This window comes from Pinus tabuliformis, chromosome 1_1, assembly GCF_031772625.1.
Source record: "Pinus tabuliformis cultivar Carrire ecotype Pingquan chromosome 1_1, CPIR1, whole genome shotgun sequence".
NCBI lineage: Eukaryota > Viridiplantae > Streptophyta > Pinopsida > Pinales > Pinaceae > Pinus > Pinus tabuliformis.
This window is the reverse complement of record NC_142297.1, coordinates 829,954,734-830,243,091: the sequence shown is the minus strand read 5'-3', so window position 1 is coordinate 830,243,091 and position 288,358 is coordinate 829,954,734. Positions and strand designations below refer to the sequence as shown.

Sequence of the window (288,358 nt, the reverse complement as noted above, 5' to 3'; positions counted from 1 at the left end):
TTTGACTTTCTGGAGGCCCAAAACTTCACCAAATCTCAAGTCCATCCATGAGAATATGTAAATTTGCATGAAAAATCTGGAAATTCTGATTTTTGGTCAAAAGGAGTTGCCATGATGAAGGGTCGCGCGGGGGGTGAGACCCGTTAATGGGAAAAACCTGCAAATTGCCAAAAAATTCCAAAATTTACCCAAAATGCTCAAAATTTCTTGGGATTTGTGCTGTGGCTAGGCTATTTAGTGCCATGCTCAGTAAAAGAGGCTTTGGCCAAAATTTAGAGTGGATCAGGCCTTTTCCGTCGTTTTAGTGCCTTGGCCAACCTCCTTGGATCTGGCAATTGCAATTTTGACATTTCTCCAAAACCATGACACCTGTGAAAAAAGTGAAAGAGGTTTTTCTTCTTTAGCATGTTGTGGAAAAAAACCTCTCTCAGTTTTCCAAAATTCATCTTTTATTGCTCTGGAACATCATTTGAGTGCGACTTGTCCCGATGTGTGAAACAAGGAATTTTGTCAAAATGGAACGAAATGAAGGGGATAGGGGGCTTCTAAATTCTTGGGGAAATTTTTGGGAGTGGGGAGGGATGTTACGAAGCAGGGGAAAGTGGAATCTCAGAGATTGAGCGAGGGGAAGGGGTCCAAAAGGGCAAAACACAGGCCAAACCTAGAAAATTGCCAGGTTGTAGCTAGAAACTAGGGTTTGTGCGAAAATGAGGAATTTGGGGGATCTCAGGGATGGGAAGCATTTGGTGAGGTACTTTAAGGATAGGGGAAGGTGTATGAACATCAGGATATGATTTTTGCCGATGATTTGGCCGCCCAAGAGAAATTGCCTTCAAAACCCTAGGAGAGGGAAATGACCTTGCCTAGGCGCAACTGAAGCATGAATAAGTTGTAGAATGACCCTATGGAACTTGACATGATGATGAAAACCCTCTGAATGATGATAGACTCAGCTAAATGGTGACATGAATTGGAATTTTGACAACTTTAAGCCCAAAAGCACAATGGAGACTTTTACTTGCAAATGAAGACCTTTAAAAATACAATCATGATCTTCTTGAACTGTAGCAAGCAATAATTTTTCATGATGGAGGGCCTACCTTGCAAAATTTGGCAATTTGTGGCTCCTTGGTGAATTTTCAGGCGGTTTTACAAAGAGGGCGCTGACGGGTCGCGCGCCTCACCCAACGGGTCGCACGCCTCTGACGAGTCGCGCCCGTTATAATTTTGCACTGGCGGAGGGTGCCTGACGGGTCGCGCGCCTCTGACAGGTCGCGCGCCTGGTCTGACGGGTCGCGCGCCTGTCAAGCTCACAAATTTCACTCAAACTGTCTTGCAAACAGTTTCTCTATCACTTGGATGCATAATGAGGCTTGATAGAGGGAGATTAGGGCTTTTATAGCTTGGCTTTGAATAAATTTCATGTCACAACCCACTTTCTAATGTTTTTCCATGAAACTTTTTAAACTTTGAACGTTGTTGTCTTTTTGGTTTCCTTTTGTCCTGAAATTGATTGATTTGATGTTTTTCCTTGATAATTTTTTGCAGGGATAGCTTCTGAGGGGTCTTGGAAAGGGAGCCAAGGTTACATGCTGTCCTTTGAAGCCTTTTGAAATTTTACCATTTTTTACATGACCTTGGCTTTAAAAACAGGGTTTTTAAATCCAAGGTGAAATTTAACTGTACAAGATAGAAATTTTCGAAGAAATACTTTGAAAATCATCCCTCTGGCTTGCTGGGCAATTATTGACCTTCAGAGACATGACCTTGAAGACAATCTTGACCAAAACCCTAGACCTAGAATTTGACTTCAAGACAAGACAAGTAAGCTTGAAAGAATCTAAGGACTGAAACAACCTTGATCCAGCAATGCCAAGAGGGGGACAAAGGCACCAGCTCCTCCATCAGGGTTATGGCATGCCTAATGGAATGCAAAAATGACACTGATGAGACACCTACTTATTCAAATGCAAAGAGTTTTGATCGCTGATGGAGGGCTACTAGACCGACTCTAACAAAACCCTTGAGCTCAACAACTGCCTCTCTCACAACTACCTTTGTCCATCAAGGTGTTACTCACTAGGCTCCAACTTGGACACTATCTTGTTGTCCTCTAGCAGACCATAAGTGCATAATCAAGTAAAAACTTGGTCCACTCTCACGCTACCCTCCAATTGTCCACGAGTCACCAAGTCCACGTTGTAGCATCTACACCTAGTTAGGGCATACAACACCTAAGAAACCCTTTCACATGGCTGCTAACAGACTTCCAAACTGTCCTGTCCTAGGACATCATCAACTAGCATCAGTTCAACCTTAACACACCAAGACAATGCATACCTAGCTCGTTCCTCCACTTGCGCATTCCTATACTCATGTTCCTGCACTTGTGCATTCCTACACTCGTGCATTCCTACACTCGCGTTCCTTCACTCATGCATTCCTACACTTACACTTTCTTGCACTTATATTCCTGCACTTGCATTCCTTCACTCGCATTCGTATACTTGTGTTCTTGCATTCACATTCCTGCACTCGCGCATTCCTACACTTCACGCATTTTTGCACTTGTGTCACTACACTCATGTGTTCCTGCACTTGTGCATTCATGCACTTGTGTGTTCTTGCACTTGTGTTCCTGTACTCGCGCTACCCACACCTGAGTTGGATTTCTTGATGTGTAGACTATGAAAGATGCTTCTTGGATGTGTTAAATGAATCTCCTCCACCTTATATTTATGAAAAATACAAGGGCTCCGCGAATTAGTGAAGAGACACATCTATTGGCCAAATTTTACTTCAAGCCTACATGACTTTAAAACCAATAATTACTTGTCAACTTCAAAAATTCATTTCTCCACTCCTACAACTCAGAATTCGATGATTCTCGAAGTGTTGGATTCTCCTTTCCGCCCTCTATCATCTCATGCCATCACATGTAGAAATGTGCTTCTGGAATTGCCCTAAATACGATTTGGTGTAAAATCCCATACTTGGGTTCTAAGCCCACAAGCCTACTTGTGGCGCTTTGACCTCCAGCCTTCGAACACTAGGGCTTGGAGTACCTCCCAAGCTACACAAAATCAACAATCTCTTCATGCCATTCACCTACATAAGAAATCATTCCTCCACACGAATGATCCTTGAAAACCCTGTCAGACAGTGACATAGATACATACATACGTACATATACAATCATTAGCATAAAACAATCATCATCCTATGAGACAACAACATACATACATACATACATGTATACATATAAATGTTAGCATTAATAAGTATGATCCATGACTATCTTGTCAAACATGACATACATACACACCTACATGTATAAACATCAGCATAATCATGATCATAACATAATTAGTAGATATCAAGGTCAAGGTTAAGATAACTTCCTTTATTCATACACAACATTGATAAAAATTGTTCCCAACATAGCCAATGCAACTGACACCTCAGATCCATTTACTTTACTTTCTCATGTCTGTACTGCCACCATTTGTTTACCACAATGGACCCAACCAGTCCAGCCAACTGTCACAATCTTACCTTCCGCTGCGCTTACTCATGCACTGAGCTTCATCCTCATCTTACATTACCTTTCACATACCACACAACTCTCCCAAGCTCCATCAACTTTCCTCTTTCCCAAAAAATTCCCAAGACTCAAAACATAAAAGGCAAGACAAGAAACAACTAAGAAGAAAATCATAAAACCAATAACAACACAACAACCCAAGTGACATGTCCATGCACAAGATGCAAACAAAACCGCAATCAAGCACAACAAAGCACTAAAAGACAAAAATCACAAGACTAGAAACAAAAACCATAACTCAATCCCCATGGTTCCCAAGGAAATCTCAACCCGAGCCTTCTTCAAGATTTCTTGGAAATTTCTTTGCCATGTGATCCCCTGCGTCATACTTCCATCAACACATAACTATCAGTGCATAAATAAATATAACCATACACCAAATACCTTATCTTGTTGTGCCAAACACATTTCCTTGTAGCTAAACACGTCCACGCCATCTCTCAAGGGACTCCAATTCCATTGACAAATCCACCTACAACTAGACATAGGCTAATATACCTGTCAAGTACATGTTCATGACTATAGCACATATCCACATAATGTCAGAAAAAATCAAGGTTAAGAAGACCCCTTGTATGCAAAACACTCATTCGTTCGGAATTAGGGTTTCTAAACATAGCCAAAGGAATTCTTACCCAATTCCTTTCTTTTTCCTTTAGCCTACTGCAACTGAGTCTTACTATGTACTGTCATGTGACCCAACTGTTAGTTATATAAACACATCAATCATTACCTCGTCGCGCTAATACCAAGCATGTTTCCTGCAACTTCTCACACATGTCAACCACATGTTCCAAATATCAAGGCAATCATACCTATCAATTTGAGATAAACTTTTATAGACAATCATGTCATACTCCATAGTCAACTCATAGTCATTAGACATAATGCTACAACTATCACCTACTACACTGAAGTACACATCAACTATCTCAACATGTATGTGTTAGTAAAACCATCTTAAAGCAAGATCATTGGAATGCATACTCATATTATGAAATTCATCAAACATTCAACCAACTTACAAACATACCATGTTAAATAAATCAACTAGGCACCAAATACTCAACCACCAAATAGACGTCATAACCAAACAACCAAGCACCAAATATGTGACATAAGAAAACTCGTACCTTAGTGTATATGCGGGGAGGCTATCTTGTCTGCACAATCAATCTAGTTAGCAAGATATAACCTTACAACATGTCAACTCAAACATAAATAAGATCATGATATCCATAACACTAACTAACTAACATGTTCATATCATAAACTCATAAGCATTTATTGTTCATGGATAGAAATCACATATGTGTGATCATTTCAGATTAGTACGACACCATACCTGAATATCGCAACCATAATATGTCAACTCATACCTAAATATCACAACCATAACCATCTGCATAGGCCAAGCCAAGTTAACACAATACATATAACATCAAGATCTTCAATGCAATGAAAATAACCATCACGCATATGGCCAATCAAAATTACAACAACAAGATCTCAATGAGATACCATAATCATCAAGTTAATAGCATATAACAAGAATAAGCTATATATCATGCTCATAAACAACATATAACCTAATCATCAAGTTGTCTAATGTAAAACAACAATACCAATGCTTACAACTACAAGTTACTATCATTCTTGACTATCTGACACATGTGCATATAACCACACTAATCAACTAACATCTATCATGAATGTAATCATAAGATCAAAAGACATGTACATAAACCTAATGTATATAACCCTAATGCATATAACAATCCTTAACTTACATACCTGCATGCCCACATACAATACCTGAATGACGATCTGCTCTTACCCCAAAGTCTAATGTTGTAACCTCATTATAATGATCTACATCTTGTGCTCTATCTCAGTTAACACATTAGCATCATAACAACCAATATCACCATGATGGCCTAAATTTCATATAATGACTTCACAGGGCATGTTTTCCCTACTATTCATGCATAACTATAACCAAGACCATACATGCATAACAACTGCATATAGATATATAACACATGAGTACAAAACCATATACACATCATTCTAGCTCGAATCCAGTCATCAATGCATGACCATATCAACTACACAACCATGACCTCATGCATGACAACAACAACCACTTCACGTGAACTTGATAACAGGTGAACACTGATGTGCCTAACACTACATGATCAACCATACACACATGAAGACATACTCCATGACAACACCTTCAACCTTCACATGGCGACATCACCAAAACCATGATCGACACCATGCAAATGCAATAAGCACATGGAATACAAGAATAAGGAACACATATGCAACCAACATGAATGCATGATCAACACACAACCGAAGGAGAGCACAACCACATTCTGATACCACTCTGTGACACTGTCCTCCCATATTGACCCAAGTAACCATGCCAACTGGGGTAAACATGAGACGAGAGGCTACTATGATCAAATTCGACCTCCTAGGTGACCTTAAGGGAATGTAATCGATGGAACATCACACATAGTCATCCAACATCATCAACAGAACCCTTAGGAGATAAGTCAGCCACTCAGACAGCCTGTCCCTGGGTCCCACTATTGTTCTGGACCTACTAGGCCATAGTCACTCTCATGCCATGGGCAAGGGAGTGACCATAGACCTAAAGTCGCTCTCATTGGCCTACATGCTAGCGACTGTGGACCAAACCTGTCAGTTTTGTGCTAGCAACCCCAGAATTTAAGCCACTTTTTTAGACCCAGAGCCCAAGCCACTACCCAAAATGGAATGAAAGCTTGAAATCAATAAAAGTACAGGGAAACAATGATACAAAAGCAATAAGTTGATCAAGACCTTAACTAGACCCCTACTAGCCATGACAGGAATTTCATCAAACATATTGTCAACATGTAGCACACAAGTGTAAACAATAGAATTAAGTGTAGGGACCTCATACTTATCTGAGAATCGTTATGAACCATTGTTCCCTCATGCCATTTGTTGCATTATCATATGTTAGGTCATAGACACATTATCCATTCATGTACAAGTAAAAACATGTTGAGAACCATACATAGATGTTGTCACAAAATGTACATATAACCAGCATAATAGGAACAAAAATACCATAAACATATTAGCCATCAAAATCCCTATATACACCAGTACATTTACACATGAAAATCAAGGGAATAGATTTCTCATTAACCAATGCAATGAACCAACCGAAGATGGGACTACCATGTTCCACTTGACCATAGAATGGATGAGCCAAGTCTCTCTACATCCATTCACCCCAGTGCCATATTCCAAGCATGAATGTGGGACTCAAACCAAAGGAACTCAACCAGGGCATACCAAGTCTAAACCACCTCACCCTCATCAATAGAAACTAGGCTTTACCATAATCCATTCTAGATCACTAGGCTAACACAAGGAACACATCATAACAGGGTTTGCCATGATCTCAACCGATCACTAGGCCAAACAAGCATGGATGCCACCGGATTTCTCCACCTACACCATGAGGAATTTTCATGTCTCATATTCTCTCAGGCTTTACCGCAATCCAAACATGGATCACTAGGCCCTAAACTGAGACCCATTCTCCGGGATTTACCACATATCCCAAACCCAGTACTACTAGGCCCAACGGAGAGCAAACCACCTCTAGGATTTATCTTTTATCCTTCCATTCACCAGCAAGGATTCCTAGGCCATCCGAGGCAGCACAAAATCTAGATTTACCGCAACCCATAGTCTAATTCTGGGGTTACTAGGCCATGTGTTCTATCATTTTGGAGATCCACCTCACTGAACTTTGAATCTATCCAATAATCCAGCTCAACCAAACCATGAGAACCCCATCACACCATGGCTATCTGGAAATGACAAGGCTAGCGTGAAAACATTGTTACCCCTAGCAAAACCCATGCCATGATAGAAAAGAACCACATGTAATACCATGCATGCCAAATCTAGCAAGGAAAATACACATGCAAGTCGATAACTATAATGAAGCCCATTGTAGCTGCTTGATCCTACCTTTCCCTGCTTGATCTTGCCTTCCTCTTGCCTTCTTTGCCTCTCTTAATCCCATGCATAACCAAAGCAAGAACTTAAGCCAAGAGCTTACACAAACTAAGAGCTTAGCACTGAAAAGAAGAAGTTTTCCAATTGATCCTTAGAAGCCCTTTTATGAATGAGGCCTCTATTTTCTTCATTTTCCATTATTTTCCTTCAATTTCTTCCTCCCATGCAACCTGTGACCTTTCACCTTCCTTTTCTATTAATTTCCTTTATTTTCATAAATGAATGTGCCAAAATACCGTTTTGCCTCTTTTATACCTTAGCCATTGCCTTTGCCAATTTCCTTAGCCATAAACAACCAAATGAACACCCACTAGGATGTCCTGTCCAACATTCAGCTTGGGATATGTGTCCCATCATCCATGGTATTTATATATTTTTACATGGAATTTTTACCAGGGTTGTTACAAACTTCTTGCTAGGGTTTTTTCATAAACCCTAGACTTAATCATCAAGACTTGAGCAACTCAATCAAGTTAGAAATCTTCATTATATCTAGGGTATAAATATTTCTTCCAAAGATATGACATACTCTACTATAATATATTTCAAACCCTAGAAGCAATTCAAACAAGTATAGTTCTACAATGCATACAACAACTTTAGAATTCATATGTTATACTTCTACTAGGATTTATTGCAAAGATAATCGCAACACATTCTAAGGTTTCAACAATATGACCCACCCTTTTGTAAGCCCTTATATTTTATCATCACATTTGAAACAATATCATCACATCATATCCTAGCATATCAAACTTCTACTAGGGCTTCGTTGCAAACCCTAGACTTTGCACACTATTAGCATCAACAATTTGGTTAGCACATATATATAGGATTTCATAATCACGCACAAGCATATCAATATCCATTAGGTAAGCCCAAGGTACCAATATCAATACATTACAAAGTCAAACATATAACAATCTCGGTTGGGCTAGGGTTTCGATCAGATAGACAAACACACACCTAGGGTTTCATTCCTAGTATCTTACTCTTGATACATAAGGGTTTTCCTCATAAGCCCTAATTTACAAAAACCTCAAGGTCTGGGAACACATTACCATCCAATCCTAAAGGACTAGGTTTTCCATAATAATATTAAATCTCCAAACATGGCATTACCATCAAAACCCCAAATGTCAAAAGAATAGTATTTTCTATATTTCATCATTAACTCTAAGTAGACTAGGGTTTTTCACATTAGCATACCCTTAGGTTAGGGCTTTACAGATAACCTTTTATGGTTCCACAAACATGATGATTTTAGTGAGGGAAGATTTAATCTAATGATTAATCTCCCAAATATGAATCCTTAAGATTCAAAAGTCCTAAACATAACACTTGTTAGTAATGTAAAGAAGATTTATTTAGAATGAATGAATGTACCTTTATCTTGAAGAGAACAAATCTTATGGTCTAATACATACCTTCGAGTTTCTTTCTAGACAAACCTTATAGGACATCAATTCCAATAGAACTTCTATCATTCCTTGTCTTTTGAGGTCTTCTCCATAGCCCTTGAGCATATCAGCAAGCTTTTCCTAAACAAGGAAAATATAGCAAGAAATTTTATTGGCATCTAGTATAAACAAATCTAGAAAAGGAAAACCAAATATAAAATATAATACAAGGAGTAAGATACTTATATTTGGAAAAAATGGTGAGGACTCCCTCTTAATCCAATCTCAAGGGATGCCTATAGCTTTAACAAAACAATTCAAAAATGTTTTTCTAAATCATGTTAAACCTATAAGTACTAAAAGTCAAAATACAAAGCAATTCAAAAATTTAGAGTAAACAGACTTAGTAGTATAATTCCTTTATTTTTTATTCTTTGGTTTTGTTCTTCTTTTGAGATCCTTCTTCAGAAACATTTGCTTGATCCCTATTTATGTTTCTATTTATTAGATCCTCAAGACAATCACTTCTATAGTGACCCATCTTGTAACAATTGTAGCATTCAATTTTGGATAGGTCTACATTCCTTCTAGGCCCTTTAGACTTCTTGAAGGTCCCTTTGTTCTTGTTATGAGAGAAATAAGCATTTGAAACTTTCTCTTATTCATTTTCTTTGTTGCTTACTAATGAAATTATAACTTCTTCTTGACTGCATGCATTTGATAATTGTTCGAATGGAGTAGTTTCCTTCTAACTATTGAGACCTGATGAAAAGGAACTCCAAGATGTTGGTAATCCTAGAAGTGCAATGATTACAAGCTCCTTCTCAAGTACTATTTCATCGATTTCTTGGAGATCATCTCTGATTCTAGGTATTCTTACAAAGAGGGATGTCACAGTGTCTTCCTTTGTCATCTTTATAGTTCTCAGTTCATTCTTAAGACTTTCTATTTGACCAATATTCTTGATTGTGAATCATTTGGATAATGCCTCATACATCTCTTGAGCAAAATCTATATTGGATATAAATGGGATGAGGTTATCCTTTATTCCATCCACCATTAGTGTCATGGCCAATATCTTTGTTTCTCTAAACTTTTCCTTTTCTGTATCACTTGAATCATTTGTAGGCTTATTTACTTTTCCTTTTACTAGATCCAAGACTTTATTCTTCTCGAGGATGAGATCTATCCTCTTTTTCCATGCCCTGTAATTGGATGCTCCTTCTAATTTGTTTTCTCCCTTCATTGAGTTAGACATTGCTCTTGAATATGGCAGGCTTGACTTCTTATATGATCCTTTTCCTTGATGACCCTTTATTCAAACTTCTTAAAACTCCTTATTTTACTTTTAATAGATCTTCAAGATGCCTTTTTCCTTCTTTTTCACCTTAGCTCTGATACCACGTTAGAAAATTAGAAAGGAAGAAAGATTTTCTTTATGTTGATAATTACTTGTGATATTCTTATATTCTTATTAACTTTCTCATGTTCTTCTTTTAACTTAGTTCATCAAGCAATTACCAAAACCATAACACGCAGATCAAAGACACCAAATGTAGGTGGACAACTAGGGAAAAACCCATATCTAGGGGAAAAACCAGTCAACAACTCTTCCTTTATTAGTTTCATGAGATGATCCAAGACTCATTGACCTAGACACAAACTTCCTCCAAGCAACAAGTCAGCCCTTTCCCTTCTTCCACGGATGATAGTCTTCGAGCAACAACTTTGACCTAGTACTTCGATCTTGCAGCAGCAGACTTTAACCCAATAGAGACTTCAACCTAGTAGCAGTAGCAGAAACTTCAGCCGCTCTAGTAGAAATTTGAACCAATAGTAGAACTTCGAGTTGCAGTGGAAATTCGACCCAGCAGCACTTTGACCTTCTAGTAAATATCCCAGTAAATCCACACGAGTTAGAGAGAGACGACCCATAAAACTTTGATTTTCCTTCTCCAACAAATATTCTCCTTCTTCTGCAATTTCACACTTTTTCTGCTTCCTCTTGGATATTGAACTTGTGTGAGTGTGTGCTCCAAATGAATTGAACTTCTTGTATATACCCTTTTCTGGAGTTCGAATTACCCTCATGTAGGCCGACTTGATCAAGTAAGGGTTGACTTGGTGTGGAGGTGACAAATGACTTATTTTACTCAATATCAGTTCTTTTTGCATGATTCAAAAGCCCGAGAAGGGTCTCTTTAAATGGGGAATGAATCTAATGACTCAATACAAAACCTAGAACTCCTCAAGGGGGACTTTGACCTAAGACATGATGACCCAAGCGTGAAACCCATGCTTTAATAACTCATAACAATAATAGTAAAAAATTAATATTCTTTATTTTGACAAATACATTTCATTATGAATCAAATACAATTATGAACGCTGAGCCTAGTTACATTCTTCAACAACGACCATAATGATAGGTGGTAGAGCTCATGTTAGTTTTTTCCCGTGTGCTAAATTTGTATGTCCCGACCATATTTTGCATTTTATGGTACATTTATTGTTGAGAGTGGCCAAATTATGCTTTTTACTTTCTTTTTAGCTGCATAAACCTATGGGGCAATGTTTCAAGACCAACCCAAAGTGTGGAAAATGGGAGGGGGAGGCTAAATCCTTGTCGCCCCAATGGACAAATGTGGTCTTGGATGGGAAATATGTGAAAAAGCGTTATTTATATGAGCAGAGGGGAGAGATGTATGTGGTGTCAGGAAGCAGGACCACACATCCAAAACTAGGATTTCACATGTAATGCCACACCTAAAGCTAGTATCCAATAAAGGAGATCCCATGGGAAAAGGATACAAGGTTAACCATCAAGTTGGAAAAAGGGACAAGAGTTCAAACCAAGCCAATTATTTCTGTTAAATATCCCCACTAATCCATGTCCAAATTTGTTCATAATAAGTAAGCAAAAATATCCAATTACATAAATGAAATTCATACCTTCGAGGTTCGAAATCCCATCTTCAAACATACAACCATAATAGATGGGAGAGGGAGCATAATGGTTGGCTCAGGTGGCAGATATGATGGCACATCGAGATATCCGGTGGCCGCAAGGGGTTGTTGGTTTCCAGCTGAGGATGTTGAAGGTATATGAAGGAAACAAGTTCATTGAAGGGCCTTGAATGACTAGATTGATGAATTGGTTGAAGCAAAGTATAGGAAGCAATATGACAGTCATCGACAGTGATTGATGTTCTCTTTGTTGTAGTACAATGTTTTTAGGTTGCAGTAACAATGATTGTGAAAGTGGTAATGATAATTTTTGTAGGTTGTTAAGGCAATGGTTTGGATAATGGAAATCTTTATGATAGGTTTTAATTGCAGTTTGTAACAATCCCTTTTATGTAGATTAAGTGATATATGATGATAGTGTTGGAAATAATACTGAGAGGGGGGTTGAATTAGTATTTACAAATCAATAAATTTTTCATTTCCATAATCAGATTTATATATGCTACTTCAGTGAAGGGAACTCGCGTGTGCACGCAACTGTTCTTAAGGCAACCAGCGTATATCCAGTGAACTTATGATTCAGTTAATTCATCATATGTTGATCTTTAATCAGTGCATCAGTACTTTATTAAACATTAAATAGTAACCATGTGCAGTAATAATAGAATAAACCATCACACATAAGCAACACACATGAACACCAAGATTTAAGGTGGAAACCCAATGTGAGAGAAAAACCACCTGCTATTGTTGTCTTTGTCTTCCTTTTAATATAAAGAATAATCTGTTTACAATCTTGTATTGGTGCAAACTCATACCAGTACGCAGGCACCCACCTGTAGAAGGCTACAACCTTCTCTCATTCTCCAGCTTCTATTGGAAGGGAGCTATAACCCCCTAGCTCTTGTACTAGCCAATATGTTTACCAGTACGTAGGTGCCGGCCTACAGAAGGCTACAAACGTCACTCGTTCTCCAGCTGCTACTAGATGGGAGCTCCAACCCCCTAATCAAATCACCATACACTACTGGCAGGAAGCTTCGACTTCCTCACTAAAGGCTCCAACCCTCAGCATCCTCTAGGGACCACATTTCATAAATTTTCATACTAGATACTCCTGGTACACAACACTACAATATGAAGGCCATGTTTCATCAAATTTTCATACTGGACCCATCAGTAACATTGAAGCTCAAAAAATCAATCACCACTGCAATACATCCATCAAATACATATGCATCAACCAATCACTGAATCTCAATCATCAATATTTGAAAACCAATCATCAATCTCTGAATCAACCATAACTAAATTAATCAATCACTGAAACCTCTGACATACTGAATCAAACAATCACTCAACCTATGGCATATTGAATCAAACAATCATTGAACCTTTGACACAACTAAATCAATCATTCATTCAAACTTAACCAAATTCAACCAATGAACTGGAACAAACAGATCAGTGTAACTAGTACACAAATCTGAACCCAGAACACTACATCAATAGCCAGAACCAATTGTAACCTCAAAAGTCATTTGTCAGAATGTATACGCTTCTTCAATGAAGCCAACCTTCGTGTATACACTACTTCATTTATCCCAACCTGCGTATACCTCTAAAGATACAGAATCATAAAACCTCTGAACCATAAACTGTACCAATCAGTGACATTCTGAAGATCTACTATCATGTTACAAAGTTCTAAACAGATAGCAACAAGGATCACCCTTCTTTCTCAATTAATCAATCAATTAGACTCAATTTCCTTAAACATTCAGTTCTACTTTCAGATATAAGAAGACATCATTGACAAACAATAGTAAAACAATAGCATTGATCTGATAGATCAGTCATCCCTGAACATCAAGCTTTTCTTTTGCTTACGCTACTTGGAAGAGTCGAATCAGCGTGTATATGCATCTTCACCAGAATGAACCAGCGTATATATCTGCAAATACTTACTTATAACTTTGCTATAATTCCAAACTTCAAACGTACCCAAGTCATCACATATAAAGGATAAAACATGTGTTAGCAATCAAATCTAGCCTATCCATTATCAGATCACATAATGATAAGTCATTATGATCTTGATCTATCATTAGATCTCATCCATCATCAAACACTCAGGTGCATACTTAGTTCAAATCAAGTAAAGCATCAGAAACCCATAACATGCATATTTGCTTTTGATCTAACACTTCATAAGATATTCATTACTTGTGCTCTTATCCCTTTGATCTTCTCCTCCTTATATAGTTTTAGCCTTTCTCAATACGTCGAACCAAAGCAACACTTAGAGCCTATGGTATTCTTAGACGGGATCAAATAACCGTTACTCCACTCAATATTGTGGGCTAATACCATGGTATTGACCCTTGGTATTCTTTCACCTTAATTTCCTTAATTTTTCATCCCATACGCGCTTTTTCTTCTATGAAAGTGTGTGCATACGTATACGCTCTTTTTGTACAGTGAACCCACATGTACACGCTCTTTTTGTACAGTGAACCTGCGTATACAACTTAACATACCTGAAAATGTCCTTTTTCTTCAACTCCTTGATTTTGATCTATAGTCCTTTGTTCCTTTATCCTATTATTTTGTACCATTACTTTGTTCCCTTTGAATAGACTTGTTATAATATGATTTTCCATTATACATTACTTTTGAACTGATTCCTTTGAACTGCCCTGCATTTTGTCACATCTATAAACACAACTTCCATGCATTTTGTTGCATATGATATCTCTCCTGTAGATTCATCTAGTTACCATATACAAGTGAGTTGTTTTGCTACAAGTGGGTTGCCATCAAGTACAACACATGCATCATAATGCCAATAGATAGTGGATCTTGTTTGGAAATGATATGAAATAGAGGTCCAGAAGGAAATATAAGAAGGAGATTGGAGCCTTAATCAAGAAGCTAAGTTTTGGAAAGTTTGTCATTAGCCAAATGTTCTCAAGCCATAGAATGGAAGACAAATCAGAAATGAAAAGTTGAACTTTAATTAATGTCTAAGCTTGATTACAAAGATCAGTTTGTGATGCATTCTAAAGGACATTTGAAAAGCTAATTAAGTTTGATTTCATGGCACCTTTAAGAGTAGAACTCAAGAGCCAAGAAGGCTTTCTAAGATGACAGAAATAATGAAAATAATTTGAGATATGAGTTGTTTTGAATTATTAATGATAACTTGCTACCTGAAATCGTATAATTCAAGTTTTGGGAATAATATAATTTTATGACTTGAGTTTCGAGATCATGCTTTAGACGATGACATTTTTTCCAAGCATGTCATGTGATATGGTAAATTTGATTATTGAAATTTGGATCAAAGGGAAGTTGTTAATTTTATTCAAATTACTCCTGAGGAGAAAGACTCCTCTAACTATTTTTTTAAAGTAAGAATTTGAGCTAACTATTACTTGTTTCTTCTAATAGGGGTCATGAGCATTGGAGGAACGAATAATTTTGTAACAAGAAGGAACCTAAATAGGAAAATTATGGCCTGCACCTTGTTACCCACCAAAAGTGGGTGACCCCATGGGAGAAATTTTATCCTAGCATCTCTTCTAGATGGCATCCAACAACCCTTGAGAGCCACCTTGTAGCCGATATGATATGCCATACATATCTCTAAAACTTACATTAATCATATGTCTCCTTGCTCGTCTATCAAGATCACATGTTACAAGGTGGGCTTCTGGTCAAAAGGTACTTTATTCATTTTGAATTTCGGTGCTTATGTTTGTTTGTATTTGGGAATTTTGGTATGTGGGGTGATTTGGAAGAAAGAAGGGTCCTGGTTGTAGTCTTGTTCCCTCACCTTAAATGGGGTGTTAATTTTCTATCCTAGTCCAATAGGACCGCCTCTAATGAATTATTGCTTTAGGAAGGGGAAATGCTTGGGAATCCATGATTGATATAGTGTGTCCATTTATCCCTTTTCCATACTAATAACTACCCTTTGTACATTACGATCCCTTATTCCACCTCCCTTCTTCGAGTCCCTCTCCTTTTCCACATATTTGGTTTGGGCTTGGAAATGTTGCCCTGAGAGGTTGATGTAACTAAAAGAAAAAAAGAGAGCATATCATGGCCACAAGAAAGAAACATAATAAAGAAAATTATAAATTGCAATAAATGGTTAGGACATTAACATTAACACGTGAGCAAAAGCTAAGCATGATCTCTACCTCTTATCATTATAGACATCACCCTATTTTTGGGGCCAATGTTTCCCTCTCACATCAATGAAAAGGAATCGTTGCATGTCCCAACCCCTAGTGGGAAATGAACTTCCCCACCATTAAGGGGGTAACCATTGCTACACATATTCCAAAGCATGCTCTCATTTCCTAGAGCTTTTAGCAGTAATAGAAAGAAAAATTAAAAAAAAAAAAGGAAAAAGGTAATAAGAGGGGTGGAAAAACAAAGGTTGAGGTAACTCATGCATCCATGATTTCTCCCTTCTCACATTTGTACATCCAATACATCTAATATGTGGAATTCCTCGTCATTTCTACCCCTTTGACAATGGCATTTGGCCTTGATACCCCTCCTTCCCTTACGTTCCATCATTGTTCACATGACACCTATTTATTGAAGGGAGGATTGGGGACATGTCACTTCCCTTTGAAGGTTGGAAACACCTAATAGGTTCGCCTATTAGCCACTCCTACCAAGGGAGGTAACACCATTACGTGATTAAGGCCCCAATTTTGGAAGAGGAACTTTGTATGAAGTGTCACATTTCCCATTACTTGCAAGTTCGATTCACTTATATGTAAAAATTATCAATTGTACCTAATGTTGTAAGTTGCAACATTGGATATTGTGTGTGATTGTCATGTGGTTTAATTATGGGTCAGACAACTTAACTGGGGCCCAAGTCCACGAGAGGATCATATTGACACCCACAAGTGAGACATTGAGAACCACGGGTTTCCAGACATTCATAAAGCATCACTTGCATTCATTGGCACCTTTAACACCCACAAATTTTTCACTTTTCCCTACATTATTCATGGGATGATGCACTTTGACCAATTTGCCCCCAGATGGTTTAGCATATGTACATGGTATGGCAGTTGATCTTAGGCCCATATGGGGTTTTTCTCCTTCATTGAGACATCGGAGGGCTAGCACCATCTTTAGTGCCCTCAATGTTGGAGCAGAGACAAAGATTCAACCACATGGAGACCTGTGAGACCTAGTTTGTTCTGAAAAAACATTTGGGGGTCCACAGGATGATCTACATTGAGGAAAAGGGGCCAAAAACTCCATCATGATTTTGTAGTCCCTCTACACTTCATTCATCACAAGGCCTGAAATCATGATCTTTAGAGGCCTACAAATGCATGACGTCAACACTTCAACCTTCTTGGAGATATATTTTTATTTGCACATGGGTAACTAGGTCGGCCTGTGACCTAGAGGATTTTCTTTCCCATTATTTTATGATTTTAGGGGCTTGTAGGATAAATTAGGTCTTATTAGACACATAAATTAGAGAGATCTTATTTTATCTCTCTCATCAGCAAACTTGTGAAATTTGAACCTCTTAGAGAATCCACACTTGCCTCTTTTGGGTGATTTTGGAGATACTTGGATTCATTTTTATGCATGGAAGTTGATTTTGACATTCTTTGAGTTGTTTGTTGGCATAATTGAAGGATATATTGCATGTTATCTTATAAGTGGAACTATTTGTTGAATATTTTTTTCTTGAATGTCTAATGCATGGAACTATTGATTCTAGGTTAAAATTTTGTGCCCTAATTTGTTGAAAATCATTTTATCAAAGAATATCTAGATGAATGTTGTATGCATTACTCATTGTAACATGTCATGAATGTTCCTAGTTGAGTACTTCTTGTTATTCTCTATCAAAATCCATTATTCCATTAAGTGGGTAATTGTTGAAATTTTAATAGCTAGGGCATCAGATTTTGACCTCCTGTTGTAGTTGCTACAACAACCCCAAATTTTCGATGTTTGAAATCTTGTTGGAATATTCTGATATACTATTGATGAACTAAACTTCTCCCTCACAAGGAAATAGTGGTTGGGATTTCCCCTTGTGGGTTTTACCCTGAATGTGAGCCTAATTTATGGTGTCTCTTATCTCTTGTTTATTGTTTATTTTGATATCTATTGCTCTATTGCACAAGGTAAATGGTTGATTTTTTTCACATCTAACTTCTTAATGATTGGACTGATATAAGAAGGCTAATTGAATCATTGAACGTATTTATCAAATTCCAAAAACTATACTAGTTTTTGTTGCACCAAAAAATAAACATAGACTTCCAATATACACGGATACCTCATGCTACATTGATAATACAATGGATTTAACTTGGGGTGATATATACACAACATTTTTCCAAAAGGATATACCAATAGATGAGGAAGTTTTTCAGGTGTACATTATTGTGAAGAAGTCTTGGTTACACAAAGTTGTCACACACCCTTTATTCTTCCCTTTTGTAGAAATTGTATAATGGATTCTTCAACATAATAATGAGGACCAATTTACAATTAAAAGTTGAAGGAGAATTGGTGGAATCATTCACAACGACTGGCGAAGAAAATTATTACAATTTGCCTAGATCTTAGAATACCTTCATACCAGGTGGTTAGCTAACTTTGATGCATTGGAAAATGATATTTTGAAGTATTGGTGGCAAGAACCAAGTAGGTTCAAGCACAAATCAAATGGTATTTATAAGACCAAATCGCTCAGAAAGGTCTATCAAATGCTAGAAGCTATGTTATGTAGGTTGTATGGTAAATCTAATACAAAATCCTTTCAGGAAACCTGGGTTCCCTTGATTCATGATTGTCCCACCAAAGGACCCATCTTCAATTAGGAAAATCTGTTGGCATCCTCCATAAAATCTAATGTCCAAACAACAAAGAATTCGCCAGAAAGGGAGTAGTCCAATTTATATATGTTATCTTACCTATAGGATGATGTGTGTGCAAAATGTGGGTTTGAAATGGAGTTCTGATCAAGAACTACCTATGCACATTTACTTCAAGAGTTTATGGAATATGAGATATAGAGGAATGCATGATAAGATTGTAAATATATTATCTCTCCCTTATATCATGTACTCTTTGGCACAGAGCCTCCATGCATGTCTAACAGAGCCAGAGATTCTCTACATGATATTATAGATTTGTTTCATCTTGGTTATTTTGCTATCATCAGAGTGTATGGTTCCTACAAACCTCCATAGACTCTGCCCACATTCATTACAGACAAAGCAGTATTGCAATAGGTGGCTTACCAACTCACCATAGGATTTTCCAAGACTCTATTGAAAGCCAAGAAAGCCCCATGGGCTATATTCGCATTAGATATTGGGGCCTACTCCATTAAGAGTTTCAAGGAGGCAGAAGCAGAGGATGAAGAATTTCAATAGTTCAAATTTTGTGACCAAAGTTTCCATAGATATGATCCAAGAGGCATTTCCATGGGATATTACAAAGCGATCAGATATAACTAGATATATACTTCAACCATCGAAGACGAGAGGAAAAGGTAAAGAATTATTACAATACTTCCAAGGATTTAGAGTCATCTCTTCAAGTTAGTAAAGGAGAATAGTCAAATCATGACACCCAAGAGAGCACGAGCTTGGAAGAGAGAAGAGCTATTCTTAAAAGAAAACAATGGCAATAAACCAACAAAGGAAAATAAAAGAAACAAAAGTTTGATGAAAAAACCAAAAGGAAGCAACAAGAAGAACCTATAAGAAAGAAATAAGAGGAAGAGGAAAGGAAAAAGTGAGAGGCTATAAAGAAGAAAAATGTAGAAATAGCCAAGAAGAGGAAAGAAGAAGAAGCTTAGAAAAGGAGAGAGGAAGAAGAACAAAATAAGAAAGAGGAAGAGGAACAAAATAAATGAGAAGAAGAATAAAAGAAAAGAAAGGACTTTTCGAAGAAGCAAAAATGAAAGAAGAATCATTAGTTAAGCAACTTGAACAGAATTGATGGACAAGGAGCTTGGAGACAAGGTGGCGGAAGAAAACATGTTACAAAGTGCAGAAACAAAGATAGAATTTCCTACCTTGAATGTCCCACTACCCACTCCTCTCACAAGTGGAAATTTTCCATCTCAATAATTAGGAATTATAGTGAAGAAGGGAGAAGCAGTGTTTGATCTCTCCATACTCACTTCTGATCAAGTTAAGTGTAAGATCATATAAGAGAAGTTCATATGTTGGGCTAAGAATCCAAGAAAAACCGTATCGTTTACCACAAAAAAGGGAGATAATGATGGGCACTACAATGAATCTCGGAGTAATAGATTTTTCCAGAACTTCTTTTATAGCTACCATAGAAAAGAACATACACCGATTGTCCAAGGAGGTCAAGGATTTAAAAGCAAAGTTGGAAATTTCAGAGTAGAAGAATATCCATCTACAAACTAAGAACCAAACTTTGTTGATCGTACACTTTTGAGGTGAATATTTGTAGACATCAATTCTTGAAAAATCTACGGTGCTAGAGGAAGTAATGGGTCGATTCTATGATGAAATGATGACCTTACATCAAGTAATGGCTCCATTTCCCAATATGCTAAGTGAGTTGAAAGGAAGAGGAATGTTCATTAAACTAGCATCCTCAGCGGTTGATCTCATATATGAATGGAGCATGAAATACCTTACTGCGCCTGAATAATTTCCCAAGAAAAATTTGATAACTACTGAAAAGGATAGAGTAGATGTCAGGATCAAAATACAATCACATGAGAAGTTGAGCAGGGACATGGACAAGACAATGACCGCTCATCAAGCATTGCATAACGGGCTTGAATATCTTGCTAGGGTACATAAAATACCTTCCATTGGTACATCAGGAGAAGTAAGATTGCAGGAATAAATCAAGCAAGAGATTGAAAAAATATTGGATCCAATAAAGTAATTGGTTGTAAGAGGTGATCTAGAAACTACAAAGGAGGTGATCACATAGTGTATTATAGAACCTATGAAGTTTCACATGAAGCTCACTATGTTATTGAACCGAGGGTAAGTTAAAAAACAACCTTGATACATAATGCATTAGAATGCTTCATGAGATATGAAGATGAACTATAGAATAAGGTCCAAACAATTGCTTGTAAGTAAAAATTTTGGCAAGCATATTTGGTTAGAGATATACATGCGGAAGCTTCCAAACTTTCCATCACCAATTTGGCTAAATGATAAGATTTTTTTCTTTAATTTGTATTTTATTAAAATAAAAATATAATTTAGATTAGAGAGTCATTAGGAAGGTCAAAGGTCATGAGGAAGGTAAAGAGTCATGAGGGTAGGTGAAACATCATGGTTGTTGACAATTCACCTTATTTTGTATAAGTATACCCTCATGGCTAGATATAAGAGACTCTTAGTTTTGGACTTCATTTGAGCATATTGTTTTAAGAGGTTATAGATCATTTTGAGAATTCAAGTGGTAGCTTTGCATCTCCACTAATGGATTTCATGGGCACTTCATGTGATGGTGTTAAGATCATTTCATCTTAATTTTGAGAAGCTCTTTGAGCCCAAGAAAGCAATTTCATGCATGTTTTGTTGAGCATTGTGAGACTTCTCTCTTGGTGGTTCAATGGTATATGTTTATGTTTTCATGTGTTTGGTTGACAAACTATTTTTTTTATTTAAGCACATATTATACTAGCGACTGTATTTTCTTCATGCTTTCATGTTTGTTGTCGATTAGGAACTAATTTTTGATCGATAAATGAATTTTTCTTTTGGACATGTATTGTAATTGATGTTACTTTATGATTCATTTCATGTTGTGTGGTTGTTGTTATCTCTATAAAATCTTATATGTAAAGTTTCCATAAATTTACATTAACTTGTATTTATTAGAAGTTTTATTTGTTTTCTAATGCTTACTTTTCATTCTGTCCAAAATGAATCACAAAACAACATGGTGGCTATCAAGCCCACATACTAGATGGGACTCCTATCTCAAATGGTGTAAAATCTAGTTAGGATTTTTCAATGGGGAGATCCCTTAACTGTTGGTATTAACATTTGGCCCGTAAAAACCTCCTTAGAAGTAATTTTCCTTATCTTATTAATCCTATACTCCATAGCCCCATAGGAAAAGTCAATGGTCCTATCACTTGGTGATCATCTTAAAATTTCCTCCATAAATTTCTTTCCTTAAATTCAGTCCTTTTAAGTCTAGAGCATGGAGCTAAATTTTAGGGGGAATCTTTTTGGTGATTTGAGAACATAAAAATAAAGAGATAGTTCTAGGTTACCTAACCTATCAATTTGGTGGGAATACACTCAAATTTCATCCATAAAATCTCTTTCCCTAGGTGTTTCTCCATGAGGGAAGCCCTAGTTTCTTCTCCCTCAACTTGAAGATTTTATTGAGGGTTTGATGAGCCTTGTTTGTCAATAATTTTCATTGATGAAATATATATTGTTGAGCTCTCCTATTAAATTTCACCGTGAAGCCTTACTCTCCTAGTGAAAGTCACCATTTCCAAACAGACTTACTCTCCATGAAGCCTTTTTGTCCTACCTCCAATTATTCACTAAGTGATGACCAATCACATTAAAAAAAAAATCACTACCTTAGAGCCAACCTCTAAATATGATACCTATACCATCTTTTAGAGCATAATTTTTCCTTTCCAATGAGCACTTACTTGTCCTGAAACTGTAAATAGTTTGGGAGATATAGATTTTTAAGTTAAGGTTATTATTCTAGACAATAAGCCAACCTATATTAGCCTCTCATGTCGGCCTACCTATAATACATGTATCTTCGCTTGTTCAACTATAAAAACACTATAAATATGGGATGTTCGACCTCATTTTGATCCATAACTTTGGCACACAATCACAGAACAATCGAAGAAGGTTCACATCTTGTGAACACCGATTAAGAAGGGTTAAAGATCTTAGAAAAAGGTTATACCTCTAGACCTCAGGCTTCAAGAACAGAATTTTTCCATTTGTACCTTCACTTGACTATGCCTCTCTGTGATTCAACTTTTAATTGTGCCTCTCTATGATACAACTCAGGAGTGCTTGATGTTCTTGGACTATGGCAGGATATTCTCGGACTAAGTGCAATCATAGCTTATGATTGTGGTAGGGTGTTAGCTTTCAGAGGCATTCAATAGTGGCTTGATTGAAGAAAAATACCTCTCGGATAGAAGTACCTTTAAAACGTTGAACACATTGTAGTGAACTCTCAATGATAGCTTTAGTACTCTTGACACAGTGCAGTGGACTCAGACATTGCTCCATGGTCTCATCACCTATTAGACAATAGTACCTTTAAACATTGAACTTAATTTTGGAATTGATTCTTTACACATATTTATGTGACAGTGATTCAATCATCGTGAAAAAAATGACAGAAATCATTATGACTTTTGAGCAATGAACAAGTATATTTGATGGACAGTGAACAGTGAAGTAAATCAAGGACGATTACAAAGTAAAGCCAAAGTGTTTTAAGTTTTTTTTTGAAGTGGTGAATACAATGAAGAATATTCCAAGAACATTCAAGTAAGTCCTTTACACATTCTCTATTAAACAACAGGATTGGTGTCCTTGGAGTTGGTGCTCCTAAACACAAGGTTAGAGCCTCACCAATTACCAAGTAGGTGCTTGGAAATAGGTTGGTGCCTAAATTTTTGAAGGGTGCCTAAATTGTACTCTTTCATTTGATAAAAGGATTTTTATCCTCCTTGTTTCTATAATAAGGTTATTCAATTATCTGATTTTAAATTGTGTAGAATCTAACTGGACATAATAACAATTGAAAAGAAATATTGATTCACCCCCCTCTCACTATTTCCAACAATTGGTATCGGAGCCAAGTTCTTCATAATCATCCTAACATCTGGAATAAGGATTCGTAGTCACAATGAAAAATCAAGAAGTATCAGGAAGGCTTCCTTTGTTCAATGGCACAAATTTTGGTTTTTGGAAAAAAAGAATGTCCTACTACTTAATGTCCCTTGTACCTGAAGTTTGGCATTCTATTTTGAATGTGTACACTTCTCCTTCCACTCTTCCAACTAATCAAGACAAAAGGAAATCTTACATTGCAAATTCCAAAGCTTTAAATTCCATCACTAGTGGAATCACTGACTCTGAATTTACAAAAGTCATGAATTGTGACTCGGCCAAAGAAGTATGGGACAAGTTGATTTCCTTATATGATGGGGATTCTAAAGTTAAAAAGGAAAAGCTTCAAACTCATAGAAGACAATCCAAAAGTCTTAAAATGGATGATTGTTGGTATCATCCCAAGACCCCTTTTTCCTTCCCAAAAACATATCATTTATCCATTCATTTTCATCATATATCCCTCAAAATCCTTGAAAATTGATTATTAATAGTTCTATAGTTATTAAATTGCATAGAAATTGATTTAGGGGTTTTATGTTGAAGAATTAGAAGTTTTTGATGAAATGATTACAGGAAGTACCCACATCCTGTAATGAGCTTATCGTTTGACATGTGGCGCAGCAGATGAGCTAGAACGAAAGGCATGGACGAAAAGCAGAATGTCCAAGCATGGAAAAACACCTATCTCCCAGCCGAATCGAACCTCCTATGTACACGGTCAACTCAAGTCAAAGCAGGGCACTCTGGCAGACAAAAGCAGCAACAGCAGCTCGTTCCATTTTCATTTTAGTTTTTGTTCTTTTTGGAAACATTTAGCATGGAAACATTTTGAAAAGGCTTATGTAATAAAAGCGGCAACAGCCGAATGTACATTCATTGTAGCAATGACATGGTTGTGCATACGCATATGTAAATACAGTCAGGTTAATGTTTGAATAGTTTTTATCGTTGAATCGTTTTCAGAACAGAGTTTTAAGTTTAATACAAAGACCTATTCACAGCCACGACGTGTATACCTCTTGCATTGATTTGGTAGCTGATCGATTATAGCCAGTGTACCCTTAGGACGCAGACAGGCCCTGCGTTCAATCGGTATACTGTCCGTTTGTTTCATTTACGTTTCGGTTATCATATGTTTGCACAGTGTTTATATTGGATTTCGATTTCCATAGCATATGGTTTGCATAACAGTTACATAGCTTTCGATTCCCATAGCTTTTGATTTCCATTGCATGTATATGGTGTGCGCTTATGAATGGTTTGCGTTTATGGTTATGTTGAACAGTCATCCCTAAGATCTGGAAGTGAGTCTTGTAAGGGATTCGATCCCTGTGTGGCTTGTAGAAACACCACCATAAACTCTGTTTCTATTTCATAATTCATTTATGATTTCTATATAGTTTGATATAGTGTAAATATCATTGAATGCTGTGTGTTTATTGAACAAGGGTTTTCTGGGCAATATCTCTGTAAGGAGATTAAAATCATTGTTACAGTCATACACAGTACTTAGATTTAGTGTTTAATTTGATAGATGCATCTCATGACAGGCATTGTAATCAAGTATATCAGTAGGGTAATCTGAGTGTTTGAATGATAGGCTACATATTCCAGTCTTCCGTAAAGAAGCCTTGTAACCTACATCACAATCACTTGGCCAGAGATCCTTTATGTCTATATATTTTAGACCACGCCTCTAAGCTTACGCACCTCGGTCGATATTAAATATAGAGTCTAGACTAGTACCCTAGCTGGAACCACTACATTTTGGCGCCGTTTCCGGGGAGGCGTACTTAAAGGATTCAAACAAAAAAGAAAAAAATTTCAATACACAAAAACAAACAAAAACACAGTTAGAAATCATGTTCATTTATGCCTAGACTTAGAGACAATCAAGGGAGATTTGTAAGAACCCTCCACCATCTCAAAACTAACCCATCATCATCAGGAGCAGACTCTCTAGGGAATACAACACCAGCTGAGGAGGATATCCAAACATTGGAAGAAAGATTTTATTCAGGACAGCAAATTACTCTTGCTGAGAGGGAAACTCTATTTGCACATAAATCACAGCAGAAGCCCTTTCCTAGATCTTCTACACAAGGGAAAAGTAGTACAATTACCAAGCAATCTTCCTTTCTCTCTTTTCCACCAAGTGACACTAAGAGACCAATTAGAATGGCTGAGGAGGGATCTGGATCAGTTCCCCATCAAGAGGAGGAGGAATCAACTTTTAAGTTCCCCATACAAGAACCACAGGAGGATGAGGAGATCAAAATGAAAAATATACCCCCATCCGTGCTACCCAATTTCTATGGTATGGCTTCAGAGGATCCGGACTCATTCTTATTCGAGTTTGACATTGTATGTCGAACTTATGGCTATACAGATGATGCTCATAGATTGAGATTGTTTCCGGCCACATTAAAGGCAGCAGCCTTGAAATGGTTTATGGGGCTAGGTGAGCATGCCATAGTTGATTGGGATGGCATGAGGAGAATATTTCTAAGGAAATATCAGCCTTATTGCAGATCCAAAGACTCTAAAGATGACATCTTTAGAATGAGTCAGCAGGAGGATGAAACCTTAGAAGAATATCTAGAACGGTTTGTCTATAACTTGCAAAAATCTAAACACCGAACAATGCCTCCTGATCTAGTCCGCACAATATTCTTGAAAGGTATCCGGGAAGAATACATGGATGATCTCAACTTAATGGGCAAAGGTGACATCTCTGCCTTACCCTTTGAAGAAATAGCTGAACTGTGTGAAAAATATTCAAGAAGAAAAGCCAAAATGGGAAAGAGAACCTTGTCAACCAGGGTCACAAAAACTGCCTCTGCTAGTGTCACCCAGGCTGAAATTGGTAATCTTTTAGAAGAGTTCAAAACAGATTTGTTGAGCACTCTAGGGAACCAAATTGATACCTTAAAGGCCAAAAAGAAACAGGAGGAAGAAGATAATATCATGGCTATTTTCTGCCCCAAGTGCCGCAAGAAACATGCATTAAAAGACTGCCCTCTAGAGAATATCCAAGTATGTGCTTTCTGTACTGAGCATCATGATATGTTTAACTGTCCTAAAGTTAAAATTTTGAAGAACTGTAACATGGCAGCCAGCACAGAGATGGAAAACGTGTATTACATGGGCGCAAAGCGACCATGGCAGCCAAGGCAAGCACCCCAAGGTATGTTTCCTAATCAAAATATGCAATTTCCTATGAATGATCAGATGTATGCACAAAACTCATGGAATATACCTATGCCATGGCAGCATGGAAACCAATCACAAAATCAATGGAGACCGTCTCAACAGTATTCCCAATCCTACCATCCATATCCGCAATCATACCCACCTTACTCACAGCCATATCAGCAGTACCAACAGCCATATCCATCACATTCTCAAACATATCAGCAGCACCCTCAGCAAGTTGTTTATCAGCCCCAACCTTCTCAACAAACACTGCCTGCTCCTCCACAAATAAATGTACCACAACTGCAATTTCCAACTAACCCACAACCTCCCAGACCCACACAAATACCTGCTCAAACTGTCCCAAATCCGAACAATAGAGCAGAGAGGCCAGCCTATAATGTAGAGGAAGGAACCTCATACTCCACACTGCCTTTGCAAAACATTAATCTGAGGTCTGGTAGGGTGCTCCAAAAGGATTCTCCAATAACAGATCAGCAAGAAGAAAACTTAGAAAAAGAAAATGAAATGACAGCTCAAACAAAACCAAGCAGTGATACCAAAGATAAACAGATGCAATCACTGCACCCACCTTTTCCAGACCGATTGGTCCAAGTAAAACCACCACTGCCTCCACCACAATTTGATGTCTTGGATGAACTTAAAAATGTCTACATAGAAATCCCTCTGCTGCAAGCTATAAAGGACATTCCTATCTACACCAAAGCCATCAAAGACATGTGTCTCAAGAAGCCTGCTAGGAAAAGGATTGATCCTCAGACCATTCATGTTTTAGGAAATTTAGCAGGCCTTATGACCAATACCATCTCCATGGAGAAGTATGTTGATCCTGGCATTCCAAAAGTGACCACCATCATTAACAACATATGGATTCCAAACACTTTGATAGATCTTGGAGCCGCAATCAATGTCATGACCCTTGAAACTATGAGAACACTCCAGCTCATGAATTTGCAACATACCACGATTGTTCTTGAACTAGCTGATAGGTCCAAAGTCATTCATGAAGGGATTTTGGAAGATATCATTGTCTCACTGGACTCTTGGGAGTATCCAGTGGATTTCCTAGTCCTTCAACCCAAATCCAATCTAGGAGGACACCCTATCATTCTAGGTAGACCATGGTTAGCGACTGCTGATGCATTTATTGGATGCCGATCAGGTAACATGATTATCTCTAGAGGGACCGAAAGAAAACAACTCACCCTCTATCCATCGGCACAATCACCTGCAGTAACACATAACTTGTGGCTTGATGATAAATTTAATGATAAAGAGGAAGTACAATCTATTTTTAGCATTGACCAGATCTATGATTTCCACGAAGACAATAATGATTTGGTAGAATTATTTCTTTCTCAACCTGATATGTCTGAAAATCTGAGAAATGAACAATATAATGCTGCAGATGTACTTTTGGCTCAAAGCTTTCAAGAAACATGCACCATCCACTCCTTGCAATCTACATTTCATGACATCTTTCCAGTTCAATCCATCACCAATACACAGAGTCAAGTCATAGAGATCAGTCCAGGGAAAACTTTGAACATAGGCAACCACCTAGACCCATCTCAACAAGACAAATTGATTAGACTCTTGAAGAAGTACCAAAAAGCCTTTGCTTGGGATTACACTGACATGCATGGGATTCACCCCGACACATGCACTCACCACATCTACACAGATAGCACCATTAAACCGGTGAGGAAACCACAAAGAAGAATGAACCCCATGCTCCAAGACATTGTCAGAGAGGAGTTGCAAAAACTTTTGAGAGTCAACTTTATATATCCTATTTCTGACAGTCAGTGGGTATCCCCATTGGTTATCGTGCCCAAGAAAAATGGCAAGTGGCGCATCTGTGTTGATTACAGACAGCTGAATAAAGCAACGCTCAAAGACTACTTCCCACTGCCATTTATTGACCAAGTGTTAGACACCCTAGCTGGCAAATCATCATTTTCCTTTCTTGACGGTTTCAGTGGCTACAACCAGATCCGGATTGCCTCTGAAGACCAGGACAAAACCACATTCACCTGTCCTTGCGGCACCTATGCCTACAATGTTTTGCCATTTGGACTTTGTAACACTCCAGCTACATTTCAGCGAGCTGTGTTAGCTATTTTCGCTGATTTGATTCATGATTGTGTTGAAGTGTATATGGATGATTTTTCAGTATATGGCAATTCTTTTGAACATGCATTAGAAAATCTTGAGAGAGTGTTGAAAAGGTGTATTGAAGCTAACTTGTCCCTCAGCAATGAAAAGTGCTTCATGATGTTAAATGAAGGGATAGTGTTGGGCCATTATATCTCTTTTCAAGGCATCCAGGTTGACCCAGCCAAGATCCAGATTATTGTCGATTTGCCTATTCCACAGAATCAGAGAGAGGTAAGAAGTTTTCTTGGGTATGCTAGCTATTACCGCAGATTCATTGAACATTTTAGCAAGATAGCCTTACCTTTGTTTAAACTTCTAACCAAAGATGTACTTTTCAATTGGACTGAGAACTGCCAACATGCATTCGAACAACTCAAAAAGAAACTATCTACCGCACCAGTCTTGAGAGGGCCTAATTGGAGTTTACCATTTCATATTTTTACCGATGCATCTGACACTGCAATAGGTGCATCCTTAGGCCAAAAAGAAGAATCTTGTACTTATGCAATTTATTTCATTAGTAAAAATCTAACACCTGCCGAGCTAAACTATACAGTTACAGAAAAGGAAACACTTGCCATCATTTATGCTGTGAATAAATTCCGACATTACATAACTGGTTATGAAGTCTTTGTACATACTAATCATTCTGCCATTAGACATCTCATGAATAAACCAATAACTAGTGGCAGAGTTACCAGATGGTTACTATTGTTACAGGAATTTAACATCACAGTTTTAGATAGACCAGGCAAAGAGAACAAGGTGGCAGATTTTCTCTCTAGACTGCAAAATCCAGGTGAGGTTGTTCCAGTTGAAGATTCTTTTCCGGATGAGCACTTATTTGCAATTTCCATAGTAACTCCTTGGTATGCTGATTTAGCTAATTACTTGTCTACAGGAAGGACACCTCCACATTTCACTGCAAAGGAAAGGAAAAGACTGATCAAACAAAGTGCTAGATATTCATGGCTTAATGGCGATCTCTTTTACACTGGTTTTGATATGATCATTAGGAGATGTGTAAGAAATGATGAGGTAATTGACATTTTAAAATCTTTCCATGATGAACAGTGTGGTGGGCATTTTGCAGCGAAGTGGACAGCCTTCAAAGTTCTTACTCTTGGATACTACTGGCCATCCATTTTCAAGGATGCCAAGAAGTATGTAAAGAGTTGTGACAGCTGCCAAAGAATGGGCAGACCAACAGCTACCGATCAGATGCCCCTACAGCCCCAAGTTCACTTAGAACCATTTGATAAGTGGGCTCTGGACTTTATAGGACCTATCAACCCAGCCTCCAATGATAAGAAGTACATCTTAGTATGTACTGATTACGTCACAAAGTGGGCAGAAGCAAAAGCACTGGTGAGAGCAACCGAACACACAGTAGTCAATTTCCTTTTTGAGGAGATCTTTGTGAGGTATGGAGTACCAAGGGCAATTGTAACTGATCAAGGTACTCAATTCACCTCAAAGCTCATGAAGGACATCACAGACAAGTACCAAATAAAGCATAGGAAAAGTACCCTCTACCATCCACAGGCCAATGGGCAGGTGGAATCAACAAACAAGACTTTGGAGGGGATCATTACCAAAACTGTTGCAATGAACCGGAAAAACTGGGAAGAAAAGCTCAAAGAGGCACTCTGGGCTTACCGGATTACTTGGAAAGATACCACTGGATTTACACCATACCAATTGGTGTACGGTAAGGATGTCATGCTTCCTATTGAATTCCAAATTCACACTTTTAAACTGGCTGCAGATTTACAAATTGATTTGGACCAAGCACAAAAAGAGAGAATCTAGCAGTTGAACCAGCTGGATGAGATGAGACAGCAAGCAGAACAAACCACCATCCTCATGCAAAAACACAGGAAGCAATGGCATGATTCACACATTAAGAAGAAGCACTTCAAGGAAGGTGACTAGGCTTTGCTTTTCGATTCAAAATTCAAGGATCATAAAGCCAAGTTCACCACCCACTGGATGGGCCCCTATGAAATTATTCAGGCTTATGACAATGGTTCAGTTAAGCTCCAAACTATTGATGGAGAGGGTCATTCCTTCACAGTCAATGGTCATCGCCTGAAGCTGTACAACAAGCCCATCAGCAAGCAAGATTTTCTCCATACACTATCTCAGCAAGAAGAGGTTGAGATAATGCAGCCCTCAGTTGCAGTCTCACTGCCTTAGTTTCATTTCCTTTCAATTTCAAAGTCAAAAAGAAAAATAAAAAATAAAAAATAAAAAATAAATAAATAAATAACAAACATAAAAACTAAAAAAAAAACCAATAATAATAATGGGTTAGCTGTGAAAACCAGTATCTGGCACAATCTAACCCCGAATTCCTACCTGAAAACCAATTCGTTGGCGAGTATGAATTCTCTTTCTTTTGTTCATTGTTTCATTTCTCAGCTGAATCATGACTTGAGGACAAGTCAAACTTTAAGTCGGGGAGAGAGACTTCACCATTTTGTTCTGTTACTTTTATCTCTCCCTTGTAAATTCTTCAGATTTCTTATTCTATATCTTCACTGTAAATTTCCAACAGCAGCTTGTTACCAGCATTCCAGACTTCAATAAGTAAGCTGTTTTGTCATTTATGCTTTCAGAGGGACCTGTTTATAAATATTTTGCAGGGGGACCTGTTCTGTTCAGACATCTATGCTACCAACACCAGCAGTCATGGGACCTGTTTAAAACATTCAGTTGGGACATGTTAAAGAAATTGACACCAAGGGCTACTTCAACAGAATTCCATCAAGCTTCTACAAGGATTTGGGCACCAACACTCCAGCAAATGGCAAGCTCAGTGAACCTGTAACAATACAAGGAGTTGCATGAACATTTTCAAATTTTCAAAGGGACCTATTACATCTTCAGTTTTCTCAAAGGGACCTGTTACATATTCAGTTTCCTCAAGGGACCTGTTACATTTAGTTTTCTCAAGGGACCTATACATTCAAATCTTCTTAAAGGGACCTGTTACATCTTCAAAAAATTTCTCAAAGGACCTGTGCATTCAATCTTCCTCAGAAGACCTGTTACAACAAGCAAAAGAACAGTCAAAAAGGATTAGCAACTCAGCATGTCAATATGATAATGATCAACAAAAGAGTAATGTATTTCTGTTCTTAAACATTTAATTTCCTAGATTGGTTTTTAATGTAACTTTGATGACTGTGAGTTGTTATAATTGATTTCAAGGACACCTACATCCATCTCCTATCACCCTTATCCCACCGATTTTCATCATTCCCATACATCAACCTATTCATATCCCTAAAAACCCATTATCAACGCATCCACCTTGTCATATACCCTACAGTCATACCAACATTCTCTATACGACCGAATACCAACTGAAAAGGACACGTGGTGAGCTGTGTTTTAAATACAAAGGAAGAGACAGATGTAAAAGCGGCCTATATATATATACTACTCCACACAGCCAAATCATAATAAGCGGCCTATATATATTTCACTCCACACACAGCCAAATCATAACTTCGCCACCCAACGTACCCAATGATCCAAAGGGACCCCGAAATCATACCCAGCATTATAGCCCAGCACTATAGATACGCTCTCAGCGTTCTTGTGGTAACATGCATGCAAGCGTACAACACTCTGTTTTTTAAATGAATGGTTATGTTGTGAAGTGAGTACAGGGTTATCTCACCATCATTTCCACCTTCGATTCCCATAACTTCCAAAGTGAGAATCAGAAGCAAGGAGCGCCGAAGAGAGTATTATCATTTGGGTAGATTTACAAAGTGAAAATCAGAAGCAAGGAGCGCCGAGGAGAGTATCACCGTTTGGGTCGGTTTACACAGTAAAGATTGAAACCAGTAAGCGCCGAAAGGGGAAAGCATCACCATTCTATTTTTTGACTCCCATCACAGTCATATCGACCGGCCGAGCACCATATTGAAGACTGAAGGAAGCGATATATACCAGGTAACCAATTCGACATTTCTGTGTTAAATTTTAAGAGTATAGACAGAGAAGGGTTAGAGGCACGACCCTCTGCCATCACCATGACTAATAGGGTCGAACCCAGTGTATTCGACAGCTCACAATACCATGAGGATTGCATTGAGATTCTCAGAGAAATACAGTGGTTACCATTTCTAGAAAAATTCCATGGAAGTAATGAGGAAGTCACCAAGCAATTTGCCTTCACCTTTAATGGAGAAAAGGCCCTAATAGGTAACTTCTCCTTCAGAATCTCAGAGGATACTATAGCTCAGGCAATTGGGATTAGTCCTGAAGGAGAGAAGTACTTTAAAACCAAGCAATTTAAGGAGAAATCATGGACACAGTTCATGTCCAGATCTAGAGTTTCCTCAGTAAACTGGAAGAAGGGTGTTCCAAGAAGCTGGTTAGTTCATCCTTGGGATGAAATGGTTTACATTCTTCAAAAGTTCATAACCTGTTAAGGTAGGTACAGTATTGTTTATCTATACCACATCAAACTACTCCTCCATTTGAAGAAACAATGTGTAATCAGTGTGCCATACTTTCTGCTACAAAGTTTAACCAAGATGGCCAAGACTATCCAGAAGCAAAAGGGGAATGAAGACAAAAGCTTGTACCATTTTGGCCTAATTAAAATCCTCATTGAGCATGAGTTGCAGAAGCGAGGGAAACCATGGAAAGAATTCCTAGCTGTCAATCAAATCAAAGATGAGGAAGAAAAAGAAGAAGTGCAAGAGGATTCAGGGTTTATGAAGGACATTGATGAAGAAATTCCAGTGTCTAAATCCAGCAAAGCACCTCTACCTGTGGGCAGCATAAGGACCAGGAACATGCAAAAAGAAGATGCTAAGAGGGCCGAGAAAGACAAAATTTTTACCACTTACTCACGAAGAACAAGGAGGACACCAAAAGCCCAGTTGCAAGAAGAACAGTTTGAATCTCATGCACCTGCACAAATGGATGTTGAGAGTGGTGACCATTCACTACCAGCACCAGAAGTTGACATGGAGGTAGAAAGCAATAACAAATAGGAAAAATGTTCACCACCTCCCACCAAAAGACAGAAGAAATTAGAAAAACAAATTGAAGAATTGAAGGAAGAGCTCATGGAAGCTAACATGTTGGAAAACGTTATTAAAAGAGAAAATGAACTGCTCAGGGCGCAAAGCAAAGAAACACAGAAGACAAATGAAAAGTTAAAGGAAAGAATCAGTGAATTGGAGACTGAGCAAACAGAGATTTCTAACTAGGCCACTAAGTGGTACAATCAAAAGAAGGCTCTTAAAGAAAAGTATAAAAAGTTAAAGCAGGAGCTCAAGGGACAGAAAGATAACTAGGTGAAGAAGAATGTAGACACCTTGCTCAAGGCAGCAGAGATCCATGCAGGGACAGAGTTCAAGGGAAGCACCTCAGGGATAGCATGAGGACATGCTAAGTCCTTAAGTCGGGGAGAGATGTTGGTATCATCCCAAGACCCCTTTTTCCTTCCCAAAAACATATCATTTATCCATTCATTTTCATCATATATCCCTCAAAATCCTTGAAAATTGATTATTAATAGTTCTATAGTTATTAAATTGCATAGAAATTGATTTAGGGGTTTTATGTTGAAGAATTAGAAGTTTTTGATGAAATGATTACAGGAAGTACCCACATCCTGTAATGAGCTTATCGTTTGACATGTGGCGCAGCAGATGAGCTAGAACGAAAGGCATGGGCGAAAAGCAGAATGTCCAAGCATGGACAAACACCTATCTCCCAGCCGAATCGAACCTCCTATGTACACGGTCAACTCAAGTCAAAGCAGGGCACTCTGGCAGACAAAAGCAGCAACAGCAGCTCGTTCCATTTTCATTTTAGTTTTTGTTCTTTTTGGAAACATTTAGCATGGAAACATTTTGAAAAGGCTTATGTAATAAAAGCGGCAACAGCCGAATGTACATTCATTGTAGCAATGACATGGTTGTGCATACGCATATGTAAATACAGTCAGGTTAATGTTTGAATAGTTTTTATCGTTGAATCGTTTTCAGAACAGAGTTTTAAGTTTAATACAAAGACCTATTCACAGCCACGATGTGTATACCTCTTGCATTGATTTGGTAGCTGATCGATTATAGCCAGTGTACCCTTAGGACACGGACGGGCCCTGCGTTCAATCGGTATACTGTCCATTTGTTTCATTTACGTTTCGGTTATCATATGTTTGCACAGTGTTTATATTGGATTTCGATTTCCATAGCATATGGTTTGCATAACAGTTACATAGCTTTCGATTCCCATAGCTTTTGATTTCCATTGCATGTATATGGTGTGCGCTTATGAATGGTTTGCGTTTATGGTTATGTTGAACAGTCATCACTGAGATCTGGAAGTGAGTCTTGTAAGGGATTCGATCCCTGTGTGGCTTGTAGAAACACCACCATAAACTCTGTTTCTATTTCATAATTCATTTATGATTTCTATATAGTTTGATATAGTTTAAATATCATTGAATGTTGTGTGTTTATTGAACAAGGGTTTTCTGGGCAATATCTCTGTAAGGAGATTAAAATCATTGTTACAGTCATACACAGTACTTAGATTTAGTGTTTAATTTGATAGATGCATCTCATGACAGGCATTGTAATCAAGTATATCAGTAGGGTAATCTGAGTGTTTGAATGATAGGCTACATATTCCAGTCTTCCGTAAAGAAGCCTTGTAACCTACATCACAATCACTTGGCCAGAGATCCTTTATGTCTATATATTTTAGACCACGCCTCTAAGCTTACGCGCCTCGGTCGATATTAAATATAGAGTCTAGACTAGTACCCTAGCTGGAACCACTACAATGACGAAGAAGATATTGCATCATACCTTCTCCGAGTGACTGAAGTTGTCAACTCCCTTAAAGGGTTAGGAGAAAAAGTTGAAGAAAGTACAGTTGTTCAAAAAATTCTGAGATCTCTTCCTGACAGATTTGACTCCAAAGTAAGTGCTATAGAAGAAATGAAGGATCTAGACACCCTCAATATGGATGAACTTCATGGAATTCTCACTTCCTATGAAATGAGGAAAGGAATCTCAAATTCCAAAGAAGCAGCATTCAAATCCTCAAAATCAACAAGAGGAAGAAAAGGATGGAATACCAGTAGAGATGACTTCGATGCTGAAACCGAATTAGCACAGTTTGTATGAAGACTCAAGAAAAGATCCAAGCTAAAAGGTAATTACCCTCTTATTTGTTTCAATTGTGGAAGAATTGGTCATTATGCTGCAAAATGTCGTCGTAAACATGATAGTGATGATGAGGACGATTCTAAAAGGATGGTATACAAAAAGAAAGGGTTTAATAAGAAGAATTTATTCTCTAAGCAAGATGAGTTTAATGTATATGAATTGTTAATGAGTGTCATTGAAGAAAACGAGAAAGTACGAAATAAAATCATTTCTCTCAAGGTAGAAAAGGAGGAAGCAAAAAGAAGGGAAGAGCTCTTGAAAAATAAGCTAAAAGAAAAGGAAGAAATTTGTGAAAATTGTGAAGCTGAAATAGTATCTCTAAGGAAGGAATTGGAGCAAGTCAAAAAGAGTTGGGAAAGCTCTCAAACACTTGACAATATCCTTAATGCTCAAAAACCTCAATATGACAAATCCATGATTGGTTTTAAAGGAGAATCATCAAGTACTAAGGATAACGCAAGAAGCTATGCTGGCATACTTTCCAGCGATCCAAAAGAAGAAAATTCATCTCATCAAAGGCCCAGCTCAAATCCAAAGAATGAAGAAAGAGTAACTCCAAGGAACAATGTTGATTCAAATAATGGCTATTACAACAGGTACCAAACTATTTTTTTTGGGTATTGTTATTATTGTAACAAAAATGGTCATCAAGCTAAATATTGCATGGCTCGTAAGAATAAAACACCAAGATTGAAGGATTAAACAAATAAACCACGTGGTATCAAAGAGCAAGGACAAATCAAGACTTATAAATCCTTTGATCCTTTGACCAATTTTGATCCAATTTGCTCATTATGTAATGATTATGGACATAACGAACAAAATTGTCCACTCAAAAGAAGGGAAGCTAGAAAGGAGAATCTTAATATGGATAAATGTGGCCTAGCTCTATGTGCTCATAGTGATGAAAACCATTGGTTTGTGGATAGTGGATGCTCAAGACATATGACAGGTGACAAAAATAAGTTTTTCTCATCTAACAACAAGGATGGAAATGTATCCTTTGGAAGTGTATTTGCTAAAATCACTGGAAAAGGGACCGTTGCCCTTGTTAATGGAAAAGGAAAGGCTCAAAATGCTTTGCTGGTAGAAGGACTCAAACACAACCTCTTGAGTGTTAGCCAAATTTGTCACGAATGACATAATGTTGTCTTTAGCACCAAAGATTGTGAAATAATAAACTCAACCTCATGAAAACTTGTGGCTAAAGGAGTAAGAACACAAGATAACGTTTACATCTTGAGAAAAATCCACAAAGATAAATGTTACTTGAGTCAAACAAATGAAAGTTGGTTATCGAAAAAGCGATTGGGGCATATAAGTTTTGATAACATGATCAATATTAGAAAAATTAACGCGGTAAGGGACATTCCAAAGATGTTCAAACCAGATCAAGTTGTTTGTGGCCCATGTCAACATGGTAAGCAAACTAGAACCAGCCACAAGACTAAGGAGTTCTCGACATCAAAACCTTTGGAGATCATTCATGCAAATTTATGTGGACCAACAAGAACTCCAGCGCTCCAAGGTGAAAGGTACTTTGCTTTATTTGTTGATGACTATACTAGAATGATGCGAGTATACTTCATTAAATATGAATCTGAATAATTTGAATGTTTTAAGAATCTTAAATCTCAAAATGAAAAAGATTCTAAGATTAAATGTCTTAGAACAAATAGAGGGGGAGAATTCACACCAAAATAATTTGATGAATTTTGTAAAGTACATGGAATCAAAAGAGAACTCTCTATTACTAGAACACCCAAGAAAAATGGGGTAGTTGAAAGAAGAAATCGAACTATTCAAGAAATGGCAAGGACAATGTTACTAGCAGCTGACTTGCAGCCAAAATTTTGGAGAGAAGCAGTCGGGACATCAGTTTATACCTTGAATTGAAGCCAACTAAGACCAAACAATGAGAAGAATCTTTATGAATTATGGAAAGGAAGACATGCTTCAGTAAAATACTTTATTATTTTTGGAAGCAAATGCTTTATAAAGATCAATGATGGCTCACCAAGAAAATTTGATTCTTGGGTTGACGAAGGAATATTCCTTGGATATTCTGCTAGGAGCAAAGCTTACAAGTGCTACAATAATTGACTACGGAAAATAGTGGAAAGCATTGATGTGAAGATCAATGAAGCCCTTCTAGAAAAGGAAATTGAAGATCGTGAAGTTGACCCCCTCATTGAAGAAAATGAAGAAGAACCTGAAAAAAGAGGGAAAATATCAAGAAAAACAAAAGGGAAAAGAACCATCTCAAACTCCTTCAAAAGTGAAATTCCTCCAAAAACATCACCCAGAAGAGTAGATTATTGGCAATGTAGATGAGGGAATACAAACCCAAAGAAGGATGACAAGTACACCAAGGAAAAATGATGTTGCTCTCCTATCTATGATAGAACCAGAAACTTTTACTCAAGCAAGTAAGGATCCTAATTGGGTGGAAACCATGGAAGAAGAAATGTCTCAAATCAAGAATGATGAGACATGGGAGTTGGTACCTCGTCCAAAGGATAAAAATATAATTGGAACCAAGTGGGTGTTCAAAAAAAAAATGAATGAAGATGGGCAAATCATCAGAAATAAGGCAAGGCTTGTTTGTAAAGGTTATTCACAAATTGAAGGAATCGACTTTGAAGAAACCTTTACACTGGTAGCACATATGGAAGCTATAAGGATGTTCTTGGCATTTTCTTGCTCAAAAGGATTCAAAATCTATCAAATGGATGTAAAATCAGCATTTCTGAATGGGGAAATCAAGGAAGAAGTCTACATGGAGCAACCAGAAGGGTTTGATCTAGCAGAAGGATAAGACTTTGTATGTAAGTTGAAAAATGAATTATATGGGTTGAAACAAGCTTGTAGAGCTTGGTACGTAAGATTCGATCACTATCTACGAAAACAAGGCTTCAAAAAGGGGGTGACAGGAAGTAATCTCTACATGAAGATGGATGAGGATAAATCATTAGTCACTCTTCTCTATGTTGATGATCTGAGTTTTTTTAGCAATGATGATGAGATGAGCCATCAGTTTGCTCAAAATATTTCAAAAGAGTTTGAAATGTTGATGATTGGTGAGTTATCTTACTTCCTTGGACTACAAGTATCTCAAACCACAGCAAGCATGTTCATATCCCAAGAAAAATATCTTTAATATTTGCTTAAAACATATGGGATGGAAGGTTGTGCACCTATGAGCACACCAATGACCATAGATTGAAAACTGAGAAAAGATGATGAATCCCCCTCGGTAGATGCAACTCTTTATAGGTCAATAATTGGAGCTCCCTTATACTTAATTGCTATAAGACTTGACATTATGCAAGTAGTAGGAATGGCGGGAAGATTTCAATCAGCTCCTAAACAATCCCATTTGTTGGCTGTGAAAAGAATTCTCAGATACTTGAAAGGAACTCCTGACTTTGGTCTTTGGTATCCCAAAAGCACAACTCTTACAGTGACAACTTACACTGATGTTGATTGGGCTGGAAGTGTGGATGATCGAAAAAGTACCAACATAAATGCATTCTTCATGGGAGTTTGTATAGTATCTTGGCTCAGCAAAAAGCAATCATCTATATCTCTTTCCACTGCTGAAGCCGAATATATAGTTGTTGCAAATTGTTGTACATAGATACTATGGATGAAGGAAGCTTTGAAGGATGTCAACATAGAAACTAAACAACCAATCACCATCTATTGTGACAACACTAGTGCCATCAGTCTCTCAAAAAATCTAGTCATGCACTCAAAGACCAAACATATTCCAATCAAATATCACTTTCTCCGTGAACAGGTCAATGAAAAACATCAAGTTGGAGTACATCAATACAAAAGAACAAATTGCAGATATCTTCACAAAGCCTCTTCCACGAGAAGCATTTGAACACCTTTGCCAAAAGATGGGAGTTATTTCTCTTGCATCACATTAAGTAGACATTTTTACTAATGAGAAGCATGACAATGGAAGCAGTTTGATAGGGGGAGTACTTGGGCACCATGTTTGCCATTGATGTCAAAGGGGGAGAGAATGGAAGAATATTTCCATCAATGAAAAAGGGGGAGATTGTTGGTCAATAATTGTCATTTATTAAATATTTATTGTTGAGATCTCCTAGTAAATGACACCATGAAGCCTTACTCTCCTAGTGAAAGTCACCATTTCCAAATGATCTTACTCTCCATGAAGCTTTTTTGTCCTAACTTTAATTCTTCACTAATTGATGACCAGTAACATTAAAAAAAAAAAAATCACTACCTTAGAGGCAGCCTCTCAATATGATACCTATACCATCTTTTAGAGCATAAGTTTTCCTTGCCATTGAGCTCTTACTTGGCCCAAAACTCCAAATATTTTGGGAGATATACATTTTTAAGTTAAGATTATTATTCTAGAAAGTGAGGCAACCTATACTGGCCTCTCATGTTGGCCTACCTATGAGACATGTCTCTTAGCTTGTTCAACTATAAAACACTATAAATATGGGATGTTCAACCTCATTTTGATCCAGAAATTTGGCACACAATCACAGAACAATCGAAGAAGGTTCACATCTCGTGAAGATTGATTAAGAAGGATTAAAGATCTCAGAAAAAGGTTATACTTATGGACCTCGGGCTTCAAGAACATAATTGTACCTTTTGTACCTTCGCTTGATTGTGCCTTTCTATGATTCAACTCATATACATTAATTGTGCCTCTCTATGATTCAGCTCATATAAATTAATTGTGCCTCTCCGTGATACAACTTAGGAGTGCTTGATGTTCTCGAACTATGGCAGGATATTCTCAGACTAAGTGCAGTCATAGTTTATCATTGTGGCAGGGTGTTAGCTTTCAGAGGCATTAAATTGTGGCTTGATTGAAGAAAAATACCTCTAGATAGAAGTACCTTTGAAATGTTGAACACATTGTAGCGGACTCTCAGTGATAGCTTCAATACTCTTAACACAGTGCAGTGGAATCAGACAGTGCTCCATGGTCTCATCACCTATCGTACATCAGTACCTTTAAACAGTGCACTTAATTTTGGAATTGATTCTTTACACATATTTATGTAATATTGATTCAATCACAGTGAAAACTATAACAGAAATCATTGTGACCTTTTAGCAATGAACAAGTTGTTATAGACATATTTGGGCACTGCAACCCCAAACTCATATTTCCATAAACTAAGGACTCCTTAAGTCCCTAAAAGTGTTGCTTCATACCCTAAAGGATCATGGTCAGTTGATTACATCATTTCCCAGAAGTTCCACATGAAAAACTACTCAGAACTGGCCAAAACTGGACCATACAGACTGCTCTATGGGCAAGGTGCGATGCATACTAACTGCCTAACTGGCCAGGTGCGATGCATACTGAAATGGCCTTCTGTCGGGTGCAATGAACGAGAATAGACAAATGGTAGAGACATTTTGCAAGGTGGATGATCATGAAATCTTCCAAAAACTTCTCCTGTGACACTTTCCTCTCTGAATTCGCCCAGGGATGAGTAAGAGATGATTGAAATCTCCAAGTGGAACCAAGAACTATCAATGGAATGAAACTAATCAAAAACCTAGAGCTAACTCACACCCTTGCAAAACATCTATAAATGGATCCCTCATCTGAGAGATCTAGAGGCTGGAATTTTGTATTTTGTAAGGAAGTGTTGTTGTTGTTGGTGAGAAGAGACATTGCATTGTTGGGTGATTTTCTTCTTCATGAGGTGAAGAGGGCTTCTACAACTGGGAGGATGATGCTGGATCAGACAGCTGGGTTGTAATCCTCTCTTACATTACTATTAATAAATTTCTTTGAGTTTTCCTCCATATAATCGTGTATTTATGAATGCAATTGTATGGTCAATGTGTTTCTGATTCTACATTGTTTATGATGTTTTAGATAAATATGCTTTGATATTTTGTTGTTACCTTGACTCTACAGGTACTCTTTGAAGCGAGAAAAGTAGGAGAGGAGTGGCAAATTCTATTAAGAAAAGGAGAAATCAAGTTAGGACCAAAGCGGAAGATCCAGGTTGGTCCTCTTTCCTTCTCTTCCATCTATCACACTTAAAGGAACTCTTGAAAAGCTTTCATTGTTTGTTTATAAGATAGCTACCCATCTTAGTGGGACTAGCAGTTCAAATCGACACTAGTTTTCACTGAAACAAAATGGCAACTCCACTGGGGAATGAATGGTTTGTTTTGTTTGTTTATTGTTAGCTTTATAAACTACAGATGGAGCTTGAAGTTAGCCAGCTAGCCTTCGAAACGCCTTTGCTATGCAATTGAAAAGTAGATGAATGCTGCTTCAGTCAATCTCCAGGTTGGTTTATGAACTGAACATCTGACTTACAAAGCATTCTAAGTGCCCTTGTGGTATCTCAGAACCTCATCAGATCCTACCCTTATGCTTTGTGTTTACTGTCCATCATTACTCAGCCTAAATCACTGAACTTAGCTGCAAGTTCTGAGCAAAAACCAAGCTCAGTTTCGCTCCCTGGTCCATCACACTGTCTGTAATTGTGCAATCTGGATGCATCGCACCTCCCGTGTGTTGCAAGTGAGATGCATCACTGTTTCCTTGTGTTGCAGGTGCGATGATTGAGTGAACTTTTTTTTCTTCTCTGAAATTTGGTTTTTTCCCTTGTTTTTCATGATCAATACCTTCTTGCCGAAACCATCTTCCTTCACATTATTTCAGCCTCCATCAGTTAGGAATTGTAAATTTTTTTGTGTATTTTTCAATCATTTACTTTCTTCCTTTGTCGAAAGTAGCCTAATCGAACTGTCGTTTTTAATGCAAGTGCCATAATTGTCATTCTAAATCAAAAGAAGAGTGTCGTAAAGTCTTCCTCTTCTAGATAGTTGATTGTACTTTTGTCATTGTACTTGCTTTGAAATTATTAGTATTTGAAGTGTCAAAAACAGTCTTCAATTCGAAATTGCAAAGTGTCGTCTTAGTCTTCCTTTCATTTTGAAAAGAAAATTGTTAGTACTGTGGATTTGAAAGAAAATAGTTCAGATCTGTACTTAGCTTTCTTTTTGAAATTCACACATTATGGAAGCATAAAACAAATACATGCATGTGCATCTGCATTTTGATTGCATGTGAAATTTGATTTAGGAAAGTGCATTTAGTGTGTGCTCTATTCTCTTTGCTGAAAGAAAATCATAATCTTCTTTCCTTTGTAGCTAGGATTTTCATTGCTAAAAGAACATAAATGATTGTTTATCATTTTAGATTGCATATTTAGGAATTTCACATCTACATCACGCGGTGAACCTTGAAAGACAAACTTCTAAGCAAGATCAACTCTAAAATAAACCTTAATGAACATAAAAATGCTTTGGAACCTAACGCAACACATCTAGAAGTCTAGGCTAGAGATGTGTTACGGCGTCGTAAAACCTGGTAACTATCATTTTCATCAAAGGTTGGGTGATTCCTCCTCTTTGATACGAAAAGTGCCAATACGGACTTGTGCTCCCCGTACCGTCGAGTATATATTGGGAGACCACAATAAGTTGATATCCTTTATCCTTAGGAAGTCGTGTCTGCCGCCCTATCGATCGTAATGCACTGAACACAGCATTTGGGAATATTGACTGCCATACATAAGTCCTTGGCAATTTCTCTATCATTTATCACCAAGGTGTATTTTGCAGTTTTACGATTGGTTTGGTAAACCCTCTGTCTAGACTTCTAGAGCAGTCACTTACGTTCCTTTTCAACTCCTTAAAAGAAAAGTTCCATCTGAGTACTTGTCAGTTCAAGCTCATTAAAAATCAAAGGCGACTGGAGTCACCTTTAGCTTTTTCTCGACTCTTAAAATTTGAAAAAGAAAGTTGCGTCAAAGTGTCTTTAAAATTCATTTAAATCGGAATAACATTTTTCCCCTTTAATTTTTGAGTTTATCAAGTAATCCACAATCGTGGAAGAAAGTCAGTCAAAACCCCGTCGTTCGCGGAGACTAGTGAGTCAACTGTCTTTGACCCCGAAAACGAAACCAACCCGGGCAAAACGGTCTCGTTTAACTAAGTCCAGTTCACCTAATTTATTTGAAACATGTGTTTCAACATCGTCAGAGACTACAGTTACTCCAATTATTTCTGGTACATCTGCCTTTACAGAAGAAGTTCCACAGTTACAAGAGGACATTAGAATTGATCCTAGTGTAACGGTAGACACCGCTATTCCTAAAGCAACTCCATCTAGGACTGATACAGAAACTAAAGTTCACTTGCCTGAACATCTGGAAGTTGAGTTCCAGAATTCAGAAGGTGTCACCCCTCCAGTATCTATCACTGCAGAAGCTACACTTTCTTCAGCTCCAGAAATATTTTACGGACCTGAAGGTCTACCTCTTCCACCTGGATTGATTGCTATAGAATAGATAGTAGAGGATCTTCCACTCAGTACTCCAGTGCATTTTGGAACTAGGATCCACTTACATCTTTCTAGTACATAAGTTAGTTCTTTTTCATCGCAAGTTCCTGTCGAATCGCTAGGAAATCTTTTGGATAGACTAAATATGTCTGAGCAACCATCAATATCTAGGACTGTGTCAACTAACACAGCTACGGCAGAGCTTCCTGCTACCATTCCTACAATGATTGTTGGTATACCATCTGTCCCAGCTAGTTATCAACAAGCCAGAGTCCAATCAGGGACTGTTTTGATAACATGGTCTGTTCCTATTTCTTCATCTGGAATCTCATCTGGTATTTCTTATGTTGAAACTCAACAAGTTGATCCAATGTGTCTTCAAAATCCGATCTACCCTTTAAGCACTGGATTTCCACCATATGGGGGGCAGTATGAATTTTCATTGTTCCCTCCTGGAGAACAACCATATGGGAATTTACAACAAAATTCAGGTCAAACTGGAATTACATCCAACGATTAGGTACCAATACTGCCTCAACAACCAAGGGTTGTATATTCAATGCAACCAGTCCAACCTATGTCAAATATTCCCACTACACCTGCTATTTTGACTGTATCGCAAGTACAAGCACTACCTATTGTATGTCAACCTCAAGTCTCTCAGGTTGCAATTCAACAGCCTCTCATCTCTATGATTCAATCACAACCTCAAGTTAGTGCTTCCTTACCCAAAACAACTCAGGCTCAAACAGGTAGTATCACTCCGCATCCTGGTCAATCATCCAGTATTGGACAACAGCAAATGGTCCAACAACCATGGCTGGTTCAATATCAACAACCGCAATTCCAGCAATCATACCAAGGACCCGAGCAACAAGTCTTTGTAAGTAATGGGCAACCACATTTCCAAAACGGTTATCAACAACCATACTATAATGGTTATGCCCATCAAACTTATCAAAGTTACCAGCATCAGATACATTATGCTGGTATGTAAAGACCTACTGCTCAGGCGATTCCATCTTATCCTGGGTATGCTTCGCCTAACCTGAATCAACAGTTGCCTTTTGTAGCAACTCTAGAATTATCAGATCTAAACCAGCTGACCAATGACCCAATTGCTTACGCCCCTTGGTGGCCAGTGATTCCTCATAAACTTCCCTATGATATTCCTAAATTCAATGGAAATCCAGGTGAAGATCCATCGAATCATGTAATGACATTCCATTTGTGGTGCTCATCCAACACCCTAAATGATGATTCGATTAGGCTTCACCTTTTTCAATGAACGCTAAATGGTCCGGCAGCAAAATGGTATATAGAATTGCCTAGAGCTTCGTTTGATAACTTCAACACCCTTGCCACTACCTTTTTAACCCATTTTTAGTTACCCATAAGGTACAAAATAGGGACAAAACGCCTTACCAACTTTAAACAGACGACATCCACTCACATATATAATCATATTCATGAGTGGTGATGTCATCGAAGAATGGTGAAGATGTATGTTCCCGATCAGATTTTAGCTACATCTAAAAAAGTCCGTGCAGTTTCTAGTCATAAAGTAGATGAAGAACCTCTTTCCTTGGAAACTAATACCGTGTCAATAGACAAGGGAAAAAATTCTAAGCAACCAAGGGGCAAGAAGAAAGGGAAAAATAATAAGAAGAAACAAGAAAATTCACCTCCTGAAAAATCTTCTGAAAACCTTGTTGGGCAAAAGAAACCTCGTTATCCATGTTACATATGCGATGATGAGCATTTCACGAAAGATTGTCCACATAAAGCTGAGGTCATGAAATTTTTAAAAACTTCAAATACCCCAGCGTTGTTGAATAATCCATTTCCAAGCCCAGAAACAAACATAGTTGCTATCAATCATGCTTCCCCATCCCAAGTGCTTATGCTATCCATCTCGTAACAGTAAAATGATGCTTTGATATCAACAAGGAATAAATATTATAGCAATCCATAGTCGTCGAACAGCAAGGCTACTAATCAACCCAATAATTCGACAACAAATTCGCCAGAAGTTTTTCCACCAATCATTCCTGAAGTAACAATAAAACCACATAAGGGAGTAGTATACAAATCGACGTTTAATCCTCATGCTCGAGTAGCACAGAATTATAATGTAGTGGAGGATCTGGCCCAATCGCCATCTGCTATGTCGACTTTTGAAGTACTGTAGAATTTCCCCTCCCAAAAGCAGGCTTTGTTATCACCGATAGGTGGGATTGATCCAACGGATCCCAATCTAGTGGCCTTTAATCATAAAGGATAAAAACCTCAGTTACCAGCACAACTCACTTTTCTCATACAGGTAAAAGCCCTCAACAAAATTGTTCATCAAACAATCATTGATGAGGGGCCATCTACCTGTATTATGTCGATGAATTGCTAGAAAACTTTAGGCTCGCCACCCTTGTCACGATCATCAATGACATTAAAAGCATTCGATGGAAGAACATACACGCCGTATGGGATATTAAGTAACTTGCAAGTCGAACTGGGGGGCAAGACAGTAGAAATTGAAGTCAAGGTCATTGATGGAAACCTTGATTACAATATCTTGCTAGGAAGGCCCTGGATTTATGCTATGGCCACAGTTGTGTCAACATATTTTAGAAAGATTGCATTTCCCTTCCAAGGTGGAATTACAATCGTTGACCAACTAAACTTTTTCCCAATAGTTCACAAGATACTGGAAGCAATCCATTGATCCATGGAAGTTCTAAATTGATTCAACATGTCGGAGTAGGTATCCTAAAAGACTCATCCTTAATGGGTACTTTTTCCCTCTCACCTCCAAGTAATCTGGCAGAAGTGGCCACAGTGGAAACCTATCATATGATATCTTCTACATCATCAAAGATTAAGAAGGACTCTGACCATTTTGATAGTGTCGATCACAGCGAGGTTTTCATAGTTGAAAATCTGACTGACATGACTCAATTAAGTGATGTTGTACATTATGTACTGGGGGCATTGGAACCAGATCTTTCCTTCATGACCCCTTATGAGTTGTGATCAAAGGTCGCCAGAGGATAGTTCGTTGACTGGTGTCAACCTCGTTAAAAAATGAAACCAAGGATCTGAGTAGGATTCGTTGTCTTGTTTCAAGCTCATTAAAAAATGAAACAAGGCCAAGCTAAGTTCCAAGTCAAGTCTTTCACTTGATCTCATAAAGGAACCTTCATTCCATCCACCTAATTACCGCAAGTAGTCTGGTGAATGTAACGAAGCTTAGGGGGCATGCACCCTTGTCTATTTTGCGGAAAAACCCAGCTGTAGAGATAAGTTTCCCTATAAGTTATGTGATTGGTCCGAGTGACCTTTCACCTTTGTCTATTTGGCGGACAAAGTACAGGAAGTGTTTTGTCTAAGTATTGACAGAAAATCATCCTGTTTAACCACAGTAAGTTTCCATATGGTTACTAAAGACTTTTTATGCTGGGGGCATGCAAACCTTTTTTATACAAGCAAAAACGACCAATTTCATTTTTAGCTTTTTAGCATTTTTAGCTTTTTAGCTTTATAGTTTGGTCATTCCTAGCTTACATAAAAAGGAAAAAGAGCAATGTTCCCGCAAGGTTCAAGCTTATTAAAAAATAAACCTGCACTGAACACATGTTGGCACAAGGTTCAAACTCATTAAAAAGTAAACCCGCCTTTGGTAAATAACCTTGGTGATCGTTTTGCTATCTCCCCTTTTGAACTTTGGTTGTGTTCCTTCCGTCACCTCCGTTTCATTTGGTCGACCATATGCTTCCACTTGATTGTTTACCCTTTTGAGGAACATTTGCGGCGAGTGATTCTGATTGCCACCCTCTTCACACTGCCATGTTTTGAGAAGTTCCAAACTTACCTGGAACCAGCTGCTACCCAGAAATACCACTCGTTCCTCAAAAACGAGTCTCTTTGAAACTCTTTTTAGACTCGTTAAATATAAAAAGATTGTTGAGCTATTGGCCTTCCTAGCTCGTTAAAGTAAGGGGAATGCCATCCCTCTAATATATTTTAATCTTTTTGGACTTGAGGGATTATTAAACAAAAAGATCAAGCACTTGTCTTTGTCGGCTCATTAAAACTATCGAAAATTCATCCCTTTCATATTATTTTACACTTTTTTCAGACTTAAGGGCTTATGCCACGAAAAGGGACTGTTGGAGTCTCCTTTTCGTCCATTTTCAAACTCTCTAAACATGAAAAGGATTGATTTATCTTTGTCGTTAAACTCGTTAAAACAATAGCGACAAACTTGTCCACCCAGACAAGAACGAGCCTCACTAACCGTAGGCTCGCTAAACACAAAGTGACAGGTTTGCCCGAAGGGAAAATTATAGACCAAGCATATGTTATCCTTCTCAAGCTTGTCAAAAATAAAGAGGTACTAGTCAGCAATGATTGGGGAAAAATGAGAAGAAAACTTGAAGAACTTTATTGGTAGCAAGTCGCTCTTGAACATGACACTTTCACTCCATCACCGTGATTGAGTTGGGTTGGGTTTTTCCGTTCACCGTCACCATTAGTCGGCCATGCCATCCATGGGGTTAACACTACCAGTCCATATCAGTGTTGCCAATATGTTCAATAGAAGTCATTCAGAGAGTTCACCATCCATCAAACGCCTCATCCACTGCATTACATCCACGCTTCATTTTTCATGACCGCCATTCCTGAACCTCATATCACCAAATCTTTTTCACCTCCAAAAAAATCATTTGCTCTGTTTCGTGTCATAGATGTGGGATACGTCAAGGCCCTCCTACGACAGGTCACTTCTTGTCGACATCAGCTCATTATCCAAAAAGTTGACTTAGAAACAACCCTTTCAGTACTTTGAAGCTTGCATGCCTCAATGGCAAGTTTCTCACTTCCAGCGACAGTTTTACATCAATGACCTTCGGCCGAAAGACTTTGCGTGGTGTTCGACATCGGCTCACATATTCACACCACGTGAATTGTACTGTAGTACCTTGAGGGTCATCATCATTATCGATGATTCCTCTCGTATCTGTTAACAGCTCACATTATTGGCTGGTAATCAGACGATGTCTTTCCATGTTCGACTTCAGAACATATTTTCACATGGATCGACTTGTACATCGGGCGAAGATTGGACGAGTTTTGAAGACCCCAGATCTAGTTTCATCCATCCGGGCTACGATATATTTAGGAAAATAAAGACATCAATTGTACACAGAAGCTACACAGATAGTCATCTAAACCATAGAAGATGACTCTTCATGCGAAGAATCACCAGTCTGCAATAGCAGAAGATTGTCTGTCCTATGTACATGAAAATGAATTTATAAAGCTAAGCATGGGAATGCTCGCCTTAGCTAGATCATGAAAATAATATGATGATGATGTATTTGTATCTTATACAGGTCACCTTCCAGTTCGAATACCTCGAATCCTCATGAATAAAGCATTTCACCCGACATCAGAAGATTTATGACCTCATGCTTTAGGGGGCATCTGTTATAGACATATTTGGGCACTGCAACCCCAAACTCATATTTCCATAAACTAAGGACTCCTTAAGTCCCTAAAAGTGTTGCTTCATACCCTAAAGGATCATGGTCAGCTGATTACATCATTTCCCAGAAGTTCCACCTGAAAAACTACTCAAACTGGCCAAAACTAGACCATATAGACTGCTACATGGGCAAGGTGTGATGCATACTGACTGCCTAACTGGCTAGGTGCGATGCATACTGAAATGGCCTTCTGTGGGGTGCGATGAATGAGAATAGACAAATGGCAGAGATAGTTTGCAAGGTGGATGATCATGGAATCTTCCAGAAACTTCTCCTGTGACACTTGCCTCTCTGAATTCGCCCAGGGATGAGTAAGAGATCATTGAAATCTCCAAATGGAACCAAGAACTATCAGTGAAATGACACTAATCAAAAACCCAGAGCTGACTCACACCCTTGCAAAACATCTATAAATGGATCCCTCATCTGAGAGATCTAGAGGCTGGAATTTTGTATTTTGTAAGGAAGTGTTGTTGGTTTGTTGGTGAGAAGAGACATTGCATTGTTGGGTGATTTTCTTTTTCATGAGGTGAAGAGGTCTTATACGACTGGGAGGATGATGTTGGATCAGATAGCTGGGTTGTAATCCTCTCTTGCATTACTATTAATAAATTTCTTTGAGTTTTCCTCCATATAATCATGTATTTATGAATCTTGTTTATGAATGCAATTGTATGGTCAATGTGTTTCTGATTCTGCATTTTTTATGATGTTTTAGATAGATATGCTTTGATAGTTTGCTGTTACCTTGACTATACAGGTACTCTTTGAAGCGGGACAAGTAGGAGAGAAGTGGCAAATTCTATCAATAAAAGGAGAAATCAAGCTAGGATCAAAGCAGAAGATCTAGGTTGGTCCTCTTTTCTTCTCTTCCATCTATCACACTTAAAGGAACTCTTGAAAAGCTTTCATTGTTTATTTCTAAGATAGCTACCTGTCTTAGTGGGACTAGCAGTTCAAATCGACACTAGTTTTCCCTGAAACACAAGTATATTTGATGGACAATGAACAATGAAGTAAATCAAGGACGATTACAAAGTAATGCCAAAGTGTTTTTTTTTTTTTTAAATGGTGAAGACAGTGAAGAATATGCCAAGAACTTTCAAGTAATAAATTTGCACATTCTCTATTAAACAACATTATTGGTGTCCTTGGAGTTGGTGCTCCTAAACACAAGGTTGGAGCCTTGGATAAGATAGGGTCGAAACCCTAGAGGTCGGAGCCTCACCAAAGATCAAGTAGGTGCTTGGAAATAGGTTGGTGCCTAAATTTTTGAAGGGTTGGAACCTTCACATCTTATTGTAATCTTTCATTTGATAAAAGGATTTTTATCCTCCTTGTTTCTATAATAAGATTATTCAAATCTTTGATTTTAAATTGTGTAGAATCTAACTAGACATTATAACAAATGAAAAGAAATATTGATTCACCCCCCTCTAAGTATTTCCAACAAGCCTTGTGTTAGAGTCGGTCTGGTCAGTCCTCTGTCAGAGATCAAAACTCTTTATGCATTTCATTTTTAGGTGTCCCGCTCCATTCACTCAGCTGCATTCCGCTAGGGGTATGCCATAATCTAATGGATAAGGTAATGCTAGTCATTTCCCCTCATGTCTGGCTCCTGCTGGCTTATGTCTTTGTGTCAAATAATCAAAAAAGTCCATAACAGTCAAAGTCTGGTCCTTCAACGGACAAAAGTCATTTTTGGTCATTAGGTCTGGGAATTGATCAGTTTGGTCTCGAAATATGCCCAGTAAAGCCATGCAAGCTAGAGTGATGCTCTTGCAAAGTAATGATCCACAGCTCTCCATCATCTTATTAACAAAAATCGAAGGTTCTTCAAAACTCTGTTTTGAAGAAAAGTCCAACAGTGCTATTGGTGACAAAATTTTCAAAAAAGGGTCGATAATTGATTTCTTCAGGTGCAATCATGGTTTCTGTGGCCAAAGTGCTCTGTCATGCAATCCCTGCGAAAAGTGTCGAAAATTTCATCATTTGAGCCCAAAATTCAGAGAAAAGGTGAAAATCAGGGTTATATTAAAGTCAGTGAAAGGTGTTGAACAAGACATTAGAAAAGTGGGTTTTTTTAAAAAAGTTAATTTAAAAATATGACCTCCAAGCCTATATACACAAATATCATCATAAAACAAACTCATTGTGCAAGCAAGGCGTTGGAGGAAGGTTGCAAGGTCGTGAGTTGAAGGTTGGAGCGATTTGGAGCAGCTTGGGGCGATTTCTGGGCGCGCGGCGCACACAGACAGGAGCGCGGCGCACTCACCGGGCGCGGCGCACACAGAGCCTGCCCACCGTTTAAAATCACCACTGGCGCGGCGCACAGGGGAAAAGCACCCAGAACTTACCAATTTCACTCAAAAAAATTTCTGGAGCTCATCCAATTGCAAGATTGTCAAAGCAACTACCAGCTTCATTTAAATCAAAGGGCAGCCCAAATTCAACTTATAAAATAGCAATCATGGCATCTGAAGTTTCATCAAGATATGAGGAGGAGACCCACATTGATACAGCTTCAGGAGAACAGGCCCCCAGGAGACATCACCGGAGTGGCAAACATGTTAGAGATGAGCCAAACACCCTCACCGAGTTGCAGGCATGCCCTCTTGCTATGTCATGTTTCTAGCACTTAGCATGTTTTGAATTTTGACAGAGGATGGAAAATGTCAGAGTTCATCATGAGTTAGCCCGTCTTTTTGCACTTCACCTACATGGAGGACAGTCTATCTTGGCTGGGGTCACTTTCACATTGACACCCGAAACCATATTAGTGGCAACAGGCATACCAAACATTGGAGAATAGTGGCATAAGAAGAAGAAGGTGGAAATGCATCATTATGAGCCTTACATTAAGGCCAGTTGTTTGAGCCAACTCACGAGAGTTTTTCCATTCAGATTTTTGAGAGATGAGTATGCTCCGCTCATGAAATTGATCATGAAATACTTCAGTTGTGAGGGGAGGTTTTCTCGCCTTTATGCCTATCACATCAGGTTGCTCATGCACTTTACCAGGGTGCAGATGATGAACCTCCCATTTTTCATTTGCGGGAACATAGAGAGGATGAAAAATTTCATGCAGCACAAGACTTCTCGACAGCAGCTCAACAGTGTTTATCACTTTGCTCTTATCCGGATTTTGGTGGACCATTAGTTGGGATTGCAGGGTATTGCTTGGGAGGACTTCATCTCCCGTGACTTCTTCAGCACTCCACGGGTAGTATCAGAGGTAGAGCATGAGATAGGTGGCCCATCTCATCAGTATGAGCGACATGAGATTGTTACTATGCCAATATACATCACCTATCAGAGAGGCAGTAGACCCTTATTTGCAGCGCCAAAGCGAGTGTTATCTCCACCCGAGGTGGAAGGGGCCTCGCTTCCGACATAGGCATCACATAAGCAGGGCAGGGGTAAGGAGCCAGTGCAGGAGGAAGGGCCATCAGGTGAACGAGAGACCGAATTCGTTCTCCTCCATGATGATGAGACAGATGCAGAACCAACAAATGCAGAGCTTACAGAGATCATCCAAGAGCAGCAATCAGTGATTGAGTCCTTATCCCTTGACTTGGAGAGGGCCAAGTGGAACATGAAGTACCTGGAGCAGAGAAACAAGCAGCTTGATGATCAGTAGGCAATTATGGAGCCATAAAACATTCGTGAGCATCGCCAAGCTGCTCAAAGGAGAAGAGTTGAGCTCACATATTTGGAGCAAGAAATCAATGAGGATCGGGAGGCCAACCTTGAGAGGGTCAACATGCATTTGGAGAGGCTGCTAGACAAGGCCGACCAGGACCTTTCTCTACTGAGACACATGGCTTTCCGTTACAGGGTGCGAAACATGAGTGCACAGGCCCGAATAAGGAGTTTGAAAGCGAAATTGAGGAAAGCAACAAGAAATGAAAAAGAGGAAAAAAGCAAGATCAGCTTCGAATCTTGGCTAAGGCTTCCTTGGCCCATCATAACACCCCACAGGGAACCTCCAGCCCAAATTTCAATAAATTTGGGGAATTTTTGGTCACTTCACAAATTTTTGGGCAAAAAACAGGGTTTTTCTCCTTGTGGCGCGGCGCTAAAATTATAGAGCTCCAAATGAGGAATGGTTTTCATTTTTGGATTCATCATGGAAAATCACGACTACTGGTGTTCGAACAAGAAATTTTGGCAAGGTATGAGTCTCCAAAAGGTCAAAAAACACCCAAAAATGGCCTCTCTGCCACTTTTTTGACACACAGGAAGCAGTATTGGGAGAATGAAGATTTGGAGGCGCAAATGAGCACCAAATTCAAAAATTCCAGAAGGGTTAGAAAGTAGACAGGACAGGATTTCCAACAAGCCCACTTGGGTACATTTTGGACGCCTACAAGTGACCCAAAACAGGCCCCAAAGTAGCGCGGCGCACAGAGAAAATGGCGCGGTGCACAGAGGAAAAATTGCCCAATTTGCTTCCGTTTCGCGAAATTTCAGTTCGCGACTTCTCCAAGTGGGCCCGCTCATCTACACTTCGGTTTTTTGGCACCAAAGGCGGCATTTAAAGTGTTTTTTCTCCAGATTGGCTTCTATCCAAGTGGCGAAGGAAGGCAAACGGTCACCCAAGCCAAATGTCATGTTTGTAGCGCTGCACCTGTAGCTGATGGTTGGCTCTCCATCTCCATTTTGCAATGATTCAAGTAACTCCCCAACCCTTGGGCGTTCTATCTCTTCCTTACACATTCTATATATTGTATGCAAGTTATTTGCAAAGGGTTGGTTGGCTTGTAACTTCTAGGAGACTGTGGGAAAGAAACTCTGTTTCTTCACTGTATATTTTTGACAGAGAATTAATGAAAGGCAGCAGCTCTGTTTCATGAGATTCTTGTGGTTTTGAGTGTAGCAAATGTGTCTCTTATGTTTTCATATGTATTTTTTTATGTTTCATAATTCAATTCATGTTCATTTCCAGTGAAATTTTCTGAGTCAAATTAGGTAGAATTCAATTTTATTGCTCTGCCTGTGGGAAAATTTCATGTTCAGTGTTTTTCTTCTGTTGAAAAGGATTCATGTCACTATGCCCTTTTCACTTTCTTTGGAAATCTATTCATGCCGTGGTACCTCAAACTAAATCGTTACATTTTCCGCCTACCTTGCCTCACGGAATAATCTGTGCCTTTGTATTAAATTTCTTTGTTCTTTGCTGAGCGTTGGTCCCATACCATCCCAGAAGCTCGGTCATTCATAAAATTTGTTTCTTGTACCCATTTTCACTTACTAGCCTAAGATAAATATCTCATTGTAAGTCATCTCAGACCGTTTTTTTCTTACCTATTCACTGAGCATGACTCGGAGAGAGCCCTCTCCTGTTCTAGTAGGGCTAGCTACCAGATTGAGCGTGGTTTGTGGTTACCCTAATTTTTGCCTTCCTTCAGCCTAAGGCAGATTTAGGTGCTAACACCTTGGATTAGTTGAATAGAATTATAAGAAACCCTTTCCCTTGGACCTTGACCTTGTGAATGCCTATTGCCATCAAAAACCTCAAAACCCTAGGTCTTGAACTTTCTTTTCTAGGGCTTTTCTTTGAGAGCGATTTTCTTCTTTGAAGCCTTGTACCTTTATTATTCCTCTATTTGAATTAGATTTAGTAGGGTCACTTTGTACCTTATCATAGCATATTTATTGTAAGTGATTCCTCCTTTATTGGGACTCCTCCCATTAGTGAAAATCCGTAAAATGTAGGGGGTTTTGGCTGAGGTGACATTGGCCCTATACCCCATTGTTTTCATGTCGTCTAATTTATACCTTATATGGTTTCCCTCTTCAAGGCCTATTAGATTTTGTGGCAACACACCTCAAAATTTCCCCAACAATTTGTATGAGCCTTAGAAGGACAACATGAAAGGTTTGTGCACTACTAGCAACCTCACATAGCCTATTCAAGTGAAGGTAGCAAAGAATATTGGCATCAAGAAGATGACATTGCACGTTCAAATTGTAGTTCTACATCATACTTTTAATAAGATTAGAAACATTCATATCTTTATATCAATCCACTTTGATGAAATGACAGATTGTAAACATAATAAAAATGTTAGTGATCATTGTTGAGCTAATTAATTGTTCCTAAAGGACCAACTAGCTACTACACATTAGATTGTCAACCTGAGGTCTCGTCTTTCTATTTCAAGGTTATCTGCACAGTTTATGCAAGAGAAATGTTGGTATGACTAATCACTATTATCTTAACAGAAAGCGAAACTTCAATGGTAAAGGAACCAACCCAAAACACAATTGAGAACTTTGCTTCTAACTAAACCAAACCATTCAAAGCATCAAATCCTAAATACTTTATGTAGGAAAAAACAAAGAAATACTATCAAACACTGAGTTGTTACCTAAGGAATAGCAACTATAAAACAAGAGAATAACACTATAGAAAGGTATTTAAGCAACGCAAATAATGATCATATGATGATCTACAATAAACAACAATCCCAACTGAATTAGCTAAAGTAAATCCACTCAGCAAAAACCAAATGTAATTTCTATTTAAAACAGAGCATGATATTCGACACTTACTTAACCAACTTGAAATTGTAAATTGAAAGTGACTAAGTAAATAAATAACTGAAGCGAAAGAACAGAACACATATTTAATGATACAAATGAAGACAATGTTTCTTCCAGGATCTAGCCCAAATCACTGGAATCGAACTGTCTTGTAAAAGAAATCATCACAGCAAATTAACTTTGGATTATAAAATATTTCATTGAATTATAGAGGATTTATTATAATCAATGTCTTCTCAGGTTCACGACTTATGTCAAAAATACTACAATTGTACAACCTTTCTCTAGGCTTAATCCTAGTATTTATACTGCTATCACTCCTTCGGATCTCCAAGGCTAAGGAAGAGTCCAGCTGAGGTAACCACAGACCAACCTTTTGACTTGGTATCTAGCCCTACCAAGACAAAGAGGGCTCTCTCCACAAAATCATAGCCAAGAGGGTTGGATGAATTAGGGTTTTAGGCTAGTTATGAGTGTAGAGGTTGTTTTGATTTGATATGATTGGGTTTTTGTTGGATGAGGATATTAGGTCAAAAAACTAGGTCAGGGAAAATTAGATATGATTGCAGACATTCAAAGGGGCAAGGTAGGTAGGTAGGCTAGCACATTAGGGTTTCTTGGGATGAGATGATTCAGACAGGTGAGGAGATAGGAAGAGCATGAAAGATGTATTCTTCCTAAACTGAAAAAAGATGAATAAACTATGAAAACTTCCCCAAAACAGAGCATGTGAGATGATTTATGTTTATCAACTTGAAAGAGGTCATACAATAGACATGAAATGGAATATGGAGCAACAGTACATTCATTCAAATGAAACTTAAGAGAAAAAGTTCCAGACAACCATACCACGGGTATCCCAAGGAAATAGTTGCAACTCATCATTAAAACTGGCCAAATTATAATACAATAGTGTTTCTGATCAATACTACAACATCCAACTGAGTCCAACCTTTGAAAATACTAAAAAATACAAGATATAGGCCTCAAAACAAACTCCTCCCAACCTCAGGGGTTGAATCCATGGTAGGAGGAGTAGTTCCACCAAAATCTGAACTGAAACCTAGAGTGTAGGGAGGTCAAACTAACTCATCCCTCACTTTTTGGAAATTGATTCATTACATGACCAAAAGAGTTTTCACCTAATGTATTTACCCTAGGTAACTTTAAAAGACATAATTACATTTTTTTTACCAATTACATAAGTAAAAATTCATAAAATTCCTTTTGTAACTGAGAAAGTGTGAAAAAGTAGCAAAATATTAGTTTCTGGTCCTATGCGTAGCGCCTTTGGTATGTGCGCAACTCCATCTTCCATCCGAGTTTTTAATGGGTTCCAGATGTCCAAATTGATATCATGATAGCTCATTGGAAATCCTGTCTTGTCTAGTTTCCATAAATGTACTTGGTTCCAAAAAATGATAAGATTTGACCCTCCAAAAAGTTAATCGCCCAAGATTGCTCTTGTGCGCAGCACCAAGGTGCCCTATGTGCAACGCCTTTTTGAAGACCATTTTTGGATGCCTTCCTAAACTCAAAATTGAGCTCATGATAGCTCATTGGAAATATATTCCAGTCGAGTTTTCATTTGATGTATCAATAAAGTCATTTGGACACTCCAGCTAGGATAAAAAATGATTTTCCCAAGGTCTCTCCAGAAGTGCCGAAAGCCTCTTATAGCACCTGTATGTTTTACATTTCTCAAAAAACATAGCACATGTAAAAAATGAAGGAGTTTTTTGTTCCTTGGCCTATGATGGACAAAACAATCTCTCACTTTTGTAAAATTCATCTCGGTTTGGTTGGAAACATACTTTGAAGCAAAACTAGCCCTATGTGTGGCAAATGATTTTGTCCCTTGGAATGACTTTTTTTTAAAAATGATGGAGACATGATGTTTATAAGTTGAAGTGGCCCCATACTTTCTGATATTAACTTCCTTATGCCTCCTCTACTCAGATGTCTCTGATCCCATAGCAAACCCTATCTCAATGGGACAGGAAATTAGGGTTTAGTGTAGGCAAAACAGGGGATGTGGGAAATTTATAGGAATGAAGGGAAATAAAATGGATAGGGTGCTTATAAATTCTTAGGAAAATTTTGGGAGGTAGGGAGGGATGTTAGGAAGTAAGGGAAACTGGAATTTCAAGGATTGAGTGAGGGGAAGGGGTCCAAAAGGGAAAAACACAGGCCTAGTCTAGAAAAGTGTCAAAAGCGTAGCAATAGGCTAGGGTTTGTAGAAAAATGATAATTTTGAGGGATAGGAGTGATGGGAAGTGTTTAGGAAGGTATATTAAGGATAGGGAAAGGCATAAGAGCATCAGGATACAAGTTTTGTTGATGATTTAACCATGGAGGTCATGAAACCAAGAAAAATGCCCTTAAAACCCTAGGAGAGGGAAATGAGAGGAATGGGCATGGGAAAAGGTCAAGGGAGGTAGATGGAGTGTAGGTGAGTGAGGTTGTTTTACTAGGGCTACCATCAGTGAGTAAATTTTTGAATGAGGACCTAGGTGGAATGACAAAAATTTCTGAGCGAGACCCTAATATGAATATGAAAAGAGGAGTGTTGATCACTGATGGCAGTATGCAAATACTGATGCTAACATATACTATGACTCTAGAAGATAAGAACAATAGATCTATTTTTGATAAATAGCAAACCTGAGAATCAATATGCTCATTTTAAGTTACAAGCAATCTTAATATTTCTGGACGACCAAGTTGGAAGCATGTCCTTAACTGATTTGCTCCAAAAAAGGATCAACAAAATCAAGTTATCTGATCTTTTATGATCAATCCAAGGAACATCATCAAGTATCATATCATCAATAGATTCTTGTTCAATATAAGGATCAAACCGTGATTTAATAACGCTTTTGTGGCCAGGTCAGTTCATAGAGGCAATAGAATAATAGAAATACATTAAATGTTTCTACAATCCATATTACATAGATTATCATGTCCTAAATGCAAGAAAGACTTAGGAAAATAATATAAGAAATAAGAAATAAGGTAAGTAAATTATAACAATTATTAGGCCCAACAATCATATTGAATCATTCATTGGTGCAAAGGAAGATGAACATTTTGTTGATATGGACAGAGACAAAAATTTCATTAGAGAGATTTTGACAAGAGAATATTTTTATGACAATTTGGGTTCATCCCCAAAGATGCTAGGTTGTCACTGGAGGCCAAATATTTTGTAGGTCAATCAAAAGCTTCATTCTAGAGGAGGTATCAAGATAAAGGCATGTCCATAAGAATACTTGGAAGCTACATCTTGTAATGAAGTCTTGAATAAGAAAATACTAGGGGTTGTAAGATAAAACCCTAGAGAAAGACCTAGAATTTATGTGATGCATGACTTAATGAACAAACCATAGCCCTTAAAAATCATGTGAGGAAGGAAAGAAACATTAACAATTGATGTTGAGGATGAGGAGTTTGGAGGTGGAATTCATTGATTTCTGCTAGGAGACAAGGATAAAGAGGTAATTGACAATTTCCTTTAATCCTCGACAACTCCTTTCTAGATCAAGAGATAAGTACTTCATATATTTTTCCTTTATTGTTGTAACTTTTCCTTGGTCAACCTCTTGTCTTTGTCTTTTTTGCTTGGTTACAATTGTTTCTTCCATGGCCTCCTAAATGGGGTTTGTAGGTACATCATAAAGGTTTCCAAGGTAACGATTCTAGCAGTGTCAAGAAGAACGAAGCAAAGTTTGTTACAATAGGGTTCTCCCTATAAGAGGGGCCAGCTACGGCAAAAGGACTTGCTTTTGTTATAGAGAGAGTAGTAATGGAAAGAGAATTTTCTTCCATGACAAAGGGAGTTTGGCATCAAATATTGAAATGAAGGATTTTGGCAAATGCATTATTTCTTGGGATTAGAAATTTGGTGAATCCTACAATGTATAAGCAGCTGATTAGATTCATGATATACTTGGTTAACATTGGGATAGATATTCGCTTTGCAATAAACAACTTGAATCAGTTTATGGTTGAGCCAAGGCATATACAGTGGATGACAACAAAGCATATGGCACCTATGTTGTATAGTTGGATTTCATTTGAGATATGTCTCATGAGGTGAAGTTAGTCTTTCCAATAATATCACAAGTCATGAAGCAATAAGGCTTTAGAAGCCAGAAGGACATGGTTGATCACTTCATCTGAGACATAATGCAAAGAGGAGTGGTAGAGCTCCAGTAAATATCCATAGATGAGTATATTCTGGACAAATATGAGCTTAATATGATTTTGAATGGCTCCCTCATTGAAAGAGAATGATTAGATCTTTGAAAGATTGGGATGACCATCTCTTGAAGCCATAAAGGACATTGGTTGAGCCATAAAGGAATTTGACAAAGAGGACACAAATACATTCAATTTTGAAGCTAGAAGGACTTAGCTGCCAAAAGGAATTGGCTAGGTCATAAAGGAATTTGACCAAAAGGTGAATGGACCAACACAATTATAGGATACATTCACCTTCGAAGCTAGAAGAACTTGGATAGGTTGACTAGAGGTGAATGTCCCAGGGAAATTATAGGATTAGACAGATATTCTCCTTAGAATACAAAAGGACTTTGTTATGTTCATTGAAGGAGATAAATGTGATTCACTTTTAAATCCAGAAGGACTTGGCTAGGTCATAAAGGACTTTGATCAAAATGGTGAATGGTCCAAAGGAAAATTCTCTCCCAAGAAGCTAGAAAATTTTGGATTCCTAGGCTAGGTCATGACCAAAGAAGATTGATACATCTTCCTAAGGAGCCATAAATGAATTTTTCCAACCTTGTATATATGAGGAGTTATGTTTCCCACTCCAAGATGTATTTATTTTATAAAAATGCATCAACATGGTAAGATCATGAACGTTTCTTAAGGAAGGAGAAATTTCAATAAGGAAAATTTGTTGCAAAGAATACCTCCCTCACTAAGAGGGAGAGTTCATTTTTGTGTAGCATATGGAGGTATTCTCACATGCCAAGAGGCTTCCTAATTAAACTAAAGAAAATTATACAAAATAAAAATTTTAATTATTAATTTTGGGCTTCATTTAGGCCCCAAGTGTCAATTTAGCCCCACAAGTGAAGGGGTGTGACTTTTGATCAAAATTCAACCCATATAACTAATATAATATAATATGACCTCCTCCACTTTGACCAATTTGAACATCATCTTTGTGAAAAATAAGTAAGCCAATAAAAATTCATATCTTCCGAAGTGGTCGAGTTTGGTAGTACCGTAGAAGAGAGGATGCCATCCAAGAAGAGGTCGAGTTATCTATTTGTTGGATGAAGAAGAGGGGGTTGTAGAGGGCAAAAGGGGTCACAAAGGGATGCGAAATGCCACAGGTAGAGGAGGAGACTGAGAGGCCTTAGAACTTTGGGAAGCATGGACGAGATGCCTTAAGACTGTGGAGAGGCCAATGAAGTAGGGTTTTTTTTTTTTTTTGGTTTCCCTATAGTAAGGTGGTTTGTTGAGAATGTAAAGGAGCTTGTTTAGAGAAGGAAGACCAACATCGGTGACTTGAGGTTGGATAGTATAGTTTAATGAAGGGAAAAGTCCAATGTGAAGAAGCTAAGTATACAAGGCACTGAAAGGAGCTATTCATTGTGAATTAAGGAGGCAAAGGTTTGACTGGTGTCTTTGACCTAATTTTGGCACACATTAGTAGAATATTTTGGAATTGTAATTATTGTTGAAGAACAATATCTCTTAAGAAGAAAAGTTTGCTAGGTTTTTCCCAGAATAAATTTGTTTTCTCTTTGTTGCTTGGCTATCTCTTTATGATTCTACTGTTATCATTGTATTATTGTTGAGATTTTATATGTATAATTGCTTAATGATACATGTGACATAACTTAAATTGATCAAACAATCATTAGAAAGTAATTATCATATTATAAGATAAGTTTCTCTTATAGAAAATAAACAGAGAGCCCTAAGTGTTGGACCAGAGACAAGCATTCTGACCACATGGAGACCCATCAAACCACTTTTGTGTTGCAAAACCAAAATTAGGGTCCACAAAGGGAATTTGACAGAGACCTAGGGGCCAACCCATAGGAGATGATTTTAGAGGGCCTCCACACATCATATAGCACCTTTAGCCCTCAACATAATCCCTAGCAAGGGTCACACATGCATGAAATCAACATATCTACTATTTCAGCTCACATGTGTGGTTTAGATTTAATTTATTGCCTTAGCTAGTAGGTCAGCTTGTGACCTAGATTGTTACTTGCACATTATTTTATCATTATGGGGGCTAGTAGGCCTAAATTAGGATTTTAAATCCTCCTTTAAATAGAGGAATTGTTCATCCTCATAACTCATCACACCACACTTGGGATTTTTGCCTTTTTTGTGCATTGTGGAGAATTTGGATCTATTGATGAAATTTGATATTTGGAGCTAAATCCTTCTACTTTGGAGCTATTATTTGGGTGAATGGATGGATCTTTTACATGTTATCTTATAAGTGTACCTGATTTTTGAATATATTTCTTTGCTTTTCTAATGTATGGAATGTTGTTGATTCTAGGATTTGCAATTGTGCCTTAATTTGTTGAATATTTATTGAATTCTATTCTAGATGATCTATTGCATGCATTATTCATACATAACATGTGAATGAATTTCCTTGTGGTGATATTTCATTAGTTCTCTAAGGACAAATCCATTTTTCCATTGCCTAGGTAATTTCTTGAAGTATTGATGCTAGGGCATCAAAATTTCGGCCTCCTTAGTGACTATTTGGAAAATCTAACATGTCATAGACTCCATACTCCTAAGTAATAAGGTACTAGTCCATTTGCTTGGTGACAAAACTCTCTTTTAAATCCATAGTTTATCCTTCTCTAAATTCAACTCCTTCAAGGCCAAGTGAGCTAACTAGGGTTTGGTGTGAATCCCTAGGCAAGGTGAGTTTGTGGGACTGGAGAGCCTAAACATCAATGGGATAGCATTTTCCACGAATTCTATCCTTTTGGTGGGCCTCCACTTCAATATTGTCCATAAATTTTCCTGCCCTAGTTGTTTTCCCTAAGGGGGTACCCTAGTGTAGTTTTGCATCAACTAAGGGGCTAATTTGAAGGTTTCGTGAGCCTTGGACTTGCTAATATACATTTTTGGAAGCCTTTTTTCCTAGCTTTGACCTTTGGTCACACCAACGCTCAACTCAACAAATGAACCCTAGGTTTTTTGCCTCATCAAATAGGCCTCTATCAAGAAAGTGAATTGCCTCCAATTGGTGCCTTGAACATAAATTGTTCCTTTTTTGTGAAAGTTTTATTATGTCACTTTATACCCTAATATTAGAATATCCATTAGGTGACCTTATCACATGTTGGGACTCCTCCCATCAATAAAAATTCATAAAGAGCATGGGGTTTTGGTTATGGTGATAGTGGACCACTACCCCATTGTTATCTCTTGGTATAGTGTTAGCCTAGTGTTAACCTTGTAGGGTGCCCCTATCCAAGGACTGCTATATTTTGTGGCAACAGGCCATTATATGAACTCCACCTCGATATCCTCTCATGTTGAGTCAATACCAAGAACAACATGAAGCCCTTTTGGAATGACAATTTTATGATCCTTGTTATCCACAAACCCTTACAAAATGAAAAATCATTTATTGACATAATGTGTCATGAGATATCTTTAGAAATCCTTCATTATAACCCCTCAAATATTTGTATAATATATCTAATTTGTTTTTAACGAGTTGAATAATAAGAATCTTAAAACCAAATTTTTCCATAAGTTTAACAAAATGGTTGATCTGAATGGAAAATGGCATCAACCCATGGTATTGTAAGTGGCATCCACCCATGGTATTTATCCACCCATGGTATTGTAAGTGACATCCACCCATGGTATTCATTTACCCATGGTATTGTGACATCCACCCATGGTATTCATTCACCCATGGAATTGACCCATGGTATTATGACATCCACCCATGGTATTTATTCACCCATGGAATTGACCCGTGGTATTGTAACTGAAAAATACTATCAGTAACAAGTCACATTTTGTAAAACGACAGATTGTTCACCACAATGTAGTCCTTACAGTTATTATTTTTTCTAATAAAAAAAATCTTTGTGGTTTTGTGGATTGGGCATTCTACTCTTTTTCTTCTGGAAATTTCAAATTTTCAGATCTTGAGGGCCTCCCCCCAAGATCTGGATCAGCGGTATCAAAGCAGGTTATGATTCCATGGGAATGAGGGTTTCATGCATATTTCAATTTCAAATTTTTGTAGCAATATTCAACAAAATTCAAGCACGCGCTGCGACCTCCACAGAGCACTTTCCTGGGCCAAGCACGAAGAATTTTTCTTTTTTTCATTTTTTTGCACGAATTTTTTTTGGGCAGCAAGTTTTCAAATCAGATATGAAACATTTGGTGCAATATTTACAAAAACAAATAACATATCTGGATTCCTTGCGAAAAAATACCAAAATTCAAAAAAAAATCGCGGTCGAATCAGAGTCTGGATGAGGGAGATATCGCTGATTTAAAATCAGCTATGTTGTAGATTTTTTTTTTCTGACGACAACTAGTGGACGACGACTCTCCTATCATTTTTTGAAGTTTTGTGCAGAATTTCAAAAAAAATATTGTAGATCTGAGCTCCTCTTGAAAATCATCCAATTTCAAAAAACAAATGGGTCGAATTGGAGTTCGGATGTGGGATATATCGCTGATTTAAAATCAACTATTTTTTCAAAACTTTTGTGACAGTGAAAAAATTGCAACATGAATATGAGATTCTAGAGTGTCCACATAAGGATTACCAATACATGGGAAGATTCAAAATGGTCCTTCTACTTCCAAAAACAGGTATAATAAATATTCTGAGTTATATTGACCAGTTATGTCCATTTTAATTCTATAGCAGCATTCAGAGCAGGTTCCCGTTGGAGACGTACCCTCCCACCCCACTTTAATAGGCACTTGCTTCACATTCATCAGTTTCAGCACAACAGCATTCGGCTTGGGTTATTTGGAGACGTGCCCTCCCACCCCAAGCTATGTAGGCACCTGCTACTTCATCAACAATCAACATCACAGTTATGAGTCAACCGCACAAAATCCTTGTCATCGAAGTCCATTTGCTAGGCCGCACACTGTTACTATCACAGATGGTCACAAGCATTACAAGGTATCTCTATCCTCAAATCTTCATTTGTTGTGTTTATGGGTCATCCGCAAACCCACACTTCATCGAAGTCCATTTGCTAGGCCGCACATTTTCAGTATCACAGTTGGTCACAAGCATTACATGGTATCTCTATCCTCGGATCTTTGTTCATCATGGTTATGGGTCATCCACAAACCCACACGTCATTGAAGTCCATTTGCTAGGCCACACACTGTCAATATCACAGTTGTTCACAAGAATTACAGGGTATCTCTATCCTTGGATATTCGTTCATCATGGTTATGGGTTAACCACATAAAACCCCTCTCTTCAGTTGGTCTTCATATTCAACAAAGACTTCGCGGGAGGGAACTTCACGTAATGGGGACCATTGCTCCTTAAGGAGGGAGGAATTATCGGAATGGAAAATGGCATCAATCCATGGTATTCATCCACCCATGGTATTGTAAGTGGCATCCACCCATGGTATTGTAAGTGACATCCACCCATGGTATTCATTCTCCCATGGTATTGTGACATCCACCCATGGTATTCATTCACCCAAGGAATTGACCCATGGTATTGTGACATCCACCCAAGGTATTCATTCACCCATGGAATTGACCCGTGGTATTGTAACTGAAAAATACTATAACTAACAAGTCGCATTTTGTGAAAGGACAAATTGTCCACCACAATGTAGTCCTTACAATTATTCTTTGTTCTAATAAAAAAATTCTTTGTGGTTTTGTGTACTGGACATTCTACTCTTTTTCTTCTGGCAATTTCAAATTTTCAGATCTTGAGGGCCTCCCCCCAAGATCTGAATCAATGATTGGTGTACTAGACTTGAAAAACAGTTTAGATGGCAAGCAAGACACTATCAATTTGAATCCCCTCAACATACCTTTCACAAAGAAACAAAATGAGTGATAATAGTATATAATAATTGATTTTATATACAAGTTTAAAATAGAAAAGTGAAAAGAAGTATGTGAAAGAAGCCCCAATTCTTATTTGTGAATTATATATGTAAGTAAAAAACAGAAAAGTGAAAATAAGTGTGTGTGAAAGAAATGCCAAGTTTTATCTCAAGTGGTTTGACTTGCCACATTGAAGGCTTAATGGAAAAGGCGGCCATAGTGCCAAATCCACTTAGTTTCCTTAGGGGAGAGGCGCACATGCTGTCCACCAACAACATTTACTGCATACACCATTCATAAAATGTGAAGAAGCATTGGAGTATTTCCTTAATGATTTTTTCAAAAGTTTGTGTGAAAGCATATTTTATAAAAGTAATAATTACCTTTATACCTCTTAGTTTAGGAAATATTTTTTTAATTCCTTAAGGTGAGACTTTTCTCAAGGAAGAAGGGCATATTTTTCTAATGGGACCTTTGTACTTTATGTGACTACTTGAACTATTTGTTATTCAGAAGGTGATTATTTTCTTAACTTTCATCAAGGTGTCTATTGACTCGACATATAAGTTTAAGAGCTAACATTACAATATATCAAAATTATATATGTAGGGTGTAAATTTCACTTTATGTGACCACTTGAACTATTTGTTATTTAAGTTTATAAGTTAACATTACAATATATGAAAATCGCAAGGTGTACTTTCTAGACATAATTTGTGGAAAATTATTAATGGAGATGAAAAGGAACATGAATATGATAATTTATAAAAATTGTAAAAGATCAACAAAAGCTACACTCATATACGTCCAAATGTTGGATGACTTATAGTTCTAGATTCATAAACATGAATCTTCTACAAGTGGATGGAAAAATTTTGACAATATATTCCTTAGACCAATTAGGGTCAAGGTATTCATCTCAAAAACTAACTAATTGATTCATTCCATGATATTAATGCCTATTTGTAAAATGCTAATAGAAAATTTTTTCTAGTACAGTCTTTTATTGTAGAATGTAGTGATATCAAACCTTGAAGAATGCTCATTGTCTCATGATTCAACACTTCAATAAGAAGGACAAGTCCATTAAAAAATTGTGAAACCTTCATCAAAAACCTAAACAAAAAGTAAGTGTGTTCAAAAATATTAAAGAGGAGAAGTGATACTTTTCAACTTGCAAAAATGATTTTCAATGCTTGTTTGATGCAACTTCTCATTTCTTAGATGATGAGGTTGTCTTCTTCATACTTTGAGAAGCATACTTAAATTATTGCTACCAAGTTACTTCAGCAAATGGACTACATTGGTGCTTGACTTGGTAAGCATGAGTGAGATAGCTTTACATATTGAGATTGAGGTGAGACTAGTGAGAGTAGGCCTTAAATATGTTTATATTTTGTTTCCATATGTTACTTTTACTACCTCTAATTCATAGAAACTAGAACCTATACTATCTAGTTCTAATTTGGATCTATAAAATCCATATCATAAACCTTCTTATTAGAGAGAACCAAGTACTTCATCATCCATGTCTAGGTGATATCAACATCCTAATCATAGTGATTGAAGACTTGACACTCAGGCCTAACCATAGTGATTGAAGTGTGACTTCACACTTGGGCCTAGGCATCAACATTATTTTTGCCACAGTTCTTACAAATACATAGTTAAGAACCATAGATGGAAAAAATTTGGATCAATGCCTGTTGATATGGATGGGTTTATTGTAACATCCCCACCTAAGCACTCTCATCCATTGAACAAAAATGCTACTTACAATGTCATTAATAAATTTTTCAACCACTAAGAAATCTACTCACCAAATAGTGGAGGACTCTTACAAAGGCCCAAAATGATCTATGAAGGCAAGCATGAGTAAAATAATTAAATTCAAATAGAACATTAAGATTAACCAATTTCAGAGAAATAAAATGTTTGGTTCATCATTAATTATGATTCACACACACAACATGCATGTTACTAACATTTTCATAACAACAAAAGGCATGCACGAGTAAAATAATAAAATTCAAACAGAAAATTATTTAAGATTAATCAATTTCAGAGAAGGCAAATGCTTGGTTCATCACTAATTATGATTCACACACACAACATGCACGTTACTAACATTCTCATAACAACAAATAGAAATTCATTGGAAATTTATAAACAAATTTTGAGAACCTATTGTTTAACTAATGATACTCCAAGAAACTCGTTATTGATCAACAATTTTCCACTCAATAATGGGCATATTTTGGAGATGTCACCCTCAAGCTAGGCTATGAGGCCACTAGGGTGAAGTAATCAAGTTATAGATGCACAAATCACTCAACCGAACCCAGCCCAAACTAATTTTGCTGAACCTTAACAAATCTAATCACTAATCTAATCACTACAAAGAACTTAAGGTGACTTATCTAACAATCAACAAAACATGGAATTCTCATACATCTCCCTACATAACAAAAGGAATATCGGAATATCTTTTATTTCTCTAGTTAATGGTCGCTTGAGAATATTCTTCATTTTCCATTTCTCTTCAATGAAGGATAAGAGAATCCAAATAATTGATTGTCCTTTAGGGATGTGAGAGTAAAACTTGGCCTCCCAAGCAATGAATGAGTAACAATATCAAGGAAGGAATGTAGTCTTTGATAGTGAAACCTATATATGCTTTTATAACTATCTATCTCTCACCCTAGTTATTCAAATTCCCTCTTCATAGCTTTGGTTACTTGACATTTTCATATTGGCTCATGAGTAAAATAGGGAAAACTTTATCGCCATGACATGGACAATGCTTACACAATATTGGTGACAATTATAAGAACAACAAATGTCCCAATGGTAATAACGATATGAATTACCATAAGAATGAATGACTCTTATGCTTATGAATTACCATGAGGATGAGGATGGATGACTCTTATGCTTCTCTATGATGATTGTACCCAACACATGCTTCCATAACTACATGAGGTAGACTTCATATCAATATTCAAGTGAATTTATATTGGCCTTCTAAAGGGTGCTAGATGTGATTTTCTTATGTCACATGATGGAAAATATTTGGGTTCCCATGGGCCCCACTTAGCAATACATAATTGCATTCCATGGGCCTCATTTGGCAATAAACTAGTATAGATCCATCTTAACCACAAATCTAACAGGCTTCGAGAGGGATCAAATCTCTTGAGGTACAAACTATTTTTAGAATGCAAAACTTGAAAAATGGAATATATATATATATATATATATATATATATATATATATATATATCCAGTACAAATTATTTTTAGAATGCAAAACTTGAAAAATGGATATATATATATATATATATATATATATATATAATTGTTAAAAATATATTTTTAAAAGTATAAATGAATTCAATGCATTGAAAATTTCCTTGAGCACTTGGATTCCATAAAGTACTTAGTTTTAAACTTGCATTTCTAATAAATCTTTGCTAGATTTCAAACAAATTTGACCAAATAATATACTTGAAAAATTGGCTAAAATGTAGAATAGTAGGATTCTTCAAAATGTTTTAACCATAAGAATTTATTTATTTTTCAATTGATTTATAGAGTATAGACATAAAGTTTTTGGAATATATAATATATACATAGTTCACATTGAAATATTTTATTTAACCTAAGCAGTGAAATAATTTATGTATGATCTACATTATATACATTAAGATGATTTTTTTTATTAATATATTTTTAAATACACACAAATATTATATAACCCTACATCTTGAAACATTTTATTTATAACCTACATTAATTTTTTTTTAATTAATATTTTAAATGTCACATTAATTTTATATTAAGAAGTTGAATGACTTACACATCTTTTTGTTATTATTCTTATTAGGAAATAGTTGATTTTCTTCTTTTTTTCAATTATTTATCTTTGAAGATTGAAGTGTGTGTGTGAAATTGATATTTTTTTTGTAAACTTGGTGGGACTACATCTTCATCATGTCCAATATATCACCTCGATCAGGGCAGGGAGTTAAATTGGCGACTTCACATAAAGGAGTGTCTTAACAGAGCACCTGGTGACTTCAAATAAAGGATTGCCTTAACAAAGCACCGGTGACTTCACATAAAGGAGTGCCTTAACAAAGCACCTGATCACCGTCTATCCAAGACCTCATGGGCATATACGAAATTGATATTAAAATAAATTAGTTGAAATTAATATTCAAAGCATTTATTCAAGTTTGTATCGTATTGAAATATTTTTAAAAAGTACAAAATTATAAATTTTTAACATCAAAAGTGAAAATATGACTTTTTTTTACTTTTAATTCTTTTATCTCTCTAAATTTGATATAAAATTATGTTACTTCATATGAATATAAAAATATTTATTTATGACTAAGTCAAAATAGAATATGTTTATATCTTTTTTATATTGGGTTTTAATACTACACAACAAGATGTAACGAACACAATGAAAATAAATTTAAAAAATATTTTATTTTTATTTTAAAAAACACGTGTCAACTCCACATTAAACACAAAGTAAACTACAAATAACCTTCTTACATCATTTATGAATGGGTCGCAAGTCTTCTCATCCTAACCATATATTTATAATTTATATATAATTTGGGTCAATACATTTCGAGAATCAAAACCAAGTTAACCAAGTTATTACATTTGATGATTGGTCGTGGTAACATTTGAAAACTTGTTGAAGGGTTTACTTCACATGCATTGAGTCTTGTCATCATAACCATATATTTACAATTTATATATAATCTGGAGCAATACATTTCGAGAATCAAAAACCAAGTTATGGAATTTGATAATTGATCATGGAAACCTTTGCAAACTTGTTTGAAGAGACCTTATAAAGGGCTTTTGTGGATTTTACAACTAAATAATCCTCATCTCTTTTTGGTATAATTGATTAACCATAGTAGCAAGCTATTTTGGGCATTTTTTGTTTGCATTCTTTTACATGTGTGGTAAAATATGTTTTTAAGTTAAGAAAATAATTTTAAGTATGTGATATTTTGAATATGTTTAGGAATTTCATTTTTTTTAAGTATGTGATCAGGTTTTTTTGGGATATTTGTTATATTATTAATACAGCTACATTAATATTTAATTTTTAATGTGGTTGATATAGTCAAAAGTTTCATAAATACAACAACAAAAAATTATTGCAACATTAAGAATGCCTTACCAATGGACATATTTACTTGATTAACCATGTATAAAAAGGTTATGAGTTAACTTTAACTTGAGAAAAAAAAAATTGCACATCTTATTATAAAATGGAGCATTTTGCTAAATAAAATTTGTTTATATATAAATGAATGTTATAAATAATAATGAGGAACTTATCATGGAGGAACTTATTAGAATTGGAATAATCTCAAATCTCTAGGAAATTGGTGGGTAGGGGAGCCACTTACCATGAATCTAATTTTTAAATTTATTAAAAGTAATGGACCATTTTACTAAATCAAGTTTTGTTAATGAGAGCTTTTGGATACTTGTGTGACATAATTGACATAAATAAAATTTTCTTATATATAAATGAATGTTATAAATAATAATGAGGAACTTATCATGAAAGAGCTTATTAGAATTGGAATAATCTCAAATCCCTAAAAAATTGGTGGGCAAGAGTCTCTTGACATGAATTTAATTTTTTAAATTTATTAAAAGTCAATGCAACTTAACAAATATTATAGCACACTACAACCCTGGATAAGCATTAAGGCTAAACATACATTGATCATATTCCGTTGAGAATCAAACTAAGCCTTCCATTAAAAAAATAAAATAAAATTAACAAATCATTATTCACTTTAATTTAAAATAAAAAAATACTAAACAAATAATATTATTCAACAATATTTATCCTAACAACATCAGAGTGAAATCATTTTATAGCTTCAACATGCTTTTCCATTATCTATCATTTCTTTAAGATTGTTCTTTCATAAGAATGTGGGAATCAGATCCCCACTCTAACAAATCATTCAAATATTGAAGTCATGTTTGCTTTGCCAATTTTAAATATTACCCGTGAAGATTGTTTGGAGTCTAGATGTGACGTGTGACTCTTCATCAATTCCATTGGTGTTAGTCAACATCGATTATCATAGTATTAATAGCTGAAATGAAATACTATGACATTTACTCATAATGTTGTTTCACTAAGGAATATATTTATGAATTTTTACAGAACATTTTACCAAGATCGGAATTTTCAAAGTTCACATTCTAATTAGGAGGAAGGAAAATGTTATTAGGTTGGGATAATACTCTCTTTTGATCCTAAGTTAAGTTTAAAGTTGAGTGTTTTTGTATAATATTTATTTAATAGATATTTTTTTAATGTCTAGAGGAATCGATAATTAGGTCAGTTTCGTACCCATGTGAGTTTGATTCCAATTGTTATCACTATAATTTCTAGGTAAACCATTGCCCCAGCACATAGTCACAGATAAGTAACTGAGGATTTGAACATGAGACCTTGTACTCACATTTATTTCACATTTTCACGAGCTTACCAACTTAATAGGCATTATTATTACTCAAAAATAAATATTATTAATTTAAATATATATTATTATTAATTAATAACTAAAAGGTCATAACTCTTATCCCTTCATATCATATAATAAGGTATCATATAATGCAAGAATTTATGTTGTTTACTAAACTTCGCACATTTGATATTAAATATATTTGTTACTATATTCATGTGTGTTATATGAAGTCGCATAAGGATAACAATCCTAAAGGGGAGATCTATTCTTTGCATATTAGATTAAACTAAATGGCTTTGCTTCTTGTTACCATATTCATATCTATTGTGTAGAGTCACATGAATATAATAATTCTAACTTACATACCTAATTCTAATACATTACTCTTATTTGGGAGATCCAAATCCATTTAGATGGAATTCATTAGATATAAAAAGTACTCATCTTTCGCAATTCAAAATCCATGAGATTTGGCCTTAGAAATACAAAGATGTTGTTACTACAAGGTTAGTTGAGAAACACAAAGCTATTGTGATTCAAAAAGGTGTTTGGAAAAAAACATATGCAAAAATATATTTCATTAACCCCAAAAGGTAATAATATCAAAGAATCATATACCACTATGTGAATGATTATAATACCATTCTATAATCTAATAATTCTCACTCATTACTCATGTGGCCTTGTTACTCACCATATCTAATATAAGAACTCTTACTCATTACTCATGTGGGCTCTATTACCTACCAAAATGGGTAGCCCTATAAGAAGATTTTTTTCTCCTACATTTGATAGCTAGCCAATCATTTAGATGATTAGCAGCACCTACCAACCACCATTAGATAACGATATATGCTATATGGCTAATAGCACCTACCAACCAACATTAGACAACGATATGCCATGTGCCTCCACCACTTGCATCAACCCTGTGCCTCTTACCATTTGGCATTGGCACTTGGATAAAGGTGGGTTACTATTCAAAAGGTACTCTGATCATTTTGCAATCGGGGGGTTATACTTGTTTGATTTGGGAATTTAGTATGAATAATGGGGTGATCTGGGAGATTAACAAACCTTGACCATATTCTTATTCTCTCACCTTACCAGGGGGTTAATCTTTGACCCTAGTCTAGTGGGACCTCCTTTAAGGCCCTTTATGTTATAGGAGGGGCACTACCTAAAAAGTTGTGATTGAGATAGTGTGTTCCATCTTCCCTATATCATACTTTAACACCTTTCATGACACATGACAAGCCTCATGTCTCACTTCCATTCTTTAGGTAAAAATTTGTCATTGGTTCTTAGGGATTTGGCACTCATATGTTCACATGCCTTGAGTAGGGCTTGGAAACTTTTCCCTAGGAGGTTGATGTAGCTAAAAGAAAAGGAAAAATCATATCATGGCTAAAATGAAATAAAAGAAAGAAAAATAAAAATGCAAAAAATGGTCGAGACATAAAGACTAGCGCTTAGGCAAAATCCTAGCATGAGCTTTACCTATATCATATGGTCATCACTCGATTCCTAAGCACATGATGCTCCATTACATCAAAAGGAAGGAACCCTTGCATGTTCCAACCCCGATGAGCGATGAATTGATTCATCTTAAAGGGATAATTAAACCGCTACTTCATACAAAGCAAGCTCTAACCCTTGAGCTATGAGCGGTAATACAAGGAATAATCTAGAAAAAGTAAAAGGTGCATGAGGGGTGGAAAAACAGTGAAATTTTAAAGGTTGTTGCAATTAATTGTTTATTATTCACCTATCAATTGATCATTTGTTTTTCGCAATTAATTGCAGAAAATACTGAATAAAACACTATTGCAACTTCATGGAAAATAAATGAACCACAAGAAATAATAAAATTATTGCGCACACACACAAATGATGAACACCAAAATTTTTGGACAAACGTCCCTGGAAAAACCCCAATGTGGGGAAACTGGTGCTACAAATGAGAGTTTTATATTCTTCGGCAAATTGAGAATTACAACAACTGCTTTCCTCTCACTAGCAAAGCTCCAACAAATATTTTTCTCCACTTCTACTAGAAAAATCAAACTGGAAATGCAAGTTTCCTTCTGCAAAAATAATTCAATCTCCCTCTGGCTATTCACACCTCCTCCTATTGCTCCCACTAGTGATTGGAAAATGCAAACAACCTACTCTAGGAATTCTCTCAACCTCTAGAAATTCGTTTTGGCAAGTACACTGCCTCTTGCAACAGTCTAAAGCCGCTCACACCTCCTCTAGTAGCTAACTCTTATTGAGAAATCTAGTGGCGGCTAGATTAGATGATTTCTCTTACTTTGATAACTATTTGTGATGTATTTTTACTTAACTTGATTAGCTTCTTCTTTTACTTGAGTATTATTAGTATTATCTTCATTAAACAGTTACCAAGCCATAAAGAACAATAAGACAAGAGGACACAATATATAAGCGATCATCCCGAGCCAAAACCTCTCCAACTGAGAGCAAAACCCACAAGAATTATTCTCTTCTTATAGAACTTCAATTGATGAATTCCAAGACCTATGACCCTTGAACAAGACCCTCCAAGACCAAGTCAAATTTTCCCTGCTTTCCAACAACCTTGACCTCAACAACTTTTTCCAATTTCGATCCCCAATAGATTCTTTTACAAGTTTTACCTCCCAACAGATTCTTCTGCAACTTCGACCTGCCCAATAGATTCTTCTGCAACTTTTACCTTCCCGAAAGATTCTTCTGCGACTTCGACCTGCCCAACAAATTCTTTTGCAAGAACCCTAACCTTTGCACGTGTGGAAAATAATGTTAGATTCTTCCTCCTTTCCTCTTTGCTTGAGTTGATTTTATTTCCTAGAGAATGTCTTGCAAAGTGACCTTGATGATGCCTTAACTTGACTTCTACAACTCGGCCTTTTCTGATACAATGAGTGGCCTAATCCTTTCGCACATGTGGAGAGAAGTAACGCAAAAACAATCCAAAAATTATGTCATTTTCTTCTCCCTTCATCCTTCTTTTCTTCGCACCTTTCTCTCGCTTGTTATCAAACTTTTGTGAGTGAAGTGAGTGCACCAAGTGAGGTTGAAGTCTCCCTTGTGAAAATTCCACAACCGAAATCTTATTGTAGCAATTGGAAATTATTCTCCTAATTGTTAATTTACTTTAAAATTTTATTTACTCTTTCTACAGCAAATACTGAATAACTCACACTGCAATCTACACAAGTAAAACTATAGAATAATAAACGATGGAAGAAATGTTAGCACACACACATATAATAACACAGCTATTTTTGGACAAATGTCCTCGGAAAAACTCAACTTGGGAAAACTGGTGCAGTAAATGAGGGTTTTAATATTAAGCAACAGTGAAATAATCTGAGTACAACTGGATGCGGTAACTGGAAATCCTACAGAGAAATACTAGCAAGAAAAATCTAGTGAGGAAAACTCCTCACTCCACAGGCAAATCCGGGCTCTGACCTTAGCTCAAATTGAGTTGTCCAAATTGGCTCTACGCAGCTACTACATCACTTTAGCGCAGTGACTTCTGCACTCAGCGTGAACCAACTTCTACTCAAGTCAGCTAGTATGTTGTTGTCTGGGAAAATGTCTCTCCTAGTCTTTGAAACCTCTCCCCTGCTTCTTGCACTTAAACTCTGCTTTTCCCCAGCAAATTCGAAATTGCCTCTAGAGGCTACTACGTTTCTCTGCGTCAACCTCACTGTGGCTCACTTTCCTCTCAGCAAATGCACTCACCAAAACTAAAATCCTTCCTCTGGCTTCACTATCCATGATCTCACTAGCTCTCTCTCCAGCAACTGACTGCTGCTACTCTGGAAATCAATCTGCTCATGAAATCAAACCTCTCTAGTGTATTCTCCAAGTGCTCATCGACTTCTTATAATCCTATGTTGGGACTCCAACAGCCAAGATTAAATCTTAATCGATTGCTAGGATTAACTTGAAGTCAAACCGTGCGAGTTTCTAGAACGTTCACACCTTGACTTAATTAATTCTGATTAATTAACCATATTCCCTAAGTTTAGACTTAGGAAATATTTAAAAACTGGCTAATAATCTAATTAAGTCATTTCTAAGCGAATTTCCAAAAACGATTTCTGGGTTTTGGATATCCCCTGTATTCTAGTCTCTCCACAAAATTTTGTGGCTAGAAACATCTGATGCTACAAAAACTAACACTCCCTCTTAGCCAGGTATATGTTCTAATGCTCTATTGTTCAACCTATAGCAACACCCTGTATCTATATCATCTCTTGTCACGTTGTTGATGTATGACCATGCTTCCCACCAACCACTACATAACTTTAATATTTGTTGCATCTGTGCTACTACTAACCCTGTTGAACTGCCACTAACACTGCATCTGCATTGCAACTCCCTCTCATACGTTGATGTTGCAACTGCAACAACTGCAACTCAGAAGCATTCTAAATACTGAATCAATTGTGATCAATATTATGCACTTGTCTCCCAAGTCCTAAGTGCTACTAGCTATTGCACTGTCTACTGAAGACTCTGTGTTGTCACTGACTCTGCATTGTGCCAACTGCACTGTTGCCAACTCTACACTGCGCTCCCTAGAATCTAACTGCTACTAGTCTCTACACATGTCACTCTAGCATCTGATTGCATCAACTTTCATTGATCCATCCTGCTACTGAATGTTGTGGGCCCTCATAGCAAGGTATTCATCCATGAGGTGGACTCCTCAAGGATCCTTCCCATCTATATCAGTTTGGGGCTACAACACCAAATCTCCCCACCTCACTACTGGAGATATATTAGCAAACATGGCGAAGTCTTCCTCTAGCCTAGAGGACAACCTATCAATCTCAACATGAGACTCTGCTTGGTCTTGCTTCTCCTCTTTGTCATTCTTCTGAGAGGACACTGGTATTGTAGTGGCCAAACTCGTCATACCTGAAGCACTTGACCTTTGACAGGTCCTTGTTCGTTTTCCTATGCTCCCACTATCCCTAACTAGGACCCTTTGATGCAAGGGCCACATTATCCTCCTCCTTCACCTGATTCGATCTGATGTTGCCACGGATGGAGCTTTTTAATAGAGCTCGTCTCAACTCCTCCTGCTGCAAATCGGCCCACATCCTATCCCACCTTGGCAAGGTGTCTCTTCCCAATAGACTTTGGACAAATACCTCCCACTCCTCGGAGAAACTGTTTAGTGCCAATCACACTAGCTTTATGGGTTGAGGTGTTGCCCCAACAACTGATAATTGGTCCTGAACCTTCTGAATCCTGGTGAGAAAAGAGTTTATGCCTTCCCCCTTCTACATTTGGATGAGCCTCATCTTCTCCTCTAAGTACATCTTTCGTTGCTCGGAAGTTGCCTGGTACAACGTGGAAAGTGTATCTCACATCTCTATGGTTGTTCCCTTGGCCACTATGTCATACCACAAGATCTTGGACACCATCTAGGATCAATCTCTTTGCCCGTGCCATATCCTTTATGTACTCCTTTAGTTGATCTACATCCTGGGGTATTGCTACATTGCATCAATATATGGCTTCAGGCCATATTCATCCAAAAGAAAGGAGATCCTAGCCTTCCAGATGACATAGTTGGAGGCTCCATCCAACCTTCCTGATCACAAAGTCCAACAGTGGTCATCTCAACAAATGTCGAAAATATCCTCTTCCCTTATGCTCAGCTGATGCTAGGCTATTCGCACTCCCTTCTGGAGTGAGAAACTTTTCTCACAACAACTATTGATCTGCAAGGGAAATCAAACTTCTTGAGACTAGAAGTTCCCTGAGAAAAATTATCCCTTAGTGTGTGCTCTTCTTCCACCCAATGCTAGCTCTACTCTAGCAAACTGCTGCAAAACTACTGCGTACAACTAGGTATCTTCTCTGTGAAAATACTGGGTTTCTCCCTCTGTTTCTGGAATCCCTCGATCTGGAGAGATCGAATTTTTTTGTCCCTCACTCATAAAAATCGAATCTCCTCAAGAAGTTCATCTTCTTGGCAAATTGACTATGTTGCCTCTCGGTTTTCGATCTGCTGCCCACACTAAACATCGAAACTCCTTTTGTCTTCGCTACTAAGCTCTTCGACTGATCAACTACGCTCTGATACCATGTGAAAATTCCACAACTGGAATCCTATTGCAGTAACAAGAAATTATTCTCCTAACTGTTAATTTACTTTAACAATTTATTTATGGTTTTCTACATCAAATACTGAATAACTCACACTGCAATCTACACAAATAAAACTGCGGAAGAATAAACGCTGGAAGAAATGCTAGCACAAACACATAAAATAACACAGTTATTTTTGGACAAATGTCCCCGAAAAAACCCAACTTGGGAAAACCAATGCAACAACTGAGGGTTTTAATATTAAGTAGCAATGAAATAATCTGAGTACAATTGGATGTCGTAACCGGCAATCTTACAGAGAAATACTGGCAAGAAAAATCTAGTGAGGAAAACTCCTCACTCCATAGGCAAATCCACGCTCTGACTTGAGCTCAAATTGAGTCATCCAAACTAGCTCTGCATAGCTACTGCATCACTTCTGAACTCAACTCAAACCAGCGTCTCCTCAATCTATTTGGTCTACTACTATCTGGGAAAATGTCTCTCCTAGCCTCCAGAACCTCTACCCGGTTTCTGGCACTGAAACTTTGCAGATTCAAAATTGCCTCTAAAGGCTACTGCGCTGCTCTGCATTAGCCTCACTGTGGCTCACTTGCCTCTTTGTAAATGCACTCACCTAAACTGGAATCCTTCCTCTAGCTTCATTGTCCCTACCCCTCTCTCACTGCTTTGATCTCACTAGCTCTCTCTCCAGCAACTAGATGCTGCTACTCTAGAAATCGATCTGCTCATGAAATCAAACCTCTCTAGTATATTCTCCAAGTGCCCATCGACTTCTTCTTATAATCCTCTGTTGGGACTCCAACGACCAAGATTAAATCTTAATTGATGGCTAGGATTAAGTTGAAGTCGATCCGTGTGAGTTTCTAGGACATTCACACCTTGACTTAATTAACTCTAATTAATTAACCATGTTCCCTAAGTTTAGACTTAGGAAATATTTAAAAACTGGCTATTAATCTAATTAAGTCATTTCTAGGTAGAATTTCTAGAAATGATTTATGGGTTTTGGAGATCTCCTGTATTCTAGCCTCTCCACAAAATTTTGTGGCTAGAACATATCCAATGCTACAAAAACTAACATCCCTCATATATAGGTCTTTCATTAGGTCAAATTGCTCCTTTTAGGCCAACTTGTCCATGTGTGTAGGCCAACTCGATCTTTGCATTATGACGAGATCTTGGAGGTCCTTTCGACTCAAATCATTTTTCCTTTACAATATGTAACATGCCCAAATGGGTATTTAATACATGACAATGACTCAATTGACTTGTAGACTAAATGACAAGCCCTAGAAGCACTCAATGGGTGCTTGACCTAAAAATAAATTTCCCTTTAGCATGAAACCCATGGCTCAAGAATAACAATAATAAATTTATTTTTCTCTTTACATTAAATAAATAAAATCATGATTACATATGTCATTATGAATACTAGACCTAGTTACATATTTATACAACTCCAACAATGGAAATTGAACTATAGCTTTTGATACTCGCATTCGGTAAAGTGGTAATGTGTACTAGCTGAATCGACCTCCTCCTTCCAGAAATATTCGATGTCATTCCTTCTCTAGGAATGCCAGAATCTTTGTGAAGAATTTCTTCAGAAATTATCTTCCCTATCTCCCTACTGAAACCCCGATGTTGGTGTCCTCCACTCTATTAGTATGCCCTTTCTATTACTACAAATTTGTGTCTCGATGTGGTCTCCAAATTCCAATCGATTTCCTCTTATAATCTCTCACTGACAAATCAACGACCATGATCTAATCTCAATCGATGGTTAAGATCATATTAACCTCTTCTAATGACTTTTCTTGAAGTCATTAGAGGAGAATTGATTTACCTCAATTAATGTTGATTAATTAATCCATTCCCCTAAGTTAGACTTGGGAAAGTTAATAAACTAGTTGATTAGTTCTAATCAAGGCATTTTCCTTAGTAACTTTTTTTGGGTATTGGAGAAAATGTGTTCCTTAGCCTCATAGACACCATTGAGATTAGAACACCAACCTGAGCTACATAAACTAACACTCCCTCTTAGTGAGGAAGGTTTTCTACATAAAACCCAACTTGTCTCTCAAGAAGATGAATCTCGCCTTCCCCAAGGCCTTTGTCAGTATATTTGCTACCTACTCATCTATGGGTATATACTGTAGTTGAACAATCTTGTGTTGCACACAATCCTTGATTAAGTGGTAACTTATGTCTATATGCTTGGACCTATTGTGAAACAATGGATTCTCTACCAACCTAATGCAACTATGATTTTTGTAGTGTATCACCATCGTCTCAACCCTTTGACCAAACAAGGATACTTGCAACTTCCGAAGCCATATAGCCTCGCATGTAGCCATGCTCATTGTTATGTACTCTGCCTCTGCAAAACTTAGTGCCACAAACTTCTGCTTCTTGTTGTCTAAAGAAACAACTCCTGATCCTATGTTGAAGCAACACCCTGAAGTACTTTCTGATCCACTGTGTTACTTGCCCAATCTGCATCAGTATATCAAACTAACTTGACACCATCACCTCGAGCATACTTGATCTTATATTCGATAGGGCCAGGAAAATATATTAGCACATGTTTAGCTGTCATCCAATGCACTCTCTTCAGTTCCACCACGAACTAATTGAGAGAGTTTAATGTATAAGATATCTCTGGTCTAGTTTTGAACAAATACATGAGAGAGCCTATCAACTACCTATAAAAGGTGGGGTCCACATCCTTCTCCCTGGATGCATCTATCTTCCTCCAATTAGTGATCATGGGTCTAGACATGGCTCTGCAATCCTCCATCCTGAATATTCTTAGCATCTCGATGCAATATTTCCCTTGCCCAAGGAAAATATCACCATATGTTTGTCATACCTCCATGCTTAGAAAATATTGCATGAGCCCCAAATCCTTCATCTCGAACTCAGCTACAAGGTCCTTCTTGCACTCCTCTATGAGCCCCAGTGAACCTATAAGAAACAATTCATCCGCATATAAGACAAGAATGAGAACCTCACCCCCAACCACCAAGTAATAGAGGTTTGCATCCACCTCACTCTTCATGAAGCCCATGCCCTACAAGTATTTGTCGATGCGCTCATACAATGCCTTGGGAACCTGCTTGAGGTCGTATAAATCTCTCTTCAACCTACACACGTGGGTCTATTTGTTGTGTTCCACAAATCTCTTTGGTTGTTCAATGTACACCTCCTCCAATTCACCATCCAAGAACGCCATCTTGACATCCATCTAATGGATCTACCATCCCATTTGTGCTGCTAATGAGATCATGGATCATATAGAAGTGTAATGGGCCACAAGAGAAAATATATCCTCATAATCTATTCCCTCTTTCTTAGAGAACCCCTTGGCCACAAACCTGGCCTTGTATTTCTCGATGCCTCCATCTACATCATGCTTGATCTTATATACCCAACGTGATCCAACCATCGCCCACACGTCATTTTTCATAATTGAGGAGTACTCAACCATTACATCCCGCCACACCTACTGTTGTGTGGCCTCCTAAGAACTGGGAGGCTCGATATCAACTAGTTAATTGACTAGTGCCGTGTAGCAAGTGTACCTCTCTAATTCTCTCCTCTCTCTCTTTCCCATCCTAAGAGTCCACACAAACTCTTGAGCATCCTTGAGTGTCTGTTGAACCTCGCATTTCCTCCTACCAACAATGGAGTTAGGAATATCCACCTTTATATCCTCATAATGCATATCTCCAATCTGTTGCATTTGTTGCTCCATGCTCTGCGAAGTCTCAGGAACGCTTGCACCTGAGTTAGTGCTCATACTCGTGACTGTACCCATGCTATGATGCTCCTGATCTTACTACTCAACTCTAGGATCTTTTGTTGGCTTCTCACTCTGATCATCTGTTGCTGGCAAATCTCTGGACCTCATGTATGTCTTGTCCTCCACGGACTTGACATCTCTCCTAAAAATGATTTGCCTAGTCCCCGGAAAAATATCCAATAAACCTTGGAGGTTTTGTTGTAACCAACAAAATAACCTCGCTCTGCAGTCTAATCTAACTTCAAACCTGTAGCTTCTGGAATGTGACAATATGCTAGGCTGCTAAATATCCTGAAATGACTGACATCTAGCTTCTTCCCTGTAAATGCCTCCTCTAGTGTCATATTTCCAAGTGCCCTATGTGGGATCTTATTTTGTATATAGATTGTTGTACTGCATGCTTCTACCCATAGATAGCATGGGAGATCTTGGTCATACAACGCTTCCTCCGAAATAGATTAATTCTTCCTCTCAGCAACCCCATTCTGTTGCAGGTTGTGAGGAATCGTCCACTCTCTCACGATTCCTGCCTTGGTATAGAAGTCCTGGAACTCCTTACTAATGTACTCACCTTCGTTGTCTGATTGAAGACTCTGAATCTTCCTACCTGTCACATTCTACACTAGAGTCTTAAACTCCTAAAAGCAACTGAAGACCTCATCCTTGGTCTTCAAGAAGTAGATCTAGGTCTTCCTAGTGAAATCATCAACAAAAGTCACAAAGTACTCGTATCCCCTAAGAGATTCCCTAGAAATCGGCCCACATATATCTGAATACACTAAGTCAAGTATCCCCTGTGATCTGTTGTCACTCCTTGGAAAAGTTTCTTTAGCAAACTTTCCCAATACACATCCTCTGCAAACATCATCACGCTCTATGCTCACATCTAGAACACCTATCACCATCTCATGAAGCAATCTAAGTGATCCATGATGTATATGGCCCATCCTCCTACATCATAGACGCCCCTGATCCCTTAGATTGTTGTTGCTAACTAGTGCCTTAGGAGTGTCCATTTGCAACCTATACAATTGATCACTTCTAACTCCAATTACTATAGGTGACCTCCAATCTTTGTGCTTCAATAGCACCCATGCCCCTCTAAAGAGAACATCATACCCTTTATCTTGAAGGATAGATACGAAGATCAAGTTCATCCCAAAGCCTGGCACATGCAACACATCATGAATCGGGATCGACTTGCCATTCTCCCTCTAAAATAAAACAGTCCCTCTTGCAATTATGTTGCATTTGGACTTGTTCCCCATCTAGATCTGAAATCTGATGTCCTCCTCCATATAACTAGATAAGTACTCTCTAACTCCTGTCATGTGGAATGACACTCCACTGTCTATATACTAGACACCCTATGAAGTTGAGCTAGATAAGCAAGCGATCAATGCAAATTCTTGATCCATCCTGCTGGAGAGCTCATCTACACTAGCTAAAGTCGTTGTTTGCTTCTTGCCCTTCTTTTTCCTCTGTGGACAATCGCTGACATAGTGGTCAAACTCGTGACAACCATAGCACTTGACCTTCGAAAGGTCCTTTTTCTCTACTTTTGGGCCTAATCCTTTATTGTATCCATTTTTTGACTTCCATTTCCCTGCTTAGGCTACATTTTCTTGTTCCTTCTGAACCTTCAAAGCTTTGTCATTGTTACTACTACTACCATTGACCAAGCTAAGTCTAAGCTCCTCCTGACTGAAATCACTCCATAGGAAATCCCAACTCGACAATTGGTCTCGTCCATTAATAACTTGGACAAAGACATCCCATTTCGTAGAGAACCCATTCAGGGCCACTCACACTAGTTCAACATCACTTGGCTTATCTGCTACTAAAACCAATTCATCTCTAGCAAGTCACGCACTAGCGAGGTAGGATACTACATCTTCATCCTTCTACATCTTAATTGTCCTTAGCTTATCTCTAAGAATCATTTTCCTATTTTTCTTAGGATTCCGGTATAGATTTACAATTGTGTCCCACATCTCCTTCACAATGTCCTTCTTTGTGATATGAGGGACTATATGGTCCCTGACTCCATCAAGGATAATTCTCTTGGATTTGGCATTCTTCTCTCTGTAGGTTTCTAACTGTTGTGGATATGTCAATACGACTATAACATTAGTCGCAAATTCTTCCATTCCATACTCGTCCAATAGAAAATGCATTTCGGCTTTCCAAAATCCAAATTTAGAGGTTCCATCCAATTTGTCTTGATCTCTTAAATCCGTTGAAACCATCTCTGAAAAACTGGGAATTTAGCGAAACCAACAATAAATATGGATAATATAAACTAGGTTATAAACTCACAAACTTTCTCTTCCTGCACCTACATTGATCCTCCTTCTGCCCTCATATATGCTCTGATACCATGTGAATTTTTAAAATCCATTGCAGTTAACTAGTTATTATTCACCTATCAATTTTTTTTATCATTTGTCTTCTGCAATTAATTGTGGCAAATACTAAATAAAACACTACTGCAACTTCACAGAAAATGAACCACAAGAACTAAGAAAATTATTGCACGCATACAAATGATGAACACCAATATTTTGGACAAATGTCTTTGGAAAAACCCTAGTGTGGGGAAAACTAGTTCTACAGATGAGGATTTTATTATCAATAATCTTCAGCAAAAAGAGAATTACAAAAATTGTTTGCCTCTCACTGGAAAAGCTCCAACAAATATTTTTCTCCACTCTTACTAGAAAAATTGAATTGGAAATACAAGTTTCCTTCTACAAAAATAATTCGGCCTCCCTTTGCCTATTCACAGCTCCTCTTGTTGTTCGCACTAGTGACTGGAAAATACACACGACCTACTCTGGGAATTCTCTCAACCTATGGAAATTTGTTCTGACAAATACACTGCCTCCTGCAACACTCGGAAGCCACTCGCACCTCTTGTGGTAGCCAACTCTGGCACTGGAAATCGAACTGTAACATATGCAAATCATACTGGGTGAACTAGAAATGCATACTAGCTGAGTCAACCTCCCTCTTGCTAAATAGTTCATCCTCCTCTCGGAATGTTGAACCTCTATGCAAATTTTCTTTGAATATCTTCCCAATCTCTCTGTTGAAACTCCATTGTTGGAGTCCTCCGCGCTATTGCTACGCCTTGCTATCATTGAAAATATGTGTTTTGATGTGTTCCTCAAATACCCATCAATTTCTTCTTATAATCTCTCGTTAATGAATCAATGGCCATGATCTAATCTCAATCGATGGCTAAGATCATCATAACCCCTTCTCATGAATTTTTTAGAAGTCACTGGAGGAAAATCGATTAACTTCAATTAATTTTGATTAATTAAGCCATTTCCCTAAGTTAGGAAAAATAATAAATTGGCTAATTAATTTTAATTAAGGCATTTTCCTTATAAAAGTTTTTTGGGCATTGGAGAAAATGTGTTCCTTAGCCTCATCAACACCATCTAAGACTAGAACACCTATCTGAGCTACATAAACTAACTAAAACCAAGGCCGAGTTGGTAACTCATGCATCCACAAATGCTCCCTCCTCACATATATATACTCAAGATGTGGACACCCCATGAGTTGGTCCCTTCGACCATGGCACTTGACCAGTCTTCTCTCCTCCATTACCATATTATTATTCACTAACACCTATCAATTGAAGGATGGATCATGGAATTGTTACTTCTCCCTTAGGGGCTGAAAGCACCTAATAGTGTTGAACTTTAGCCACCCCTACCTAGGAAGGAAACACTTTTGTGAGATCTTGGTCATGATTATGGAAGGGATTTTTATTTGAAGTATTAATATGCCATAGCGTTCAAGTTTGGTTCACTTAGATGTATTATTGATCTTAGTCTCTGATGGATGGTTGATTTCACTAGAATTCATGTTGTTTTTTGACAGGTAGTTCAGCAGCCGAGGCCTTAAGTAGCCACTCCACAAGTACCCAAGACCTTCAGAGAAGTACATTGGCCTAAGTAGGTGCAACGTTGCGATATCATAGCCTCCTAACAACACTAGCAGATGACACATTTTTCACGGCACCTCTAGGACCCAAGCTGTTGGAGACCCATAGAGACCATTTTATGGCACCCCCGATGGACCTTGGGACCCCACAAGAGATATTGAGATGGATTTGCGGATCAACCCTCAAATTTGGATGATCCAAGCATCTACACATTCTTTGACACCTCATCACCCTTAGACATGGCATTTGAAGCATTAATTATTGATGATGTCAGCAATTAAGAGGATACGGCTCACGCGTTTGGGCAAATTAGGCTTATTTTGTTATAAGCTAATGGGTTGGCTTGTAACCCAAGTACATTTCGCAATCAAATTTGTTTTTAGGCATTTTGTAGGCTAAAATTAGGAGACCTATTCCTCATATAAATATAGGATAGGTTCATTTCATGTCTCACCGTCACTTATGACTATTTTTTGCCTTCTTAGAGAATTTTGGCCTAGCTTGCATCTTGTGGAGATGTGAATCTATGGTGGATTTGCTATTGGAGCTATTTCTTTGGCTTTAGAGATGTAATTTTGTAACGATAAAGGCTTTGTTCATGCATTTTATCTTCTAAGTGTACCTTGAATTTGATAAATCTTTGCTTTTTGTGTCTCATTTATGGAATGGTTAATTATCTAGGGTTTCTATTGTGCTAGTTGTTGTTGGAAATCATTTTATGAATTCCAAATGATAGTATTACATGCATTACTAACTTATAGAATGTGAAAGAAAATCCCATGGGTGAAGCTTTCAACTAGGTCTCCCCATTGACTTTTCTCCCTCACAAAAGTGATAGCTAGGGTTTTGAAATTTAGGGTTTCATTATTCCCTCACTCCTTGCCAAGATCTAGCAAATCTTACCCTCCCATAGAATCCATCGCCCAAGAACTAGGCACTGGCCTTGGTCACTTTGTTAGTTATCTTCAAAACTTACACTATAATATCTTCTTCTTTAAAATTTGATTTCGGTCCCTTAAGGATAAGCCTCTATCCAGGACTAGCACAAGAATCTCAACTAGGGTTGAAGTCTTTGGCCTTAAGGAGGATTCAACACTTGTCTAAGAGGTGTTTTCCTCAAAATAAACTCCTTTTAGTGGCTAATTCATCCATATTAGGGCTAAAGTCTTATGCCCTAGCCAAATTTTTCCCTAGAAAAGCCCTAGTTTGCCCTAGGCTTCAACTTGGGGCTTATTGAAGCCTTCTTGTTCCACAGGTTGAAAATATACACTATTTGGAAGCCTTTTCTTGACCTTGTTATTCTAGGTTAATCCTTTTGCCTTGCTATTTCTCAAGCCCTAGGTCAAATTGTGCCCTAATTAGGCATATTGGATGATGTGGATTGCCCTATTATGATTGTCAAACCTCGTTCTTAAGTAGATTTGTCCTCCATAAACCTATTTTGTCTCCTTATTCCTTGTATTTGATAAATCCTTTAGGTTACTTACTAGAGGGAAGCCTTCCTAGTAGGGAAAATCCACAAAAGAGCAAGTGGTAGTGGTTGTGGTGACAGTGGGCCACATATCATATTGTTGTCCCTTACTCTAATTCTTTCTTTGTGAGCTCCTCTCGCAAGACCTGCTAGATTTTGAGTCAACATGCCCTATTTTACCCCAAACTACTATTTATACAAGTGATCCTCATAGTATATAAAGGTGAAACCTTGTGATCATCTTCATTCTAAGGAAACTATGCAAGTAAGACAAAAAGAAAACATTCATCCAACGCCCTCATTTCCAAATAAGTATGTTACCACGTCTATGAAAAAAGCCACAAACTCCGAGCCATGTGTACCACACATCTCTCAATAACCCCAAAAGGTAATAGTATCAAAGAATCATATACCACCATGTGAATGATTATAATACCATCTTGTAATTTTTAACTCTCACTCATCACTCATGTGGCCTCAATTTTAGCCCAACCTCCTATTTATACAAATGATTCCTCATAGTATATAAAGGTCGAACCTTGTGTTGATCATTCCTAGCAAAGTATGTAAGAAAGACAGTAAAAGCATATAGCCAGCACCCTCGTTTCCAAATAAGAATTTCTCAGAACCTATGAAACAGAGCACACCCTTCAAGCCATGTGTGTCGCGTGTCCATTGTGTTGTACACTTGGACATTCCATGTTCCCATGTTTGACACTCATGGGACCTCTGTCCTATGCAAAACACATGTCCAACACTCGGAAAACATGTATTCAACACTTGGTGCATCAAAATATGTATAATTTGTATTTTAAATCCAAAAACTGTGTGCAGGTTTGTCCTGACATGTCAATAAATGCATCTCAATGTGCGTTGATATAGTTCCATTTTCTCAGTATTGAAATTTTTTACATCTTATGTCCATATCTTAATTTTAAATTTTCATATGTGCCTGTTTTCCAGAATCATATTAGAGCAAAACCATGTATATTTGTGGAAACAAAACACATACCATTACATGAAAAGATACCGTCAATGTCTAATGGATACAACCGATGGCAAGATTATAGGCATACATGGAATAAAAAATAAGATACTGTCAATTTCTAATAGATACAACCGAATGGCAAGATTATAGGCATACATGGAATCAAAAGTAAGGTGCCCAAATGAAGAAAAAATATTAAAGGTTTGACCCCGATAAAGATTTCTTACAGATTTGTAGATTATCAACAACAACAATATTTTAATTCTAATTCACAAATATCTTACATATAGGTGTAATCTTATGCTTTGAGTTTGGCGCATCTCTAGTAGGGAGAGAATTGGTGTGATCCTTCTCACCAACATCAGGGATCACTTATAGAAGTACATAATAGGTTAGTGTAAAAATTGGCTCACACGTCGTGAGTTAAAATTAGTATATGTGTGATTATTTTAGGAAACACTCATATTTCTTAGAATTTCTATCACTAATCAGTATTATTAAGTGGGGAGTTACTTTCCATTCATTGTTTATTGTATTGTTTTAAGTGCCATTTGTTCATCAAGTTGAGGTTGAGCTTTTCATATTAGATGCCTTGGTTATTGAAAACGTGAAGAGAAGATTTTTCAAGTATATTGACTAGAGTTGCTTCATAGATCAATCAATAGCTCTAAGAATGATTGTGCCTGCCTTAGTTTGAATAGTATAGATGTGGGATGGTTAAATAGTGTTTTGATAAAAGACAGTTTTCTCACATAAAGTTCGTACAACAAAACCCTTTTTTGTGTTTTGCAGTAAAGCATGCAAATCATGTAAATGATTAATAAATTTGAACGTCATGGTAACATCATGATGAGTCGACGAAATATCTGCACTGATGATGCTCAAAGAATTCTTAGTTCATAACGCTAATGTTGATTTTGCTGTAAAAGTCACATGTAAATTAAAAATCAATGTAAAATTGACCCCCCAAAAAAAGTAAATTCAGATAGTAATTTAAGAGATTTAGAAACTGCTTGAAGGTTCTTGGGAGAATGAATAGGGAGTATTCAAATTTGTAAAACAGGAAAATAATACAAATTAAGGAACAAACATAATAAAGGCTAGATTTGGTCTTATGTTAAAACCATCTATAAACCCTTAAACTTGCTCATTTTTCTAGGTATTGAATGAGGTTGTCTCCACTGAATAAATTGTTTCTAACTATTTTAGATCAGTTTTAGTCTATGTAACCGTAGTCGTCCTATAGGGGCTGTGTCGCGAACCCATCAAATACGACACGATTCGTATGGATTTGTGTCCGGATATCGTGACACGTAGTGTTCGATCAAGACACGATTGAATCCGGATCGTATCCTGATCGAACACTACGTGTCACGATTTTCAAACATGAACTTGGCAAAACAGCGACCCGCGCGGCTTTTTAAGAGGGTTTTCCTCATTTTTTTTGCACATTCACTCATTTACTTTGTTGTGGGTTTGTTGTGGGTGTTTGGGAGCAAGGAGCAAAGGGTGTGGGAGCATTTTCAAGGAGATTCAAGCAACAGGTAAGTGCATTTTCTCTCTAATATTTTTTCATTTTTATTACAGCAGTTTGCAAATGCATTTCTTTTACAAATTTGTGCATTTTTTGTTTTTTCTTACAGTTTTCATGGCTCAATCAAAGGCAAAGGAAGGGGAAGAATGTCCCCATTGGAGATGCCCCTCCTCTCCCAATTTCATCAGAGTCTGCTGCAAGTAATGTTGAGGGAAGACTTCCTCCTCAATGTAACATTGACAAATATCCCTTGTGGAAATATGTCACAAGAGAGCAAGGGCCAAGTAGCAAGGTGAAGGGAGGAGGCAATGTGAGTTGGAAATGTAGTTATTGCCACAATACTTTCACGAGAAAATATTTCCATGTGAAAGGTCATTTGTTGGCTTTACCAAGTTGTGGGATTGGAGCTTGTACGAAAGTGTCTTTATCAAAGAGGAAAGAAATGGAAAGAGAGTCCAATGTTGGTATGGCAAATGTGGTTGCAAAATCAGAAAAAGCCAAGAATGATGACCTCCTTCCATTCTTGAGGAAATACAACAACAAATTCCCATTTGAGAGTTCTAGTGGGGGACAAGCAACAAAAAGAAAAGCAATTTCGCTTGGTCCAATGGACAAGATTTTCAGAAAGAGAAATGGGAAGAGCTTGAACTCACCGTTGCCTTTTTTTTTTTTTTCTATCAAAACTTCATATCCTTCAATGTTGCAGGCTCACCTCTATTTATTGAGATGTGCCAAGCTCTAACTCAAGGGGCTCCATCAGGGTATGTGCCTCCTGTGTCAGAGAAGCTTAGAACCACATTGTTGACGAAGGCAAAAAAAGAGGTGGAAAAATTGCTTGAGCCGATTAAAGCATCATGGCCAACATCTGGGGTTAGCATTGTTTCTGATGGATGGATAGATCCAACATGACACCCACTCATCAACTTCATGGTTTCTTCCTTGAATGGCCCAGTTTTCTTGAAAGCAGTGGATGCACTTGGACAATACAACGGACGCACAATAAATGAGTGAGTTGTTTATTAAAGTTATTGAAGATGTAGGTGTTGATTCTTGTGTGCAAATCTTTACAGATAATGCACCTGTTTGCAAGGTTGTTGGCATGATTGTGGAAGCTAAATATCCACAAGTGTTTTGGACACCTTGCATTGTCCATTCATTGAACTTAGCATTGAAATCTATTGCTTATGATGTGCTTTGGATTGGTAACATTATTGAGGATGCACAGCGTATCCGTAACTTCGTACAAAACCATACAAATGCCCTCACTATCTACAAGGAGTACAACAATCTATCATTGTTGAAGATTGTGGATACACAGTTTGCCTCTTCATTCATCGCTTGAAGAGGTTGAGGGAGGTCAAGACCGCTCTTGGGGCCATGGTTATTTCAGATTTTTGGTCTTTTTGGAGAAAGAAAGATCAAGTAGCCTCCAAAAGAGTGAAGGACGCAGTGTTAGATGATGCTTGGTGGGAAAGGGTAGATCTAGTTATTCAGATCATGGACCCTATCATTTCCTTGCTTCGATTTGCAGATACAGACCAACCCATCCTAGGAGAGGTTTATGAGGGATGGGATTCCATGATTGAGTATGTGAGGAGCATTATTTTACAGAGTGAGTGCCCTGAGTATGAGACATCATTAGAGGTCTTCTTCACCACTATACAAGATATTATTGTCAGCAGATGGGACAAGAATGGCACACCTTTACATTGTTTGGCTCACTCATTGAACCCAAATACTATAGCCATGAGTGGTTGAATGGTGCACCTTCCCGCAGATTCCCTCCTCACATGGATGGTGAAATCTCACAGGGGAGGAAAGATGCATTCAGACAGGTTTTTCAGGATCGAGCATCCCTTGATGAGGTGGAGGATGTCTTTGCAGACTTTTCCACTAGCACTGGTTGATTTGCAGGATATGATCTGATTAGAGACAAGGGAACTAAGAAGCCCTATTCTTGGTAGGAAAATCATGGGGCAACAAGCCCTCCTCTACAGCAATTAGCCATGAGGCTCCTCTCTTAGGTGACTTCATCCTCTTGTTGTGAGAGGAATTGGAGCACATATGGGAATTTGTATAGTGTCAAGAAGAGCAGGCTTGAGCAGTCCAGGGCAGAGACAACAGTGTATGTGCATACTAACCATCATCTTATTTACAGGCAGAGGGAAGAGTGGCTGAAGGGAAAGACAAAGATGTGGAATGTCTTTCATGATGATATGGGTCTGGACAACAGTTGGCATTGGCCAACTTGGATCTAAATGATCCAGTGCTAGAGCCTGTCAGATTTGATGATGGTGATACTATAGAGGAGTCATCCTCCACACCAGTAGATGCAGAGATAATTTTAGATACAGAAGAGGAGGATGCAGCAGAGTAGAGCAATGGTACTGGTGACCATGATGATCAGGACAGTGATGTTGATTTTGATGATGACTATGAGGATTGATGACTCATGAGTCATGAGCTACCTACTGCCTTGAGGCTTGTATACTTGTAGTTGTTTTGTATTTGCTATTTGATATTTCTATTTGCCATTGGCATTGCACTATCTATTGTTGATTTAGGGTAGCATCGAATGTGCTCTAGCCATGAAAATTGGTGGAGAGGCTAAAGCACATGAGATCTCCAAGACCTAGAAATAGTTTGGGCAAATTCTAACTGGTTCGGGAGATATTAAAATAGTTAATATTTTTAATGGAGTTCCTAAGTTTAAACTTAGGAAAAATAAAATATTAATGGGTATTAATATAAAACTGGGTTAGAAGGTTCCAAAAGTCATGGATCAAGCCAAATCTAATCTTAGCCGTTGATTAGAGATATAATCTCGATCATTGAAGGACCAACAGTAAAAGTACAAGAGGAGGCTTGAGGGTCAGTTAGAGAACACACCAGAGTGATCAGTCATTCGATTTACTAGAGCGGGGTTGCTAAGTAGAGTCGAATCAATGATCAACAACGAGGGGCAGTGAGTACTGGACAGAAAGGCAGAGATAGTGCTGAGAGACCAGTGCAGAAGCAAAGAGACAAACGCAGAAGCCAAAGCAGGCCACACAGAGCCCAGCAGAGACAACGCAGAGGCCAAAGGGCCTGTGTCATCCACGCAGAGGGCAACAAGAGTGACACAAAGGGTCCCATAGGCTGTGCAGTGCCTCAAAGGGCTGATGCAAAGGGCTCTGAGGCTGACACAGCGGCCAGGAGGGCTGACACGATGCTTTAGTGTTGCTGGAGAGGGTTTCGTGGGGTAGACTTTATGAATATCTACTTCCAAATAGAGAGGTATTACTGTCGGTTATTTTTCTTTGTAGGGTGAGCCAGTTTGGCACCCAGTTATGCTCAAGGATAGACCGTATAATAAATAAACCCTCAAAATTGTTGCACCAATTTTCCCAAGTTGGGTTTTTCCGAGGACGAGTTGTCCAAAAATAACGGTGTCACTTGTGTGTTTGCTATTCTTTTAGTTGTTGATCTGTAGATGTTTGAGACTGTATTGTGTTTATTTCGATGTTTATATGTTTAAATAACTTGTTCATAATTAACAAGTAGGAGAAATAAACCAAAAGAATACAGATAAAATTTCTAATGGATAGACTTAGAAATTTCAACATGGTATCAGAGCGTGGTTGCAGATCACAGGAGAGCTAAAGGCATCAGCTGAAGCAGAGCATTTGCAGCAGAGACAGTTGTCCCGAGTGACAGAAGTTGTTCCTTGCAGAAAGCGATAGAAGAAGGGTTGACGCAGAGGGACTGCGTCATCAGTCTGGGCCAAAGAGAGGCCAGTGCAGAGGCTAAGGAGGGCAGAAAAGGGCTCACGCGGAGCCACGCAGACACCAGGAGGGTTGACGCAGATGTCTAGGGGAGCATTTCAGCCAGTGTTGGGATTACGCAGAGCCTAGAGGCTCAGCCCTTCGATTGTTGGGGTTTAGGAAGTTGTCGACAATATACAAGGAGTGAAGCTGGTGGGATGTTATGGGCAGAACAGTACCTAACAGGGCAAAACCAAGGTAGAGGGAGTCGCTATTGAGGCGGATTTCTAGCCAAGGAATCCGGATCAGTGTTGCAGGTGCACAGGAGATCAAAGACGTGCAACTTGATGGTTGGCAGGCAGATTTCCAGAAGGAAAATCGAGACTCAGAGGGAGTCTAGCAGAGAACTTCCAGACGGGAAGTAACGACTCAAAGGGAATTGAAGAGAGAACTTCCAGAGGGAAGTAGAGACTCGGAGGAGTCAACAGGAAGAGCAGAGAGATGGCCATGAATGGACTGAGGGATCAAGACAGTCTAGACAGGGCGTCCAACTTTGTGGTCTGGAAGGTCAAGATCCTGTCCATTCTAGATAAACATCGCATCAAGTCCTTTGCCTTGAGAACAATGGCTATCCCAGTTGACTTGGTTGATAATAAGAAGTACGAGGAGGCAATGGCCAAGGTGAAATGCATCATCCGTGATGGGGTCAAGGATCATGTCGTCTAGCATATTGCCGAGAAGGAGACAACAAAGGAAATGTGGGATACCTTGAAGATGTTGTACCAACATACTTCCGTGCAGAGGAAGATGTTACTTGAGAATCAGTTGCAGTCATACCAGATGCAGAAGGGGGAGAAGATAGATCACTTCCTCGGGAGATTGAAGGAGATCCGGGACCAACTGACTTCCATAGGGGCCACGTCGGATCAGGAGTTGATGGTGAGGACCGCACTAAATGCAGTCTCTGAGGAGTGGGAGACATTTGTCCAGAGCATACTGGGCAGGGTGAATCTTCCAGATTGGGAAGAATTGTGGGCAGCTCTTCGCCAAGAAGAGATCAGACAGCTGAGCAAGACGGGAAGTAGCAGCAAAGGAGTCCAGATCAAGAAGGAAGAGGAAGAGGATGCAGCTCTGGCATCTGCGGGGAAGCAGGAGAAGAGGAAGAAAAAGGACCTCTCCAAGGTCAAGTGCTTCAACTGTGGGGAACTGGGTCATTATGCGAACCAGTGTCCGAGGAAGAAGAACAAGGGAGAGGCGTCTAACTCCAAGGCAGCGCTAGTGAAGGCAGAAAAGGAGGTATAGAAGGATGACGATTGTGCCATGAGTACTCATGTACCTCTAGAGAAGAGGTGGGGAGACATCGAGCTGTAGTCAGGAAGACTATAGGCGATGAGGGGCAGGATCCTTGAGGTACCCAACCTCTTGGATTATACCTTGCTACGGGAGCCCCGAAGAGAGAGTAGCAGGATTGGCGGATGTCGATAGAGACGAATGCGAATGAAGCGGAAGAGTGCTACAATGCAGGGGTCCCTGGGCAGCGAGGCTGGCAAGCTGCAGCAATGCAAGAGGCACGGAGAGTGTTGCAACAATGCAGGATGGCACAGAGAGGTTTGCAGCAGTGCGAGATGCAGGGAGTTGTTGCAGCAACGTAGAGGCAATAGAGGGAGCACTTGATAGTGGCAGAGAGAGCTTCAGCATGGGGAGTGTTTCTAGCCTGACAAGAATGTCAGTAGTTGGGTGGATCAGTTAGTTACTTCTCAGTTGTTGATCAGTGGTTGTCATTGATGTCAACCCAAGCAGCACCAGGGGCTACCCCGATCTTGCATGGGCATTTTGACTTGACAACTTACTCTATTCTGAATCAAAGATCTTCTCGATGGATTCTACTCGTCGAGATGTTTCCGTTGATATATGGTACACCTCCCAGTTCTTCACGGTTTGAGAGTTATTTGCGTTTGAAGTTAGTAACTCCAGTTAGTGGGCTAAAACCTTGTGGGGTTTTGGCATGGCACTCATAATTGGTTGTGGTCATTGAATAGTCAATAATTAATAAATTCTTTTTGCTCCTAAAATCCCTCCAACGTTCACTTGTTGAGGACCCTCTCAACTCAAGACATTCATATAAATAATGACCCTCATATCCTCCTCTAAGATGGGATTTTGTGGCTTCAAATAGGTCATCATGGCATTTTCACTATAACTTTTTTTCTGCGAAGCTTCAGAAGCTGAAATTAAAACCCATTTGAGTCGAAATCTTGATGAACCTCATGACCAAATTTCAGATCTTGGTTCGCTATATTTTCGGACATATGATTTGAGGAAGTTAGGGTTGTTGCAGGCTCCCGAATTCCATGTCAAACAAGTGACGTTGGGAAAATCGTCATAACTTTCTCTTTGAACATTGGTTTCAAATTTCGTAAATAGTCGCAGAAAGAGGATAGACTGTAGTTTATTAAGTAGCATTTTCAAGGCCAAAGGTCACAACAGTGACACATGGCACTTCATACAAGTTTGCTCTACTGAACCAGGCTATAATCAGGTCATTGTGGGAGATTGGGCATAACTCTTTCTTGAAGAATCCAATCTTGATCGGAATTGTGGGGTTGCAAAGAGGGCTCAAAGGGCTACCACAGGACGAAATTTCAGACCCTGTAGATCCGAAATTACATAGATACAACAGATTCAATATCAAGCTCCTAGAAGGCAAGAAAAAGCATGCATTCAAGGATCACTGCAGTAAGGACCACACATCAACAGTCAAGGGTAAGTCTCCTACAGCAAGGTATGTATGATTAGTGTTTACATTTGAATTTAAAGTATCATCTCTGACATATGTTTTTGCAAGATAATGTAAGTATATACAGGGTCTCGCTTATATCTATATGTCTCTATATGTCACAGTTAGTTTTGATACCACATTTCGGATGTCCTATTCTTGATACTACACATTTGACGCTACACCAAGTCTGCTAAATCTATATGATGTTGTAAGTTCGTGTTACTTGTCTTGTCATAGTTGATAAAATGGTCTCTATTGTTGTATTTAGAACTTGGTTCATCACAAGTCTAGGTTTTGTCATCAATTTCTATTGTATATATCTTTAGGTCAGTTTTGGATATAGTCTTGCATAGAGTCCAGGCCTATATCAAGAGTGGGAGTCTTTGTCTACTGCTGCAAAAAGTCAACAACAAAAGTGACAAGAACACTTCAGGTAGAAGAAGATTCAAGGACAGCATCAACCGAGCATTCAAGAGCTGAAGTATCAAATCAAAGGAAGCATTGCAGCAGGACATCCTTTAAAGACATGACAGCCATCCGTATATTGTGAAGAAGTGTCAAGGCCAAGATGCATCATTATAAAGTTGTAAAAGTGGCATCACTGGAGTCATTATTGTAAAAGAATCAATCTGCCTAGAGTCCAAAAGGCATTGTTGGAAGGTATAGGAGTCTTTGTTGGGATGATGTTATGGTTGGGTTGCAAGTCATAGTGTGATTGGGTGTTTGGTCAAAATCATTGTAAATCATATTGTATCGTGGATTGTTGTCCCTGGTATGGGAATCCATACTCTTGTCCCATTTCAGTCATTATAGGGTGGCAGGGAGGTGCTAGGCTGGTGCATGAAGTCGCCTACAGGTTGGAGCCTGTGAACACTTCAGGGTGGTAGGTTGGTCTAGGATGTTGGGGCATCCATTCAGTTGACTACTGAAGAAACCAGGGCGTTGGGGTGTCCTTCCAGTGGGAGCTGGAGAAGAATGATTTTCTAGAATTCTAGAAAGTTGTTGCTTTCATTTCAGTTGGGGCTAAAGATTAAAGAATTTATTAGAAAAGTGTTCGGTGGTTTTTGACCCAGAGGGGGTTTTCCACCTAAAATTCTTGTGTCTACTGTGTTCTTTTATTTACTGTTATTACTACATAAAATTTAATAATAATTGAAGATTAAATAATGCTCTGAAAGGATTTAAACGTGCTAATTGCTAAGGAATATTGATTCACCCCCCCTCAGTATTTCCAACATCAGTAACTGAGTTGCAGTGCAGTAGCAATTGGCAGTAGCAAGATGCAACATGATGAGAGGGGGTTGCAGTGTAGATGCAATGTTGGGAGAAAGGACTAGCAGTAGCACGGATGCAGAGGGAGCTAACGTACGGATGTAGCAGTGGCAGTCGCAGAGCCATGGGCAGCAGTACAAGATGCAGCAGTGCAAAGGATGTTGGGTGGGGAGGCCTAGCATCAGCACAGGTACCAGTGTCGTATAATCAGAATGATGCTCAATGAGGAGTATTACTAGAGCACAGTCCTCGCTAAGAGGGAGTGTTGATTTGGGGTAGCATCGGATGTGTTGTAGCCATGAAAATTGGTGGAGAGGCTAAAGCACATGAGATATCCAAGACCCAAAAATGGTTTGGGTAGATTTTAACCGGTTTGGGATATATTAAAATAATTAATATTTTTAATGGAGTTCCTAAGTCTAAACTTAGAAAAAATAAAATATTAATGGGTATTAATATAAAACTGGTTAAAAGGTTCCAAAAGTTATGGATCAAGCCAAATCTAATCTTAGTTGTTGATTAGAGATATAATCTCGGTCGTTAAAGGACCAACAGGAAAAGTATAAGAGGAGGCTTGAGGGTTAGTTGGAGAACATACCAGAGGGATCAGTCATTCGATTTACTAGAGCGGGGTCGCTAAGTAAAGTTGAATCAGTGATCAGCAGCGAGGGGCAATGAGTACTGGACAGAGAGGCCGAGATAGTGCCGAGAGACCAACGCAGAGGCAGAGAGGCAGACGCAGAAGCCAGAGCAGTCCATGCAGAGCCCAGCAGAGACAACGTAGAGGCCAGAGGGCCTACGTCATCCATGCAGAGGACAGCAGGAGTGACGCAAAGGGTCCCAGAGGCTGCGCAGTGCCTCAAAGGGTTGACGCAGAGGGTTCTGAGGCTGACGCAGTGCTTCAGTGTTGTTGGAGAGGGTTTCGTGGAGCAGATTTTATGAATATCTGCTTCCGAATAGAGAGGTATTACTGTCGGTTATTTTTCTCTGTCGGGTGAGCCAGTTTAGCACCCAGTTGTACTCAAAGATAGACTGCATAATAAATAAACCCTCAGAATTGCTGCACTGGTTTTCCCAAGTTGGGTTTTTCCAGGGATGAGTTGTCCAAAAATAACGGTGTCACTTGTGTGTTTGCTATTCTTTCAGCTATTGCTCTATAGATGATTGAGACTGTATTGTGTTTACTTCGATGTTTATATTTTTAAATAACTTGTTCGTTATTAACAAGTTGGAGAAATAAACCAGAAGAATATAGATAAAATTTCTAACAGATAGACTTAGAAATTTCAACACCTATGTAACACATTTTGATTATGATGACTTAATGAGAAAACTACAGTTGTCAATATCTTTATCTTACTATCTTGTCTTTCTCCTATTGGATCATTGATGAATTGAATATGTATTATGAATCATGATTTATCATTTATGTCACAATTGTATTTGTATGTACTATGTACTATGCATAATGTTACTTTGTAAATAGTAAAACTTACATGTAGATGAAGATCTATGTTTGAAATCAATGAATTTGTATCATGAATGAGAACTTGTGTAAGAAATATCTAATTTTTAATATATATATATATAACATATCCGAACGTGTCCTCTTCCGGGGAGTCAACATGCCCGTATCCGACACTCGAATCCCCGTATCCGTCGAATCCCGAATCCACATGTCAGGTGACTTAGGTTTTAGTCATCTTCATAAATGCATCTAAAGAACGAACTTTTGAACAGATTGGCATCTCAGGTTAATTTAAAGTGAAATAGAGTTTGTAAAAATGAGAAAATAAATTTCTTACTTTGACAAAGAACTAAAATTTGAAGGGTTCAAACTTAACTTTAACTATTCTTGGGGCATTAAACAGTCTGAGAGTACAGCTAAGTTCTACAGTTTAGAATTAATTAGAAGAGACCATCAAGAAGATTAAGAGTCGTTAAAAAATTAATAATAACCGTCTGCTTTAGTCAAATTTATTTCATGTCATGCTTAACAGATCTCTTTTACACAAGGATGTAGAAATCCACAACTAACAGAATCATTAAACACCTAAATGATTGTTCACATGTCATCAGCTGCAGTTTTCCAGTCTTCAAATGCTTACTTTCCTTCCGAGCTTAACTGTCTCCCAAAGAGAAAGAGGCCTACCGCAGTAACAGCAGACAACAGTGTACACGAGTAACAAAGGGCCAATAGTGTTCCCCTCAAGGACTGCATTCAAGCATGTCAGGCTGTTTGGCAGCACACTCTTACACATAAAAAAATGACTGACAAAAACATCTGAAACTTAGAAGAGGATTACCTTTGCAAGTAGCAAAGCATTTTCATTGGCATACTGCAATGAGTCCTCTGGTGTACTCTGGACCCCTGAAGCAAGATTCCATGAAAGGATTCTAGAACAAAACACTTGCACAACATGAGAATCCAAGGATGCTGAACATTCTTTATTTTGAAAGACAAATGTAACTTCTGCAAAGTAATACATTTGTATGCAAGTGACGAAAAAACTTCTTTAATTGGAACTCAACAAGTTTACAAAAGATTTTTCGGCGAAGATCACATGAAACATCATTTGTCGACGCGTTTCGAACCAACTTGTCCTGACGATGAACCACACTGGTTGGTTCGAAACGCGTCGACAAATGATGTTTCATGTGATCTTCGCCGAAAAATCTTTTGTAAACTTGATATGGATCACAGAAGCCTAAACTCTACTATGGAACTCAGCAAGTCAAGAATGAGAAAGAGTCAGCATTATCAAGCCAAATAGGTGTGAAGTTTACCCAAAAACCAATCCAACAATGGAACCAATGTATGCCCGTTTGGAAGTTAACTCCACTTGCAAACTTCCAAACTACAATCACCAATCATCAAATATTCTTGTCATGTTATAAGTTTCAATTTTATTTGTAATCCATAAAATAGGATAAAACCTATGACATCCAGACAGATTAAAGGATTACAAAGCACACCACCTTCAGTGTCCGTGCTTGATCGATAGGGTTTTGCTCATCTGCTGTCCTTGCAGACCCTGCAGACAAAGCTTCCCCAGCTGCAACCATTGAATTTGCAATCTGCAGTTTCACAAAACTCATGAAGGCACTCCATTAAAATTCACAATTTGACCCACCTGGTAATTCACATGCGAAATATACATACTACTTCAATGAAGGAAGCTGTAATTAATTGCATAGTGAATAGTTTGCTATTGGAAATATAAAACTCCCATTCTTTTAAACATTATATAGATAACAATTGCTACGAACATATACTGATTCCCATTCTTTTAAACATTATCTAGATAACAATTGCTACACACATATACTGGCTCCCATTCTGTTAAACATTATCTAGATAATAATTTCTACACACATAGAGACTGAAATATGAAATGAGAGATCAAACTCTACAACATTACAATGTTAACATGTTATATTTCCTTAAATAGTGAAGAAAGATGCAAACTAGTTTACTCCAGCTTAAGGACACACTACAATATGGATACTAGAAAGTAATGAATTCAAATCTGCCTAGACTAGTCTTGTAAAATGTTAAAACAACTTTATGCAAAAGAAGTTACATGATTGATGTCACATACTTGCACCTTGATGTCATGTACCTGACGTTAATGATATTGAGAATTATAACTTGGACAGGAACTTCCGCACAAGTTCAATGTGAATGTATGAGAAGTAATTTGAAATATTTTCAAAAAGTAATTCTATTTTGTAATTCACATTCGTAGAAAAGTGGAAGTCTTATATTTAGTACTGGAGTCCAAAAAGTGCATCCCATGCATGACTCAAATTAGGAGTAATCTCAAAAATAGATTCTCAACTTATAGTATAAAGACAGGTCAAGCCTCAATGTAAAGGCTTTCATCATAGTTGAGCAGTTGAACGGGTTGAGTAACTGAGAGAGAATGCGGGTGCAGGCAGCCAGGAAAGATGTATTTCCAGGAAGCACACAGGTACATATAGTCATATGGTACAATCCTGTATGGTCGTACTGAACAGCCCTGTATAACCATATGGAAATCTGTGCAATCATATGAATAGGACGTTGTGGATCTATATAGTTATACGGGTAGACTGTACAAGCATTTGTGCAGTCCATACTGTCGGCCATACTTCTCAGGCAGTCATTCCACTTGAGTTTAGGGTGATTTTGGTAATCGTAAAGTGTTGTTTTTGGGTAGCATGTGGAGGCTTCTTTGTAAGTTTTTAAAAAAAATGAAAATGACTTTGAAAGAACAAATATGTGTGTATGTGTGAAACAGTGTTCTATGATTCTGCTATACTTAATTTCTAGGTATTGTGTGATTCATGATATGGTGTAAATTTAATTTCAGCAAGAATTAAATTCAGCAATTTCTAGGCTTGGAATTTCACATGGTATCAGATCTATTTCCCTGATTGAGATCTCAAGGATTTGGAACAATAAATTAATTGTTGAAAAGGACTAGCACTTAGAGGATTTCAAATTAATTTTCAGATTTGGAAGTTTGTGCAGTAGATCTCAACGATGGCATCTGCTAGCCTCAGGCTTGAGGACAAAGTGGATGATGCCTCGACTATCTTAGAATGGAAGGTGAAGATTACGCTCTTACTAAAGGAAATTATCTCTGCGATATTGTCAGAGACATTGTGACTCTGCCTACAAATCCACAAGGCTTGGTAGCTCACAACAAAATGGAAGCGAAGGCCAAGCGAATGATCTTGGATGCCATAACAGATCATTTGATCCCTCATGTATCCGAGAAAAAGATAGGGAAGGAGATTTTTGATGCCTTGGTTAGTCTCTACTAGAGTCAAAACATGAACAAGAAGATGACACTGCAAAACAAACTCAGATCCATGATGATGACTAGATCAGCCACAGTCACTGATGACCTTACGAAGATCAAACAGATTCGTGATCAACTTGCAACAACTGGGGAGAAGGCTAAGATGCAAAGCTACTGGACATGCCACTAAATGATTTCCCAACTTTATAAAAACCATTTTTAAAAAGTATTTGTGCTCAGAAAAAACCTTCCTAACTTTGAGAGGCTTTGGGATCATTATATCCAAGAGGAGATTCAAATGGGCTTAAAAGACAGCAAAAAGGGTGGTAATGAGTCTAGCTCTATTTGGTCGGTAAAATGTGATATTCCCACTTAGCAAGGTTGCTAAGTGAAATATCAATTTTGACCAATTTTGTCAATTTTTGGGTGGCAACATAGGAAAAGTGGGTTGTGGGGTCCCACTTGTGATTTTGAGGTGAAAGGAGGCTCCAACATAAGGAAAAAGGGGAAATCGATTTGCTAGTGGATGGTGGGGGCCACCCCAAAGAGAAATACATTCTCATGGAGGGAAGAGAGATGGGGAAATCGAGGGATGGGGCCCACATGGGGAAATTGGAGGCTCAATGACTAAAATAGGAGGAGCATTCTTCATTTTAGCTATCTTTGATCATTTGACATTCACACTTGACTAGCACGCTTGAGCTGAGAGCCAAGTCTGCATGTGCTGTTGAGCACATGAGATTTTCAAGCGAGAATCTCACCCTACCTTCAGTGGACTTCGAGTGCCAACCCAAGGAGGTGACCTGCATCATTTCTGATTTGATCTGGGAGCTTGCCAAGTGAATTCGTGGAGCTGGTTCAGCAGGTGGGACATGGGAAAGGGAAATACGTTGCATTTGGAGGACCTGGTTGTGGAGCTGGGGATTTGTTGGGCTTTTAGGGACAACCTAGGGCCATCATTTGCTGAAGATTTGGAGTGTTTCCGGGGCTCCATTTTGTGTGAGTCTGCTGTGCCAAACAGCCATCACCAAGGACTATGTGGGCCTACGTAGTGGTACCTTCGTACCACACGTGGGAGCAGGGGAGAAGGAGGAATTGAGGGTTGAGACTTGTGGGGTAATTCCAAAGGGGAATTTGCTGAGTATTGCAGCCATTTTGGGGGCCATAAAAAGTGATATTTTCAGGTGGGTCGATATACCCGGCAGCTGGAGGGGTGAATGGAAATTGGACCGAATTTCGAAGGTCGGCATTTCACCAAACCATTGCTAGATTTTGGTGGGTTATTGGTGGAGAGACCGGGGTTAATTTCCCGGAATTTTCTGAGCACCAGAGGAGGACCTAGCAACCATTTCTTCCAGCCATGAGTGTAGTTTTTTGGGGCCAACGCAAATCTTTTGTGGGGACAATTCCGAGCGGTTGAGAAATTGATTTCATCACCTGGGTCTTGTTAGCTTGCCTTGGGCAAGCCCAGGTGCATGCATTCTAATCTCATATTGTACCCCTTATTTACATTAATAAAACAGCTTAGTTCTGCGCAGATTTTGGAGTTTTTTCTGGGTGTTTAATATTGTGTGTAAATTTATGTGTGTTTTGCTATGCATGCTTTGTTTATCATTGTTAATTTTCCTTAGGGATATTACAGTGGTATCAGAGCTCATAGTCTTGGCTCAGCCTGTGGGAGCAGTGATTAGTCTATGACACCAGAGGATAAGCAGAACGTCACTTATAGGAGGCAAAGGTATAGAAGCAGAGAAAGGCAGCTACAAATTACTCCTGATCCAGTAACTGTTGAGCCAGAAGTTGAGAGGCTAGATATGGGGGATAATGAGGGAAATAAGATGAGTAAAGAAGAGGAGTTTGTTCATCATCTTTTGAAGGCCATCAACAATTTGTCTAGGGACATTGATGAACTAAGACAGCAAAACTGCAGCAACAACAAGGGCAAGGGGATTCAAGAAGAAATTCATCTAGGTGAAGGCTCAGGTACTTCGCACCACCATGCAACAAATCCACCCAATGTACCTCTTGTTTCTAGCACACCACCCAGGTCAACCATCCCAACATTCCTAACATCAGGTGCTGGAGGGTCACAGGGGCAGGAGGAGATGCCCATGGAGGTCTATTTTGTGGAGTATCATTCCTATGGGCCTAATTTCAGAGAGGCCATCACCTTCAGGGACTTCTGTCAACTTAAGGGCAATAATAAGAGCAGGGAACAGAGTGGAGGAGGCTACACACATGGCACTGATTTATAGCACACGATGGGAGGTTATTCCTCCCAACTTTTGATGGATCGCCTAAGAGCTCAGCCAGGGCATGGATTGAGAAGTTGGATGTCTATTTCCAGCTCAACCAGAAGACAAAGGGGGAGGCAATCAAAATTGCCACACTATGTAGAGGGGGGAAGCTCATGATTGGTGGTTCCATGGGTTGACCACGATCGGACATGCAGGAGTTGAGGCCTATGAGGATTTCACTCAGAGGGTACTGGAGCGTTTTGAGAGGAGAGACCCAAAGGAGCATTTTGGAGAGCTAACACGGCTCAAGCAGACTGGGAGTGCTTGTGAAAATTTGGAAAACCCAAATCCCCTACTACATCAACTGATTATATTTCTCCTACTGAATCAAGTTATTTATAATATTATAGGGTAAACATCGAAATAAATACAACTGCAACCTTCACAACATAAATAATATGCAGAAACAAGAGTTGAGCAAGAAAGAAATAGCACACACAAGTGACACCGTTGATTTTGGACAAATGTCTCCGAAAACCCCAATGTGGGAAATCCAGTGCAACAGCTGAGGGTTTGTAATATAATGCAGTAGTTTCTGAATACAATTCTTTGGATGCCCAAACTGATAATCCTATACAGAGATCTAACTAGACAAAAAGATAGTGAGATAATCTCACCCTATCACTAGAAAATCCGGCACTGATCTACACTAGAGATGAGCCTCTGTGTTGTCTCTACATAGCACTGCGTCACACCCACGCAGTTACTGCATTAAAACTGTTGGGACTGCGTTGCACCTCCTCTCAGTCTTCTACTAGTTGGAAACTTCGGCCCTCTAGCCTCCCGGTCTTACACCCCAGCTTCGGCATTAGATCCCGACTGTTCCTCAGCAGAAATACGAATTCCCTCTTAAGCTCTGCGCTGCCACAACATGGCTCTGTGTGGCACTGCGCTGCCTCTTTGGACTACTCTCTTCCCTCTCTGCCTTGCACTCTTCGAATCAGGAAAACTTCCTCCGGAAAGCTATCCCTGCCCCTCACTGCAAGACTCTCCTCGATGATCTCTTCAGCTGCTTTGTGCTGCTCTCTAGAGAAATCGATCTCTTGATCCCACTCGATGTGTCTTCCAAATGCCCATCGAAGTCCTTCTTATAATATTCTCATTGAGTAATCAACGACCTAGATTAAATTCTAATCAATGGCTCAGATCATATTGACTCGATCTCCGTCTTTTTCTAGAAGATTCACACCCAGTTTTATTAATACCCTTTAATTATTTTAATTTCCTAAGTTTGGACTCAGGCATCCATTAAAAATAATTAATTATTTTAATAAAACTGTCTCTGTGTGGAATTTCCCAAAACGATTTCGGGGTATTCTGGAATACATGTGTCCTAGGCTCCCTGCAAATTTTGAGGCTTAGAGCACATTTGATGCTACCAGAAATCAACACTCCCTCTTAGCGAGGAATGTGCTCTAATAATGCAACCTGTTGAAGCATCACCCTGAGTTTGTAGCATATCCCTCTGCGTTGTTGATGTCTGACATGATTGCCCACCAACTATTGCACAAATGTTGCATCTGTGTTGCTCTTGACTCTGCATGCTGCTGCCAACTGCATCTACACTGCAACTCTGTTGTTGTTCCAATAGAAAAACATCCAAAAATTGAACAGGTGTTCAGCGTGATGCATTCGTTATTGGAGTTCTGGCTACTGCTAGTTTTTGCGCTAACCCTCTGAAGTCTCTGCGTTGTTGTTGACTCTGCACTGTGCCAACTGCACTGCTACCAACTCTGCTCTGCGTTGCTCAATCTTTGGCGCTCCTAGTCATTGCAACTGTCACTTTGGCACTCCTCTACACCAACTGATACTGGTCCATCCTGCTACTTCTGATATGGGCTCCTGTAGCAAGGTATTGATCCAAGAGGTGGACTCCTCAAGGATCTGGCCCATCTGCAGTTCTTTCAAACTATAATACTAGATCACCCCACCTCTCTCCTAGAGGTATCTGGGCAATCATTGCAAACTCCTCCTCCTTGATCTTTGTGGTTGTAGCCTGTGGATCATGTTTCTCATCCTTGTCCTTCTTCTTGAGAGGACATTGCGTAGCGTAGCGACCAAATTCACCACACTGGAAACATTTGATCTTAGAGACATCCTTCTGCCTTCACTGCTCCTGCTGCCCCTTTGATGCAAGGGTTGCATTATCCTCCTCCTCCTTGGGCTTCGTCCCACTGCTACTGCTGCTATCAAGTTTGTGCTTTACTAAGTCTCGCCTCATCTCTTCCTGTTGAAGAGCGGCCCACATCCCTTCCCAATCTAGAAATCTCTCTCTGCCCAGGATACTCTGGAAAAATACTTACCATTCTTTTGAGACTAAATTTAGGGCCAACCTCACCATTTCTATAGGCTGAAGCGTTGATCCTACAGTTGCCAACTGTTAATTTTAGGTATGTTCTATGCTAGAGCAATTTATTTCAATTTCTTTTCCACATTAGCAATCACATCAACATAAAGTAAATTGTAGATAGAACATAAATATATATCGCAGAAGACAAGCCAAGACAAGAGGACACAAGATGTGGCGCTAGCCAGGGACAAACCCCACAATGTAGGGAAACCCTTGATCAATTCTTCTTTTATGTTCTTCAAAGTTTAGCAGAGAAAGTGAGAGAGATAGTACATTTACAATAGAAGTCAATCACTTTGAATTTTGATATCGGCATGAGATCAATTGAAGACATATTGCTTCAACTAATTCTCTAAGGTGACTTGTTCACCTATCATAGTGCTGCATCTCGTCTATTTGCTGCACATTATCGTGTGACACCTTGCTGTACTGTCACATGTGTTGAACCTTGATGACTGAGCTGCTCTCATCTTCATGCTGCTCATCATGCTGCATCTTCCATGGTCTTATTCGTCATCAAGCTGCCCATGCTCATGATCTCATTCATCATTATATTGCCCATGCTCATATCATCATGCATCATTATGCTACCTATGCTCATATCATCATGTTGCTTATTATGCTGCCCATGATCTCATACATCATGCTGCCCATACTCATATCATCATGCATCATTAAGCTGCCCATGCTCATATCATCATGCTGCTTATTATGTTGCCCATGATCTCATACATCATGCTGCCTTCCTTCAGAGACAGATGCTCCGGCTGTTTCGGTAGTTCCAGCTTTTCTGGCAGTTCTGACAATTTCAGCATTTCCGGTTTTTCTGAATTTTCCGGCTTTTCTGACTTTTCCGGTACTTCCGGCTCTTCCAGCATTTCCAGCTTTTCCGGTAGTTCCGGATTTTCAGGCTTTTCTGACTTTTCCAATAGTTCCGGATTTTCCGGCTTTCGGATTTTCCAGCTTTTCCAGCTTTTCCGACAGTTCCAGCTTTTTCGGCTTTTCTGGCTTTTCCTTGGGATCTCTCCTCCTACTAAAACCCAAAGACAAGTAGAGAGAGGAAGAGATCCAAGTGTGTGTAAAAATGACTTGCAGTCCTCTTCTATTTATACTAAAACATAGAGGTTGAATAGACATGACTATTGAGATTCTGAGCCTACATAAGTTGTTGGCGACTTAACAATTTGTCCATAACATAAATAAATTCATAACTTCATAAATACTTTTCGGAATTGGATGATCTTTAGATCAATCCTACACCTCTCAATAAGAGGAATCCAATAAAAATATCAACTGCCATAAATAATATGACCCACATGGAGTTTGGCCCTAGTTTCCAATTTTAACACCAACTGATCTCGAACTTCCTGAAGCTTCAATAGGAACAGATCAATGCGTTCCCCCTTCTGGATCCTTGTGGATCTCATTTTCTCCTCAAAGTACATCTTCCGCTACTTAGAAGATCCTTGATACAACTTAGCCAAGGCATCCCACATCTCTTTGTCGTCCCTTTGCTAGCAATGTGACATATAATGTGATCCCTCACTCCGTCGAGGATCAACCACTTGGCCTTCGCCATCTCAACCTTGTACTTCTTGAGTGAATCTGCATCGGCAGGTTCAGCTACCACACTATCGATGTAGGCTTTGAGATTATGCTCATCTAGAAGGCAGGAGATCCTAGCCTTCCAGATCACATAGTTGGATGCTCCATCCAACCGATCTTGATCTCTCAGCCCATTAGTTTCCATCTCTGCCAACAAAAGTCGAATTGTTCCCTCTCTCCTTTGTGCAACTCCTAGGCTAGCCTATGCACTCCTTACTGGAGTTAGTAGATCTACTCCTCGCTACTGCTACTCAACAATTGAGAAATCAAATTCCCTGGCTAGGAATTCTCTGAGGAAGAAATTCCCTCAAAAAGTGTCTTCTTCCTTCTTCTATCACTTTTCTGACCCAGCAAAATGCTGCAAAAACTGCGTCCCACCTGAATATTGCTCTGCGTTGAATTTGCTGCTGCGCTGCTCCCTCTGCCACTGACAAATCGTGAACTTGAAACCTTACCTCTTTGTTCACTCAGAGAGAGATTTTCCTTGATAATCTTGCCCTCCTAGCCTGGACTGTGCAATCCCTCTAGGGATTCAATCTACTGCCCACGTAGCACTTCGATCTCCCTCCTTCTCTTCAAAGCAAGGCTCTTCCGGTCTGCTCTCTTGCTTCACCTGCGCTCTGATTGTTGGAAATACTGAGAGGGGGCTGAATCAATATTTCTTTTCAATTGTTACTTTTACCAGTTAGATCACTTATACTTAGAACACAAAATGAACAATGGAAATAAATACTTTTATTAATATAATATTTACAATGAATCAAGTGTAATGTATATAGGGCTCCAACCCTTGATGAAGACACCGATCTTCAATCTCTCAGGCTCCAACCTGTTGCCAAGCACCAACTTGGTCTTTTGTGAGGCTCCAACCTCTACGGCACCAACCCTATCTTCTCAAGGCACCAACCTTGTTTTTTCGAGGCTCCAACCCACTACAATACTTCGTCAAGATAATGTTTGGTAGTAACTTACGGCTCCCAAAGTCTTCTTCACCGAGCCCTGTCAATCTTCAGCTTCACTATAGTCTCCACGCCACATAATCAATGACAACCTTGTCTCATAGAAGGTGTCACCATTGCTCTTCATTATACCCAAGAAAAATCTCTAGGTCACCTCATGATGGCTAATGCATCATGGTCTTCATCATTATCTTCAAGGTGTTTGCAAAAGGCAATCCAAGTTTTGCACCTGCTTTAAGCCCCTTCAAGGGCTTCTTCAAGAACTTTTCAAGGGATTCTTCACAGTGTTTTGCCCAACAGGAGATTTCTCCACAAGCTCTTCAATGGGTGCTTCAAGATGTCTTCAAGGTCTCTTCACTATGTTGCACTAAGCCTGCTACACTGCACCATTCTTCATCACCCAATCTACATTATCAACTCTGCACCATACTGCACCACTGTCCAACACACCATTCTGCACTAAGACTTCAACAATGACAATCCTTGCACCACACTACACCACTCTCCAACACGCCATGCTACACCAAGACTTCAACGATGACAATCCTTGCACCACTCTATACCATTGTCCAACGCACCATGTTGCACCAAGACTTCAGCAATGATAATCCTTGCACCACACGACACCATTGTCCAACGGACCATGCTGCACCAAGATTTTAGTACTGCACCACGACTTCTGCACCACAACTTCACCAATGTCCTTATTGTACCAAAACTTCAACAAAAATGTTCTAGCACCCTGCTACACCAATTTTGATCCACCTTTCAAGGATCCTGGTATAATCCAGCTATGGAGACTGAGCCACTGTACTTCAATGCATGCACCAAAACTTCAGCAATAATATTCTGGCACCATGCTGCACCAATTTTGATCCACCTTTCAAGAATCCTGGTATAATTATCACACTGCGCCAATAGATGCTTCTAGTTTTTCTTCACAGGATGTTACTGTTGTCCAAAGAGATACTACAGTCAATGAATAGTCTAAGCATTGCAATCACCAATGAATAGCACGTTGTATACAGGGGTATGCACCAATGTTTGCAGTCATCAAGGAATAACACACTATATTAGTGAGCACCAGACAGTTCACAAAAGAAAGCTCCACACACCATACTGTCCACTCTGTCCACATTGTCATACTGTATTAATAAATGATGTACTGTAGCCAGGGGTATTACCTCGCTAGAAAGAACACTTCACAGCTTGAAGGTGCAGACCCACAGTCTGAAAATTTATATAAGAAAACAGTGTAAATATGTCACTAAAACATAGCCACTGTAAATTGTATCTGAGGCTTGTATAGGAAGATGCACACACACAGTCCGAGCCTGCTAAACAATGTTATGTCTGTTAGCGCTCGAATCTGGCCTCAGGCTGAAGAAGGCAAAATCCAAGGCAACATCAAACCACTTAGCCTCGTAGCTAGCCCTACGAGGACAGGAGAGGGCTCTCTCCGGGTCTATCTCGGCAAAGATCTTCAAAGGGCAGAGATAACCAATAAAGAACACTGATTTCAGGCTAGTAAACTGATAGAGAAGGTTTGATTTCAGATTTTAGGGTTTTGGTGGAAAACAGGGGGAAAGCAATTTTGGGTGCGGGGATGGGACACAGCTTTTGCAGAGGTCTTTTTGGGGCAAGGTAGGAGACTGTCTTGATGCCTTTGAAAGAGTTGGGTGGATAGAAATGACTGGTGAGGAGCTAAGGAGAGCAAGAAATCACCATGAGTTCTCCTTAAACAGATGAAAACATTGATATTAAGCAAACTTAAAGGCAGAGCATAGCAATCATGAATTCTACCTTATCACTTCATTTGCCTAATTTGTAGAAGGAAAAGTGAGAAAATGATACACATAATAAAACTTACAAGTACATAAGAGAAGCACACCATCAACACAAGTAACCACAGGAATCCCAAAGAGGGCTGCAAAACCCTGGTCTTTCCTTTACCAAAATTGCAGAGATACAAAGTGTAATACAATAGAAGCTTATCCCTCAAGAGTCCAACCATGAAAATGACTAAGAAAATACATAACATAGGCAAGCTAACACCTTTCCTTGCCTCTAGGGGTCGAGCTCATCCTTCTAGGAGCTGTTTCAACCAATTCTAAACTGAGCACTAAAATCTAGGCAGTCAAAACAACTTGCCTCTATAAGCTAGGAAACCAATTCATTCATTAAATTTTTGACTTTTTATGAATGAATCTTCTAGAAGAGATAAATAAGTGCCATGACATCATAAAATTACATCAATTACATCAAGGAGGATGAAAAATCACTCCAAAAAGTCAAAACTAGTCAAATCTGCGTTTTGTTGAGCTGTAGGTGAAAATCTGGCAAATTTCCCTAATGCGTAGCGCCCCAATTCTCTACGCGTAGCGCGCCTTTGAGCCAACTTTTGAGGCACTTCCCGGCATCCAAATGAGGCAAAAGTAGGCTTGTTGGAAAGGTCTAGATGTCTACTTTCCAACCCAAGTGGAATTTCTCAATTTGGTGTCCATTTGCCCCTCCAAAATTGCAATCTCCCAAGACTGCTTCCTGTGTGTCCAAAAAGTGGCAGAAAGTCATTTTTTGCATGTTTTTTGACCTTCTGAGGGCTCAAAACCTGATGAAATGTCTTGGCAATTGCTGAGCAAGTGTAATTTGTCATGACAACTCCAAAAATGCTGAGTTTTTGAGAAATGGACTTGCCCATCTTCAGGGTAGCGCGTGGCGCGCTACGCGTTGAGGGCAAAAACCTGTTTTTTGACCAAAAAAATTCAAAAAAGACCAAAATTGCTCCAAATTCTCTGAAATTTGAGCTGAAGGTGTGTCATTTAGTGCCGTGCTCCTTCAAGGAAGCCTCAGCCAAAATATGAAGGGGATCGGGCCTTTTTCTCCGTTTTAGTGCCTTGGCCAACCGTCCTTTGAGTACCTTCATTCTTGCTTTACACACATGCATTCGAGCCCAATAGTGATTCTTCATGTGTCGGAGCATGTCCTTTTCCCTGTTTGCCTTGGCCAGCAACTTCTCCAAATGAGTATTGACCCGGATGAGCATAGCCTCTCTCGCTCAATGGGTGTCAAATCACCGGGTCTCTTGCGAGCCAAGTTGCGGTCTTCATGGATCCTCCGCAACTCATCAAGAGTGTGCTCATTCTCTAGTTGCTTGTTGCGCTGCTCTAAGTAGGTGATTGTCCAATTTGCCATTTCCAACTTCTGCTACAACAAGCGATTTTCAGCCTTTTGTTGCTGAATGATCTCCTTTAGCTCCGAGCTAAGAGAACTGATGTCAAGGTCAATAATGTCAATGTTTGGATCACCTGACAGTCCCTCCTCAATCATGGGCTGCTTGCCTCTCTCCGGTACCTGTGCTGCTGTCGAAAGCGAGGCCCCTTCCACATGAGGTGGAGATAACACTCGTTGTGCTGATGAAGAAGGCGAGACCCCTTTCACCTGGTGTGAAGATAATACTCGTCGTGCAGATGCAAATAAGGCCCTGTGGCCTCTCTGATATGTAACAAATGGAGGGGAGCTGACATGCTCGGGCTCTGGAATGTCAAACTGATGTGAAGGCCCTCCCTCATCACGGACAACCTCAGGAGGTGGCTGTGGCACTGTGAACAAGTCACGAGAAATGAAATACTCCCATGGAATACCCTGTTGTGCCAACTGATGCATGACCACAATCTTGATCAGTGCATAATGATAGATGCTCTTGTGTTGTTGTGCTGGGCTCTTTCTTTGCACCAAGGGCACCATCCTCTCTATATTTCGGCACATGAAGAATGGAATGTTCATCATTCGTACCCGTGTGAAATGCATTAACAAACGGATATGGTACGAATATAAACGCGAAAATCTGCCCTCGCAAGTGAAATAGCGAATGATGATCCTCATCAAAGGTGCATACTCATCTCTTAAGAATCTGAAGGGAAAAACAGCAGTTAGGTGCCTCATATATACAGGTTTGATATATGGCTCATAATGAAATCTGTCCAACTGCTGGCGCTTGTTCCACTCTTCTCCAATATTGGGTATCCCTGTTGCTTGAGCAACAATCTCGAGTGACAATGTGAAGTCCACTCCTGCAAGATTCACAATCCCATTGTGCAAATGTAGGACAAACAAGCGGACCAATTCCCTGTGGTGTTGAATTTGGGAGATTCTCTCGCAATATTCATAACATGATTGGTATCGGAAACATGTCACTACAAGTGGACAAGCTTGTAGATAAGCCAAAGAGGCGGGCTCCTCCCTGACATGCTGACCACCTTTACCACCCCTGTGATGCCTCCTTGGCACCTCTACCTCTGGTGTTGATTCACGGTCATCACTTTGCTCATAATCTGTTTCGGTTTCTCACATGGTTTTGGAGGCAAGTGACTGAAAAATAATGCTGACTGTGCACCCAATGAACTGTTGTTTTGACTTGTTTAAATGTTGTTACCAAGGGGACAAACACACATGGGAAATGTTAGGGAAAAGGGAACATTGAGGGGATTAGGGAAAACAAATGTGAAAGGAAATTTTAGGAAAGGAACATGGAACATATACAATCATAATTTGTGGGATTTTAATGGGAAGTAGGGTTTAGGAAATTTACATAGGGTTTTAGGAATTAGTAGGGTTTAGGGATTTTAATGATTTTTAATAGGGAAATTATATGATTGCATGGAAAAATGTCAAGGAAAATGGTGATGAAAATATGGGGAAAGAGGAATGGAAAATGGGTAACCTTGGGCAGCAAATTTCAATGAAACCCTAGCACATTTACATTTTTAAATTTTGACACAGCAAGGTAGGGTTTTTACTCCATATTAGCATGGCATTTTTTGCATGTTCATTGCTCATTCATCTTAGCCAAACCAAAATCACCATGGATTAGAGGCCTACCTGAAAAGATTTTGAGAGAGAAGTAGTTTTGGTGGCTTGCTGGCGATTTCCTGAGCAAGAAACCCTACGCGTAGCGCGCCCAGCCTGATGCGTAGCGCGCCTCCAACGCGTAGCGCCTGAGTTAATTTGCACTGGAAAATACGCGCTGATGCGTAGCGCGCCCCCAACGCGTAGCGCGCCTCCTCTGATGCGTAGCGCGCCGCTGTAATTGCCCAATTCGCTCAATGAACTTTGAAATCGACTTGACAAGTATTCTCTTGAAGTGTTGAGAGGCAAATGAGTTACCAATGAGGAGGGAGGGGTTTTTATAGGCTCACTTTTGAATTTAATTTGCCCAAAACCCACTTTTAAATGTTTTTGAAATGACACTTTTTGAATTAATTGCTGCTGACTTCTGGTTTCCTTTTTTCAAAATAAATTGGTTGAAATGATGATTTCTCTTGAAAATTTTTGCAGGGATAGCTTCTGAGATGTCTTGGCAAAAGAGACCAAGGCTGCATGCCAACTTTCGGAGAATTTGAACTTTTTACAAATTCTTACAAAAATGAGATAATGACCTTTGTCTTCAAAAACAGGGTTTTTGAAAACAAGGTAAAAATTAGCTGTACAATGATAAGAGTTATTAAAATGATGCTTTATGACGGACATCCCTCTGGCCTGCTGGTCCTTTATGACATCTCAAGACAAAGCTTGACTCAACCCTAGACCTAAGACCTTGACATTTAAAACAGGGAAATGACCTTGTGAAGATTTTATTTACTCAAGAAAACATGATCCAGCAGTGCCAAACAAGAGGGGAATAAAAGACATAAGCTTCTCCACCAGGGTTATGGCATGCCTAACGGGATGCAACATGATCACACTGATGAGACACCTAATTATGAAATGCAAAGAGTTTTGATCTCTGGTGGAGGGCTACTAGACCGACTCTAACATTGGCTCCAATGGGGATGGTAGCTCCTTGGAGATGCCAAGAACCTTAGACCTCTGGGAGAGCAAACCAGTGTTTTCCAACCATTGGGCAATGGAGTCATTATTTACATATCAACACAACTGAAGACTCAACTTATTAACTGGAAACTGACTGAATTGATTGAAAGACTAATTCGGCAAACTTCAAACTAAACTATAATGAAACTGAAACAAAATGCTGCCTTTTGGCTGCTTATTTATTTACAAAATCTACCCTACTTTGCTGTAAAAACACTAGATCAGGTAATACTGAAATGCCAGATCAACCATTCAAGTAAACCTGAGAATGATGCCGCTTGAGAAGGCTTCCGCGAGGACACAGATGTTATTGCTGGCAGCCCTTCATGCACGTAATGAGCCTGGCTATGTATAAGACAGCTTGATCTATCAGTCAAACTGAAAAACGTGTCCATGTATGCTGCTATTGGATCGCGGAAGCCGGACTCTGTTGGTTGCCCCAACTCTGCAATACATATTTCCAGCTGCACATTGTCAATGTAAACATCTGTTGGCAAGTCTGTTATTTCTTGTTTCGAAGGAGGAAGGATTTCCAAGAACTTTTTAGGGTCTTGGAAATCATAGGACTGGATCTGCTCATCTAAACATTGAATCTCCTTTTCGATTCTTTCAACTAACTCGCAAAATCTAGTTTTGAACCAAGGGAACTTTGAAGATTTCAACCATTGAAGCAAGGCACTGAAAACATCTTCATCAAATTCAGTATCTGCTAACTCATTCCTTATTTCTTCTACAGCTTCACACAGGGCAGGGTTTGCCACATACCCCACCATTGCGTAAATGGATCAGTGAGCACTGGACTGTCTGGATCGAATTGGAGTTGCCAGGTGAATGGTTCAGCCTGCATATGTGTCTGACTGCTGTCCACCATCAGCATCAGATCTGCAATTTGATTTCATGTACTGGGACAAGACAATCAACAAGTCGAATGTTCTCCCCAGTATGGTCGCCAATATGTTAGCGCTCGAATCTGGCCTCAGGCTGAAGAAGGCAAAATCCAAGGCAACATCAAACCACTTAGCCTCGTAGCTAGCCCTACGAGGACAGGAGAGGGCTCTCTCCGGGTCTATCTCGGCAAAGATCTTCAAAGGGCAGAGATAACCAATAAAGAACACTGATTTTAGGCTAGTAAACTGATAGAGAAGGTTTGATTTCAGATTTTTAGGGTTTTGGTGGAAAACAGGGGGAAAGCAATTTTGGGTGCGGGGATGGGACACAGCTTTTGCAGAGGTCTTTTTGGGGCAAGGTAGGAGACTGTCTTGATGCCTTTGAAAGAGTTGGGTGGATAGAAATGACTGGTGAGGAGCTAAGGAGAGCAAGAAATCACCATGAGTTCTCCTTAAACAGATGAAAACATTGATATTAAGCAAACTTAAAGGCAGAGCATAGCAATCATGAATTCTACCTTATCACTTCATTTGCCTAATTTGTAGAAGGAAAAGTGAGAAAATGATACACATAATAAAACTTACAAGTACATAAGAGAAGCACACCATCAACACAAGTAACCACAGGAATCCCAAAGAGGGCTGCAGAACCCTGGTCTTTCCTTTACCAAAATTGCAGATATACAAAGTGTAATACAATAGAAGCTTATCCCTCAAGAGTCCAACCATGAAAATGACTAAGAAAATACATAATATAGGCAAGCTAACACCTTTCCTTGCCTCTAGGGGTCGAGCTCATCCTTCTAGGAGCTGTTTCAACCAATTCTAAACTGAGCACTAAAATCTAGGCAGTCAAAACAACTTGCCTCTATAAGCTAGGAAACCAATTCATTCATTAAATTTTTGACTTTTTATGAATGAATCTTCTAGAAGAGATAAATAAGTGCCATGACATCATAAAATTACATCAATTACATCAAGGAGGATGAAAAATCACTCCAAAAAGTCAAAACTAGTCAAATCTGCGTTTTGCTGAGCTGTAGGTGAAAATCTGGCAAATTTCCCTGATGCGTAGCGCCCCAATTCTCTACGCGTAGCGCGCCTTTGAGCCAACTTTTGAGGCACTTCCTGGCATCCAAATGAGGCAAAAGTAGGCTTGTTGGAAAGGTCTGGATGTCTACTTTCCAACCCAAGTGGAATTTCTCAATTTGGTGTCCATTTGCCCCTCCAAAATTGCAATCTCCCAAGACTGCTTCCTGTGTGTCCAAAAAGTGGCAGAAAGTCATTTTTTGCATGTTTTTTGACCTTCTGAGGGCTCAAAACTTGATGAAATGTCTTGGCAATTGCTGAGCAAGTGTAATTTGTCATGACAACTCCAAAAATGCTGAGTTCTTGAGAAATGGACTTGCCCATCTTCAGGGTAGCGCGCGGCGCGCTACGCGTTGAGGGCAAAAACCTGTTTTTTGACCAAAAAAATTCAAAAAAGACCAAAATTGCACCAAATTCTCTGAAATTTGAGCTGAAGGTGTGTCATTTAGTGCCATGCTCCTTCAAGGAAGCCTCAGCCAAAATATGAAGGGGATCGGGCCTTTTTCTCCGTTTTAGTGCCTTGGCCAACCGTCCTTTGAGTACCTTCATTCTTGCTTTACACACATGCATTCGAGCCCAATAGTGATTCTTCATGTGTCGGAGCATGTCCTTTTCCCTGTTTGCCTTGGCCAGCAACTTCTCCAAATGAGTATTGACCCGGATGAGCATAGCCTCTCGCTCAATGGGTGTCAAATCACCGGGTCTCTTGCGAGCCAAGTTGCGGTCTTCATGGATCCTCCGCAACTCATCAAGAGTGTGCTCATCCTCTAGTTGCTTGTTGCGCTGCTCTAAGTAGGTGATTGTCCAATTTGCCATTTCCAACTTCTGCTGCAACAAGCGATTTTCAGCCTTTTGTCGCTGAATGATCTCCTTTAGCTCCGAGCTAACAGAACTGATGTCAAGGTCAATAATGTCAATGTCTGGATCACCTGACAGTCCCTCCTCAATCATGGGCTGCTTGCCTCTCTCCGGTACCTGTGCTGCTGTCGAAAGCGAGGCCCCTTCCACATGAGGTGGAGATAACACTCGCTGTGCTGATGAAGAAGGCGAGACCCCTTTCACCTGGTGTGAAGATAATACTCGCCGTGCAGATGCAAATAAGGCCCTGTGGCCTCTCTGATATGTAACAAATGGAGGGGAGCTGACATGCTCGAGCTCTGGAATGTCAAACTGATGTGAAGGCCCTCCCTCATCACGGACAACCTCAGGAGGTGGCTGTGGCACTGTGAACAAGTCACGAGAAATGAAATCCTCCCATGGAATACCCTGTTGTGCCAACTGATGCATGACCACAATCTTGATCAGTGCATAATGATAGATGCTCTTGTGTTGCTGTGCTGGGCTCTTTCTTTGCACCAAGGGCACCATCCTCTCTATATTTCGGCACATGAAGAATGGAATGTTCATCATTCGTACCCGTGTGAAATGCATCAACAAACGGATATGGTACGAATATAAACGTGAAAATCTGCCCTCGCAAGTGAAATAGCGAATGATGATCCTCATCAAAGGTGCATACTCATCTCTTAAGAATCTGAAGGGAAAAACAGCAGTTAGGTGCCTCATATATACAGGTTTGATATATGGCTCATAATGAAATCTGTCCAACTGCTGGCGCTTGTTCCACTCTTCTCCAATATTGGGTATCCCTGTTGCTTGAGCAACAATCTCGGGTGACAATGTGAAGTCCACTCCTGCAAGATTCACAAGCCCATTGTGCAAATGTAGGACAAACAAGCGGACCAATTCCCTGTGGTGTTGAATTTGGGAGATTCTCTCGCAATATTCATAACATGATTGGTATCGGAAACATGTCACTACAAGTGGACAAGCTTGTAGATAAGCCAAAGAGGTGGGCTCCTCCCTGACATGCTGACCACCTTTACCACCCCTGTGATGCCTCCTTGGCACCTCTACCTCTGGTGTTGATTCACGGTCATCACTTTGCTCATAATCTGTTTCGGTTTCTGACATGGTTTTGGAGGCAAGTGACTGAAAAATAATGCTGACTGTGCACCCAATGAACTGCTGTTTTGACTTGTTTAAATGCTGTTACCAAGGGGACAAACACACATGGGAAATGTTAGGGAAAAGGGAACATTGAGGGGATTAGGGAAAACAAATGTGAAAGGAAATTTTAGGAAAGGAACATGGAACATATACAATCATAATTTGTGGGATTTTAATGGGAAGTAGGGTTTAGGAAATTTACATAGGGTTTTAGGAATTAGTAGGGTTTAGGGATTTTAATGATTTTTAATAGGGAAATTATATGATTGCATGGAAAAATGTCAAGGAAAATGGTGATGAAAATATGGGGAAAGAGGAATGGAAAATGGGTAACCTTGGGCAGCAAATTTCAATGAAACCCTAGCACATTTACATTTTTAAATTTTGACACAGCAAGGTAGGGTTTTTACTCCATATTAGCATGGCATTTTTTGCATGTTCATTGCTCATTCATCTTAGCCAAACCAAAATCACCATGGATTAGAGGCCTACCTGAAAAGATTTTGAGAGAGAAGTAGTTTTGGTGGCTTGCTGGCGATTTCCTGAGCAAGAAACCCTACGCGTAGCGCGCCCAGCCTGATGCGTAGCGCGCCTCCAACGCATAGCGCCTGAGTTAATTTGCACTGGAAAATGCGCGCTGATGCGTAGCGCGCCCCCAACGCGTAGCGCGCCTCCTCTGATGCGTAGTGCGCCGCTGTAATTGCCCAATTCGCCCAATGAACTTTGAAATCGACTTGACAAGTATTCTCTTGAAGTGTTGAGAGGCAAATGAGTTACCAATGAGGAGGGAGGGGCTTTTATAGGCTCACTTTTGAATTTAATTTGCCCAAAACCCACTTTTAAATGTTTTTGAAATGACACTTTTTGAATTAATTGCTGCTGACTTCTGGTTTCCTTTTTTCAAAATAAATTGGTTGAAATGATGATTTCTCTTGAAAATTTTTGCAGGGATATCTTCTGAGATGTCTTGGCAAAGGAGACCAAGGCTGCATGCCAACTTTCGGAGAATTTGAACTTTTTACAAATTCTTACAAAAATGAGATAATGACCTTTGTCTTCAAAAACAGGGTTTTTGAAAACAAGTTAAAAATTAGCTGTACAATGATAAGAGTTATTAAAATGATGCTTTATGACGGACATCCCTCTGGCCTGCTGGTCCTTTATGACATCTCAAGACAAAGCTTGACTCAAACCTAGACCTAAGTCCTTGACATTTAAAACAGGGAAATGACCTTGTGAAGATTTTATTTACTCAAGAAAACATGATCCAACAGTGCCAAACAAGAGGGGAATAAAAGACATAAGCTTCTCCACCAGGGTTATGGCATGCCTAACGGGATGCAACATGATCACACTGATGAGACACCTAATTATGAAATGCAAAGAGTTTTGATCTCTGGTGGAGGGCTACTAGACCGACTCTAACAATGTCCACAGTGTAGTAAATATATTAGTATATTACTGCTACAGCAACCAATATACGAAGCCAAGTCCTAAAAAATTATCTACTGTCATATTCGTTCACTATACCCTTATCTCGTTGTTCTTCTGTGTTCTTAACTCTCTTTTTTTGGGGTGCTAGAAAAGGAGGTCCGAGCTCGTATATATACCCTTCTTCAAGAACTTGAACGGTCATGTCTAATAGAGGCAGGCCGACATGAATTGACATGTTCAGGTCGGCTTACTGACCAGAAATTATATCCTTAATTTGAAAAATCAATAACTTTCAAACTGCTTGGAGATTTGGGCCGAGTAATAGCTCGTTGGAAACCTAGAAATATGCTTTATAAGATGGTGTAGGAATCGCATTGAGAGGCTGCCTCTAATTTGTGATTGTCCTTAAATTTTTGTGCATAAAATATTTGGAACAATATGAAGAATGTTTTGGGACAGTGTGGCTTCTCCATTGTTTTGCACCAATAATGTCATCATGATAATATCCAGCATCATGATGAAGATATAGCATCACGTATTCAATGATAGTGCAGGAATATGTCATAGTGCAGCCTTCATTAATTTGTCAAAGACACCAAAGTAGTCTTCCAATTATGTCAAAGTGTGGTCATTCTTTAAAGAGTATGACATTATCATGTGTATGATTTCATCAATTATAGTCCTCCACTTCAAAGGCTTGTATATTGGCACCTAAGGTCTATATCACCAATCAAGGCACATGATTGACACTCAACAACATTATAGTTAGTTCAAGGACTTGTTCGGGCAAGACTTCTTCATTAGTTGCTTGACATCTTCATGGTTTGACATCTTCTTCAAACAAGAGTTATGACATCATCATTTGGAACCATGCATCTCAAGAACATTTGCCATCCCGGCTAGTGCCATATTGACATCAATGACTACCTATATTAACAATCTCCCCCTTCGTCATTGATGGCAATATTCTTGCCCTTTCAACATTCTCTCCCCCTTTGACATCAATCGCAAACAGGGTGCCCAAGTACTCCCCCTATCAAGCTGCTTCTTTTCTTTACGAATAGTAGTTCTTCATAAGTATGTTACTCCCCCTGTCATGGTGCTCTTCTTTCTGGCAATGTGGTCCATGATATGTGTACATTTCTTCATGTGGTGAACCAGCTTCTCCCGCCTACACAACCTCCTCTGGCTCGAGAAAGGTTACCTACCTAGTTGATCAAGTGGAAGACATCTTAACAACAATCCATCGGATCGATAAGAGATCATGTTCTTCAATGGAGCTACTCTCGAGAGATGATCTATCAACGGATGATTGTTCAAGTGTGACTCATCAAGGTTCTCATATGATCCGTCCATGACTAGCTTCTGCAAGAATGCTTAATCATCATACGCTCCCCCTAACTGTATGCATGGTCTCATTTTTTACAGTCTCCCCATCAAATGCTTAGGTTATCAAAGATCAAGTCAACAACATGTGTTGTTGGCTGGAGAGTTCAAGAGATTTTCGAATTGTATTTGCTTCCTTCTCCATACTTATGTAACTTTATTCTCTGGCATGGTTCTAGCTTGTGTAGGAGCCCAAGTCAAGTTACAATCACGTGCCATATGTCCAATGTTATGACACTTGAAGCACTCTATGTTGTTCATGAATAAGAATTCATGACTTCTTCTTGCAAAATTGCTTCTCAGAGATTGACGGGGACCATTATATTTATCTTTGTGATATGCCCTACAATCTTTTGCCATGTGCCCAAAGTTCGTACAAGAATAACAATAACCAAGAAATATACTTTGGTACCCGGGAGAAAAAGGTTTCCTTGATGTACTTCTGAAGTCTTTTTGCCTTGGGATCCTTTGATGATAACCATTGCTTCTTGCATCCTTGACACCATCTACATTTCTTCTTGGAATAGGATTTCTTCCATTATTGTTTTGACTCTTCTCCTTGCCTTTCCTAGAACTGGGAGAATCAATATTTATTCCAAGGTTCTCCACATCATTATTGTTTGAAGCATTAGGGTTTGCAACATTCTTGCTTGAGGGTTCACCTACATAGCCAAGACCTGATTTATCAATAGGAGACCTTTGATGACTTAGGATGTCATCTAGGGTTTGAGAACTTTTCAAATTCTTATTCAACAAGTCAACTTCCTTTTTAAGAAAGACAATTTCTCCTTTCAACTTTTCACAATCTTCATCTTTCATAACTAGTTGCTTCTTCATTTCTTCCATCATCTTGGTTTCTTCACATGATTGAGCCTTAAGAGAAGTGATTTCTGATTTTAACTTGGTGATGTCATCATCCTTTTCTTCTAGTTGGCATATCATGGTGTTCCTCTTCTTTTCTGCTTCATCAACTTGTCCTTCTATGAATGTCAAAGCTTCCGTTGCCTTCTCAGCTCCTTGTGCTTGTTTCCTTGCTTCTTCTAGTTGAGATCTAAGGGAGGAGACCTCTTCCTTGTATTGACCAATCTCTACTTCAAGTTTGTTCAAGCTCTTTTGCATTTGTTCAAGCTAGCTTGACAAGGTATCTTCCCGTTTCTTTGCCTTATCCAATTGATTTGTCATGGATATGACTTCTTCATGATGTTTTCTCTTGTTTTGATGAAATTCTTCCTTAATTTTGGCGAGCTCCTCATCTCTTTCTTGTACTTGAAGCTTGACAAGGTCAACTTCCTTCCTTATCTTGTCCTGGTCACCAACTCGCACTTTCTTCTTAAGTTCCTCATTTTCCTTTTTCAAATTGTTAATCTCTTCCATGGCAGCCATAAGTTTAGTGAGGAAATCTTCTTCAAAATCTTCTTCATTTTTTTCATATTCTAGGTCTTCTTTAGCCTTGATGCTATCACTCTTATGTTTAGCTTCCTTGATGGGCTCTAGATTTCCTTCTTGTTTTCCATCATTTTCTTGACTAGAGATCATTGTCAACGCTCCTTTTGAGTAAAGTCCCATATGCCTTTTGTTGACGAACATTTTTCAAAATTCACCTTCATAGAATCAGGTAGCCCATTCAAGTTTGCTTTCATTGCTCTTGTATTATGTTCCTTGGATTCTCCATCCATCATGCTATCAGTGATCACTGATTTCCAGACTTCAATGCCTTGAGTCTTTAAGAAATTCCTCATTCTTGCCTCCCATATATCAAAGTTTCCATTGAACAATGGAGCCTTCACAAATTGATTGACTTCAATTTCGGTGGTTGAGGGAGACACATCTTTAGGAGGATTGGAGACTTTCTTCCTTGACTTTGCCATTTGTGTTCTAAAGATCAACCTTCAAGTTGCTAGGCTTTGAGTGAAGGCACTGGCTCCGATACCAATTGTTGGAAATACTAAGAGGGCAGTGAATCAGTATTTCTTTTCAATTGTTACTTTTACTAGTTAGATCACTTATATTTAGAACACAAAATGAACAATGGGAATAAATGCTTTTATTAATATAGTCTTTACAATGAATCAAGTGTAATGTATATAGGGCTCCAACCCTTGATGAAGACATCGATCTTCAATCTCCCAGGCTCCAACCTGTTGTCAAGCACCAACTTGGTCTTTTGTGAGGCTTCGACCTCTAGGGCACCAACCCTATCTTCTCAAGGCACTGACCTTGCGTTTAGAGGCTCCAATTCCTAGGGCACCAACACTTCTCTGGTACAGGCTCCAACCTGGCTTCTTGAAGACACCGATCATCTAGGGCTCCAACCCTGCACCAACCTTTACTTTTCGAGGCTCCAACCCACTACAATACTTCATCAAGATATGTTTGGTAGTAACATACAGCTCCTAAAGTCTTCTTCACCGAGCCCTTTCAATCTTTAGCTTCACTGTAGTCTCCACACTACATAATCAATGACAACCTTGTCTCATAGAAGGTGTCACCATTGCTCTTCATTATACCCAAGCAAAATCTCCAGGTCACCTCATGATGGCTAATGCATCATGGTCTTCAACATTATCTTCAAGGTGTTTGCAAAAGGCAGTCCAAGTTCTGCACTTGCTTTAAGCCCCTTCAAGGGCTTCTTCAAGAACTTTTCAAAGGAGTCTTCACAGTGTTTTTCCCAACAGGAGATTTCTCCACGAGCTCTTCAATGGGTGCTTCAAGATGTCTTCAAGGTCTCTTCACTATGCCGCACTAAGCCTGCTACACTGCACCATTCTTCATCACCCAATTTGCACCATCAACTCTGCACCACTATCCAACGCACCATTCTACACCAAGACTTCAGCAATGACAATCCTTGCACCACACTACACCACTGTCCAATGCACCATGCTGCACCAAGAATTCAGCAATGATAATCCTTGCACCACACTACACCACTGTCCAACGGACCATGCTGCACCAAGATTTTAGTACTGCACCACAGCTTCACCAATGTCCTTACTGTACCAAAACTTCAGCAAAAATATTCTAGCACCATGCTGGACCAATTTTGATCCACCTTTCAAGAATCCTGGTATAATCCAGCTATGGAGACCGATCCACTGTACTTACATCAGTCCATGTACCAAAACTTCAGCAATAATATTCTGGCACCACGTTGCACCAATTTTGATCCACCTTTCAAGAATCCTGGTATAATTATCACACTGCTCCAATAGATGCTTCTAGTTTTTCTTCACATGATGTTACTGCTGTCCAAAGAGATACTGCAGTCAATGAATAGTCCAAGCACTGCAATCACCAATGAATAGCACGCTGTATACAGGGGTATGCACCAATGTTTGCAATCATCAACGAATAGCACACTATATTAGTGAGCACCGGACAGTTCACAAAAGAGATACTGCAGTCAATGAATAGTCCAAGCACTGCAATCACCAATGAATAGCACGCTGTATACAGGGGTATGCACCAATGTTTGCAATCATCAAGGAATAGCACACTATATTAGTGAGCACCGGACAGTTCACAAAAGAAAGCTCCACACACCATACTGTCCACTCTGTCCACACTGTCACACTGTATTAATAAACGCTGTACTGTAGCCAGGAGTATTACCTCACTGGAAAGAACACTTCACAGCTTGAAGGTGCAGACCCACAGTCCGAAAATTTATATAAGAACACAGTCCAAATATGTCACTAAAACATAGCCACTGTAAATTGTATCTGAGGCTTGTATAGGAGGATGCACACACACAGTCCGAGCCTGCTAAACAATGTTCTGTCCACCGTGTAGTAAATATATTAGTATATTACTGCTACAGCAACCAATATACAAAACCAAGTCCTAAAAAATTATCCGCTGTCATATTCCTTCACTGTACCCTTATCTCGTTGTTCTTCTGTGTTCTGAACTCTTTTTTTTGGGTGCTAGAAAAGGAGGTCCGAGCTCCTATATATACCCTTCTTCAAGAACTTGAACGGTCATGTCTAATAGAGGCAGGCCGACATGAATTGACATGTTCAGGTCGGCTTACTGACCAGAAATTATATCCTTAATTTGAAAAATCAATAACTTTCAAACCGCTTGGAGATTTGGGCTGAGTAATAGCTCATTGGAAAGCTAAAAATATGCTTTATAAGATGGTGTAGGAATCACATTGAGAGGCTGCCTCTAAGGTAGTGAAAATTATTTTTCTTTGTGACTGTCCTTAAATTTCTGTGCATAAAATATTTGGAACAGTATGAGGAATGTTTTGGGACAGCGTGGCTTCTCCATTGTTTTGCACCAATAATGTCATCATGATAGTATCCAGCATCATGATGAAGGTATAGCATCATGTATTCAATGATAGTGCAGTAATATGTCATAGTGCAGCCTTCATTAATTTGTCAAAGACACCAAAGTAGTCTTCCAATTATGTCAAAGTGTGGTCATTCTTTAAAGAGTATGACATTATCATGTGTATGATTTCATCAATTATAGTCCTCCACTTCAAAGGCTTGTATATTGGCACCTAAGGTCTAGATCACCAATCAAGGCACATGATTGGCACTCAGCAACATTATAGTTAGTTCAAGGACTTGTTCGGGCAAGACTTCTTCATTAGTTGCTTGACATCTTCGTGGCTTGACATCTTCTTCAAACAAGAGTTATGACATCATCATTTGGAACCATGCATCTCAAGAATATTTGCCATCTCGGCTAGTGCCATATTGACATCAATGACAACCTAGATTAACATTGATACCATGTGAAAATTTGGAAAACCCAAATCCCCTATTGCGGCAACTGATTATATTTCTCCTACTTAATCAAGTTATTTACAGTATTATATGGTAAACATTGAAATAAATAAAATGACAGCCTTCACAACATAAATAATATATGGAAACAAGAACTAAGCAAGAAAGAAATGGCACACACAAGTGACACCATTGTTTTTGGACAAATGTCCCCGGAAAAATCCAATGTGGGAAAACCGGTGCAATAACTGAGGGTTTGTATTATTATGCAATAGTTCCTTAATACAATTCTTCGGATGCCCAAACTGGGAATCCTATACAGAGATCTAACTGGACAAAAAGATAGTGAGATGATTTCACCTTGTCACTGGAAAATCTGTCCCTAATCTGTACTAGAGATGAGCCTCTGCGTCGTAATCACACCCACGCAGTTACTGCGTCACTGCTGCTGGGACTGCGCTGCACCTCCTCTCGATCTTATACTAGCTGGAAACTTCGGCCCTCTAGCCTCTCAGTCTCACACCCCGGCTCCAGCACTAAATCTCAATTATTCCTTAGCAAAAATATGGATTCCCTCTAATGCTCTGCGCTACCACAAAGTAGCTCTGAGTGGCACCGCATTGCCTCTCCGAACTACTCTCTGCCCTCTCTACCTTGCACTCTCCGAATCAAGAAAACTTCCTCCGAAAAACAATCCCTGCCCCTCACTGCAAGAATCTCCTCGATGATCTCTCCGGCTGCTATGCGCTGCTCTCTAGAGAAATCGATCTCTTGATCCCAATCGATGTGTCTTCCAAATGCCCATCAAAGTCCTTATAATATTCTCGTTGAGTAATCAATGACCCAGATTAATTTCTAATCAATGGCTCAAATAATATTGACTCAATCTCCGTCTTTTTCTAGAAGATTCACACCCAGTTTTATTAATAACCTTTAATTATTTTAATTTCCTAAGTTTAGACTTAGGCATCCATTAAAAATAATTAATTATTTTAATAAAAATGTCTCCAAGTGGAATTTCCCAAAACAATTTCTGGGTATTCTGGAATACATGTGTCCTAGCCTCCCTGAAAATTTTGAAGCTTAGAAACATCCAATGCTCCCATAAATCAACATTGTTGAGGCCTATATCTCGAAGTTTCTGAGATTGTCAGTGATTACCAGATTTATCGAAGGTCGGGAGGGTCTTCATGTTTTTGGAGGGGCTAGCAGAGCCATTGAGGGGCTTGGTGAGGTCCAACAGATCCACCACTTTACAGGACCCAATTGGTAGAGCCTGAGACTTGTTGGATGCTCTGCCCAGAGCCAGAGTGCAGATGCCCACTAGGCCTATATTCCAGCAGAGGGGAAGAGACACCAAACCCCCACCACAGCGAGACATTCAGGGGCGTGGGAAGTTGGATGATGATGCTAGGTGAAACCTTCGACGAAGGAAGTTGTGCTTCACCTGCCAGGAGTTGTGGGCACTAGAACATCGGTGTACCAAGGGCAAGGCCCACTTCATAGAGGTATTTTCTGACAGCGAGCTAGAGGATGATGTGGAGCAGGAGGTAGATGTTGGAGATGATGGTCCACCTATGGCCGGAGGAGGAGGTAGAGGTCCACCACCCCCACCAGGGGGAGTTCCTTTCTTGCCAACAGCGGGGGTCATCGCTTCACTTCAGGGAGTGCCAAAGTACCTCACTTTGAGGATCAGGGGCACGGTGCAGGGGCAACGTGTTTCAGTACTAGTAAACAGTGGGGCTACCCACAATTTTGTAGATGCCCAGATGGTGGAGAGGAGGGGAATATGCACAAAGTCCTTTGAGGGGTTCTCGGTTTTGATAACGAGAGACCGTACCATGCAGTGCACTAGATATGTTCCTCGGATGACAGTAGTGATGGGGAGCTACTCTATGACAGACCACTTCTTTGTGGTTGATGTTCTCGACACCAATGTGGTGCTTGGTGTGCAATGGTTGTACTCACTTAGGCGTGTTCCTACTGACTAGTAGAAGCTGGAGATGGAGTTCACAGGGCCTGATGGGAAGATGGTCTTATTGAGAGGCATGCACTCATACCCTCCACAAACAGTGTCAATACACAGGATGGAGGCCGATTTGAGACATGGTGATATAGAGTGGGCAGTGGAGCTGAGGATATCTGATGTAGGGGGTAAGCCCCAACCACCACACCCAGATGTACAGGCTATTTTAGACAGGTACCCAACAGTGTTTGGGGACATTCCACCCGGACGACCACCTGACAAGGGGTTTAAGCTCACTATCAAACTCGAACCAGGAGTGCAGCCAGTGATTATGACTCCATACCAACATCCCAAGGTCTATCAGGATGAGAACGAGAGGGCCATTCATGAGTTGTTGGCACTGGGACACATCAGGCCCAGCCCTAGCCCCTTTGCTTCATCAGTTGTCCTAGTGAAGAAGGACGACACGTTGAGGATGTGTATCGACTACAGAGCCCTCAAAAAGAAGACATTGAAGAACCGATACCCCATTCCCCACATAGATGAGCTTAGATGAGCCAAGTACTTCTCTAAGATAGATCTGCATTCGGGGTACCATCAGATTCGGGTGAGGGATCAGGATATCCCCAAGACAGTGTTCCGATGTCACTATGGCCACTTTGAGTTTTTGGTTATTCTCTTTGGGCTAACCAATTCCCTAGCCACCGTTTAGTCTTGCATGAACCACATGTTCCGCAAGTAGTTATGCAAATTTGTGCTAGTGTTCTTTGATGACATATTGATCTACAACAGGACGTGGGAGGAGCACCTGCAACATCTCGAGGAGGTGCTTCGCATTTTGGAGGGGCAGCAATTCTATGCAAAGTTGTCCAAGTGTGAGTTTGGGCTTACCAAGACGCTCTATTTGGGGCATATCATTGGAGAGGATGGAGTGCGGGTGCATGAGGAGAAGATTAGGGCCATCTAGGATTGGCCAGTTCCCCGAAATGTGACCGAGTTGAGGGGGTTTGTAGGCATTTGCACCTACTACAAGAAGTTCGTAAAGGCCTTCTCACAACTAGTCGCACCCCTCACAGACATGACCAAGAAAGGGGCATTCGCATGGACTGATAGGGCACAGGCAGCATTTGAGCACCTCAAGGACGTTATGAGCAGTTGCCCAATTTTGGCTCTGCCCGATTTCACTCAGCCATTCACCTTGGAGTGTACTGCATCAGGTGAAGGCATTGGCGCAATTTTGTCACAGGGGGGCCACCCTATAGCTTTTGAGAGTCGGAAGCTCCTTACTCATGAGAGGCTGTATGCGATTTTTGATAAGAAGATGTTGGCCATCATGCATGCTTTGGCCAAATTCTGACAATATTTGTTTGGTAACAGATTTAGAGTGAAGATTGATCATAACAATCTTCGTTGTTGATTTTGGTAGCATCAGATGTGTTCTAGCCACGAAACTTTGCAGAGAGGCTAGGATACATGTATTCTCCAAAACCCAGAAATCGTTTCTAGAAAATTCCACCTAGAGATGGTTTAATTAAAATCATCAACTTCTTTAAATGGTTCCCTAAGTCTAAACTTAGGAAATCTGATTAATTAAAGGGTATTAATTAAATCAAGTGTGAATCTTCTAGAAGAAGACGAGGATCAATTCCCAATTAATCTTAGCCCTTGATTATGATTTAATCTTGGTCGTTGGAGCTCTAACGAGAGATTATAAGGAGTTCGATGTGGTTGGAGAAATACACTTGAGCAGTTCAATTTTGCTAGAGAATCGATTTCTTAAGTAGCAGTTGTGAGTTGCCGAAAGTGATTCAGTAAAGTCGAAGCAGTGAGAGAGGGGCAGGGATAGTAGCCCGGAGGAAGTTTTCCAGATCCAGGGAGTGCATAGCAGAGAGACAACGTACCCTCCAAAGAAGCTGATGCAGTGCAAAGAGAAAACACAAAGCTTCAGAGGGAGATTCGTACTTGCTGAGGAGAAGTCGAGATTCAGAGGCAAGAACTGGAGTGGGAGCCCGAAGAGCCAGAAGATCGCTTTTCCAAAGCAGCCGCTGATCAACAGTGAAAAAGAGACGCTGGTCCCAGCAGGGTGACGCAAAGGAAGCAAGGGGCGGATCATCTTGAGCTAAGGTCAGTGTCGGATCACCGATGGAAGTAAGATTTTTCTCACTAGACGTTTGTCAGTTATTTTCTATGCATGGATTGCTAGTTTTGAAGCATCCATAGTTTCGTACTCAGATTACTACTACATAATAAATAAAACTTGCAGTTGCTACACCAGTTTTCCGGTTCCCACACTGGGTTTTTTCAGGGACATTGTCCAAAAACAACTGTGTAGATGTGTATGATTATTTCTCTCCTGCGTTGTATTTAGTTTCCGCAGTTTTATTTTATGTAGGCTGCAATGTATTTAAGTCGATATTTTTCATAGCACACAAGAAATAAATTGTTTAATCGAATTAACAATTAGAAGAATTAACATCAGTTGTTGCAGTAGGAATCGGGCAACCGATTTTTCACATGGTATCGGAGCATAAATCCCGAGCAGAAGAGCTTAGTCGCAGAAAGGAAGAGGGAGTTCGAAATTACTGCAGAGGCAGCAATTCGAAACCCCAAAGGCAGCACAGTCCTTGGGCTAGGAGGTCGAAATTTTGAGGAGAAATCGATTTCTCTAAGTGAGTCGACAGAGAAATTCGATCTCCATATCGAAGCTTTCCAAAGGCAAAAGGGAGCAGCATATTTTCCTTGCAGAGCAGATCTTCAGCTAGGACGCAGATATTTTGCAGCAGTTGCTGGCAGAATAGCGTCAGTGGGAGAGAAGAGCACATACTGAGGGAATTTCTTCCTCAAAGGACTTCCAGCCAAGAAGTCTGAATTTTTCTAGCAGAGCAGCAGTTGTTGTGTGCGAGATTTCTCACTCCAGAAGGGAGTGTGAATAGCTGGGCAGCGGTTGTGCAGAGGAGAAGAGGGAGCAGTTCGACTTTTTCAGAGGATATGGCATTAGCTGGATTGAGAGATCAAGATCAGTTGGATGGAGCCTCCAACTATGTGATCTGGAAGGCCAGGATCTTCTGCCTTCTAGATGAGCATGATCTCAAGATGTATGTCAATAGTGTGGTAGTTGAACCTGCCAATGCAGATCCACTCAAGAAGTACAAGACTGCGACGACGAAGACTAAGAGGATCATTCTCGACGGGGTTCGAGATCATGTAGTATCCCATATGGCCGGCAAGGACACCGCCCAATAGATGTGGGAAGCCTTAGCTATGTTGTACGAAGGATCTTCCAAGCAGCAGAAGATGTACCTTGAGGAGAATTTGAGATGCACGAGGATACGAAAAGGGGAACGTATCAACCCCTTCCTTACTAGGCTTCAGGATGTCTGGGATTAGTTGGCTTTAGTAGGATCAGGGCCCCAACCCTTAGAATTTGTACGATTGGCACTAAATAGCGTTTTTGAAGATTGGCAAGGTTTTGTCCAGAGTATCCTGGGCAGAGAAAAACTGCCAAATTGGGAATGTGTATGGGTTGATCTGCAGTAGGAGGAGATGAGGCGTGATCTGGTGAAGGCCTCCATCAGTGGCAGTAGCAGCAGTGGGACGAAGTAGGTGAAGGAAGAGGAGGACGTGGTCCTTGCATCAAAGGGGCAACAGGAGCAATGCAAAATAAAGAAGGACGTTTCGAAGATCAAGTGCTTCAGGTATGGTGAGATGGGTCACTATAACGCTCAGTGTCCTCTCAGACAGAAGGACAAGGAGGAGAAGCAGGATCAGCAAGTTGCATCCGTAGAAATCAATAAGTTGTCCTCTAGATTGGAGGAAGAGTTTGCCATGATTGTCGAGATACCTCCAGGGGTTAGGTGGGTCGATATGGAGTTGTAGCCCCAAAGAGCTACAGGATGGGCAGGATCCTTGAGAAGTCCACCTCTTGGATCAAAACCTTGTTACGAGAGCCCATAATCAACAGTAGCAAGATGGACCAGTGTCAGTTGGTGCAGTTAGGTGCCAAAGTGACAGATGCGGTGGCTAGTAGCGGTCGAATACTGAGCAACGCAGAGCAGAGTTGGCAGTAGTGCCGAATGGCACAGAGCAGAGTTAGCAACAGTGCAAAGGCTTCAGTGTCAGCGCAGAGGCTAGCAACAGTTAGATCTCGGACGACAGATGCATCATACTGAACACAGTTAGTTCAGTATTTTGGATGCTTTTCGTTGCAGCAGCAACAGCCACTGGAGAGGGTTGCAGTGCAGATGCAATGTTGGCAGCAATTTAGCAGGGCCAGCAGCAGCACAAATGCAGCTCATATCAAAGTTGCGTAGTATTTGGTGGGCAATAGAGCCAAACATCAGCAGCGCAACAGGAGATGGTGCAGAGTCAGAGTGATGCTTCAATGGGTTGCGGCACTAGAACACATTCCTCGCTAAGAGGGAGTGTTGATTTTTGTACATCGAATGCGTTCTAGGCACAAAACTTTGAGAGGCTAGAATAATTGTATTCTCCGAAACCCAAAAATCGTTTATGGAAATTCCACCTAGAGATGGTTTAATTAAAATAATTAACTTTTTTAAATGGTTCCCTAAGTCTAAAGTTAGGAAGTCTAGTTAATTAAAGGGTATTAATTTAATCAGGTGTGAATCTTCTAGAAGAAGACAAGGATCAACTGCCAGTTAATCTTAGCCCTTGATTATGATTTAATCTTGGCCATTGGAGCTCCAACGAGAGATTATAAGGAGTTCGATGTGGTTGGAGAAATACAATTGAGCAATTTGATTTTGCTAGAGAATCAATTTCCTAAGTAGCAGCTGTGAGTTGTCGGAAGTGATTCAATAAAGTCAAAGCAGTGAGAGAGGGGCATGGATAGTAGCCTGGAGGAAGTTTTCCAGATCTGGGGAGTGCATAGCAGATAGACAGCGTACTCCACAGATAGGCTGACGCGGTGCAAAGAGGCAGAGCAAAGCTTCAGAGGGAGATTCATACTTGCTGAGGATAAGTCGAGTTTCAGAGGCAAGAGTCGGAGTGGGAGCCCGGAGAGCCAGAAGATCGATTTTCCAGAGCAGTTGTTGATCAGCAACAAAAGAGAGCCATTGGTCCCGGCAGTCTGAAGCAGATATCCATAGGCTGACGCAGAGGCAGCAAGGGGTAGCTCATCTTGAACTAAAGTCAATGTCAGAACACCAGTGGAAGTGAGATTTTTCTCACTAGATGTTTGTCAGTTATTTTCTGTAATATCCCGTTTCAGAGATATTCTCCAAAACCCCAGTAACTCCAACCAAATACGTACAAATGATATAATAACCGGGAAGCTCAAAATGATAAAAATAACAGTGGTGCAATATATAATAATATAAACGTGAAATATAAGAAAATACTCAAGAAATGCAGAGAGAAATGTTAAGCCATTTTATTATACTGAGCAATAGAATGAGTATAGGAGGTGATCAGAAAGATGGCACCTCGACTTGCACAAGGCAAGTAAAGAAATACACTCAAAATAGCAAAGGAATGGCCTCTCTCTGATCTGCGTCCCAGCTGCTGGAGAACTGCCGTGCTGCTGCTGCTGCTAAAAATCAAATGAGGATTTGGGGTTGTTCCCCTCCTCAGAAAACACTTGAACTTTGGAATCGGACTCTACTCAAGAAACCCAAAAAAACCCAGAAAGCTTTTCTGAAATGGCCGACCCTCGAAAATCACCCCCTTGGGGTTTTACACAGTCCCTCAATGCTCTACGCTGCCACTGAATGAAACTCTCCAGTGATCTACCTGAAACCTCTGCCAAAACCCTCCAATATGCAAGGGCTGATCCTTTGCTCAATCTCCCAGCACAAATCCTACTGCAAACCCTCAATCCAGACTCCTGCCAGAAAGAACTGCGCCATCCCTCTCAGTGTTGCACAGTCCTCCAAGATGCTCAATCCTCTTGCCAAAAATGCTGATGAAACTACTGCAAAAATGCTGATGGAAATACCTTTCCCGAGAAAGCACTCGAAGTCCCCCGGGGCTAAGGGTGAGATCTCCAAACGAAGACACTCAATGCACTAAACAGTGTTGCAGACTAGCTAAACAGTCAGCGTGATCTAAGTTGAAGTGACTAGCTCAAATGCACATAATTGAATGCCAAAATGAGGAAGCTCTTCTTTCCTTTGTAGCTTTGCATCTCTCAATCCCAAGGCCCACCTTCTCCAGCGTAATTCCTTTCTTGCCACGTGTTTCTTCCCTTCTACGCAGTCCCTCCAAGTGTCTGCGTGAGCTCCATCTCTGTGTCCCCCCTTTTGGCCCCCTTGGCTCCCCTTTAAGTCACAACGTTGTGCTACTAGGAAGTGACTTTTATTCTAAAGGTGAGTCATGTCCCCTTTTCCTCACCTTTTTATTCATAAATAACTATAGAAGGCAAAAATAAGCAAAATCGAATATTCCAATTAGCCATGGCTAATTAGGAATATTACAGTCTCCCCTGGCAAAATGTTGCTTGTCCTCAAGCAACTGAAGTGATGGATGCTGCAATATTTTGTCACTCTCCCAAGTGGCATCCTCATCCAGCAAATTCTTCCACCCCACCAAGAATTCCCAAACCATCCTGCTCCGCAGCTGCCTCTCCCTGGTATCAATAATAGCCTCTGGCTGCAACACCAAATGCCCCTCATCATCCATGGGTGGTAGCTCATCTGTCACTGTCATCTGCTGCCCCAATGCCTTCTTCAGGCATGATACATGAAAAACGTTGTGAATCTTTCTGCCTTGGGGCAGCTCCAACTCATATGCAACCTATCCAATCCTGCGTATCATCTTGTATGGCCCATAAAAGCGAGGCTTGAGCTTCTCGGCTCTCTTCTGCTTCAGTGACGACTGTCAGTATGGCTGTAATCGTAGGTAGACCATGTCCCCTACCTCAAACTGTCTCTCCACCCGACCCCTGTCAGCATACAGCTTCTGCTGGTTCTGCGTTGTAGCCATGTTATCCTTGAGAGCTCGGAGGATATCCTGACTCTCTTGGATCCAAATCTTGGCTCTCGGAGCCTTGCTATCACCAAACATCATGTCAACAAAAGATAAAGGATGATACCCATACAAAGCATAGAATGGTGACATACCAATGGACATGTGATGTGTAGTGTTGTAGCAGTACTCCCCTAGATGCAGCCACTTCAGCCATGCCCTCTGCTGCCCACTGACATAGTTACGCAAGTAGCCCTCCAGCCACTTGTTAACTATCTCTGTCTGTCCGTCTGTCTGTGGGTGATAACTAGTACTCGGTGTCAACTCCGTCCCCACTAACCGAAAAAGCTCCTGCCAAAACCTGCCCATGAAACGGCTGTCCCTGTCATTGACGATGGTCTTAGGAAGACCATGTAGCCTGAAAACCTCTCTGAAGAACAGCTCGGCCACCTATGTTGCTGTGTAGTGTGCGGATATGGCAAAGAAATGTGTGTACTTTGTCAGTCGGTCAATGACGACAAAGATACAATCCTTGCCCTGTACCATGGGCAACCCTGTGATGAAGTCCATCGAAATACTCTCCCATTTCCCCTCCGGAATGGGAAGAGGCTGCAATAAACCCGCGGGATGGCTCATCTCCCCCTTGTTCCTCTGACAAACATCGCACTCCCAGATATGTTGGAGTACGTCCTCCTTGAGGCCCTTCCAGGAGAACCTCTCTCTAATGGCCCTGTAGGTTTTGGTAAACCCCTGATGGCCAGCCAATGGTGAATCATGTGATGCCTGGAGTATCTTCTTCTTGAGCTGAGATCCCTCAGTCAAGAAGATTCGATCCCTGTAGTAGATGATCTCATCGACCACCCTGTACCTGTCATCCGCCACCTGCCCATCCAAAACCTCACATGCAAACCTGTCCTTGGAGTACTCAATTAAGAGTCGAGCCCTCCAGTCTATGTCCAAGCTCATAAGAGACAACGTGGCTGGTCTACGTGAAAGAGCATCTGCTACCACGTTGTTCTTACCCTTGACATACTCAATGTCAAAGTCATATGCTTGGATCTTGCTGATCCACTTCTGTTGCCTCTCCTGTAGCTGCTTCTGCTCCAAAAAGAATCTGAGGCTGTTGTGATCAGTCCTCACCCTGAACCTGTTACCTACTAAATACTGTCGGAACTTGGCCAATGCATGCATGATGGCCAGCATCTCCTTGTCGTATATAGAATACAACCTCTTGTGCGGAAGGAGCTTCCAGCTCTCATAGGCTATAGGGTGACCTCCCTGCATCAATACTGCGCCGATCCCCTCTCCTGACGCGTCACACTCCAAAACAAATGGCTGCATGAAATCTGGCAATGCAAGCACTGGGCAGCTGCTCATAACCTCCTTGAGCCTGTCAAAGGCTCGTTGCGCTGTATCCATCCAACTGAAAGCCCCCTTCCTTGTCAAATCTGTCAGGGGTACAGCAAGTTGTGAGAAACGCTTGACGAACTTCTAGTAGTAAGTACAAATGACAATGAATCCCCGGAGTTCTGTCACATTCCTCGGCTCCGGCCACTCTCTAATGGCCCTGATCTTCTCCTCGTGGACTCTCACTCCGTCCACCCCTATGATGTGCCCCAAATACAACATCTTCGTCAACCCAAACTCACACTTGGAGAGTTTGGCATAGAACTGCTGCTCCTGCAAGATATGCAACACTGTCTCAATGTGTTGGAGATGCTCCTCCCAAGTCCTGCTGTAAATGAGAATGTCATCAAAGAATACCAACACAAACTTCCTCAAGTGACTGCGGAAGATGTGATTCATGCAGGACTAAAATGTGGCGGGGGTGTTGGTTAGCCCAAAGGGCATCACCAAGAACTCAAAGTGCCCATAGTGACACCTGAAGGCGGTCTTGGGAATGTCCTACTCCCTCATGCGAATCTGATGGTACCCAGATCTCAAATCAATCTTTGAGAAGAACCGTGCTCCTCTCAACTCATCGATCCTGGGTATGGGGTACCTGTTCTTTAGTGTCTTCTTGTTCAGGGCCCTGTAGTCAATGCACATCCTTAATGTGTCGTCCTTCTTCTTCACCAACACCAAGGAAGAAGCAAAAGGACTCGTGCTCGGCCAAATGTGCCCAAGAGCCAGCAACTCTTGAATGGCCCGCTCAATCTCATCTCGATAAGCCTTTGGATGCCTATAGGGGGTAGTAATCACCGCCTGTATACCCTGCTCCAGCTCAATGGTGTGCTCAAATCCCCGGTCCGGTGGCTGTCCCGGCGAAATCTCCCCAAACACTATGGCATACCGGTCAAGGATGGACTGTATCTCTGGATGCACCGTCTGCCCTGTAGTCCCTGCATCTTATGCACGCAGCTCCACTGCCCACTCTACATCTCCCTTCCGGAAGACTGCCTCCATCCGATGAGCCGAAACAGTCTGAGGCGGATACGTGTGCTATCCCCGAATCTTCTCATGCTTCCCTGTCTTCTCATCATCCCACTCCATCTCTAGGGTCTTCCAATCCGTCGTGACCTTCCCTAGAGTGATGAGCCACTGAACACCCAATACCATGTTGGTGTCTGGAAAATCGACCACGAAAAAGTGGTCGGTCAATGTGTAGGTGCCCATCGTCACTGATAGCTCTGGGACATAATGAGCACACATCATGGTCTGATCTCCTGGGACCAAAACTAAAAACCCATCAAAGCCCTCTGTCTGTACACCTCTCTGCTCAACCATCTGTGCATCGATGAAGTTGTGGGTTGCCCCACTGTCAACCAAAACTGATACTCGTTGGCCACGTACTGTCCCTCGTACGCGTAGCGTTAGATACTTAGGAACTCCTCACAATGATGCAAGGGCACCTCCAGTAGGTGCAAAAGATGCACCACCTGCTGCTGGCGGTGGAGGTGGCAAAGGTCCCTGCACAGCATGACTATCTCCTGCCTCCACATCATCCTCATCATCCTCTTCCCCACTGCTCTCAGAGAAGACCTCAATAAAATGTGCTTTGCCAGCAACACATCTATGTCCTGGTGCCCACGGCTCCTGACAGGTGAAGCACAACCGCTTCTTCTTCAACTCCCTCCTGGCATCATTGTCAATTTGTACTCGTCCTAGATTCCCCTTTGGAGGTGGAATCCTCACATCCTTCCCCTTAGACTAGAAAGTCTGTCTCTGGGGGTAAGGTGTCCGGGTCCTGGGTAAGACATCCTGTAAGTCCTAGGTCCTACTAACAGCGTCCTGGAGTGTGGCTAGTCTAGTGGATCGGACTAAACCCCGAAGTGGCTCTGCTAACCCCTCAACATACATATAGATCCTCCGCACCGTGGATAGATCTAACACCATCACTGAGACCCTCAAGAAATTTGCAATGTAGGTCTCTAGGCTTCCTGTCTATTTGAGCCTCGTCAGCTCAAGAAAATGCTGCTCTGGGTCCCTCCGATCAAATCGCTCCAATCTCCTAGTGAACTCGGCATATGTCGTCACTGTGGAGTGTCCAAGTGTAACCATCCCATGAAACCATCAATCTTGAGCTTCACCATCCAAATGCAATGTTGCCACCTTGATGGCCTCTGTCTCCAACATCTGGTTAAGCTGGAAATAGATGTCCAGCGTCTCCACCCAAGACTTTGTCGAACTGTTTGATGAACCATCAAACGTAGGCAAGTGGAATCTACTAGCTGCACGGTGGGTGTCACCATCATGATAATGTCGGTATCCTCTGTGACGGTTGCGGGGTCTACTATCCTATTGGAGCTGAAGAAAGTCTTTGAATGAGAGAGCCTCCTTGAACTCTTGCCCATAGGCCTGGTACTCTGCAAAATAATCGCCCATATGACCGGCCTCTGCCTCCTGCTGGGCTACGACCCCCATGTATGCTCCTAAGAAAGTGGGCATGGTAGAGCGTGTAGGGGCATGTGAGGCCACCTGCTATGCAATATCACGCTGCTCTGGCAAATGGTGGGATGCGCCCGATCCTTCACCAACCTAAAAAACCCGTGGGCTCTCACGTTGTCTAGCCTCTACTGCCGTGAATCTCTGCCCCATCACCTCAATCTGCCTCGACAGATCCTGTACTGATTTGAGGAGCATATCCGCAAATCTCTTCCCGTCCTCATCTGCCATCGGATCCCCCTACTCTGCGTCCACCCTAGGCTCCTCTGTTCTGTGTCCACCACAGGCTCCTCCTGTTCTGTGTCCAACACCGAAACACAATCTCCCTCTCCGTAGTTATTCTCCAACCTACGCCCAGTGTCTCTGTATCTCCTACCTCTGTAACAGATGTAGGGTTTTATCCCCGGTGTCATAGATTGCTAGCTCCACAGGTTGAGCCAGATCTATGCTCTGATACCACTGTAATATCCCGTTCAGAGATATTCTCCAAAACCCCAATAACTCCAACCAAATACGTACAAATGATATAATAACCGAGAAGCTCAAAATGATAAAAATAACAGTGGTGCAATATATAATAATATAAACGTGAAATATAAGCAGATACTCAAGAAATGCAGAGAGAAATGCTAAGCCATTTTATTATACTGAGCAATAGAATGAGTATAGGAGGTGATTAGAAAGATGGCACCTCGACTTGCACAAGGCAAGTAAAGAAATACACTCAAAATAGCAAAGGAATGACCTCTCTCTGATCTGCGTCCCAACTGCTGGAGAACTGTCGTGTTGTTGCTGCTGCTAGAAATCAAATGAAGATTTGGGGCTGTTCCCCTCCTCAGAAAAGGCTGAAACTCTGGAATCAAACTCTACTCAAGAAACCCAAAAAGCTTTTCTGAAATGGCCGACCCTCGAAAATCACCCCTTGGGGTTCTGCGCAATCCCTCAATGCTCTACGCTGCCACTGAATGAAACTCTCCAGTAATCTGCCTGAAACCTCTGCCAAAACCCTCCAATATGCAAGGGTTGATCCCTTGCTCAATCTCCCAGCACAAATCCTACTGCAAACCCTCAATCGAGACTCCTGTCAGAAAGAACTGCGCCATCCCTCTCAGTGTTGCACAGTCCTCCAAGATGCTCAATCCTCCTGCCAAAAATTCTGATGAAACTACTGCAAAAATGCTGATGGAAATACCTTGCCCGAGCAAGCACTCGAAGTCCCCCGGGGCTAAGGGTGAGATCTCCGAACGGAGACACTCAATGCACTAAACAGTGCTGCAGACTAGCTAAATAGCCAGCGTGCTCTAAGTCGAAGTGACTAGCTCAAATGCACATAATCGAATGCCAAAATGAGGAAGCTCTTCTTTCCTTTATAGCCTTTGCCTCTCTCAATCCCAAGGCCCACCTTCTCCAGCGTAATTCCTTTCTTGCCACGTGTTTCTTCCCTTCTGCGCAGTCCCTCCAAGTGTCTGCGTGGGCTCCATCTCTACATCCCCCCTTTGGCCCCCTTGGCTCCCCTTTAAGTCACAACGTTGTGCTACTAGGAAGTGACTTTTATTCTAAAGGTGAGTCATGTCCCCTTTTCCTCACCTTTTTATTCATAAATAACTATAGAAGGCAAAAATAAGCAAAATTAAATATTCCAATTAGCCATGGCTAATTAGGAATATTACATTTTCTCTACATGGATTGCTAGTTTTGAAGCATCCATAGTTTTGTACTTAGATTACTACTACATAATAAATAAAACCTGCAGTTGCTGCACCAATTTTCCCACAATGGGTTTTCTCGGGGACATTGTCAAAAAACAACTGTGTAGATGTGTATGATGTTTATTTCTCTCCTGTGTCGTATTTAGTTTCCACAATTTTATTTTGTGTAGGCTGCAGTGTATTTAATTCGATATTTACTGTAGCATAGAGCAAGTAAATTGTTTAATCGAATTAACAATTAAAAGAATTAACATCAGTTGCTGTAGTAGGAATCGGGTAACCGATTTTTCACATTCACCACTTCTTAGGGCAAAAGGGCCTCAATGACAGACAATAGAAGTGGATCAACAGGATTCATGCCTACGATTTTGACATTCAGTATGTTAAGGGAAAGCATAATGTGGTGGCAAATGCCCTATCTAGGAGGCTCGCGATACTTTCCCTCATGAGCATCTGCCATGATTGGAAAGCACAGTTGTTGGTGGAGTACTGTAAGGACCGACATGCATGTGAGATCTTGGAAGGTACTGGGGATAAGCATTACTGTGTGATGGCAAATGCTATTTACTACAAGGGGCGCATTTACTTGGTTCCTAGTTCATCATTGAGGAAGAGGATCCTCCACATAACACATGATTCACTATTGTCAGGACCCCAGGGGTTGTTGAAGACCTACAGGACAGTCAGAGAGCGCTTCACATGGAAGGGCCTCAAGGGGGATGTGTTGAGGCATGTACAGGAGTGCGAGGCTTGCCAGAGGAACAAGGGGGAGTTGACTCATCCAGCAGGGTTATTGCAGCCACTCCCTATTCCGGAGGGGAAGTGGGAGAGCATCTCGATGGACTTCATCACAAGTCTTCCCATGGCACAAGGTCGTGATTGCATCTATGTGGTGGTGGACAAACTGACGAAGTATGCCCATTTCTTTGTTATTCCTGCCGAGTACTCTACTTCTCAGGTTGCAAAGTTGTTCTTTAGGGAGGTTTCTCAGTTGCATGGTCTTCCTAAGACCATAGTGAGTCACAGGGACAGTCGCTTCATGGGAGCTTTCTGGCAAGAAATCTTTAGGTTGGTGGGCACAGAGCTTACACCCAGCACCAACTACCACCCCCAAACCAACGGGCAGACCAAGATTGTTAACAAATGGCTGGAGGGTTATTTGCGAAACTATGTGACAGGACAACAACGAGCATGGGCCAGATGGCTACACTTGGGGGAGTATTGCTATAGTACTACCTATCACATGTCCATTGTTATGTCATCTTTCCACGCTTTGTGTTGAAAATGACAACAAGAAAATCTTGATTTAATTTTCCCTTGAATTAAATTAAGAGAAAATTGTAATTCCACATCACAAGACAACGAAAACGAGTTAACTAAGTTAATTTCACTTAGTTGGCTCAATTAATTCAAGTTGAGGGTCTAACTTGAGTCATGTAGAGTGGTTCCTAAATTTTAGGAGCCTAGGTTAAGTTTAATTTGAGTTGTAATAGATTAATTTAGTTAAACTGAGTTAATGTCAATTAAACTAGTTCTAACTGTTGGAGGAACTAGTAGGGGGTCTAGCAGTGAGGTGCTGCTTCATGTTTTCAACCAGTTAACTAATAAATCAACCATAATTAACTCATGCATGCATGAAATTCGAGTTACCCAATTGAGATTGGAGTGCATGGGCAGTGTACTATCAGTGGTATAATTTTCCAAGTTGTACAGGTGGTGCATGAAGTTAGAGAGGGGCTTCTAGAGATTGCGCAATTTAGGATGTGGATTTAACTAATTAATAGGGGGTTAATTCCTTGAGAAACAACGCAAGTAAATAGGAGCTTGGCAGGCAGCAAAATTGGCCAAGTATTGGCCAAAGTCAGCTTGTGAGGCAGTGAGATAGATTATACTTGTGCAGAGATTGTTCAAGTTGAACAAGCATTGTAAATATTCTCTATTTTTCTGATCTAATGCAATATACAGATAGGAAGCGGTTTTGAGTAGCAAGCTTCCCCTTAGATAAATCTCTAAGCATATGTGATCGAATCTTGTCTCATGTTTTGTGATTTCTCGATCGATTAATTGTTTCCATTGATGAGTAGAGTAGATTCAAGTATTTTGTTTTGGCATATTACATAAGCAGTTTGAATCTACAAGGAATTTCCACATGATATCAGGGCAGGGATCACAATAGAAGAGAAAAAATTGAGTTTGTCTTTGCAGGTAAATCAAACTTGCAGTGTCATTCTTTAGAGCTAGCAGGATGTCGTTCTTATATTGCTTGGAAGGACAGCATGGAGGCAGTGTTGAAAGATAACAAGCCGAAGGAATTCATAGACAATGATATTCCTAAGCCTCCAACAACTAATGCTCAAGATCTGGCAGAATGGAAGAAATGTGTGGCAAAGACGAGGAGGATCATACTAGAAGGAGTTTGAGATCATATTGTCTCAAATCTCCATGGGAAGGATACCCCATATGCAATGTGGCAAGCCTTGATAGACTTGTTTCAGAACAACAATGACCACAGGAAGCTAGCACTGAAGGACAAGCTTTGGAAGATCAAGATGGAGAAGGGTGACACAATACCACAGTACCTGAGCAAGTTCACCCAATGTTGGGATGAACTAGGGAGTGTTGGTATTATAGTTGTTGAAGACGATCTGGTACAAGGAATTTCCACATGATATCAGGGCAGGAATCACAATAGAAGAGAAAAAATTGAGTTTGTCTTTGCAGGTAAATCAAACTTGCAGTGTCATTCTTTAGAGCTAGCAGGATGTCGTTCTTATATTGCTTGGAAGGACAGCATGGAGGCAGTGTTGAAAGATAACAAGCCGAAGGAATTCATAGACAATGATATTCCTAAGCCTCCAACAACTAATGCTCAAGATCTGGCAGAATGGAAGAAATGTGTGGCCAAGACGAGGAGAATCATACTAGAAGGAGTTTGAGATCATATTGTCTCAAATCTCCATGGGAAGGATACCCCATACGCAATGTGGCAAGCCTTGATAGACTTGTTTCAGAACAACAATGACCACAGGAAGCTAGCACTGAAGTACAAGCTTTGGAAGATCAAGATGGAGAAGGGTGACACAATACCACAGTACCTGAGCAAGTTCACCCAATGTTGGGATAAACTAGGGAGTGTTGGTATTATAGTTGTTGAAGACGATCTGGTAAGCCTAGCACTTCTAGGCCTTCCCAAGAGCTGGCGCAGCTACCAGGATACGGTAAATGGGAGGGAGAAGCTACCAAATTGGGAGCAATTGTGATCTGACTTGGTGCAAGAAGAGATAAGGCGGAACACCAGAGATGGAACCTCATCCAATCATGATGATGAGGAGTACTGTGCCTTGGCTTTGTTACCGCTCAAACTAGCAGGGGACCTAAGGGGGATCCCTAAAGGGAAAATACCAAGCCAATGGCAACAAATGAAGACTTAGCCCACTGTCACCTCAGCTAAGGCTCCCTTCTATTTACGGACTTTCACCAATGGGAGGAGACCCGATATGTATGGAGTCACTAATGAATGATAAGTCAATGGATATGAGTGACCCAAACAAACCCTTTCCCAGAAAAGTTTGAAGGATGGAGCTTGCTTGCTTTCTAAGCAAGGTACTATGTATTCTAGGGAAAGGAAGAGAGGATTTTGAGGGTTAGGTTTTATGGGATAAGACTTGTGAAGGAGTTCCCCAATCCCTAAAATCCTTGTTAAAATTAGTACCCCGGATGGTTCTTGAAGAATGATATTTTAAAGGAGCAGAACCACACAGGGACAAGTGGACCCAGTCTAGGGTATGAGGAAAGTATGTAGCAACCAATGATATTCTTACCCTAGAAAATGTGGGGAAAGGATCAAAGAAAGTATTTTCACTCAAAGATGTTGTTTTGACCCTATGAGGTACTAGCCTTGGGGATGGTAGGGCAAGTTTTGATCCCGGAGCTAGGGCTTGGCTTTTCTCCCAACTCCACCATCAGAATGTCTCCAAAATTGGAGGAAGCCTAGAGGAAAGGCCTATGCAGGAGACCCTAGGATATCGAATTCTTTTGATGGCTAGCTTGTCAAGAAATTGATGCCCTAGGTACCCCAATGTGGCTAGTCCTGGAAGGATGTGAGAGAAAATGAGTTTTAGTGACCACCTTTGGTAGATCAATGCCTTAATCTTTTGTAGAATGGAGTTTATCTTGAGTATGAGTAGGATTTCTTGGTTCCCAATCAAGGAGGCCTCAATATCACTTTGTTTGCCTTCTAGGTCAAGAAGAAGCAACCTTGCAACTTTATACATCGATGTGCAAAAGGAATGGCTTTTCAAGGTCAAATTTGTTGATAGAATTACCCCCAGGAGATTTCACTCCTATTACATGGCCCATACATTGAGAGATGCTATAATAGAGATAAATTCCACAATTTTAAGCAATAAATGCATGCAGCGATTAGCTCTAGAACTGGGAAAATCCCAGTCCAACATATATGACAAAAGTAAACAAGAATAACATCAAAAGGCGTGTACTTACATGTAATAGAGTATATCCAACCATTCACAATTGACAATAAAGAAGCTCCAAGAGAATATAGAACAATATCCACACATCAAAACTCATCCATAAAGCTCTAATTCATCCTCTAGAAAAAGTGCAAAAATCTCGAGAGATAAGAGATCAAAACCAAAGTGATAATGAGAAAATGAGCTCATCTCACTTGTATTTATATACAACTTAGGAGTTCGAATTACCTCCTTGGCCTACATAAGCCCCAAAAATAAAATAATGTTCTAATAATTTAACTTTTGGTGACAAGCTCACCAAACTAGCTCATAAATGAAAAAGTAAGCCTCTCAAGAGGTCAAATAATAATCAATGTATGTCGTAGGGCCTTCTGAGAGACCTAATGAGGTCCATGGGTGCCACAATGAAGAATAGGACCTTCAAAAGCAGTGGACAAGGGGTTGGCCCCTTGTAATAACCTGTGGTGCTCCAAATGACATGTGGGGGCACACAAGTGTCCTCATGGGTCTCCAAACAAATTGAAGATGCTTGTAGATCGCCTGCAAGGGCTAGGATGATGGTGTAGGTGATGCCACATCATCATGCAAGTCCTGGATCATATGTCAAGTGTATGGTGTAGATCTAGGGCCAGCTGGTCATGATGGATCAGGTGCACCCTCCTCATCCAATAAGCAAACCACGAGCAATCTCTGAATGGTTGCGGGGATCCATGGAATGCAATCTGCTACTATGGAGGTCCATGGCTCTCAATGCTCACACTACATGTGCCAATGTAGCCCTCTAGAGGATTAGGACCCTGTATAGGGAGAGCAAACCCAAGATGGAAACCATCTGCAATCTTGCATAAGATCCAATGTGTCCCCTAGCCTTCCAATACAACAAGTCATTAGAGAAATCAAGTAAATGAGCTTACCTAATCATGGACCATAGGTGGGGACTTCATAATGGCCTATCCTTCCATAATGGGCTTCAGGTTGTGCCAATGTCTCTTGAACTCCAAATGGGGTTAACCAATAATCCTATTAGGTGGTGTCTACTTCTAAAGGGGATAATATAGTCAAGGTAAATCCATCAAAAGTTGGTAGCATGTAATAGATAGGTGAATGAAGTAGGGGATGAGAAAGGGCAGCCTTGGGCCACACGCTGAGGTACAAGGGTAGCTAATAACAAGGAAGCCCACACTTGGGTTTATAATGTGTAGGAGGGAGCAATCATGGTACATGAGGTGCCATGCCCTTGATTTTTCCTCCCTTTTTTATATGTCTTTTGCCTTTTTATGATTTTCTTTGATTAACTGCCCGGGGTTCAGGGTGTCAGAGCATGATGTATAAAATATAACAGTGAATTCCCCCTTTTAAGATGGGGCAGTTCATTGCCCACCAAGGGTTGGGACAATCATAGATTCCTATATGATGAAAAAGGTTCATAGAAATTGTAGGAACCAGGGTGATGGCCATGATGATGGGGTAGAGCTCATGAGTTGGCTTTTGCCCACATGCTAAATGTATTTGTCCCGACCATCTTTTGCATTTTGTGGTATTTTCCTGTTGAATGTAACCATATATGCTTTTATCTTTCTTTTTAGTTGCATCAACTTCCAGGTTTCATTCCAGGCCATGACCCAAGGTGAGGGCAAGGGGAAGGGGTAAGCTAACCCTATGTGGACCCAATGGAGGAATGTGGACCCCCGGGGGAGAAATGATGAATGGGGTAGTAATAAATGGAAAGGGGGTAATATAAGCAGATAAGGGAGCAGGACCATGCAACCAAAATCAAGGTTTCCCATGAAATACCATCCCTGGAACCAAATGGTCAGTAAAAGAGATCCTACGGGACTAGAATCCAAGGTTAATTCCTAAGAGGGGTCCAGGGGACAGAAGCACAGTCCTAGCCCATTCTTTTTGCCGAATCCCCCCATTAATCCATGCCTAGAAGTGTCCATGAAAAGAAAACTACAATAGTTAATTTTCAAATGACAAGGCATACGTTTAGATTCGAGAGGTCCACCTTCAAACATACGATCATGGCAGATGGGTGAGGGACCACATGGATGGCTCAGGTGGTAGAGAAGATGGCACAATGAGCTAGCTGGTGGCTGCAAGGGGTTGCTGGCTGTCGGCTGAGGACCATCTTGGAGGAAAAAATTCTCCTAGGGATATTACCCACAAAATGGCGGGTAACATCTGGGTCCAACCAGGACGTGATCTCTCGAAGAAGTGGGCAAAGCGACTCGAACGGAAGGACACGAGAACTCCAACAATCTCTTGGTTACCGTAGACCCGTCACTTACACATATAATGGATGGAAAAACATGGGGCAACATGCTTTCGCGGCGTCTCATGATCGCACATGCTATATGTTAGGCCATAAAATCAAGAGAAAATAAAATACATAAATATGCATCTATCTATCATGAGAAATATAATATGATGTTATTTCTAATGCATAAATCAGCATGCAATGCATTCTACTCTACTATGCATATGATACAATGTCAAGTGCTAGGTATAATCATAGACCCAATGCAACCAACATGTCAATCAATCAATACAAGAATGCATGCTTTCATGATTATTTTTGCAGCGGACCTAAAAATGGGAATGATAATATCAGGGGTTGCGAAGGAGGGAGGTGGGAAAACAAGAGATCCATATGCCATAGAAAGGGATCCTAGAAGAAGGAAAAGGCACTAGTCGAGAGGATTGGATTTGACCCTTCAACCAGGAGATGGAAATGTCAATAACCAAGTATATGAATCTTTGATGGAGAACTATCTCGGGGCTATCATCCTTAGGGAAAGGAGTGAAAGACTCAGACATATTTAGGATGATACTTTTTTGGTCATTGGGAAAATAAGAAGTGAACTCATCATTGTATTTGGGGAAAACCATGATTGCTGGTTTTTCATAGAGGAAATTAGCTCTTCATCAAGACTAGGGAATGAACATCATCACAAACATCTATTTCCAGGGTAGGGGAGGAATGCCCAAACATGGAGAAAAACCCTTTATCGGTGGCTTGGCCTAGGGAAGCATCCGCCTCAATTTCTTCTATATTAGAGTCATCATAATTTCCCACAATCTTGGAAGGCTCTCCTTTTATTGAATCATCTTGGAACATAAGGAAAAGACCTTTCCAATCACTTGGAAGGGATTCATAAGGACCAATATTATTATTTGAAAGGAGTGAAGCATTTTCTTCTTCCCCGAGCTCTTTCTTATGGACTTGAGGAACCATGGGGTCTTCATTTCTATAATCATACCTAATTCCCCAATCTAAAGTCCCAAAGTCACTCATAGATTCACCGTTTATTTCACTATCATGATCTTCCTCAAAATCCTCACATTCTTCACTATATATTTGGTGTTGGTTAGGATGCCATTCATTCTCTTCTTTAGACAGGAAGGATTTTTCCTCCTTCATTCGTCCCTGAAGAATGATCTCCAAGGTATTTACTACATGATTTTGACAAAATGCCTCAAGCAGAAGGTCATCAATGGGACTCTCTTTATATTCATTCTTTATGTTACGGAGCCTTTCCGATTGCTCCCAATAATGGGAGAAAATATCTTGGGAGTCATATGTGGCCATCAGTTTCCTGCAAGAGTTTTCATATTCAATCATCCATTCTTGTAATGTCGGAGGGCTCTTGGGGTTGAGATCTTCCTCATTATCCTTAGAAGACATGCTTTCCAATTCCCTTGGCACTATCATTAAATAATGCATCAATAAGAGGCTCTTCCTCAAGCGTAAAACCATATTCGATAACTTCCTCCTTCGGAAGGGCCATATCTAACATTTGGGATATGTCTTCATGAGATTGGAAACTCATCCCTTCATGAATAAGGTCGAGGAGGCGGCATAGTGGTAAAGTCGACCTCGTCATGACGGACCGGTCTTGTGTTCGATCCCGAGCAAGGTCGTAGCTCGTCGTGCGAGTAGTAACCGAACCAGGCCAAGCCCACTACCTTTTAAGGTCGTGGAGGAGGCGTAGTGGTAAAGTTGACCTCGTCATGACGGACCGGCCTTATGTTCAATCCCGAGCAAGGTCGTAGCTCGTCGTGCGAGTAGTAACCGAACCGGGCCAAGCCCACTACCTTTAAAGGTCGTGGAGGCGGCGTAGTGGTAAAGTCGACCTCGTCATGATGCACCGGTCTTGTGTTCGATCCCAAGCAAGGTCGTAGCTCGTCGTGCGAGTAGTAACCGAACCAGGCCAAGCCCACTACCTTTTAAGGTCGTGGAGGCGACGTAGTGGTAAAGTCGGCCTCGTCATGACGGACCGGTCTTGTGTTCGATCCCGAGCAAGGTCGTAGCTCGTCGTGCGAGTATAGTCTAAACCGGGCCAAGCCCACTACCTTTATACAATGATATGGGGTTTAGTGGTGAGTTTCGCTGGGTGAAACCCACGAGATGAGGGTTCAAATCCCATTGAGTATATATTTGACCTATTTTGTCTTGGCTAGAAGAGTAGGCGACCCCATAGAGGACATCTCGGCTCTTGTTGAGGCATAACTTTCCTGCTATTGTGCGGCTTGCAAGTTGTTGCACGTAGCCTAGGTTTATAGTGGCAGCCAGTTAGATTTGATCTTGGCTCTGTTCAAGATAACTCTCACCAGTTACTGATTATCCTAGATTCAAAAAAAAAAAAAACAATGGAAGAGAATGAATGCTTTTAGGTTTACATGACTCAAGCCAAGCGGTACTTGGGGCAACGGATAGGACAAACAATTCCATTTGGACCACAATGTTGAGTTATATTTTGCTTTGAAAGGTACCTTATGAACCTTACCACATGGTTAGCTGCGGAATGTGGATCCCCGTCGAACATTGACATATTCTTCATGGATTTCGATGAAGGATATTTTGGGGTCCCTATCATATCTATGGCGGGAATATATGTGATCAACATGTTGTTGGGCTTAATGACATGGGAGTCGCCAAGGTGAATGAAATTGACTTAACAAATGCTTGTTTCATCCTACAAGCATTGACTTTGAAGTTCAATGAAGAACTAGGGCTTCGTTCTTCCAATGGAGTCGCCAATAATGATATTTCAATATGTCATATGGGGAACCAAAACACATGATTCATGTCCCCGACAACAGCGCCAAAATGTTATAGCTCAAACTAGCAGGGGACCTAATGGGGATCCCTAAAGGGAAAATGCTAGGCCAAGGGCAACAAATGGAGACTTAGCCCACTGTCACCTCAGCTAAGGCTCCCTTCTATTTACGGACTTTCACCGATGGGAGGAGACCTGATATGTATGGAGTCACTAATGAATGATAAGTCAATGGATATGAGTGACCCAAACAAACCCTTTCCCAGAAAAGTTTGAAGGATGGAGTTTGCTTGCTTTCTAAGCAAGGTACTATGTATTCTAGGGAAAGGAAGAGAGGATTTTGAGGGTTCAGTTTTATGGGATAAGACTTGTGAAGGAGCCAATCCCTAAGATCCTTGTTAGAATTAGTATCCGGATGGTTCTTGAAGAATGATCTTTTAAAGGAGCGAGACCACACGGGGCCAAGTGGACCCGGTCTAGGGTATGAGGAAAGTATGTAGCAACCAATGATATTCTTACCCTAAACAAGGTGGGGAAAGGATCAAAGAAAATATTTTCACTCAAAGATGTTGTTTTGACTCTATGAGGTACTAACCTTGGGGATGGAATGGAAGGGAAAGTTTTGTTCCCAACGCTAGGGCTTGGCTTTTCTCCCAACTCCACCGTCAGAATGTCTTCAAAATTGGAGGAGAGCTAGAGGAAAGGCTAGCGCAGGAGACCCTAGGAGATCGAATTCTTTTGATGGCTAGATTGTCGGGAAATTGATGCCCTGGGTAACCCAATATGGCTAGTCCTGGAAGGATGTGAGAGAATATGAGTTTTAGTGACCACCCTTGGTAGATCATGTTGATTTTCCATTGGGCTACATTGTTCTTTGTTTTGATAATTACATTTCTTCATAAATAAATTAAGTTCATATTAGAATAATGCTATTTAGTGTTTAATGCTCATTCTTATTAGCTGTTTATATTTTTATCTGTTTAGCAGTTTCTTAGAAGAAACTGGTTGTTTCTATTTCCTAATAGAAAGTTGATGTTTCTATTTCTGTAAATATCTCTGTATTACTTATTGAGCTTCATTTGCTCATGCAAATTCAATTCATTCATTGATTATGGTATCAGAGCTTTGGTATTATTTCGAAATAATTTTTCATAGCTTGAAAAATTTAGTGCTTCATTTCGAAATTGCTCTTCTGTGGAGAATTTTTTTTCCTTCAGTTTTCATTTAGGGTCACAGTTAATAAACTGAAGGGCTCTAAATCTACGTGGTTTTAAATAAGTGCCGCAGGGATCTGGATCTGGGCCATTCTGTGGAAGCTGGTACCTGCTACCTGCTACCTGCTATATATCAGTTGGGTTTTGTCACACCAATTAGAGGATTGGCCGGATCAATCTTATCCCCATCGTCTTCCGCAGCAAAGTGACTGCAACTTCTCCTCCAACAGAAAACCGATTAGCACCTTCAACAGCTGCCGCTTCAACTGGACTCAACGGTGGCAGGGCTTTCATCGATTTTTTTCAATTGGAGGTTCAGAGTGCATCTAAAGTCCGGCTTGAAATCCTAGGCGATCTCACGAAGAAGCAACAGTGTCGAGCCTGAATTGCACATTTTTCTTCCCGCGTGCCTAACACGGCTTCTCCCTAGCATGAAACTATATCACTGTTGACAGATTAGGAGATCGAACTTACTCAGAGCTAATCCCGATATTTTTTCACGTGCAGAATTATTTTTTTATGCCCGGTATTTTTTCACGAGCAGAATTTTTTTTATGCCTTGAATTTTTTTTCGTTGAGGACAATTTTTCGATCTGTTGGAATATTGGCACGTATTGATCACTGTTGAGGATCTCGTGAAAGAAAAGCCTCAATTTCTTACCTAAGCATGCTATAATGTATCTGAAGCTGTGTTGACAAGAGGACTGTGGGAAGTACCATTTTTTGTGGCCCGTAGCATTCAGTTAATCGTTGATCTGCGTGTTTATCCACTGTTTCCTGGGCAGCGTATTTCACTGTTATGTGAAAGAAAGGGTCTGGTCGGTGAATCATGGATACTGTTGTTTGACCGAGAAAGGAGTATTCAGTCAAAATCTTTGTCAATTGACAAAGTTTTTCTGTGTGTGGCTCATTTGTCAAAAAAAAATTCAGATTATAGATTTGATGTGGGTTTTGTAATATCTCAACTGGGTAGTTGTCAGAATTTTCTGGGTGCATCATTCAAATTTGAATTTTGTTTCCAGCACTGGTCAGTTTTTTTTGTTCACATCAGCCGGCATCTGCATTAAAATCCGTGCCAGACTCTTTATTGTTTTCCATGTCTTTGGAAACGTGCAGATGGCCTCGCTAACCAATCTGATGTTGGAAGGCAGTGAGCGCTTTAATGGCACCAATTATAACATTTGGAAACAGAGAATGTTGACCATTTTTGAATATAGGCATCTTGACCAGCTCGTTCTGAACAAAGAGCTCCGTCCTGGTACAACTGGTACCGATCAAGATAAGTTTGATGATCGAAATCGAGAGGCTGTTATGCTTCTCAAACTCTCTGTGGCTGATGATCAGTTACAGCAGATTCCTTCTGGTAAGACAGCAGCTGAAATCTGGCAACATTTGAAGGAACTGCATGAGACATCCGACAAGAGCAGAGCCTTCTTTCTCAAGAATCAGTTGTTCTCCATCATGATGGACGAACATATGTCTTTACAGGAACATCTTAACAAGATTAAAGACATTCGAGATCAGCTCGAAGCCATTGGTCGAACCATGGAGGAAGAAGATATGGTGGTCATCACTCTGAAAAGTCTACCAAAATCTTATGAACACTTCATAGAAACACTCAACATTACCTCCACTAATGTTGACCTAAAGTTTACGGAGTTATGCACCAAACTCATGCAGCAGGATCGTTGGAAACAACAGTTTGGTAGTGGTGCTTCATCAGCCTCCTCAGAAAATGCTTTTGCTACCAAATATCAGTCCTTTCAGCAGAAAGGTTCTTCTCAGCCTTTTGATCCTACTAGGAAGAAAAATGTGCAGTGTAATTACTGTCACAAGTTTGGCCACATGAAGAAAGATTGCCGACAGAGGATTGCTTCTGAACAAAAGAAACAGGGAGGGCCCCATCAGACAGCAAATGTTGCAGAACATTCCGAGCAGACAGAATCTGCCTTTTATGCCTTTATGGCTAAAAGGTCTTCGGATCATGTCCCGTCTTCTGCCTGGTATATTGACTCTGGTGCATCACGCCATTTCTCTCACAGGCGTGACTAGTTTATTGACTTCTCACCTTTCAGTGATTCCGTGGTATTCGGCAGAGGTGAAGAGTACACAGTGGTTGGCAGAGGTACAGTTCAGATCCAGTCTAGTGGGCGCACACTCATCTTCTTGAATGTGTACTATGTTCCTAGTATGGAAATTAATCTACTGTCTGTCAGCCAGATTATGAGGAACTCTCCTCAGCTTGATGTAGTGTTCAGTGCGCACAAGTGCTCCATTATCGACAGGGAGACTAGTCTTATAGTTGTTGTTGGCCTCGAGGATCATGGTCTATACAGGCTTCTTGACACTGGTGATTCTCCAGAAGTGGCTCTAGCAGCTCGTGTTTCTCCTATCAGCACTCTGTGGCATCAGCGATACGAGCATCTAAACATGTAGTATCTATCTCAACTCTCTCGGGAAGGACTTGTGTCAGGGTTACCTGATATTCAGATTCAACAGTTGGGAGTATGTGGCGCCTGTCAAGCTGGTAAGCAACATCGGTCTTCATTCAAGGATGGAGAATCTTGGCGCGCATCTAAGGTACTCCAGTTAATTCATGCTGATATTTGTGGTCCTATGAATACATCTTCTATTACTGGTTGCAAATATTTTTTTCTTATTGTAGACGGATTTCAGTAGAAAGATGTGGGTGTATTTTCTAAAAAATAAATCTGATGTATTTAGTATCTTTCAGAAGTTTAAATCCTTAGTTGAAAAAGAGTCTGGTTGTAATATCATGACTCTTAGGACAGATAACAGGGGGGAATTTTGTTCTTCTGCTTTCTCCAACTTCTGTGATACTCATGGCATCAAACGCCAATTAACTACACCCTACACTCCTCAGCAGAACAATGTTGTCGAACGGCACAACCGTACGGTTGTTGAAATGGCTCGTTCCATGTTACAACACAAGAGAGTTCCGAACAAATTCTGGGTTGAAGCAGTATTTACTACTGTCTATCTTCTTAACCGATCACCTACTCAGGCTGTTAAAGGGAAGACTCCCGAAGAGGTTTGGTCTAGCCGTAAACCTAAGATCATTCACCTCAAAGTATTTGGCTCGGTTGCATATGTTTGGATTCCAGCTACTCAGCGCTCTAAGTTGGATTCCAAAAGCCAGAAACTCATGATGACAGGGTACAGTGATCATCACAAGGCCTATAGGTTGATAGATATAGCCATTGGTCATCTTAGCTTCAGTCGGGATGTAGTATTTGATGAAGGCAGAGGATTCTTTCAGTCTCCTCCTTCTGAGCAGTGTTCTAAGGATCAGCTTCGCAGTGTTCTTCTTCCGGTAGGTCCACCTGATGGGAGGGATGATGCAGCATCAGTATTTGATGATGCACTATCTGAGCATCCTTGGGAAAATAACCCTCCTCTTGCTGCTCCTATTGTTCCTGAGCCTTCTCCATCTCCCCCTGATGTTGGTTCCTCTACTCTCCGGACTAAATGGTGGGTTAATTTAGCCATTGGTGATCTCCGGGATAATGAGCTCCTTGAAGGTAGAACTTCTAGACATAAGAACAAACAGTAGTCTACAGTAAATTTTGCTCTTATGGCTAACCTGCACAGTATTTTTGAGCCTCAAACCTATTCAGAGGCTAAGGGTACACCTGAGTGGGAACAGGCTATGGACACTGAATTCCAGAGTCTTCAGAAGAATCACACTTGGACCCTTTCTAATCTTCCTGCAGGGAAAAAGCCCATTAGCTACAAATGGGTGTATAAAGTGAAATACAAAGTGGACGGAACCCTAGACAAGTATAAAGCTCGCCTTGTTGCTCGAGGATTCTCACAGAAGGAAGGCATTAACTACGAGGAGACCTTTGCTCCTACAGCCAAAATGAGTACCATACGGCTTGTCCTTGCCTTAGCAGCTCAGTTCAATTGGAAAGTCCATCAAATGGATGTAAAGAGTGCTTTTATGAATGGTGACTTACAGGAAGAAGTCTACATGATGCAGCATTCAGGATTAAAGGTTGTCGGTCAAGAACAGAAAGTCTGTAGATTAGTCAAAGCACTCTATGGTCTGAAACAAGCTCCTCGGGCTTGGTACATGAAAATTGATCAGTACCTCACAGATCATGGTTTTCAGTGGAGTCCATCTGATGCAAACCTGTATATCAAGCATACTGGTGATGATATTCTGTTTGTGGTTGTCTATGTGGATGACCTTATCATTACTGGCAGCTCAACACATTTGATCCATGGGATCAAAAAAATTTTGTGCAACACTTTTGATATGACAGATTTAGGACTTCTTCATTACTGTTTGGGGGTTGAAGTCTAGCAAACAGAGAACAACATCTTTCTCTCTCAATCCAACTATGCCAGAAATCTTGTGGACAGATTCAGAATGCAGGATTACAAACCTGCCACGACTCCTATGGAACCAGGGCTCAAACTCTTAGCTCAGTCATCCTCACCCCTTGTGGAGGAAACTTTATTCAGGCAATTAGTGGGCAGCCTCATCTACCTTACTGCCACTAGACCTGATATCAGTTTTGCAGTGAGCTACATTTCCCGCTTCATGTAAGCTCCTAAGACTGATCATTGGATAGCAGCGAAGCGTGTGCTGCGTTATGTGCGTGGCACTCCTCATTATGGACTTCTGTACACTCGAAGTTCTGATCCTATACTCAGTGGTTACACAGATTCTAACTGGGCCGGTTCGGTTGATGACCGTAAATCTACAGCTGGGTATGTGTTTAGTCTAGGATCCGGTGTTGTCACCTGGATTAGTAAGAAGCAGCAGCCAGTGGCTCTCTCCTCAACAGAAGCAGAGTATCGGGGAGCAGTTAAGGCATCTTGTGAGGCAGTTTGGCTTCGACATATGCTTGCGGATATGCATGTTTTCCAGACAGGTCCTACACCTTTGTTCTGTGATAATTAGGGAGTGCTCAAACTTGCCAAGAATCCAGTCTTTCATGAACGAACAAAGCATGTAGAACCCATTCTCACTACATTCGCCAGCTTGTTGAAGACGGATCCCTTCAGCTGCGATATGTTCCCACAACGGAGTAGCCCGCCGACATCTTCACTAAGCCTCTTGGTCCTGATAAGTTTGTAAAATTCAAAGGGTCTATCGGTGTTGTAAATAGATTGAGCATTAAGGGAGGGTATTAGAATAATGCTATTTAGTGTTTAATGCTCATTCTTATTAGCTTGTTTCCATTTTTATCCTTTTAGCAGTTTCTTAGAAGAAACTGGTTGTTTCTATTTCCTAATAGAAAGTTGATGTTTCTATTTCTGTAAATATCTCTGTATTACTTATTGAGCTTCATTTGCTCATGCAAATTCAATTCATTCATTGATTAGTTCACCCCATATCATCATTACATTATTCAGATCTATACCGTTATTCAGCAGCATATGCAATCATATAGAAAGAACAACATCATCATCATCAATGCAGCAGAACAATATAAGAAAAGTATTCACACATAATGACACCGAGATCGGTCTGAGACCAGGGAAAAACCCACTATGAGGAAAACCCTTGCAAATCTTCTTCTTCTTAGATCGTCATCAAATGATTCAGCAAAAGAGAGTACAATGATCCATAACTTTATCTATGCAACAAAAACAACTATGATATCCATGAAACAGATCTAATCATGCTTCTAATCAAAACCCTCATTCTGAGGATTGTAGTGTGTTGTTATTGACTGAAGACAACTGTTGGATATTGCAGCCACTTTGTCGAACACTGTTATCACTGAGTGAAAACTTCGGAATACTGAAATCTCATCTTTGTGTCCCGAACGCAGGGAGGAGGAGCTATGCGAGCGTTTATAACAAACTTGGATGTTCTCTGTGAACTGTATGCCAACATCTATGGTAGCCTAGATGCTCTCAGGAACACTTTGTGCCAGCGTCTGACGTCCAACTCACCAAATCTGCTCCAAACCCTTGGACGCTCTCTTCTAGTTATTGTGTGTGCGTCTGAGGCCACCTGGACGCTCTTAGTACCACTCTGTGCGAGCGTACAGGGACCGATACCTCCAAATCTGCCTCTGAAACCCTGGACGCTCCCATAGGCTTCTGTGCCAATGTCTAGGGCTCTCTAGACATTGTCTTGACCACTATGTGCCAGCGTCCAGGGACTAAAATTCTCAGTTCTGTGCCAGCGTCGAGGAATAAAAAACCATAGATCAGTGTGAGCTTTGCCCCTGAGATTTCAAACCCTTGCGTGAATTTCCCTCCAACAAACCTGTGCGAACCAAGACAATAAGAGAAGAGATGGCTTGATCAATATATCCAAATGAGCTTGAGGTCTCTTCTATTTATAGGCTTTCATGAGGGTCCACTTGGGGTTGAGGCTGACCTGTCCAATTTAACATGTGCTTAGGGCCGACGTAACCCAATATACATGAGTGAATAAATAAATTTAAAAACCAACTTTCGCTTGTCCAAATAAGGTGATCTTTAGCTCAATTTAGGTCCCCTCGAAAAGAGGAATCTAATGCAATCATCATCCTGGTCATATGAGTTGTCCAAGGTGGAATTTGCGTGCAGTTGCAAAAATTAACAAATCAGTGCCTTAATATTTGCAAGAATTGAGCCTATGTTGAGTATGAGTAGGATTTCTTGGTTCCCAGTCAAGAAGGCCTTAAGATCACTTCGTTTGCCTTCTACATCAAGAAGAAGCAACCTTGCAACTTTTATACTTTGATGTGCAAGAGGAATGGCTTGTCAAGGTCGAATTTGTTGATAGAATTAACCCTAGGAGGTTTCGCTCCTATTACACGGCCCATACATTGAAAGATGCTATAATAGAGACAAATTCCACAATTTTAAACTATAAATGCATGCAACAACTAGCCCTAGAAGAGTGAAAATCCCAGTCCAACATATATGACAAAAGTCAACAAGAATAACATCAAAAGGCACATACTTACATGTAATAGAGTATATCCAATCATTCACAATTGACAATAAAGAAGTTCCGAGAGAAGATACACCAATATACACACATCAAAACTCATCCATAAAGCTCTAATTCATCCTCTAGAAAAAGTGAGAAAATCTCAAGAGAGATAAGAGATCAAAACCAAAGTGATAATGAGAAAATGAGCTCATCTCACTTGAATTTATACACAACTTAGGAATTCAAATTAGCCTCCTTGGCCTACATAAGCCCCAAAAATAAAATAATGTTCTAATAATTCAACTTCTGGTGACATGCCCAACAAACTAGCTCATAAATGAAAAAGTAAGTCTTTGAAGAAGTCAAATAATAATCTATGCATGTCGTAGGGTCCTCTAAGAGGCCTAATGAGGTCCATGGTGCCACAATGAAGAATAGGTCTCTCAAAAGCAGTGGACAAGGGGTTGGCCCCTTGTAATAACCTGTGGTGCTCCAAATGACATGTGGGGGCACACAAGTATCCTCATGGGTCTCCAAACAAATCGAAGATGACTGTAGATCACCTACAAGGTCTAGGATGATGGTGCGGGTGATGTCACATCATCATGCAAGTCCTGGATCATCTACCAAGTGTATTGTGTAGATCTGGGGCCAACTGGGCATGATGGATCAGGTGCACCCTCCTTGTCCAATAAGTGAACCACGAGCAATCTCTGAATGGCTGTGGGGATCCAAGGAGTGCAATCTACTGTTGTGGAGGTCCATGGCTCTCAACGCTCACCCTACATGTGCCAATGTAGCCCTCTCCAGGATTAGGACCCCGTATAGGAAGAGCAAACCCAAGATGGAAACCATCTACAACCCTGCATAAGATCCAATGTGTCCCCTAGCCTTCCAGTACAACAAGTCATTAGCAAAATCAAGTAAAGGAGCTTACCTAATCATGGACCACAGGTGGGAACTTCATAATGGCCTTCCTTTCCATAATGGGCTTCAGGATGTGCCAATGTCTCCTAAACTCCAAATGGAGTTAACCAATAATCCTATTAGGTGGTGTCTACTTCTAAAGGGGATAATACAGTCAAGGTAAATCCTTCAAAAGGTGGTGGAATGTGATAGATAGGTGAATGAAGTAGGGGATGAGAGGGGGCAGCCCTGAGCCACATACTAGGGTAGAAAGGTAGCTCATAAGAGGGAAGGCCACACTTGGATTTATAATGTGTAGGAGGTAGAAATCGTGGTACATGAGGTGCCCTGGCCTTGATTTTTCCACCCTTACTTATATGCCTTTTGCCTTTTTATTATTTTCTTTGATTAACTACTCGGGGCTCAAGGTGTTAGAACCTGATGTATAAGATATAGCAATCAATTCCCCCTTTCAAGGTGGGGCGGTTCATCACCCACCAAGGGTTGGGACAATCATGGGTTCCCATATAATGAAAAAGGTTCATAGGACCTGTAGGAACTAGGGTGATGGCCATGACGATGGGGTAGAGCTCATGTGTTGGCTTTTTCCCATGTGCTAAACGTATTTGTCCCGACCATCTTTTGCATTTTGCGGTACATTTTCCTATTGAATGTGGCCATATATGCTTTTATCTTTCTTTTCAACTGCATCAACCTCCGAGCTTCATTCTAGGTCATGACATAAAGTGAGAGAAAGGGGAAGTGGCAAGCTAACCCTATGTGGACCCAATGGAGGAATGTAGACCCTGGCGGGAGAAATGATGAATGGGGTAATGATGAATGGAAAGGGGGTAATATAAGTGGATAAGGGAACGGGATCACGCAGCCAAAATTGGGGTTTCCTGTAAAATACTATCCCTGGAACCAAATGGCCAGTAAAAGAGATTCTACGGGACTAGAATCCAAGGTTAATTCCTAAGAGGGGTCCAGGGGCTAGAAGCAAAAACCTAGCCCATTATTTCCACCAAATCCCCCCATTAATCCATGCCTAGAAGTGTCCATTATAAGCAAACTACAATACTCAATTTCCAAATGACAAGGCATACCTTTAGATTGGGAGGCCCACCTTCAAACATACGATCATGGGAGATAGGCAAGGGACCACATGGCTAGCTCAAGTGGCGGAGAAGATGGAAGAATGAGCTAGCTGGTGGGTGTAAGGGGGTGTTGGCTGCCGGTGAGGACCATCTTGGAGAAAAAATTCTCCCAGGGATATTAGCCTAAAACCATTGGTGATCTCCGGGATAATGAGCTCCTTGAAGGTAGAACTTCTAGACATAAGAACAAACAACAGTCTATGGTAAATTTTGCTCTTATGGCTAACCTGCACAATATTTTTGAGCCTCAAACCCATTCAGAGGCTAAGGGTACACTTGCGTGGGAACAGGCTATGGAAGCTGAATTCCAGAGTCTTCAGAAGAATCACACTTGGACCCTTTCTGATCTTCCTGCAGGGAAAAAGCCCATTAGCTGCAAATGGGTGTATAAAGTGAAATACAAAGCAGACAGAACCCTAGACAAGTATAAAGCTCGCCTTGTTGCTCGAAGGTTCTCACAGAAGGAAGGCATTAACTACGAGGAGACCTTTGCTCCTACAACCAAAATGAGTACCATATGGCTTTTCCTTGCCTTAGCAGCTCAGTTCAATTGGAAAGTCCATCAGATGGATGTAAAGAGTGCTTTTCTGAATGGTGACTTACAGGAAGAAGTCTACATGACGCAGCTTCTAGGATTCAAACTTTCCGATCAAGAACAGAAAGTCTGTAGATTAGTCAAAGCACTCTATGGTCTGAAACAAGCTCCTCGGGCTTGGTACATGAAAATTGATCAGTACCTCACAGATCATGGTTTTCAGCAGAGTCCATCTGATGCAAACCTGTATATCAAGCATATTGGTGATGATATTCTGTTTGTGGTTGTCTATGTGGATGACCTTATCATTACTGGCAGCTCAACACATTTGATCCATGGGATCAAAAAGGATTTGTGCAACACTTTTGATATGACAAATTTAGGACTTCTTCATTACTGTTTGGGGGTTGAATTCTGGCAGACTGAGAAAAACATCTTTCTCTCTCAGTCCAAGTATGCCAGAAATATTGTGGACAGATTCAGAATGCAAGACTGCAAACCTGCCACGACTTCTATGGAACCAGGGCTCAAACTTTTAGCTCAGTCATCCTCACCCCTTGTGGATGAAACTTTATTCTAGCAATTAGTGGGCAGCCTCATCTACCTTACTGCCACTAGACCTGACATTAGTTTTGCAGTGAGCTACATTCCCCGCTTCATGTCAGCACCTCAGGTTGATCATTGGATAGCAGCGAAGCGTGTGCTGCGTTATGTGCGTGGCACTCCTGATTATGGACTTCTGTACACTCGAAGTTCCGATCCTATACTCAGTGGTTACACAGATTCTGACTGGGCCGGTTCGGTTGATGACCATAAATCTACAGCTGGGTATGTGTTTAGTCTAGGATCCGGTGCTGTCACCTGGACTAGTAAGAAGCAACAGGCAGTGGCTCTCTCCTCAACAGAAGCAGAGTATCGAGGAGCAGTTAAGGCATCTTGTGAGGCAGTTTGGATTCGACATATGCTGGCAGATATGCATGTTTTCCAGACAAGTCCTACTCCCTTGTTCTGTGATAATCATGGAGTGCTCAAACTTGCCAAGAATCCAGTCTTTCATGAACAAACAAAGCATGTAGAAACCCATTGTCACTACATTTGCCAGCTTGTTGAAGACGGATCCGTTCAGTTGTGATATGTTCCCACAACGAAGTAGCCCGCCGACATCTTCACAAAGCCTCTTGGTCCTGATAAGTTTGTAAAATTCAGAGGGTCTATCGGTGTTGTAAATAGATTGAGCATTAAGGGAGGGTATTAGAATAATGCTATTTAGTGTTTAATGCTCATTCTTATTAGCTGTTTCTATTTTTATCTTTTTAGCAGTTTCTTAGAAGAAACTGGTTGTTTCTATTTCTTAATAGAAACTTGATATTTCTATTTTTGTAAATATCTTTGTATTACCTATTGAGCTTCATTTGCTCATGCAAATTCAATTCATTCATTGATTAGTTCAGCCCATATCATCATTACATTATTCAGATCTATACCATTATTCATCAGCATATGAAATCATGTAGAAAGAACAACATCATCATCATCAATGCAGCAGAACAATATAAGAAAAGTATGCACACATAATGACACTCAGATCAGTCTGAGACCAGGGAAAAACTCACTATGGGGAAAACCCTTGCAAATCTTCTTCTTCTAAGATCGTCATCAAATGATTCAGCAAAAGAGAGTACAATGATCCATAACTTTATCTATGCAACAAAAACAACTACGATATCCATGAAACAGATCTAACCATGCTTTTAATCAAAAGCCTCATTCTGAGGATTGTAGTGTGTTGTTATTGACTGAAGACAACTGCTGGATACTGCAGTCACTGTGTCGAACACTGCTATCACTGAGCGAAAACTTCGGAATACTGAAATCTCATCTTTGAGTACCGGATGCAGGGAGGAGTTGTGCGAGCGTTTATAACAATCTTGGATGTTCTCTGTGAACTGTATGCCAACATCTATGGTAGCCTAGATGCTCTCAAGACCACTTTGAGCCAGCATCTGGTGTCCAACTCACCAGACCTGCTCCAAACACTTGGATGCTCTCTTCTAGTTATTGTGTGTGCGTCTAAGGCCACCTGGACGCTCTTAGGACCGCTCTGTGCGAGCATCCAGGGACCAATACCTCCAAATTTGCCTCTGAAACCCTGGACGCTCCCATAGGCTTTTGGGCCAATGTCTAGGGCTCTCTAGACATTGCCTTGATCACTATGTGCTAGCGTCCAGGGACTAAAATTCTCAGTTCTGTGCCAGCGTCGAGGTATAAAAAAACCATAGATCAGTGCGAGCTTTGGCCCTGAGATTTCAAACCCTTGCGTGAATTTCCCTCCAACAAACCTGTGCGAACCAAGACAATAAGAGAAGAGATGGCTTGATCAATATATCCAAATGAACTTGAGGTCTCTTCTATTTATAGGCTTTCATGAGGATCCACTTGGGGTTGAGGCCGACCTGCCCAATTTAACATGTGCTTAGGGCCGACGTTACCCAATATACATGAGTGAATAAATAAATTCAAAAACCAGCTTTCGCTTGTCCAAATAAGGTGATCTTTAGGTCGATTTAGGTCCTCTCGAAAAGAGGAATCTAATGCAATCATCATCCTGGTCATATGAGTTGTCCAAGGTGGAATTTGAGTGCAGTTGCAAAAATTAACAGATCAGTGCCTTAATATTTGGGAGAATTGAGCCTATGTTGAGTATGAGTAGGATTTCTTGGTTCCCAGTCAAGGAGGCCTTAAGATCACTTTGCTTGCCTTCTACATCAAGAAGAAGCAACCTTGCAACTTTTATACTTCGATGTGCAAGAGGAATGGCTTGTGAAGGTCGAATTTGTTGATAGAATTACCCCTAGGAGGTTTCGCTCCTATTACATGGCCCATACATTGAGAGATGCCATAATAGAGACAAATTCCACAGTTTTAAACTATAAATGGATGCAACAACTAGCCCTAAAAGAGTGAAAATCCCAGTCCAACATATATGACAAAGGTGAACAAGAATAACATCAAAAGGCACATACTTACATGTAATAGAGTATATCCAATCATTCACAATTGACAATAAAGAAGTTCCAAGAGAAGATACACCAATATACACACATCAAAGCTCATCCATAAAGCTCCAATTCATCCTCTAGAAAAAGTGCGAAAATCTCAAGAGAGATAAGAGATCAAAACCAAAGTGATAATGAGAAAATGAGCTCATCTCACTTGAATTTATACACAACTTAGGAATTCAAATTAGCCTCCTTGGCCTACATAAGCCCCAAAAATAAAATAATGTTCTAATAATTCAACTTTTGGTGACAACCCACCAAACTAGCTCATAAATGAAAAAGTAAGTCTCTCAAGAAGTCAAATAATAATCTATGCATGTCGTAGGGTCCTCTAAGAGGCCTAATGAGGTCCATGGGTGCCACAATGAAGAATAGGGCCCTCAAAAGCAGTGGACAAGGGGTTGGCCCCTTGTAATAACCTGTGGTGCTCCAAATGATATGTGGGGGCACACAAGTATCCTCATGGGTCTCCAAACAAATCGAAGATGCCTGTAGATCGCCTACAAGGTCTAGGATGATGGTGTAGGTGATGTCACATCATCATGCAAGTACTGGATCATCTACTAAGTGTATTGTGTAGATCTGGGGCCGGCTGGGCATGATGGATCAGGTGCACCCTCCTTGTCCAATAAGCGAACCACGAGCAATCTCTGAATGGCTATGGGGATCCAAGGAGTGCAATCTACTGTTGTGGAGGCCCATGGCTCTCAACGCTCACCCTACATGTGCCAATGTAGCCCTCTAGAGGATTAGGACCCCGTATAGGGAGACCAAACCCAAGATGGAAACCATCTACAATCCTGCATAAGATCCAATGTGTCCCCTAGCCTTCCAGTACAACAAGTCATTAGCGAAATCGAGTAAATGAGCTTACCTAATCATGGACCACAGGTGGGAACTTCATAATGGCCTTCCTTTCCATAATGGGCTTTAGGATATGCCAATGTCTCCTAAACTCCAAATGGAGTTAACCAATAATCCTATTAGGTGGTGTCTACTTCTAAAGGGGATAATACAGTGAAGGTAAATCCTTCAAAAGGTGGTGGAATGTGATAGATAGGTGAATGAAGTAGGGGATGAGAGGGGGCAGCCCTGGGCCACATACTAGGGTAGAAAGGTAGCTAATAAGAGGGAAGCCCACACTTGGGTTTATAATGTGTAGGAGGGAGAAATCGTGGTACATGAGGTTGCCCTGGCCTTGATTTTTCCACCCTTACTTATATGCCTTTTGCCTTTTTATGATTTTCTTTGATTAACTACTCAGGGCTCAAGGTGTTAGAACCTGATGTATAAGATATAGCAATCAATTCCCCCTTTCAAGGTGGGGCGGTTCATTACCCACCAAGGGTTGGGACAATCATGGGTTCCTAGATGATGAAAAAGGTTCATAGGACCTGTAGGAACTAGGGTGATGGCCATGATGATGGGGTAGAGCTGATGTGTTGGCTTTTTCCCATGTGCTAAACGTATTTGTCCCGACCATCTTTTGCATTTTGTGGTACATTTTCCTATTGAATGTGGCCATATATGCTTTTATCTTTCTTTTCAGCTGCATCAACCTCAGGGCTTCATTCTAGGCCATGACATAAAGTGAGAGAAAGGGGAAGTGGCAAGCTAACCCTATGTGGACCCAATGGAGGAATGTGGACCCTGGCGGGAGAAATGATGAATGGGGTAATGATGAATGGAAAGGGGGTAATATAAGTGGATAAGGGAGCGGGATCACGCAGCCAAAATTGGGGTTTCCTGTAAAATACTATCCCTAGAACCAAATGGCCAATAAAAGAAATCCTACGGTATTAGAATCCAAGGTTAATTCCTAAGAGGGGTCCAGGGGCTAGAAGCACAAACCTAGCCCATTATTTCCACCAAATCCCCCCATTAATCCATGCCTAGAAGTGTCCATTATAAGCAAACTACAATACTCAGTTTGCAAATGACAAGGCATACCTTTAGATTTGGGAGGCCCACCTTCAAACATACGATCATGGGTGATGGAGGAGGGACCACATGGCTGGCTCAAGTGGCAGAGAAGATGGAAGAATGAGCTAGCTAGTGGGTGTAAGGGGGTGTTGGCTGCCAGTGAGGACCATCTTCGAGAAAAAAAATTCTCCTAGGGATATTAGCCTAAAACCATTGGTGATCTCCAGGATAATGAGCTCCCTGAAGGTAGAACATCTAGACATAAGAACAAACAACAGTATACAGTAAATTTTGCTCTTATGGCTAACCTGCACAGTATTTTTGAGCCTCAAACCTATTCAGAGGCTAAGGGTACACCTGAGTGGGAACAAGCTATGGAAGCTGAATTCCAGAGTCTTCTGAAGAATCACACTTGGACCCTTTCTAATCTTCCTGCAGGGAAAAAGCCCATTAGCTGCAAATGGGTGTATAAAGTGAAATACAAAGCAGATGGAACCCTAGAAAAGTATAAAGCTCGCCTTGTTGCTCGAGGGTTCTCACAGAAGGAAGGCATTGACTACGAGGATACCTTTTCTCCTACAACCAAAATGAGTACCATATGGCTTTTCCTTGCCTTAGCAACTCAGTTCAATTGGAAAGTCCATCAGATGGATGTAAAGAGTGCTTTTCTGAATGGTAACTTACAAGAAGAAGTCTACATGACGAAGCCTCTAGGATTCAAGGTTTCCGATCAAGAACAGAAAGTCTGTAGATTAGTCAAACACTCTATGGTCTGAAACAAGCTCCTTGGGCTTGGTATATGAAAATTGATCAGTACCTCACAGATCATTGTTTTCAGCAGAGTCCATCTGATGCAAACCTATATATCAACCATACTGGTGATGATATTCTGTTTGTGGTTGTCTATGTGGATGACCTTATCATTACTGGCAGCTCAACACATTTGATCCATGGGGATCAAACAGGATTTGTGCAACAGTTTTGATATGACAGATTTAGGACTTCTTCATCACTGTTTGGGGGTTGAAGTCTGGCTGACTGAGAACAACATCTTTCTCTCTCAGTCCAAGTTTGCCAGAAATCTTGTGGACAGATTCTGAATGCAAGACTGCAAACCTGCGACAACTCCTATGGAACCAGGGCTCAAACTTTTAGCTCAGTCATCCTCACCCTTGTGGATGAAACTTTATTCTAGCAATTAGTGGGCAGCCTCATCTACCTTACTACCACTAGACCTGACATCAGTTTTGAAGTGAGCTACATTTCCCGCTTCATGTCAGCTCCTAAGGCTAATCATTGGATAGCAGCAAAGCATGTGCTGCGTTATGTCCGTGGCACTCTTGATTATGGACTTCTGTACACTCAAAGTTCCGATCCTATACTCAGTGGTTACACAGATTCTGACTGGGCCAGTTCGGTTGATGACCGTAAATCTACAGCTGGGTATGTGTTTAGTCTAGGATCCGGTGTTGTCACTTGGACTAGTAAGAAGCAGCAGGCAATGGCTCTCTCCTCAACAGAAGCAGAGTATCAGGGAGCAGTTAAGGCATCTTGTGAGGTAGTTTGGCTTCGACGTATGCTTGCAGATATGCATGTTTTCCAGACAGGTCCTACTCCCTTGTTCTGTGATAATCAGGGAGTGCTCAAACTTGCCAAGAATCCAGTCTTTCATGAACGAACAAAGCATGTAGAAACCCATTGTCACTACATTCGCCAGCTTGTTGAAGACGGATCCATTCAGTTGCGATATGTTCCCACAACAGAGTAGCCCGCTGACATCTTCACTAAGCCTCTTGGTCCTGATAAGTTTGTAAAATTCAGAGGGTCTATCGGTGTTGTAAATAGATTGAGCATTAAGGGAGGGTATTATAATAATGCTATTTAGTGTTTAATGCTCATTCTTATTAGCTGTTTCTATTTTTATCTTTTTAGCAATTTCTTAGAAGAAACTGGTTGTTTCTATTTTCTAATAGAAACTTGATGTTTCTATTTCTGTAAATATCTCTGTATTACTTATTGAGTTTCATTTGCTCATGCAAATTCAATTCATTCATTGATTGGTTCACCCCATATCAAAATTTCATTATTCAGATCTATACCATTATTCATCAGTGTATGCAATCATATAGAAAGAACAACATCATCATCATCAATGCAGCAGAACAATATAAGAAAAGTATGCACACATAATGACACCGAGATCGGTCTGAGCCCAGGGAAAAACCCACTATGGGGAAAACCCTTGCAAATCTTCTTCTTCTTAGATCGTCATCAAATGATTCAGCAAATAAGAGTACAATGATCCATAACTTTATCTATGCAACAAAAACAACTATGATATCCATGAAACAGATCTAATCATGCTTTTAATCAAAACCCTCATTCTGAGGATTGTAGTCTGTTGTTATTGACTGAAGACAATTGCTGGATATTGTAGTCACTGTGTCGAACACTGTTATCACTGAGCAAAAACTTCGGAATACTGAAATCTCATCTTTGAGTCCCAGACGCAGGGAGGAGGAGCTGTGCGAGCATTTATAACAATCTTGGATGTTCTCTATGAACTGTATGCCAACATCTATGGTAGCCTAGATGCTCTCAGGACCACTTTGTGCCAGCGTCTAGCGTCCAACTCACCAGATCTGCTCCAAACCCTTGGACACTCTCTTCTAGTTATTGTGTGTGCGTCTGAGGCCACCTGGACACTCTTAGGACCACTCCATGCGAGCGTCCAGGGACCGATACCTCCAAATCTGCCTCTGAAAACCTGGACGCTCCCATAGGCTTCTGTGCCAATGTCTAGGGCTCTCTAGACATTGTCTTGACCACTTGTGCCAGCGTCTAGGGACTAAAATTCTCAGTTCTGTGCCAGCGTCGAGGAATAAAAAAACCATAGATCAGTGCAAGCTTTGCCCCTAAGATTTCAGACCCTTGCGTGAATTTCCCTCCAACAAACCTGTGTGAACCAAGACAATAAGAGAAGAGATGGCTTGATCAATATATCCAAATGAGCTTGAGGTCTCTTCTATTTATAGGCTTTCATGAGGGTCCACTTGGGGTTGAGGCTGACCTGTCCAATTTAACATGTGCTTAGCCGACGTAACCCAATATACACGAGTGAATAAATAAACTCAAAAACCAACTTTCGCTTGTCCAAATAAGGTGATCTTTAGGTCGATTTAGGTCCTCTTGAAAAGAGGAATCTAATGCAATCATCATCTTGGTCATATTAGTTGTCCAAGGTGGAATTTGAGTGCAGTTGCAAAAATTAATAGATCAATGCCTTAATATTTGGGAGAATTGAGCCTATGTTGAATATGAGTAGGATTTCTTGGTTCCCAGTCAAGGAGGCCTTAAGACCACTTCGTTTGCCTTCTACATCAAGAAGAAGCAACCTTGCAACTTTTATACTTTGATGTGCAAGAGGAATGGCTTGTCAATGTCGAATTTGTTGATAGAATTAACCCTAGGAGGTTTCGCTCCTATTACACGGCCCATACATTGAAAGATGTTATAATAGAGACAAATTCCACAATTTTAAACTATAAATGCATGCAACAACTAGCCCTAGAAGAGTGAAGATCCCAGTCCAACATATATGACAAAAGTGAACAAGAATAACAACAAAAGGCACATACTTACATGTAATAAAGTATATCCAATCATTCACAATTGACAATAAAGAAGTTCCAAGAGAAGATACACCAATATACACACATCAAAATTCATCCATAAAGCTCCAATTCATCCTCTAGAAAAAGTGAGAAAATCTCAAGAGAGATAAGAGATCAAAACCAAAGTGATAATGAGAAAATGAGCTCATCTCACTTGAATTTATACACAACTTAGGAATTCAAATTAGCCTCCTTGGCCTACATAAGCCCCAAAAATAAAATAATGTTCTAATAATTCAACTTTTGGTGACACACCCACCAAACTAGCTCATAAATGAAAAAGTAAGTCTCTCAAGAAGTCAAATAATAATCTATGCATGTCGTAGGGTCCTCTAAGAGGCCTAATGAGGTCCATGGGTGCCACAATGAAGAATAGGACCCTCAAAAGCAGTGGACAAGGGGTTGGCCCCTTGTAATAACCTGTGGTGCTCCAAATGACATGTGGGGGCACACAAGTATCCTCATGGGTCTCCAAACAAATCGAAGATGCCTGTAGATCGCCTACAAGGGCTAGGATGATGGTGCAGGTGATGTCACATCATCATGCAAGTCCTGGATCATCTACCAAGTGTATTGTGTAGATCTGGGGCCAACTGGACATGATGGATCAGGTGCACACTCCTTGTCCAATAAGCGAACCACGAGCAATCTCTGAATGGCTGTGGGGATCCAAGGAGTGCAATCTAATGTTGTGGAGGCCCATGGCTCTCAACGCTCACCCTACATGTGCCAATGTAGCCCTCTAGAGGATTAGGACCCCGTATAGGGAGAGCAAACCCAAGATGGAAACCATGTATAATCCTGCATAAGATCCAATGTGTCCCCTAGCTTTCCAGTACAACAAGTCATTACCGAAATCGAGTAAATGAGCTTACCTAATCATGGACCACAGGCGGGAACTTCATAATGGCCTTCCCTTCCATAATGGGCTTCAGGATGTGCCAATGTCTCCTAAACTCCAAATGGAGTTAACCAATAATCCTATTAGGTGTTGTCTACTTCTAAAGGGGATAATACAGTCAAGGTAAATCCTTCAAAAGGTTGTGGAATGTGATAGATAGGTGAATAAAGTAGGGGATGAGAGGGGGCAGCCCTGGGCCACATACTAGGGTAGAAAGGTAGCTAATAAGAGGGAAGCCCACACTTGGGTTTATAATGTGTAGGAGGGAGAAATCGTGGTACATGAGGTGCCCTGGCCTTGATTTTTCCACCCTTACTTATATGCCTTTTGCCTTTTTATGATTTTCTTTGATTAACTACTCGGGGCTCAAGGTGTTAGAACCTGACGTATAAGATATAGCAATCAATTCCCCCTTTCAAAGTGGGGCGGTTCATCACCCACCAAGGGTTGGGACGATCATGGGTTCCTATATGATGAAGAAGGTTCATAGGACCTGTAGGAACTAGGGTGATGGTCATGATGATGGGGTAGAGAACATGTGTTGGCTTTTTCCCATGTGTTAAACGTATTTGTCCCGACCATCTTTTTCATTTTGTGGTACATTTTCCTATTGAATGTGGCCATATATGCTTTTATCTTTCTTTTCAGCTGCATCAACCTCCGAGCTTCATTCTAGGCCATGACATAAAGTGAGAGAAAGGGGAAGTGGCAAGCTAACCCTATGTGGACCCAATGGAGGAATGTGGACTCCGGCGGGAGAAATGATGAATGGAAAGGGGGTAATATAAGCGGATAAGGGAGCGGGATCATGCAGCCAAAATTGGGGTTTCCTGTAAAATACTATCCCTGGAACCAAATGGCCAGTAAAAGAGATCCTACGGGATTAGAATCCAAGGTTAATTCCTAAGAGGGGTCGAGGGGCCAGAAGCACAAACCTAGCCCATTATTTCCACCAAATCCCCCCATTAGTCCATGCCTAGAAGTGTCCATCATAAGCAAACTACAATACTCAATTTCCAAATGACAAGGCATACCTTTAGATTTGGGAGGCCCACCTTCAAACATACGATCATGGGAGATGGGCGAGGGACCACATGGCTGGCTCAAGTGGCGGAGAAGATGGAAGAATGAGCTAGCTGGTGGGTGTAAGGGGGTGTTGGCTGCCGATGAGGACCATCTTGGAGAAAACAATTCTCCTAGGGATATTAGCCTAAAACCATTGGTGATATCCAGGATAATGAGCTCCTTGAAGGTAGAACTTCTAGACATAAGAACAAACAGCACTCTACAATAAATTTTGCTCTTATGCCTAACCTACACAGTATTTTTGAGCCTCAAACCTATTCAGAGGCTAAGGGTACGCCTGAGTGGGAACAGGCTATGGACGCTGAATTCCAGAGTCTTCAGAAGAATCACACTTGGACCCTTTCTGATCTTCCTGCAGGGAAAAAGCCCATTAGCTACAAATGGGTTTATAAAGTGAAATACAAAGCGGACAGAACCCTAGACAAGTATCAAGCTCGCCTTGTTGCTCGAGGGTTCTCACAGAAGGAAGGCATTAACTACGAGGAGACCTTTGCTCATACAGCCAAAATGAGTACCATATGTCTTGTCCTTGCCTTAGCAGCTCAGTTCAATTGGAAAGTCCATCAGATGGATGTAAAGACTGCTTTTCTGAATGGTGACTTACAGGAAGAAGTCTACATGATGCAGCCTCCAGGATTCAAGGTTGCAGGTCAAGAACAGAAACTCTGTAGATTAGTCAAAGCACTCTATGGTCTGAAACAAGCTCCTCGGGCTTGGTACATGAAAATTGATCAGTACCTCACAGATCATGGTTTTCAGCGGAGTCCATCGGATGCAAACCTGTATATCAAGCATACTGGTGATGATATTCTGTTTGCGGTTGTCTATGTGGATGACCTTATCATTACTGGTAGCTCAACACATTTGATCCATGGGATCAAACAGGATTTGTGCAACACTTTTGATATGACAGATTTAGGACTTCTTCATTACTGTTTGGGGGTTGAAGTCTGGCAGACTGAGAACAACATCTTTCTCTCTCAGTCCAAGTATGCCAGAAATCTTGTGGACAGATTCAGAATGCAGGATTGCAAACCTGCCACGACTCCTATGGAACCAGGGCTCAAACTTTTAGCTCAGTCATCCTCACCCCTTGTGGATGAAACTTTATTCAGGCAATTAGTGGGCAGCCTCATCTACCTTACTGCCACTAGACCTGACATCAGTTTTGCAGTGAGCTACATTTCCCGCTTCATGTCAGCTCCTAAGGTTGATCATTGGATAGCAGCGAAGCGTGTGCTGCATTATGTGCATGGCACTCCTCATTATGGACTTCTATACACTCGAAGTTTCGATCCTATACTCAGTGGTTACACAGATTCTGACTGGGCCGGTTCGGTTAATGACCGTAAATCTACGGCTGGGTATGTGTTTAGTCCAGGATCCGGTGCTGTCACCTGGACTAGTAAGAAGCAGCAGGCAGTGGCTCTCTCCTCAACAGAAGCAAAATATCGAGGAGCAGTTAAGGCATCTTGTGAGGCAGTTTGGCTTCGACATATGCTTGCGGATATGCATGTTTTCCAGACAGGTCCTACTCCCTTGTTCTGTGATAATCAGGAAGTGCTCAAACTTGCCAAGAATCCAGTCTTTCATGAACGAAAAAAGCATGTAGAAACCCATTGTCACTACATTCGCCAACTTGTTGAAGACGGATCCCTTCAGTTGCGATATGTTCCCACAACAGAGTAGCCCGGCGACATCTTCACTAAGCCTCTTGGTCCTGATAAGTTTGTAAAATTCAGAGGGTCTATCGGTGTTGTAAATAGATTGAGCATTAAGGGAGGGTATTAGAATAATGCTATTTAGTTTTTAATGCTCATTCTTATTAGCTGTTTCTATTTTTATCTTTTTAGCAGTTTCTTAGAAGAAACTAGTTGTTTCTATTTCCTAATAGACACTTGATGTTTCTATTTCTGTAAATATCTTTGTATTACTTATTGAGCTTCATTTGCTCATGCAAATTCAATTCATTCATTGATTAGCTCACCCCATATCATCATTACATTATTCAGATCTATACCATTATTCATCGGCATATGAAATCATATAGAAAGAACAACATCATCATCATCAATGCAGCAGAACAATATAAGAAAAGTATGCACACATAATGACACCGAGATCGGTCCGAGACCAGGGAAAAACCCACTATGGGGAAAACCCTTGCAAATCTTCTTCTTCTTAGATCGTCATCAAATGATTCAGCGAAAGAGAGTACAATGATCCATAACTTTATTTATGCAACAAAAACAACTATGATATCCATGAAGCAGATCTAATCATGCTTTTAATCAAAACCCTCATTCTGAGGATTGTAGTGTGTTGTTATTGACTGAAGAAAATTGTTGGATACTGCAGTCACTATGTTGAACACTGCTATCACTGAGCGAAAACTTCGGAATACTGAAATCTCATCTTTGAGTCCCGGACGCAGGGAGGAGGAGCTGTGCAAGCGTTTATAACAATCTTGGATGTTCTCTGTGAACTGTATGCCAACATCTATGGTAGCCTAGATGCTCTCAGGACCACTTTGTGCCAGCGTCTAGCGTCCAACTCACCAGATCTGTTCCAAACCCTTGGACGCTCTCTTCTAGTTATTGTGTGTGCGTCTGAGGCCACCTGGACGCTCTTAGGACCACTTTGTGCGAGCATCCAGGGACCGATACCTCCAAATCTGCCTCTGAAAACCTGGACGCTCCCATAGGCTTCTGTGCCCATGTCTAGGGCTCTCTAGACATTGTCTTGACCACTATGTGCCAGCGTCCAGGGACTAAAATTCTCAGTTCTGTGCCAGCGTTGAGGAATAAAAAAACCATAGATCAGTGCGAGCTTTGCCCCTGAGATTTCAGACCCTTGCGTGAATTTCCCTCCAACAAACCTGTGTGAACCAAGACAATAAGAGAAGAGATGGCTTGATCAATATATCCAAATGAGCTTGAGGTCTCTTCTATTTATAGGCTTTCATGAGGGTCCACTTGGGGTTGAGGCCGACCTGTGCAATTTAACATGTGCTTAGAGCCGACATAACCCAATATACATGAGTGAATAAATAAATTCAAAAACCAATTTTTGCTTGTCCAAATAAGGTGATATTAGGTCAATTTAGGTCCTCTCGAAAAGAGGAATCTAATTCAATCATCATCTTGGTCATATGAGTTGTCCAAGGTGGAATTTGAGTGTAGTTGCAAAAATTAACAAATCGGTGCCTTAATATTTGGGAGAATTGAGCCTATGTTGAGTATGAGTAGGATTTCTTGGTTCCCAGTCAAGGAGGCCTTAAGATCACTCCGTTTGCCTTCTACATCAAGAAGAAGCAACCTTGCAACTTTTATACTTTGATGTGCAAGAGGAATGGCTTGTCAAGGTCGAATTTGTTGATAGAATTACCCCTAGGAGGTTTCGTTCCTATTACATGGCCCATACATTGAGAGATGCTATAATAGAGACAAATTCCACAGTTTTAAACTATAAATGCATGCAACAACTAGCCCTAGAAGAGTGAAAATCCCAGTCCAACATATATGACAAAAGTGAACAAGAATAACATCAAAAGGAACATACTTACATGTAATAGAGTATATCCAATCATTCACAATTGACAATAAAGAAGTTCCAAGAGAAGATACACCAATATACACACATCAAAACTCATCCATAAAGCTCCAATTCATCCTCTAGAAAAAGTGCGAAAATCTCAAGAGAGATAAGAGATCAAAACCAAAGTGATAATGAGAAAATAAGCTCATCTCACTTGAATTTATACACAACTTAGGAGTTCAAATTAGCCTCCTTGGCCTACATAAGCCCCAAAAATAAAATAATGTTCTCATAATTCAACTTTTGGTGACAAGCCCACCAAACTAGCTCATAAATGAAAAAGTAAGTCTCTCAAGAAGTCAAATAATAATCTATGCATGTCATAGTGTCCTCTAAGAGGCCTAATGAGGTCCATGGGTGCCACAATGAAGAAGAGGGCCCTCAAAAGTAGTGGACAAGGGGTTGGCACCTTGTAATAACCTGTGGTGCTCCAAATGACATGTGGGGGCACACAAGTATCCTCATGGGTCTCCAAACAAATTGAAGATGTCTGTAGATCGCCTGCAAGGGCTAGGATGATGGTGCAGGTGATGTCACATCATCATGCAAGTCCTGGATCATCTACCAAGTTTATTGTGTAGATCTGGGGCCAGCTAGGCATGATGGATCAGGTGCACCCTCCTTGTCCAATAAGCGAACCACGAGCAATCTTTGAATGGCTGTGGGGATCCAAGGAGTGCAATCTACTGTTGTGGAGGCCCATGGCTCTCAACGCTCACCCTACATGTGTCAATGTAGCCCTCTAGAGGATTAGGACCCCGTATAGGGAAAGCAAACCCAAGATGGAAACCATCTACAACCCTGCATAAGATCCAATGTGTCCCATAGCCTTCCAGTACAAGAAGTCATTAGCAAAATCGAGTAAATGAGCTTACCTATTCATGGACCATAGGTGGGAACTTCATAATGGCCTTCCCTTCCATAATGGGCTTCAGGATGTGCCAGTGTCTCCTAAACTCCAAATGGAGTTAACCAATAATCCTATTAGGTGATGTCTACTTCTAAAGGGGATAATACAGTCAAGGTAAATCCTTCAAAAGGTGGTGGAATGTGATAGATAGGTGAATGAAGTAGGGGATGAGAGGGGGCAGCCCTGGGTCACATACTAGGGTAGAAAGGTAGCTAATAAGAGAGAAGCCGACACTTGGGTTTATAATGTGTAGGAGGGAGAAATCGCGGTACATGAGGTGCCCTGGCCTTGATTTTTCCACCCTTACTTATATGCCTTTTGCCTTTTTATGATTTTCTTTGATTAACTACTCGGGGCTCAAGGTGTTAGAACCTGATGTATAAGATATATCAATGAATTTCCCCTTTCAAGGTGGGGCGGTTCATCACCCACCAAGGATTGGGACAATCATGGGTTCCTATATGATGAAGAAGGTTCATAGGACCTATAGGAACTAGGGTGATGGCCATGATGATGGGGTAGAGCTCATGTGTTGGCTTTTTCCCATGTGCTAAACGTATTTGTCCCGACCATCTTTTGCATTTTGTGGTACATTTTCCTATTGAAAGTGGCCATATATGCTTTTATCTTTCTTTTCCGCTGCATCAACCTCCGGGCTTCATTCTAATCCATGACATAAAGTGAGAGAAAGGGGAATTGGCAAGCTAACCCTATGTGGACCCAATGGAGGAATGTGGACCCCGGCGGGATAAATGATGAATGGGGTAATGATGAATGGAAAGGGGGTAATATAAGCGGATAAGGGAGCGGGATCACGCAGCCAAAATTGGGGTTTCCTGTAAAATACTATCCCTGGAACCAAATGGCCAATAAAAGAGATCCTACGAGATAGAATCCAAAGTTAATTGCTAAGAGGGGTCCAGGGGCCAGAAGCACAAACCTAGCCCATTATTTCCACCAAATCCCCCCATTAATCCATGCCTAGAAGTGTCCATTATAAGCAAACTACAATACTCAATTTCCAAATGACAAGGCATACCTTTAGATTTGGGAGGCCCACCTTCAAACATACGATCATGGGAGATGGGCGAGGGACCACATGGCTGGCTCAACTGGTGAAGAAGATGGAAGAATGAGCTAGCTGGTGGGTGCAAGGGGGTGTTGGCTGCCGGTGAGAACCATCTTGGAAAAAAAATTCTCCTAGGGATATGACTCTAAACTTGGTAACGTATGCATGATGGCTAGCATCTCTTTTTCGTAAATGGAGTACACCCACTCATGGGAAAGTAGCTTCTGACTCTCAAAAGCTATCGAGTGTCCCCCTTGCATCAGGACCGCTCCTATGCCCTCCCCTAATGCATCGCACTCAAGCAGAAAGGGTTGTGTGAAATGTGGAAGTGCCAACATTGGACAGGTGCTCATCACCTGTTTGAGGCACTTGAAAGCCTCCAGCGCCCATCTATCCACTCGAATGCACCTTTTTTGGTCAAATCCGTGAGGGGGTGTTGCCAACTGTGAAAACTGTTGGAAATACTGAGAGGGGGGTGAATCAGTATTTCTTAGCAATTAGCACTTTTTAATATTTTTTAGAGCATTAGTTAATCTTCAATTATTATTATTGTTCTTCTTTAGATGATCATAAATAATAATCAACAATAGACAACACCATACAACAATGCAGAAAGAAAAAATAAAGGACACAAAGATTTTTAGGTGGAAAACCCCTCCGGGTCAAAAACCACTGAATGCTTCTTTAGTAATTCTCTTCTCCCTGTTAAAAGAAAATTGATTACATCAAGATTTCAGCTACAACTAAGGGAGGCGTCAACCCCCTGATTCACAGGCCACAACCTATAGGACGCTACTAAACCCTAATATCTTGTTGCAACCAAAAGGACGCCCCAACGCCCTGTAGATCAAGCCACAACCTGATGAGTGCCCCAACACTCTGTTTATCGGCTGCTGTCAGAAAGGATGCTTCACTGCCCTATTAGTTTATCAGCCACAATTGAATGGACGCCACAACGCCCTGTGCAAGCCACAACTTGCCCTAGCACCACCCTACCACCCTGAAGTGTTCTCAGGCCACAACCTGAAGGTGACTCCAATCACCTGGAAGAGTCGGTAGATCACGTTTCACAATTTTCACACTAGATCCCCTGTACTCTGAATCAATGTAGAATAGATGTAAGGAAGATGTTGTATATCTGTCAAATCCTGGTAGCCACTGACCATTGCACAATCAAACTGATCACTGCACAATGCTGCACATTAAAGTCACTAGTCAATTGCACATCCCTGTCACTGCACACATAGATCACTCCACGTCTGATCACTGCTCAACATCAAGAGCTCAAAACGTTGGCTACCACTGCACGTCACGAATAAACAAGCATCAAGGCTCATATGCAGACAATCATACTTCACACTGCTTCACTGTATCAAACTGCTTACAATGTTGCAAACATCTGGCACTGCTATCAAATGATGGCACAAACCAAGGTGCCTCAGGTCATCCCTATGACCTACAACCAATGCTCTCAAGCTTTGCCCTCGGAGAGAAACCAGCGTACGTGTAAACACTTCTGCTCAACTAATCAAATCCTGCTATCCATCTTTACATCAATATCTTATACAACTGAATGATAATGTCTTCAAGACCTGCTGCCCTGCAAGGTTACAATTGTGTCATTGTACACAAATTCCTAGGTCATACCCAAGGTCATCAATGACATATGTCAATGTTTCTTAATCTATGAGTCAAGTCAATTAGTCATGCTAAAGTTAGGTGTCAATTCAAGGTCAATGTCTTTTCTAGGTGTCAAAAAACACTTGTAATACAGCATTGTCATATAGAGTCTTAGTCAAGTATAGTCAAAGATACTTGTCAACTAGATGTAAACTCACTGTTCCAAACCATGTGTCATAGTTAAGTCTTATTCAAATGAATTAATGTATCAACTCAAAGTCATGTTTAGGTATTACTATCATGTTGCACTAAAGTCAAAGTCAGACTTCATAGAATGTTCACTAAGTCAATCCTGTCTCACTTCATAATCAAGGTATCGTTATGTAAGTCAAAGTTTATGTATTATTCTTGCTGTGGATTATCTTCTCACTGTATAAGAAATTACAGTCTCATTACTGCCATCAAAAGGAATAGAGAATACAAACAGTCACACAAACTTGTTCACAACTACTTGCTGTCCATTACACATAGTCATATTACTTGTCATGTTAAGGTATCAAGCAATTGTCATGTTGCCAGTCAAGTTCATTAGGTGCTTAGCTGTTGCATTCAATATACTTAGTTAATGCATGCTGACAAACTGTCATAGATCAGATACAGAACTATTGTCACATCCTCAGTGATTAAGGTAACAAGAGCAATGTTTTGCTCAAAAGATTGCTAAGTCATGTTAAGTGATAGATTCTCAAGAAAAACACAAGTCTGCCCAGTCACCAATCATTACATGAATGTTACGTCATTATGAGATCTCATTGTTTAGAAAGTCATAAGAACTATTATGCTAAATGCCATCACTATAATACACATAATATAGGTCTTTGTCATATCAATGGTCATTGTGTCAACACACTTGTTATGTCTAGGTCTGAGTGTCTTAATGGTGAATATCAAGTTAAGGTCAAATTGTCAACTGTTATGGTCGTTGTCAAGTCAATAATCTAGATCACTTGCAGTCTTGTTAATTCTGTAGTAGTCAAAGTCAGAAACATGCTCACCAAGGTGCTGTTTGAGGTTACGGTACATTCAAGGAACAAGATTTCAGAGCTATGAAGCCCTAGGTGACAACCCTGTGCCCTAAAGAGCTGTTTTTAACAATTTCCATACAGATTTCAACAGGGAAAAATTTCACTGTTTTGGAGTATTCTTAGAGCTCGATTAGCCCGTAAGAGAGAGGACGAAGTGCCTACTTGAATATGCAAAAGAAATTCCCAACGATCCACCAAATACCAACAAAAATATAAACCCTTCTATAACATCGTCCTCCCTTTAGATCCACAGGTCCGAGTTATTTCAGAGCTATTTCAAAGATAAGTCATGTATAGTTAAAGTGCATGATGATAAGGTTTCCACTTACAAAAAAAAATTCCCCAGCAAATCATAATCCAAGGTAAAATCAAGACAAAAAAACAAAGAAAACTTACCTTCAATTTAGGCTGTTATGTTCAGATATTGAGAGCCCTAGATGCTGTCCTGTTCATAAAATACCTTCGCTGTCTTTACCGGGAATATATTTAAGAGCTAGTCACAAGAAAATTCGTTGAGATATGATATGTCTTGAGAGTGAATAGGTCTCCCTTTTATAGATTTATCTTTAGTTTAGGAGGGGCTTCTAAGTGACCATTGGAGAACTTAGGAAGGGTTTTAAAGTAGACATTACAGGGCTTTAATTATTATAAAAAAAAATTGTAAGCCTTGTAACTTAGTGCCGCCATTAAAATGATTAGATTAGACTGGTAAATCAAGGAAGGGATACTCCTTGTGAGCGAAGGTAGTTTGATGTTATATCTTAATATAATTGTCTTTTCAAACCTTAAGTTAGATGTTTAATAAATTTAATTTAATTTAGTAATTGTTAATAACTTATTTATTAAACTCCAAGTAATTGTACACTAACCTTCTTTGGTGTGTTTTGTAGGTGACACATGAGTGTATTAAGTCAATGGTTGATTTATTGTCTTTGGTTTTTGAAGTTATGTAACTTATATAGGCTGATATTACAGTGATAAACAATGTCATATGTTGACAACCATAGGAGGAGGTGTCATGTCACTACCCCTTGGGGTTTAAGCCCAAAAACTAGGGTCACCAAATTCAATTGTGAATATCTCTCAAACTAGGAGGCCTCTCGGGGCATACCACATATCAACATAAACATATTTTCAAGGAGAATCTAATGACATAGATCTCCGACCCAAACTCAATGATTTGACCTATCAAAAACCCTCGACAAATTCAGGTCACATCCTCAGTCCAAGGAACCCAAACCCTAGGACTTGGGTTTTTAACCATCCAACAGTATAGTTGCCATCTTGATGTAATCCAACAATTACTAAGAAGCGTTCATTAACCATTTGACATCAATGACTAATTTTTTTGTCAAAGTTAAACCTAATCAACTCCATGGGTTGACATCAATGACAACACCATCCAACCAGAAGCCCTTCACGAACTCCATGTAGTAGGTGCAAATGCCCAAAAACCACCGCAGGTCTGTCGCGCTCCTGCGTGTGGACTAGTCCAAAATGGCCCTAATCTTCTCCTGGTGTACCCTCACCCCATCTTCTCCAATAATGTGCCCTAGATAGAGCATCTCTTTGAGCCCAAACTTGCACTTGGACAACTTCGCATAGCACTATTGTCCCTCGAAGATCTTGAGCACCTCCTCCAGATGTTATAAGTGCTCCTCCCATGTCCTGCTATAGATCAGTATGTCATCGAAGAAGACAAGGACATAACACCTTAGCTACCCACAAAATATGTGGTTCATGTAAGACTGGAATGTGGTCGGTACATTGGTTAGCCCAAAGGGCATCACCAAAAACTCGAAATGCCCATAGTGGCAGTGAAAAGTTTTCTTGGGGATGTCCTTCTCACACACCCTAATCTAGTGGTACCTAGAACGCAAGTCTATCTCAGAGAAGAAATTAGCTCCTCTAAGCTCATCCATCAACTCATCGATCTAGGGAATGGTTACCCGTTCTTCAGAGTATTCTTATTAAGGGCCCGGTAGTCAACGCACATCCTTAGCGTGCCATCTTTCTTCTTCACCGGGACAACTGATGAAGTGAGAAGACTAGAACTGGGCCTGATATGTCCCAATGACAATAACTTTTGGATGGCCTTCTCAATCTCATCCTAGTTGGCCTTGGGATGTCTGTAAGGGTTGTAATAACCGCTTGCACCCCTGGCTCTAGCTCAATGGTGTGCTAAAATCATCTGTCAAGTGGTCGTCCTAGTGGGATGTCTCCAAACATTGTTGGGTACCTGACACCTGTCCAAGATGGTCGGAATATCTGGATGGAGTGGCTTAGGCTGACCCCAGACCTCTTAAATCCTCAACTCTACTGCCCACTCGAAGTCCCCATGTCTCAAATCGGCCTCCATCCAGTGGTGCGAGACCATCTGTGGTGGTTATGAGTGCATGCCCCTCAGAACCACCATCTTCCCATCTGGCCCCACGAACTCCAACTCCAAATTCTGGTAATCAGTGGTCACCCACCCAAGAGGCGAGAGCCATTGAACACCCATCACCACATTGGTGTCTGGTACATCCACCACAAAGAAATGGTTGATCACCGAGTAGTTCCCCATAGTTCCGATCAAAGCGGTGACATATCAGGTACACGGGTTCTATCCCCTGGCACAAGAACGAAAAACCCCTCAAACTCTTCAGTAGTGATACCATGCTTCTGGACCATTTGTGCATCAATGAAATTGTGGGTGGCCCCATTGTCTACCAAAACCAAGACACGTTGCCCTTGCACTGTGCCTTTGATCCTCAAGGTCAAAAATTTGGGAACCCCATGCAATGAAGCAAGCACTCCTCCAACTGGTGCGAAAGTTGCTCCCCTAGGTGGTGGTGGTGGTGGTCCCCTCGCTACCTTTGTCTCGTCATCACCCCCATCTATCTCCAACCCCACATCATCCTCCTGGTCACTGTCAGAGAAGACCTCAATGTAATGGGCCTTGCCTACTGTGCATCTGTGACCTAGTGCCCAAGGTTCCTAACAGGTGAAGCATAACTTCCTCCGTTTAAGATCTATCCTGGTCTCCTCATCCAACTGCCCACGCCGTTGGTTAGCTCTCTGTGGTGGAACCTTGTTGTCACGACCCCTAGGAGGGAAAGGAGCTCGTGGTGGGATCGGTGCTCTGGTCTTTGGGATTGCGTCTTGCAAATCTCGTGTGCAAGTCACGGCCTCCAACAATGTGACTGGTCTGTGAGATCTCACTTACCCGCGCAAAGCTTCAAGCAACCCCTCAACAAAAGTGTAAACCCTCCTGGCTTCTAACAAATCTGGCACCATCACGGATACCCTCAAAAACTCCAAAATGTACTGCTAAGGGTTGTCAGTCTGTTTGAGCTGCGTGAGCTCTCTAAAGTGGGCCTCTGGGTCCTTCCAATCAAAGCGCTCTATCACCCTCTGTGTGAATTCCTCATAAGAAGTTACACTTGCATGCCCAAGAGTAGCCAACCCCTGGAACCACCAATCATGGGTTGCACCCTCCAAGTGTAAAGTAACCATCTTGATGACCTCTACCTTTGTCATCCGGCTGAGCTAGAAATATGTGTCTAGCTTCTCCACCCAAGCCCTAGTTGTACACTTAGAAGACCCATCGAATGTGGGAAGGTACATTCTTCTGACTGTGCGTTGTAACTTTGTGCTCTACTCGCTGGAAACCCCTGTTCCTCTACCCTTTTCATTCTGCTTGAGCAAGCAATAATCCTTGAAAGAGAGCAACTTGAAATTCATCACCCGTAGGTTGTCATTCCCTGAAGTAATCTCCCATGGGCATCTCATCCTGCCCACCCTACTCACCAGGTGTTGTGGGTAAAAACGTGGGCAGAGTAGTCCTGGTTGGCCCACTGAAAGCTTGTGGGTGAGTAACTGGAGAATGGTGGTCGTACTGGTGGGAAGCCCCTAAAGTTTCCCCAAATAGAAACTCCCTATGCAAGCCCTTGTCCCGATTTTGCTGCTTGATTTCTTCCAGCATCTCCTTCTGCCCTTTAGCCAAATCGTTTAGGGCCTTTAAGAGGTTGCCAAACATTGCCTCATTTTTACTCCTGGGCTACCTGTTTTGGTGCCTCTGTGTCATGGGTGATCTCCAACTCTCTTTCCCTACTCCGGTATCTCTGCCTCTGGTAAGTCACATTATGCCTGTCCTCCAAGGTCATGGAAAATAAATCCCACGGCTGAGCCAAGATCTGAGCTCTGATACCACTGTAATATTCCTACATGGGAAAAAAAGTGGTAAACAAAGCCAAAAAGTGGTGTAAACACACAAAATTCAGAAATATAAGTGGACACCCAAAAAATCTCCAAAAACACCATCCAGCTGAGCCATTTTATTTAATATATGGAGCAGTGGTACAATGGGTATGGAAAGAGTGCACCTGGGCTTGCCACAATGGCAATCTAGACAAGCCCGAGGTCATAAAATGTAATGCCCAAATGAGGGAATGTGTTGCCAACTTGCCCCAAATATGCCCTGCGCTGCCAATGGAGAACTGCTCTGTCTGCTGGAAAGAAATTGCTGAAAGACCCTCCTCTGGTGCTCAGAAAATTCTGCAAAATTAGCCCCGGGCTCCTCTCAACAGTCCCACAAAAACCTAGAAAGTGTTTGGTCTAGTTTTGACCTCCGAAAATGACCCCCAAATAACACGCCTTCCTCACTGGCTGGAAAATACATCCTGCCTGGAACTTCACTGTACAACCTCCTCAAATCGTCTGCTCAAGCCAACTCCTCAAGCTCACTCTCCAACTCCCACGTGAGCCCAAAATTTGCCCTTTGCGCAGGCCCACGCAGTCACCAAAATGCCACAATGCTACAACAAGGTCTCCCTCCAAGGCTTACGTTGTTCCTCCCCAAAATCTCCAGCAAATATCGCTGCAAATCTTCCCCAATAACCTCCCACAAACTCCTGAACTTCGTTGGCCCAACTAGCAAGTCGTACCTCCCCATTGTGTCCTGGAAGCTGCCACGAAATTCCCACAAAATGCCTGAACTGATGCTGAAAATGCTCACAAGGGACAATCAATTACCCTCCTTGGGCTGGCACTCATAGTCCACCGAAGCAAGGGGTGAGAATCTCGCTCGAGAATCTCAGATGCAGACTTGGCTAAGCAGCTCAAGCGTGCTAAGTGCAAGAAATTGTCAATTTGTCAAAAGCCCCAAACTGAAGTGAGCCCCTTCTATTTAACCTTGGTTGCCTCCTCCTCATGTGGGTCCCATCATCGAACTCCCTTCCTCCCAAGTAGCTCAAATTGCCTAAGTGGAGCGTATTTCCTTCTTGGTGGCCCCCACATTCCACTAAGAGTTCGATTTTTGCTTTTCTCCATAGTGTGAGTGCCTCCATCAATCAAAAATTGGAAGTGGGGTCCTCCAACCCACTTCTCCTAAGTTAGAGCCCAAAATTGTCAAAATGGTACAAAAATTATATTCTCACTTAGCAATAATTGCTAAGTGGGAATATCATATAGTTTGTCCATTTTGTCACATTATTTTATTGATCTATGTTGCTTTGACTTGTCTAGGTTAGTTGCAGGATAATACTTGTTTTATGTTATTTTGGGAAAGATCTAGAAGAAGACAAGGTTATTATCATTTTATTTTGAGAGTTGCACTATAACATTGCACATAAAAAGTAAGCAAGGGGCACTAAGGGTTTATAATTAGAAACACCACAAGGGGAAAATCTAAACAAACATTCCATTACCTATGTGTATATTGAATATTCCAATGTACATCCCTTTATATAGAATAGGTGACCATAACAAAAATGTCACATATTGCTATTGGTTGAGAATTCATTTAACCATCTTCTATAATCTCTCCATAACTCTCTTAACCAATTCCATGACACCCTCATCCCTAATTTTCATTGTCCTCATCCTTGATTCATACATAGATATTATGTGCGGGCTACTTTACTACACTGCAATCAAATCATTTAGACATAATTGATCACAAATAGGAATTAATCCTCCATCACATGATCATTCCTAAAATTTAAATAATGTAAAATAATACAACTGAATGGGAGTAGTAGATGAGACCTTCCGCAGCTCCCCTTGACCATATTGTCCCATTGATGCAAAGCGTCTTCCAGCACGTATTAAACGCTTTCCAAGTGCTGCATAATTAAAACCATTTATAGAAAATAATCCTTTGGAAGTCTATATGTGCAATCATCTTGGCTGAGAAGGGAACTGAAAAAACTATTAACACCATAGAGGCTTACCAAACTTAACATTTTCTGTGAAAGAACCCTGAAAAGAGATAAAACTACTTGCAATTTCAGCAGTGGCCTGTGTATCTGCTCTCTCCCATGCTTGAGAAAGCTTCATTAATATTTCTCCAAACTTCTCACCACACTACAAAACCAAGAATAAAAAATTACATGAAGGAAGTTATAGGAAAAGCCCATAAAGAGATTCAAATAATTGACAATTGCCACTGTAAATAATGTAAAAATATTATGATGCTATACATCCATAGAAAGAAAAATAATATAATCACAGTAAGATATTAATTTCTCAGATTAGATTTTCTTACCTCTTCTTTCAGGGGTCCATTTGCAAGCTCAAAAGCTGCATCATTCAGCTGCACTCATGTTGGGACACAGTAATTCAGAAAGAATTCATGCTGACAACATAAATAAATGGATAGAGATTGCATAAATGTCGTAACTCTTACCAGCTCCAATCAGTGAATCCAAATAAGGAAAAAGATTTTGAAATAACAAACCACGTCCTTCATTTGGAAAGAAACTAGGAAAGGAAGCTGTGCCTTTTTACTAAGATTTTAAATGTTACGAATTTATAATTACTTAGAAGTCATCAAGACCACGACATGCCCAGAGAAAAACTTAGAATTCAAGTGGAATAAGATATGCCTAAAAGAAACCCAAAGAATTAAATCCTCAAGTTCAAGCGCAAGACAATACAAGAAGAAAAAGTACCCATTTTGATTTAAAGTTGGGAATGCATAAATTCCTCTTCCCCCAAAAAAACCTGTAGTTTTTGAGGAAATTGGGAAAATAGTGTGCAATTGATAGCTATACACATCTTTAGCATACCATGATCTTACAAGAGAGCATCAATGCAGAACGTAAACCATGCATGGAAAGAAAATAATTTAGGAAAATAATGAGATTTATTGACAAGTTCCTTAATTACAAATTGAGTGGAAAAATGTACAACCTACCAGCACTTACCAAAGTATACGAAATGAATTGCCAGAGTGGTTACTGTTGAACAGGCCCGCATGGTCTTCTCAATTTCCAATAATAATGTCCTTGTCACACCCAATTTTGTGATAACCCGGCATTAATGAATCAGAATCTCAATGAAATGTTCGTCCTTTGTGTTTGTTAGTTCTCTTTTAGTTTCCAACACACTACAAACTAGAATCTTAAAAAAAATGAAATGCTTGGCATCATGATTTTTGACATTGAAGCCTGTTATTGCTCAAACTAACAAGGGGTACTAGAGGGGCACTTGCTAGGTCAAGAGTAACAATAAAGCTAAAACCCACTGTCACCACAGCTAAAACTTCCTACTCTTTACGGACTTTCACCAATGGGAGGAGACCTGATATATAGAGAATCACTTATAAAGGATAGATCAACTAAGATGGGTGTGAAGTGATCTCGGGGACCCTTTCCTAGGGGAGGCTCAAGAATGGGACTTGCTTGCTTCTTAAGCAAGGTACAAAGCTTTCTAGGAGAAGGGGATGAGGATTTAAGGGCTAGGTTTAAGGAGTGTGAATTGTAAAGGAGCTTCCAAAACCGTAAAATCCTTGTTGAACTTGGTTTCCCAAATGGTTTTTGAAGAGTTGAGTTTTCAAAGGTGTGAGACCACACAGGCCCAAGTCGACCCAGGTTAGGTCAAAAGAAGGAGTTTAGCAACCAATGATAGACCTGACCTAAACAAGGAGGAGAAAGGGACCAAAGAATTGATTTTCAGTTAAAGGTGCAAAATGATCCCTATGAGGAACTAGCCTAGGGAAACTTAGGGAAAAAACTAATCTTGAAGCTAGGGATTGGTATATCTCACAACCGCACCGTCGGAATTTCATCAAATTTGGAGGAGGCCTCGGAGACACACTAGCACAGTAGAGGCCAAGAGATCGAATTTTTCTTATTGGTGGTTTCTAGATAAAATGATGCCCTAGGAGTCCTAATGTGGCCAGACCTAGAATAAGGAAGGAGAGGTGAAGAAAAATGTTTCTTTGAGTGATCACCTTATGGTAGACCAGTGCCTAATCTTTTGGGGAGATTGGACTCAAGAAGAATATGAGGATAGACTTCATTTCTAGGTCAAGGAGGCCTTAAGATCAACTTCGCTTGACACTAGGGCAAAAGAGAGTGGCCTTACAAGTTTTTATACTTCGTTTTGCAAGGTAAAGTGGCTTATCAAGATAAATTCAACTATAGAATTATCCTTAGGAGAATTCGTTCAACATACATGGCCCATACATAGAGATATGCTAAATAGAAACATAATTCCACAATTTCGCATTAAATGCATGCAGCAATTAGCCCTAGTATAGTGAAAATCTCATTATCAACGCATGTGATAAAGTAAAAGAATAATAGCATTAAATTTGCACTTACATGTAAGAGAATATATCCAACCACCAATAGACTTGCCAATCATGAAGCTCCAAGATAAGAAAAGACAATCCATACATCAAAATTCATCCATGCTCCAAAATTTCATCCACCAAGAAGGAATAACAAAAATCTCAAGAGAGATACAAGTCAAAACCAAGTCATGATCAGAAATGAACTCTCATCATTTGTATTTATACTCTCCTAATGAGTTCAATTTACCTATTTGAGCCTACATTAGCCCCTAAAATAAAAATAAAGTGCAAATAACTAACTTTTGGTGACAAGCCCACCAAACTAGCTCATAAACAAAATAACAAGCCTCTCAAGAGATCGAATGATCAATGATACATGTCGTTCGGCTCTCTCAGGAGCCTAATGAAGTCCATAAACGCCAAAATGATGAATTGGACTTCCAAAACTAATGGACAAGGGGTTGGCCCCTTGTTCTCCACATAATAAACCTATGGTACTCCCAATGGTTGTGAGAGCACACAAGGGACCTCATGGGTCTCCAAGTAAGTCAAAGATGTCTGTAAACCATCTGTAAGGACTCAGATGATGGTGCAAGTGATGCCAAATCAGCATACAAGTCCTGGGTCATCTACCAAGTGCATGGTACAACTGTGGGGTTGGCTGGACAAAGGTGAACCAAGTGGATCTTCCTTGTCCAATAGGTGAATCTCGAGCAATCTCTGAACATCTTTGGGGATCCATGGAGTGTTGTCTACTGCTGTGGAGGCCCATGGCTCTCAACATACACCCTACATGTGCCAATGTCCGTATAGGGAGACGAAACCCAAGATGGAGACCACTTGCAATCCTGCATAAGGTTCAATGCATCCCCTAGCTTTCCAGTACAACAAGTCATCAAGAAAATCGAGTAAAAGAGCTTACAAACCATGGACAACAGGTGGGGACTTCATAATGGCATGCCCTTCCATAATGGGCTTTGACATGTGCTAATGTCTCCAAACTCCAAATGGGGTTAACCAAGTATCCAATTAGGTGGTTTCTGCTTCTAAAGGGGATAATATGTCCAAGGTACATCCTTCAAAAGGTGGTGGCATGTGATAAAGAGATGAATGGAGAAGGGGATGAAAAGGTGCAACCTTGGGCCGCATGCTGGGATACAAGGGTGGCTAGTAAAGGGAAGCCCGCACTTGGATATATAATGTATAGGAGGGAGCAATCGTGGTAAATGAGGTGCCCCGACCTTGATTTTTTTGCCCTTCTTTATATGTATTTTTGCCTTTTATGATTTTTCTTTAATTAACTGCTCGGGGCTCAAGGGGTAAGAGCAAGATGTGTGAGATATAGTTGTGGATATACCCCTTTTAAGGTAGGGCGGTTCATTGCCTGCCAGGGGTTGGGACAATCATGGGTTCCTAAATGATAAAGGAGGCTCATCTAGAGCCTGTAGGAACCAGGGTGATGGCCATGATGATGGGGTAGAGCTCATATATTGGCTTTTGCCCATGTGCTAAATGTGTTTCTCCCGGCCATCTTTTGCATTTTGTGGTACATTTCCTGTTGAGTGTGGCCAATTATGCTTTTACTTTTCTTTTTAACTACATCAACTTCTAGGGCATCATTCCAAGCCTAAACCAAGGTGTGGGCAAGGGGGAGGGGAAAGCTAACCCTATGTGAACCCAGTGGAGGAATGTGGACCCAAGTGGGAGAAATGATGAAAGGGGTTATAATGAGTGGAAGGGGGGTAATATATATGGATGAGGGAGTGTGACCACGTAAACAAAATCAGGTTTCCCATGTAATACCATCCCTAAAGCCGAAGGGTCAGTAAAAGAGATCCCACGGGACTAGAATCCAAGGTTAACATCCAAAAGGGGGTCTAAGGGACAAGAGCATAGTCCTAGCCCATTCTTTGCGTCAAATCCCCCCTATTAATCCATGCCCAGAAGTGTCCATGATAAGCAAACTACGATACTCAATTACCAAATGACAAGGCATACCTTTAGGTTCAGGAGGCCCACCTTCAAACATATGATCATGGCAGATGCATGAGGGACCACATGACTAGCTCAAGTGGTGGAGAAGTGGCACAACGAGCTAGTTGGTGGTTGAAAGGGGCTGTTGGCTGCCGGTTGAGGACCATCTTGGAAGAAAAAAATTCTCCTAGGGATATCACCCACAAAATGGTGGGTAACAAAACCCATGGAAAAAATGTTTTCGAGAATGAAACCTAGATTCATGTCATAGTTCATACACATCCCCCCAATCTTAAAGTCTCATTAAACACTAAGTCGAACTAGTTCCTATGTTTTGTAGCCTAGGAATGGCAAACTCTTCGGTAAGCTCACCTGAATCTTATCTTAAATGTACAATGTGAAAAATGAAGGGCTTTGATGGCACCTCATAAAATAGCTACCTGAATGAATAACACCTTTAGGAGATGTATTTGTTACATTGTTGAATGCTATCACATTTCAACTTGTGAAGTTTCTAAAAACCCATTACTAAAGTGGCAACCTCTCCTATTGTCACAAACTCATTGAGAATACCACCTCTTAAACAAATTGGATTCTGCTACCAACAACCCAACAGTAAGTGAAAGCACAAATCTCGATTTTATGAACCATGTCCTTGACAGGTTACCAATCCCATCTAGCTCATTGGGTTGGTTCGAGTGGTTGAGAGTCGTGACTAGCACATAAGAAGTCTGGGGGACAAGTCCCTGGGCTGGCTGCCTTTGCCTAATTGGGCATCATTTGATGTCCCAACTCCCTAGAAGGTTAGGCACCAAAATTGTACCAAGCCAGTTTACCCTAGATACCATCTCAGAATGAGAGGAAGTGCCCAGGGATTTTCTTGGGGATCTACATTCCAAGGGGGGAAAAAGGAAAAAAGATTACCAATGTGTTAAAATTGGCAACTAAGGCCAAACTCCACATGGGTCATCTTATTTATGACAACTGATATTTTTTCTTGGATTCTTCTCTCCGGGAGGTGTAGGATTGATCTAAAGATCATCCGATTCTGACATGTACAAATGAAGTTATGAATTTATTTTGATTATGGTCAAATTGTCAAGGTCGGCCAGCAAACTTATGTAGGCTCAGAAGCCCAACAGTCACATCTATTCATCCTCAACGTTGCATATAAATAGAAGGTGACTTAGCCTCATTTGGACACACTCATCTTCACACTTCTCTCTCTCTCCTCATTGATTGGGTATGGATTTCTGGGCCTCTCTCTCTCCACATGTCCAAAATTTTAGGAGGTCGAAATTTCAGGAGAGCGAAATTTCAGGAGGCCAAAATTTCAGGAGAGCGAAATTTCAAGAGGCTGAAATTTCAGGAGACCAAATTTCTAGACAGTTTGACCAAGCATTGACCAGAATGCATTGACCTCCTTTGACTGTGTTTTTGTGAGGGCTATCTCTGTTTGGGCAGGCCATATTTCTGGGCATAGAAATCGAGGTTAAAAGTTGATTGTTGACCAACATTGACTGCAACTAGGGTTGATCGTAGATGGGTTGTTTGACCAGACTTTGACTGGGCTAAATTTGACTATTTTGAGGGTTGTTTTATCTTGTTGTTTGGAGGCCGAAGTTGACTAAAGTTGACCGATTTGCTAAGGGTCAAATCTGCCCTGTTGACTAGCATTGACTTTTCTAGTTAGGGATCTTTTGCTGCTATTATAAATTATCAAATTTGTAAATTGTACTATCTCTCTCTACTGAACTATTGAAGACTAAAAGAAGATTTGATCAAGGGTTTCTCCACATTGGGGTTTGTCCCTGGCTAGTGCCACATCTTGTGCCCTCTTGTCTTGGCTTGTCTTCTACTGTTTATGTTTATGTTCTATCTACATTTTACTATCATGTTGATGTGATTGCTAATCTAAATATTGATACTAGGCTAATAAAGAAATTGAATTAAAATTGCTCTAAAGCATAGAACATACCATTGTTGGCTAAAATTAACATGGTATCAAAGCTAAGGTGAAGGCAAAGCCCAAGCAAGATTGAAAGAGCAATCACCAAAGGCAGTTGAACAAGGACAAAAGGTTAAATGGGTTCCTCATTCTACTTCCCGACTGAAGACAAGCTCCATGATAAATCTAGCTATCATGGATGGAAGATGTCTCTTGATTTGAACTTGGAAGAAAAAGAAGTGATGGACTATGTGCAGGGTAAAATCCCTTAACCTCCTTCAAATGCACCAGCTGCTGCGAAGACCAAGTACAATAGGGCTGAAGTCAAAGCAAAGAAGATTATTAGGGATTCCATTGACAAGCATCTGGTGGCCTACATCTCCGAATTGAAGACCTCCAAGGAGATCTACAACAGGTTGGTCGGCATGTTCAAGGTTAGTAATGCTAATCAAATTCTATTTCTCAAGAATAAGTTGAAGGATATTAAGAAGGGCAAGGACGAGGATATTCAATCCTATTTCTTGAGGATTACTGAGATCAAGAATGATCTACTCTCGATTGGAGAAGTCATTCCTGACAGGGAACTTACTCTCACCACCCTTGGAGGACTCCCACCTGAGTGGTATGTATTTAGAACCATCGTCCTCAACAATGATCGAATTCCAGGGTTTGAAGAATTGATGTCGAGATGCATTCAAGAAGAAACAAGAATGGTGGAGCAAGAAATGCCTTCTAATAGAAGAAACCCCACTGCATTCTCCACTCATACCAAAAAGGAGAAATAATGCACGGTCTAAAGGTCATTTCCATGGAAACCCTGGATCTAAGGGAGGAAGGAAGGGCAGGTGCTTTGTTTGCAATAAGTTTGGCCACTATGCAAGGGAGTGTCCAAATAGAAGGGACACATCGCATGATGATGATCACAATCATTCCAGGGGCAACTTCAACAACAACGAACAAAGGAATGGCAGTTCCAATGGCAAAGGAAAAAGGAATGCGGGACATCAAGGAAATGATCGACCCTCCAAGAAATCAAGGAACTCCAGGTATGAAGAATCAAATGTTGTTAACAATAATAAAAAAAAAGTACTATCTTATATCGGCCCTCTCCATTACCTCTCCTCTGGACACTTTGGGAAATTCGTTGATTGATAGTGGTGTCTCAAGGCACTTCACCAGATACAAGGAAGCCCTCTCTAATCTAATAGAAGAGGATACAAACTTGGAGTTCATCCTTGGAGACGATGCCACCTATCCCATGAAAGGAGTAGGGAATGTTACCCTTCAATTGAATCAAGGTAACACTATTCATTTGCAAGAAGTATTATATGTACCTGATCTTTTAAGAAGAACCTATGTCCATTTCAGCCATGGAGGACAAAGGATTCAAGGCGGCATTCATCAATGGAAAGGTATATGTTGGGAAAAGAAATTTAAAAGGTGCTTTTACTCTTGGGTTCAGGGTTGACACTTTGTATCAAGTTGGAGGAAGTCCATTGGGAGCCATGTCTTGCGACACATCTCTACCATGTTAACTATGGCACCAGAGGTTTTCCCATCTTCATTATAAGGCCCTACTCGATGTGAGACAGATGGTGACAAGTATGCCCGGGTTCAAAGTAGAGCATGAAGGTGTATGTTCGCGATGTGCCGAAGGAAAACTTACAAGGGGACCATTCCCCTCAAGTAATAGCAAGACCACAAATATATTGCAATTGATCCACTCCGACATATCTAGTCTGATGCCCGTAAACTCTTTGGGAGGATACTTATATTATCTCACCTTTATGGATGATTATTCTCGCAAGACCTGGATCTACTTATTGAAGAAGAAGGATCAAGTGTTCACCTAGTTCCGAAACTTCAAAGCCTTGATCGAAAACCAATCCAAGAAGAAAATCAAGATATTGAGGACTAATAATGGGACCAAGTACGAATCCAATGAATTCCAAGATTATTGCAAAGAAGATGGCATTAAGAGGGAGACTACAACGACATACACTCCTGAGCAGAATGGTGTGGCTAAAAGGAAGAATCGCTCTATTGTAGAAGCAGTTCATGTCATTCTTCATGATCAAGGCCTTCCGAAGTTCCTATGGGCTGAAGCTGCAAATACCGCCGTGTATGTTCAAAACCAATGCCCTCATCAAGCATTGGACTCCAAGACTCCCAAAGAAATGTTCATTGTTAAGAAACCCGATGTCTCTAATTTTAGAATTTTTGGAAGCCTTGTATATTTTCATGTGCCGAAAGAAAAAAGAAGCAAATTGGGTGCATCTGGGAAGAAAGGAATCTTTGTGGACTATAGTCAAAATTCTAAGGGATATAGAATTTATGTGGCTGGTCAAAAGGAAGTTGAGATAAATCATGATGTCACCTTTGACGAAGATATGGCCCTTAGGAAGATCAACAACCTTCCTATCCTAAGGAAGGACAAAGACGCTGACACCAGAAATCAGGGTGCAAAAGAAGGCAAAACGATGCCCGATGTTGATGAACCTATGGATCCTATTGATCCTCCTCCTCATGAGCCCTCCTCCTCCAAAAGGAGACCCTCATGGCTAAGGGAGACTCTCGAAGATGCCGACAGACACATTGCACCAAGGGGAACTTTTCATGAAAGTAAGAAGTCAAACAGGTATCAAGGATATTTGACCGCCATGAGCACTATCATTCAAAATGAGCCTTCATCATTCAAAGAAGTCGTGAAGCATCAAGTATGGAAGGATGCTATGAATTAAGAATACAAGTCAATTATGAAGAATGATGTCTAGGATGTGGTCCCTGACTCCCTAGACCCCAGGACAAATAGGTTGTCACCTCTAAATAGCTCTACAAAATCAAGCATGGAGCTAATGGAAGTTTAGACCCTCTCATTCACAAATGTAAAAGAGCGCTGGCTTCTGAATTTGAGATGAAGGACCTAGGACCGATGCACTATTTCCTAGGGTTGGAGGCCTGGCAAAAGCCAAGGGAAATTTTGTTAATTTTAGGTATGTTCTATGCTGAGAGAAATTTACTTCAATTTTTCATTTTAGATCAATGACAATATTTAGATTAGCAATCACATCAGCATGATAGTAACTACAGATAGAACATAAACATAAACATCAGAAGACAAGCCAAGACAATAGGACACAAGATGTGGCACCAGCCAGGGACAAATCCCAATGTGGGGAAACCCTTGATCAATTCTTCTTATATTCTTCAATAGTTCAGCAGAGAGAGAGATAGTACAAATACATTTGAAGTCAACACTTTGACTTGCCAAAATAGGAGATCAGACATCAGAGATCTTCACCATGAAGATGACACAAAGCAGCAGATGATAGGCCTAGAGCAGCTCAACCAAATACCCAGAATACTGAAGCTTTCCTTCTATAAAGCTCTTCCTCCTTTGCTGCTTCATTGATCATGTCAAGGCTGCTGATCTGGCACCTTTCATATGCAGTAAGGACTGATGCATTTCATAGCAGACCTGGACACTAGATAGAGCACAAACGCTGTGAGCTACAGCACTCTAAACAAACCCCACAGTCCACCTATTGACTGCAGCTTGCCTGCACACATTTGCTCCAACAATACACTGCCTTATAGGGTCTGAACGCAGCACTTAAAGAGGCCTCCAACTGCTGGCTATGGCCTGCGGCCTAGCCCAGCAGTTGACTGTAACCTTGTCCCTTCACACAGTGACCAAATCAGCCTTTATGCAGCAGCCCCATAGCTCCTCCTTATTGGATACTTTTGCCCAGCATATCATACCCAAACAATATGGAAATGGCCATGCTGTCACCTACAGCAATGTGGCATTATCCCAGTGGCTAGGTGACTGTGTAAGGCCTCCTTCTGGACAGCAACCAGCTGTTAGAACTCTAGCTGTGAAACAGTGTGTAAGGGCCTCTTAGAACAGTCACCCTTAACTGCGGATTGAGGCCTCTAATAACAGCATATTTAAGACACCTTAGAACAGCGTATAAGGGCTTCTTTGACTCACCCTTAACTGCGGATTTATGGCACCTTTTGACCTGCGGTTTAGGGCAATATGGAACAGCAGCTAGGGCTCTTAAGAATTGCGGATAGGAGGCTCTTCTTGACAGCATTTAGGGCTAGCATTACACAGCCAATTAGGCCTCCTCCTTGACACGTATATGTGCCTCCTCTTGCTGCATACAAACCCTCATTGACTGCAGCCTAGGGCACCCTTAAATGCTGTGGCTAGGGCACCCTTAAATGTGGCTAAGTCTCTCCTTTAGGACTGCATATGGGAGCCTTCTAGGACAGTGAATTAGGGCCTCATTTTGTTGTGGTTAGTTGTCCTTCATGGTTGTGATTAGGGCTTCTCCTTACCTGCGTAAAAGTCTCTCCTAGGACTGCGTAGGAGAGCCTCCTTTAGGACAGCGTAGGAGCCTCTCTTCACAGTGACAATACTCCTCCATGACTGTCTATAGGGCCTGCATCTAGATGTCTCGTGACTGTAATTTAGGGCAGCATATAGGTCTCTTTAGACAGCATCTAGGGCTAGGGCGTCTCCTCTAGAGCAGCGTATCCTCTTTTAGATCTCTCCTACCACCAAAACCCAAACAAGTGGAGAGAGATCGCAAGAGATGAGCGTGTCCAAATGACTTGAAGGCCACCTCTATTTATTGTGCAACGTTGAGGTTCAGGGGGGTAATTTGGTTGTTGGCCGACCTTGACGAATTGTCACATAATACAAATAAATTCATATCTCCATGAATACATCTCAGAATCAGATGATCTTTAGATCAATCCTACACCTCTCTATCAGCTGCCATAAATAAGTAGACCCACATGGAGTTTGACCCTAGTTGCCAATTTTAACACTATCTCTCAACTAGGGAGAACTCCATCTGCAATCCATCTGTTAGTCCGTACTATCTCTGCCATTAGTGCCATGCACTGCTCTGCTCTGCTGAACTATGAAGAAGAAGAAGTGATCGAGAATGTATCATACCATTCTCTACTGACCCGAAGTCAGTCCCATATAAAGAGAGTGTCTCATACCACTCTTACTGATCCAAAATCAGTTCCAAATAAAGAGAGTGTATCATACCACTCTTACTGATCCGAAATCAGTTCCAAATAAAGAGAGTGTATCATACCACTCTTACTGATCCGAAATTAGTTCCAAATAAAGAGAGTGTCTCATACCACTCTTACTGATCCGAAATCAGTTCCAAATAAAGAGAGTGTCTCATACCACTCTTACTGACCCGAAGTTAGTTCCAATTGATCCCAGATCAATATCATCCTAGCATAGGGAGTACAGTACTACATGATGCGTCCATCAGTAGTACTATGGTCCCTATCCTCATTTCCCTGCTCATTGGCCAGATGAGAGGTACTTCCCATGAGTCCCAGACTGCATGGGTAGGATGTCTTAGCAGGAGAAGGATGAACCACTCATCCTACCTACATGTCGCCATGGGGTATCCCAAGGGAAGATTGAACCACTCACCATGTACACAACAGATCACTAGGGGAAGGATGAACCACTCAACCTATGGTTGTGTCTCAGCAGGAGAAGCATGAACCACTCATCCTGCCTACATAGAAAACCACTAGGGGAAGGCTGAACCACTCACCCTATGGTTGTTCATCGCTCCAAGAAGTACCCCCAAGCCCCCCAGAGCTCCCAGAGCTCAATGTCCATGTCATATAGGACCTTCAGGAGAGAGTCTCTCCACGACTCCTAGTCGTTCTCGAAAAGTCAAGAATTTGACCTTTCCCAAGGGCTTCATCTGAATATCGGCGACCTGCACATCAGTCCCAGAGTGATGGAGCCCTATTGCTCCTTGTTGTACCATATCCCAGATAAAGTGGTACCTGATGTCTATATGCTTGGAGCGATCATAGAACATGGGATTCCTCAACAATCGAATCCCACTCTAGTTGTCACAGAAGATCATGATGGTATCCAACACGTGTCCAAACAACTCACAGAAGAGCTTCCACAACCAGACAGCTTCACAGGAGGCCATACTCTCAGCTATGTATTCGGCCTCAGCGGTGCTCAAAACAACCGTCTTCTGCTTCTTGCTCATCCAGGATATCGAAGCAGAACCCAAAGAGAACCAGCACCCAGAAGTGCTCTTGTGATCCTCCACACTACTTGCCCAATCAGTCATCAGAATATTAATGCAGCCTTACAGCTCCAACGGTGTATCCCAGTCCATGAGTGATTGTGCCCCGAAGATATCTCAGAAGATTCTTGGCACCAATCCAATGCGAGTGATGAGGCTCAGCCATATGTTGGCTCAACATGCTAACTGCAAAACAAATATCCGAATGGGAATTCACCAAGAACATCAATGCTACTATGAGTAGATAAAAATCAGAGGCATTTCCCAAATCAGGTCTGGCAGCACTATCGCATAATTTCTTAAAGTTAGGCTCCATTGACGTAGTCACAAGTTTGCAATCCACCATTCCAAATCTGAAATCCAACTCCCTCTTACTTTTGCAAATGAGAGGGTTTGTACCTGCCAAAAAGAGGTCGTCCTCGTAAGGTACCAGTATGAGAGGTCTATCATCCACAACCTTAAAGCAATGGTTTGGATCAGCTTCACTCCTAGTGAATCTCAGCTTCATCAGATAGCTATCAATCCTCTCACATCAAGCCCAGGGTGCTTACTTTAAATCATAGAGAGCTTTCTTCAATCCGCATACATGAGATTCCCGATCATGAATCTCAAACCCCTCGGGTTGTTCCAGATCTGTGGTCTTGCTATTACATGAGGGGAATGGTCCCCTTGTAATATTTCCTTCGATACATCTCGAGATTTGGGTGTACTCATTCTCTTGATCTCCCATTGTACTATGTATCTCTATTGAACAATTGATATCTAATAGAAGAAGAATTTGGTTGGGCCCCCTTATGGGTTTTGCCCTTGATCATTGGACCTAAATTCTCTGTCTCATTTTTTTCTTGGTTGTCTTCCTTTGTGCATTTGGTTTATGTTCTATTTACAATTGCTTAACTAATATTGCAGCATAAATAAGTTTTGTAATAAGTGATTGTTATAGCATAGAACATCAAAATTTCAACATTTGGAGGCCGAAAATCTCAAAGGTTCGTTGACTCTATTTGACCAAATTCTACTCTTGTTTTTGGCTCGTTGACCGAGGGTTGACTGTAGGTCAACATCCGCTCTTTGACCGATATTTGATTGGGATTTGTTCATTGAGATTTGACCAAATTTCGACCCTTTTGTTCAGCTACCTCAGCCTAAATTCGACCCCTTTGTTGCAAACTGTGGCATTGACCAACATTGACTATTTTCTCTCTCCTTTGACTGATTTGACTTAGCAATATTGAGGTCAAAAAATTAGAATCTTGTTTGGAATATTTTGATGTACATTTGATGAACTGAATTCTCTCTCATAAGGAAAGATTGTTGGGTTTTCCCCTTGTGGGTTTTGCCCTGGCTGCTGGCCTAAATTTTGGTGTCTCTTGTCTCATTGTTTACTATGATCTCTATTGCTCTATTAAAGAAAGTGAATGGTTGAAATTTTTCATGTGTAACTGCTTAATGATTGGAATGCTATAAGAAGACTAATTGTATCATTGGAAGTAGTTATCAATTTGAAAAATTGTACTAGTCTTGATTGCACTAGAAATTCAACAAAATGGTGTATTCAATCCATCGTTTCACAGACAATGTCATATTGAGCCTATGAAGGAAAAGGTCACTAGTAGTAGAGGTATCCTTAGATCTTCTTTGTTAGGTTTTGATTGGATCAAGTTTTTCTAGGTTCATAATTAGGAGTCACTAAATGAGAATTTTTTAGCTTTGGCTTTGAGATATTCTCATCAAATGAGGACTCAACTCCTCCCTAACAACTACACCAAAAATGTTACTACAAAATTTAGTAGCCTAGTGCAAAGCCTCACTAGGGAATCTAAGTCTAAGGCAACAATGGGACCCACCAACATTGTCACCTCACTGGTTTCTCCCTTATTGTTTTGTGCTTGGATATTATCCCCACAAGGAGGCTTCCCTGCCAAGATTTTGGAGGTTAGATGACCTACCAACATTGTCACCTCACTGGTTTCTCCTTTATTGTTTTGTGCTTGGATATTATCCCCACAAGGAGGCTTCGCTGCTAAGATTTTGGAGGTTATATGACCTAGGAATCTAAGTCAAATAGCTTTCTAAAGGACTTGCAACTAAACACTTGAAAGGATCTTTAATAAAGACATGCTTAGGGGTGGATAAAGATTTGATGAGATAGACGGAGGTACTGGCAAAGTCTTGGAGGCCAAGATAAGGTTTCTAGATGTTCAAGTACGATTTCCCACTAGCCACCATCAATTAGGGTTTCATAGGTATTCTGATTTACAACATGCAAAACAGTATAATAGAAGTAAAAATAGACTATAAAGGATAAGGTCAACCAAGGATTGAGGCTATTCAATGAAGTAAACAAGTGTTAGTTCAAAAAATGGTTTTTATTGGCTGAAAATGTAAAAAACAGCAAAAATAACCTAGACATCATCCCTAAAATTTGTGGTATAGAAACAAGAGTTAACAAAAAATATTGCACTTTTTAATATGGCATATGGCAAACCCAAATTTCATATATTTTCACGCAAAATGGAAGAAAATAGCATTAAACTTACACCATTCAAGCATGTTAGTTTTTGTAGCATCGGATGGTGTTCTAGTCTCGACTTTGGTCTGAGAGGCTAAGAAACACTAGGACTCCAAAACATTTCTGGAAAATCCACCTAGAAATAGCTCAATTAAGTTAATTATTCAGTAATTAATTTTTTCCTAAGTCTAACTCAGGGTTACTTGGGAGTGGGAGCGAAAGTGGGGAGCGGGAACGACATTTCCAAAAGCTTCCGGTTTGGGAGCGAATCCCGAAGTGTTTTTTATATAATATATATATTTTTTATATTTTTTATATTTTGATGCATATATGTCAACAAAAACATGTAGAATGATGAATTAGATATAAAAAACATAAATAAAACATAGATTGAACCATATAACAACAATCAACTAGAAGTTATAATCTTCATCAACCACGTCCACAAGTTAGTAACATACAACATATTGAGTCTCATGAATCATGATTCATCAATCTTAAAGTTTCAAGCTTTCAAATTCAATTACAATATATAACATTTATCAACATTGATCATCAAAGTTGTACTTGTAAGCTAAGTTTAACCATTACAACAAATAATATCTAACATGCAAGGAAATGTTATAAAATGAAATGAAATGAAACAACTTTCAACCTTCACGAAGCATCATATTCATAGTTCATTACCAATGAGTTATAGTTGCCAACTTCAAACTTCAAACCTAAATTGTCATATATTGTTTACAAAAATATTATAACAAATATGAAAGAGTCAACAGTTAATAAAACTACTAGAAACTAGAAAAGACGAGTAAATCTATCGTCTACGTCTTCCTCTTGCCACCACGAATAATGTCTAATTTCTGAGCAGGTCGTGGTGGTCTTCTAGGAGTCTCCTCCCGCACAGACCCACAACCAGAACCAGAAGGCATGTGCCCTCCATGTGAGAATGTATATGGAGGCGATGACAGCAAAGGAACAAGACTCGGAACTCGAGCACTGCTACTGGATGGTGGGGGTGGCATGGTTGTTGCTTCATCTTCCTCTCTCATAAGTTCTGCTTCCAATTCTTCAAGATGTATAGTGCTATCCTCCAAATTATCATCCTCTGGATGGTAGTCCCAAATTTTATATGTTGGATGATTGGATCCTCATTAAGCCCGATCACAGTAATGAATCAACAACCTCAAGTTGTAGTGCACATAAACCAAGCTTTCTGCCCGGTTGTCATTGAGTTTGTTTCTTCTCACATAATGTATGAAGTTGTAGGTGCTCCAACACCTCTCTACAGAAGAAGTATTTATAACTTGTAAGAGAACCTTTTTTTGCCAAATTTGGCAAAAGTCCCTGGCCGCCATATGCTTCCCACCATGTGAGAGCATCAAATCTGTCTCTATCTTCCATTGCATGGAAGGAACCAAACAAACCAGTGCAACTGAAGTATCTGCCTAATTCAAGACGCAAATTAGCACATTCCTCCCTGTCAGGTATCAACTTGTCTAATGCTTGCAAATATCCTGTAGATACCTCTTCATCTATATGGGGTTTGACCCTAACCCCACCACCAGGTGTAGGTTGGCCCAACCAAGATGCAGAGTAGTATTTTGGTGTAAGGATATACGCCAAGGCATGCAGTAGAACAATAAGTTTATTCCACTATGTACACACACAATTATGAATCAGTGTATACAAGTTGGGATCATCTTTCTGAACAATCTTTTATTTGCCCCAACATAGTATCCATCTACTCATACACCTCCTCAATCATTGGTTTATCTGTATCTGCAAATCGAATCATGTGATAAATGGGCTTGGTGAATTCCAATACTTGCCTCACACGTGCCCAAAATTGACCATCAAGAGCAGTCTCCTCCACCTGTTCAAAACCTTGCCTGTCAGCTGCATTTGTAGCCCTTTCCTTTAATACCTACCAGTGTGGACTAGATACCATTCTAGCCAAAGACTCTCTCACCTTCAAAAGGCACCTGAATTTGAGGTAATAGCTAGCAAGTCTAGTCTTCACAGTCTTCAACAACTCCAATCTTGAGTGACTGCGGAAAAGGCAATGGGGTATTGCTATGATTTGTAATAAATTTTATCATTTCTTTGCCTCTCTTGTACAAATCACCAATCCATTTGTATTGTTGGTTTTTACTCTTAATAATATCATACATCAAAAGGTTCATTGTGTGAACCAAACACCCAGACCAAAATATGTTGGGGTATTTATCCTCAATAATTGCTCCTGTTGCCTTACAATTAGGAGCATTGTCAGTGATGACTTGGATGACATTGTATGGCCCAATAAGTTCAATTGTTTCAAGTAATGGTTCTGCAATGTTGATGTCGGTCTTGAACTTGTCTAAGTAATCATATGCTGAAAAGAAAGATGGCACCACTAACAGACATGGCAAGAACACTTATCAATGGCTTGCCTTTTACATTTGCCCATCCATCAGATATAATGGACACCCCATGCTTAGTCCAAGAATTTGTCATTCTACTCAAAGAATGTGATATTTTTGTTTTTTCATGATCAAGTCCAACAGTTCTAGCCTTGTCATATCCAAGACTCTTGTATCCTTTAGGGGCATCATTTATGGCAGAAACCATTTCATGCCAATAAGGTGAGCGAAGAACAGTGAATGGTATCCCACATGCATAGAGAAACCGGTAAACTTTTGAATCCACATCATTCCTACACTCCTCATTAAGGAAATCTGATATGGTTCTACACCTTAAAGAGATGTTTGATGACCCTATGCCTCCATATCCACTGCCATGGGAGGATGTTGAAGGAGTTCTTTGTGCATTTGATTCTGAGCTTGGTTCAAAGAAACCCTTTGATTTTTTAGATTTGTATTGGCCTTCCTCCTCTTCCCTTATGTATTTGGCTCTATCTGTTGTTGACACACCTGTACAAGTTTTGATTCCTATTTGTTTATCTCCATCCCATGGCCTTTTCCCGCAGAGGTGCTTTCTGGCACGGATGTATGAACCTGTGTAATTATTGTTGCAATGGGGGCAGTGAAATTTAGTGGTTCCACCCCCTTTCCCTGCTTCAGGGCTATTAACATATTTCCACAATGGGGTTTGGTCTTGTTTATTTTTTTGAGCTGACTCATGTTCATTCTCCTCCAGCTCCTCACCAAGGTACTCCTCTCTGGGGTTTTCATCACATCCACTATAACCCACTTCTTCATCCCCTTCTTCATTTTCAACCCTCCTTTTTTTACTCTCCAACACCATAATAACCAAAAAAGTAACCAAGAAGAAGAAAATGCCAAGCAATATAACCATGATGTTTGAAATCTGAAGTTTTGAATCTGCAAAAAAATGGAATGGGAATGGGAATGGGAAATATAGAAAGAAAATTATTTATTTATTTAGTAATGAACATAAAAAATAAATAAATAAATAAGAAAAAAATAAAAATAAAATTGCTAGATTAGAGTGTAGATCCTACCTCTTTGGCCTCCAATCTCCCCTTGCAAGCTCTTCAAACTCCTCCAAGCTCCTCTCTCACCACGCTCCTCTCCTTTCTCTCCAAACTCTCTCTTGCTTTCCAAACTCTCTTGCTCTCTCTCACTTAGGATGAAGTGAATAATGAGAGGGGAGAGGGTTTATTTATTTCCCCTCCCTCCCCTTCCCTCTCTCCCTTTTTCCCTCCCCTTCCCTCCCCCTCCACGTCGTCGCCGCCTCTCTCTCAGCCATGCGGGCGTCGCTCTCCATCATCAGGGGATCTCCCCGGTATGAAGTCCCAACTAGACCTCACACCGTTTGGTGTAGAAGTCCCATCCGGCACGATGGCCCGATTGCCATTATCTTAAATATCTCCCTCAACTCTTGCTTGTCAGCACGGGAGAGTGTTTTTCTTTGTCTTCGAAAAGTGAGGTTCGTGTGCCTGGTGAGTGTAAGTGTCACTTGTGTCAATGGTTCTTTCACTATCAAGGGAGAGGGTGAGAGTGAGCTCCAGGTCGATTGGGAGCAATCCCAACACTACTAGGAACACACAAGACAACAGGACATGCACAGCTTCCGGAGGAGCAGTCCACACAGATGCGACAGTCACAACATACAAGGTAAGATAACACGTACAACACTCAATGGATCAGTCCGAACGAGTGCAGCGGTTGTTACAACAAGCTTCATGTGAAAGGTCTGTTTGATGTCCGAGAGAGAAGTCTACATGGGTGAGACAACGTTAACAACATATACAACACATTTCCATTAATAGATTATGCATTACAACAAATGAAACAGTTCAGATGTAGAACAAAGGTTAAATAAACATGCATGACAAGTGTTACAAACCAGTCTTACAACATATCCAATAGATGTGTGAAAACGTGCTGGCATGTTAGCAGGCTTCTGAATTAAGCGAAATTTCCAAGACGAATCATTACGCCATACATCACTAACCCTGAGTGTGGGGCATTGGAGCCACTACTTACTCCTCAAAGAAAAGATTACAAACTCTCTTGGCTACATGGGAGGAGCTGAGGTGAAAATTCCTTTGCATGTACAAATGAGGGGGTATTTATAGCCAAGGGTGAAACTGACCCTTATGGTTATTCGACTACCCTCATGACCGTTTGGCTTCCCTGAATTTTCGACTTACATGACTCTTTGTTCAACAGGTGGGCCTCTTAGACTTCCACGTTACATCACATTGATTGACAACATAGCCCATAGTGGAGATGTGGGCAACATGACTCATGACATGAATCGACATGACTTGACGTGACAGTGCTTGTACATGCGTGTTGCTGCTGGAGTGCATTTCGAGCTATAGTGTTGTTGGGTGATGGATGTCTTCACGGTGTATCATAGCTTCACCTCCGCATGGAGAAGCATGCAGAGTCTTCGATGGTCCTTGGTTCGCTTGATGAAGCTTTAGAATGTTGTTCCTTGCTTGCATGCTGGAAGGCTTGACAAACTCACCTGTTTGTGAAGGTGCATGTTTGTCACATTCGTCTGCTTCGCATGCTTCGTTTGTTCATTTGTTGGTGAACCTGTCCTTCTGCATGTGCTCCTGTTGTTCATCCCATTCATCGTCTTTCCATGTTTGTTGGTGTACATGTACCTGCAATCATTCATGATGAGATGACATCAAATCAGATGCAGGTGATCGGGAGAGGCAGAAAGGTTGTGAAGCGGGATGATGGGTCCAGGCACTACTGATGAAAATTGTGCAAGAGTCACTGAGTGATGGAGACAGCCAATCTGAGTCAACAGTGACTTCTTGCGAGGTCTAGCTCAGCTGGGAGGCAAAATTGCATAAATTTTGGGAGGGACAGTCTGAGTCGCAGGAAGGAAAAGCAGGCATGCTTTGCGCATTTTTCGAAACAAACAGACAGAGGGGCTGGACAGTTAGATTTGCGCAATTTTCCAGAGGAACAGGTTGGGCTGCATGAAGAATCAATAAGCAGAAATTTCACAGTTTTTGGGAGGAACTGCCTAGGATATTGGCAGCCAAGAATGCACAATTCCCAGAGGAAATTGGCAGTTGGCTACTAGGGTCACTAGCAGCCAAAACTGCACAATTCCTAGAGGGAACTAATAGTTGGATGCTGGGGTCATTAACAGCCAAAACTTCACAATTCCCATAGAGAACTGGCAGTTGTATGCTCAGTCACTGGCAGCAGAAACTGTGCAATTCCTGGAGGGAACTAGTAGTCTATTGTTAGGAGTTGCTGGTAGGGAAATTGCACTGAAGCTAGGAAGCAGGCCTGCTGATCATCTCTGCGCAATTTCTGAGCTGAGCAAACTGTTGGACAGCAGAAGGCTTGCTCATGAAAACTGCATAATTTCTTGGATGAGCAGTTGGTCGACTGTCTGGATGACTGACTAGGAAAATTGCGCAATCTTCTGAAGGAGACAACGACAGGCACTTGGTGTCTGTTCGACCTATCTGCGCAATTTCCTCAGTCAGTTGAGCGAGTTAGGTTAGTGGCCTCTGTGCAATTTTTGAAGGGAGTCAGTCCCGTGATGACTATCAAGACCAACTGTCCGAGTGGTCAACATGGAAATTGATTGAACTACTTGCGGGCAGCGCAGCTTGAAAATACTATCTTGGTGCTTCTGTGTTGTTCTGGTTGACAATCAATCAAATTGATGGCGGGGTGATGGTCTGGTTGTCAGAGGGGAGTCTGGTCGTCAGGACTTCAACAAAATGACTAAGTGTGTGAATGATTGAAAGATGCATAAGTGATCATGCAAACACACAATCACATGACTCGACGACGAAACGAATCAAACCATCTAGACAAACATGTTCAACATGACTAACCGATGGTGCAAGTGACAAGCGCTGCACTCGTGATCGACCATTCATTGATTGAGATGACGTTTGTGGGACAGTGAATGTGACTCTGTGTGTGAGTGCGATAGATGCTTTCATAGCGAACACAACAAGCACATATGAAGCAAAGACTTCGAGCATAACCAGAACATGGTCGCAAGCATGACTTAGACACTAACATGCAGAAACTTGAAAGAAATGAATAAGCAAGGCAGATGCGAGGACTCACACGAGCTCATAGATCAAACCTGCGTGTGTGTAGTCATCAAGTGAAACTCTCAAGGGAGGCTCCGAAATTCGTGCAAGCCAAAATTTTGGAGGGTGGTTGTAGCCGCTACAACACTTGGTGACACACTAGTAGAACTCCAGCTTCTCTATTTCGGTTCATTGCTGGCACAGGGCCTTGGTCTTTCGGGGAGTATTGAATCGTTGTGTGGGTTACTTCAGCTTCCCCACTGACCCCATGGACATACATGGTTCACCCTTTGCCTCACACGTGCCCAAAATTGACCATCAAGAACAGTCTCCTCCACCTATTCAAAACCTTGCCTGTCAGCTGCATTTGTAGCCCTTTCCTTTAATACCTACCAGTGTGGACTTGATACCATTCTAGCCAATGACTCTCTCACCTTCAAAAGGCAACTGAAGTTGAGGTAATAGCTAGCAAATCTAGTCTTCAACAACTCCAATCTTGAGTGACTGCGGAAAAGGCAATGGGTATTGCTATGATTTGTAATAAATTTTATCATTTCTTTGCCTCTCTTGTACAAATCACCAATCCATTTGTATTGTTGGTTTTTACTCTTAATAATATCATACATCAAAAGGTTCATTGTGTGAACCAAACACCCAGACCAAAATATGTTGGGGTATTTATCCTCAATAATTGCTCCTGTTGCCTTACAATTAGGAGCATTATCAGTGATGACTTGGATGACATTGTATGGCCCAATACGTTCAATTGTTTCAAGTAATGGTTCTGCAATGTTGATGTCGGTCTTGAACTTGTCTAAGTAATCATATGCTGAAAGAAAGATGGCACCACTAACAGACACAGCAAGAACACTTATCAATGGCTTGCCTTTTACATTTGTCCATCCATCAGATATAATGGACACCCCATGCTTAGCCCAAGAATTTGTCATTCTACTCAAAGAATGTGATATTTTTGTTTTTTCATGATCAAGTCCAACAGTTCTAGCCTTGTCATACCCAAGGCTCTTGTATCCTTTAGGGGCATCATTTATGGCAGAAACCATTTCATGCCAATAAGGTGAGCGAAGAACATTGAATGGTATCCCACATGCATAGAGAAACCGGTAAATTTTTGAATCCACATCATTCCTACACTCTTCATTAAGGAAATCTGATATGGTTCTACACCTTAAAGAGATGTTTGATGACCCTATGCCTCCATATCCACTGCCATGGGAGGATGTTGAAGGAGTTCTTTGTGCATGTGATTCTGAGCTTGGTTCAAAGAAACCCTTTGATTTTTTAGATTTGTATTGGCCTTCCTCCTCTTCCCTTATGTATTTGGCTCTATCTGTTGTTGACACACCTGTACAAGTTTTGATTCCTATTTGTTTATCTCCATCCCATGGCCTTTTCCCGCAGAGGTGCTCTCTGGCACGGATGTATGAACCTGTGTAATTATTGTTGCAATGGGGGCAGTGAAATTTAGTGGTTCCACCCCCTTTCCCTGCTTCAGGGCTATTAACATATTTCCACAATGGGGTTTGGTCTTGTTTATTTTTTTGAGCTGACTCATGTTCACTCTCCTCCAACTCCTCACCAAGGTACTCCTCTTTGGGGTTTTCATCACATCCACTATAACCCACTTCTTCATCCCCTTCTTCATTTTCAACCCTCCTTTTTTTACTCTCCAACACCATAATAACCAAAAAAGTAACCAAGAAGAAGAAAATGCCAAGCAATATAACCATGATGTTTGAAATCTGAAGTTTTGAATCTGCAAAAAAATGGAATGGGAATGGGAATGGGAAATATAGAAAGAAAATTATTTATTTATTTAGTAATGAACATAAAAAATAAATAAATAAATAAGAAAAAAATAAAAATAAAATTGCTAAATTAGAGTGTAGATCCTACCTCTTTGGCCTCCAATCTCCCCTTGCAAGCTCTTCAAACTCCTCCAAGCTCCTCTCTCACCACACTCCTCTCCTTTCTCTCCAAACTCTCTCTTGCTCTCTCTCACTTAGGATGAAGTGAATAATGAGAAGGGAGAGGGTTTATTTATTTCCCCTCCCTCCCCTTCCCTCTCTCCCTTTTTCCCTCCCCTTCCCTCCCTCTCCACGTCGTCGTCGCCTCTCTCTCAGCCGTGCGGGCGTCGCTCTCCATCGATTGGGAGCGATTTTTCCAACCTAAGAGCGATCGCTCCTCGACCACTCCCCGATTATAAAAATTGCTCCCGAAGCGACGCTCCCTCCATTGCTCCCAAAAAAAAACAAGGAGCGAATTTTTTAGGTCGGAAGCGCGGATTGGGAGCGGGATCGAGGGGGGGCGCTCCCTGGCAACCCTGGTTCTGCCTGAATGATGTTGCTCATGGCAACAACATACCCTTGAAACTAACTTGGCTTCTTACTTTCTTTGAACATTCCTCTTGGGGTAGCATGTTGTTCAGCATCTTGCAAGGTATCTCGCAGCCATAGTGGTCTCTTTCTGGTAGGAGGATCATGTGGTGGAGGATCTAGAGGATCCATGGAACCCATTGGATTATCAGCAAGCTCATTCTCAGGTTCCGGTTCAGACTCAGATGCAGCCTCTTTTTCATTAACAGCTTGTCTTTCAGCAATGGCAGGAGGAGGAGAGTCTCTTGCTTTTCTAAGAGTTGCATCTTCATCAAATGTTACATCTCTGCTAAACTCTATAGTTCTTTGACCAGGTACATAAATTCTATAAGCTTTTGAATTATCACAATAACCAACAAACGTACCTTTCTTACCTGAAGCTTCCAGCTTGTTCCTTTTCTCTTTTGGCACATGGAAGTATATAGGACAACCAAAGATTCTCAAATGACTCACCTCAGGCCTTTTACCAGTGAAGACTTCTTCAAGAGTCTTATTGTTTAAGGCCTGATGAGGAGTTTTGTTTTGCACATAAACAACGATATTTGCAACTTCTCCCCACAAAAACTTTGGTAGCTTTTGATCATGTAACATGGCTTTGACCGCTTCCATAATGATTCTATTCTTCCTCTCAACCACACCATTTTGTTGTGGATTGTATGGCACAATGGTTTCTTTCTTTATTCCGACGTCTTTGCAAAGATCATTAAAATCATTGGAGGTGAAATCTCCCCCATTATCAAATCTGAAAGCTTTGATCAACTTTCTAGTTTGATTTTCAATCAAAGCCTTGAAATCTCTAAACATGTCAAATGCTTCCCCTTTATTTTCCAAAAAGAATATCCATGTCTTGCCAGAAAATTCGTCAACAAAAATCATGAGATACAAGTAGCCACCAAGAGAACTAACAGGCATAGGTCCACATAAATCAGAGTGTATGAACTGAAGTGCCTAACTAGTTTTTGTTTTGCTTGAAGGGAATGGTCCCTTTATATGCTTTCCACTTGCACATCCTAGGCAAACTCCTTCATGATCCATTATGATCTCAGGCATTCCAGAAACCATCTTCCTTACATGAGGTAAGGCTTTGTAGTGTAGGTGAGCAAATCTTCTGTGCCATAGCTCACACTGAAGATCAGTACCATTGACTTTGTGAAGTCCTTCACATCTTGATCCAAGAGCGAAGACTTCTCTCATACTTGAGTTCAAAGGCCAGGTTAGAACCTTTCCATTAATAAAAGCAACTTTCATTCCTTTATCTTCTAGAGCAGATATGGATACAAGATTCTTTTTCAAACCAGGTACATAGAAAACTTCTTGCAGAAAAATAGACTTGCCATCATCTAACTAAAATGAAACTGAACCATAACTTTTAACTTGGTGGATAGAATTAGTCTCCCTCTCAACTAGATTAGAGAGTGCTTCTTTGTAACCAGTAAAATGTTTGGAAGCACCATTATCAACTAACTAGCTATCAAATGAATCTACAGAAGAAGAACTGGAAAGAGCAGAAACAAAAAAATATTCTGATTGAGTCTCTGTTGCATTATTTCTATATCTTGGATTTTTTTGTTTTCTTAGGATGCCCTTTACTTTGATTTTTAGAAGAGTCTTTTCTATAATCAAATTTTTTTTTAATCTAGGTGTTCTTCTTCTTTCTTTAAAGTCACGAGCAAAGTGACCATGCTTTTGACAGTTAAAGAATCTAACTTTTGATATGTCTAGATTCCCTTTATTTGATTTGAAATCAGATTTCAAAACCGGCCCAGCTAATCGATTACCGGTCTAACCGGCCAGTTAGCAGGGCCACCGGTTGGAACCAGTCAAAAAACCTGGTCAGACACCCTGTTTAGCCAAAAATTGGAGCTAACCAGTCCTAACCGGCCCGTTTAGGACGGAACCGGCCAGTTTGTAGTCAAACCGGCCAGTTTTGTCCTAAACCGGCCGGTTTATTGCCAGGGCAAGTAAAACCCCCACAAAATGCATTTTTGTGAATTTTGAAGCTGTTTTGAGATAAATTTGGGGTTGTTTTCCTCCAAAAATAGTCCCTCCAAGAAAAACATGCCTACCCTCTCATTTTCCTGACACATTTCAACCCTAATAATGTTGGCAATTAATGGTAATGTTAAATTCTTAAAGTAAAAGTGACATTTCCTTTAATTTTCATTTTCATCTTTTTACTTAAATTTTTAACATTACCATGAAATGACTCAAGATGTTTGAGAGTGGTTTCGACCTCATTGGATTTCATATGGAGAAACTAGAAATTTAGATTTCACTCAAAATTCAACAGACTTAATGGTTTTCAGGATTTCATGGTTTGGGGGTTAACAATAAATGCAATCGGAGCTCCAAATGATGAGCAAAACTCCTGATCTAGATCCCATTGTGTTGGACGATATTGATCCAACATCAGAATGGGTGGAGGAGACTAAGGAACCTGTGTTTGAGGCTAATTTTGATATCGACGTGGCTTTAGCGGGGCATGAAGCAGATTATGTGGTGGCATCAGAACCAGGATCAATAGCGGCATCAAGGAAAGGCAAATAACCAATGGAAGGCACTAGTCATGCAGGTTGACAAACTCGTGCTTCCATTAGGTCCACTTCTATTGTTATTGGTGGCATTGATACTGAGGTTGCAAATCAGGCTGAGGCATCCTTAGACTCTGAACCAGATGATGTCTATGTAGCTCCTGATGATGATCTTGTGGCTAGTAGTGGTGATGAACTTGATGATTGATCATGTGTACATTGTAGACTTGTAGTAGGCCAATGGCCTCATAGCTTGCAGCATTGTTTTTGGACTTTATAGGCCATTTAGAGCCTCATTTCTTATGTATTTTGCTATTTTGTCGATGATATGTATTGCACTCGGTGCCATTTTGATATATTCACCTTTACATGGTATATAAATGAGCAAACTTTGCATATTTTGTCTCTATTGGCTTGGAATCATGGTTTTAAATCTTAAAAATAGTTTTGTTTCATTAAAAATTAATTACTTAATGTATTTTTCTAAAATTGGTTCGTTTAGACCAAACCAGTCCCGGTTAGATCGGTTCATTAGGTGGACCAGTCTGGTCACTGGTTCCGGTTTTAAAAACTATGCGAGTCTTGTCATAGGTTGTAAAAGAAGTAGGTTTTCCTTTTTCATGCTGTGAAATTCTCCCTCTAGAGATCATTCTAGCCTCCTCTTGGATACACTTTCCTAGGAGCTCATCAAATGTGGGAATAGTGTTGATGTTGCTAATGGTGGTGATAAAGTCTCCCAAACATGAGAAAAGCCTCCAAGCACAATCAACACCATTTCTTTGTCGGGTACAACTTCACCAACTGTTAACAGATGATTCTTGATTTTAGTCATTCTCAGGAAGTATGCTTGAACTGTCTCTCCTCTATTCATCTTGATGTCCTTTAGCTAATTCTTCAAGGAAATAATATGGTTCAAGTTACTAATTACAAACATGTCAATTAGTTTGTCATACATTTCTTTAGCTTTCTTCAAACCAGAATCAAGGATAATTTTCCTAGCTTTGATTTCACCCTTTTTATGTTTGGATTTGACAGCAACACTTGAATTCTTTGGTGGATCAGCTATTGTGCCTTCAACATACTCCAAAACTTCGTATTCTTCAAAAGTGATATCTAGACTTGGTTTCCATGGACCAAAGTTTAAAGCATCATTCAGCTTCTCCTCTACCTTGAAGTAGGATGAAGTCATCTTGATCAAAAAAACTTTGGCAGTAAGTGGGGTCTCTTCAGGTGTGTTACCGCTCAAACTCGCAAGGGGTCCTAGAGGGGCACTTGCTAGGTCAAGAGCGACAATGAAATTAAAGCCCACTATCACCACAGCTAAAGCTTCCTACTCTTTACGGACTTTCTCCGATGGGAGGAGACCCGATATATAGATAATCACTTATGAAGGATAGATCAACTAAGATGGGTGTGAAGTGATCCCTAGGACCCTTTCCTAGGGGAGACTGAAAAATGGGACTTGCTTGCTTCTTAAGCAAGGTACAAAGTTTTCTAGGAAAAGGGGATGATGATTTAAGGGCTAGGTTTAAGGAGTGTGAATTGTAAAGGAGCTTCCCAATCCCTAAAATCCTTATGGAACTTGGTTTCCCAAGTGGTTTTTGAAGAATTAATTTTGATGAGGTATGGGACCACACGGGACCAAGTGGACCTAGGCTAGGTCAAGAGGAGGGAGTTTAGCAACCAATGATGAACTTGACCTAAACAAGGAGGAGAAGGGGATCGAAGAAATGATTTTCACTTAAAGGTGCAAAATGATCCCTATGAGGAACTAGCCTAGGGAAACTTAGGGCAAAAACCAATCTCGAGGCTAGGGCTTGGGATATCTCACAACCCCACTGTCAGAATTCCCTCAAATTTGGAGGAGGCCTAGGAGACACACCAGCGCAGTAGAGGCCAAGAGATTGAAGTTTTTCTATGGGTGGTTTGTCGGGAAAATGATGCCCTAGGAGCCCTAATGTGGCTAGACCTAGAATAAAGAAGGAGAGGTGAAGAAAAATGGTTCTTTAAGTGATCACCTTATGGTAGACCAATGCCTAATCCTTTGGGGAGATTGGAGTCAAGAAGAATATGAGAATGGACTTTGTTTCTAGGTCAAGGAGGCTTCAAGATCAACTTTGCTTGTCATTAGGGCAAAGGAGAGTGACCTTAAAAGCTTTTATACTTCGTTTTGCAAGATGAGATGGCTTATCAAGATAAATTCAACCATAGAATTATCCCTAGGAAAATTCGTTCAACATACATGGCCCATACATAGAGAGATGATATATAGAAACATAATTCCACAATTTCGCAGTAAATGCATGCAGCAATTAGCCCTAGTATAGCGAAAATCCCATCATCAATGCATGTGACAAAGTAAAAGAAAGAATAGCATTAAATTTTGTGCTTACATATAAGAGAATATATCCAACCATCAACAAATTGCCAATCAAGAAGCTCCAAGACAAAAAGAAATAATCCAAACATCAAAATTCATCCATGCTCCAAAATTTTGTCCACCAAGAAGGAATAGCGAAAATCTCTAGAAAGATACAATTCCAAATCAAGTGGTGATGAGAAATGAACTCTCATCATTTGTATTTATACACTCCTAATGAGTTCGATTTAGCTACTTGGGCCTACATTAGCCCCTAAAATAAAAATAATGTGCAAATAACTAGCTTTTGGTGACAAGCCTACCAAACTAGCTCATAAACTAAATAACAGGCCTCTCAAGAAGTCGAATGATCAATAATACATGTCGTTGCGCTCTCTAAGAAGCCCAACGAAGTCAATAAGTGCCATAATGATGAATAAGACTTTCAAAAGTAATGGACAAGGGGTTGGCCCCTTGTTCTCCACATAATAAACCTGTGGTACTCCCAATGGGTGTGAGGGCACACAAGTGACCTCATGGGTCTCCAAGTAAGTCGAAGATTCATGTAGACCATCTGTAAGGGCTCAGATGATGGTGTAAGTAATGCCACATCAGCATACAAGTCCTGGGTCATTTTCCAAGTGCATGGTACACCTGTGGGGTTGGCTGCGCAAAGGTGAAACAAGTGCCTCTTCCTCGTTCAATAGGTGAATATCGAGCAATCTATGAACATCTTTGGGGACCATGGAGTGTTGTCTACTGCTGTGGAGGCCCATAGCTCTCAACACACACCCTACATATGCCAATGTAGCCCTCTGGAGGGTTAGGACCCCGTATAGGGAGACCAAACCCAAAATGGAGACCACCTACAATCCGGAATAAGATCCAATGCATCCCTTAGCCTTCTAGTACAACAAGTCATCAAGGAAATTGAGTAAAGGAGCTTAAAAACCATGGACAACGGGTGGGAACTTCAAAATGGCATGCCCTTCCATAGTGGGCTTTCGCATGTGCTAATGTCTCCAAGTTCCAAATGGGGTTAACCAAGTATCATATTAGGTGGTTTCTACTTCTAAAGGGGATAGTATGTCCAAGGTACATCCCTTAAAGGGTGGTGGCATGTGATAAAGAGATGAATGGAGTAGGGGATGAAAAGGGGCAACCCTAGGCCACATGCTGGAGTACAAGGGTAGTTAATAAAAGGGAAGCCCACACTTGGGTATTTAACATATAGGAGGGAGAAATCGTGGTACATGAGGTGCCCCGGCCTTGATTTTTCCACCCTTCTTCATATGCCTTTTGCCTTTTATGATTTTTCTTTAATTGACTGCTTGGGGCTCAAGGGAAAGAGCATGCAGTGAATACCCCCTTTAAGGTAGGGCGGTTCATTGCCCACCAAGGGTTGGGACAATCATGGGTTCCTGAATCATAAAGGAGGTTCATCTAGGGCCTGTAGGAACCAGAGTGATGGCCATGATGATGGGGTAGAGCTCATGTATTGGATTTTGCCCACATGCTAAATGTTTTTGTCCTGACCATCTTTTACATTTTGTGGTACATTTTCCTGTTGAATGTGGCCAATTATCCTTTTACTTTTCTTTTCAGCTGCATCAACCTCTGGGGCATCATTCCAGGCCTGACCCAAGGTGTCGGCAAGGGGAGGGGGAAGGCTAACCCTATGTGGACCCAGTAGAGGAATGTGGACACAGATGGGAAAAATGATGAATGGGGTTATGTTTAATTATGGTATGTTCTATGCTTAGAGCAGTTTACTTCTTTTCTTCTTATTAGCCACAGATTAGCAATCACATATATATTAAGTAAAGTGTAGATAGAACATTAAACGATCAACAAAAAACAAGCCAAGACAAGAGACACAAGATGTGGCAGCTAGCCAAGGACAAACCCTAATGCGGGGAAACCCTTTGATCAAATCTTCTTTTATCTTCAATAGTTCAGCAGAGAGAAATAGTACAAAATCAGAATTCTGTAATTTTATATTAGCAACAGCAAACCCTAAATCAGCAAAGTCAAACTTGGTCAAACGAGTTGAAACTAACCTCCAATATGCTTGGTCAATTTCTGGTCAACTAGCCCTCGAACAACCTAAAGAAACAACCCTTGAACAGCCCCAAAAACACAGTCAAACTGTTGTTGACTGACGTCAACCTGCTGCCCAAAACTAGGGCAGTTAACGTTGGTCAAACCAGAGGTTAAATTGCCTCGATTTCTGTGCCAAAATCTGCGGCCTGCCTAGGAGAGGCAGCCACACCAAAACCGCACCCTTGATGAATCAACACTTGGTCAACACAAGTCAAAGATGCCTTCTGTTGCCTCAGTCAAACTTGGTCAACACAGTGAACAATTTATGCGTCCTCTTCCCTGCGTCCTCTTTCAGCGTGTGTCTTCTTGCTTCCCACGTGTGAGAGATCCTCTTCCTTGTGTATACCCAATGATACAAGGAGAGAGAGAAGAATGAGAGATTATGAGATGAGTTGAAATGAATGAACCTCACTTGTATTTCTATGATTTGTGCCACACATTTAGTTGCTGGCTTGCCTTGACAATTTGTCAAGTAATTACAAATAAATTCATCTTTCCATAAATACTTGTCGAAATCGGATGATCTTTAGATCAATCCTACACCTCTCGACAAGAGGAATCTAGGAAAAATATCAGCTGCCATAAATGAGGTGACCCACATGGAGTTTGGCCCTAGTTGCCAATTTTAACATTCCCTCTCAACAAGGGAGAACTCCAACTTCAATCCGTTTGACCGTCACTACTATCCCAGCCATCAAATGCACTGCCCTGCACTGCTTGGCCTTGCTCTGCTCTGCTCGAACTATGAAGAAGAAGAAATGATCGAGGATGTATCATACCATCCTCCACTGACCCGAAGTCAGTCTCAGAGTGTGTCTGTTAACACCTAATCCGAAACGGATGAGGTGAAGCCGGACAGTCATCTAGAAGATGAACTGATCCGTTTCTCTTGTATATAAATAATTGTTATCTAATGTGAAATATCAAGTTGTCTTGCGTTCATCAATAGCTGGAGTTACCCAGGCCTGACATGGTATCAGAGCCCAGGTCCCCTAAATTAGCTGTAACTCCTGCCTCTGCCTCTGCCTCTGCGCTCTCTGACCTGAATAGTCTGCCGTCTGCCTCTGACATACCTCTGCCTCTGACATACCTCTGCGCCTCTGTGCGGTGAGCGTGGAATACGCTGCTGTATGTGAGCGTTTTGTTTTGAGAGAGGCAATCTCTCGACCTGGTGCGCATCCGGAGAAAGCAAACGAAGTCCGTGAAGATAGAGACTGCGTTTGAAGAAATCTGTTTGGATTAAAACAGTGGCAATCTCTCGACCTGGCATTAAAATTGCGGTATAGTTTTATTGGCATCATTTTATAAGCCTGCGTATCATTTTATACGTTTTTCTGAATGTTGTATACACCACACAACCTCTCACTTGGCTTCCTCATGACCTCCATACCCAGTCGACTCCTTCTCTCGGCTCACTGGTTTCCATAGCATCCTACAGTCATACTTAACACTCTGTCATCTGCGCCATTGCAACTCTATTATATACCCGCGCCATTGCACAATACAATGCTTCCATCCACGCTGCCTAAGTTGCCATCCACACTGGTCTTGTAATCTGTCATTGGCGTGTTTCTACATAATAAGTTAATATGGTTTTATGAGAGAGTTTGTTCTTTGCAAGAATCCTTTCTGTCAGAAGAAAAATTGCTTCATGTTGATCTTGGCTAGTCTCGGTGGCCGGTTCTCTGCATACAACCGTGAATGTCGAGGAACTTACTGTTGCATCTAACTGATTCAGTGGCATTGCATTATATGATCTGCGAGGGTTCGATTCCTCTTTGGGCCAAATCTGTGACTGCATTTTTTATTTGAAGCCGTGGACTGCGTTTTCCTTATTTAAAGACAGAACTGTGTTGGCGGTGCTTGCTTGCTAATTGACTGTGACTGCATTTTTTATTTGAAGCCGTGGACTGCGTTTTCCTTATTTAAAGACAGAACTGTGTTGGCGTGAAGACAAGGCCGACACCTGTGTAAATGACAAGGCCGAGATTGATATACCAAAGCGTTTTCATATATATATGTGAGCGCCCTTTTTATGGCTAGAACAGTGATATACATTGAAATATGTGTGAAAAGTAATATGTATATGAGCGCCCTCCTTTTTTACAGTGATTTTCATATGAGTGTCTAAGCAGTGACATATATATATGCGCCATCTTTTGTTCAGGAGTGATATATGTAAACAGTCATATATATGAGCGCTAATTTTTTTTTCTCAGATATTGATATATGGAAAAGCAGTGAGGGTCCTTATTTTTTTTTTAAACAGTAATACAGTCATATATGTGAGCAGTCTTTGAGCAGTGAACAGTGTATTGAGCACCCTTGTTATATATATACTGTTGCATAAGGCAATCATATAAGGATTTTTTTCTCTCAAACAGAAGTATTTTTTGGCAGAGATTTTTTTTTTTTCTCTTCTTCACAGAATGCATTCAATCATTTCAATGGTCGGAATAGTTCTCACTGGCAAGGAGAACTATTCTGAATAGTCTCGGATGGTGAAACACACCCTCATCTACAATGAGCTGTGGAAAGGAGTGTGTGTCGGAGAAGAAGACAGAGACCCTGTGCAGCCCACATCAGACAAAGAACTCGCCATTTGGGAAAACAAGAACAGCAAAGCCTTTGCATTGATTGCAGCATCTGTCAATGAGGAAGTAAGTCGTCATATTTCCTGCTATTCCACTGCTTTTGAAGCTATACAAAAGCTGAAAGAACTCTATGATACACATTCTGCACTTGAAGTTGTTCAGCTCATGATTAAACTCTTCACTCTTGAACTGAAAAATAATGATCCTCTTGCTCTTGCATCTGAAATAAAGTCTATAATGCATGATATAAAATCCACTAAGGTTGAGCTGGATATCTCTCTTATTGCCTTTCTCAAAGCACTCTATCCTACCTACTCCAATTATCTTGAGTCTTTACAAGCAAATGGAAACCTTAAAGATATAACCTTTGACTCTCTTGTGAAAAAGTTTGCTGAAAGAGAGAAAGCCTTTGGAAAGAAAACAGTCCCTGAATCTTCTGAAGAGACTGTTTGCCTTGCTCACAAAGAAAAGCATCCTGCTCCAGATTCTGCAAGAGGAAGAGGTGGACGAAGAGGAAGAGGAAGATACTTCAGAGGCAGGGGGGCAGACATTCTCAAGCAGAAAAGGCAGATCTGCATTGCATTCGCTGCAAACGAAATGGATCACATGATGCTTCTACATGCAAGCTACCATGGGACAAAGTTGAGCAGAGAAGAAATCAGCAGAAAGGTAAAACTGATGACTCAGACAAAGGTAAAGCACCCGAATCTGCACACTATATTGAGGCACAATGTAATATTGGAGTAAATGAAGATTTGTTTAATGCTGCACTTGCTTCTTCGAAAAATGACTGGTTGCTTGATTCAGGAGCACCCTGTCATATGACTCATAGGAGAGATTTCTTTGAAGATTTCACTAACAATGTTGATGGAGCAGTATACTTTGCAGATCAGTCAAAAATCAAGCCATCAGGGCTTGGCACAATCAGGCTTAAACTGCCTGGTCTTCCAGACTTTCTTCTGGATCATGTTCTATATCTCCCACAGCTGAAGAGAAACTTGCTGTCCCTGGTCCACATCCGCCAGCAAGGTCACTCCATTCACATGTTTGATGGCAAGCTTGAGGTAAGAAAGGCATCTGACCACTCACTTGTCATGAGGGGTATAGAAGAAGAAAGACTCCTTAAACTGCAAGGAACCTCTGCTCATGCACAGCATTTCTCATATATTTCTCATCATGAAGAATGTACACTTCCATCAAGTTTATTATGGCATGCTAGATTTGGGCATTTAAACTATGATAGTCTCCGCTTGTTGAAGAAAAATGGTGTTGCTGGTTTGCCTACAATTCCTAGAAAACATAAACAATGTGATGCTTGCATTCTAGGAAAGCATAGCAAACAGTCTTTTCATGATTCACATTCAAGAGCACATAGGAAGCTTGAACTTATTCATTCAGATTTATGTGGTCCAATGCCTGTTCCTTCTGCAAATGGAAATAAATATATCATGACATTTATTGATGATTACACCAGAATGTGTTGGGTTTACTTATTGAAGAACAAATCTGATGCTTTTCAAACATTTAAGAATTTTCATAAGTGGATTGAAAATGATGCACAATCTCATATTGGGTCTATTCGCACTGATAATGGAAAAGAATATACATCAAATGAATTTGAACACTATCTTCGCCAACATGGAATTAAACATCAAACAACTGTGCCTTATAATCCTCAACAGAATGGTGTAGCTGAAAGAATGAACAGAACAATTTTGAATATGGTACGATCTATGCTTTTCTTCAAAAATGTAAAGACAATGTTTTGGGCTGATGCTGTTCTATGTGCTGCATATATAAAGAATAGATGTCCATCTAGTACTATAAGAAACAAGACTCCTTATGAATTGTGGTATGGACATGTTCCTTCGGTAAAACATCTCAGGATATTTGGTTCCACCTGTTATGCTTTAATACCAAAGGTACATAGAAACAAACTTGGTGCAAGAAGTCGTAAGTGTATCTTCCTGGGGTATTCAAACACATCTAAAGCATACCGCCTTTATGATGAAGTACATAAAAAGTTTGTTTTATCTAGAGATGTCATTTTTCTTGAATCATCCAAATCTGACAATGTTGTTGAGCGGCAACTTGATCGCTTGGATAGATTCACAAAGCAGAAATCATTTCAAGAGTTTGATAATCAGATTCCACATCTTGAAGGGGGGATTCCTATACTAGATCAACATGTGGAATCTTCTTCTGAAGAACAATCTCCCCTGCATGACACTCCAACAACGGATGATGCTTTAAGTGATGTAATTGATAGAATTGGGAGACTCAATCTTGATTCAGACCCAACTCAATCAACAGAGCAGCCTGGACCATCTCAGAAAGGTCCCCCAAAGTGGCTGACAAAGACACTTGAAAGTGTTCATCCTGATGAAATTGGAAAAACAGGAACCCGAAATTCAAATCGACAAGATGGAGGTGATGTAGATAACTCTAATTCACCTGTTGATATGGATGTTACTTATGATTGTGAATTGAACTTGTCTACAGATTTTGAACCAACTTCCTTCAAAGAAGCTGCTTCTCATGATGAATGGAAAGAAGCAATGCGGAAGGAGTATGATGCCCTCATAAAGAATGGCACTTGGAAGCTGGTTGATCCTCCATTTGGAACCAAACCAATTGGCTGCAAGTGGGTCTACAAGAACAAGTACAAAGCTGATGGCTCACTTGACAAGCACAAAGCTAGGCTTGTGGCAAAAGGTTTTGCACAGAAAGAAGGGGTCGATTACGAGGAAACTTTTGCTCCCACAGCAAAATGGGCCACCATCCGGACACTCTTTGCACTAGCTGCTCAGAACGGTTGGAAAGTCCATCAAATGGATGTAAAAACTGCATTCTTGAATGGAGATCTAAAAGAGAATGTTTTTATGTCCCAGCCTGAAGGATTTGCTGTGAAAGGACATGAACACAAAGTATGCAAACTTGTGAAGTCCTTGTATGGCCTCAAACAAGCACCACGAGCCTGGTATGAAAAACTAACTGAGCATCTTCTGAAACTCAACTTCAAACATTTTGATCTTGATGATGCAACTTTATTTGTCAAGAAAGTTGGCAAAACAGTTGTATATCTTGTGGTATATGTAGATGATCTTTTAATGACAGGGAACAATGAAAGCTATATTGCATCCATAAAGAAAGAATTAGGAAAAAATTTTGAAATGACTGATTTGGGCTATGTTCATTACTATCTTGGCATTGAAGTAACCCAACATCCAAAGTCCATATTTCTTTCTCAAAAGAAATACATTGGAGATTTGTTATACAGATTTGGCATGACAGAGTGCAATCCCCTTTCTACTCCAATGGAACAAAACTTGAAGCTCACATCTACTGAAGGAAAGGAATTTGAGGATGCAACAAGGTATAGACAGCTTGTAGGAAGTCTCATCTACCTCACTACTACCAGACCAGACATTTCATTTGCTGTTGGAATCCTCTCCAGGTTTATGCAAAAGCCTTGTGAGGGACATTGGTCTGCTGCAAAAAGAGTTCTAAGGTACTTGAAGGGAACTCAAGACCTTGGAATCAAGTATACACAGGTGGACGACTTCAACTTGATTGGATACTCTGATTCAGACTTCAATGGAGACAAAGAAACTGGGGTATCTACTTCAGGATATGCTATGAGTCTTGGATCAGGAGCTGTCTCCTGGAGATCACGCAAACAATCAGTACCAGCGGATTCCACAACAGAAGCAGAATACGTGGCAGCAGCTGAAGCAACGAAAGAAATTGTGTGGCTCAGGAAAATTCTTGAAGATTTGCAAGTAAAACAAATACAATCTACTCCACTCATGATTGATAACACATCTGCAATAAAGTTGGCCAAAAATCCAAAGTTCCATGATCGTACTAAGCACATCAATACTAAATATCATCTGATCCGACATCATGTTGAGGCCAAAACAATCCATCTCCGTCATTGTTCCACAAACGAACAAATTGCAGACATCTTCACCAAAGCGCTTGGAAGAGAAAAGCTTGAAAGATTCAGAACGATGCTTGGACTCACCAACATCCCTTCAGATTAAGGGGGGGAATGTTAACACCTAATCCGAAACGGATGAGGTGAAGCCGGACAGTCATCTAGAAGATGAACTGATCCGTTTCTCTTGTATATAAATAATTGTTATCTAATGTGAAATATCAAGTTGTCTTGCGTTCATCAATAGCTGGAGTTACCCAGGCCTGACAGTGTCATACCACTCTCACTGATCCCAAATCAGTATCATTGATCCTAGATCAATGGAGGTCATCCGTGTCCATTGATAGTACTACTAATGGTCCCTAACCCCATTTCCCTAATCATTGATCAGATGAGAGGTACTTCCCATGAGTCCCAGACTGCATGGGTAGGATGCCTCGACAGGAGAACTAATCATCCTGTCCATAGGAGAATGAATCATCCTGTCCAACAGTCGTCACAGGAGAACTAATCATCATGTTCCATAGTCGCCAGGAAAACTAATCATCCTATCCTACAGTCGCCACGGGGTGTCACAAGGGAAGGTTGAACCTTTCACCCTGTACATAGTGCACCACCAAGGGATGGTGAGTCGCCCAGTGATCACATGTCGCTCCAAGAAGTAGCCCACGCCCCCTGGAGCTCCCAGAGCTCAATACATCATACTCGACCCTCATAAAAGGGTCTCTGAACGACACCAAGTCGTTCTCGGAAAGTCAAGAATTTGACCTTTCCCAGGGGCTTGTTAAAATGTCAGCGACCTATTCGTCTGTACCGATATGTTGGAGCCTTATTGCTCCCCGCTGCACCATATCCCGAATATAGTGGTACCTGATATCAATATGCTTGGAGCGATCATGAAATATGGGATTCTCTAATAAACGAATCACGCTTTAGTTGTCACACAGGATCACGGTGGTATCCAATGTAAATCCAAACGGCTCATTAAAGAGCTTTCGCAACCGGACCGCCTCACAAGAGGCCATACTAGCAGCGATATACTCTGCCTCGGCGATGCTCAAAGCCACCAACTTCTGCGTCCTGCTCATCCAGGATATCGAGGCAAATCCCAAAAAGAAACAGCACCCGGAAGTGCTCTTTCCGTCCACCACACTGCCTTCCCAATCAGCATTGGTATATCCATGTAGTCTCACATCTCTGGCAGTGTATCTCAACCCATGAGTGATTGTGCCACGAAGATATCTCAATAGATTCTTGGCACCAATCCAATGTGAGTGGTGAGGCTCAACCATATGTTGACTCAACATGTTGACTGCAAAACATATATCCGGACGAGAGTTCACCAAGAACATCAATGCTCTGATGAGTTGACGATACTCGATAGCATTTCGTAAAACAGGTCCAACAGCACTATTGCTTAACTTCTTGAAGTCAAGCTCCATTGGGGTAGTCACTGACTTGCAGTCCACCATACTGAATCTCTCCAATATCTTCACCACATATTTTCCTTGAGATAGGAAAATCTCCCCTGGCTTCTGCCAGACTTCTAGTCCTAGGAAATAGTGCATCAATCCTAGGTCCTTCATCTCAAATTCAGAAGCCAAGTTCCAACTCCCTCTTACATTTGTGAATGAGAGGGTCTGCACCTATTAGAAAGAGGTTGTCAACGTGCAGCACCAATATGAGAGGATTGTCATCTTCAACCTTAAAGTAAAGGTTAGGGCCGGCTTCACTCCTAGTGAATCCCAGCTTCATCAAGTAGCTTCGATCCTCTCATACCACGCTCAGGGTGCTTGCTTCAGCCCATAGAGGGCCTTCTTCAACCTGCAAACATGAGATTCTCGATCATGAATCTCAAATCCTTCAAGTTGCTCCACATAGACCTCCTCTTTGATCGAACCATGCAAGAACGTGGTCTTGACATCCATTTGATGTAGCTTCCATCCTTGCGAAGCAGCAAGGGCTATGATCAACCGAATGGTGGTATATCGGGCAACAGGTGCAAATATCTCGTCATAGTCTATACCTTCCTTCGAAGAGAAGCCACGGGCAACAAAACGAGCCTTATACTTTTCCGCACTTCCATCAACTACATGCTTTATCTTGTAAATCCATTTCGAAGTGACAACTGCTTTGTCCTGGGGTCTGGGGACCACATCCCAAACATCGTTTTTCATAATGGACTCAGATTCCTCAATCATAGCATCCTTACATACTTGATGCTTGACAGCTTCTGTGAATGACGAAGGCTCATTTTGGATGATCGTGCCCATGATGGTCAAGTATCCCTGATACCTAATCGGCTTCTTACTTTCCCAGAAGGTTCCCCTAGGTGCAACGTGCCCTTCAGCATCATCAAGTGTCCCCCTAAGCCATGAAGGCCTCTTCCTAGAAGAGGAAGGCTCTTGCGGAGGGGGATCAATAGGATCCATAGGTTCTTCCACGTCGGGCATCGTCTCATCTTCCTTTGGTTCCCTGGTGTCAGCTTATTTAGATCGCCTTTGAGTAGGAAGATTGTCAACTTTGCTAAGAGCCATATCTTCGTCAAAAGTGACATCATGGCTAATCTCGATTTCCCTTTGACTAGCCACATAGATTCTATAGCCCTTAGTGTTTTCGCTATAGCCCACGAAGATTCCTTTCTTTCCAGATGCACCCAATTTATTCCTCTTCTCCTTCGGCACATGAAAATATACCGGACTTCCAAAAATTCTAAAATGAGATACGTCAAGTTTCTTACCAATAAACATCTCTTCGCAAGTCTTGGAACCCAATGCTTGATGAGGGCATCAGTTTTGCACATATACAGCGGTATTCGCAGCTTCGGCCCATAGAAACTTCAGAAGTCTTTGATTGTGAAGCATAGCACAGACAGCTTCCACAATCGTACGATTCTTCCTTTCTACCACACCATTTTGCTCAAGAGTATATGGTGTTGTAGTCTCCCTCTTAATGCCAGCCTCTTTGCAAAAGTCATGGAACTCATTGGATTCATACTCAGTCCCATTATCAGTCCTTAAGATCTTGATCTTCTTTTCGGTTTGATTCTCGATCAAGGCTTTGAAGTGACGAAACCAAGTGAACACTTCATCCTTCTTTTTCAAGAAGTATATCCAAGTCTTGCGAAAATAATCATCTGTAAAAGTAAGGTAATATAAATATCCTCCCAAAGAGTTCACAGGCATCATACCAGATATGTTTGAGTGAACCAACTGCAATATATCGGAGGTCCTGCTTTGGCTTGAGGGAAATGGTCCCCTTTTGAACTTTCCTTTGACACATCCAGGACATACACCTTCTTGTTCTACTCGGAACTCGGGCATCCCGTCACCATTTGTCTTGCATTGGATAGAGCTTTATAATGAAGGTGAGCAAACCTCCGATGCCATAGTTCGGACTAAAGTGATGTGTCACAAGACATAACACCCAGCGGACTTCCTCCGACCTGATATAATGAATCAACTCGAAACCCAAGAGTGAAAGCTTCCTTAAAATTCTTTTTCCATACACGTACCTTGCCATCAATGAAGGTTACTTTGTAGCCTTTGTCCTCCATTGCCGAAATGGACACCAGGTTCTTTTTGAGATCAGGTACATATAGGACTCTTGCAAATGAATACCCTGATTCAATTGAAGAGTGATATTCCCTATGCCTTTCACAAGATATTTTGCGTTGTCCCCAAGAACAATTCCAGGTTGGTCTCCTTTTCCATCAAATTGGAGAGAGTTTCTTTGTAACCAGTGAAGTGCCTTGAGGCACCACTATCAATAAGCCAATTTCCCAACAAGTCCAGGGGAGCAGTAGTAGAGAGGGTCGCTAGTAGACAATATTCATCTTGCTTATTGTTAACAACATTAGATTCATACCTGGAATTTCTTGCCTTCTTGAAGGGTTGTCCTCTTCCTTGATTTTCGGCATTTCTTTTACCTCTACCATTAGACCTGCCATTGCTTTGATTGCCTTGAGAGTGATTTTGGTCATCATCATGGTGTGAGTCCCTTTTATCAGGACACTCCCTCGCATTTTGTTGCAATTGTAACATCGACCTTTTCTTCCACCCTTTGGTCCAGCGTTTCCTTTAGCCCCAGAATTGTTTCTTCTTTTAGCATGAGAAGAAAAGGCAGAGAAATGGCCTTTAAGTGTGGGCATTTCTTGCTCTTCCATCCTTGTCTCTTCTTGAATACATCTAGCCATCAATTCCTCAAATACTGGGATGACATTATTGTTGAGAAGAGTAGTCCTGAATATATACCATTCAAGTGGCAGTGCTCCAAGAGTTGTGATAGTCATTTCCCTGTCAGGAACTACTTCCCCAATAGATAGGAGATCATTCTTGATCTCGGTGATCCGTAAGAAATATGCTTGCATACTCTCATCTTTGCCCTTCTTAATTTCCTTCATCTTATTTCTAAGGAACAGAACTTGATTTGCATCATTAACTTTAAATAAACTGACCAGTCTATCATAGATTTCCTTGGAGGTTGTCAGCTCGGAAACACAGGCCACTAGGCGCTTGCCGATAGAGTCCCAGATGATCTTCCTTGTTTTGTCTTCTCCCTTGGACCACTTGCTTTTGGCAGCAGCAGATGCATTTGATGGAGGCGCAACAATATTTCCTCTTACATGGTCCAAGACTTCCTGATCTTCTAAAGTCAGATCGAGAGACATCTTCCATCCGTGACAATCAAACTTCTCACGGAGCTTGTCTTCGGCGGGGAAGAGTGTTGAGGACCCCATGAAGGTTTTAGGATAGCCTTGCCAACCTTCTCTTCGGTGATTGCTCTTGCTCTTGCTTGGGCTTTGTCTTCACCTCAGCTCCGATACCATGTTTAATTATGGTATGTTCTATGCTTAGAGCAGTTTACTTCTTTTCTACTTATTAGCCACAGATTAGCAATCACATATACGTTAAGTAAAGTGCAAATAGAACATTAAATGATCAACAGAAAACAAGTCAAAACAAGAGATACATGATGTGGCAGCTAGCCAGAGACAAACCCCAATGCAGGGAAACCCTTTGATCAAATCTTCTTTTATCTTCAATAGTTCAATAGAAAGAAATAGTACAAAATCAGAATTTTGTAATTTTATATCAGCAGCAGCAAACCCTAGATCAGCAAAGTCAAACTTGGTCAAACAAGTTGAAATTGACCTCCAATATGCTTGGTCAATTTCCGGTCAACTAGCCCTCGAACAGCCTGAAGAAATAGCCCTTGAACAGCCCCAAAAACACAGTCAAACTGTTGTTGACTGAAGTCAACCTGCTGCCCAAAACTAGGGCAGTCAACGCTAGTCAAACCAGAGGTCAGATTGCCTCAATTTTTGCGCCAAAATATGTGGCCTGCCTAGGAGAGGCAGCTACACCAAAACCGCACCCTTGAGGAGTCAACACTTGGTCAACGCAGGTCAAAGATGCCTTCTGCTACCTCAATCAAACTCAGTCAATGCAGTCAACAATTTCTGTGTCTTCTTTCTTGCCTCCTCTTTCAGCCTGTGTCTTCTTTCTTGCGTCCTCTTTCAGCCTGCGTCTTCTTGCTCCCACGTGTGAGAGATCCTCTTCCTTGTGTATACCCAATCATACAAGGAGAGAGAGATGAATGAGAGATGATGAGATGAGTTGAAATGAATCAACCTCACTTGTATTTATATGATTTGTGCCACACGTTTAGTTGCTGGCTGACCTTGACAATTTGTCAAGTAATTACAAATAAATTCATCTCTCCATAAATACTTGTCGGAATCGAATGATCTTTAGATCAATCCTACACCTCTTGACAAGAGGAATCTAGGAAAATATCAGCTACCATAAACGAGGTGACCCACATGGAGTTTGGCCCTAGTTGCCAATTTTAACAGGTTATAATGAGTGGAAGGGGAGTGATATATGTAGATGGGGGAGCGGGACCACGCAACCAATATCAAGGTTTCCCATGTAGTACTGTCCCTAAAGTCCAAAGTCAGTAAAAGAGATCCCATGGGACTAGGGTCCAAGGTTAACATCCAAAAGAGGTCAAGGGGACGAGCACAGACCTAGCCCACTCTTTCCACCGAATCCCCCCATTAATCCATGCCCAAAAGTATACATGACAATCAAACTACAATACTCAATTGTCAAATGACAAGACATACCTTTAGGTTCAGGACGCCCACCTTCAAACATACGATCATAACAGATAGGTGAGGGACCACATGGTTGGCTCAGGTGGCAAAGAAATGGCACAACGAGCTAGTTGGTGGCTGCAAGGGGTTGCTAGCTGTCAGGTGAGGACCATCTTGGAGAAAAAAATTCTCCTAGGGATATCACCCACAAAATGGTGGGTAACAAGGTGATCTCTAGTCTCCTTGGACTTGTCTTCACCGAGGCTCCAATACCATGTTAAAATTTGAAAGTTCTGTGCAGAAATTTAAAAATTTATTTGCAGAAACTTAAAAGTCCTATGCAGAAAACTGAGTGTACTTTGCATAAAACTAAATGGAAATGAAAATACTTGGCAAAAAGTTGAATGTACATTGCAAAAAACTGAATGTACTTTGCAGAAAATTGAATGTTCTATGTTGTTGCAATTACTTAGAATGCAGATTTCTTCTTCACAACTTTTCAGATCAGCAATTGTAGATAGAACATAAACTTAAGGATCATATGAAGACAGCTAAGCACAAATATGAGATATTGAGAGTTAGGTCCAATGACTAGGGCAAAACCCACAAGGGGAAAACCCAAATGATTCTTCTTCTATTAGATTTCTTCAATTGTTCAGCAGAGTACGAAGAAAGAGAGAGAATGAAAATGAATAAAGTCACCAATGTCTGATCAACTTGCAGCTGAAGTGCTCTTGCTTTCTGCTTGAATATCTCATCCTTCTCTTGATCAGTTCTTTTTCTTCACACTTTCTCCAACTCTTCCCTTGCTCTTACTCTTCACTTGATCTCACACTTCTCTTGCACACACTCAACGCTAGCTCTCCTTCACAATGAACATGCTACATCAACTCTCACTTGCTCTTGCTTAAATAGATGAAAAAGAAGAGGAGTTACAAAATAAATTTATGCCTTGAGCCAATAATAGGAGAATCGAATTCCATGAGGGAGGAGTTACTTGAAAAGAAGTGTAACTCATCCCAAGAATAGAGATAGAGGTACACATGTCTTGAGGAGTTACAATTCGAAATAAGGAGAGAGAGAGAGAGAGCTACACTTATACATGAGAGAATATTTGGTGAGAGTTAGAAATCGAATTGAATGAGAGAGTTATAAGTGCATTTAGTGAGGAGGAGTTTCACATTTGCCACACATTAAATTAGTGAGGGAGAGTTACATTCTCTTAAGTGTGTGGAGTTACTATTTTATTCCAAGAGAGAGGTTCAATTTGCCAAGAGATACTCAATTTAATTTAATTATTTCATGAGAGAATTCGTTTTTATTAATCCATTAAAGGAAAATGACTTTAGACTATTTTATAGATAATAGTATCATAATAAAAATAATAGCAATAAGGATAAAAATATTAATTATTGACTTGTAAAATCATGATTGATTTGATTTTAAAATGGATTCCATATGTCAAGATTATCCTTGATCATTTAGACATGACTTTCTATTTTTGGAAACTCACTTCCAAATTGAGATGTGACTTACTATTTTTGGAAAGTCATATTAAAATTGTTAAAAATGAAATTTTATTATAGGTGGTTAAACAAAACTAAAAGATATGATTTCTTCTAGGGGAAATTCATACCTGAGCTATCAAATTTTAACAAATTTGGAATAAGATATAAAATTATATTTTCTCCATATGAAGTCTGATGAGGTTGGAACCACTCTCAAACATTCTAAGTCATTTCATGGTAATGTTAAAAATTTAGGTAAAAGGATGTAAATGAATGAATATCACTTTTACTTTAAGAATTTAACATTACCATTAGGGAGCATCAAGGGGCACCTTGGCAGTATACGGAAATCATAGTTCCTCACATAACAGTTTGAAATTTCCAAAAACAAAAAACAAAAAAGCCCAGCGGAACCATGTGAACCGTCCACCTTCTCTCAGATCCGCTCGGGATCCGTGGTGAATACACGCCCAAACCTCCCTAGATCCGCAGTCGATCCTTTCTGGATTTGCAGATCGGGCAGTTGGAACCGTGGATTGGGCCCCCGCAAATTCGATTTTCCAAGAATCGCCAAAAAATGGCAGAACCGCGGATCCGATTTTTGGATCCGCAGTTCCACTAGAGGATCGGTGGCAAATCTATACAGGACGCGATTCCACCTCCTCATCCTTGGGGAGGCGGGGGATCCAGCAACATTGGATACCAATAAACCTTAGACCTGTGGGAAGAATAACAGGCTTGTTTCATGCATAAATCTTGGACTTGTAGTAATAATATTTTGACCTGTGATCTGTTGCATTTAAAGTTTGCAAACATACCTCAATTTAGACAAAAAGGAACCTTAGACCTATGCCAAAATTTCAAGAACTGCTTTACATGTGTTTGCAGAATCATATGACAGCCACATCTAAGTTGTCACTTCACTGATAGAAGGAGACAACAGCAGTAAAAGCAAATCTTGGACAGTCATTTCTCATCTTTGTTGAAGGTGTTTACAACAGTCTTGAAGGGCAGGAAGCATTGACATATTTTTGGAGCTGACTTGAGATCATTGTTGGAGAACTACTAGAAGCGCTATTGAAGGACACTTAAGGAGATTCTGAAGACTGTTGTGTATTGCAGAAGCATTGAAGGCAACGCTAAGGTACTTGAAGAAATTCTCGTAAATTCTTGGGGCAACTTATCGACACCTTAAGGCATTATTGAGACATCTGGAAGACCTATAGGATCTGATCTTGGAGGTAGCCTTGGAACCCTTGTTGAAGTCCTCATTGAGAAAGTCATCGAAGAGAAACTTTGTTGAAGGACTTAAAGTCTTGTGGACAACCTTAGACCTATGCTTGAACATCTTCTTGAAGATCTTCTGAAGACTTGCTAAAGACTTGTGAAGAATTATTGACTTGTGAAGCATTCTTGAAGATTTGGAGCATACCTTGGAGAAGCCTTCATTGTCTTGGAAAATTCTTGGAGTAGCTTATTGAAGATTCTTGGAGATCTCTAGAGCATGATTGAAACCCTCATGGAGTGACTTTGAAGGAAGTTGCTCAGGTATCATGAATATTTGTGGAGATGCCTTTTGTGGATCATAAAGTTGTCATTAATGAGTTGAGGGTATTGGAGATTGATTGAGGTCATTGTTGAAGACATTGTTAAGGACTGTTGTAGAAGATTTTAGGAAGCTTTGAAGAGCCATTAAACCTATTTTGAAGAAGCTGAAGCAGATTGAGAGAGTAGGAGCCCTAGAGGTTAGGAGTCCTAAAAAAGACAAGGTTGGAGCCTTGTGGAAGATAAGGTTGGAGCATCGTGAAGACCAGGTTGGAGCCTGATAGATTGAAGATTGGTGTCTTCACCTAGGGTTGGAACCCTACAATTTTTTTTTATTGATTTGGATTTGGGATTGGTGTCCTTAGGGTTGCAGCCCTAGTATAAATTGTTGTACAAGTTGGAGCTTGTGATTCGTTGTAAAGAGGATTGGAGTCCTCACCAATTTCTTGTTAATAAAATCATTTATCTATGTGATTGTTCATTTTGTGTTTTATCTAAGTGATCTTAACTGGTAAAATAACAATTGTAAAAGAAATATTGATTCACACCCCCCCTGTATTTCCAACAGAGAGTTCTCAAGTAAAGCTATATGTCAATCATCATATGGAAGTTGGTTGGATGGTTGATCAAAAAGGAGAAAAAAATTCTCTTAGGGGTTACCCATTTTTATCGGTAACATGGCCCTCATTTAGCACAAAGGAGGTTGTTGAAATTATTGGTATTCTTCACTTTTGGCCACAATTGACCACCTATTTTAGTAATGTGTGTGGTTCCAAAATCAATATTGGGTTATGCATCCTCTCCCTCATCTATAAAATCAAGCAATTCATTCTCTAATAAAGTCAACTTGGTGCCTAAGGGTATTTCTCAAGTATTGCACTTTTTTCTTCTAGGGTTGTTTTTTGCTTATATTTTCTCTATTGCAAAATTAGGGTTTATGTTTGATTCCATTCCATCCTCTATATTTTGTGAAAACTCCACAGTGCCTTAGACAAGGAAAACTTCACTCAGTGATCATGGGGCTAGATCAAAGGCAATCAATGGAAGCTCTCCTAGCATTTAGAGCCAAAGAGACAAGCCTAGTGATGGATGTTTGATTGCTCAACCTAGGCTAGAACGCAATGTTGCACTGAAAGCGGGTACATCTTTGTGTCCTCCTAAAAGTGTGTAGCCTTGCCATGGAACAAGAGGATGAGCACTTTCCCATTAATATGGTATCACCTAGGTCCAAATTCCAAGGTTTGGGAGTTTCCATGGCACTTAGCACCTACAGTCGTCAAGATAAGCTATAAGTAGGCATGATCAATGTTGATTTGGGGTAGCATTGGATGTGCTCTAGCCACAAAAATTGGTGGAGAGGCTAAAGCGCATGAGATCTCCAATACCCAGAAATGGTTTGGGCAGAATCTAACCAGTTTGGGAGATATTAAAATAATTAATATTTTTAATGGAGTCCCTAAGTCTAAACTTAGGTAAAATAAAATATTAATGTGAATTAATATAAAACTGAGTTAGAATGGTCCAAAAGTCATGGATCAAGCCAGATCTAATCTTAGTCATTAATTAGGGACTTAATCTTGGCCGTTGAATTGTCAACGAGAAAAGTATAAGAGGAGGCTTGAGGGTCACTTGGAGAACACACCAAGTTGATCAAAAATTCGATTTTCTGGGGCAGGGTTTACTGAGGAAATCGAAGGAGTGATCAGAGTTGCAGCTAAGGGGCAGTGTATACAGAAGTAGGGAGGCAGAGATAGTACTGGAAGGATTGGCACAGAAGCCGGGAGAGAGGGAAGCAAAGCCAGCTAGAGGATCATGCAAAGCCAGTCAGGGCCCACGCAGAGGCAGCCAAGAGCTACGCAGTGCCTCAGTGAGACAGCGTGGGTGACGCAGAGGCTCTAAGGGCTAACACAGTGCCTCAAGAGGCTGACGCAGGGCGAGTTAGGGTGACGTTGGGCAGACGCTAAGTCAGAAAGGGCTGACACAGTCCCTAGAGGTAGACGCTAGAGATTTCGTGGAGCAAAATAGAAGCTGAGAGCTATGGGATTGTTTATCCAGAGTTTTAACCGGAATATCTGCCTCTGATTGAGAGGTACTACTGCCGAGACTATTCTCTGTTGGGTGAGCCAGTTTTGGCACCCAGATTGTATTTTGAAACTGCTTAATAACTAAAACCCTCAGAGAGCTGCACCGGTTTTCCCGCAGTGGGTTTTTCCGGGGACATTGGTCCAAAACAATGGTGTCACTTGTGTGCTTGTTTTGTTTCCTTCAGTTGATGATCTGTAATGTGTTGAGCATGTACATGTATTTATTTTCAGTATTTACATGGTAAATAACTTGTTAATTTAACAGAACAAGTAGGCAAAAATAAATCAGAAAAGTACATGAAGGGTTTCTAACAATTAGATTTAGAAATTCCAACATGGTATCAAAACATGGTTGCAGATCACAGGAGAACTGAGGACATCAGTCGAGCAGAGCAGCAGCAGCAGAAAACAGTTGTCCCAAGTGACAGAAGTTGTTCCTAGCAGAGAAGCAGCAAGGAAGGGGTGACGCAGTGCCTGCGTCATCAAGTTTGAGCCGGGAAGAGGATCAGCGCAGTGGCAGAGAGGAGCAGACTCGACCTACGCAGTGCCCGGTCATCCTTCTCAGTCAGAAAGGATTGACGCCTGTGAGCCGGAGGTGTGGATTTCGGTGGTGTCGGAATTGCGCAGAGGCTATAAGCTCTAACCTTCAGTTTGTTGGGGCTTAGGAGGCTGTGGGTAAGTTGCAGAGTGAAGTTGGTGGGGTATTGTAGTCAGAACAGTACCTAACAGGGCAAGACCAAGGAGGAGGGAGTTGCTGCCGAGGATTTCTAGCCAAGAAATCCAGATCAGTAGTGCAGTTGCACTAACAATCGAAGTGGGGGCATCTCGACATTGGCAGAGGGGTTTCCAGGAGGGAAATCGAGGCTCAGAGGGAGTCACACCGAGAACTTCCAGGAGGGAAGTAGAGGAGCAGCGAGATGGCAGTGAACGGGGTAAGAGACCAGGACAAACTAGACGAAGCCTCAAACTATATAGTCTAGAAGGCCAAAATCTTATCCGTTCTAGACAGGAACCGTTTCAAGCAATTCGCCTTGAGGACAATAGCGGTCCCAGTTGACCCGACTGATAACAATAAGTACGAGGATGCAATGGCAAGGGCCAAAAGCATCATCCTTGACGGGGTCAAGGACCATGTAGTACCACATATTGCCGAGAAGAATATGGAAAATGAGATGTGGGAGGCCCTAACAAAGTTTGTTAAAATTGGCAACCAGGGCAAAACTTCATGTGGGTCATCTTATTCATGGCTAATAATATTTTTATTAGATTCCTCTCGTCGAGAGGTGTAGGATTGATATAAAGATCATCCAATTCCGATAAGTATTCATGGAGATATGAATTTATTTTGATTATGGAATTATTATCAAGCCGACCTACAACTCATGTAGGCTCAGAAGCCCAACAGTCGCATTTATTCACCCACCAACGTTGTGTATAAATATAAGAGGACTTTTCCTCATTTGGACTCACTCATCTCATCACATCTCTCTCTCTCTACTGCGCAGATATGAGTCTCTTCTCTACTGCGCTGAAATGGGTCTCTCTCTCTCACACATGTGAAGCCGGAAGCTGTTGAATTTGAAGCTGCAACTGCAGAAGTAAAGATTGACTTGCGTGGCCTAGAAGATCTCCTCTTTGGAACTGCGTTGTAGGTTCATCTAAACCTCCTTTGAAAGCCGCAACTTTTGGTGGTGGAATGAAGTCAATCCGACGAACGGTTTGCAAGATATCGACTGCCCTAGTTTGAAGCCGGAAACTGCTGAAACTGAAGCTGCAACTGCAGAAGTAAAGATTGACTTGCGTGGCCTAGAAGATATCCTCTTTGGAACTGCGCTGTAGGTTCATCTGAACCTCCTTTGAAAGCCGAAACTTTTGGTGGTGGAATGAAGTCAATCCGACTGTCGGTTTGTGAGATATGGTCTGCCCTAGTTTGATAATGAAGCCGCTAATGCTGATGCTACTGATCTAGGGTTTGCTACTGCTGATATGAATCAGATTTATTGTACTATTTCTCTCTGCTGAATTATTGAAGATAAAAGAAGATTTGATCAAAGGGTTTCCCCACACATTGTGGGGTTTGTCCCTAGCTAGCCGCCACATCTTGTGTCTCTTGTCTTGGCTTGTTTTCTGTCGATCGTTTAATGTTCTATCTGCACTTTACTTTATGTACATGTGATTGCTAATCGGTGGAATATAATAAGAAAAAGAAGTAAACTGTTATAAGCATAGAACATACCATAACTTAACAAAGTTGTATTAGCATACTTTTGTGCAGAGGAAGATGCTACTAGAAAATCAGTTGTGGTCATACCAGATGGAGAAGGAAGAACAGATCGACACCTTCCTCGGTCGATTGAAGGAGATCCAGGATTAGCTGACTTCCATAGGGGCCATGCCGGATCAAGAATTGATGGTGAGAACAGCCCTGGACACAGTCTCAAAAGACTGGGAGGTGTTTGTCCAGAGCATACTGGGCAGGGCAACCCTTCCAGATTGGGAGGAACTGTGGGCGGCTCTTCGCCAAGAAGAGATTAGAAGGCTGACCAAGGCGGGAAGCAGCGAAAGGGGGTCAGAATCAAGAAGGAGGATGAGGTGGATGTTGCCCTAGCATCTAAGAGAAAGAAAGAGAAACAGAAGAAGAAGGACCTCTCCAAGGTCAAATGCTTCCACTGTGGGGAACTGGGTCACTATGCGATCTAGTGTCCAAGGAAGAAGAGTAAGGGAGAGGCCTTCGAGACCAAAGTTGCGCCAGCAAGGGTGGAGAAGGAAGTGGAGACAGATGATGACTGTGCCATGAGTGCTCGCACGCCACTTGAGCGGAAGTGAGGAGACATCGAGATGTAGTCAGACAGACTACAGGCGATGAGGGGCACGATCCTTGAGGTACCCAACCTCTTGGATTATACCTAGCTACGGGAGCCCCGAAGAAAAGGAGCAGTGCTAGCGGATGCCAGTAGAGACGGATGAGGATGGAGTGATAGAGGGACCTACAGTGCAGGATTCCCAGGACAGCGTGAGGCAGCAATGCGACATGCATGGAGTGGTTGCAGCAGTGTGAGATGCATGGAGTGGTTGCAGCAGCGCAGAGGTCAAAGAGGGAGCACTTGTCAGCGACAGAGGGAGTTTCAGCTTCATGGGTGTCTCTACCCTAATGGAGATGTCAGATTTGGGAGATCAGTTACCTCTCAGTAACTGAGTTGCAATGCAGCAGTTAGCAGTGGCAGTGCTATGGGCAGCACGATGCAGCAGGATGAGAGGGCGTTGTCGTACGAATGCAGCAGTGGCAGTGGCAGGGCCATGGGTAGTAGTACATGATGCAACAGTGCAAATGGTGGGCAGCAGGCCTAGCATCGGCACAAGAACTGATGCTGGATGATTAGGGTGACGCTTAGTGAGGAGTATTATTAGAGCACAGTCCTCGCTAAGAGGGACTGTTGATTTGGGGTAGCATCAGATGTGCTCTAGCCACCAAAATTGGTGGAGAGGCTAAAGCGCATGAGATCTCCAATACCCAGAAATGGTTTGGGCAGAATCTAACCAGTTTGGGAGACATTAAAATAATTAATATTTTAGTGTAGTCCTTAAGTTTAAACTTAGGGAAAATAAAATATTAATGTGAATTAATATAAAACTAAGTTAGAATGGTCCAAAAGTCATGGGTCAAGCCATATCTAATTTTAGCCATTGATTAAGGACTTAATCTCGGCCGTTGAATTGTCAATGAGAAAAGTATAAGAGGAGGCTTGAGGGTCACTTGGAGAACACACCAAATTGATCAAGAATTCGATTTTCTGGGGCAGGGTTTGCTGAGGAAATCGAAGGAGTGATCAGAGTTGCAGCTGAGGGGCAGCGAATACAGAAGCAGAGAGGCAGAGATAGTACCGAGAGGATCAACACAGAAGCCGGGAGAGAGGGAAGCAGAGCCAGCTAGAGGATCATGTAGAGCCAGTCAGGACCCACACAGAGGCAACTAGGAGCTGCGCAGTGCCTCAGAGAGCCAGCGTGGGTGACGCAGAGGCTCTAAGGGCTAACGTAGTGCCTCCAGAGGCTGACGCAGGGTGAGCTAGGGTGACGCTGGGCAGACGTTGGGTCAGAAAGGGCTGACGCATTCCCTAGAGGTAGACGCTGGAGATTTCGTGGGGCAGATTAGAAGCTGAGAGCTGTGGGATTGTTTATCCGGGGTTTTAGCTGGAATATCTACCTCTGACTAAGAAGTACTATTGCTGAGATTATTCTCTGTTGGGTGAGCCGGTTTTGGCACCCAGATTGTATTTTGAAACTGCTTAATAATTAAAACCCTCAAATAGCGTCACTGGTTTTCCCGCATTGGGTTTTTCCGGGGACATTGGTCCAAAAACAACAGTGTTACTTGTGTGCTTGTTTTGTTTCCTTCAGTTGATGATCTGTGATGTGTTGAGCATGTACTTGTATTTATTTTCAGTATTTACGTGGTAAATAACTTGTTAATTTAACAGAACAAGTAGGAAGAAATAAATCAGAAAAGTACATGAAAGGTTTCTAACAGTTAGACTTAGAAATTCCAACAATCAACCTAGTGGGGTAGGGCCTAGGTAAACCCCTTAAGGCATGATGTCTATGAATATTTATCTTGCAATAGGGACCTAACACTTTTAATCAAAATAGCAGATGAAGGTAATCAGGGAGCTTCCAAAATCATCATATAGACAATGACAATTCCCTAAGATCTCAAAATATGGGACACATGGGGATGAAATACCCCCAATCTCAATCTCTTGTAGATGAGATAAATGAAAAATCCTCTTTGTCCATAGCATATAGTGATCAGTCTTGATCAAAATTCAATGAGAGCAAACCCTTAGTGGGGTAGAATCCTAAGGCCATGTGGCTAATGACATCAAGTGTAGTTGAGAAGGATAATTAGGTTGTCCGTTACCTGCAGAGAGCACTTATAATAGAAGGTTGTCTTAGGGCCAAGAACTTGGAGGCTATCCAAGTGACTTGAATACACTAATGGTATATGTCTTCTCTGACCATCCTGTTGATCTCCAATTTTGGAGGCAGGAAGTGGCTAGGGGCATCCAGAGAATATCTAAAATGAGCAAGGCTCTGAATAGAAACATCGACAGACTGCAGAAGCAAAGAGGCTTCCAGGAACCAGCATGGCCTTCATCTTAAGAGGCCAGTCGGGCCAATATCCTCTCGAGAACAAAGGCTAAATAGGACTATCTTTCCTGCCTTGCAGCTGAATCACATATCGTATGACGAAAAAAAGACAAGCTTGAAAATGCATGGAGGTGAAATGCAAATCCAATGGACAGAGTAATGAATCAACTCAAAAACACACAGGATGCAGCTCAGGAGGATTGAACCTCGAAAGAACAATGTGCTTACTTACAAATGGGGAATGGAAATTGCAAGAGGAAACTCTTACTTTTTATCATTGTATTTAATGCCCTGATGCAGGGTAGAAATTAACTGCACTTCTTCTGAAAATTGCAGATACATATCCGCAGCAGGTTAAACTCATAAAAGGTGGGTCATTTTATTGATTAACAAAACCTCCAGAGCTTTCCAGTAACTGAGCCACCTTAGGGCACAAACCTGTGAGGTATGGACTTTGGTTTGCTGGCATCTTTATTGGGTTTGATTCAGTTCTTTCTTTTCATAAATCATATCATGATTCGTGAATTGGAAACGCCATTCCTAGTCATCTAGCAGCTAGCTATAGGGTTTGAACCAAATCCTTCGTATACATTATTGGAAATTCTTGTAATGGATAAGTGTTAATTTATCAGATATTACATGGCTGGTACTGACACATCAACAAAATTGTTCAGTTCATTGGCATTCTATGAGAGTTGGGCAGGATTACTTAACGAGGACAACTTTAGTTTTTTTATTACGATTAAGACTTATTGACAACCATAAGAAACAAGCTCGGTCAGTGAAAGCAGGATGCCATTATAGCCTCCACCATAGTTTTGATTCTTCAAAAGAAGTGATTGGCTCAGTCCTGCAAGAGAAGTGTGGAACAATCATAGTCATTAAATTCAGGTTAGGCAATGGTACAGTGTAAATAATATCCCACATCTTGATAGGTGATGGATTAAAATTAAGCTCAAAGTGTAGTAGACAGTCAATAAGAGTTGCTCTTTCCATAAGCAGGAGGAGCTGATCACAAGACGATTTGGAAAATTAACATAAGGGATCAGAATATCATGCAAAAAGTAGGTGTAACTTCTAAGAAGTGGGCCTAACAAATAAAGTCTTCCAGTCCATCATGTTAAAATCACTGGACCTATTTTCTGGCAGTCTTTCCGAGTTGTAAGCCTCGTCAATGCGGTTTATACCGCATTTCTCATAATGCAGAGAAGCTGTTAATGGTATAGTTCACGTGTTACAGCAGTGCTGGGCGATTTCAACAAGGGGTACAACCAAATGTATTCTTGTTGTAAAGGTAATCTTGAAAGGAGTTCTGTAGCCTCTCTAGTCAAAAGGGGTTGATGATATTTAAGATAAATAAGAGCATTCTTCCCTTCCCTTGAAAAGGGCTCCCTGTGACGTGTGATTCTCAGCAGAGCAAGCAGTTGATTCAAACAATACAATATACGAGGAAACGACCGGCATAGTTAAGATTCTTTCAATTGATTTGTGTCTTTTGACAAACGAAATTTTAATAGTTTTCCATTGGAAGAGCAAATTATTTTGAACCTTCTATCACAGTTAAATAGTATCTGCAGGTCAATCAAGTTTCCAAATTATAGCCATTAACTATAGTCTTTATCAATACAAAATTGAGATAGGTCAACTGCCATCGCTGAGAATTGCAATTGGCTATCCACTAAAATTTCCTCAGCCGTTGAAAAACGAACCATAATACAGGAAAACAGATAAGAAACCAATCAATTTCATCAAGTCGATCACCATTCCAGAAACAGATTAATTAGGTCATTACAATGTTTGAAACATATGCATTATGTTCTGTGAATGCAATGATAAAACCCAATTCCGTCCATTAAAACAAGAGCTTTTTTACCCAGCGGACATGTATTTTAGAGTGCCCATTAAAGTGAGAGACCTACATCGAGACGAAGATCATTGGGCAGTTCAGCCAGATAATCAGGTGGCAGCTCCAGGCTGTCCTGAAATGCAAATACTTATAACATTTAGCATTAATCCTTCGTTCCTGAGACACAAACATATATTCATCATGTACGTGCTTATTTTTTTTATTTTACTTACAGCCAGGTCTTGTAATCTCTGTCTGATGAAGGTCTCTGAGTCTTCATCCAACGGGGTGAAGGCATTGTCGACTTGAGCCTGTGAAAGAGTGGGGCTGTGTCTCCTCTTCTTCTTATGGTGTGGCCTCCAGTGTATTCTCAGTTTTCCAGAAGGTGAGAGAGCCTCTAGGAATCGGACCGGATAAAAACGAGTATGCCTATTGCATCGAGGACTACAAGCACTGGCGATGTTTGTGGGAGGATGCAGATAATGAAAGATTGAGATTAAGTCCGTCATGGGAACAGAGAGGGAATTATTGTGTTTGTATACTATACATCATACATGCATATGTTCCTATATATCCTTATTATATCACCATCGAAGATCAGAACACCAATGAATTGTGTTTGTGTTCTATAGATCATAGATGTATATGTCCCCATTTATCCTATTATCCTGCTATCGAGGATAAGAGCACCAATGAGTTGCTTTGTTCTTAACACCGAGGATAAGAGTACGAAACAAAAAATTTATAGGAATTTTTGGATTGTATGGCCGATCCAGCGTAATATTGGAAACCATAGGTGATGTCAGCATAATATTACAGCGAGGAGAGGAAAGGAGGTTCTACCAGAGGATATGTTTATGAGAAAACACTCAAAGGAGATTGAAGCATAGAAGGTAAAGTAACAGTACAAGATTTTTTGAGAACTGTGTTAATAGAAGGGAAAGTAATAATAAAAGATTTTGAGAAATGTATCAATAGAAAGAAAACTAATAAATATAAGATTGTGAGAATTGTGTTTATAGAAATGTTATTTAAACATCCCGGATTTTGTTAACAAAAATGTTTTATAGAGAGAGAGTATAGTAGGAGAGGTGGGGAGGAAAAGTTATTATTTCTAATATTCATATTTTTTTAGTGAATTTATTGTTGATGAATAACATATGATATTTTTAAGTCGACGATTTAGTCTTGTACCTTGAAAAATTTATGGTTTATCTGAGGATCAAAGATGAGTGTACTAATCAAAAGTATATGCAAATTTGGATAGAAATGACTCATCAAGCATGATATTGAAATCATATGTGATGTTAGCATTATAGTGAGGATAGCATTACCCTTCATATTGCATGATCAATGAAAATTATCACATGATAAGGATGACATGTTGGGATTGATGATGGACCTTCATTTTTGTTTGAAGTTAGTGTGTTTTTATTGGGTATGTTGTAGATTGTAGTGATATTATATGTTGGTTTATGGGCTTGTACTTGGTCCTATCTTTACAATTACAATTGATGGGTAGTTATATCACCAGTGGATGAGCCATGTGTTGGCACTATTTACATTGAATACCTCTTTTGTATGGATCAACTTATGATGATGTTTATGATTTTTTCGCATGAGTCAATTTGGTCTTTAATTGCATTGACATACTATAACTCTTGAGGTGGAGAATTGTAGGACCTTAAATGCCTATTATGGTATTTTGATTATGTTTAGTGAGAGAGCCTAGTTGCTCCAATAAAGTGCTCATTGTTACCTTGTGGATTCCATAATTGCTTGATGTTTTGATGAAACAACCCAAGGTTTTGGTCTCATCACTTAATCATAATCATCAATAAAGCATTCCCTTTCCAATTCATTAGATTTATTACACATACATTTCAAATCAAGAGAAGCTATTGCCTATGGCATTGTGTCCATGTCTTGGATGTTGTGACAATTGTGATAAAGGAAGAATGTGGCATTGCTGTGAATATTGGAAATATTGCAACGTATAAAGTTGTCATTACACAAGCTTAAATAATTAGATGTCAAGCTATCAAAGAATCTTAGCTCGAGTGGTTTGGTGAACAATTCCTTTCCCCATCTACGTGGGTTCAAGTCTTCAAAGACATGTTGTAATTGGCCTATTTGTGGCATTTATGAAATAGTTGTATCTGGTATAATAATGGAAACTAACCTTTCAAAGTTATTGATTCTCCATAAATTTTCATTCCAGTTGAAAATAATAATAATTAAACGTCCATGCCATAAGGGGTTATTGTCCTCATTTATATCATAGAGATTAAACGCGAGGTTTTGAAGATAAAGATTGATGATATTTAGGATTTGATTTCTCAAGTGAGCCTTGTTACCATTTTATATGGTCATAAATACACTCAAACCTATTGAAATATATTAGCAAGACAATTATCTAAAGAACTATCGAAAACATCAAGACCATACTATATTTTTTGGTATATACCCAAATGTGTTGTCCTTATACCAAATGCTAAGGAGGCAAGGTGTTGGTTGTAGTTTCCATATCTATAAGCATTGAATCACCCTTACTATAAACAAAATTCTAATGAAAGGCCCAAGGCAAATTTAATGGGGCTAATCTAAAGGAAGCTTGTTGCTAAAAATGAAAAATAGAATGGGATGATTTGAGGGAAAAACCATGGTTGGAATGTCCACAATAGTCGAGGCAAACCCTTCAAATTTGCAACCTTATTAGTAATCCTCACTGATTGTTTTGAGGCCAAATGTTTCCTGTCTCGAGTTATTCCTAGAATGTAGACAACAAATTGAACATTTTTTGTTGATATTGAAGGGCATTGGAAGGGAAGAGGACTCTAAGGTACTATCAAGCAGATAAAATGTAGGCATTCTTTATGTGGTTAGTGGAAGAGAGTTCCATGGTTAGTATGATGGTTGGTTATGTTGAAAAATGTAGCGAGAAATTCTCAATTTGATTTTTCCTTAATTAAATTGAGAAAAATAAAATTTCCACATCAGCAGACAACTTGCATGTATTTAACTTGTGTGACATGGCTTGTGTCACCCAGTTTACTCAGTAAATTTGAGTTGGAGGAGTTAGAGTTCAGTTAAGCATGTGTGATTTCTAATTTGTAGCAATCAAGATCAATTATCTCAGGTTGTTTTCAGTTAAACTAGTTCCAACTTTTGGAGGAACCAGTGGAAGGTCAGTTGTGCAGTGGGACTTCAAAAACTCAATGATCATCCAGTTAACTAATCAATTAACCCAAAATATCTAGTGCATGTAGAAAATTCGAGTTCCCCAGTTGTGGTGGAGATTCCAAGGCCATGTAACATCGTTTTTAGACTAGTCTTGAGCGTACAAGTGTTGCATGCAGTCAAATGATCAACCTAAGGAATTGCACAATACATTTTGGAGAAATTCCTAAATAGTAGGGGCCTAATTTCTTAAGGAAAAATGCAAGGAAATAGGATCTCAATCAAAGGCAGAAATTGACTAAGTCTGGGTCAGAGCTTCTCAGTGAGTAGAGAGATAGGTTACGCACTTGCAGGTTGTGCTCAGTTGAGAAAAGCAATTGTAATACATCTCTATTCATCAGATTGATGCAAGTAGACATTGGGATTTTTAGCAGTTGGCTTTCCCCAAGAAAAATATTATTTGCATGTGTGTGATTTCTTATTGCATGTCTAATGTTTTTGTTCTAAATTGTGAATTAATGTTTGTGGAGCAATAGAATAGGTTTGTGTCTTGTGATTGTGATTAAAACTTCATAAGCAGCTGCAAATCTACATCTTAATTTTTACATGGTATTAGAGTAGGATTCACATAAGAACAAGAATTTTGAAGTTGTTTCTCAGGAGGTTCGAATTTGGAGTTCAGTTCAATAGTATCTCTTCAGAGTTGAGAAGATGGCCTTCAATGGACTAAGGCTAGAGTATGCCTTGGAAGGCACCTCCAATTTTGTTGCATGGAAGGATCACATGGAGGAAGTATTGGATGAAAATGGATTGCTATAATACATCAAGACAGATGTTGCAATACACTAGAATTTGATGCCCAGAGCCTTGCTTAGTGGAAGAAAGATGTAGACAAGGCAAGGAGAATAATCTCGAAGGGAGTACGGGATCACATTGTCTCAAATCTCCATGGAAAAGAAACTTTGTTCACAATGTGGAAAGCACTAACAGAATTATTCGAGAATAATAGTGACCACAGGAAGTTGGCACTCAAGGATAAACTTCTAAGTATCAAGATGCATAAGAATGACACTATTCCGCAGTACCTGAGTAATTTTACACAATGTCGTGATGAACTTGGCGAGGTCAATGTTAATGTTCCTGGAGAATCCTTGGTAAGCCTAGTCCTTTTGGGCCTTCCCAAGAGTTGGCATAACTATCAAGATTTAGTGAATGAGAGGGAGAAACTACCAAATTGGGAGCGCTTATGGTCTGATTTGGTACAAGAGGAAATAAGGTGGAAGACCAGAGATGGGACTTCATCCAAGGGAAAGGATGAATAAAACTTTGCATTGGTTGGAAAGGAAAAGAAGGGAAAAAAGAAGAAATCTCAATCAAAACCAAAGTCCAACCAAGGGAGAAAAAAGAAAGATTTGTCCAAAATTAAATGCTTCCATTGTCATGAATTTGGCTATTATGCCACAAAGTGTCCCCACAAAAAGGCAAGCATGAAGACCTCAGGAGGAGTGGTAGGTGAAGCCTTGGCTTCATAGTCCGAGCTTAAATTTACCCTCATTTTATGCATGGCTATCACAGTGATGAGGAGCATGTGGTACTTGGACTCAGGTGCATCATTCCACATGACAGGGTGTAGAGATTTTTTAGTGACCTGGAGGAAAAATACTTGTAGATGCACATCAAGATGGGGAACAACGGAAGGTATGGCGCAACCAGGATTGGTACAATCACCTTTAAGATGGATTTAGGCTCCCCCCTCAGGCTCAAGGATGGCATGTTCATTTCGAGCCTAAAGAAAAATCTCATCTTTGTTGCAGTTTTAGAAGACCATGGTTATGATGTGATCTTCAAAAAAGGAAAGGCATTCCTAAGACACTTAGTCGCGAGATAGGTAAAGAAGATCGGGGTTCATGTGAAGAACTTATATAAGCTAGATGTGGAAGACTATGCTACATTAAGCACAAAGGTGGAGAAGGTGCAGAGCCTCGATGTTAGTGAAAATTGGCACAAAATCTTGGCCAGTTGCATCATGGCGCCCTATAGATTACACAACAGATAACCACAAGCCTCCCCAAAGGAGTAGTTGAACAACAAGATGTATGCAAAGGATGTACTTTGGGAAAGTACACAAAATCCACATTCCATGATCGGGACAAAAAAGTGCATGCAGTCCTTGAAAGGATTCACTCTGATGTCTATCAACCTTTCTCTACAACCTCCACTACCAGACACAAATATTTTGTCATTTTTATTTATGACTTCTCATGGAAGGGTTTGATCTTCTTCATGCAGAAGAAAGATGAGACATTCTCAAAGTTCGTCGAATTCAAGGCACTGGTTGAGAAAGAAACTGACAAGAAGGTGAAGGCTCTCAGGAGCGATAATGGAGGTGAGTACGTGTTGAATGAATTTAAAAATTTATGTGCAAAAGAAGGCATTCGATGAGAGTTGACAACACCCCACAACCCACAATAGAATGGGGTGGCTGAGAGGAAAAAACATAGCATTATGGGAGAAGCAAGGGCAATGTTGCATGACCAAGGCCTACCTCTGCATTTGTGGGTTGAGGCATGCAACACAACAGTCTATTTACATAATTGGAGTTCTCATTGGATTTTGGGCATGATTACACCAGAGGAGGCTTTCTCGGGGATAAAGTTGGATGTGTCGCACTTTAGGATTTTTGGAGCCTCTATTTACTTCCATGTCTCTAAAGAATCAAGGAAGAAGCTTGAGCTGACAATAGAGTTGGGGGTATTTATGGGTTACACGGAAACTCCCCACAATTACCGTGTGTACTTTTCATCATTCAAAATGACATTTGTGCGAAAGGGTGTAAAATTTGATGAGGAGAAAGTGATGTGGTGCTCTCTTGAGAGGGAGCTTTAGATCCTACCAGAAGAGGATATTTTAGCTCCAAAGGAGGAACCTTAGGAAGTTGTGGAGCATAAACAAAGTGAGGACCAGAGAGTGGAGACAACCACTCAAGTAGAACCATCCAAAGAAGGCAAGAAAAGAACCAGGGAAGTTAAGATACTTGTGCAGGATGCGAGGGAGAATGTGGGTGCTCCTTCAAATTTGTGCAGGCAGAGAAGGTCACCTGATCGATACACTGGCTACATGGCTCTAATGACTGAGCTTGTAGAGACTGAGCCATCCTCTTTCGAGGAAGCAGTAGAGAAAATTTCATGGGTTGATGCAATGGTGGAGGAATACGAATCCATTGTAAAGAACAGTGTTTGGGAAGTGGTCCCAAGAAAAAAAAAAAAAATCAGTTGTGGGTTCACAATGGATCGTCAAGGTTAAGCAAGTAGCAGATGGAAGCATAGAGAAGTATAAGGCCAAACTTGTGGCCAAGGGGTATTATCAAGTTCAAGGAATTGACTATGAGGAGACCTTTTCTCCTATATCAAGGTACTCATCCATTAGATCAATTCTTGCTTTGGTTGCACAAATGGGTGGAAGATCCACCAGATGGATGTAAAAACAACATTCCTCAATGGAGTTATTGAGGAGGAGGTGTACATCGAGCAAATATAAGGCTTTGAGACTTTTGATCAAGAGTCTCATGTGTGCAGACTCAAGCAAGCGTTGTATGGTCTCAAACAAGCACCCCGTGCTTGGTACACCAGGATCAATATTTATCTCATCGGTTTGGGCTTCACTAAAAGTGAGACAGATGCAAAACTCTATCATATCTTGGTAGAAAGTAAATTGCTCATTATTTTCTTATATGTTGATGATTTGATTTTAACTGGTGATGAACAGATGATCAGATCTTACAAGGAGGACCTTGCAAGAGAATTTGAAATGAAGGACATGGGTCTCATGCACTACTTCCTTCGGTTGGAAGTATGGCAAGGCAATGGGGAATTGTTTGTCTCTCAAGCCAAGTATGCAAATTAGATACTACAAAGATTATGCATGGAGAGTTGCAAACCAATGGAGACACCTCTAGCGACCAACTGGAGGAATGAGGATGTCACTTCAGGTTAGGAAGTGGATGCTACCATTTATTGAAAGCTAGTGAGTTCATAATGTATCTTGTGAACACATGACCAGATATGTGTTATGCAGTCAACCAGCTAAGCCAAGCTATGGTTAGGCCGACAAAATTATTTTGGAGGAAGCTAAGCATGTTTTGTGTACCTCAGAGGCACTACCCAGTTTGGACTATGGTGCAGACGGATAGAGGGAGTGAAGTTGTGTGGGTTCACAGATGTAGATTGGGCGAGGAGTTCATCAGACCGAAAAGAGTACATTAGGTGGAATTTTCAGTGTTGGGTCCACATAAGTTTCCTGGTACAACAAGAGGCAAAGATTTGTGGCACTTAGCTCGGCAAAAGAAAAATACATGGCTACAAATAAAGCATCTTATGATGAAATCTAGATGAGAAAGATACTCATTGGATTGTTTGGTCAGATGATGGATCCAACTATGATTTACTATGATAATCATAGTTGCATCAAGCTCTCTGAGAATCTTGTTTTTCATGATTAATCCAAGTATATAGATATCTGGTATCACCATTTATGGTACTATGTGTAGAGGCAGATAATGTTGCTTCAATACATTTTGACAGAGGAAAAAGATGTTAACATTTTGACAAAGGCCTTGTCAAGAGGGAATTTTGAGTTCCACAAGTGCAGGATAGGGGTGGTTGATAATCCCTTTTTTGCTGAGAGGGGGTCTTGAAAAATGCAGCAAGAAATTCTCAATTTCATTTTTCCTTGATTAAATTGAGAAAATTTGAATTTCCACATCAGCAGACAACTTGGATGCAATTAACTTGTGTGACATGGCTTGTGTCACCTAGTTTACTTAGTAAATTTGAGTTGGAGGAGTTATAGTTTAGTTAATCATGTTTGATTTCTAATTTATAGTAATCAAGGTCAATTATCTTAGGTTGTTTTCAGTTAAACTAGTTCCAACTTTTGGAGGAACTAGTGGAAGGTCAGTTCTACAATGGGACTTTAGTCAAACTTAGTGATCATCCATTTAATTGATCAATCAGCCCAAAACAACTAGTTAATGTAGAGAACTTTAGTTCCCCAATTGTGGTGGAGATTCCAAGGTAGTGTAACATCAGTTGTAGACTAGTCTTGAGTGTACAGGTGTTGCATGCAATCAGATGATCAGCTTAAGGAATTGTGGAAACCATTTTGGATAAATTCCTAAATTATAGGGGCCTAATTTCTCAAGGAACGACACAAGGAAATAGGAGCTCAAGCAGAGGAAAAATTTGACTAAGTCTAGGTTAGATATTCTTAGTGAGTAGAGAGATAGGTTATGCACTTTCAAGTTGTGCTCAGTTGAGAAAAACAATTGTAATACATCTCTATTCATCATATCAATGTAAGCAGACATTGGAGTTTTTAGCAGTTTGCTTTCCTTGGGAAAAATACTATTTGCATGTGTGTGGTTTGTTATTGCATGTCTGATTTTTTTGTTCTAAATTGTGAATTAATGTCCATTGAGTAGTAGAGTAGTTTTGTGCCTTGTGATTTTGATTAAAACTTCATAAGGTTATGGCCTAAAGTGCTTCATAGTTAATGAAATGACTTTCATGAGACTAAGTTGGGATAATATTAGAGCCCAACAGTGGCTTCATTTGCCTCTGTGGTATCATCGTTTAGCTTCGGAGTGCAATCCTTAGTCGAATCCTATGGTTGTGTGGAAATTTTGTCCTTAGCAATCATTGTATGTGTTACATTATTTGCATGATTAGCCCCACTCATGATTCGTAGGTGCTAGTCGTAGTGAAGGGGTTGTGGGGGGACTGTAGCCCCCACTTTCCCAAGGATTCATGGTGGAGCCACCCAAAAAAAAGGATGGTTTTTTGCATCTGTTTTGGGTTTTCCACTCACAATTTTTACTTTTAGTGGTTTTGTGGTGTATGATGGTTCAACCCATGGTTTTGTAATTCTAGTTAAGGAACTATGATTGTATTTTACTCAAGTGTTAATGGATTGGGGGTTTATGTTTGACATGAGATATACATATTGTACTGTGATATTTCAAACATATAATAATACTATAAATCTTTCTAGTTTTCCCGATTTTGGGTTTCCAATGTAAACTCTATCTTAAATGTGTGTGTGTGCATGTGTATGCGAGAGAGAGAGAATTATTGCATGCATCATTGCATATTTGTTGTTTTCATTAAGAATAACTTTGTAGCAACTAATTGTATATAGTGCATATTTGTTGTTTTTATTAAGAATAACTTTGTAGCAACTAATTGTATATAGTTAAAACCAACATTTGTTATCAGTGTAGTTTGGCTTCAAGGGGACGCTTTGTGGCTAAGGGTTTTGGCTTGGGTTTGTGGTAAACCTTGTTACAATGGGAGATATGTAGAAACAATTCTTATGGTGAAAGGAAATGGAAATCAATTAAAAGATAAAGATCAAGAAATTCAACAAACATGGTTTTGAGCTATGGAAACTCAAAATGGAAGATATTTTAGTGGACAAAGTCCAATGGATCGGTGTGGATCCAAGTACTATGTCAACAAATATATCAATAGAAGACTAGACCAAGTTGGATTGGAAGGAAAATAGCACAGTACAATTATGTCTCCTAGATTCAATACTACAAAATATTTAAGGAGAAGCTATAATTAAGGTATTTGGAAAAAGGTAGGGACTTTGTATTAGTCTAAGTCCCTAGTGAATAAATTATTCTCGTGAAAGAAGTTGTGTAACCGAAGGATGAAAGATGGAGACTTGGTGATAAGGAATCTAAACACCTTCAATGTTGTGGTAAGTCAGTTATTATTTGTTGATATTAAGATTTTAGATGAAGATAAGTGTATCAACTTATTGTGTTCTCTACTAAAATTGTAGGATAATATGGTTTTTCCATAGGTAGTAATGCAACTACTGTAAGTTTCAATGAAATAATTTCATCTTTTTTATTAGAAGAGATGAGATAGAAAAACATGGAAAGTAATAGTGTAGATGTCTTATCTCTAAGAGGATACACCCATGATAAAATTAAAATAAGTCATCAAGCAAGAGTTCTAAATCCAAAGGAAAATCTAAATATCCAACCAAATTCACAAAGGTATGTTGAAGATGTCGAAAAGAAGGGCATTACAAGAAACATTCTAGATCCAAAAGTGTTGACAGAGGGAAGGGGTGATGATGCTCCTTCTACATAAGAAAAAGGATCCTCAAATGAAGGAGGGGATGTGCACTTAACTTCTTTAAGCATACATATGGATCATGAGGCATGGTTGGTTGACTTAGTTGCATCTTTTCACATGAATCCTCACAAGGAGCGATTTTGTGAGTATGAAAGGTATGAGGGTAGCGATGTTTTTTTAGGAGATGATTCAACAACCAAAATCACAGGACAAGGAAAATTCAATATGAATATTGTGTATGGAATGATTAAAACATGTTGAGTCTCTATTTTGTTAACAAGTATAACAAGCAGCAAGCCAAATATTGCCTATTTTCCTACCCTTTTTACCTCAAAGACATCCATTTTTGACAAATTACTCACCATTTCTAAAGATTGAACTAGAAAATGGCCATATGAGGTATGCAAGTTTTTTTTTTCTTATTTACTCCTAACTTGATATATTAAAATTTATTAAAATTGACTTCTAACTAGATAATTGCAAAAATAGGTTTGTGTAATTTGTTATTTATCTACTTACCAATACCTGGTCAAAGTTAAAATTACCACATGAGAGTGATTTGTGATGAGTCTTCCTTTTTCTTCCACACTTAGATATGAGTTTATTTCTTGTGCTGGTTTGCCTGACTAGGTGACTTTAGACCATTGCCTGAGCATACATACCACCAGTCATTCTTCTTGTTATCACTAATTAAAGCCAATTTTCAATTTACCTATTGCTCTTTTTTATCACTGTATTTCTTTGGAGGACTGTCACAGTTGATGCTGCTTCTTTTGTTTGTTTGGAATCTTTGCCTATTGTAGGTTATATAAGAGAGGTCAACATTTTGTTGATTATATTCAAAGTCAAACATTATTCTGTGTTGCCTCCATGAACCATTTGATTTTCCTTTCTTCTGAGTGATGAAATATCTCTTGTGCAATTCTCTTTGCTTGCTCTCCTCATGATCCATAACTCTATTTGTAGCATTTGAAATGACGATTTCTTTCCCAATTTGCATGTGGTTGCTTTATGCCCAAACTTCTTACACCTGTAGTATTCATCGTTATTTAAGACTGGGACAAGGAATTGTTCTTCTTACCAAATCTTACGCCTATCCAATTTCCTGGACTGTAATTTTCTCTCTTGCTTCTCTTGGGCCATTGAAAATATTACCTTTGAGGAGAAAAGGCTCTCTGTGCTTGGCTAGTCAAATTTCTCTTATGAGGAATTTGAGGTTGTGGTTGAAATTGTGCATTCCACCTGTGTTGTTGCACCATCGTTTTCCTTTCTGGATTCTTGGAGGAAAATTTCCCTATGTTATTACAACAAAATCATATGAAGGGTTGCATACCTTTATTTTGACTCCTGGAAGTCCCTTTGTTTTGATGTATTCTTTTATTTTCCATTGTGATGTTGTTAGACATTCTTTTAGACAAATTTGTGGGTCCCATTAACATTGTTGTTGAGTCACCATCATCTTAAATTGTGATCTTAGCCTGAGAGGAACAATTATTGTTTTGATTGTATTTAAATGCTTTAGAATTCTCTGCATGCTTCTGAAGATTCAACACCTACTCTTTTAATGCTCAATTCTACTATTCCGGCTTCGTATTTATAGTTTTTAATTTCTTATTCTCCTTAATAGATGATATGAGTTGCCTCTTAAAACATATATTTTCTTCAAGATATTCCAACTCAATTGAGAAGCCACTAGATTCACCACAGATAGTGTTTATTTCACTCTCATCTTGTTCAAGATTTTGTTCCTATTCACTAGAGGTGGACCCATTGTCTTCTTTACCATTGTCAAGGTCTTGTATTACTATCAAGGTGGTCCTTTCTCCACTAAAATTTGCTGAGAAACTCTCACTTTCACTAGTAAATGCAGGTGAGTAGTTTGAAAATAAATGACATATTGTTCTACAATAACAACAACTTACTTGCAATTTTCCTCTCCTCTAGGTGTTGATTAGAAATTTGGCCTCTTGATATAAAAGAATCGTCATTTGATTCGTGATCTTCAATGATTTTTGAGTCATTGACTACTCCATCCTCCAGGGAAAGCCTCTTAACATCACATGCAACTTTCATGTCTACTTCATAGATGGACTCCAATTTGCCCCATATCTCCTTGGCAGTCTTAAAATATATTTCCTTCTCAATGTATTCCTTAAATAACCCTCTCATGATTTCCTTCCTTGCTAATTTGTCAAACTTTTAATTTATTACTCCATACTCCATATATAGCCACACTTCCAAATCAAGAGCTCGCAAGTAGATTCTCATCCTCACCTTCCAAGTTGTATAATTTGAGCCATTAAAAAATGGGACTCCATATAAGGTAATCCATTCCTAGTTCTCCATGATCCCTGATCTTCTTTCGAGTTGTTAAATCGATCCTAAAGGACACTGACTCTGATACCAGTTGTTAGAAACAATGGAAACCAAGATACTACTGAGAGGGGGGGGTGAATCAGTAGAGTGGCCAAATTATACAATACTTTTCAATCACTTTAATAATTATCCATAACATCATAAACATCAGACACATGAGAAACATATACACAAGACATCAATCTTCTTTTTATTCCAAGTCTTCAGCTTGATTACATCATTGCCCCACAAGCTACTACTTGTAGCTTTATCAGTTGCTACTAAAAGAAACTTCTATCCCTACTCATTTATCAGCTAACATTGAAAGAGACTATTTCCCCTGCTTGTTTACCAGTACCCACTAGAAGGGACTCTTGCCCCTGCTCATTTATCAGTCTCTACTAAAAGGAATTGTTGCCTTTGAACATTTACTAGCATCCACTAGAAGGAGATTCAACCCCTGATCTGCAAGCTACCACTTACTGGCCCTTTTGACCCATCTTTCATCCATTTTCATACTTGAACCAAGAGACCTCTTACCTCATAAAACAATAAATTTTTTCTCACGAAGACTGCTCACTAAAGCCATCAACACACCTTCAGCAATCTTTGGTTGTTGAAAAAATCACCTTCAGCAATTTCTCATCGATGATAAAAACACCATCACCTTCAACACTTTCTCATTGTTGAACAAATAATCATGCACCAACAACACCAACACCAATCACCAATGCACTTCTTTGTATCTTTAAACACATCTTTCAGGTACCAATATTGGTCTCTGGTACAGTTCTAATGAATACCATCAGTGTGCATCATGCTGCACCAACAACTATTACCCACACACTCATTCACCACCAAGATTTTTCTTCTCGAATTTTGCCTTTAAATAATTCTTGATTGATATTTTTGGATTGATATTTAGTTAACTTCTTGTTCAAGTCCTTCGATGAGTCTTTAATTTTTTCCTTTGTCATGTTCATATTAGTCTTTTAATTCTTCTCTTCAAGTTCTCAATCTATGATCTGCAGTTTTGGGCTTGACCTCCAAGTCAATCTATTGTTTTTCTACTTATTTCATTTGATCTGGAGATTTTACAGGATTTAGCAGTGTGCCTTCTATTTTTAGCTACAGTTTAATTTGGCTTAACTTTCAAAATTGATTGTTATGCCCTTTTGCATTTAAGCCCCTTTCTCTTGGCTCCCTTACCTATTTTTTCCACCATAGAACCAATCTCCGCAACCATGACTTAATACTTTCGGCACTAAGTGATTGTGATCCCTATGTGGACCAAATACTTTGTTAACAACGTCGTGTTGTTGGTCCCACTTCTAAGTGAAGTGCCCAAAAGTTGGTGCTTAGCCACTTGTTGATGGTGCTAGACCTACCAACATCAGGCGATCTCCCCGGTATGAAGTCCCAACTAGACCTCACACTGTTTGGTGTACAAAAAGAAGTCCCATCCGGCACGATGGCCTGATTTCCATTATCTTAAATATCTCCCTCAACTCTTGCTTGTCAGCACAGGAGAGTGTTTTTCTTTGTCTTCGAAAAGTGAGGTTTGTGTGCCTGGTGAGTGTAAGTGTCACTTGTGTCAATGGTTCTTTCACTATCAAGGGAGAGGGTGAGAGTGAGCTCCAGGTCGATTGGGAGCAATCCCAACACTACTAGGAACACACAACACAACAGGACATGCGCAGCTTCTAGAGGAGCAGTCCACACATATGTGACAGTCACAACATACAAGGTAAGATAACACGTACAACACTCAATGGGTCAGTCCGAACGAGTGCAGCGGTTGTTACAACAAGCTTCATGTGAAAGGTCTGTTTGATGTCCGAGAGAGAAGTCTACATGGGCGAGACAACGTTAACAACATATAGAACACATTTCCATTAATAGATTATGCATTACAACAAATGAAACAGTTCAGATGTAGAACAAAGGTTAAAGAAACATGCATGACAAGTGTTACAGACCAGTCTTACAACATATAGAATAGATGTGTGAAAACGTGCGGGCATGTTAGCAGGCTTCTGAATTAAGCGAAATTTCCAAGACGAATCGTTACGCCATACATCACTAACCCTGAGTGTGGGGCATTGGAGCCACTATTTACTCCTCAAAGAAAATATTACAAACTCTTTTGGCTACATGGGAGGAGCTGAGGTGAAAATTCCTTTGCATGTACAAATGAGGGGGTATTTATAGTCGAGGGTGAAACTGACCCTTGTGGTTATTCGACTACCCTCATGACCGTTTGGCTTCCCTGACTTTTCGACTTACATGACTCTTTGTTCAACAGGTGGGCCTCTTAGACTTCCACGTTACATCACATTGATTGACAACATAGCCCATAGTGGAGATGTGGGCAACATGACTCATGACATGAATCGACATGACTTGACGTGACAGTGCTTGTACATTCGTATTGCTGTTGGAGTGCATTTCGAGCTATAGTGTTGTTGGGTGATGGATGTCTTCACGGTGTATCATAGCTTCACCTTCGCATGGAGAAGCATGCAAAGTCTTCGATGGTCCTTGGTTCACTTGATGAAGCTTTAGCATGTTTTTCCTTGCTTGCATGCTGGAAGGCTTGACAGACTCACCTGTTCGTGAAGGTGCACATTTGTCACATTCGTCTGCTTCACATGCTTTTCGTTTGTTCATTTTTTGGTGAACCTGTCCTTCTGCATGTGCTCTTTTCGTTCATCCCATTCATCGTCTTTCCATGTTTGTTGGTGTACATGTACTTGCAATCAGTCATGATGAGATGACATCAAATCAGATGCAGGTGATCGGGAGAGGCGGAAAGGTTGTGAAGCGGGATGATGGGTCCAGGCACTGCTGATGAAAATTGTGCAAGAGTCACTGAGTGATGGAGATGGCCAATCTGAGTCAATAATGACTTCTTGCGAGGTCTGGCTCAGCTGGGAGGTAAAATTGCGCAAATTTTGGGAGGGACAGTCTGAGTTGCAGGAAGGAAAAGCAGGCATGGTTTGCGCATTTTTCGAAACAAATAGACAGCGGGGCTGGACAGTTAGATTTACACAATTTTCCAGAGGAACAGGTTGGGCTGCATGAAGGATCAACAAGCAGAAATTTCACAGTTTTTGGGAGGAACTGCCCGGGATATTGGCATCCAAGACTGCACAATTCCCAGAGGGAACTGGCAGTTGGCTACTAGGGTCACTAGCAGCCAAAACTGCACAATTCCTAGAGGGAACTGGTAGTTGGATGCTGGGGTCACTAACAACCAAAACTGCACAATTCCCATAGGGAGCTGGCAGTTGTATGCTCAGTCACTGGCAGCAGAAACTGCGCAATTCCTGGAGGGAACTAGTAGTCTACTATTAGGAGTTGCTGGTAGGGAAATTGCACTGAAGCTAGGAAGCAGGCCTGCTGATCATCTCTGCGCAATTTTTGAGCTGAGCAGACTGCTGGAAAACAGAAGGCTTGATCATGAAAACTGTATAATTTCTTGGATGAGCAGTTGGTCGACTGTCTGGATGACTGACTAGGAAAACTGCGCAATCTTCTGAAGGAGACAACGACAGGCACTTGGTGTCTGTTCAACCTGTCTACGCAATTTCCTCAGTCAGTTGAGCGAGTTAGGTCAGTGGCCTCTGTACAATTTTTGAAGGGAGTCAGTCCCGCGATGACTATCGAGACCAACTATCCGAGTATTCAACATGGAAGTTGATTGAACTACTTGCGGGCAGCACAGCTTGAAAATACTATCTTGGTGCTTCTGCGTTGTTATGGTTGACAATCGATCAAATTGATGGCGGGGTGATGGTCTGGTTGTCAGAGGGGAGTCTGGTCGTCAGGACTTCAGCAAAATGACTAAGTGTGTGAATGATTGAAAGATGCATAAGTGATCATGCAAACAAACAATCACATGACTCGACGACGAAACGAATCAAACCATTTAGACACACATGTTCAACATGACTAACCGATGGTGCAAGTGACAAGCGCAACACTCGTGATTGACCATTCATTGATTGAGATGACGTTTGTGGGACAGTGAATGTGACTCTGTGTGTGAGTGCGATAGATGCTTTCATAGCGAACACAACAAGCACGTATGAAGCAAAGACTTCGAGCATAACCAGAACATGGTCGCAAGCATGACTTAGACATTAACATGCAGAAACTTGAATGAAATGAACAAGCAAGGTAGATGCGAGGACTCACACGAGCTCATAGATCAAACCTGCGTGTGTGTAGTCATCAAGTGAAACTCTCAAGGGAGACTCCGAAATTTGTGCAGGCCAAAATTTTGGAGGGCGGTTGTAGCCGCTACAACACTTGGTGACACACTAGTAGAACTCCAGCTTCTCTATTTCGGTTCATTGCTGGCACAGGGCCTTGGTCTTTTGGGGAGTATTGAATCATTGTGTGGGTTACTTCAGCTTCCCCACTTACCCCATGGACATACATGGTTCACCCTTTTTCAACTCAGTCAAACACAATCAAAAGTTCAACTTAGATTTTAGTGTTTCGAATCCGAGAAGGATAGTTTAACTCGCGAGTTGAATATTTTCAGAGTATAAGTTTTTATTTCTAGTGTTGCTCCACTGCTAGCAGGCCTAGACAGTACCCTGATGGAGTCACGCAGGAACACACACATTTCTCCACTGCCAACGAGCCTGGTCAGTACCCCGGTGGAGTTGCATGCCTCACATCTCTACGCAGGAAGCCTTTCTCTTCTCTCGCATTTGTATTTTTCAAGAGGATTGTGCATAGGCACTTATTTATTTTTGGGGTGGAAGAGGGATCCTGACTTATTGAGAGCAGAAGAGGTTGTTCCTTCAGAGAAGCATGTAAGACCTCTGACATAGGTTTGCTCATTTAGATTTTACCCCTTCTCTGTTTCTACTAGTTGGATGAGCTAAACACACAGAGTAGAAGCCTAAGTATAGGCATGGGGCTTCCTAGTATGGACACAGGTTCACGGTTGGACCGAAACTTCCCTTGAAAATGGTTCGTATTTTCTGTCAGGACTTCATCGGTTGAAGGTTACAAAAAAGCATAGAGAAGGCAGACACAAGACTAGCCAAGTGCTGCAATGTCACGAGTTTTCCTCAAATTTCGGCCACATACTCTACTCAAAAGCTAGAACGTAGTAGTTGGCAGAACTTATTTCTGGAAACAAAAGTAGTAATATACCAAGCAGACAAAACAACGTAAATAAAAATAGTAAGCAAAGCAAACAAAATGAAAACAACAACAAGCAAGCAAAGCAACCAAGTCAGCAAGAAAACAATCATGCAAACCAGAAAGCAAAGGCAAACGAAAAAGCAAACACTACTCCTACTCCTAAGCTAACGGTGCATGGGCCATCTCACGTGAGGTGATACTTCCAATGCAGCCATTGGCATATTGGTTGACCCATGTTGGTGAAGGCACAGTTTGCGAACAAGACAACTATGCGAACCAACAAACAAGAAAGATATAATAGTGAAAACAAACACACTCCAAGTTTACGAGTGACCACAAAACAGAGATGAGTGAACGTGCATGACATGCACTCTGTGGAGCTACCATGGTGTTGTGCTACACTGCATGCAGATGTTGAGTGTGTGCATTCTCTTGACTGTGACGTGCAAGCAAACGTGAGAAAGGTAGGCCACTTATGTTGTGCATGTGTGCTTGCTATGTAAGATTCCTCCAACTCATGAGCGATGGGATCGTGTAGCTTGAGTGGAGGAAGTGAAATCTGGGTGTTTGGTTGATCTTCAATGCAAAGCAAAGAGTGATGAGGAGCCTTGAGTGTTTCAACAATTTCCTGACCGGAAGTGAAACCAACCTCAGGACAGCGAGGGCCTGACATAACCATCAACTCAGGCTAAAGTGCCTCGATAGTCTGCGGGGTTTCGACTTTGTTGATAGATAGATCATCATAGACTAGTGTCTTGGACAGATTGACAATGGTTGAATCAACATCGTGATCGGATGAGGAAGTGGATAGATCACAACAACCAAGATTAGAAAATTCAAGATGTTTGTCGGCATCCTCATGATTTGATGAATCGGGCAGAGGGGTAGATGAGAAGAAAAGATGTTCACCCTCAGTGTTTTTAAGAAAGATAAATGACAGATTGAACGGATTTTCTGAGGAAGATGTGTCATCTCCGCACTTTAATGATAGACTGACATCTGAGGTGTCCAATGAATTATCGGAAGTAGAAACATCCAGAAATGGGTTTTCACAGGGGAAATCAACAGTGGCAGAATCACAAGGGATGTCAGGATGAAGTGGATGAGGTGCGACTGGAAGGGAGTCACCCTTCACGGCGGGTTCTTCTTTAGATTCCTGCACACACTCATCATGAATGATCGCGCAGGTTGGGTGCATAACACCAACTCCGTCAACAGCTTGATCCTCGTTCATAATAGGTAAGGAGTTTGGAATGGGAGAACACAAGATAGTACAATTCGGAGGATCAACATAATATGAGGACAGAGGTCGAGGGAAAGATTCCAAGTGACAACCAACAGGCTTGCAAGCCAAATCTACGCAAATCTCAAGAGCATGTGGGGTGGGAGAGTGTGTCAATTCAACAAAGGCATGTGCATGATCTCCCACATCACTCCGGGGTGGTGGAGATGTTTGATAAGGTGAAGGCGAACAGTCACTTGTGACAACGACTGTGCCTGCCTATGATTGTGCAGCTCCATCACTGAAGCGTGTTGAGTGGGGTTCGGATATGTGAAGAAGATACTCAATTATTCCATAAAGAAATTCCCAATCAATTTCATCTTCAGGGAATCGGCTTACAAGATTACAAAAGCGTGTGTAAAACTGATCAATGGATTCATCAGGTGCTTTTCGTGATTTCAAAATTTCTTGATCAAGTGCTTTCCAGCTAAAGTGATTAAAAGCACAGCCTATCTTTGTGACCAGATGAGCAAGAGAATGAATAGATTTTTCTAGCAGCGTGGTACACTAGTGCATCGGGTGCCTTCGAAGCATGTAGACGAACAATGCACAGCTCATGTATTCTTCAAAGAATCCATGTCTCTCACATGATCCTACAACACTGATCGTGTGCCTAACCAAGGCTACATAGCCTCCACCATCAAATGTTTTATGAGACAAGTTATCTGAGAGCTTTTCCGAGATAATGAAATTGTTTCCACAAGACATACACTCCAGAAGAGCAACTCGATAGTTAGTCATGATAGATATGTAGAGATTCAAAATAGATGTGAGGACTCAGCTTGTCATCTGGCCCTCCTTCTAGCGCCAAAATATTGACGGTGCTAGACCCACCAACATCAGGGATCTCCCCGGTATGAAGTCCCAACTAGACCTCACACCGTTTGGTGTAGGAGTCCCATTTGGTACGATGGCCCAGTTGCCATAATCTTAAAGATATGCCTCAACTCTTGTTTGTCAGCACAGGAGAGTGGTTTGATTTGTCTCCAAGAAGTGAGGTTCACGTTCCTGGTGAGTGTAAGTGTCACTTGTGTCAATGGTTCTTTCAATATCGAGGGAAAGGGTGAGAGTGAGTTCCAGGTCGATTGGGAGCAATCCCAACACTACTAGGAACACACAACACAACAAGACATGCACAACTTCTGGAGGAGCAGTCCACACGGATGCAGCAGTTACAACATACAAGGTAAGATAACACGTACAACACTCAACGGATCAGTTTGAACAAGTGCTATGGTTGTTATAGCAAGCTTCATGTGAAAGGTTTTCCTGATGTTCGGGAGAGTAGTCTACACGGGCGAGACAATGTTAACAACATTAACAACACATTTCCGTTAATAGATTATACAACAAATGAAACAGTTCAGATGTAGAACACAGGTTAAATCAACATGCATTACAAGTGTTAAAGATCAGTCTTACAACAGATACAATACATGTGTGAAAATGTGATGGCTTGTTATCAAGCTTCTGAATTAAGCGAAAGTTCCAAGACACATCGTTACGCCATACATCACTAACCCCGAGGGCGAGGCATTAGATCCACTACTTACTCCTCAAAGAAAATATTACAGACTCTCTTGGCTGCGTGGAAGGAGATGAGGTGAAAAGTCCTTTGCATGTACAAATGAGGGGGTGTTTATAGCTAAGGGTGAAACTGACCCTTGTGGTTGTTCGATTACCCTCATGACCGTTTGGCTTCCATGACTTTTCGACTTACATGAATCTTTGTTCAACAACTGGGTCTCTTGGACTTCCACGTTACATCACATTGATTGACAACATAGCCCATAGTGGAGACGTGGGCAACATGAATCATGACATGACTCGACATGACTTGACATGACAGTGCTAGTACATTTGTGTTGTTGTTGGAGTGCATGTCGAGCTACATTGTTGTTGGGTGATGGATGTCTTCATGGTGTATCATAGCTTCACCTCCGCATGGAGAAGTGCGTGGAGTCTTCGATGGTCCTTGGTTCACTTAATGAATCTTTAGCATGTTGTTCCTTGCTTGCATGTTGGAAGGCTTAATAGGCTCACCTATTTGCAAAGGTGCTTGTTCGTCGCATTCGTCTGCTTCACATGCTTCCTTCGTTCGTCCGTTGGTGAACCTGTCCTTCTTCATGTGCTCCCTTCATTCATCCCATTCGTCATCTTGTCATGTTTGTTGGTGTACCTGTACCTGCAGTCACTCATGATGAGATGACATCAAATCCAAAACCTCCTAGTCTACTATGGCACATGATCTTTTAGGATGCAGGTAACTGGGAGAGGCATCAAGGTTGTGAAGCGTGATGATGGCTCAGGCACTTCTAATGAAAACTATGCAAGAGACATTAAGTGATGGAGACGGGTAATCTGAGTCAACTGTGGCTGCCTGCAAGGTCTAGCTCATCTGGGAGGAAAAATTGCGCAAATTTTGGGAGGGGCAGTACGGGCTGTAGGAAGGCAAGGCAGGCATGATCTGTGAATTTTTTGGAAGAAACGGGTAGCAAGGGCTGGACAACCAGATTTGTGCAATTTTCTAAAGGAATGAATCGGGCTGCATGAAGGGTTAGCAGGCAAAAATTGCGTAGTTTTTGGAAGGAACTGATGGGGAGATTGACAGCCAAAACTGCACAATTCCCAAAGGGAACTGGCAATTGGCTGTTGGGGTCACTGGTAGCCAAAACTGTGCAATTCCTAGAGGGAACTGGCAGTTGGCTGTTGGGGTCACTGGAAGCCAAAACTATTCCTAGAGGGAACTGGCAGTTGGCTGCTAGGGTCACTGGTAGCAGAAACTGCGCAATTCCTGGAGGGAATTGGCAGCTGGATGCTCAGTCACTGGCAGTAGAAACTGCGCAATTCCTGGAGGGAACTAGTAGTCTACTGCTAGGAGCTGCTGGTGGGGAAATTGCACTAAAGCTAGGAAGCCGACCTGCTGATCATATCTGTGCAATTTCTGAGCTGAGTAGACTACTGGACAGTAGAAGGCCTGCTCATGAAAACTATGCAATTTCTTGGATGAGCAGCCGATCAACTAACTGGGAAAACTACACAATCTTTTGAAGGAGACAGGGATGGGCACTTGGTGTCTGTTCAGCCTGTCTACGCAATTTCCTCAGTCAGTTGAGCGAGTGAGGTTAGTGGTCTCTGCACAATTTTTGAAGGGAGTCAGTCCTAGGGTGACTATCGAGCCCAACTATCCAGGTGGTCAACATTTAAGTTGATTGAACTGCTTGCGGGCAGTGTAGCTTGAAAAGACTAGCTTGGTGCTTCTGCGTTGTTCTGGTTGACAGTCGATCGAGTCGATGGCGGGGTGATGGTTCGGCTGTCATAGGGGAGTCTAGTTGTAAGGACTTCAACAAAATGACTAAGTGTGTGAACGATCGAAAGATGCATAGTTGATCATGCAAACACACACTCACATGACTTGATGATGAAATCACTCAAACCATCCACACACACATGTTCAACATGACTGACCGAAAGGTGCAAGTCACAAGCGCGACACTTGTGATTGGACGTTCATTAATCAAGATGAAACTTGTGTGATAGTGAACATGACTCTGTGTGTGAGTGCAACATATGCTTTCATAGCGAACACAACAAGCACATACGAAGCGGAGACTTTGAGCATAACCAGAACATGGTAGAAAGCATGACTTAGACACCAACATGTAGAAACTTGAATGAAATGAACAAGCAAGGTAGATGCGAGGACTCACACGAGCTCACGAAGCGAACCCGCGTGTGTGCAGTCATCAAGTGAACCTCTCAAGGGAGGCTATGAAATTGGTGCAGGCCAAAATTTTGGAGGGTTGTTGTAGCCACTACAACACCACTCCAAGAGACTTCACGACTCTTTATATAACACACCCTTTGTTATTTCATGTGACATAGTCCCTTGTGCAAGCACTTAGCCTATAGTCCCCAACATCCCAACACTTTCGTTTCTGTGTGCCTTTGTAAACTCGTCAGGGTTTATCTACTGGTTCGACATGTCTCGTGGGGACCACCCAATGCCCTTTATAATTGGCTTCCGCTCTGCCTCTGTGGCCTAGTGCCTACTTCTCGACTCCTCTACTAAGAATTGTTACCAATCCTGCTAGGGTAAATCCTACAGGATTAGTTTTCCTATCGGTTCCTCTCAACGCTCTTCTCATTGGATGACCATTTTCACTATTAGTGTCGATGTGTCCCAATACTTACTGTCCGACAAACTTTCTTTGTGCAACATAGTGAACCTTTCGGGCTATGTCCAATGGGATGACGTACTTACGCCACATGTTGACCTATGATTGGTGAAACATGTCACCCAGAGATGGGCCATTAAGGTTCCAAAAAATGCCAAATCTACCTGCCACATGTCACACCCCCATTGGCTTTTGCAACGTCAACATTTTCCACTTTCTTGGATAATCGTATGATGCCACCTATTCTTTGCCAAAGGGGAGAGAGAAAGGTCCTTCGAGGCCTTGTTTTGAAACCATTTTCCTTTATAATTTTATTTTTCCAAGAGCCATCGGGTTCAAACCCTTTCCACGACACCACTCCTGAGTGGATTGTGGTTTAAGAAGGGGTACCGTTAGGGTGGATCTCCACATTTGATCTATGTGATCGACTATGCAGGAAACCACCTCCAAGGACAACAAATCTCGTCTAAAGGGTTGTCTCTAGTGCCATCAGGAAGCAACCACATGACCTAGTGCTTAGCCATTTGCACCCTACACAATCTTTCGAGGTGCACCCGCCAGGCCATCCTGTACTGCGGGCTCCTGCTTTGGCCTATGGGAAGGCTCTCCGTTATTGTTGTGGCTTTCGTGTATGCCTGGTTGCTAAGGCATGAGCGTTTTTTCCACATCTTCCTAGTTGCTAATACTTGTGCATTGTTAACATACCATCGAGATATCTTTATCGGGGTATTACCACTGGGTGGTACTTCTTCCCACTGCTACGTTGTATCTCCTAGTCAGCTCGGAGCTTTGTCTAGAGGCTCCTCCACCATATTTGTTGAGTTTGGGATTTCTACCAACTTTGGTTGTGCGCCAAAGCCCATCCAACCTCTGCTAACTCTGTAATAGTTTGACTTGGAGCCAACAATTTTGACTAGCTCTAACTTCCACACTAGGAGGCCATTTTCAAACTTCTGCATACCAACGAAAATATTTTTCCAAGCCCTTTGCATCTATATGGGTTCCACCTAATTATGAGATGATTTTATACTCCAAAAATGGCTACAAAGTCTCTTAACCATTCTCATCCATGATGATCTTCTTATGATTGATCCCTTGCCATGCTTTGTGCTTTCCTTTTCCAATAATGACAACACCAGTGCTTTGCAATTGCCATGTTTTCCTTTGCCAAATTTGTTACTTTTTCCTTTTCCTCCAATGATTTCCATGCTTTCCTTTGCCAACAATATTTTCCATGGCCTTTGAATTTCCCAACAATGTTTTCCATTGCCATCAATTTCCTTTGCCACCAATAATGACATATTTAGCAATGTAGTTGCCTTTTCCAATATTTCCCATTGCTTTTTCCTTTTCCTTTGCCATCAATGACAACATATTTCCAACAATCTCCCCCTTTTGCATTGATGGCAACACCAATATCAAAAAAGACATCATTACCAATAAGCAATACTTTTCTTTGATACTTATCCTTGTTCTTTGCCAATGATCATTTACCATCTTGTGTTTGATAAACAATACTTCTCCCCCTTTGACATCAATGGAAAGGATACTAACATGCTCCCCTTGTCAACAATCTCCCTTTGTCTTATGATCTTATGGACCTGTCAACTGCTTCTTCTTAAGATGAAAAACTCAGATGCCTCTGATTTGATCCAAGCAACTTCCTTTACGTTATGTGAATAAGATTGAATAGAAGGGAGAGGAGAATTTACTCTCTAATCTTTGCCTCAAGAAAACAAGAGGAATCTATTGCTAAAACAACACATTCTTGAGCAACTGAGCAATGAAAAATTAATTCCTATTGGTCTGAGTTTCAACTAGGATTGCATTCATAACAATGCGTAACTAGACACATACACCTGACCTCTAGCAACAAGAACAACCATTTCTATGTATGGCACCATCAATTGTCTGTTGATGAACAACAAAGTACAACACTTAGAAGTTCTTACTTGAAAACCATAGAGGGACTCCCACCAATGCATGCCTAAACAACTCACTTATATTTCACTTGGAATACCTCTGATGATAGTAGAATCACCATGATACGCTTGACTCATCAAGAACCAGTCATGTAAATTAGGACTCATGTACCAACACTTGGACTTACAATCTCATATTGACAACATGAACACCATACTCTCACAAAGGATCTAATGATTGTAAATACCAATTGATAGTACATCTGATACTAATTTAAAATGATGCCAATTTCTAAATCGATGCTACTTTTAGAATTTGTTGAGAACTTGATAACTATCTGTCCTCATATTCTAATCGTGCTCCTTTCACCACTATGTTCGATACCAATTACCAATTGGAACAACATCATAACAGTAAATCCATTTATCATATCAACAACTCAAGATAACATGCAACAAAAACATTAGCCTCTATCATGCAACACACAACTGATACCAATTAATGATACCAATTGTTAATGCATAATATGATACTCAAATATTGACTTGAGTATACTCCCCCTGTGGCCATGCTCCCTCTTTGCATTATTAATCTGCAAACAATACTTGCATTAGCAGTAAATAGATCATCACCATCTATCTATCAATCTGATTTGAAAACAACATTCAATACTTCTCTTATCCTTCAGATGCATTCCTTGGCATGTTCCATGTTCCTTTTTTATCCTTGCATCTTACCTTTTTGGCTTCCCTTGAAGCCAACCTCTTCTCTTCAATGAAAAGGAACAAGGGATCTACTCCTCCTGAGTAGATTATCTTCTTTTTCTTCCACACCTAGATATGAGTTGATTTCTTGTGTTGGTTTTCCTAAGTAGGTGACTTTCTACCATTGCATGAGCATACATACTATCAGTCATTCTTCATGCTAACACTAATTAAAGCCAATTTGAAATTTACCTGTTTCTCTTCTTTCGCACCGTATTACTTTAGAGGACTGTTACGATTGATGTTGCTTCTTTTATCTGATTGGAGTCCCTGCATATTGCAAGTTATATAAGAGAGGTCAACATTATGCTGATTATATTCAAAGTAAAGCATTGTTATGTGTTGCCTTCATGCACCATTTGATCTACCTTTCTTCTGAGTACTTAAATAACTCTTGCGTAGTTCTCTTTTCTTACTCTCCTCATGATCCATACCTCTATTTATAGCATTCTAAAATGAGGATTTCTTTTCCAATATGAATGTGTTTTCTTTATGCCCAAACTGTGTACACTTGTTGCATTCATCATTATTTAAGACTGGGACAAAGGAATTGTTCTTCTTACCAAATCTTGTGCCTATCCAATTTCCTGGGCTGTAATTTTCTCTCTTGTTGCTCTTGGACCATTGAAAATATTGTCTTTGAGGAGAAAATGATCTCTGTGCTTGGTTGGTCGAATTTCTCTTCTGAGGAATTTGTGAGGAATTTGTTGCACCTTTGTTTTCCTTTCTAGGCACTTGGAGGAAAAGTGCCATGCTTTATTACAACAAAAGCATATGAGGGGTTTCATACCTTTATTTTGACTCCTAGAAGTCCCTTTATTTTGTTGCATTCATTTCTTTGCCATTGCAACGTTGTCGATCCTTCTTTTATCCAAATTGTGGGTCCCTTTAATAGTGTTTTTGAGTCACCATCATCATCAATTGTTATATTATCCTGAGAGAAACAATCATTGGTTTGATTGTCTTTAAATGCTTCAGAATTATCTGTATCCTTCTCAAGATTCAACACTTGCTCTTTTCATGCTCTATTCTTATGTTCCAGCTTCGTATTTATAGCTATCAAATTCTTCATCTCCTCAAGAGCTAATATGAGATGCCTCTCAAACAAATATTTTGTTCAAGATTTTCCAACCCAATTGAGGAGCCACTAGATTCACCACTAGTGTTTATTTCACTCTCATCTTGTTCAAGAGTTTGTTCCTCTTCACCATAGTTGGATTGTTGTCAAGGTCTTGTATTACTATCAAGGTGGCCCTTTCTCCAATAAAATTTGATGAGAAACTCTCACTTTCACTAGTACTTGCAGCTGAGAAGTTTGAAAATAAAATGACCTATTGTTGTACAATAACAACAAAACAACAACTTACTTGCAGTCTACATCTCCTCTGGGTGTTGATCAACAATTCGGCCTCTTGATACAAAAGAAACATCACCTAATTCATGATCTTCAATGCTCTTTGAGTCTTTGACTTCTAGGGAAAGCCTCTTAACATCACATGCAACTTGCATGTCTACTTCATAGATGGACTCCAATTTGTCCCATATCTCCTTGGCAGTCTTAAGAGTCTCTGATGAGAACCGTCTCAAGGAAGAGAAAGCACATCTCCTAAGTGTTTTCTTTAATAATGGGTATAGTAGACACCAATGTACTAAGGCTTTCCTCAGAGCTGAAAAAGGTCCTAGTGCTAAGAATGATACCGAGGATCGATTTTCTGGTGTTCATCTTCCTTTTATCCAAGGGACCACTGACAAGATTGCAAGGATCCTAAGGAAGCATAAGGTGGCTTCAACCTTTTGACTTTTAAATACCATATGGAGCTCCCTTAGATCTGTAAAAGACCTAATGGACCCCAAGAATATGAAGGGTGTTTACGTTATCCCATGCTCTTTTGGGACTCCCTACATTGGTGAGTCTGGTCGCTCGATTACTCAAAGGATTCGTGAGCATGTTGCTGATATCAAGCATGGCAGGACTAGCTCCTTTGCTTTGGTGGAGCATGCAGATAAATCTAAGCATCACATCTACATTGAGGAGGCCCAAGTTGTTGCTAAGGTTAGTCATTTTCAACATCGTAAATTGAGGGAGGCCCTAGAAATTGAAGAAAGACCCAATAACTTGAATAGAGATGATGGTTGGAATATTGGTAGAAGTTGGGTCCCTGTCTTGTCTTCCTAGTTGTTGTTGTTGTTTTATCTATCTATGTAGATATTGGCATCTTTTTTATAGTATTTGTTGTTGATTTATTCTTCATTAGAGTTTATTTTCTTGATCCTTCATGTTTTTTTATGTATTTTATCATCCTATTCGTTCTTAACTCCTTTTAGTATTTTTGTTATTTGTTTAATGGGCCTAAGCCCCATATTTTATTGTTGACCCTGCTTTATTTATTGATATATATATATATATATATATATATATATATATATATATATATATGTTTTTATTTATTTATTTATTTATATATATAAATATTTATTTTGACTTGTGTATATTTTGTTTTATTTTTCCATTAATTATTTTTAATTTATTTTATTTTATTTCCATTAGTTATTTTATTTATCAAATGATCTTATCTCAATTAGGGTCTTAACTCGTTTTTATAATTTTTGACTCCCCTCCTTTAAATTTTGACTTTGATTATTTATTTATTTATTTTAAAAACTAGTTGTTTAATATAGCAATTACTTATAAATATTTGTTTTTAATAAATTAATAAACTAATATCACAGTTTAAATATTCTTTTTTAAAAACTAGTTTTTCAAAAACAAGCCGTTTATTATAGCCGTTACATATTAATATTTTAATAAATTAATATCATTATTTAAATATTATTTTTCAAGAACTAGTAATATTTGGTTTTACTAAATTAATTTAAATATTATTTTTAAAAAACTAGCCATTTAATATAACCGTTACCTATTAATATTTTTAACAAATTAATGAAATAATATCATTATTTAAATATTTTTTCAAACTGTTTAATATAGCCATTACATATTAATATTTTAATAAATTAATATCATTATTTAAATATTATTTTTCAAGAACTAGTAATATTTGGTTTTAATAAATTAATTTAATATTATTTTTCAAAAACTAGTTGTCTAATATAGCCATTACCTATTAATATTTTTGATAAATTAATGAAATAATATCATTATTTAATTTTTTTTTTCAAAAATTAGCCGTTTAATATAGCCGTTACTTAATAATATTTGTTTTTAATATATTAATAAAGTAAAATTATAATTTAAACATTATTGTTCAAATATAACCGTTATTTGAAATTATGTCTCTACATTGCTCTCTATTTAAACCTTTGCCATGGTCTGCCTCTTCATATGGTCCTGATGATGAACCACACTTGTTGGTTCGAAATGCGTCGGCCAAAAAATTCTCTCATGTGATTTATACCGAAAGACTTTGTTTAAAACATATTACCTTCTCAATGTCTGCCTTAGACAACCCTCTCATGATTTCATTCCTTTCTAATTTGTTAAACTTTTCATTTGTTACTCCATACTCCATAGATAACCACACATCCAAATCAAGAGCTTGCAAGTAGATTCTCATACTTACCTTCCAAGTTGTATAATTTGAGTCATTCAAAAATGGAATTCCATCTGAGGTAACCTAGTATTGGTTCTCCATGATCCCTGATCTTCCTTCCAACCGTTAAAATGATCCTGGAGGACATTGGCTCTGATACCAATTGTTAGAAACAATGGAAACCAGGACACTACTAAGAATGGGGGTGAATTAATAGTGTGGCCAAATTATACAATTCTTAACAAATTAAACTTTTCAATCACTTTAAAAATTATTCATAATATTATAAACATAAAGCACATGAGCAACATATACACAATATATCAATATTATTTTTATTACCAGTCTTCAACTTGATTACATCATTGCCCCACAAGCTAATACTTTTAGGCTTATCGACTTCTACTTAAACAAACTTCTATCCCATTGCGTTTATTAGTTACCACTGAAAGGGACTGTTGCCCATGCTTGTTTACCAGTACCCGCTGGAAGGGACTCTTTCCTCTACTCGTTTACCAGTCTTTGCTGAAAGGGACTGCTACCCATGAACATTTACTAACACCCACTAGAAGGAGCTTCAACCTCTGATATGCAAGCTACCACTTGTTGGCCTTGTTGATCCATCTTTCATCCATTTTTAGACTAGAACCTATATACCTTTTAACTCATAAACCAATTAAAATTTTCTCATTGCAACTTCTCACCAAAGCCATCATACACACCTCCATAAATATTTGGTTGTTGAAAAAATCACCTTCAGCAATTTCTGATCGCTAATAAAAACACCATCACCTTCAAGACTTTCTCATTGCTAAACAAATAATCATGCACCAAAAACACCAACACCAATCACCAATGCACTTCTTTTCATATTTAAACATGCCTTTCAGATACCAATATTGGTCTTTGATACGCCTCTAATGCATATTATCATTATGCATCATGTTGCACCAATAATTGTTACCCACACACTCACTCATTCACCACCATGATTCTTCTAGTCGAATTCTGACTTTAAAAAATTCTTGACTGATATTTTTGGATTTATCTCTAGTTAACTTCTTCTTCAAGTCCTTGCATCCTTTGTCTTATTCAGATTAGTCTTTTAATTCTTCTCTTCAAGTTCTCAATATCTTACCTACTATTTTGGGCTTGATATCCAAGTCAATCTGTCGTTTTTCTACTTATTTTAGTTGATTTGGAGCTTTTACAGGATTTAGCATTGTGCCTTCTATTTTTAGCTACAATTTAATTTAGCTTAGCTGCTAAAACTATTGTCAAAACTGATTGTTCCACCTTTTTTCCTTTAAGCCCCTTTCACTCGTCTCCCTTACCTATTTTTTCACCATAGAACTAGTCTCCATGGACATGGCTTAATACTTTGGGCGTTAAGCCCTTTTGAGCCCTACGCGAGCCAAATTCTTTGTTAACGGCTCTGTGCCATTGGTCCTTCTTCTACACGAAGCAACTAGGAGTTAGTGCTTAGCCACTCCAAGAGCCTTCACAACTTTTTATATACCGCACCCTCAGTTATTTCCTATGGAATAGGCCCTTGTGCAGGCACTTATCCTATAGCCCCCAACATCCTGGAACTTTTGTTTATGTGCACCTTTGGAAACCCACCGGGGTCTATCCGTCAGGTCGTCATGTCCTATGGGGACTACTCGATGCCCTTTATAATTGGTTGTTGCTCTACCTTTGTGGCCTGGTGCCTGTTGCCCAACGCCTCTACTAAGAACTGCTATTAATACCATCAGGGTAAATCCTATATGATGATTTGTCTTGTGGGGTCCTCCCAATACTCTTCTCATTTGATTACCGTTGTTGTGCTATCTACGTCAATGTGTCTCGACCCTTGTTGCCCGAAAAACTTGCTTTATGCAACATAGTGAACCTTCTGGGATATGCCCAACAAGATGACATCACAATGATGTCACCTATGCCTCTTGTCAAACTGTGATTGGTGACACGTGTCACCCTTAGATGGGCCATTAGGGTGCCCAAAAATTCCAAATCTACCCGCCACATGTCACACTCCCATTGGCTTTTTTTGACATCACCATTCTCTTTTGTCTAAGCCAATCATATGCTGCCACCTATCCTTTGTCAGAGAGGAGAGAGAAAGGTCCTCTGAGGCCTTGTTTTGTGACCATTTTCCTTTATAATTTTATTTTTCCAAAAACCATCAAGTTTAAGGACTTTCCATGAAACCACTCCTGAGAAGATTGTAGTTTCAGAAGGGCTGCCCTCGGGGTGGATCTCCGTCATTGATCTACATGATAAATTGGGCGGGAAACACCTCTCATGACCATAAATCTTGTCTAAAGGGTTGTCTCTAGTGCCATCGAGAAGTCGCCACGTGGCCCGAGGCTTAGTCATTTGTGCCCTACACAATCTTCTGAGGTGGATCTGTCATGTTGTCTTTGTCGGGCCACCCTATAATGTGGGATCTGCCTTTGGCCTATGGGAAGGCTCTCCACTACTATTGTGGTTTCCGCATATGCTTGGTTTCTAATACCTATGTGTTATTTACCACATCTTCCTTGGTCACTAAGACTTGTGCACCGTTAACATACCGTCGGGGTATATCTGTTAAGATATTACCACTGAGTGGGCTCCACTTGTGACCATTGGGACTGCTTCCTGCTATGTGTTGTCTCTCCAAGTCGGATCAGAGCTTCGCATAGAGGCTCTTCCACCTCTGCTGAGTTTGGCATTTCTACCAACTTTGGTTGTGTTCCAAAGCTCATCCAATATCTACTACCTCTGTAATAGTTTGACTTGGGATCAACAAATTTGATTGGCTCTAACATTCACACTAGGAGGCCATTTTCAAACTTTTGCATACAACCAAAAATAAATATTTTTCCAAGCTCTTTCCATCTATGCAGGTTCCACCTACTTCTGAGATGATTTTTTGATCCAAAATTGGCTCCAAAGTCTCTGCACCATTCTCATCCATGATGATCACCTTATGGATAATCCTTTTCCATGATTTTCCTTTTCCTTTGCCAATAATGACAATACCATTTATAATGCTTTGCAATTTCTATGCTTTCCTTTTCCAACTTTATTACTTTTTTCTTTTCCACCAATGATTGCCATGCTTTCCTTTGCCAAAAACCTTTGCCATGGCCTTTGAATTTGCCAATAATGTTTTCATTTGCCACCAATGACAACATATTTACCAATGCATTTTCCTTTTCCAATCTTTTCTATTGCCTTTGCATTTTCCTTTGCCATCAATGACAACATGTTTCAAACATAGTAACATGCCCTTAGTGAGGCCTATGGACTTACTAAGCACCAGAAGTTAGGGGCTCACCCTCTTCACTAAAAATTCACCACCAGTGTTTACTATGCAGCTACTGAACCAAAACAATGAGAGAATACCAACTCCTCCATCCATTCCTTTGTAAATGCCTTCGACCTCCATCCCCATCAATTCATAACCCCTTTTCCAATTGGAGGAATGCATGCGAAACACCAAGTATGCACACCCTTCATTAATATTAATACAATGAGGGTGGTGAGCATGCATTACAAGCCCCTCACTGCCTTTCATAACACTCCCATCAGGAATAAAATCTATTAATGTTGTCCATGTTGACGCATTTAAATTACTATATTTCCAATCAAGACCAATAATAACATGTCTTTTACATGTAGGTTGTATATAATTAAACATGAAAATATTGTATATGTGGTTATTTTAGCGGGGCATTAAAGCGTATAAATTTGGTAAGAAAATATCTTGAATTAATTTTAATATATATATATATATATATGGATACATTTTTTAAAATTTTGTATTACTTTTTAAAGGAGAGTGTACAAGGAAATGTTAGATGATTTAGGTTAGTATTTCACTAGGAAGACTGAACCATAACCATAATTTCGTTGTTTGTAGACAGGCATGGGATAACATAGTGTTTAACAAACCAATGATGATTACACATAAATTAAAAATCAATGCATATTGGCCATAAGAATAGATAGTAATACCAAAACAATATAGAAGTTTGAGCATATCATAAGACTAATTAGAGGGGTCATAATTCGTAGTTGAGACTTGGATGGGGTCTTGGTTGTTGTCAGGGGTGCTTCCAACCTGGGGAGGAATGTCGAGGTGTCGCTCTATATGGTCCAGTATTGTTAATTTTTCATAGGGCTACATTGTTCTTTTTTGTGATAATTGCATTTCTTCATTAACACATTAAGTTCACCCCTTAACATTATAACATTATTCAGATTTACATTATTATTCATCAGCGTATGCAAGTATGTAGAAAGAACAATATCATCAGCATCAATGTAGCGGAACATAAAGGAACAATTGAAGAAAAGCATGCACACATAGAGACACCAGGATTGATCGGAGGCCAAGGCAAAACCCACAATGTGGAAAACCCTTGCAAATTCTTCTTCTTCTTAGATCATCATCAAATGATTCAGCAAAAGAGAGTACAATGATCCATATATTTATGTATGAAACAAAACAACTAGAACATCCATAACATGACCTTAAACATGCTTGTACTCAAAGACCCAGATTCTGAGGATTGTAATGCACTGCCACTTACTGTAGTCAACTATTGAATATGGATGTCACTGAGAAAAATCTTCGGAATATTGATACTTCATCTTTTGGTTCTGGATTCCTACAAAGATACTATGTGTGAGCATCTAAGACTAATTTGGACGCTCTCTGGAGAAGTGGATGAGTGCATCTGGGACTGATTTGGATGCTCTCAGGTGAATTTCGTGTGGCTGTCTGGGGTCCAACTACACTGCAGAAACCCTAGCCTCCCAGACGCTCTCTTAGACACCCTGTGAGAGCGTCCGAGACTTCCTAGATGCTCCCTATGCCATATTGTGCTATCATCTAGGGACGAAAAAACTTAGTTATGTGCGAGCGTCCGAAACTCATAAACCCTAGATACATGCGAGCTTCGACCCTATAGTTTTAGACTGTTTGCGAGAACTTTCCTCCAAGAGACATGTGCGAGCCAAACAATAGAAGAGAGAAGAGAGTGCTTGATGATTGTGTCCAAATGAGCTTGAGGTCTCTTCTATATATATGTTTCCATGAGGGTCGACTTGATGTTGAGGTTGACCTGTCTAATTGTACATGTGCTTAGGGCTGACCTAATCCAATATTCATGAGTAAATAAATAAATTCAAAAACCAACTTTTGCTTTTCCAAATAAGGTGATATTTAGGTCGATTTTGGTCCTCTTGAAAATAGGAATCTATTGCAATTATTATATTCATCATATGAGCTATCCAAAGTAGAATTTGACCGTAGTTGCATAATTTTAACACTCCCTCTCAACTAGGGAAAATTCCACCTGCCAATATTTGTCCATCGATCAATATGCCATTCTAGTATCTTCAAGTGTCATCATGTATCATCACTGGTCATCTATGGCATGTAGACATCATGCCATGAAAATCTCAAGTGTCTTATCATCACAAATCATCAATGTACATCTCGATCTATCCCTTGCTTATTCTTGCTTATCTCTTGATTGTTTGTGCTCATATTTTGAACATTCTCGAATCTAAAAAAATAAGAATTTATTACCGGAGGGGAGCTTAAGCTACCACACTTTATCCATCAGACTACTACCTGAAATCTCTTCCATCAAGCTACTACCTGGAATATCATCATCAAAGAGCATATCATCAATGAGCAGATCTCAACCTGGAACCACATCGGGGAGTACATTTCAACCCAGAATCTCATGGGGTAGTTGTACACCTAAAACCCCATATTGAGCAATAGGATATCCAACACATGTAGGGGAGCCCATCTCGACCCTAGGATCACATCAGGGAGCTCAATCTCAACCCATAACCACATAGGGTTATCTCAACCCATTCTATTGCCTATTGATCTTCCCATCGATGACCCTGAATAGCCATGTGGTAGAACGCCTGCATCATAATCGAATTGGGTTGTACACCCTAATTACACTCTCAACCCGTTGGCCAAACGGGGAATGGTATTCCCGACAAGCCTTGCTTGTGGGTATGATGCCAACTAGGGTATACTCTGCAAAGACCAGATAATGGAGCAACATTCTTCGACCCTATGAAGATAGGGGAGTAGCATATCTAACCCTATGGGTAATAGATAGGGATCGTACCCTATTTTCCAGAGTTTCCTCAACCCCATAAGCCCTCTATCTCAATTCCTCACCCTGGGAGCTTAGACAAGAAGGAAGAGTTGGCTTAGTGTCCTCAATCAACACTGCTCTCATCATACTCAAATCTGGTATCTGTTTGTCATAATAGTAGTTTTTCCCTGTTCATACAGGACATCAAATAAAATATCATGTTAAATCATAAATAATCATATAAATCACAAAAGGATACCATAATCATCCTCCCTCTCAAGGAGGTGTTAATCAAAAGCCTAAGCCTGTCTCAATAATATCATGGCATATCTCTTATTAAAGAAACACTCATAAGTGCTTATCAATAATCTTTATTAAGAACAATACATCCATGCAGTCACATATCACAGGAGAAACATCTCACCCTCAAGGGTAGAACATCTCATGCAAATATTTCAAAGGAAGTTTGATGGAAACTCTATGTGAATGAAGCAACTCAATCGCGAATTTATTCAGGTTCTATGCATATCATATATATGGGTGGATGTTAAAAAATGGAACATCAATGCTTTAATCAACTGTCAGTTTCCAAGACAAGTTTATCATCTTGTAATTCAATCGGAGTATCCAAGGATTTTCATTTCCTTTATTTAAAAAAAAAAACAATAGCTTTTCAATATTTAATTTCTTTTCCAAATTCTAGAAAACAATTTAAAATACGATGATACATCATTTCAAGGTTCAGAAGTCATCTCCCTCTTACTTAGATCATAAAAGGCTCATCACCTGTCAAGAGTAGACTATCAGTGTGTAAAACCAAAACCAAAACCAAAACCAAAACCAAAACCAAAACCAAAATCAAAATCAAAACCATAATCAAAATCAAAGCCATATCTTGGAACTCATCATCATGACTTCATCAGATAACTGTCAAATATGGACATATATGGATCGGGGAGCTTGCTTCATGCAATTCTCTTTGCAAGCATAATGCCTTACTAAGCCAACATAATTATCCTTACATAAATCAATGTTGTACCATCACATCCACAAAGTCAACTCATCAAAGTGTAGAAGTCAAATCAAAACTATTATCAAAGTCATCAATATCACAGTATCAATTCTTTCAACCAGGTGACAAGTAGAGCTCTTATCAAGTCTCGACTTCATTTATTATCATGCCAACAAGTCTGTCATATAAGTCGTTGAAGGTTATTATGCCAACAATTCTGTCATATAAGTCATTGAAGGTTATTATTCCAACATAGCATTGACATCAAGGCAAACCAACAATTGTCAAATGAACTCATTAGTCATCAGGTCAAGTCCAAATTTGTTATCGTAGAGAGATCTATAGTCCAAAACATATCTCAATCATCAATTCAAAGTTCTAAGTCATTGTCAAGCATCATGTCAAAAATCCAAACACTGATTATCTATATCAATCAGCCAAATCATGCCAAACTCTTGTAGCACAAACTTTAAACATAATGACATATCTATATGTATGTCCCGGTCACTTGCAAACACAAGTTCAATATTCATGTTCATATTATGGAAAACGTTCAAGATTTTCCTGCTTTTATCTCTTACTGTTATCTGAAACACATCTATAGTATTGACATCTTCTAGGTAAACATCAGATTTCATGCACAATACTTCATTTTTCTGTGATCAGCAATTTAACCCAACAACTTCAAAAATTAGATTACAGTGGCAGAATATGTCAGAAGCACCTTGATTCAGAGTTCAGATAGCTTCAGAAATCTTCAGATGATGGTCAAAAGTAGTCAAACCCTTGGACGCTCCCTTCAGGTTAGCATGGGAGTGTCTTTAACTTTCTGGATGCTACCTTGGCCTTAGCATGCGTGCGCCTAGGGATGAAATCTCCCAATTCTATACCTGCATCCAGAACATGAACCCTAATTTTTATACGAGCTTCAGATATGAAACTTTGTTGCATTTCAATAATTTCATATGGACATAGATCTTACTTCCATAATATAGAACACATAATAATATGAGTAAGAATCTTGAGAAGAGATTCTCCCTCTGATTGGGAATCTACTTCATTCATATTCATTCATGTCACCAACCTATCCCTACTAGTGTCATGTAACAACAGATCTATTAGATCATAAACGTATATCTATCATGGTCATCAACGTCATGTCATCAATCTTTTATCCTGGGTTATAATTGAAATATTAGGGAAGCATACGAATGTGACATCATATATCAAAGATTATGAACACAATAACACTTTCTATTAAGACAATCCAGCAAGTTAGGGAATTTAGTTTCATCATATTCCATCAAGACATGACCACAGGTAGTAAGATATCTAGAATATTAATCTCATAGTTATACCTCTATCATCATGGTTACCTTGCTTATCATTATCAATAGGATCAAGTTAGGTCATTCAATAAAAAACTACCAAAACAACAAGATTGTCAATCTCTCTTTCCAATAGCTTTCATCATGCTTATCACAAGAATTATCAATAATATAATGTATAAGAATTAATGATCTAACCTTCTATGTGAAATCTATCATGTATTATACATGTCAAGTATCAAAAGTATCATCTACTAGAGTCAAGGTGCTAACCTTATTTAAAGGATCAAGATATCCAACAGATAAATGTTAGCCAAACATCAAGTAAATCGATGTATCAACATTAGATAGCCTCATAGAATTCAAGAAGATCAAAATGTTTCAACACCAGTTGCATCATTTCATCGTAGGAAACATAGATCCAAGTCACTTTCATATGCATGTATGAGCCATTAAAGAAAGTGACATTCTCATCATACCTTAGGGCTTACCTATCCATCAATGTTATGTTGAAATACAACATACCATGCATACCTTTTGGTATTACCTATGCACCTTTTTATTTGTAGCACTTTGTCATATTTTCATATAGTGCCTCTTAACCTTTTCCAACTCTAGCGATATTTCGTACATTTAAAATGATCCTTAAGAAGGATCCACTCATCACATCTCAACTAGCATGTTAGAAACATCCATATACTCAAATACATATGCAAAAAGTATAAACAATAATAATCATATTCATAAGTCTAAACAAAAGTAAGAGGCATCATAAGTCAAGAAATACTTATCTTCAATGAGAGGTGATCCTCTCCCTCTAGAACCAACCATTAGTATCCATAGTCCACATAACATTGTTACCTTCAATCAACTAACCAAGCCTACTAGGGATTATCACATCTAGGGATTCATCAAATCTTTCACAAGTGCTTGAGCATATTCACATTAACCATACTAGGTTTCATATCTCATATCGTTTCCATAAACCAAGGTTTATCTCAAACCCTAATCCTAATAATCAAGTTGCCTAGGGTTTTTATTATTCAAACCCTAGAATTATTTTAGGTCTCCACCATCTTCTTATTGCTTCCATCAATGGTGTCATCATCGGGGTGATTTCCATGGCTTTTCTTCAGCCCAACTCTGATACCATGTTAAGTTTTCATAGGGCTACATTGTTCTTTGCTTTGATAATTGTCTTTCTTCATTAGCACACTAATTTCACCCCATAACATTATAAAATTATTAAAATTTACATTATTATTGATCAAAATATGAAACTATGTAGAAATAAAAATATCATCATCATTAATGTAGCGGAACATAAAAGAACAATAGAAGAAAATCCTGCACACATAGAGACACCAGGATTGGCCGGAGACCAGGGAAAAGCCCACTATGGGGAAAACCATTGCAAATTCTAATTCTTAGATCGTCATCAAATGATTCATAAAAAGAGAGTACAATGATCCATATCTTTATATATGGAACAAAATAACTAGAAAATCCATAACATGACCTTAAACATACTTGTACTCAAGGACCCAAATTTTGAGGAATGTAATGCACTATCATTGACTCTAGTCAACTGTTGAATATGGATGTCACTGAGCAGAATATTTGAAATAATGATACTTCATATTTTGGTCTCAGATGCATGCAAAGATACTATGTGCCAGTGTCTAAGATTAATCTAGACGCTCTCTAGAGAACTGGATGAGTGCATTTGGGACTGGTCATGACACTCCCAGTTGAACTGCGTGCGAGCATCTAGGGTCTAACTGCACTGCAGAAACCATAGCCTCCCGAATGCTCTCTTAGATACCCTATGCAAGAATCCGAGTCTTCCTAGACGCTTCCTAGACCATACTGTGCTAGCCTCTAGGGACGAAAAACCTTAGTTACATGCAAGCATCCAAGACTCAGAAACCCTAGATACATGTGAGCTTCGACCCTGTAGTTTCAAACTCTTTGCACGAGATTTCCTCCAACAGGCTTGTGCGAGTTAAACAATAGAAGAGAGAAGAGAGTGATTGATGATTGTGTCCAAATGAGCATGAGGTATATTCTATATATAGGTTTCCATGAGGGTCCACTTGAGGTTGAGGTCGACCTGTCCAATTGTACATGTGCTTAGGGCCGACCTAATCCAATATTCATGAGTAAATAAATAAATACAAAGACCAACTTCTGCTTGTCCAAATGAGGTGATCTTTAGGTCAATTTTGGTCCTCTAAAAAATAGGAATCTATTGCAATTAATATCTTCATCATATGAGTTGGCCAAAGTGGAATTTGATCACAGTTGCATAATTTTAACAAGTCTCTGATCCATGTCCTTCATGTGAAGATGAAAATGCTTCATAAAGTGAAGGAGGTTTCACTAAATTCTCGAACTCGTCCATGATAATTTTGTCAAGGAGGAATTTCAAATGCCAGTACATGTCAATAGTGTACATGTATTGGTTGAAGTGTCCATATGTATGCCCAATATATGGAACCCAGACTGCCATCTCAGTTAAAATTTTGTGTCCAAGATATGGTGCTAATGAGAGCCTTCTTCTCTCTCCATGTAGGTGAGCTCATCCTGGATGGGACCCAGAGTAAGCTCGTGAAACTGGGAAATAGCTCCCTCTAGGAGGTGGTAAATATGCATGTTTCCTTGAGTGGCCCATTCTTGGTAGTATGTTTCTACTTTGTGTACATGTGCATGCTAATGAGGCATGTAGAGGACCTAATAGAAAAAAGAGAGCAGGAAACCAGGAGAGGAAAGGTATCAGTGACATGCACGAAGAGAAAAAACACATGTAGAAGAGTTAGGGCCATGTGGCCTAGTGTTGAAGGTGGATAAGATCTAGGAACGAGAAGGAAAAAAACAATTATTAAAGAGTATGATCCAACTCAAGGGGGTGTGATGATCCGAATTGGATCATTATATTTTTTTTTCATCCATATCAATGCATTTGGAGTGGAAAAAATGGAGGAATCATCTCATGGGACCGTTTTTACTAGCGGACCTAGTTTGGTAAAACGAGGTCTGAAACCTTCCAGAAGTGTTTTGAGGCTTCAAACGACATTTTTTGGGGGTAAAAGTTTCCCCCCTAAAAGAGCACCTTTTCATGCTATTCTACACACACATATATTCCCAACGGCATAAGAATTGCATCAATCAAAGTCCGTATGCAAAAGTTATGCCACTTAGAAGTTGACCTTCCTGTTTTCACACCTATAGCTTGGGAGGATGCCACGTCAACCCCCATTATTCATGGAAAAGGGGCTGGTCATGTATTTTTGATGTAAAATACTATATAAGAGTCTATTTGTAACTCCAGTTCAGGGTTGATGTAGTCAAAATTAACCACTAGTAGGTTATCGGGCTATGTTATAACCGGGCGACTAGGAGGAAGAGGCATTCCATTCTTTTAAGAGCATTTTGTTCCATATATGAGAAAAGATAGCTAGGAGAGATAGAAGGTAGAGCACACATAGAGGATCTATGCATTGTAGCATCCCAGATGCCACATGCATTACTTCTTTGTATCTGCAACCATATTTCTAGATAGAGAAAGAGAGCGAAGCAGCCTCACCTTCTAGCTGGGTTTTCTTTCGAAAGGGCTTCCCAAAGAGCATATCTTGTGTATTATGTGTGGTGATATTATTTTGTCATTATCTACTTTTCTTCTTGATTTACTTTTACATGCGTGCACTAATTACAATTAATTTTACATATGTATAAATTAAATAAAACTATAATAGTGTATAATCTCAGATTTTTAATATAATATTATAAGATCTGTTTTGACGAATTTTCCAGTGGAATATCCATGGAATTTTACAAATAATTTGGTATCTAGGGGGTTTATTTGGGAATTTTTTGGATATTGGAGGGATCTAGATTGACGAGGCCTAAAATCATAAAACCCTAATCATGGGTGACGAATCTGTAAATGAACCTCATGATCCTGCAGAGGTGAGGTTTTTGCGGCTCGAACAACAAGTCACAGATATAAACCACAATGTAAATCTCCTCGTGGTGGACCTAAGAAACAAGCTGGGGATACTTGGAGAATACGGGGGTTCGAATGTAGAGGAGAAATGAAAATGGGGAACAAAAGATCGAGGAGAAATGGAGAAACAGATGAAGAAAGAGCCCGAAAAAGGCCAACCTAGTTCGAGCATCGTGAATCAATCATAGTCCCTATTTAAAGTGGAAGCAAAAGTTGATATCAAGCCATACCATGGCGAGATCGATGCTTTGAAGTTGAACCACTGGTTGTGGAAACTGGAAGTTTATTTTAGTGTCCATCTTATCGAGGAAGGGAAAAAGATCTAATTTGCGCGACTGAAATTGGAGGGTCATGCACTGACTTGGTGGGAGAACCACATGGAAACCTTGAGGTTGGAGGGAGAACCTCAAGTGACTAAGTGGGAGGATTTCAAAACCATCATTAAGTCACAATTTTATCCCATTGGGTATGTGGAAGACCAATGGATCCGGTGGCATTACTTTAGGAAAAAGTCGGGCCAAAGTGTGCAGGAATACAACACAGAATTCAAAAAGATGGCTATAATGTTAGGTATCTCTCCAAAGAACATAGATGTACTCCTCAAGTATTTAGGTGATCTGCACCGCCATCTGTGCAAGAAAGTTATGTTGTTCAAGCCCAAAACGATGGACGAGGCTTGTGTACATGCACAGTAGTTGAAGAACATAGGGTTGAAAAGAGTGCAATAAAGTGGATAATAGCAAAAGGAGAAACAAGATGCTTCTAAGGAGGGGAAGAAGAAGCAAAAAGGGGGAAAGATAAAAATACGGAATTCACAACACACCAATGCAAAGATCCTATAAACCACTATACCATTGATGGCCATACAGAGGAGAAGTGTCAGAAGTTGCATCTAGAGGTAAACTTGAAGAAGAAGAAGAAATATAATAAGAAGAAGAATCTCATGGCCACTGATTCAAGCAACCAAGTTGAAAGCAGCTCAGACATGGATGAGAAGATTGTGCGTACATCAGTGCAGAAGGAGGTGAATCTGAGTAGCCTTCAGTAACAAGAAGAGAAAGAAATGACCAAACTCTTCCATGTAAAGATGTATGTCAAGAAGACGAAGATTGATGCTCTGTTTGACTCAAGATCATACGCAAATATCATTGCAGCAGATCTCGTCAAGAAGTCGGGGCTGGAAGTTTGTGATCATTGAAACCCATATCCACTGGGATGGGTACATAAGGATGCAGAGTTGAAGGTAATAAAATAGTGTAAAATTATGCTATCAGTGTTGATTTTATTGATGAAGTAGATCTGGATGTGGTTCCCCTTAATGTATGTGGAATCATGTTTGGGAGTCCATACATGTACATGTGTGATGCAATATTCATGAGGGGAGATAACCAATATCAACTCATCAAGGATGAAAATCTTTCATCATCAACGCATACAAAGGCAAGTTGAAAATTTTACTAGTCAGTGCCAACCAAGCCAAGAAATTTATCAGTTCTAGCAAGAAGTATATTTTAATTTTTTTAAGAGAAATTTAGTCTGTAGAGGAGTCAATAAGAGGCAATGCATCCCTAGAGGGGTGTACTCAGAAAGAAAACAACAATTGGAGGAATTGTTACAGGCATATAAGGACGTGTTCCTAGAGCCTAAAGGGTTACCCCCTAAGAGAGAAGTGGAGCACGAGATCCAGCTATTGCCAGACTCCTCATTGCCAAATATTGGGTTGTACAGCTAGTCTATTATAGAAGCAAGTGAGGTGAAGAAACAATTTCCACAACTGCTGGAACAAGGTGTCATTCGACCAAGTACATCACCATGCGGTCACACATCATCATTCTGCCAAAGAAGGATGGGACTTGGTGGATGCGTATATATTACAATGCATTGAATAAAATCACGCTCAAGAACAAATACCCCCTAACCAGGATAGATGATCTACTATATCAATTGCAACAAGCAAAGTATTTCACCAAGCTGGACTTGAAATTTGGATATCACCAAGTTCGACTCAAAGAAGAAGATACATGGAAGACCACCTTCAAACCCAGGAAACATTTGTATGAGTTTTTAGTTATGCCATTTGGACTATGTAAAGCACCAGCTACATTTATGAAATTAATG

General features: G+C 40.2%; 1 protein-coding gene across 1 annotated transcript; it reads right to left on the bottom strand.

Annotated features, from left to right (window-relative positions):
• Positions 1-101,314: 101,314 nt before the first annotated feature.
• LOC149216681 (LOW protein: ammonium transporter 1-like protein) lies at positions 101,315-244,921 on the bottom strand. The gene is made up of 9 exons (XM_089392824.1): positions 244,459-244,921; positions 244,299-244,358; positions 189,007-189,054; positions 188,693-188,825; positions 188,508-188,584; positions 102,354-102,452; positions 102,162-102,232; positions 101,681-101,771; positions 101,315-101,589 (listed from the first exon to the last, which is right to left on the bottom strand). Exons 1-9 carry the CDS (start codon positions 244,732-244,734, stop codon positions 101,479-101,481), a joined length of 966 nt encoding a protein of 321 aa, XP_089248950.1. The 5' UTR covers positions 244,735-244,921; the 3' UTR covers positions 101,315-101,478.
• Between the last annotated feature and the right edge of the window lie 43,437 nt (positions 244,922-288,358).

Coding starts and splice junctions, on each gene's coding strand:
- LOC149216681 (XM_089392824.1), bottom strand. CDS start 244,734: ATGACGGACTTAATCTCAATCTTTCATTATCTGCATCCTCCCACAAAC. Junction 102,233..102,353: donor ATCAAGCACGGACACTGAAG/GTGGTGTGCTTT, acceptor TGGTGATTGTAG/TTTGGAAGTTTGCAAGTGGA. Junction 101,590..101,680: donor ATGCTTTGCTACTTGCAAAG/GTAATCCTCTTC, acceptor GCTTGAATGCAG/TCCTTGAGGGGAACACTATT.